Source organism: Vidua chalybeata (assembly GCF_026979565.1).
Source record: "Vidua chalybeata isolate OUT-0048 chromosome W unlocalized genomic scaffold, bVidCha1 merged haplotype SUPER_W_unloc_7, whole genome shotgun sequence".
Taxonomy (NCBI): Eukaryota; Metazoa; Chordata; class Aves; order Passeriformes; family Viduidae; genus Vidua; species Vidua chalybeata.
In genome coordinates, this window is record NW_026530342.1 from 470,793 (window position 1) to 736,529 (window position 265,737).

The following is a 265,737-nucleotide window of genomic DNA, read 5'->3' on the forward strand; positions in this document are numbered from 1 at the left end:
GCGCCAATGCATCAAGAGTTGCAAGAGGCTCATGGCAGCGTGATTGACGAAGTCCAGAATGCTGGGTTGGAAGTTTCCACCTCAAAAATCCAGGAAGCCTCACCATGGAAATACTTGGGATGGAAAATCACAGAACAAACGATAAGACCACAGAAGATACAAGTCAGGACTCAAGTCAATAATCTACAGGATCTACAGCAACTTTTGGGAGAGATCAACTGGATCAGGCCAATTTTGGGGATCACAAACGACGAACTTTCATCACTTTTCAATCTGTTGAAAGGGGACTGTAATGTCAAATCTCCCAGAACTCTCACGCCTGAGGCTCAAGATGCCCTTGAAAAGATTGCTGAAGTTCTTCAGCAGAGACAAGCACATTGCTCTGTAATGATGCAACCATTTTTCCTTGCGGTCTTGGGAGAAAAAATACAACGATATGGTCTCATATTCCAATGGGACTGGTCAAAAAGGACCCTTTGTTGATAATAGAATGGATTTTCTTACCCTACAGATCTCCCAAAATTATTTTTACCACATTAGAAATGACAGCCTATATTATAATCAGAACCAGAGCCAGGTTGTTAGGAATGGCAGGCAAAGATTTCGCAACAATTTACCTGCCTTTGAAAAAATAATATTTTGACTGGACATTGCAAAGATCAGAGGATTTGCAAATTGCATTGTTTATTATTCAGGTGTTTGTTCAATTCATTTCCCGAGCCACAAGCTGCTGCAAACAAAATTAAGTTTCAGAGAAAAACCCATGATAAGTGAAGTATCATTGGATGCAATAACATTATTCACTGACAGTTCAGGAAAAACACATAAATCAGTAATAACTTGGCAGAACGCAACCACAAAAGAGTGGGAATCAGACATTCAAACAATATAGGGCTCACCTCAAATTGTAGAATTACCAGCAGTCGTCAGGGCATTTTAGTTGTTTCAAGAACCCCTCAATCTAATTACAGATTCAGCTTATGTAGTCAAAAGAATAGAAGAGTCACTTCTGAAGGAGGTTGATAATGAGGATTTGTATTGTTATCTTGTAAGTATGCAGAAAATGTTACAGCAGAGAAAACACAAATACTTTATCTCCCACATCAGGGCACACTCTTTTCTTCCAGGATTTTTAGTGGAAGGAAACGCACAAGCAGATGAATTGACCATGATCATTTCAAACACCTTGCCAAACATTTTTGAACAGGCAAAACTGAGTCATGCATTTATTCATCAGAACACACAGGCACTGATGCAGACATTTCACATTTCCAAAGACCAAGCAAAAGCCATCATAAGTGCTTGTCCGAACTGTCAGCTTTTACAACCTCCTGTTTCCACAGAAGTGGTCAATCCAAGAGGACTGCAAAGTCTGCAATTGTGGCAGACATATGTCACAAAATACCCATCTTTCGGGACACTCAAAAATGTTCATGTGTCAGTGGACACCTTCTCAGGCGCAATTTGCCTCCCTGCATACAGGTGAAACAGCAAAGCAAGCATGCCAGCATTTTTTGCAGGCATTTGCATCATTGGGTGTTCCTCAAGAAATAAAGACAGACAATGGCCCAACTTACAGGGGACAGACCCTCGGCACGTTCTTAAAAAAATGGGGTGTTCGTCACAGTTTCGGCATCCCTCATTCTCCTATGGGCCAGGCCATCATTGAGAGGACACATCACACTTTGAAATCCCTTTTGGATAAACAGAAAAGAGGGGACACAGAGGCTATGCCTCAGATGCGATTGAACTAAGCTTTGTATGTTTTAAACTTCTTGAACAGCTCCTTTGCAGAACCTACTCCACCAATCTTCAGGCATTTTTCGAACAGTACCTGTTGCATCCCGGGTTTGGGTTTAGATTAGGGGTTCTAATCCATGTTAGCTAGCCGAGTCCTGTGAAGCCCCATGCACCCCCTGTGTTTCCCCCCCCCCCCGCAGTGGCTCGCTCCTGGCTGCCTGTTATTGGAGCGTCCCCCCCACCACTCCTGTGACCACTTCCCCGTCCAGTCCCAGGAGTTCTGTGTCTGTCACCCCGATCCCACAATCCCACTTGCCCCGAAGCCCCATATCTGCCCCTGCCGCATTCCTGTTGGTCACCATGGCTTACAACATCGCCACAGCGCCTGCCCTCCCCACCCCTGATAAAACCCTGTGCCTCCCGGGTCCCGGCGCCATTTCCCCCATGTGGGCGCTGGAAGTGCGGGTCATGGCCCCCCGCCACAGCTCTCCACGGCAATAAAACCTTCCTGCCTCCCGCGTGGGTGATTTGGACATTCCTTCCCTCTTCGCCTCGGGCCCTCGCGCAGGCAACAGAACCCGTCAAGCCCCGAGCGGCACGCCGTGGCAGTGGCACATGGGAGAGAAGCGGCGAGCCCGGGCTCCAGAGGGAGACTGTGCCGAAAGGCGCCGGATCTGCCCGGAGCCAGGAGAAACAACGCACCTCCGCAAATGATGCCCAACAGTGGGGCCAGAGCCGGCGGAGTCACCTGCGCAGGTGGAGACTTACTGCGAAGCACCGGGAGCCGCGCGGGGACCTGTCACTGCCGGCGCGGGGCCGCGCCGCTGATCAGCAAGCGCCGCTGCTGAGCCAAGTTTCCGCGGTCCACGTGAAGCGCCGCCATGCAGCAGCAGAGCCGCACAGGAACAGTGCTTTGTGTTTGACTGAAAACGGGAGCAGACTCTCCCCAACGTAGCTCAGTGAACTCTCCGCCACCCACAGGGAGGCACGCAGTGCCCCCCACGTGGGAGGGGAAGTGAAACTTTTCATGGCCACGAAGAGCCAAAGAAGAGAAACTTCCCGGGACCGAGGACCTTGGTGGCAGCCTTTTGTTTGCATAGACTCCAGTTTGGTGAGTATTTAGCGGCGGGGGGGTACCCGGCGAATACTTCCCTTCACGTGGGTGGGCTCTGACTCTGCTTACGAGGGTACGGAACACACAGCACGCAGTGTGAGCGGCGGCCACCAGGGTCTCCTGCATTTTTTGAGGTTTTTTCTGCTTTTTCTGCACCAGGGGTGAGGTTGTGTGGGTAGAAATAGCATGGGGACCGTGCTAACTACTGACCAGAAGGAATTCTATTCCCCAGATAATGGAATTCTATCGGTGAAGGGCCCCTACCCCAAAAATTTGGTTAAAAAGTTTGTTCGGTGGCTGTACTTTTCCTTTCCACGCGTAACCACGGGGGATGCTCGCAAAACAGAGTTCTGGGAGCTGGTGGGAGCGAAATTGGCAGAGGGGATTGAACGCAGGGATCCCTCCGTGGAAGGTTACTTTGCCACCCTCCATTTGCTGATTTCAGAAGTTGTAAAAGCGGAGTCCGCGCGGGAAGTGAGCAGGGAAGGGAAGGAACCATCGAGCAAAACTGTTATTTCCCCGAACCTGTTTGCCCATCTTCTTCTCCTACCCCTTCTTCCCCTAACCCGAGTGGGCAGTGGGGAGTACTCCGCCGCTTTAAGGCGCAGGGCAGCTCCACAAACGTGGACCGTGCTCCTGGCTCCCCCGAGCCCCCCCGGTGACCCTGCCTTGGCGAAATTAGCTACTTCACTGAGGAACTGACCCCAAACCTCTTTCCCAATCCCTTTTTCCCAGTTAAAAATCCCAGTTCTGGCATTACCCTGCGCTGCTCTGTTTCTTTGAACCCTTTCCTTTGTTCCCCTGAGGAAGCCACGGCCACGTGGACAGGGCCTTTGTCTTCCCAAGATGGAGGACGACCACGTGGAGGGGCTTCTTCTTCCCACAACCCCTTTCTCTCTTTTGTTCCCGGTGTCCCTGCCTTTGACCCAACCCACTCTGGCCTCCATGTGGGCGTGGGCGCTGCCCCCTTGGGAGGTCAGGTTACTCCCTCACCCATTGTTCCCCCTCGTGTGGGCGTTCCCTCCAGTCCTTTACATGTTCTCCCAGTTGCATCATCGACCCCGCACTCTCCCCCCGGGGAGAGCTCTGCCGTCTCCGCCCTGCTGCCTGAGGAAGGCAGCCCCTGTCCAGTTCCCCGCACTCTGTCCCCATCTTCCCATGGGTCCCGGGGATCTGGGCAGGAGAGAAGAGGGGGGAGGGAGGAGCAGGGACCCCTACCTTCATCTTTCCATGGGCCCCAGAGTTCTGGGGAGGAAGGAAAAGAGGGGGGGGGGGACGGACGGGAGCCCCTGCCTCCACGTTCCCATGGTTCCTGGAGACCCGGGAGGGAGGAAAGAGGAGGGAGGGGGGAGTAAGAGCCCCCGACTCTGCATTCCCATGGTTCCCGGAGACCTGAGAGGGAGGGAAGTAGGGGGAGGGGGGAGCAGGAGCAGGTTTCTGAGCATTTTTCAGATTCCACGGATTGGGTCAAGGGGACAGCTGAGAGGCATGTGGAGGGATCAGAGGTCCAGGACAAGTTTGTCCCAAAAACAGCATCCATGAATGCTGACACACAGCTCGAGATCCCTGAAAAGCCCAGAAGCCACGTGGTTGCCTTGGATGCTGTGCCTCCAAAGAACATTGGTCCGAGGCAGCCTCCATCAAAATGCCTGTGCTTCCACTGTGATAGGAAGGGACATTTTGTTATCCAGTGTCCATTTTTGGGGAGGCCACCCCCAGGGACAGTGGGAGAGGGGAGGGAGACCCCATTTTCCCAAAAAACTGAAAAAAGAACGTGCATCTGCCTCGCGTGAAGGTAAAAATAAGGCAGGCCACAGCACCTCAAGGGGAGCTGTGATTTATCAAGTAACAGTGCAGGTGGTGAGTTGCAACATCAGAGTGCCTGTGAGTGCAGCAGATGACCCCACCAATCGGGGGGTGCCATCAAACCACAGGCGATGCAAGGAGAAAAAAGATCCTACATCTCTTTAAAAAAGGCTTTTCCCTAAAGCCCCAGAAAAACCCTTCCAGCTACCCCAGTCCATGTGTGTCCCCAGTCCACGTGTTTGTAATAAAGTTGTTTCCCCAGTTCCCCTATCCCCAAACACCCAGGGAAGAGCCACCCCCAGCATCATCACAGCAAGCCCTCTCCATCTGCAAAGGGCAGCCATTGCAGCAGCAGAAACACCAGGAGCAGAAGCTGAGTGAAGAAGCAGTCAGACGAACAGCGAAGAAGATCAAGCAGCCTTTCTTCTTTTTTATATTTTGAAAAACAGTGAGATGTTGCATCCCGGGTTTGGGTTTAGATTAGGGGTTCTAATCTATGTTAGCTAGCCAAGTCCTGTGAACCCCCGTGTACCCCCCATGTTTCCCCCCCTGCAATGACTCACTCCAGGCTGCCTGTTATTGGAGCGTCCCCCCCACCACTCCTGTGACCACTCCCCCGTCCAGTCCCGGGAGTTCTGTGTTTGTCACCCTGATCTCACGATTCCACTCGCCCCGAAGCCCCATATCTGCCCCTGCCGCGTTCCTGTTGGTCACCGTGGTGTAGGGTTTTATCAGGGGTGGGGAGGGCAGGCGCCATAGTGAGTATCCAGGCGAAACTAAGGGAAAATCCTTTAGTTTTGATCAGAAATCTAGAGACAGGGCAGATTGAAGGTCCGTTCCAGCTAAGAATCTGGGGCAAAGGGTATGCTTGTGTCTCCACAGGTGCAGGACCGAAGTGGATTCCAGCAAAACACGTGAAACCCTATCGAATCCAGAAACAAGCAGGTGATGATCCCGGGAACAGAGAAGCAAGCACACAAACATGAACCAGTGTTAAGACTATGGTTGACATCACAGACATCAGTCATCGTTTGTTATGGTTGGACACTGGCGCAATGCCAGCGTCCCTATGAAAATGCACTTTCTTTAAATAAATGTTGTGAGATGTTACTAGGAACAGAGTAGAGCAGGCTTAAGCTTAATAGCAAAGGAAAAAAACTTTATTAAACTAATACTAATACAGAAAACACATAAACTAAATTTAGGATGAAGACTTTTTAGATTACTCTTCTTCTTCTTAATTCTAAAAACACTTAGCTATGAAACATCACTTAGGATTCTTGATTAAATTACTACTCTTCAGGTAATCTATACTCAAACTATTAAGGGAGAGAGAAGTCTCTCTTGCACTACAGACTCCCCAGGAAACACAGCTGCCTCTCTGTGTTTCCTTGTTACACATGGTAACTGCTTGGAAAAAATTTGCTAGTGTGACACTCTCTTTTTTATGTCACAGTGTTTTTATTACTGTGTATGGATAGACTGCTTATAGGGCTCTTTTAAGGATGTTTTGCTATGGATTTAAAGATATAGTAGTTTAGTTTCTCATCTTGGGACTACAGTCTCTTCTTATTTTTTCTTGGGGTTGAGGGGTTTAAAAAGAGGACTTATTTTCTTTTTGAAGACAGAGGGTATTACTATTTTTTCTTTAGCTCTCTTTGTTTTTTGCTATTCTTGTACTGTTTGAAGCTGAAACAGGTCTCCTTGGGTCACTACTGTATCTCTTTAAAATGCAGTCTTTATTGCAGGAGATTTTGGTTCAGTTTATGGTTAATAAGAAAAGTCTAGTTAAAAGTTACTTTATCATTTTTTCTTACTTAAATATTTTTTTTTCTAACATCTCAGGTCTTGGACTATCTCTCTTCTACTATAAATCAAGGAAGAGTAATATTTTTAAAAAGCTTTTATTTCTTGGAAAGGGTTACAAGTTCAGACTCCCTGGACGGCTGATATTTTAGTCTGGTGTTCTGCTTCTTACGCTGGGTATTCCCCCCCCTTCTCTTTCTCTTCTGCTGGCAGATTTCTAGGTGCCGCCAGGCTTTCTGTTTTTTTCCTTTTTGGGGGGGCAAAGGTGTCTCTACTTTTCTCTACTTTTCTGTTTACAGGAGCTGGTTGGGTTCTAGACCCTCAGCCCCTTCAGCTTACTTAAACAAAGCCGCGTAGCTTCCCCTCCCCCACCCAGCCTAAGGCTGGGTAGGGGGGGAGTCTGCACTCTCTGACGACTAGAACTAAAAGAGAAAGTTCTCTTAAGAGTTCTTGCTTTTAACCCCCTGTGTTCTCAGAAGCGTGTCTATACTTTCAGTGGTCACTCTAAGTGCTAATATCTAAACTTGACCACTGATTAGTTTAACTTAACTTTCTAAAAAAAATTCACTTCTATGTCAAACCACGACATCGTTTCATCTCATGTGCAAAAATTGTGGACTGGGTTTTGTGAGGGAGGGTCATGTCGAGGTTTGGGGAGTCTTGTGAGAGATAAGGCCGTTGAGCATGAAGCTCGATCAGATGTTGTGCTTGTGCCTTATCATCTCACTGGTTGCCTTAAGCAATGCAGCCTTGCCCATGAGTCAACCAAGGGAAAATGTCTGGGAAGCTCTGGACAATGCGTCGGGCCTGGACACCATTTGTTTGACTCAGTCAAGGCCGAGGAAGCCATTCTCAACATGTTTGGTCGGTTCACCAGTAGACAAATGGCCAATTCCAAAAAACATCCCTTTGAAACTTTCACAATTCATTTTGAATCCTGTGGATGGTTGGGGTGTTTGGATGAAATTACTCCCTGAGGCTCCTCATGAACCTCAAGAATTGGAAATTCTTGGCTCAGTGAAGATGGAATTTTGTATAGTATTTGGTCTTCCTGGGTCAAAACAAAATAAGAACAAAAAAATTACGTAACTCTAAATCACATTATATATGGAAATGCAACATCTTGGTGCAATTTCACAGCAGTGATGGTCAAACGGTCCAACCAGGTTCCATTGCAATTACCACAAAGAATCTTTTTCATTTGTGGGGACAGAATTTGGCCCGCCATCCTGTCCAATGCCAAAGGTGGTCCATGCAGCATTGGGAGACTTTCTTTGCTGACACCCAACATGACAATGATAAGAGACCAAAGATGTAGAGGGAAAAGATCTATTAATCGGTATGATCCCAATTGTGATGATAACTTTAGCGCATGGAAGAAAGGCCAGAGATTTATAACAGCTCTCCTTCTGCCACAGGCAACTGCAGGAGTGGCCTTGAAGCTATTGGACCAATTGGGGTGTTGGTTGAGTAAGCACTCTCGTGTTACCTCTCTCGCACTGAGTAATTTGTTAATTGATGTTCAAGGTGTGAGATAGGGGACTCTGCAAAACAGAGCGACAATTGATTATCTTTTGCTAGTACATGGACATGGATGTGAGGAATTTGAAGGAATGTGTTGTATGAATTTATCTGATCATTCAAAATCCATTCATGAAAGTATACGACAATTGGAGGATGGAGTGGCCAAACCTGGCGAAGATAATGGGTCTTGGCTGCGCGGTGTGTTCAATTGGCTTGACCTTGCACCAACATGGAGAGAACTTTTAAAGATAGGTATGTACGTACTGATTGGTGTCGCAGTCCTTTTAATATTTTTGCCATGTCTACTTCAGTGTATCTGATGAATGATGGACGAACCTGTTAAAGGAGTGTTTTTGGTTCAAACAGAAGGGGGAGATTGTCATGGTTGGACACTGGCGTAATGCCAGCGTCCCCATGAAAATGCACCTTCCTTAAATAAATGCTGTGAGATGCTACCAGGAACAGAGCAGAGCAGGCCCAAGCTTAATAGCAAATGAAAAAAAACTTTATTAAACTACTACTAATACAGAAAACACATAAACTAAATCCAGGATGAAGACCTTTTAGAGCACCCCTCCTCCTCCCAATTCCAAAGACACCCAGCCATGAAACATCACCCAGGATTCCTGATCAAATTACCACCCTTCAGGTAATCCATACTCAAACTATCAAGGGAGAGAGAAGTCTCTCTTGCACCACAGGGCCCCCCAGGAAACACAGCTGCCACCCTGTGTTTCCCGGTCACACATGGCTACCGCCCGGAAGAAAAAATCTGCCAGTGTGACACTCTCCATTCCATGTCACAGTGCTCTCACCACCATGCATGGACAGACTGCTCATAGGGCTCCTTTAAGGATGCTTTGCCACGGACCCAAAGATATAACAGTTCAGTTTCTCATCCTGGGACTACAGTCCCCCCCATTTTTCCCTGGGGCCGAGGGGTCCAAAAACAGGACTCATCTTCTTCCCGAAGACAGAGGGCATCACCATTCCCTCTTCAACTTTCTTCGTTTCTCGCCATTCTTGTGCTGTTCGAAGCTGAAACAGGTCTCCCTGGGTCACCACTGCATCCCCCTAAAATGCAGTCTCTATTGCAGGAGATTTTGGGTCAGTCCATGGCTAACAAGAAAAGTCCAGCTAAAAGCTACTTCATCATCTCCTCCCGCCTAAATATTTCTTCTTCTAACATCTCAGGTCCCGGACTATCTCTCTTCCACTACAAATCAAGGAGGAGTAATACTTTTTAAAAAGCCCTCATTTCCTGGAAAGGGTTAAACGTTCAGACTCCCTGGACGGCTGATATCTCGGTCCGGCGTTCCGCCTCCCACGCTGGGCATTCCCCTCCCCCCCTCCTTCTCCTCTGCCGGTAAATTCCAGGTGCCGCCAGGCTCTCTGTCTCTTTCCCTCTTGGCGGGGGGGGGGCAAAGGCATCTCCACTTCTCTCCACCCTTCTGTCCACAGGAGCTGGCTGGGTTCCAGACCCTCAGCCCCCTCGGCCTACCTGGACAAGGCCGCGTGGCTTCCCCTCCCCCACCCAGCCTAAGGCTGGGCAGGGGGGGAGTCTGCACTCTCTGACGACTGGAACCAAAAGAGAGAGTTCTCCTGGGAGTTCTTGCTTTTAACCCCCTGTGTTCTCAGAGGCGTGTCCATACTTTCAGTGGTCACTCCAGGTGCCAATATCCAAACCTGACCACTGATTGGTTTGACCCAACTTCCTGGAAAAAATTCACTTCCATGTCAAACCACGACAGAGATGTTGGAACCCAGGGCATAGGGAATATTCCTCTGCCTGCCCTGAGGGGTCCTGACCCCCAGGGAAGCACTGCTTTTAACCTTTGCCTATAGAGAAAGCTTCCAAGACTTTGGGATGGATTGGAGTCTACAAGAGTGTGTAATAGAGAATAGTCTAGTTTGTTACAGGGTGAGAAATTTAGAGTTTTGGGATTTTAGTATAGAGGTAGATAGGAGGCAAGATGGAGGATCTTGAGCGTTGTCTGAGCTTCATCTTCTTCATCTACCTCATTTTCTGCAGTGTTGGTGGCACAGGGTGATTGGCTTTGGGAAGTCGCAGTGCAGAGGTTACATGGATAGACAAAGGATTAGTTATTGGTAGAAAGGTAGAAATAAAGTACATTTTAAGAGTTAATTGGATAAAACAGCTTTTAAACACCTTGAAACTGTACATCTTGTGACCATTTTTTGCTGTACTTTCTTGTCTGCTGCAGACGACGTGCCGGACGTCTAATAAGATTAAAATAAACAGCAACCTGAAGACCGAAAAAGTCCCGTGTGTCTCTCAATCCTGGCACAGAACTGTTAAAAAGAGGTTTTCCCCTATCAGGGGAGCCTAGGGGGCCCCACAAAGGGCCGCCACAGAAATCCATCTGGGATGCTGAGATTTGGAAGGACATCGATGCCCAGGTAGAGAGGCTGACTGTGAAGGTTTTACACGTAGACGCACATGTACCCAAGAGTTGGGCTAATGAAGAACATTGTAACAATGAGCAAGTGGATCGAGCTGCCAAGGTTGAGGTATCACAGGTGGATCTGGACTGGCAGCACAAGGGAGAATTATTTCTAGCTCATTGGGCCCATGATGCCTCAGGCCATCAGGGAAGAGATGCAAAATACCAATGGGCTTGTGACTCAGGGGTGGACTTAACCATGGATAGCATCTCATAGGTCATCCATGGCTGTGAGACATGTGCTGCAATCAAACAGGCCAAGCGGGTGAAGCCTCTATGGTTCAGTGGACGATGATCAAAGCATAGGTTTGGGGATGTATGGCAATATACTACATCACTAGACTACACCACCAAAATCACCCTTCCCCAAACCCACCAAGGCAAGCACTGTGTGCTGACCATGGTGGAAGCCACCACTGGATGGTTGGAGACCTACCCTGTGCCTCGTGCTACTGCCTGGAACACCATGTTGGGCTTGGAAAAGCAAGTCCTGTGGAGCCATGGCACTGCTGAGATAATTGAGTCGGACAACGGGACCCATTTCAAGAACAGCCTTATAAACACCTGGGCCAGAGAACATGGTATTGAATGGATATATCATATCCCTTATCATGCACCAGCTGCTGGGAAAGTTGAATGGTGCAATGGACTACTTAAGACCACCCTGAAGGCACTTGGCAGGGGGACCTTCAAAAATTGGGAACTGAATTTAGCAAAGGCCACCTGGATGGTCAACACACTAGGCTCCATCAATCAAGCTGGTCCTGCCCAATCTGAACCATTGCACACAGTAGGTGCAGATAAAGTCCCTGTGGTACACATGAGAGGTATTTTAGAAAAGACTGTTTAGATTAGTCGCACCTCAGGCAAAGGCAAACCCATTCGAGGGATTGTTTTTTGCTCAAGGACCTGGTTACACTTGATGGGTAATGCAGAAAGATAGAGAAGCCCATTGTGTACCACAAGGAGACCTAATTTTAAGTGAGAAATGTGTGTAAGGCTTCGTTGTGAATATACATATATATAAAAGTAGAGTTTAAGAGGGTATTGATTTGGCTATGATGTAGATGGTGATAGAATACATACTTTCGGTTACATCTTACATTGTAACCTAAGACATTATCCATCCCTAATTCGATTACCATCTTCATAAACTGTAAAAAACAGGTAGGGCAGTGTTCTTTATCTCTTTCATGACTCATCCCTGATAACTCCCTCCAGAGGATCTCTTCTGCTAATGGGCCATCAAGTCTCACTGCATGACTGATAAAATTGCATCATCCCATTGTGAAATGCTCCACCCAGGGAGAGGAACCAAGCACTCCTACCTGGATCTAATCAGAGGTTTGGAACACAATAGCAGCCTTATCCACTGTGTTCCCAGAGGACAAGAGTTTGACAACCACCACTGGAGAAGGACCAGATCTTTCTACAGGATCACCACTTTGACAGCTGATGCTAGCCACTGGAGTCTTTAGCTAGCTGTTTTAGAACACCAGCAGCCATGCCAAGGTGTATGGAACAACTCCAGGATAAATTCACCAGGAGCTGAACTTCAGAGCTGCGGCTCAACAGTGGGATTAACTTTACCAGCATCAGGGAGAAAAGTAAAAGAGTCAAAGGATGCTCTCCCAGTATTTCTTTAATCCAGAGATTCGGAAGTGAAAGAGGGCCAGACCAGCCCTCCATGGGTTTATAAACAGGCCAAAACTGGTGGACGGGTACAAACAGCCAGCCCATGGGATAACCTTAGGGGAGGAGTAAGGGGAGTGGTTTACAGAGGCAGTTCCAATGAGAGTAAAGGGGAGGAGAAAGGCAGTGGCTTATATCAGGGGTGGATACAACTTAGGGAGAAACCAACTTGGAACATAGGGAGGGATTTGGAAGCAGCCATTAACAGAGAACCTGGATTATGAAACTGAAAGCTGGGGTAACGCAAACAATAACTACAACAGACAGCATCACATCCATCACTCCAACAAGGACTGTAGCCACCATTTAATTGGACTGCTACTGATGCCTTAAGTTTTAGCATTCATATTTTCCAGATTCTGTACTGTATTAGTATGCAACTCTGAACTTCATATAAAGTGTTAGCAAGTTCTCTTCACAGTTTAGTTAGACAAAACAATCCTTTTCCAGCCTGAGGACCAAGGATACCTGTCCTAGGGTGACGTTATGATGCTTGCATCCCCAGTCATCTGTTCTGTTTATGCTGGATCTTATGTTCTGTGCCTTCAAGACTAACTCTGAAAAGCAAAGTTTTGTTTTGTTATCAGCCTGCTCACACCCCCACCGTCTGCTGGACACAGATGGCACAGAACATAGTGCTGCTTTTGGCTTTTGCTTTGGCTTTTGATTTGCTCTTGCTCTTGCTTTTGCTCTTGGTCCTGCTTTTGCTCTCACTTTTGCTTTTGCTTGTTAGTTAGCTTAGCGAAGCAGTCCAAATTTTCCCTAAACTGTTTTTCTTTCCCTTTCTTAAAACCATTCAAACCTGCTTCGGACTGGGACCTGAGAAACACCAAAAGTTTGCACTTTGTAGCCCGCAGCAGCCATTTCCAGCGCTGGAGGAACCGATAACAGAGTGACCACTCCCAGGAGAAACTTTCTGAATTTGTCATCTCTTCAGAGCGGTAAAAGAGTTTTGTCATCTGGTATTGTTCTTTTTTTTTTTTTTTTTTTTTTGTGCTAGGGAGTGCTTTGCCTGTTAAAAAAAAAGGTTTTTTTTCCACTTCTCTCTGAGGAAATTCTTCCCAAACCAGGTGGGGGGGAGGGGCCGCGGAGGTTTGCTTTCTGGGGGGGGCTCCTTCTGGAGGTTTTCTCCCAAATTTGCCCTAAACTAGGACAAATATTTTGGTGCCCAATGTGGGGCTCGAGAGAGTGGAAAAAAACCTGTTCTAATTGTATTTTGGTTGCAATTACTCTGTGTTGGTATAGAGCAGTTAGTAGCCATGCTGTTTGAATTCATAATGACTCTTAGAGTAAAGGCCTGCATGTGTTTCTGGTCCCTACGTTTTTTTGAAGTCTTAATACCTCTATAGTCCCTAAGTTTATTTTCTTATCCAGGAATAGCTCCCTCATATGTAGTTTTTGCAGTAGAGGGGCACCGACCAGAATAGCTATTGGGCTTGGGCTTGGTTGTAATGACTTGTAGGAAGTTTATAAAGGTACTGGAGTCTGTTCCAGAAATGTATAGTTCATGGGTATGGTTATGCACCCAGTTTGTTAGAGGAGAAGCAAGGAATGAGGCTTTTCAGCCTTTGCTTTCCTTCTTCTCCTCTGAATCTGTTACATCCCGATTGGAGAATGTTCAGTTTCTCCTGAATGTTAAAGAGAGGATCTTTCTGGTATTTAATCTGGTAAGCTTCCTCTATACAGTCTGCAGTTTCTCTAGAATGAGGACTGAGATTTCTAGAGAAGCTGATGAGACCCCTGACCCAGGAGTAGACCCAGGTGTAGAAAATCCTGAGTAGTGTGGGAAATAGGAAGATATAGGCCAAATCTTAATATAATTTTCTGACCCTATAGTCTGCGACTTTCCACGTGAACAAATTCAGAACCCAGCTGAGGTGGGGATATACCTGAAAGAGAAGTGCCATGATGACCCTAAGGAGAAAAAGATCATTACAGTGACCTGGGCCTTGGCATATGCATCTCGCACCCTGCTAGATACTGTAGGGCAGCAGACAAAAGAAGGGGGCAGTGAATTGCACATAAAAGATCAAACTTCACAACTTGTAAAGGTTGTAAAGCTGGTATGTTTATTGCAGCACTGGACTCATGTAGGGATCGTTCTCCTTTAAAGGACACGCACATCCCTGAGAAGCCCTGATCCCTTTTTATTCTTCCTTACTATTTTACATATGCATAGAGTTTCACAATAGGTTCATGCATAGTCATTCTACTGATTTTGCGTTACACTTGCAGCTAGTTACCCTTGTAGCTAGTTTTTTTTAATCAAAAGGTACAGAAAGAACTCCTGGGTCACCCTGCCCTGTCTGTTTCAAAGTTTGAGGGGCCTCTCTTATCTTTTCAGCTACAAAATTCGCATTCTTTGTCTTCAGCTGGGGCAGTTTTTACTAGTGCTACAGAGCTACCAGACTAAACAGCATATTTTACCTATGCTAGCAAGCTACTAATAATTCAAAGCAGCACATTTAACCTAAATCCAAATGGATTTCTACCCTGTTAAATTTTCACTCTGTTTCAGCAGAAAGATAAATCAGCAGCTATCCCAGTCACTCAGGCTGCAGCCAACACCCCAGTCTTGAAGCCAGCAGCTAAAACAGACAGTAAGCCTCAACCATTGGCTGTTGCTACTAGCACAAGAAGCAGGAAGTGCACAAACAAAACCAATCGACCAGTAGATGAGGATGATGATTATGATGCAGGAGAAGGACCCTCAACCCTTCCTGACATAAAATCAGGAGTCAAAGCAACTAGCACAAGATCAAAAACCAATACTGAGTCCTTTTCCCTGAAGGACCTTCGTGGCCTAAGAAAAGACGGCACTCAACAACCTGATGAATCTATAATTAGTTAGTTAGTCCGCTGTTGTGGTTTGACATAGAAGTGAATTTTTTCCAGGAAGTTGGGTCAAACCAATCAGTGGTCAGGTTTGGATATTGGCACCTGGAGTGACCACTGAAAGTATGGACACGCCTCTGAGAACACAGGGGGTTAAAAGCAAGAACTCCCAGGAGAACTCTCTCTTTTGGTTCCGGTCGTCAGAGAGTGCAGGCTCTCCCCTGCCCAGCCATCGACTGGGTGGGGGAGGGGAAGCCACGCGGCCTTGTCCAGGTAGGCCGAGGGGCTGAGGGTCTGGAACCCAGCCAGCTCCTGTGGACGGAAGGGTGGAGAGAAGTGGAGATGCCTTTGCCCCCCCCCCGCCAAGAGGGAAAGAGACAGAGAGCCTGGCAGCACCTGGAAATTTGCCGGCAGAGGAGAAGGAGAAGAGGGGGGGGGATGTCTAGCGTGGGAGATGGAACACCAGACCGAGATATCAGCCGTCCAGGGAGTCTGAACGTTTAACCCTTTCCAAAAAATGAGGGCTTTTTAAAAGTATTACTCCTCCTTGATTTGTAGTGGAAGAGAGATAGTCCAGGACCTGAGATGTTAGAAGAAGAAATATTTCGGTGGGAGGAGATGATGAAGTAGCTTTTGGCTGGACTTTTCTTATTAGCCATGGACTGAACCAAAATCTCCTGCAATAGAGACTGCATTTTAGGGGGATGCAGTAGTGACCCAGGGAGACCTGTTTCAGCTTCGAACAGCACAAGAATGGCGAGAAACGAAGAAAGCTAAAGAGGGAATGGTGATACCCTCTGTCTTCGGGAAGAAGATGAGTCCTGGTTTTGGACCCCTTGGCCCCAGGGGAAAATGGGGGGGACTGTAGTCCCAAGATGGGAAACTGAACTGTTGTATCTTTGGGTCCGTGGCAAAGCATCCTTAAAGGAGCCCTATGAGCAGTCTGTCCATGCATGGTGGTGAGAGCACTGTGACATGGAATGGAGAGTGTCACACTGGCCGATTTTTTTTTTCCCGGGCGGTTGCCATGTGTGACAGGGAAACACAGGGGGGCAGCTGTGTTTCCTGGGGGGTCTGTGGTGCAAGAGAGACTTCTCTCTCCCTTGATAGTTTGAGTATGAATTACCTGAAGGGTGGTAATTTGATCAGGAATCCCGGGTGATGTTTCATGGCTGGGTGTTTTTGGAAAATGGGAGGAGGAGGGGTGTTTTAAAAGGTCTTCATCCTGGATTTAGTTTATGTGTTTTCTGTATTTGTAGTAGTTTAATAAAGTTTTTTTTTCCCTTTGTTATTAAGCTTGGGCCTGCTCTGCTCTGTTCCTGATAACATCTCACAGCATTTATTTAGGGAAGGTGCATTTTCATGGGGATGCTGGCATTGCGCCAGTGTCCAACCATGACATCCGCCTTTGAGATTATGCAGGTGAGGCTACAATTCTAGATGGCACTGAAGCGAAGCATTTAAGATCCCTGTCACATGATCCTGTCATCGACCAAAAAATGATGAGGGGAGCTAACCCTCACAGCACGGGTCCTGGACAGTATAGCACAAAAATACCTGTGTGTAGACGATCTCTATATACAGCAAATCCAGTAGAAGACTATAAAACAGGAGCTCCAGTGCCTAAGAGAAATGGCAGTGGCAGAGATTATCTTCTCAGATGACATAACAACTAGGAATCCAGACATGGTACCATGTACATCTGTGATGTGGTGAAAATTTGTATGACTTGAGCCACATGAATATGCTTCTGCTTTAGCAATAATAAAGGGGGATGACAGAGATGAGACTGTGCTCGATATGGCGAAAAAGCTCCAAGTATATGCAGATGCTGTACATAGCCCAACACATGTCAGAATTGCAGCAGTAGAAACACGTCTACAAAAATTAGAAGACAAGATAGAGGAGAATCATAAGAAACTCAGGAAGGAGATTAAAGAAGACCTTCTGCAAATCTCGGCAGTACAGATCAGAGGCTCTGGTATCCAACGCGGACGTTCCCCAGATGGGGAAAGAAAGTACACCCCACGAGCTGAGCTGTAGTTCTTCCTGCATGATTGCAGAAAAAACATGAGGTGATGGGACGGAAAATCTACTGCTGCTCTGGCACAACAGGTGCGTAAATAGAAGGAAGGCAAGACTCAGAGAGGAAGTTCCACCAATAGGAAAGCAGCCCCAATTGCCCATAGTCAAACGGCCAAGTATAATGATGATGATGACATGTCTAATCCCCTTAAAGAAACCTCCAAGATATATGCCCAAAAAAAGAAAAATAACTAGGCTTAGAGAGACCCTGCCTCTAACCAGGTAGGGCCTAGCACATCAGAACCACAAAAATATAAAGCTTTAATCAATACTAGTGCGCAATATACATTAATCCCATGAAGACATATAGGAGCAGAATCTGCCTCTATTGCTGGCGTAACAGAGAGATCACAAGACTTTACCTTAGTAGAAGCTAATATAAGTCTGACTAGAAATGAGTAGAAAAACCACCCTATTGTAAGTATCCCAAAAGCCCCATACATTTTAAGCATAAATTACCTCCAAAGTGAGTATTTCAAAAACCCAAAAGAACTCAAGTGAGCATTTAAGATAGCAACTGTAGTAACAGAGGGTGTCCAGCAATTGAACACCTTGCCTAGACTGTCCAAGAATCCGTATACAGTAAGACTTGTGAAGAAATAAGAGCAACAAGTACCAATTGCCACTTCAACAGTGCATCACCAACAGTATAAAACAACTCGAGATGTTGTAGTTCCCATCCATAAAATGATCTGAAAGCTAGAAAGCCAAGGGGTAGTCAGCAAAATCCACTCACCCTTCAACAGACTCATTTAGCCTGTGCGTAAATCTAAAAGAAAATAGAGATTAACAGTAGACTACTGTACATTAAATGAAGTGACTCCACCATTAAGCGCTGCTGTACCAGACATGTTAGAGCTCCAGTACAAGCTTAAGTCCAAAGCAACAAAGTAGTATGCCACTATCAATATTGCCAATGCATTTTTCTCCATTCCTCTGGCAGCAGAACACAAACCTCAGTTTGCCTTTACTTAGAGGGGAGTGCAGTATACCTCAAACCTACTGCCCCAGGGGTGGAAGCACAGTCCTATCACCTATCATAGACTACTCCAGACTACACTAGAAAAAAGTGAGGCTCCAGAACATCTACAGTATATTGATGACATTGTGTAGGAGAACACAGCAGCAAAAATGTTTGAGAAAGGAGAGAAAATCATCCAAATCCTCCTGAAAGCTAGTGTCACCATCAAAAATAATAAAGTTAAGAGACCAGCTCGTGAGATCCAGTTCCTGAGAGTCAAGTAGCAAGATAGGCAGCGTCAAATTCCTACAGATGTCATCAACAAGATCACAGCTATGTCTCCACCAACCAATAAGAAGGAAACACAAACTTTCTTAAGCGACATAAGTTTTTAGAGAACACATATTCTTGAGTACAGCCAGATTGTAAACCCTCTTTACCTGGTCACCTGCAAGAAGAACGATTTCCATTGGGGCCCTGAGCGGCAACAAGCTTGCGCCCAGATTAAGCAAGAAATCACTCATGCAGTAGCACTTAGCCCAGTCAGAACAAATGTAAAGAACATACTCTACTCTGCAGCCAGAAGCCATAGTTTGTCCTGAAACCTTTAACAGAAAGTGTCTGAAGAGACTCAAGGCCAACCACTAAAATTTTAGAGTCAAAACTACAAAAAGTCTGAAGCCAACTACACCCCAAGAGAAAAAGAAATCTTAGCTGCCTATGAAGGAGTCCAAGCAGCCTCAAAAGTAATAAGTGCAAAAGCACAACTCCTCCTGGCCCCCCGACTACCGGTGCTGAAGTAAATGTTCAAAAAAAAAGTTCCCTCCATCCACCATGCCACCAGTGCTACATGAAGCAAGTAGATTGCTCTTATCACACAGCACACCCGTAGTAGTAAACTGAATCACCCTGAAATTTTAGAAGTAATTACAAATTAACCCGAAAGTTAAAGTTTTAGTGCACAAATAAAGAACAAGAACCAGTGACACGAGCTAAAGAAGTTCCACCATACAACCAACTACCAGCAGAAGAAACACGCTATGCTCTTTTCACTAACAGTTCCTATCACATCGTAGACATAAATCAGAAGTAGAAAGCAGCTGTATAGAGCCCCACATAACAGATCGCAGAAGCCACTAAAAGAGAAAGTAGATCAAACCAACTTGCAAAACTCAAAGCCGTTCAACTAACCCTAAACATTACAGAAAAAAAGAAGTAGCCAAAGCTCTACCTCTACACTAATTCATAAATAATAACCAATACTCTGTAAGGATGACTAGAAAGATAGAAAGAGACTAACTAGCAACATAGAAGAAAACCAATTTAAACTGCTAAAAAAGTATAAAGACATCACTACCAAAGTAAGAAAGCTACTTGTAAAAGTCCGCCATGTAAATGCCCATGTCCCCAAAAGTAGCACTAATAAGGAACACCAAAACAATAAGCAGGTAGACCAGGCTACAAAAATAAAGGTGTCAAAAATAAACCTAAATTAAGAGCACAAGAGAGAGTTATTCCTAACTCAATAGGCCCATAATGTCTCAAGCCATCAGACTAGAGATGACACCTATAAGTGAGCACAAGACCAAAAGGTAGATTTAACCATAAACTGTATTTTGCAAGTTATCCATAACTGTAAGACGTGTGCTGCCATCAAACAGGCCAAGCAAGTAAAGCCCTTATAGTATAGTGGGCGATAGTCCAAGTACAAGTATGAAGAAGCCTAACAGATTGACTACATCACACTGACTCAGACATGCCAAGGCAAGCGCTATGTGCTCACAATAGTAAAAACCACCATTAAATAGTTGAAAACCTACCCTGTGTCTCATGCTACTGTCCTTAACACCATCCTGGGCCTTGAAAAGCAAGTCCTTTACAAGCATAGTACACCTAAAAAGATTAAGTCAGGCAATGAGATTCATTTCAAAAACAGCCTTATCAACACCTAAGCTAAGAAACATGGCATCAAGTAAGTATACCATATCCCCTACCATACGCCAGCTGCAAGCAAAGTAGAGAAGTACAATAGACTATTAAAAACCACCTTATAAGCGTTGGGTGGGGGATCTTTCAAAAATTAAGAGCAGTACTTAACAAAAGCCACCTAGTTAATTAACACCCAAAGTTCCACCAACCGAGCAGGTCCTACCCAGTCTGAGTCCCTGAATATAGTAAACAGAAATAAAGTCCCAGTAGTACATGTCAGAAGTTTGTTAAAGAAGACAGTGTAGATCAATTCTACCTCAAGTACAGACAAACCCATTCATGGGGTTGTCTTTGCTCAGGGACCAGGTTGCACATAGTAAGTAATACAAAAAGATAGAACAACACGATGTGTACCTCAAGAAAATCTGATTGTGAAGTGAGACTCATATGTAGATATCACTGTTTGCTAGATGTTACTACCATTGTCTGTACATTAAACCACACAGACATGAAATAGAAAAAAATGTGTGTCAAAAGTCTAAGTAAGACAGAAAGAAATGTGTAAGTGTTGAAAGTCTGAATAAGTAAAAGATAGAGTTTTAAGTGAGTAAAATGAAAGTAGAGAATCCTACAGCTCTGTAGTCTGAGGCCTAAATTCAGTAGTTTAGTGTAAAGGTGCGACAGAAGCATGATGAGTATTAATTGTAATTTTTAAGAGAGAGCAGATAGAATTTTTTACGTGAATAAAATGCATAATGTTTAATAGTATGTTAACAGTACAGAGATAAGGGGTAGAATATCCTAAAGTAACATTATGATGCTTGCATCCCCAGTCGTTTGTTCTGTTTATGCTGGATCTTATGTTCTGTGCCTTCAAGACTAACTCTGAAAAGCAAAGTTTTGTTTTGTTATCAGCCTGCTCACTCCCCCACGGTCTGCTGGACACAGATGGCGCAGAACATAGTGCTGTTTTTGGCTTTTGCTTTGGGTTTTGCTTTTGCTCTTACTTTTGCTGTTGGTCCTGCTTTTGCTCTTACTTTTGCTTTTGCTTGTTAGTTAGCTTAGCTAAGCAGTCCAAATTTTCCCTAAACTGTTTTTCTTTCCCTTTCTTAAAACCATTCAAGCCTGCTCCAGTCTGAAACCTGAGAAACACCAAAAGTTTGCACTTTGTAGCCTGCAGCAGCCGTTCCCAGCACTGGAGGGACCAATAACAGAGTGACCACTCCCAAGAAAAACTTTCTAAATTTATCATCTCTTCAGAGCAGTAAAAGAGTTTTGTCATCTAGTGTTGTTCATTTTTTTGTGTGTGCTGGGGAGTGCTTTGCCTGTTAAAAAAACAGGTTTTTTTCCACTTCTCTCTGAGGAAATTCTTCCCGAACCAGGTTGGGGGAGGGGCTGTGGAGGTTTGCTTTCTGGGGGGGGCTCCTTCTGGAGGTTTTCTCCCAAATTTGCCCTAAACCAAGACAACACTGTTGTAGCTTCAGGCCCAAAAAGTATAAACAACAGCAAATTGAGGAGTGCAGTCTGGGAGGATGGGACTTCATAACCTGAAGCTGTAATTGGACAATTAACCCCAATATGTAAATGAACCAAAACTTATAAAAGTGTGAAAACTCGTGACCAGTCCTTCATCTTGGGTCCATCTTGGGTAGAGCCACGGCCAGGCTCTTGTACTACCCAAGGGGTATCCTTTGAAGGCTTTTCTAATAAATACCAACTTTATTCCTTTAACACTGTCTAGACTTTGTTCTAGGTAGCCTATCTAGGCATCACTACCACCACCCTGACCAACTGGGTTGTCAGGTCATATTCTGACTGTCAGTTTAAGCCAGTGTTTCTGTACTATTGTCTTTATTTTAATTTTCATATTAAATTGTAGTTCTGACTTGGAATCTCTCACTGGTTTGCTTATAAACTAGTAAAATCTACTAGCAGGCCCACAATTTGTTTGTAAAGACACATCCCTCTCATTCCTTTAATTACTAAAGCAAAAAATAGAAAAGCAAATGTTTGCATGTGCATAAGCAAAGGGGAAAAAAATTAACCTCTACTTCCCATCAGCAAGCAAAGTTCAGGCACTTCTTGGGAATCAGGGCTTCAGCATGAGGAGTGGTTGCTCCAGAAAACAAACCTTGTAAAGTAACAAATGCCCCCATTCCTTCTCTCTCCCTTTGCTTTTGTATCTCAACTGACATCATATGGTATGGAATATCCCTTTGATTAATTTGGGTCATCTGGCCTAGTTTTGTCCCCTCCCAGGATCTTGCTGTCAGAGACTGGAAACTTGATGTCACAAGACATTTTGGGATGAATGTGTATGGGGGAGGGGGAAAGTCAGACCTTGCCCAGGCAAGGCAGTGAACTGTCCCACAGCACCCAGTCCTAGAGCATCCCAGCCCTGCAGCGCCTGCCAATCATTGGCACACCAGAGGCAGGGCTCCATTCTGCCTAACCCAGTTCCTGAGTGGCCAAATGACTGGAAGTCCCACCTGGGGGGAGGGCCCATGAAGGCCCAGAGGTATTTAAGCCTGAGCATGAGGTTTGCACATGTTTGAATGGTATCATCCTCTTGGACTCTGTATCTGAACATAGCTGTAACCCAGGAGTTGGTAGCTATATGTGTTTTTCTGTCTATTTTCTGTCTTTCTCTCTTTCTTCTTCTTCTTCTTCTAAGTACATCTTCTTTGAACATTTTAGGCAACTTAATATTGAACAGGTTTAAAGTCTTCTAAGTTAAATGGACCAAATTAATGTTGTGAGAAGTGTTTTATGTTGATTGGCTATTGTACGAAATCTTTTGTCAAAGTTCCCTGATTTTCTTAAGTTTGCCATTAAAGTAATTTTGACCTCTTGAGAATATATGGTTGCTATTTCTGCCGTGCATCTAACCCAGAGTACAGGAACCTCTGAAACCCCTTTTAGCAATTTGTTAGGGGCCATACAGTTTCCCACCCCCAGCTCCTTGATGGAGGGGTGTGGGTATTCTCAGTTCAGTCAGAGAGAAAAAGAGAGGGTTTTCTAACCAGGCCTCAGAAAGACAACAAATCCAGTCATACTAATATAAAATTTTGATAGCCAAACCAAATTTTGTTTTAATATATTTTATTTTAAAGAAAGCAAGCAAGCAGCGCTGGGTGGCCAGGGAGTCACCACTCCACTAACAGCGCACACCACTTACAAGTTCAGCAAAGTATATAAGTATATCTGGTTTTAAGCCTACAAAGCATTTTCCAGTGTGCTTGTGTTAGTCCGAATCAGCAGATATCAATAAGCTAGGATCAGCAGTTTCATAATCTTTCCAGGTGGTTGTTGGCTTCCTGTCCTGCTTGGAGGCCCTTCACTAATGTCTGCTAAATAATTTTAGTCTGGTACAAGTGCATCAAGCTTTTTATGATACATGAGCATTTAGTCGCTTTGTTGCAATATCTCTTAGTTTTAACACAGCTTCCTCTATTTTATTCTAAGCATCAGTCATTTTTGCCACCTCATCTCTTGACTCTACTGTACTTCTTCTATTTTCTTTTTCAATGCTTTATTTGGCTATTCGGTCAGAAAGTTTCAAAACCGTTCTTTGTAGTTATCCTGGGGAACGTGTCCACTTTCTTTCGACACAGCAGATACAAGCATTTGCTGATTCCATTGCCAATTGACACAAATCACAAAAACATTTTTCACAATACTCAGACTCTGTAAGGAAGAAGTTCTCTACATAGAAATCAAGCTTGATTTTCAGGCTTCAGTTGAGTTTTCAGGACATTAGGAATTCTCTCTAGTTATAGTGAAACAATTGAAAGTCTTGGATGTGAAGTGGGGTTGTCTCAAGAGATGTTTTCTTTGGGTATACTAGGGATTGCTGCTGCATTTAGATTTGGGGTGAAACTCGTAAAGATTCTAGAAATGGGATCCAATGCATTTTAGATTGTGTTAATATGCACACAGAAGCAAGACTTCAGCAACATTTGTACTTGAAAGGGTTGCCATTTCCATTGTGCTAGCAAGCTCTTCTGCTATCGATGCCATTCACAATGTTGAAGACAGGAAGGGTAATGATATCATTGTCTAGCTTTCATACAACCTCAGCCATAAAAATTCCTAACATCCATGGGCTGCGTTAGTCCCTCATGTCTCAGCATCATCCTGGGAATTCATGTTGGGCTGCTTGATCATCCTTTAGAGTCAATGTGCACCTGGAGACAGATCCTCTTCTGTAGGTTCCCCCTGCAGCCTTTGGTTCACATGGTACTTTGGCTGTATGAAAAAGCTGATGCATTTTCATGTGACCAGGATCTGAAATTGCTCTGTACAACCACCTTAATCCCATTTTTATTTTCCATTTGCCTAAACTATTTCACAAAATATTTTATCTGCTGTGACTTTGTACTTATTTCCAGATTGCTGAGACAGTTCAACATATCTGAGCCTGATACAGATCCTGCAGAATCTTGCTACAAACACATGTTTCAGAGAGGATGTTGGAAGTTGTTAACATGGGGTGACTTTATGATGCTTGTATCCCCATTCACCTGTTTAGCCCAGAAATAACTTTTGCACCTTTAAGACTGGTTCCAAGAGCGAAGAAGATAAGAGAAGAAGAGCGGAGTTTGTTATCAGAAATTGTACTTGCTCCCTCGCATCCTACTCCTGGACTGTGTTGTCTGCAGAATGAACAGATGGTGGGAGAGAGCTTTCCTTTGCTTTTAGTTAGTTTTTAGCTAGCTGAGGCAGGGAAGTTCCCTGGACTGTGCTTTTTCTTTTTCTTGGAACTGCTCAAACCTGCTCTGGACTAAAAACCCAGAAGAGCCAGGTAGCTCACATCTGTGGCCCACCAGGTCAGGCCTGGCCCATGGCATTTCCCAGCACCAGAGGGACTGATAACAGACTGAGTGAGCTAAGCAACAGCCCACAAAAGGGACTTTCTGAGTTTGTCATCTCTTCAGAGTGGCAAGAGGTTTTATTGTTTAATATGGTTAATTTTTTGTGCTGATGAATGCTTTGCCTGTTAAATAAACAGGGTTTTTTTCACTTTTCTCCAAGGAAATCTTTTCCCAAAGCAGCTGGGGGAGAGGCCACTTGGATTTACTTTCTAGAGGAACCCCTTTGGAGGTTTTCTCCCGAATTTGCCTTAAACCAGGACATGTGTAGTGCATGCTCTGCTAATGGTGTGTACTGTTTGTTCTGTCATAGTCCCCGATTTAATTTGGTGATATGCTCACTGTTACATTTATCAGCCAAACAATTTCAAAGAATTAAATAGGATTTGATAAACAGACTTATTTTCCACATGACCCTGTTTCTTGGAATTGACTGTATATCTAGCCTCAAATTTTCTATTAATCAAGGTCATCAAGTCCAACTGTTAACTCAGCACCACCATGTTCATCACTGAACCATATGCCCATCCCCAAGTGCTACATCCACATGTCTTTTGAATACTTCCAGGGATGGTGACTCCACTGCTTCCCTGGGAAGCCTATTCCAATGCCTGACCACTCTTTCAGTGAAAAAATGTTTCATTTGTGGGAAGGAAAGGGCTAAAGCCAGAAGACTGGTGAGGAGAAAGAGTTGGTTTTAGAATTGTTTTTGCTCAAGATGACCTTGCATTTGGGGAGTGCTGTGGTTATTCAGTCTGGGGAATTTCACGTTGTTTTTAGTCTGTCCTGAGAAGTGAATTTGTGTAGAAGATGATAGAATACTATAAAAGACCTAAAAAGCATTCTTCACTGGCCTAAGCCTGTCAGATAAGGGGGAAAGGGAGATAGGAAGCTGTATTAGGTTGGAAATAGGGGTATTCTATTCCTATCTCTTAGAGGTGGGGCAGTTATCTTCTGTTAATTGCGCAGTTTTCTTTATCTCTTCCACAACCAATCCTCCCTCTGGGGAGATAGCTTCTGTTAATGGGCCACTGAGTCTCACTGCATGATTGATAAAAATTACATCATCCCATTGTGAGAAGCTCCCCCCAGAGGGAGGAACCAAACATTCCTACCTGGATATAATGAGAGAATTGGAAAACCACAAGCAGCCTTTTTCCACTGGATTCCCAGAGGAAGACCAGGCCTATCTATATCACCACCAGACCTTCAGAGGAAAACTACACCCTTCTACAGGATCACTGCTTCAACAGAACCACACCTGACACTCCAGGAGGACTGCAGCCACCATTTAATCGGACTGCTACCAACACCCTTACTCACAGGATGTCAGGTTGTATTCTGACTCTGTCAGTGGGGGTTTTTTTTGTTTGTACTATTACATTTGTTTTCGGTTTTTTTAGCTTTCTTAATAAAGAACTGTTATTCCTATTCCCATATCTTTGCCTGAGAGCCTTTTAATTTCAAAATTATAATAATTTGGAGGAAGGGGGTTTACATTTTCCATTTCAGGGGAGACTCCTACCTTCCTTAAGCAGAAATCTGTCTTTTCAAACCAAGACAGATTTTGGCACCCAACGTGAGGCTCGAGGGCATCGAGAGAAAAAGTGTGAAAAAGGGAATAACAGTTCTTAAGTAATCTAATTTTTGTGTGCTGATATAGAAACCTCGTTAAGTGTCACCATGTGGTCTAGCTTCCCCTGGTTTGGGTGGCCCATGGTCGTGGCTGTATTTCTCCTATTTGCAGGCCATTATGTAAACATGGGTCCTATAACTGAGGCTGCTATGGCTGTTATCCAGTTTGTTGTATGGGTTAATAAGGTGAGAAATTCATGGAACTTTAACTTCCTCTGGAAGGCAGGCACATGGATTCAGAGCAATCACACACTAACTGCATGTTTTTGGGGTTACTTTAATAATGGTACCTACAGTGAGGAAATGACACTGGGGGAAATTTTCTCCCAACCCTTTAACCATCTCTTTGAGTCTGCCCCACCAGTTTTCGAAGGGTTCAGATTCACTCTAAATGCTAATATCATACAATGGTTGGTGTTGCTAATAGGCCTGTTCTATTTAGGGAAGATTAACCTGGATAACCATCCTGACACCTACCCCAGAGACTAGGACTGCTACCACAGAACCTGACATGGTGCCAGACACTAGGGAAGCTGCTGTCCCAGAGCCTGACCCTGCCCCACAGCCCACCTCAGAAATGAACCACCCAGATTGGATGGGGATTCTGGTGAAGGATATACGTGAAATGACCAAGATGCTGATGGAGTACATTTCCCCAGCTGGTGAGAAACTCTCCCCTGTCACGATCCGCTTGGAGGAGCAGGGTGTCATGATGTCGTTAACCAATCCCAAGAGTGCAAAAGACAGACGGCAGGGGACTATCAGTTTAATCACAACAAACACACCTTTACTGAGTGCCAACAGCAAATGCGATAGAGGGGTCAGAAAGGAAATAAAGGATAGAAAGAAAAAGAGGGGAAGGGGACTATAGCTACCACTGCCGAGACGAGATCCTCAATGGTCCAGCCACATAGATTCGCTGTCGTCTGTGGGGGTTCACCAGAGTCATCTCAGAAAGTTACAGTTTATATAGTCTTTAGCCAAAGCCACTGGCATCTGACCAAAAGGTGGGGAAGATTGATGGGCCACTGTGAAGAGGCCCCTTGGTCTGTGAAGCAGGTGCAGGCATGCAGGGGCAAGCCACCGCTTGTCAGAACCTGTTCGAAGCAGTGTTCTGTGGAAGCACAGCGAGCGCACCTACTAACAGTCACTTGGAAAGCGTCCACCTCGGCCAGGCCAGAACTCCTGTCAGGGGTCTTCAAGGGTCCTGGCGACGGTCGTGAGGCAAATGAAGGAAAATTTGGACCGTCCCCTTCACCACCCCGTGACTCACAATCGTTGAGAGAGCTCCATCCGTAGCGCTGTTCAGAAGTCTTCAGGACTCGTCAGTGTGGTAGTAGTAGACCCCAGAAAACAGAGACAGAAAATTAGACAGGAAAAAAAAGTAGGAATAAGGAAAAAAGGAAAACAAAATCAAATAATCAATTCTCCAATTAAAAAAATACATTCAATTTCTTTACAAAAACAAATAATTTTAATTTAGAAAAAACATTATAACACAATCAAAAATCTTATCACGTGGGCTGATTGCTTATTTTAATGCTCGTGTAATTCACCTTGTGTCAATAACCCTGGGACTGTCTACAGTAAATGGGGTATTGACTAAATGATGCAATTGTGCCAAACGTTTCATCATTTTCCAATTCATGATGTATAGGATTGCCGATAAAATAAAACTAATGAAAACCAAAATCAAAAGAACAATGATGGGATGACACAATTTGTTCAGGACACCTGTAGCAGTAGGTGACCACCCAAAAAGAGTATCCCACCACCTGTGTTCAGCATCTTTCTTTACTCTTTCCAAAACCCGATGTATTTCCTTCACATTGTGATGAACAGTTACCAGGGTTTTCTGTCCATTTTTCTTGATTTTTTCTAAAATGTCAATTAAATCCTGGTGAAGCAACAATTGCTTTACCAGAGTGAGGTTCATCCCAATGGGGGCAGGCAACAGTTTGTGAATCAGTGTGTAATTGGATTGTAAAAGGTGATGAGAAGTAACTGGGGCTTCATAAGAAAAATCACATCCTGCGATTTTAGTACAGTTACAAATACAAAAATTTGAATGATTTTTAGTATTCACTAGTACGTTGTCTACAAGTACAACATCACAAGCAGTTCTAAAGCATGCACAACCATTGCCAATATATATAAGGACTATTTCAGAAGTCTCATTAGGATGAATTTCAAAATGACAGATATTTTGTTCTGTGTCCAGACAAATGTCTTGAACTATAATTGCATTATTTTCACAGATGAACCCTTGTTGTTCTCGGACAATACAAGATTCTAAATTAAGAGTTTGCCATTTCTCATCAATTTGATGGGCCCATTCCCTATAGAGAATAGCTCCATCATGATTCAGCCCTAATGCAATAATAGGGGAAATTGAATGCACTAAAGCATTATGTATGGTTAATACAAAGGCTGTGGCTGTGTTTGTGCTAGGGTTATAAGTAAAATTCACTAAGTTCCACCAGGATTGGAATTCTCTTTCAAAGTCAGTGGCACTGTCCCAAACTATTTTCCGAATTTCAGTAGGGAATGTGCCTTCTTCACCTTCTCTTATAATTGAGGCAGCAACTGACTGCATCCACAGTTGTACCTGGATGCAGCTGAGAGCCAAGGAAACGTTGTTTTGTGTAGCACGGAGTGCATCAATTACCAATTTGTGATCATTTACATTTACCTTTTCCCAATTTGGTAATATGTTTAATAGCAACCACTGTTGGGTACCCAAAGCTGATAAGGATGACTGCAGTGGTTGTTGTAATTTGGTCAAATCTCTAGTGGTGGTAGCAAATTTATTCATTAATACTTCTGAAACAATGCTATTTAGAATTCCCAATCCTGTTCCCACAGCACCGGTTATGTCTCTTAGTGTCCGTCTTTTAGAAGGGTTCTGCTGTCGCAACCAGGTCGTCCAACCCTGAAAGGAAATTTGCAAAAAAGGTGAACAAGCTCGCTGAATTTCTGAGACATTATTTTGCATCAGCAGTTTGACTTGTTGAAGAGACCATGCCAGATTGAACAATATTTGTTGTTGACCTGTTTTCCTGATTATATACGGTCCAATTTCAAAAATTTTTGGGCTAAGCATAACCGGTGGTTGGGTGGTAGGTGTCACAACATTAACATCAAGTTCTCCCCAGTATTTAGTACTGTTTTTTACCACACATGATCCTATGGGAAAATTGTACATCACAAAATAAAACATGACTGTGAGGTCCAGTGCTATAACTATGTATAGGTTCAATGAGGGATTCAGCAATCAATTTACATGTTATTGTAACATCATCACCTTGAGCTACCATGGAGGGAGGAAAAACATTATTTCTGTCATTCAACACTAGAAGGGTGCTTACACCATGGTATGTAATTACTGCAGTTAGTATGGGTTTTGCCACAGCATTTATTTTAAATCTATAAGTTAAACCTCTCAAACATGACTGATCTGCCTGGTCATTTTGCCAATTACACGTTACATAGGTTGATTTGGTTAAAGTAAAGTTATACCAGCAGTCAGTGGATTCGTTTCTGCAAAGCTTTGTAATTCCAACATTGTTGTTATTGGGGTCTAAAGGATAGTTACCTACATTCTTCTGATAACAACAAAATATGAGGGGGGCTTGTTTGTTACATGTCCACACTGTTGTAGGGCAGAGTTTTGCTGTGATGTTGGGGTGTAAATTGCTTGTTATATTTGGTTCTAGCAAATTTCTGGCAATTGCAATGGTAGAAGGTTTCTCGTAAAGAGATTTTTCTACTTTTCTGCATCCTCCCTTCATTTCTTCACCAATTGTTCCAGTTAACACTCTCGCCCAATCTTTATGGTCCCAACCCCAGTCACTTGGGCGGTAAGCTTCAGAGTCATGCAGTACTATGGTCGCAAGGCTTGGGTGACGGTCCCTGGGGTAGAGTCCCAGAGCACTGGTGTACCTGATGGTACCTTCAGACCATGGCCACTCAGCCCAGCTTTGGCCATGGTGTTGTGGTAGGATGCAGAGGAGTATCACTAGGATTATCATGGTTTATTAGGCCTTCATGCCCCTCAGAGTTCTTCTGTAAAAAGTAAACACAACAGAGTCTGCCACCAAGAGGCAGGCAATTAAAATGATAGAATTATCCAGTGGGTATTTAGCTGATGTTCTTTCCCCAGAGCATCAGAAGCTACCCATGCATATTTATTCAGAGGGGTTTTCAGCACTAGTGGCACTTGCCCCACAGTAGGGAGGTCCACCAAAACATGTTGTCCAGGGTAAAGTGCTGGATTTTTAGGATCACAGGTCCCCATTACGTGGGGCTAATGCTTGGGGCTTTAGGACAAAAAGCAGTGACTTTAGGACAGCTGTTTACCCCCCATCTATCATTCACACCTTTCACAGCTTCCCTTAGCCAAAGATCCCAATTTCCCTCCTGTGGTTTAAGGAGTCATTTAAGGAGACCATTAGTTCTTTCCACGATCCCATTATCTTGGGGGTAGTAAGGGGTGTGAAAAGTCCATTTTATTCCTTCACCTTTTGCCCATTCTTGTACAACTTTAGCAGTAAAGTGGGACCCATAATGAGATTGAATTTATTGTGGTTTTGGGAAAGTTCCAAACCACCCTTGCAATGCTTTAACAGTATTATCTCCTGTAGCTCTGTTAAAAGCTTAAGCTTGGACTAACCCAGATATAATCTCCATTCCTACCAGCACAGTGTTTACCACCTGACTTTTTGAAGGGACTGATGTAATCTACCTGCCATGCATCCCATAAGCCTTTCTCTTTTCTTAAGTGCAGAGGGTCATCTTCTAGTGGGTGTCTTTCTAATAGTCTGCGACACTGCTCACAGGCTGATATGCATGTTTTACACATTTCCCTGGTGACAGGGCAACCCAGAGCAAGAGCTTCTTTGTACAAATCTTTTGCACCTGTATGCTGTCTTTTTACATGCAGTCATTCTAATAGATGATCCCAGTCCTCTGTGATTTGTTCCCTTTTTAGAGGACTTAGCCTTGCTAACTCATCAGCTTTATTGTTCCACTCCCCTGCTGGATTTCCATCTGTCTGGTGAGAGGCTACCCACCCCACTGCAAAGTTCCCTTGACTTGCAATATTTAAAATTTCTTGACACTTTTCCTTTTGCCACACTGGAATTCTGTTAACTTCCCAATCATTTTGCTGCCAAAAAGGAAGCCACTCAGTGCAACCTTTGTACACAGCATAGGAGTCAGTGTAGATGCAGACAAGAGAGGCATTCTGTGCCTCACGTTGGAAAACACTCCAAACAGCTATCAGCTCCCCAACCTGAGCACTACCTTCTCCCTCAGTAATTATTCGCTCACCAGAGGAAATGTGGAGGGCTGCTGCCCTGTATTTCCACACCTTTCCATTTCATTTGGCAGAGGCATCAGTGAACCAAGAATTTTCTGATTGTTCAGGGGAGAAAGGGCTACTTTAATTACCGAGACAGGTTTGTCATGGCTGCTACCCAAGCTCTCACTTTCTTGTATTGCTAAATTTTTTACAGCTCCTTCTGTTATTGACAAAATATTACAGTAATGTCCAATCTGAGCATACCACTTCTTAACTGAGGCCCTCTGGGCCACCCCGTCAGGAGGGGGGGGTCCCAGTACTGACTATCTTAATAACTTTGAAAGGGCCTCTCAATACATTTGGTTGTTGACGTGCAATTTTTTCCACTTCTATGAGAGCTAAGCTAACCACAAAAAATCCCTTTTCCCAGGTAGTGTACCTTTTCGCAGTGACTTTAAAACCACGGGAATAAAAACTAACAGGCCTCGTCGGACCCTCAGGACCCCGCTGCCATATGTGTACTGATAGCCCTGAGGAGGCAAATCCCCATTCCACCTTGTCGTGGGGACAAGACATTTTCATGCTCATTATCCCAATCGTGGTTTCTGTTCCCTGTCCTCAGTTTGTTTTGTCTTCCTTCCCCCCCCCCGGGCTGGCTGCTGGCTTGCTGCTTTTGGCTTGCTGCTTTTGCTTGCTGCTGGCTGCCTGCTTTGCTGGCTCTGTTTTCCTCTCTTTTTTCTCTGCTTTTCGCTGGCTTTTTTTGCCATTTTTTTTTCTTTTCCCCGGTTCCCGTTGTTCCCTTCCCCCCCCCTACCCCCGAAGACATCAGACCTACTCCGGGCAGGAGCTCCCCCGGGGTCTGCAAAAGAAGCTCCGTACCCTCTGCGGCGAAGAGAGATACAGCTCAACCCCCTTGGACTGGTGAAAACATCTGTGGTCATCTTGGTCTATTTCTCTTGTGCTGGGGAGTGTTTTTTGTTGTTCCTTAATAAACAAGTTTTTTCCACTTCCCCTCTGAAGGAATTCCTCCCGAACCCGGTGGTGGGGGGAAGTTGCGGAGGGTTTGGTTTCCTATAAGGGGCTCCTTTGGAGGTGTTCTCCCCTAATTTGTCCTAAACCAGGACACACCTGAAAGGGATCTGTAGGATGAATGGGACCCAGTGCTTGATGAGCTGTTGCTTCAAAAATCAGCAATTGCAATGCTTTTTCCTGAGAATGAGTCCAATCCCATTTCACCCCTTTCCTCAGCAAGTCATAAAGGGGCCTGGCAATAATTGAAATATCTGGAATGTATTTTCTCCAAAACACTAATAATCCTAGAGCCTGTTGAGTTGCGGAGAAAAATCAAAACCTTACAATTCCAATAGATTTGTAAGATTTGGTATGTATTTTCTAGTACAGCGCCGGGCGCACACCTTAAATGGGCACGCACGCCCCTTGAGGATTCCCGATCCTTTTTATTACCCCGTACAATTTGCATATACATAGGATCTCACAATAGTATCACGCATATTCATTCTGCTGATTTCGCGTTGCAATTTGCAGTTGTACAGAGAACTCTCTAATCCCTTTGTTCATTTCTTGCAGACTTAGCTTTGTTTTTTTCTTCTTAGTTTTCAGAGTTCAAGGGGCCCCTCTTATCTCTTCACCTTGGAGATTACATTCTTTCTCCTTGGCTGGGATGGTTTTACAAGCACAGCATAGTTAACAGACTAAACAGCATATTTTACCTATGTTAGCAAGCTACTACACAGCACATTTCACCTAAATCCAAATGGATTTTCTACCCTGTTAAATTTTATTCTGTTTCATTGTTGGAGATCTTTCCTGGAGTGAGGCATTTTAATCTGATCTAAAGAGGTTAAGGTATCAGGTGGAATACATGTCATACCTCTTTTCCACCAAATTCCCAAAAACTTCACTTCCTCAGAGGGTTTTTGAATTTTCTCTGAGGAAATTTGTAAATCAAGACTTTCTAAATGGGAGATTATCTTTAGCTGGGCATCCCCCACAACTTATATTTCATCCCCCCCCCCCCCCCCCCCCCCCAGGATATCATCAATGTATTGATAAACAGCTACATTGTCAGGTTTGGGTATCTTTTCTAATTCTTGGGCTAAAGCATGGTGGGCTAAAGTGGGGGAGTGTTTGTAGCCTTGGGGAAGCCTAGTGAAAGTGTATTGCTGTCCTTCCCATGTGAAAGCAAAATGGCCCATATCTTCTGGCTGTATAGGTATCATGAAAAACATGTATTTGACATCTATAGTTGCCATGATTGAGTGAGCCTTTTCTTGAATTGATGTTACCAATTCAGCTAGATTTGGTACCGCTGCCGTGAGAGGGTCTGTGTTGGCATTAAGCCTGCAAAAATCAACTGTCAACCTCCACTTCCCATTGGGTTTTCAAACTGGTCACACTGGTGAGTTGAAAGGAGAATGAGTATTAACTATTACTCCTTGGTTTCGCAAATCCTGTATAGCCAGTTTGATACCTTCTCTGGCACCAGAAGGTAGAGGGTATTGTTTTACATTAGTAGTTTTGCTGAAGGGTAGGGAGGGTGCAGCTTGGAGCAGTCTAATGTTAAGGTGTGGTGTACCAAAAAAACACAGGAATCCCTCAGAATCTTCTCACTGCCTCCCAGCAAGAACATCCATCCCTAGTAAATTGTTTGGAATGTCCCCATTTACCATTTTGACAATTAACTGATTTTCCTCTCCAGACAGCATGAGTTTTACTAAGGCCACATTCATAGTTTCTGTAGTTCCTAAAGCATTAAAAACATAATATTGTTTTCTAATAGGAAAAATTCCACATTTCTGGGCAGCAGTATATGTTAATGCAGAAATTTGGGATCCAGTGTCAACTACAAAAGTAATAAGCACCCTTTTAGGACCAACTATTACTGTCATAAATATGTCTCCAGGTTTGTGATTTCTAGTGAGCATTCGTAAAAACAACCAGTCCCCGCCTCTCTGCTCACCCTTGAGAGATGGAGTTTTCAGTTTGCCTGATGCTGAAGCTGTTTTGGCTCAATTCCTGAAATTTATGAAAGGGAATGTGAAACATAAACTTTAAGGGATTTAGAGATATTAGAGGAGCTAAGACTTTAGTTAGAGATAAGCCTTACTAGAGTTAATTAAAATAAGTGAGTAGGCCTTGATGAAGTTAAGAGTTAGTAGTTAACTAATAATTGATTGCTTGTCAACACAATGTTTAGTTAGCTGGGTTTATAATGAAGAATATAGAAACTGACAAATAGCTTTTAGGAACATAAGACAATTGTGGGCCTCCTCTGTTCTGAAACCATTTGAAGGCAAGGAATGGGAGTTCTACCAAGCTTCATTTGTCATATTTGCATTGAAAAGGTAGAAAGGTCAGAATGAGGAAGACTTCATTTACTTCCTCATTCTGGGACACCTCCTCATGAAAGGGACCACCAACCCATTTCAAGGAACAAACTACGCATGCTTAATAGCTTTTGAAATGATTAGCATACGAAGCGAAGAATGGGATGTACCAAAATGATGAATATGTATTTGTATTTTGGGTATTCAATTCTTGTGTGGATAAAAGGACTCTGTAATCATTTGAAAGGTGCGGTGTGTATTTGGGAGCTATCCCACACGCTGCCCGGCGTCACAATAAACATACACTTTCTAACTTTAGACTGTTAGAGAGTTTTTGTCTGTCACAGTTGGATATCGGTACTAGATCAATATCCATATTTCTTTAATAAATCAAATGTTTAGGCTCATTGCCCAGAACCTGTGCAGAGGATGGCTTTGGTTCACTGCCAAGCACCTGTGCAGGTGGTTGCTTTGGCTCACTGCCCAGGATCTGTGGAGGAAGGGGTGCACTGGGTTGTACAGTGGGGAATTTCGGTACAATGGATTTGGGACAGTGCCAATCAGTAACTATTTTATTTAACTTTTCAAGTGGTAAGCCATCCAAAACATCTTTAGGGACACCCTTTTTAATCCCCAATAACCACTAAAACTGGCGGTTAGAGAATTGTTTATCCTTTTCTGGTTTTACATTAGGAGAAGCAATGTATCTAACACCCTTTGGTTTTTCTGATTTTTCTGATTTGTCTTACGGGAGCTTTATAGGTCCATATTTTCTACTGTAATTAATCAGCTCCTCTGCCACTTCGCTCCATGTCCAAATTTTACAGTTACTGGCAGAAGAATGCGATTGTGAACTTGGTGGCTGAGAAGGGGTAGCATGGGGAGTAAAACCAGGATCAGTGGAAACAAATGGGTCATTGTGGTTATTAAAATATCTATACAGTCTTTCTATAGGAGATATAGCTGCTATGGTTTTTTGAAGGAGAATCGCTGTAGGTTTGAGTGATTCTGGAAGGCCTCGAATTAAAGGAGTCATAATTTCAGGCTTTACTGGTAATTGCATTGGTGATTCATAGCCTGTAGTTAATTTTCTCTCATGTATCATTTGTAAGCAGGCAGCTTTGTGAATGTTTTCTAGGAGTTGATTGGGGGTACCAACTAGGGCTAAAGGGTCTCCCCTTTCCAAGGGGCTAAGCCTCCCTGCCCGATAAGCTGCACGCTGTGTTAGGGACCATGGGCTACATCCGTCTCCTGTGGTTAAGAACACCCCATGTCCCCAGTACCCACTTGTCGGAACCCAAGGTGTCCCTCAGACACTCTTGGATGTTCCGGGCCCAGGGCAGAAGCCTCTGAGACCCTGGCAGGCGGCCAGGAACCCCTGTGGTCTTGAGTCTGACCCATGGAACAATTTACCAACCTTGCAGGAAGAACAAGAAATCACAAAAGTTTAGATATTATAATAGAAGTAGTCACAAAGTGAAAGGTAGGATTTTTGAGTGCTGTACAGGGGGGTTTTAGGCCTTGTACAGAGGGGTCTGAGTTTTGTACATGGGGGTCAGAGGTTCTAAGATGGAGGGATTTGGGCGTGCCCTGTCCTCCTTCTTTCTTCTTCCTATTCCCCATGTTCTTGGTGGTGTTGGCACTCACAGATTGGTTTAGAGTAGAAAGTCACTGCTCAACATAGGTAATAGGCATTGGGGAAAAACTATAAACACCTAATACGTAATGTGTGATATAAAAGATGGCACCAGCCCCTCGAGAGACAGACAGGGACAGAGACAGAGACAGGGACAGAGACAGAGACAGAGACAGGGACAGAGACGGAGACAGAGAAGAAGAGGAAGAGAGACGCAGAGAGAGACGCAGAGGGAGAAGAAATCAGGGACAATGTCAGGGAGTCTGTGTGCCTTGAGATAACATGCAATAAACTGCCTTGAGACCAGACGACTGAAGACTACTGAGTCTTTCTTTGAAGGCACGGGTTGGAGGAGAGACTTTACCACCACCCGGAGTCACCCCAATCTGGGGGAAGGCTCCGGCACCCACTGGCTTCTTGTTCTGACAAATGAATTTGATCTCCCCCAGTAAGAGACACTTGGAATACGTATTCTGTCTCAGTTTCGTGAGGGAAATGCCCATACTCCTTTTCCAATTTAGCCAATTCAGTAGCAGTGTACGGGATTTCTTTAGTGGTTATGTGTGGGTCAAAATCCTCATCATTAATAAAGTTATATTCTGTTTTAATTAGAGGTCTCAAGTTAGGACAACAGTGTTCCCCACAGTATTTTACCAGAGTTAATTCTTTGTGGGGATAAATTTGATTAATGTGGGGAATTTCATTCTCCTCTGTTTTTTTGGTGTGTCAGTATGCTTTGAATTTTTAACATGTTCCTCTCGAAGGGCATTTTGCAACAAATGGTTCTCATTCCTTTTTTCATCTAATTGTTTTTGCAAAATTTCAACTAGGTTTTGAAGGGAGTCTATTATTGTTTCTTCCTCACTTATTTGCTTAAAGCGAGTTTCTATAGCTGCTGTGACGCAAGCTCCCAAAACTGAGCAGAGAATAGTTTTATTTCTGCCCGGTTTAAATTTTATTTCATGTTGTAATGAACTGTCATGGTTTGACATGGAAGTGAATTTTTTCCAGGAAGTTGGGTCAAACCAATCAGTGGTCAGGTTTGGATATTGGCACCTGGAGTGACCACTGAAAGTATGGACACGCCTCTGAGAACACAGGGGGTTAAAAGCAAGAACTCCCAGGAGAACTCTCTCTTTTGGCTCCGGTCGTCAGAGAGTGCAGACCTCCCCTGCCCAGCCATGGGCTGGGTGGGGGAGAGGAAGCCACGCGGCCTTGTCCAGGTAGGCCAAGGGGCTGAGGGTCTGGAACCCAGCCAGCTCCTGTGGATGGAAGGGTGGAGAGAAGCGGAGATGCCTTTGCCCCCCCCCCCCCCCAAGAGGGAAAGAGACAGAGAGCCTGGCGGCACCTGGAAATTTGCCGGCAGAGGAGAAGGAGAAGGGGGGGGGGATGGTGCCCAGCGTGGGAGGCGGAACACCGGACCGAGATATCAGCCGTCCAAGGAGTCTGAACATTTAACCCTTTCCAGGAAATGAGGGCTTTTTAAAAGTATTACTCCTTCTTGTTTTGTAGTGGAAGAGAGATAGTCCGGGACCTGAGATGTTAGAAGAAGAAATATTTAGGTGGGAGGAGATGATGAAGTAGCTTTTGGCTGGACTTTTCTTGTTAGCCATGGACTGAACCAAAATCTCCTGCAATGGAGACTGCATTTTAGGGGGATGCAGTAGTGACCCAGGGAGACCTGTTTCAGCTTTGAACAGCACAAGAATGGCAAGAAACGAAGAGAGCTGAAGAGGGAATGGTGATACCCTCTGTCTTTGGGAAGAAGATGAGTCCTGTTTGGACCCCTCGGCCCCAGGGGAAAATGGGGGGGACTGTAGTCCCAGGATGAGAAACTGAACTGTTGTATCTTTGGGTCTGTGGCAATGCATCCTTAAAGGAGCCCTATGAGCAGTCTGTCCATGCACGGTGGTGAGAGCACTGTGACATGGAATGGAGAGTGTCACACTGGCAGATTTTCTCCGGGCGGTTGCCATGTGTGACAGGGAAACACAGGGTGGCAGCTGTGTTTCCTAGGGGGTCTGTGGTACAAGAGAGACTTCTCTCTCTCTTGATAGTCTGAGTATTGATTATCTAAAGGGTGGTAATTTGATCAGGAATCCCGGGTGATGTTTCATGCTGGGTGTTTTTGGAAATTGGGAGGAGGAGGGGTGTTTTAAAGGGTCTTCATCCTGGATTTAGTTTATGTGTTTTCTGTATTAGTAGTAGTTTAATAAAGTTTTTTTCCCTTTGTTATTAAGCTTGGGCCTGCTCTGCTCTGTTCCTGATAACATCTCACAGCATTTATTTAGGGAAGGTGCATTTTCATGGGGACGCTGGCATTGCGCCAGTGTCCAACCATGACATGAACATATTCTATCAATAACGTTTTCCAAATGAAACCAGTTACTTTGCGCCCATTCTCCTGACGGAGAAGGTTTGTCATTGTGTTTAGCTAGTAGAGCATAAAATTCAGCTTTAACTTTTGCGTTAGAATTTTCAGTCATTTTGTGAAGGGACCAAAACCACGACAGGGAGGTACAGACTTAAGTTACACAACTACACAGCCTTTGCTGTGTTTCCCTTTGCTTCCCTGGGTGGGTCAAGAGACAAAATCTGCCTGGGAGGCCCTGCTTAGTTTCTTCAAGTTGTCCCTTCCTTCCCAGACAGTCCAGATGCACACAACAACAAAAAAACAACACAGTGTCCCGCCTTTTTGCACCAAGAGATCCTTTGTGAATTTCTGAAGACAGTGTGGGTGTTTTTTCACCTAGGCAATGTACAGTCTGTGGGAAATTTGAGTCAACCCCCTTTGCTATCAAGATCTGCTCAGTCTTTTGGACTGGCAGGCTAGGTGCGGCTGAAGCGAAACGTCCTTCCCCTGTTACAGACTACACAGAACCTGCACTCATTTCTGTCTAGACGGTAATCCTGTCCGTGACGCCAATTTAATGTCACGATCCGCTTGGACGAGCAGGGTGTTGTGATGGTTCGTTAACCAATCCCAAGAGTGCAAAAGACAGACAGCAGGGGACTATCAGTTTAATCACAACAAACGCACCTTTAATGAGTGCCAACAGCAAATGTGATAGAGGGGTCAGAAAGGAAACAAAGGATAGAAAGAAAAAGAGGGGAAGGGGATATAGCTACCACCATCAAGACGGAATCCTCAATGATCTAGCCACATAGATTCGCCGTCGTCTGTGGGGGTTCACCAGAGTCATCTCAGAAAGTTACAGTTTATATAGTCTTTAGCCAAAGCGACTGGCATCTGGCCAAAAGGTGGGGAAGATTGATGGGCCATTGTGAAGAGACCCCTTGGTCTGTGAAGCAGGTGCAGGCATGCAGGGGCAAGCCACCGCTTGTCAGAACCTGTTCGAAGCAGTGTTCTATGGAAGCACAGCGAGCGCACCTGCTAACAGTCACTTGGCAAGCGTCCACCTCGGCCAGGCCAGATCTCATGTCAGGGGTCTTCAAGGGTCCTTGCGACACTTGTGAGACAAATGAAGGAAAATTTGGACCGTCCCTTTCATCCCCCTGCCTCAAAGAGGGAAAGTCTAATAGTGCAGCAGTGAAACCCACAGATGTTACAACCATCCAGGTTCCAGCTGAACCGCAAAGGCAGTCACAGCCAGCAGCAGTCACCCCTGTAGAAAGAAGGAGGTCTAAGATGAAATCAGAGCACCCAGATAAGGATAAGAATGGAGGGCCCTCACAACCCATAGGGGAGCCAGAGGTTGCAATCATTACCAAGTCCCTGACGTGCGAAAGTCTCCTTGATCTGCATAAGGACATTGTACGATGGGGACATGAGGCTTATTACAACCTGGTTACTTCAGGTCTGGGACCTTTTGGGTACAGATGTGCAACTGGATGGTGGTGAGGCAGGGAATTTGGGACCCTTGACCCAGGACTCAGGTATGAATCAGATTTTTGTAGAGGGAGCCAGGGTCCCTTTCTCTCTGAGAGTGGCTTTTAATGAGTGTCAGAGAGACGTTTGTCCACAGGGAGAGAATGAAAGAGCACCACCATAGAATGCGCTGGAAGACCCTTGAGGAAAGGATCCAACAGTTGAGAGAAATGGCAGCATTGGAGGTACTCTTTGGGAGGGATGGATGGCATGATAATGACCCCGACAAGGTCAGGTGCACAGGGCAAATGTGGAGTCTGGCAAATATAGGGCCATCTCAATACACCACCATCATTGCAACGATTGATGCTGATACCAACTGAGACACAGTAGATTCTGTTGCCAACAAGCTTAGAAATTATGAGAGTATGATCAATGGCCCAATGCAAGCTCATGTCTCTGCTGTGATTAAGGTGATCAAAGAGGAGATAAGGGAGATGAGAGAAGAAGTGAAGAAGATCAGTGCAGCACCCATGTGAGTCACAGGCCCCAAAGTCAGAGCCCAACATTCCCCAGCTAGAGAGAGAGGGTACACCCCACAGGCTGACCTATGATTCTTTCTGCGTAACCATGGGGAAGACGTGGGAAGGTGGGATGGGAAAACCCACTTCTGTCCTGGCAGCACGGGTGCGTCAACTCAAGGAGGGAAACACTAACCGGGGGAGTTCTAATTAAGTGAAGGTGGCCTCAACCTCCCATGATGAAGCTGCCGGGTATGATCTGTCAGATCCCCTTGAAGGAACCTCTAGTATGTATGCCCTGGAAAGAAATAATAACCAGGATTAGAGGGGCCCTGCCTCTAGTCAGGAAGAGGCATGGGAAAACTGGATGTTCTGGATGGTGTGGATCCAATGGCCTGGCACATCAGAACCACAGAAATATGATGCCTTAGTTGATACTGGTGCGCAGTGTACCCTAATACCATCAGGACATGAGGGCGGAGACTGTTTCCATTTCTGGGGTGACAGGGGGATTACAGCAATTGACCCTGTTGGAAGCCGAGGTGAGCCTGACTGGGAAAGAGTGGAAGAAACATCCCACTGTGACCGGCCCAGAGGCCCCGTGTATTCTAGGCATAGACTTCCTCTGGAACGGCTACTACAAAGACCCAAAGGGACTCAGGTGGGCTTTTGGAATAGCTGCTACAGAGGAAGAAGACATTAAGCAATTGAACAGCTTACCTGGACTATCAGAAAACCCATCTGCAGTAGGACTAATGAAGGTGGAAGAGCAACGAGTACCAATTGCCACCTCAACAGTGCACTGCGGGCAGTACCGAACGAATCGAGATGCTGTGATCCCCATCCACAAAATGATCCATGAGCTGAAGAGCCAAGGGGTGGTCAGCAAAACCCACTCACCCTTCAACAGTCCCCTTTGGCCTGTGTGCAAGTCTGACAAAGAATGGAGAGTAACTGTGGATTATCATGGCTTGAATGAAGTGACTCCAGTGCTGAGCGCTGCTGTGCTGGACATGCTGGAACTCCACTATGAGCTGGAGTCCGAGGCAGCAAAGTGGTATGCCACTGTTGACATTGCTAACGCGTTTTTCTCCATTCCTATGGCAACACAATGCAGGCCTCAGTTTGCTTTCACCTGGAGGGGCGTGCAATACACCTGGAACCGACTGCCCCATGGGTGGAGGCACAGCCCCACCATCTGCCATGGACTGATCCAGACTGCACTGGAAAAGGCTGAAGCTCCAGAATGCCTGCAGTACATCGATGACATCATTGTGTGGGGGAACATGGCAATAGAAGCATTTGAGAAAGGAGAGATGATCATCCAGATTCTGGTAGAAGCCAGCTTCACCATCAAGAAGAGCAAAGTCAAGGGACCCGCCCAAGAGATCAAGTTCCTGGGGGTAAAGTGGCAAGACAGACGGCATCAGATTCCCACTGAGGTCATCAGCAAGATCACAGCAATATCTCCACCAACCAGCAAGAAGGAAACACAAGCTTTCCTAGGTACCACAGGTTTTTGGAGAATGCACATTCCTGAGTACAGTCAGATCGTGAGCCCTCTCTACCTGGTCATCCGCAAATAGAACGATTTCCAGTGGGACCCTGAGCAGCAACAGTGCTTTGCCCAGATCAAGCAGGAGATCGCTCATGCGGTAACCCTTGGCCCAGTCAGGACAGGACCAGAGGTGAAGAATGTGCTCTACCCTGCAGCTGAGAACAATGGTTTGTCCTGGAGACTTTGGCAGAAGGTGCCTAGGGAGATTCAAAGCCAACCACTCGGATTATGGAGCCGAAGTTACAGGCGATTCGAAGCCAACTACACTCCCACAGAGAAGGAAATCTTGACAACCTATGAAGGAGTTCAAGCTGCCTCAGACATGACTGGCACGGAAGCACAACTCCTCCTGGCACCCTGACTACCAGTGCTGGGGTGGATGTTTAAAGGAAAGGTTCCCATTACTCACCACTCCACCGATGCCACATGGAGCAAATGGATTGCCCTCATCACACAGTGCCCCCGTATTGGAAACCTGAATTGCCCTGGAATTTTGGAGATAATTACAAACTGGACAGAAAGCGAAAACTTTGTTCTCACCGATGAAGAGGAATAAGAGCAAGTGACACGTGCTGAAGAAGCTCCACCATACAACCAACTACCAGCAGAGGAAACACGCTATGCTCTTTTCACTGACAGTTCCTGTTGCATCGTGGGGATGAAATGAAAGTGGAAAGCAGCCATATGGAGCCCCACACAACAGGTTGCACAAGCTACTAAAGGAGAAGGTGGATCAAGTCAACTTGCTGAACTCAGAGCCGTTCAACTGGTCCTGGATATTGCAGAAAGAGAGAAGTGGCCTTTATATCAATTCATGGATGGTAGCGAATGCTCTGTAGAGCTGAATAGAAAGGTGGAAAAAGACCAACTGGCAGAGTATAGGAAAATCAGTCTGGGCTGCTGATGAGTAGAAAGACATTGTCTCTCGGGTAGAGAAACTACCTGTGAAAGTCCGTCACGTAGATGCCCATGTCCCCAAGCGTCAAGCTAATGAGGAGCACCAAAATAACGAGCAGGTAGACCAGGCTGCAAAGATAGAGGTGTCAAAGATAGATGGGCAACACAAGGGAAGAGTTGTTCCTAGCTTGATGGGCCCATGATCCCTCAGGTCATCAGGACAGAGATGCTACCTGTAAGTGGGCATGAGACTGAGGGGTAGATTTAACCGTGGACAGTATTTCTCAGGTTATCCATGACTGTAAGAGGTGCTGAGATCAAGCAGACTAAGCGGGCGAAGCCCCTGTGGTATGGTGGGCAATGGTCCAAATATAAGTATGTGAAGGCCTAGGAGATTGACTACATCACATTGCCCCAGACAAGCGCTATGTGCTGACCATGGTGCAAACCACCACTGGATGGTTGGAGACCTACCCTGTGCCTCACGGTGCTACACAGAACAGCATCTTGCACGTGGAAAAGCAAGTCCTGTGGAGCCATGGCACTGCTGAGAGAATCGAGTCAGACTATGGGACCCATTTCAAGAATGGCCTTATAAACACCTGGGCTAGGGAACATGGTATTGAATGGATATATCATATCCCTTATCATGCACCAGCTGCTGGGAAAGTTGAACAGTGCAATGGACTACTCAAAACTACCCTGAAGGCACTTGGCAGGGGGAACTTTCAGAAATTGGGAAATGAACTTAGCAAAAACCACCTGTATGGTGAACACTCGAGAGTCCATCAATCGAGCTGGTCCTACCCAGTCTGAACCCTTGCACACAGTGGATGGAGATAAAGTCCCTGTTGTGCATATGAAAGGTATTTTAGGAAAGACTCTTTAGATTAGTCCCACCCCAGGCAAAGACAAGCCCATCCATGGGATTGTTTTTGCTCAGGGATCTGGTTACACTTGATGGGTAATACAGAAAGATGGAGAAGCCCGTAGTGTACCACAGGGAAACCGAGGCTTAAATGAGAAATGTGTGTAAGATTTCATTGTGTAGAGATTTTTGATTTGGGTATGATGCAGATAGTAATAGAATAAGGGATGGATAATGTCTTAGGTTGGTAATAGGGGTATTCTATTCCTATCTGTTAGAGGTAGGGCAATTATCTTTGTTAACTGGGCATTTTTCTTTACCTCTTCCACAACCAATCCTCCCTCCAGGGAGATAGCTTCTGTTAATGGGCCACTGAGTCTCACTGCATGATTGATAAAAATTACATCATCCCATTGTGAGAAGCTCCCCCCAGAGGGAGGAACCAAACATTCCTACCTGGATATAATGAGAGAATTGGAAGACCACAAGAAGCCTTTTTCCACTGGATTCCCAGAGGAAGACCAGGCCTATCTATATCACCACCAGACCTTCAGAGGAAAACTACACCCTTCTACAGGATCACTGCTTCAACAGAACCACACCTGACACTCCAGGAGGACTGCAGCCGCCATTTAATCAGACTGCTACCAACATCCTTACTCACAGGATGTCAGGTCATATTCTGACTCTTGTCAGTGGGTTTTTTTGTTTGTTTGTTTGTTTGTATTATTACATTTCTGTTGATGTTCAGTAAGAAATGACACAGACTCACCAGAAGGCTGTTTTGCACAGCATCTCATTTTACTTCGAAAAGTTCTCTTTTATACACTGTTCTGATACAGACAGACCAGACTGGTTAATTAATCAATACATTTCACCTGATTGGCTAATTAACAAAAACACCTTTCTTATAAACAGGAAAACAGAGAGTAGGAAGATACCACCTGTAGGTTGTTAATAATAACAAGCTATCACTGTTTATCTTCAACTCCCTAAAGTCTCACAAGCTGATTCTGGGAAAACTTATCTAATTTTCTCACTCTCTGACCAGGCTGTCATATCCACACATTTGTATTATTTTTTTTTCAGTTTTTCTAATACAGAACTGTTATTCTTATTCCCATATCTTTGCCTGAGAGACTTTTAATTTCAAAATCATAATAATTCAGAGGAAGAGGGTTTACATTTTCCATTTCAGGGGAGACTCCTGCCTTCCTTGAGCAGACACCTGTCTTTTCAAACCAAGACAGAAGCTTAGAGATTGTAAAACACAGCCTTGTGAAGAATTGCACCTGTGCCAGACCTTTTTGACATGTGAGCCAGGAATGGCCCAAGTGCTTTTTGCCCCCGCTAAAATGACATAAGCTTAGCAGTGTATGTGTCCCTGTTTTGCCAGCGAAATGATGGAATAAATCTTTTCTTCACACTTCAGCTGTGGATTGTGGCCATCTTGGTGTTACCCGCATATATTCGGTTCACATATTTGGCATAGTCGGTGACTACCACGAACGGCCATGCCATGACCATGGAAAACGCTGGGAACTGGAGAGGCTGTAACACTGACTCCCCCCATTTTGGGATGGCCAAGCATGGAGCATTGGACTCCTGTGGCCACTTTCCTAGCGACAATGGCTCTACTGGAGGCATGGCTTGAAGCTGATGATGCAGCAGCGGTTACTCTGCAAACAATCAGATTGGTTATGTGTGAATCACCATGGAAAGCACCATGGAAGACTGCTTGCAAGTCAGCAGGGAGATTGGGATGAGTGTTATTCACTGGTCTCAGAGCTCTCGACCATGAAGTTACAACCTTACAGTGGGAGAGCTGAAAGAGAACAGTGCTTTAAAGGATGCAAAGGAATTTGTTCAAGAAGCATTTACTGCTCAAAAGAAATGCTGTTGTAAGCAGCAATGTCTGGTGGAACACATTGCTAATGAACATAGGCAAAAATGTGGGAAAAGTAAGGTCTCAGCTTCTCAGGTTTGTGCTCTTATTAAGAACCCTTCATGGGATCCCAAGGCTTGGAATGGAAATATTTGGGTGGGGTCCTCTGACTGTGAGATTGAGTTTAAGCCACACTCAGCAGATAAAGATGTGGTAGAAGCATGACCCCTCATACAAATGGAGGGGCAGCAGAATCTGCCAGACAGCAGGGTACAGGTCACTCAGACCTATACCCCAAAATAATTATGGGAATTTTTAGAGACTTATGGGCAGAAGAGTGGGCAGAGAATGCTGGCATGGATGTTATGAGCTTGGGGAGGTGGTGCTGCATCTATTCACTTATTAGTGGGTGAAAAGGATCTATTAACTCCTATTGTCACTGAACACTTCACACTTCAGCTGTGGATCATGGGCACTTTGGTGTTACCTGCATATATTCAATTCACACATTCTTCTATCAAATCTAAACTTCCCCAGGCACAGCATGAGGCTGATTCCTCTCATTCTGTCACTTGTTACCTGGGAGAAGAGATTGACCCACACCTGGCTACAACCTCCTTTCAGGTAGTTGAAGAGTGCTGTCTGGTTCCAGCCAGGACAGGGTTAATTTTCTGCAGTATCCAGTGGGGGGGGGGGGTGTGGCTAAGACATGGAGGTTAATGTATATCATCCCTCATCATTGCTGGGGGAAGGGACTCTGTCTTCCAGGGGGAAGTGGCTCCTTCCAGTCAAGAAAACATGGAGGACTGAGCCATCTGGTGTGGTAGTCTGTTGTTTTGCAGTTTGTTCTTCTGTAGTAGGTTTTAAATATTCCTTGTTATAAGTTTGTAATGGTTCATTCCATGTACCCCATTTGGCTTCCCTAATGGTTCAGTCCTGAGTTGTTTACCCCAAGATTCTCCCACCATACACTTGTCAATCTCCTTGTATCTCCTTTATTTCCTTCTGGAATGTTCCCTGTCCTTCATCTCTTCCTCGAAGCAAGATTGGGGTGCAGGACTTGCTCCTTCCCCTTGGTGGCTTCTATTGGCTAGCCCTTACCCTGCACTCCTCCTCTAATGCCTTCCTATTGGTAAAAGGTTGTGTCCTTCCCTTATTCCCACCTCTCCTTAAAAGCAGCTTTTTGCCCCCAATTATTGTCATTTGTCCCTGAATCCTCTGGGGAAATAAAACTTTCCTGGAACTCAAACAAGTGACCCCTCTCTATTCCTTTGCCTTGGTTTCTCATACTGTGCTGCTGCTGTGTTACCCACACCACAGCCATCTGCTGCAGGGAGCTGTGAGCCCCTGTACGCACCGCCACCCGGGGGAACTCAGTGAAGATCTGGGGGCGGCCACTCTCGTAACTGCACACCAGTCTCGGGGAGTGAGCTGGCTGGGGAACATCTTCCCTGTGACCGCAGCGCGCAGATACAGTCTGGTATTGTTTATTGTTGGGGATGTTTGTCCATGTGAATAATTCCTTTTCTTATATCCTTTGTTATTAATATTGTTGCTGTTACTGCTCATTTTCTTATTGCTGTTTCCAGTAAATTGTTCTTATCTCAACCCATGATCTTTGCCTATTGTGCCTCCAATTGGAGGGAGAAGGGGGAGTGACGTGTGGTTTGGAAAGTCTCAGTGGGGGCACTGAATTGGGGAGTACCATACCTAAACCGTGACAGTCCCCCTGAGCCTCATTTTCTTGAGATGAAACAACCCCAGCTCCCTCAGCCACTCCTCATAGAACTTGTGCTCCAGACCCTTCACCATCTTCATTGCTGTTCTTTGGACACACTCCACCACCTCAATGACTTTTTGCAGTGAGGGGCCCAGAAGTGAACACAGGATTTAAGGTGTGGCTTCACCAGCATCCAGTACAGATGGATAATCACTTGCCTGGTCCTGCTGGCTACTCTATTTCTGATACAAGCCAGGTTGCCATTGGCCTTGGCCACCTAGGCACACTGCTGGCTCATGTTCTAGCAATACCTCCAGGTCCTTTTTTACCGGGCTGCTTTCCAGCCACTCTGCCGCCAGCCTGGAGTGCTGTAGGGGGTTGTTGTGATCCAAGTGAAGGACCCAGCACTCTGCCTTATTGAACCTCATACAATTGGCCTTGGGCCATCAATCCAGCCTGTCCAGACCCCTCTGCAGAGCCTTCCTACCCTCCAGCAGATCAACATTCCTGCCCAACTTGGGGTCATCTGCAGACTTACTGAGGGTGTACTTGATCCTCACAAACAGATCATTAATAAAGAACCTAGAAATTTCCCTGGCCAACTCTTAAGGGACTTGGGGGTGTGTGGGATAGACTAGATAATTGTTAAATGTCCCTTTCAACCCACGTGTCCCTTCTGATCCAAACCATTCTATGGTTCTATGACTTCTTGGGTGTAGACGGCTCAGGGCTGATGATAGAAAACCATTTTTGAATGACAAATGTTACTTTGCACTAGTCAGTCCATAAGCTGACAAACAGCTATTTCTTCTCTTCCCATTGTGACACTACTAGAGCATCCTGCTTCTTAGTGGAACACTAAGCAGATATTTTTGGAACACCTCTATTTTTAAAATGATGCATTAGTGCTTTAAAAATTGTCTGCAAGTGGGCCAATACAATTTCTAGGAAATGTTCTTTAAGAGGTTGAAAGTTATTAGAAGCAAAAAAAAAAAAAATCCTTTTGCTGGTATAGCTTATACCAGAATAAATGTAGAGCAATTTATCTGTTCCTTTTCTAATTTAAGTTACAAGCAACTCAAAATTTATTAGCCAGAGACACCAGTTGTTAACATGCAGAACTTGTTCATTCTGTTATAGATGAGTAATGAGATGGTTGACTCTCACAATTAAAGGGCAAATATTCTGTATATGTTAAGAGAAGTTTTGTAGATATATAGTTATGTTTCCCCCCCCTTGCATTGTTATCACGGGATGGCCTGGGTAGTCGGGGCATTTGGGAGGGTCAGCTTGTTACTATGACAACACTTGACCTCCAATCAAGATGTAAGAAAGTAATCTCCACCACTGGACAGCAAAGAAGGACTCAATTGACAAGACTTTGGGAGGGGCTAAATGGTTAAAAGGCAGAACATCCATTGTGTGAATGAGCACAGGGTGATCGAATCCTTTGCTCCCAGAGCTGTAATATTTTCTCTATTCAGTCTTCTATTGTATTTTTGATAAAGTTTTAATAAACCTTCTAAATTTTTTGAAAGTGAGTAGCATTTCTCAAAAATGGGAGCTCATCTGGGATATATACCTCGCCCCGGTGGCCCTAGGAGTTTTCAAAAGAGGCACGCCTCGCCACAAGTTTGACGGATTCTATTGGACTTTCCCAGGACTACCAGTGGTCGCAGGTTGGAACCCCGAAGACACCAGGAGAGTGAATAAAGAGAAAGAAGAAGGGGAATTGAGTACCATCCTTATACCTATTTTTGGCCAGATTGTAATTCTGTAATCCCGGTATATAAACGTCAGCTTCAGACAAGTAATACACGGTGTTATAAGTTTGGAGGGACAATAATTGACCAAAGTGACAATTGGATCAGGTTAATTTATTAAAGCAAGTGACAGCGAGCAAAACAGCGCTGGGCGACCGGGGAGTCCTTACTCGCCAACGGTTCGCACTTCTCCTTTACAGTCCTTAGGTTCTCTGTTTCCGGAGGACGTGTTGGTTCTGAGTTTCTCTGCGTCTGCGCAGCCTGTTGCTAGGGGGTTGTCGTTCTGCTCTCCAGTGGTCGCTGGCACGAAGGTACCTCCTCTTCCTCGGATTCTGCAGTGCCCTGAGAAGTAACTTTACATATATGGTCACACAAATCTACTTGAGCAAGCAATATTGGTGTAGTTCTGCAACTGGCCTTATTAGGCCAGATGCCTCCGGTTTCCTGTCTGCCTGGGAATTTTCTGTACCCTTTGTACTCTTTTCCTCTTTTTTTTTCTTTTTTTTTTTTTTTCCAATTGATGAACAAATTAATCCACTACAAACCCTCCTTTTTTCTTTTTTCCATTTTGTTCATCAAAACGTTGTAATTCCCGATGGCTCAAAGCAAGAGTTTCGCCTACTTCCGGGTCATCAGGTAATACATCATACTTAGCTCTAATAAGCATCAGGTGGGCTGCTTCTAATCTTCCTTTTACTATGTCTATAACTTTATTAAAAATACATGGTCCAAAGGTCAATCCTAATACTAACAATATTACAGGGCCTGCGATGGTAGACAGGAGTGTGGTAAGCCAGGGGGAGCTATTAAACCAGGTTTCATACCAGCTTTGCTGTGCTTCTCTTTCCCTTTTTCTTCGTTCTAGTCCCTCACTTACTTTGGTCATTGTATCCCTTACTATTCCTGTGTGGTCGGCATATACACAACATTCTTCCTTAAGTGTAGCACATAGTCCTCCTTGCTGTAAAAATATTAAGTCTAATCCTCTCTGGTTCTGCAAGACTACTTCCGATAAAGACCTCACAGATTTCTCAAGAGCTGATATGGATTGCTCAATACGAGCTAAGTCTTCATCTACAGGCACCCTTAAGGAGTTAAATTCCTGATTCTGTTCCACTAGGGATGCCACTCCTGTGCCCACCCCCGTTCCTCCTATAATCATTAAGGTAGCTACTGTTAAGGCTGTGAAGGACACCCTTTTTAGTAGGTGATGTGTCAAGGTGGTCTGAGTGCTGTATACGTATTCCTCAGAGTGGTAAACAATTTTAGGGACTATCAGTACCTGTATGCAAAAATCAGAGGTTTCATTGAACAAATCAAGGGCAATGCATGCAGTGAGTCCCCCTCTGGAACATATCCACTTAGTATTTTTGGCAGGGATTAACCATTTCGCTGGATTGTCCTCTCATTTAGCCTTAACTATTGTCCCACACAGATGTTCCTTATGCTTAGGGACGTTCCCAACACACCGACCTTTTCCTGTTATTGCTGCCATGTAGCAGTCAGAGGCCCTGCAAGGCCTCCATGGCGGTCACTAGCCTAAGATAAGAAATGCAGAGTCATGATGAGTGGAACAGAGCTGCCCCTCTTCCGCACTCAGACCCCTGTTATCTCTCTGTAAGGCTATAGGTCGTATGCTCCTCGACCTCAGCCATAGGACAAATCCTGATCCCTCAGTAGCCTATATAAACCCATACCATTGCCCAGTTCAGACAGAAGAGCTGTCACTGGAACCCTTTGCAGAAGCTGCCAATAAAGACATCTCCGCAGAACTCCACACAGCCTTCACCTCTCTCCTTCTCTGCATCTGCTGAGGCACTTTGCGAGCACAGAGATGAAATCACTAAGAGCTGAAATCACTCCACAAGTGCTCGCAAGGTAGCCAGCGGCTCGGAGCTAGCCGAGGAGGGCCCAGGCAGGCTTCGCCTCATCAGCACAGTGCTATCCGGGACACCTACGGCGGTTGCTGCCCCGGGGGCCAGACGGATCCCCGGGGAACGTCTAGCCATAATACTGCCAGGGTTATTCCCTGAGTTTGGGTATCCTTCCAACTACATTGAGGTGGGTTGCTCCCATTAACTCGTCTAAATTTCTCGGTTAGTCCAATGGCCTCATAAATAGGGGGCTTGATATCAAAACAGAGCCAACAATTTTCTGTAAATTTAGGGTTTGTTACATTAAGGACTTGATAAGACACCTGCATTAGTTTCCAAAGGGTACTTGACTGAGGGCCAACGGTTGGGAAAGTGAAAGTCCCATTTCCGGGGGCTAAGGTATCATTAGTCTCGAGGGGAGCTTCTCCTTCCTTCAGTAATTCCATTTCAGCAACTCCAGGATTGGGTCACATTGCCTGAGGGTCATGGGGTAGGGGTTCCTTTCTTATTTGAAGATACCCCCCACAATCCCTACCCGGTTCCCAACATCTTACTCCCCAAGTTTTTCCTGTCAGCCATCCTGGGTCCAGGGGGTTAAGCACTTGTATTCTCAGGGACTTGAAGTCCCCTTTATACAGGATTTCTCCTTGAGTGACATACCACGGAGTTTTGCACCCTTCGGGGTTCCATGAGACCCTTAAAGATTTATCTGGATGGGTGACAGTCCAGGCAGTTGCTATGGTTTCACAGCCCCAATACTCACAAAAATACTCCCCAGGATAATTACAATATCCCCTCCCAGGACTGGAACTAGGACACCAGTAGGTGGCGAGGTGGTCAGGTTTACTCCATCCCTCCAAAGAGTTTACCAACTCCTCATTAATAACAAAAAATGTGGGAGCTCCAGTTGTAGCATTATACTTAACAACCTTCCCTTTGTCTGTTCTGGTCAGGGTCTGTTACGGTTTGACACTGGCGCAATGCTAGCATTTCTATGAAAATGCACTTTTTTTAAATAAATGTTGTGAGATGTTATTAGGGATAGAGTAGAGTAGGTTTAAGCTTAATAACAAAGGAAAAAAACTTTATTAAACTACTACTAATACAGAAAACACATAAACTAAATCTAGGATGAAGACTTTTTAAAACTACCCTTCTTCTTTTTAATTCTAAAAATACTTAGCTATGAAATATTACTCGGGATTTTTGATCAAATTACTACTTTTTAGGTAATTTATGTTTAAACTATTAAGGGAGAGAGAAGTCTCTCTTGCACTACAGGCCCCCTAGGAAACACAGCTGCTACTCTGTGTTTCCCTGTCACACATGGCAACTGCTTGGAAGAAAAAATTTGCCAGTGTGACACTTTCTATTCCATGTCACAGTGCTCTTACTACTGTGCATGGACAGACTGCTTGTAGGGCTCTTTTAAGGATGTTTTGCTATGGACTTAAAGATACAACAGTTTAGTTTCTTATTTTGGGACTATAGTCTCTCTTATTTTTTTTTTGGGGCTGAGGGGTATAAAAACAGGATTCATCTTTTTCTTGAAGATAGAGGGTATCACTATTTCTTCTTTAGCTTTCTTCGTTTCTTGCTATTTTTGTGTTGTTTGAAGTTGAAACAGGTCTCTTTGGGTCACTACTGCATCCTCTTAAAATGCAGTCTCTATTGTAGGAGATTTTGGTTTAGTTTATGGTTAACAAGAAGAGTCTAGCTAAAAGTTACTTTATTATTTCTTCTTACTTAAATAATTCTTTTTTTAACATCTTAGGTCTCGGACTATCTCTCTTTCACTACAAATCAAGGAGAAGTAATACTTTTAAAAAGCCTTCATTTCTTGGAAAGGGTTAAAAGTTTAGACTCTTTGGACGGTTGATATTTTAGTCTGGCGTTCTGTCTCTACGCTGGGCACTCCCCCCCTTCTTTTTCTCTTTTGCTGGTAGATTTCTAAGTGCCGCCAGGCTTTCTGTTTCTTTCTTTCTTGGGGGGGGGGGGGAGGGGGGGGCAAAGGTATCTCTACTTCTCTCTACCTTTTTGTCTACAGGAGCTGGCTGGGTTCTAGACCCTCAGCCCCTTTGGCTTACCTGGGCAAGGCTGCGTGGCTTCCCCTCCCCCACCCAGCTTAAGGCTGGGCAGGGGGGGAGTTTGCACTCTTTGACGATCGGAACTAAAAAGAGAGTTCTCCTGGGAGTTCTTGCTTTTAACCCCCTGTGTTCTCAGAGGCGTGTCTATACTTTCAGTGGTCACTTTAGGTGCTAATATCTAAACTTGACCACTGATTGGTTTGACCCAACTTCCTGGAAAAAATTCACTTCCATGTCAAACCACGACAGGGTCCAATTAAATGGCTGGTGAATATTTTCTCCTTGTGATAGTTTACAGAACATACCCAAGATAAAGATAGTCTGTCAGTAAGGATGGAGTCCCAGCCTGCTTACTATACCTCTAGTTCTAAGTTGTTCCCCATTCGTCTGGTGTCTGCCTTTTAGGACTCTTGTTTGGTCTAATTCAGCCTTCTTAAGGGAGTCAATATCCTTGAGGCATTTCTTGGAACATTTTTGCATTGTCCCAGTTGCTTGGCTCTCTCCTCCACAGTTTCTTACCTCTCTGCCTCGCTCGCCGACTCGGTTGCTTCAAGCCGTGAGGTGTTCCATCTTCTTGGCAGCAGGGGTATTCTTCAGGAGGCCTGCCATCACCCCCCCCCCCGCCTTTTCCCTTCTCTTAAATGACTCCCAGTTCTTACCTTTCACCAGTGGTGAATTACACTGGATTCCACTTAGAGTCCTTCGGCAGCACCCTTTCACAAGTTGAGCTATAAGTGGGATTGGTTCGTTAGACTGAAAGCAGCAGTTTTCTGGCCTGACCCCTTTTGTGAATATTTCCCACCACTTTGGAGAGTGCCTTGGAAATTCTCCGGTCTCCTCCCCTATTCTTAAGACCGTTTCAGTCAATTTCCTCTCTATTTGATAACACACTCTGCAGATCCCTCTTAGAGGTTTTCCCCTATGGCAATGGACCCACCACTGTTCCTGGCAGACTTTACAAATAAAACAGACAAAAAGGTAACAATCACACCCCTTATTCCCACAATAAACCCTGTAATCGCTGGTAATTGGATAACCTTGTCCTGCTATTTCACCGTGTCAGGTTTCTTGGATCACTTGCACTGAGTCCATCAAGTTTTCTTAAGGGTAACCCTTAAGTCTCCAGGCGGGCTGGTCACCTTCCAGAGTTTCTCGACTTCTGTCGTGATAGGCCCCTTCACTCGACTAGCAGGTGTCCATCCCTTTTCAGCAGTTCTTATGTCTGTTTCTGTAGTAAGCAAAACGACATAGGGTCCTTCCCAACGAGGTGTTAAAGATGCCTCCTTCCAGGTTTTAATTAATACCTTATCCCCAGGTTTGATCTTATGGATGGCTATATCTAAGGGCGGTCATTGCACCAAGAGGGCCTTATTCCACAACTCCTTTCTCCTGACCATCATCTGCGTTATGTATGTTTTTATTTGGGAATTCTCCAGGCATGGGTGATCGATGGGTGCCTCCATATCATAGGGCATCCCGTACAACATTTCAAAAGGGGAGATTCCTACGTCCATTCGGGGTTGTGTTCTAATATTTAACAAGGCCAAGGGGAGACATTTCACCCATGACATTTTTGTTTCCAACATTAATTTAGTTAATTGCTTCTTAATTTCCCCATTCACTCTTTCTACCTTTCCTGAACTCTGAGGATGCCAAGGATTATGATACTGCCACTGGGTCCCTAAGGCTGAGGAAACTTCCTTAGGCACTTTAGATACAAAATGAGGGCCTCTGTCTGAGTCTATTACTTCCAATATTCCATATCTTGGGATTATCTCTTCTAACAATACCTTCACCACGGTTTGGGCGGTTGCCCTTGCAGTGGGGAATGCCTCTACGTAATGAGTAAGGTGGTCCACCAGTACCAGTAAATACTTATACCTCCCCACCTTCGGCAATTCAGTGAAATCTATTTGTGTATGAGAGAAGGGTCTACGGGCTAGCTCTCTTTATCCCAATACCCATTCCCTCTGTTGATGTTTATTAACCTTTTGGCAGATTAAACAGCGGTGGGTTATTTGTTTGGCCAAATTATATACTCCAATACACATGTATTTGATGGCAAATTGATCCACTAGTGCCTGAGTTCCCCAGTGGGTCTTTCCATGAATTGCCTGTAATATTCTTAGGGCGAGTGCTTTCGGAAGGACCTCTCTGCCATCCAGTAATTCCCATTTCCCCTCGCTCTGTTTCTGTATTCCCATTTGAGCTAGTTTGGCTTGTTCTTGCAAAGTGAATGTCAAAATGTGTATTGGGCCATGTAAACAGCAGTGTCTTTTATTGGGGTTTTCGCAGGCACATCGTACCCCCTCTATTCCCAAGTTCTTCCAGCAGGTGGTAGCAGAGGATGGTTCACTTTCCAAATCATCCCTACAGGTTGAGCAGTCTTCCTTCCTAGTCCAAACTGCCCTGCTTTGCAGAGTCAATAAAGCTGCTCTCTTGGCTTCCTGATCGGCCAGATTGTTCCCCCTTACAATAGGACTCATTCCGGTTTGGTGCCCCCGCACATGTACAACAGCTATTCCTTTTGAGTGTCTTATAGTCTGAAAAATCTGCTTTATTAGCTCCTCATGAATTAATCCCTTCCCCTGGGAACTTATCAAACCCCTTTCTTCCCAAATTTTTCCGAAGGTGTGCACTATCCCATAAGCATACTTTGTGTATATTGTCCCTACCTTTCTGTTCAATAGTTTCAGGGCCCTTAATACTGCATACAGTTCACATGCCTGGGCCGACCAACTCGGGCTTAGAGGGCCAGATTCTGTTACCTTAAGGGTTTTCCCATCTACAATAGCATACCCAGATTTCCTCTTTCCTTCTAATACTCGAGAGGATCCATCTACAATAAGTCTGTCTCCCGTTTCCAATTCCTCTTCCTCTAAGTCGGGTCTGATCTTTGTTCTTCTATATGTCGGAGGCAATCATGGGTCAATTCCTCACTGGGTTCCCCATATAAAAACTGAGTGGAGTTCTGCAAGATGGTTGTTTCCAGTGATAGTTTAGGGGATGATATCAAAATCCCTTCATACTTCACAAGCCGAGCATCAGTAATCCATTTTTCTGCTTTTTGTTGCAATACCCCTCTAATGTTATGTGGAGACATTACTTTTAACTCGCCCCCAAAAGTGATTTTAACCGCCTCCTCTACTAGGAGGGCTGCTGCTACTATTGCCTGCAAGCACGTAGGCCATCCCCGGCTGACGGGGTCTAGGAATTTAGATATATATATGCTACAGGCTTTTTACTCCCAGCCCAGTCCTGGGCCAGAACCCCATATGCTGTTCCTCCTTCTGCATTAACAAATAAGAAAAAGGGCCTCTTTAAATCCGGTAAACTAAGCAGTGGCATGTTCACTAATTCTGCTTTTAGGATTTGTAATTGTTCCTCATCCTCCCAGGACCATTTCACCAAGCCCTCTTTGGATAATTTATCATACAGAAACTTGACCCTTTCACTAAAGTTTTCAATCCACTGCCTGCAATATCCAAACAACCCTGTAGAGTTGTGTTTTTAGGTTCCACTGTATGTATGTTCAAAATGGTTTATCCCTCTGTAACCCCCCTTGTGCCTTTTTGGTTCATCCCAGGTTTTCCCATCAGCACCTGTGTGTCCATCAATCCCAAAAACCCTGACTCATGCCCCTGACCCCTCCCAGGTGACTTGTCCACCCTTCCCCTTTGTCTGGAGGCTTCTGCCGGGGTCGCTGGGTGACTGGACAATGGCCTGGAGTCCCTCCCCTCCTCCCTCCTAAGTGGATACCCCGGTTGTCCTTCCCTCGGAGGGCCACTCCCATGTCTTCTCCCATTGGCTGATTGAGTTTCCCCACCCACCCTATATCAGGGCCTGTTCAAGGCTCAGAGCTCGCTCTCTTCTGGGACCTTTTTGAGTGCTGTTGGGCTGTGGGGCTCCCCTCGGAGTCACAATAAATCTTGGACCTATCCCCAGAAGAGTGTCGCCTCCTTCCTTGCCAGTGGGATCAGCAGTGTCCTCGGACCCACGAAGGCACTCTCTAAAGCCCTGCTGGGTTCAGCAGAGAGCGCCTCTCGCTGCCCTATTGCCCCGAAAAGAGCTAGCCGGGGCTAGCAAGAGATCTGCTCTTGCGAAGTTGGGACGAGACACAGCACAACCCCAGTAATTGTCTCACCTGTCTTTTAGTTTTGGGGGCTGGGATTGAGAGTATTCCCTTCACTCTCTCAGGGTCCAATTTCTTGGTCCCCTGGCTCAACCTATGTCCCAAGTATTTCACCTCCTTTTCCACGAACTGCAATTTAGATTTGGAGACCTTTAGTCCTTTCAAACTTAAAAAGTTTAGCAGCTTTATACTCTCTTGTCTAACTACTTCCTCACTCATCCCAGCTATTAATAAATCATCCACATACTGTATCAATGTTGCCCCTTCCCCCAAATGCTAATCTCGCAAAATTTGTTCTAGGTCCTGCCCGAATAGGTTGGGGGATTTTGTAAAGCCCTGTGGGAGCACCGTCCACCTCAATTGCTGCTTCCTGTGAGTATCCGGGTCCTCCCATTCGAAGGCAAAATAATCTCTGCAGGTCTCCTTCAGGGGGCATGCCCAGAATGCATCCTTTAAATCTATTACACTATACCATTGGTTCTCTGGCCCTAGTTGACTTAATAGCATGTGTGGGTTTGTGACTACGGGGAATCTTTCTATTGTTCTTTTGTTAATCTCCCTTAAATCATGCACTAATCTATAATTCCCATCAGCCTTTCTTATGGGTAAGATGGGGGTATTAAATGGGGACATACAGGGTTCGAGCAACCCTTGTCTCAGCAACCTATCAATTTCAGGTTTCAAACCCTGTCTTCCCTCCTTGGATAGAGGGTATTGTTTAATTCTGACAGGGGTTTCTGGGTTTCTAATTGTTACCTCAAATGGCTCAGTATTTAACTTTCCCACGGTGTCAGGGGTGTACCATACTTCAGGGTTTATTTTCTCCTCATCTATAGCACACAGGGGGTATAATTTAATATTTAGCCGATTTTCTACCACCTCTACTCCAATTCCCAACTCGATCATCAAATCCCATCCTAGGAGATTGTAATCAGCCTCTGGGACTAGCAATAAGGATCCAAATCCCACCTTAGAGTCGGTTTCAATTAGTACATTCTTTATTATAGGTGCTCCAAAGGGTTCCCCCTTTGCCCCAACTACCTGCACCTTTTCTGTTGAGACTTTACACCCTTGGGGTAGGGCTTGGACAGTTGATCTTTCTGCCCCTGAGTCCATTAGGAACTCAATCTCCTGTTGCTGGGGACCTACTTTAAGTTTTACCAGGGGCTCTGTTCTTTCCTGTGTCCCAAATAAATAGAGCCCCTGACCCCCCTAATCTTCTTGGAACAGTTTCTCATCTGCCATCCTTTTCCTGCACTCCTTCCTCATATGCCCCCTTTTCCTACAGTAAAAGCACACCACCCCTCCCTCCTTTTCTCGATGCCTCTCCTCCCCAATTATTCTCTCTTTTCATACCACTTCCCTTCTGTGAGGGCCCCATTCTCTGTCCTTCCCGGACCGCCGCAACCATCATCTTCACCTGTCTCTTATGACTCTCGTCCTCTCTCCGAACGTACACCTTCTACGCTTCCCTCAACAACTCATCCAGGCCCCTACCCTGCCAGTCTTCCAATTTTTCCAACTTCTTTCGAATGTCTACCCATGATCTAGCCACAAACTGAGTTTTCAACAATGCCTGCCCCACGGGGGTGTTGGGGTCTACCCCTGAATACAGTTGAAAACTCTTTCTGAGTCTCCCCAACCACTCTGTGGGGTCCTCATCTTTTTTCTGTTGCTCACAAAATGCCTTATTAATATTCTGGCCTCTGGGTACAGACTCCCTTATCCCTTGGATTATGATGGTTCTTAGGTCTGTCATGTGAGCCCTGTGTTCTGGGGTCTGGTTATCCCAATCAGGACGTTGTAAAGGTCACTTAGTGTCAGCTAAGGGACCTGCCTGGTGATCATCATCCCATATCCTCATCCCTGCTGTCCTGATCATCCTCCTTTCTTCTGATGTAAACAAGATACTTAAGATAGACTGCATTTCATCCCAGGTATATACGTTAGGCCCTAAAAACTGATCTACTCTCTCCGCCACCCCTAAGGGGTCTTCCAAGAGATGCCCCATCTCTTTCTTGAATTCCCGAACGTCTCCCAAGTTCGGTGGAATCACCACATACCCTATCCCCGGGATCTAGGCCGGCTGTCCTTGTTGCCCCGCATTCGGGTTCGGGACCATTCCCATTCCCACCTCCCTGAGGGGAAACAACACTTGTTCTTCCTGCCTCCTTCTGGACTGGCTCCTAGTTATCCGGCAATCTACCTCCGGGGAGCCAGATTCCAAACCCCTTTCCCCCTGGGGGTCGGCCACATGTGCTGTGGGGTTAAGTGGTGGTAAAGGCAGAGGAGGGGACGGAGGAGGAGGTGGTATGTATTGTGGGGGAGGTGGACCTGGTAATTCTGCCTCATGTTTAGACTTCTTTTTTCTTTTCCAAGTGTTGAGAGCAAAGAGATTCACCCTGGTTTCAGTTACTATCCAGAGGGTGGCGTACTCGCTTTCCTCCAGACTGAAAGGTTCCTTAGAATTCACATATATATTTAGGGCCTGACAGATCCAATCCTTGAAAGATCCAAAGACCGGCCAATAAAGGTGATCTCCTCTAATCTGCTTTCCACCCCATACTTCCATACAATAATGTATCATTTTCACTTTATCCTTCCCCTTTCTAGACGGAAAGGCATGCCAATTTGCAATCATCAATCCCAGTGGGCTACCTGGCGGTATATGGGGGAGTTTTACTTGGGCCCCCCCACCCATGGGATCAGAGGTCCTGCTTTTCCTCTGTCCCATCTTCTGGAGTGCCATCTCACACACACACACACACACTGCCCCCTGTTTGTGGCCCAGCCCCTCGTGGGGTCTGGAAACTGCACTACTATGAGGTCCGCACTTGCCTCGCCCTGACTTAGGGCATCTCACACAGCACACTCCGGGACACCCAACCCCAACCGGACGGATTCCCAACCTATACTTATGCACTCCTGTGCCTTCATCCGGGGCTTCGTGCACAAAGATTACGGGGTTGCCGGCTTTTCTTTTGCTCGCTGCCAATTTAGGGTTCGTCAGTCAGGGTCCCGGAGGATAGCACCCAAGCGGGGCCACTGCCTACGCAGCAGGGCGCCTCCCCAAAAGGGCTTCCACCAGGTTGCCCCGATCCGAGTCACGGCACCAAATTTGTTATAAGTTTGGAGCGACAATAATTGACCAAAGTGACAATTGGATCAGGTTAACTTATTAAGGCAAGCGACAGTGAGCAAAACAGCGCTGGGTGACCGGGGAGTCCTTACTCGCCAACGGTTCGTGTTTTTCCATTACAGTCCTTAGGTTTTTATTGCTTCTCTGTTTCCAGCGGACATGTTGGTTCTGAGTTGCTCTGTGTCTGCGCAGCCTGTTGCTAGGGGGTCTGAGTTGCTCTGCATCTGCGCAGCCTGTTGCTAGGGGGTTGTCGTTCTGCTCTCCGGTGGTCGCTGGCACAAAGGTACCTCCTCTTCCTCAGATTCTGCAGTGCCCTGAGAAGTAACTTTACATATATGGTCACACAAATCTGCTTAAGCAAGCAATATCGGCGTAGTTCTGCAACTGGCCTTGTTAGGCCAGATGCCTCCGGTTTCCTGTCTGCCTGGGAATTTTCTGTACCCTTTGTACTCTTTTCCTCTTTTTTTTTTCTTTTTTTTTTTTCCAATTGATGAACAAATTAATCCACTACACACGGGACCCATCCTGGTATGTTGAAGTTTCAGGATATTGGACCGTCAGAAGGAAAAAAAAACCAGCAGGACACATAGGGGAAGGAAAGCGGGGACCCCATGGACAACGATCCGGTAGCCAGCGGGATGCGTGAGATTGAAGGATTTGCGGGGACTCAGGAGCATCAGGGAGGGGGAACACACCGTGTTGACAGTTCCCAAGTTTGTGGTGGGGGTTGCCCATCGGAGGAGACCGTGCTCGTGTCGGGGCAAGGAGTTGCGGCAGGTTTCCCAGCCCGCTTGCACAAAGGGAGCCGGTGGGCTGCTCCACATGGTGCCGCGGCTTGTGCAGCGCTCAGAGCGGGGGTGGCTTCTGGTGCACAGTCAGCGCTATAATTTACAGAGCCAGCCGAAGCCGAACCGGGCCAGAGCGGGGCGACTGCCAAGGCAGGCTGGGCGAGGCCGCAACCAAGCTGAGCCAAGGCAGGGCAGGGCCGCAGCCGAAGCCAAGTCGGGCTGGGGCGGGGCCGCAGTCGAGCCGCGCTGGGCCAAAGTGGGGTGAGGTCACAGCTGAAGCTGAGTCGGGCTGGGATGGGGCCGCAGCCGAGCTGAGTGGGGAGCGGAGTGGAGCTGCCGCTGAGCCGGACAGGGAGCAGAGCGCGACCGTGGGACAAGAGCTTAGAACCAAGGAGGAGAGGAACAGCAGGGACCAATCTGGTGATACGGAAGTCCCTGGATCGTAGGTGTGTGTGGATGTGACAGCCTGGTCAGAGAGCAAGACAACTAGATAAGTTTTCCCAGAATTGGCCTGAGACACTTCAGGGAGTTGAAGATAAACAATGATAGCTTATTATTATAAACAACCAGGTGTTGTTTTTCCTACTCTCTGTTTTCTTGTTTTTATCAAAGATTGTTTATTAAAAGGGCATCTTGTTAATTAGCCAATCATGTGAAATGTATTAACTAAATGACCAATCAAGTGCACCTGGATTGGAACAGTGTATAAAAAGGAAGCAGTCCAAATTAAATGGCGCATTATGCCAATCAGCCTTATGGTGAATGTCTGTCATTTCTTACTCAACAGAGACACGTGTAGTTTTTTTACTTTACGGAAAAGAGGTAAAGTTTTTTTTTTCTCTCTTCCCTTTCTTTCTCTTTCCTCCCTTCCTTGGTTCCTTTTTCCCGCCTTTCCTTTTCCCTTCTTAGGAAGGCGGGCCTTGTTGGGAGGGCCTGTGGTTATCTGTCGACATAGGACTGGGAACAAGTAGGGAATCCCCCGAGGCGGAAGGAGGAAGTGAGGAGGTACCAACAGGGATACCCCCAGATAGCCCACTGGGAAGGAAACTAGCCCAGTGGAAATATGACCCCAACACCAGAGATAAGGATGAGCTCAAAATGATTCAGTACTGCATGGTAGAATGAACTAAAAGGGAAATTAGGAGCGATCGTGTACACTGGATGAGATATGGATCAGACGAAGGATGGATATGTCAGGCATTAAACATCTATATAAGAGCTAAGAAACCATTCAATCAGGAAGAGAGTGACTATGCTGCCTGCTGGGAGGGGGAGACTTCACCCTCAAAGGTGAGCATGTTTAAGGTACCAGAAAATAAAGAATAAGGCCTGTTAGAACACTTGCCTCCTCCACCTCCAGTAGCCCCAACTGCACCTCCCTTGCCCCCTGATGGGCCGAGCCAAAACACTAGAAACAGAGTGGCACAACAAAAGGAAAGCAGATCAAGGGATGGGAACCAAGCAATAGGATTATATCCCCTGAGAGAAGTACCCCTGGGTGGGGTGCAGAGAGGAATTGGATTGGTAACTGTACCTCTCAATTCCTCTGACATGAGAATGTTCAAGAAAGAATTAAAAGGATTACTAGAGGACCCCATTGGATTAGCGGAACAGTTAGACCAGTTTCTGGAGCCCAATATTTATACATGGGAAGAGATGCAATCAGTAATGACCATGTTATTTACACCAGAGGAAAGACAGATGATCCGGGCAGCTGGGATCCGGATATGGGAAAGGGAGCATGTGCAAGGACCTCCTAGGGACCTGAAAATGCCCACAGTACGCCCCAATTGGGACCACAACAGCACCGGGGGAAGGCAAGACATGGAAGAGTATAGAACATTAATTATAAGAGGTATCAAAGAGGCAGCTCCATGAAATCAAAACGCTTGTAAAGCTTTCAATGAGCAGCAAAAAGGGAAGAAACCCCAACAAAGTGGCTAGAAAGATTGAGGGAAAATATGAGGTAATATTCAGGGGTTGACCCTGATACAGTGGCCAGACAGATCTCACTAAAGATAAATTTCATCACTCACGCTTGGCCAGATATACGGAGAAAGTTAGAAAAGTTAGATGGTTGGCAAGAAAGGAGATTAGAAGATCTTTTAAGAGAGGCACAGAAGGTGTATGTAAAGATGGATGAAGAGAAAGCCAAGGCAAAAGCCAAGGTAATGGTAACCACCATTAGGGAAGGAAACCTGCATGTAAAGAACAACCCATGTAAGGGAAGGGGACCCTGAATGCGAGAAGAAAGACGGAGCGGGGATGCTACTCCTTGGGACTGGATACAAAAAGAAGAGTTTGGGAACCTGGGGAACCTAGGACCAGTTTGCTTTTACTGTAAAGAGAATAGACATATCAGGAAAAATTGCCCCCAGAAAGAAAAGGACCTCAGGGTCTATGAGACTGGGCAAAAAGAAGAAGTGGAAGACTAGGGGTGTCAGGGGCTCTACCTCCTCGGGACAGAATACCATCAGGAGCCCTTGATAACTTTAAAAATAGGTCCCCAGAAGGAAGAATTTGAATTTTTAGTAGACACGGGGGCTGAAAGAACTTGTGTTTGTCGAATTCCAAAGGGGTGCAAAAAGGGTCAAAATACCGTGCAAGTAGTAGGTGCAAAAGAGGAAGGGTTCAAAGTCTCAGTTATAAAGCAAGTAAAGTTTGAAGGGGCAAATAAAATAGGAATTGGGGATGTTCTATTAGTTCCAGAAGCAGGGTGCAATTTATTAGGACAGGATTTACAGGTACAGTTGGACATTGGAGTACTCCCAGAGGAAGGAAAAATGGTAGTTAAGCTTCTCCAATTAAGGGAAGAAGATGAGGGGAAAAAAAATCATAAAATGGTATGGGCAAAACTGAAAAAATGGAGGTAAATTAAACATGAAACATATAGTAATAAAAATAGTTAATGAAAACCATCCAGTTCGGGTACAACAATACTCACTCTCCCTGGAGGGGAGACAAGGACTGCAGCCGATGATCCAGGACCTACTTGAGGAGGGGACCTTAGAACCACATATGTCCCCCCCATAATACACCCATATTGCCAGTAAAGATGTCAGACGGGACTTACAGGCTTGTCCAACACTTGAGAGAAGTGAATAAAAGAACAGTGAATCGATACTCAGTGGTGCCTAACCCCTATACACTATTGAGTAATATCCCCCCATCACACATTTGTAGCAGTGTGTGGCTACAGTGTCGATCGTGATCCAGAGAGGCCACTACCAGCAGCAGGGAAAACAGGCGAGACAAGTCTCTGTTGTTTTGCAGGGGAGTCCATTTTATTCCCACCCCCCGCCTCCCCCGTGCCGGGGGGAGCAGGGGGGCAGAGGCCCGGGAGCCTGGGCAAAGCCCAGAGAACCCAGAGCCGAGAGCAGAGAGGCAGCAGAGAAAGAGAGCAAAGAGGGAGCAGACCCAGGGCTGTGGGGTTTTATCAGGTGTCCTATGGGAGGAGTCTTAAGATCAGATTACAGCCTCCTCAGAAGGGAAGGCTCCACAATTCCTCAGTTTATAAATTGGTTAAAACAAGGGGATTCTCGGGAATATGACTTAATGGTTTACAAAACTAAAATGAACATTATTAAGCTGAATTAACAGTAACAGAAAAGCATTTGACACTTAATTACAGAGAATACAGTAACAGAAATTATGATACTGATTTAAATGAATACATATTTGCTTAGTGGGTTAATAGTACATTCTCCTTTGGCTTTTGATATTCTTATCAGAAGGGGTGCTGTTCTTGGTCTCCTCTTTCACGAGGGGCACAGTCCTTAGTGTTTGAGCTCGGCTTTAGTACTGGTGTTGTAGGTGTTTCTCTGTTGGATTCTGATGATGATGACTGTGAAGCAAGGAAGGATGAAAGCAGCAGTGGGACAGCTTGCAGCACATGGCAGGGCTCTGCCCTTTCCGAGGCTGCCCCGCTCCGCCATGCCGCCTCTGCCTCGCGTCTCCCGCAGGCACAGTGGGGCCTGGCCTCTCTCAGGGCACACCAGCCCTGCCTCGCCTCACACAGCCCCATGGGCCAGGGGTGGAGCCAGCTGTAGCCACGCGGCAGGAAGGGGGAAGGTAGGTGAGGGGGAAGGGCAGGCACGGGACTGGAAAAGAAGAACTCTGCGGGAAACAGAAGAGCTAAAAACCGCGTGGTTGCGCCATTTTGAGAAGGAGTGCCCGGGACAGCGTGGCCAGTGCCTTCCCAGGCAGGGAATGGGGGATATGGAAAGAGACGGGGGTGAAAGAGGACACAGGGCGGCGAGAGGACGGTAGCACTCCTGTGTCGGCTCTGGACGGTTTCCGACCTTGTCCTCCTTCAGGAAAAGGGGGGATGGAGTGGCAGAGGGGCAGAAAGTGACAGAGAAGATGGTAGCAACTCTGAGCCATTTTGGCCTTTTCACTTTTTGCCACGCTCTTAGGAACAAAGGGTAAGGAAAGGTACAGGCAGCTTCACAGAAACTGAAAAACATGGGGTTCACAGGACCACAGATTTAGGGCATCGACACGCTGCATGCAATCGTCCATAACCATCCATAAGTACCCTCCAGGGCTTTACCGTCCATAAGCTGCAGCAGACGTGTTGGGAAAGTTGACAAGAGTCCTGAGCATGGTCCTTTTTGCAGGCAGACTAGCCACTTGCAGCTCTTAAAAAGTCCCTCCTGTTATGAACAGCTTCCAGGTGTTCCCCAGAACCGCGGGCAGGGCTTTCCTAGTTTCCATGGCAACACTAAAAGAAAACTACTAACTCTAGCTAGGTACCGATATTGAAATGCTAATTAGCTAATTGCTCTGTTTGTTTTCTCTAAACTACCTGGGGACAACCGGTCCCCCACCCCTCCACGCTGCCACTCTGAGACTAACATGCAAATAGAAACCCCTTAGGATCATGGGAGTATTTTTAGGAGGGAAAAAAGAATATAAATCAGAAACTGAACACAGTAGAGGAGTCCAGGCAAATGCCCTAGCTGAGGAAGAGGGAAACACATCCCCTGATTGACTGTTAACTGTCGCCATCACCTAAGAAGGAACATACTATATTAGGCTCTGAGAAGCAGGGCGATAGAGAAACAGAGAGCCCTGGTGCTGCCACCACGGAAGGAGCGGGGACAGCTGTTGTTCTGGACTTCAGCAGCAGACTCTGCACACCACGCCTCCTCATCCTCGGGCCACCGGTGTGCCACAAGGAAAGGAGAAAGAACAGCTGCTGTTCGGGACTCCAGTGACCGACTCTGCACGCCGCCTTCCTTCCGGCTGCCTGGGAAAGCTACGACCGCGGGGGCGAGCTCTGCGTCGAGCCCCCTGCCCAGCTGATCTTTTTAATAAAGAGCTGAACATTAATAAAGGCATTCGCCCTGTTCATTACACCTCCCATGAGAAAACTGTTTATAAGCATCTCGCTGAGTGATGGTAGATGTTAGTCCCATCGCTCGGTCCCAGTATGCCGGTGTCCTTACTGGGAAGGTGGAGAATGCGGACAGCCAGTGAGGACCTCGACTGGCACCCCTGTGAGTCACCCGCAGATTGATACACCCTGCGGGACCCCCATCTTCCATGGAGGTAAAAAACTTATGGGGAGGGGAATTCCCAGGTACAGTGGTGGAAATTTTTGCTAGTGATAGTAGATCACTTGACTCATTGGGTAGAGGCGGTACCCACTGTTAAAGACAATACCAATGTCGTGAGTAAAACACTCCTAGAATCAATCATTCCCCAATATTGGATGGTAAACAGGATTGATTCAGACCAAGGAACTCATTTCACATTGAAGATATTGCAGAAAGTTATTCAAGCCCCGGGAGTAAAATGGGAATTACACACTCCATGGCATCCACAGAGTTCTGGTCATGTGGAGAGGATAAATCAAACTCTTAAAAGAACTCTAGTTAAGCTGATGATTGAAATCCAAATGTCATGGATAAAATGTCTCCCTTTAGCCCTGTTAAGAATTAGAACCCATCTCCGGTCAGATCTGGGGGTGTCACCATATGAAATGATGTTTGGGTTACCCTTCTTGACCTCACCCCAGAAGGTTGCCACCTATGAGGAAGGGGAAGCCAATGCCAAGAAATATGTTGCATCTATAGCACAAACCTTAGAAGGGCTAAGACATAAAGAGGCAATTCCTCAAACTATCACCCTGGATTTCAGAATCCATAATATTAATCCTGGGGATTGGGTAATGATCAAGTAATGGAGAGATCAGCCCCTAACTCCTCAGTGGAAAGGTCCCTTTCAGGTACTGCTCAACACCGAATCAGCTGTGTGAACTGCAGAGCAGGGATGGACTCATGCCAACAGAGTTAAAGACCCAGTAGAAGAACCCAAAGAATGGACTATAACATCCAGACCAGGTGAGACGAGATTGACTCTCAAGCATAGACCGAGAGACGACCAGAGAAACAACAAGATGCCCAATAAGTAGAGTCAAGCTTCCACCAGCCAGCTTGAGAACTGTTTTCCTGTTTTAATGGGCAAGAATTACAAGCATCTGTTGAGGGGAAGTACACAAGGGACTGTAAGAGGTAATGGGGCAGCTTCCTTAAGAACCACAAATAAAGTAAGACAAGGAATGGAGGGCAAGACCGGGTTGGCCCCTTTGTTCGCCACCAAGAAGATTCCATAGCCCTGCTGAGGGTAGCAACCCTGTAGGCATGGTAAGGTAGGGGCAAAAAAGGCCATACCGGACCTCTATTATTCCTCAATTGTCTTTTAATATAAAAGGGACTAGAGGGCAAGACCAAGTCAGCCTCTGTACTCACCACTAAGATATACCTACTATGGGTAGCAACCCCATAGGCATGGTAGATGGGAGTCAAAGCCATAACGGACCTCTGTGATGCCCTTTTGTCCATTTCAAATAAGTGTGTCTAGGGAAAACCTGAGATTTTTTTCTCTGGTTCCCACTGTCCTTGCCCACATCAACAGATGCTAGTATGACTCATTGAAGAGATGCCGCCGTGCCTACCCTGAAGCTCCCTGGCTTTGCCTGCCCGGCCGAGGCACAGTCATCAGTGGGGGACACTCCCCTGTTTCTCAAGGAGATTCAGGGAGCGGCTAAGACAAAGCGCTTCGCTGTTTGCTTTGTTAGGAGGAGAGGCAGCGTCCGAGGAAGTAATGAGGGAGTCAACTCAAGGTTGGGGAAAAAGTCTCAGGTTTAATGCAAGCTCTGGGGAGCTCTGAATGCCATTGTCCCGGCGGCCAAAGGTGGCCTCAAGGCTCTCACAATCATCTTAAGTACCAGGGCAGTGACAAGAGGAAAGGGACGTCCACCACCCAATGGAGGAATTCGGGGGAGTGGAAGGCAAAAGGACAGACAGACACACAAACCAATGGGGAAAGTTTAAGGGAGGGACCCCTGGCCCTCGTCCACTCACTCGATGCCCAAGGTGGAAGATTCTGGGACAGTGGGATTAGGAGCTGAGTGATGAACAAGGTACGAAGGAGGGGAGAGGGGGGTGACTGAGCATTTTCAGGGAGATTGGTGCTGGGGGAAGGGCAGGAAAGCTCAGGGTGTAACCATTGGGAGACAATGGGGGGTGAAGGGGCAAACCATTACAGGACTGTTACAAAGAGATAAAAACGCAATGCAACAAAGAGAGAAATTTTTTTTTTAGTTAATTGTTTGAGCCAAGTGACTTATAGAAAAGGAAAAGGGGGATTTGTTATAGATGAGTAATGAAATGGTTGCGTCTCACAATTAAAGGGCAAATATTCTGTATATGTTAAGAGAAGTTTTGTAGATATATAGTTATGTTTCTCCCCCCTTGCATTGTTATCACGGGATGGCCTGGGTAGTCGGGGCATTTGGGAGGGTCAGCTTGTTACTATGACAACACTTGACCTCCAATCAAGATGTAAGAAAGTGATCACCACTGGACAGAGAAGGACTCAATTGACAAGACTTTGGGAGGGGCTAAAGGGTTAAAAGGCAGAACATCCATTGTGTGAATGAGCACAGGGTGATCGAATCCTTTGCTCCCAGTGCTGTAATATTTTCTCTATTCAGTCTTCTATTGTATTTTTGATAAGGTTTTAATAAACCTTCTAAATTTTTTGAAAGTGAGTATCATTTCTCACAATCCTGGGATGGCTAATTAGCTCAGCTGCAGTGATAGAGACTTTTAAACATCCTTGCACCATGTTGCACAGTGCCTCTTGCAGTGCATCTGCCTTTATCAGCTGGATTTTTATGGGCCTAGTGGAATCTCAACCAATCCTTACCCAGATAATATCAATGTTTCTGTAATTGATTGGAAATTAATAGCATTGTAAAGTAAAAGCTTGGATATTGTACCATTTGCTGCTTTCCCACAAACTTTGTCTTAGGATAAATTGCAAGCATTTTTATCCTGTGATATTTTAGGAGAATGTTTTGAATAGCATGTCCATGGTATTTGCCAGCTCTGGTTAAATGTCAGTCATCTGCTTTCAATTATAAAAAGGCTGTTTGTAGATGCAGCAACTGGCCATGGCAGGAACAGATCAGTGATCTTGAAAGACCTTGGGGAACTACAGGCTGGTCAGCCTCCTGTCAGCTCCGTGAAGTTGATAGACCGAATAGTATTGAAAGCCATTTCCAAACATATTGAGGACAAGAAGGTGATTTGTAGTGGTAAGCATAGATTTACACGGGGAAAGTCATGTCTGACTGCCCTGATCACTTTCTTTGATTAAATGATGGCTTTGGTAGATGAGGAGGGGATGTTGTTCACTTTGACTTTAGCAAGGCTTTCAATGGTGCTTCCTATAACAGCCTCATAGACAAAATTGATGAAGTACAGATGTGGTGGTTTGACCTTGGCTGCATGCCAGATGCCCACCAAAGCCATTCTACAACTCCCCTCCTCATCTGGACAGGGGAGAGAAAATATAACAAAAGGCTCACGGCTTGAGATAAGGACAGGGAGAGATCACTCACCAATTACTGTCACTGGCAAAACAGACTTGACTTAGGGAGATTAACTGAATTTATTATTAATAACAGAGTAGGATAATGAGAAATTTAAAAAAACAATCTTAAAAACACCTTCCTCCCACCCCTCCCTTCTTCCCAGGCTCAACTTCACTCCCTATTTCTTTACCTTCTCCTCGAGAAGCACAGGGGGATGGGAAACACAGGTTGTGGTCAGTTCATCACATGTTGTCTCCACTGCTCCTTCCTCCTCATACTCTTCTCCTGCTCCACTATGTCTTGGGAATGTTTTTTTATTCCATACCATTTTTGTTTTGTGTCCAGGGTGATCGCTGTCCGCCCCCTCCTCGGCTCCAGGAATATCGGATGGGTGGAGACCCAGTCTGGTATTTCCTGCAAGAGTTGAGGGGAGGGATGGTTTTCTCTTCCGGTGGGGTGATCGGCTTGTGGGCCACATAGTGTGGTGTCTCTGACTGGAGATACTGTTGCCTTGCAAATTTTGCCTGTTTCTTTTTGTTGTTTTTTCCTTCAGCACTGACTGGGCTTACTGGCTTGCTTCTCTGCTTCTCTGCTGCTTTGGAGCCCAGAGACAGTGTGCGCTGTGCCGGGACCTGGGAGCACCCCAGAATTCACAGAATGACTAGGTTGGAAGAGACCTTCAAGATCATCGAGTCTAACCCTTGCCCTAACACCTCAACTAAACCATGGCACCGAGTGCCCCCTCCCCTGCTGGGGGCTGCCCCCTCTGTGCAGCCTGACCCAGGGACCAGCCATCACCGGTGAGCTATCTAAGGGAGCGACTCCCTGCCCAGCCTCGCTGTTCTCTACTACTGCTTCAGGACTTCTTAATACACTGTAACCCAGCACCCGGACACCCCGCAGCTTCAGGCACGGCTCCAGAGTTTCTGCTACCTTTTGTTTGCCACTCCTGGTTGTGCCTGCCTCTGCCATTCCAGCTGCTGCTCCAAGGTTCCTGCTACAGCCCATTTTGCCACCTGGAGAGGCACTGAGATCGGCTGCCCCTGTGAGGTTGTACAGGAAGCCCCTTTTGCATCTGCGTGTTCGCCATTGCCCACGTGGAGAGAGGCGGCTGAGCTCGCATCACAGCGCCCCCTGCAGCTGCAGGGGGAATCATCACACCTGCCCTGCCCAGCCTGGAGCCACCAATGCCCCTGCCAGCTGTGACCGTAACTGCACCAAAGGGAACGTGCCTGCAGCCAAGAGAAGGCTGCTATTGGGTTTGTGGTTTTGTTTGTTGTTGCTGCTGCTGTTGTTTGTTTGCCTTGTTATACATATATACATATATATATATATATATATATACATACTAGTAAAAAAATGTTCTTCCTATGTTCTTCCTTTTTCCTATATCTTTGCCTGAAAGCCCCTTAATTTCAAAGTTATAATAGTTTGGAAGGAAGGGGGTCACATTTTCTATTACAAGGCAGGTTCCTGCCTTCCTTGGCAAACACCTGTCTTTCAAACCAAAACACAGTGTGTGGTCACTCCCATGGGAGACAGTCTTCCATGAACTTCTCCAACATGGGTCCTTCCCATGAGCTACAGTCCTTCATGAACTGCTTCAGCATGGGTCCTTTCCATGGGATGCAGTCTTTCAGGAACAGGGTGCTCCAATGTGGGTCCCCCATGGGGTGAGAAGTCCTGCCAGCAAACCTTTTCCAGTGTAGGCTTCTTTCTCCACAGGATCACAAGGTCCTGCCAGGACCCTGCTCCAGCACAGACTTCCCATGGGGTCATAGCCTCCTTTGGGCACATCCACCTGCTGTGGTGTGAGGTCCTCCATGGGCTGCAGGTGGATATCTCCTCCACCTTAGACCTCCATGGGCTGCAGGGGGACATCTCTGCTCTGGCACCTGGAGCACCTCCTCCCCCCCCCCCCCCTTTCTTCACTGACCTTGGTGTCTGCAGAGCTGTTTGTCTCACTTATTCTCACTCCTCTCTTTTCTGGTTGCTGTTGCGCAGCAGTTTTTTCCCCTTCTTAAATATCACAGAGGCACTACCACTGTTGCTGATTATCTCAACTTTGGCCAGTGGTGGGTCCAACTTGGAGCCAACTGGCATTGGCTCTTTTAGACATGGAAGCTTCTAGTAGCTTGTCACAGAAGCCACCTCTGTAATCCCCACTATCAAAACTTTGTCATGAAAACCCAATCCAACAGACTAGGTGTATGGACACTGAGGTGGATTGAAAACTGGATGAACTGCTGGGTTCAAGGGGTTGTGATCAGTGGCACAGAGCCTAGCTGGAGACCAGTCACTGGTGGTATACTCTAGAGTTTGGTCCTGCCACCAGTGCTGATGAATCTTTATGACTTGGACAGTGGAGCAGCGTTGCCTCAGAAAGTTCACAGATAACACAAACCCATAAGGAGTAGCTGATGCACTAGATGGTTATGGTGCCATCCAGAAGGACTTTAACAGGCTGGAGGAATGGGATAACAGGAATCTCATGAAGTTCAGCAAAGGGAAAGTTGAAGTTATACACCTGGGAAGTATTGTAAAAAATGTGGCGAACCCCAGATGCCGGAAGAAATGACAATGTCTGGCTCCAGATCAGAAGGCTGAAGGATCTGCTTTATTAAAACTATACTATATTACATTAATATACTATTTAAAGAGATACTATACTATTCTACATACATACTTCTTATTTACCTATCTAACTACTAAAACCTGTGACTGACTGCTGAGAGTCCGAGACACAGCTGGATCCGATTGGTCATTGAACCCAAACAACCTTCATCAGAATCCAATCAAGCAATCACTTCAGGTAAACAATCTCCATATCACATTCCACATGGGGAAAACAAAGGAGCAGAGATAAAGACTGTTTTCTCTTCTTCTCTCTGTGCTTCTCCTGAGAGACAGAATTATGTCTCTCTGTCCAGAGAATGTGAATGTCACAGGGAAGGAATACCCCCATATGCCAGTGTGGGCTGGATCCAACCATCTGGAAAGTAGTTTGGCAGAGAAGGACCTGGAAGCCCTGGTGGACAATGGAACATGAGCCGGCCATGTGCCCTTGCAGCAAAGGCCAAAAACATCCTGGGCTGCATTAATAAGACTGCTGCTAGCAGATTGAGGGAGGTGATCCTTCCCCTCCTCTCACCATTTTGGCACTGGTGAGACACATCTGGAGTGCTGTGTCCTCTTCTGGGTTCCACAATACAAGAAAGACATGGGCATACTGGAGGAAGTCCAGTGAAGTGTCACTGAGATGATTAAGGGACTGAAGCACCTGACATACAGGTACAGGCTGAGAGCTAGAATTGTTTATCTTGGAGAAGAGAAGGCTCAGGGGGTTCTTATGAGTCCTTTATCTCATAGCAGTGACTAAAGAAGATGAAACCAGACTCAGTGTTGCCCAGTGATGACCCACAAATTGAAAAACAGAAAATTGCATTTAAACATAAAACTTTTCTTTACTGTGAGAGTGGTTAAACACTGGCATGAGATGCCCACAGAGGTTGTGGCGTTTCTATCCTTGGAGATATCCAAAACTTGACTGGACATGGTCCTAGGCAGCTTGCCCTAGTTGACCTTACTTTGAGCAGGGCATTGGACCAGGTGATCTCCAAAGGTCCCTTTCAATCTCAACTATTCTGTCATTCAGAGAATACAGGAACCAAGCATTAGGGGATATGACTTGATGTCTCTGACTATCTTATTCCAGGAGTATGTTAGTAAATTGAGAAAGGTGACAGGAAAATCCATGTCATATGAGCCAGATTTTCCCCTGTAGTCACTTTCTATTGCTCTGTGCAGAATATTGAAGCTCTGGATGTTTCTCTTCCCCTAAGCAAAGTGGAGAAGCCTGGGTGCAGGACTAAAAGCTTTCCCCAAAACTGTTGCAATAATAAGCAGACGAGACTCAGTTTCTTCATGCAGAAAAGCTGAATCTTTATTGCATAGCTCATATTTTTATAGGATTACCAGAAGGCACTGTGTTAGATCTAATTGGTTAACAATACACTGACATTCAGTTCATTGGTCAGTAAATGGCATTTTGCATGTCCATCAAATTTTTCTATTTCTAGATTGTTTACATATTTTTTTCACTGATTCTAATGGGACAGATTTATTGTTTTTGCAGGTGCAACTTATTTTCAATCACAAGAATAGATTGTTATGCAAACTGACTTTGATTCTTATGGTTTTTTCACATGGGAAGTTACAAGCTAGCTGCTCGCTTAGCCAGAGTAGCAGGGCCTAAACCATATTTTTACAAGGCCTTTCTTTTGTAAGGTATTACCTACATGCAACACAAAACCAAATGCACTCAAAAGTACAACAGCAGCAGCCTACTGTATATGCACCAATATCAAAGAGTCATAGAATGGTTTGAGTTGGTACAGACCTCAAAGGTCATCTAGTTCCAACCCCCCTGTTATGAACCAGTTTAAACACAGAAGAGTAAGGAAAACTAAGTCTCTGTGAATAAAATGGATCAAACCCAGAAAGGTTCAAAATATACCCAAACAACATGATTAAAACTGTTATGTGTAACTTGGATAATTTGTGTGTATAAAAAGATATATATATATAATATGTTATGCTGGTGAGAAATATTCTTATAAAGATTTTAAGCACCCAAGCCAGAGTTGGGAGATTGCTTCACCGATGACAAGAGGGAGGAGAACCTCATTTGCAAATGAATGAACGTAGCAGGCCGGAGATGGGTCATTCTCCAAGGTGATCCAAGGAACTCCTGGGCTATGAATACTTGATAAATATCTAAGATTGAGATAGCCGGAGTCATCGGAGCCATCAGAGAGATACATCTCAATGCCAGATTTGGGTAACTCAATCATGGAGGTACATCCCTCTGCTCCCCGGACATGGTTTTGTTTAGTTCATTGTGGAAAAAAGAAACCACATGAATATGTGGGACTCTGAAAGGAAGAAAAGGGACTCTGCCTCAGGCAGAATAAACTGTATAAAAACTGCTTGGACGGAATGGTCGGTGTGAACATAGGAGAGTGACAGGGGTTAGGTAGAAGCATATCACCCTTCCGAGGGTCCCAACAACATCTTGTTGCTCCCCTCCATCTGGTCTTGGTGGTGAGAGTCCCCTGCCACCCCGCCGCTGCCGAAAAGTATAGAAGCCAATGGATTAATATACATTTGGGCCAGGTGAGAACATCCAGGTGCCTCCCCGGGGGAGGGCAAGCTTGACACTGTCCCTTGCAACACTGTGGATCTGTTGCATCATGCTGCAGTGCTCTGGTGCAGGGTCTGGGGACCTCTTTGGGGGAGTGTTTGATGGGCCATGACACTCCCTCTGCTGTCCTTCATGTGGATGTAGCTTTTCCCAGGGTGAAGGAGGCCCACAGCCGAGCTCCTCTGCACAGTGGAGGATGGGTCTTCACTGCCCTGAACCAGAGACTTTTTCACTACACACCCAAAGCCTGTCTCCCTCCCACCCTTTGGTGTGAGGGTCTGTGGGAACCTGGCAGCTCATAGCCCCAGGGCTGTGGTCTCCATCCCGAAGGTGCTAAGCTTGATCCCTCTGTGAATGTATTCTTCTCCTCCCGAGTTACTTTATCTTATCTCCATCAACAAGTAGTCCAGGGCCCCATTCAGGGTTTTGGTGGTTTTCTCTGCAGCTTTTGCAAAGTTTTGCTTTAATAGGCAAAAGTCCTTAATGAAGATATTTAAGCCATAAATTATAACATTCAGTTTCTGACACCCCCTGTCATGGGCAGGGACACCTTCCACTAGACCAGGTTGCTCCACACCCTGTCCAACCTGGCCTGAGCACTTTCAGGGATGGGGTATTGTCATGGTTTTGTATGACACATTTAGGGAAGTGATGCAAAGCTTCCAGCCACTAGAAAGCTGGACACACATCTGTGAAAAACACATGTTAAAGATGAAAGAATCCCAGGAACTTCCTCTTTTGCTTCCCACCTGGGGACAGGTAACACGGCCCGCCGACCCCCCATCTTGTGGCCAGGCCGGGCTGGGCGGCCCTGCCAGGAGGGGGGACACCAACCCCCTCTCCGGGGGTCTGGGGGACTCCAAGCCCCATCCTGGCCGGGCTGGGGCCCCAGCAGCTGCCAGGCAGGAAGGCAGGGGAGGCTGCGGAGCCCTGGCCGAAGCAGTGCCAGACGTGGCTTTTAAGATCTTGCCACCGGCTCCCCTCCCCCCAGCACGGCTGAGACCAGAGGCGGCCCTGCAGCCCGTGCAGAGTGGTCCTGCGGCTGGAATTGAACGCAGAGAAAACCAAAGAACAACCATGAAGTCAATCCTGACACAGCCCCAGCCGCAGCTCCCGCCAAAAGTTACAGCGGGGTCAGGTGACCATTTGCAGGGCCCAGACGACATGTTAACCCTTTCAGTGACACAATCCTCCCTCGAGTGAGAGAAAGGAACAAGATGCAAGCATGTAAAGGAACAACATGAAGACATTGAGGTCAGCAAAGAAGAAGTCAAGTCCCAGATGGGAGGGATAAAGAGATGCCTTGATCTTGGGGCTGAAATCCTCTTGTAAGCTATAGAGAAAGATTTTTTTTCCTATAACGCATGAAACTATGGGGAGATGAAGGGTTCAAATTGATATCACGCAAAGGCCTCCATGCTAAAGTAAGTAGATGTTAAAGTAGCTGTGATCCCATGAGAAGTTTGAACAAAGAAAGAGAGAAGAGTAGTCCTGTGCCCCCAGGAGAAGATTTCTGTTCTAAGGGATGAACATGATTTTAGAAATAGATAATGAGATCTTTTGCCTTTGAACAGCTCATCTTTAAAACAATACCCCATAAGTTGACATGGCCCATAAACAAGCTGTGGGAAGGCTTGTGGAAATGGGAGGGACTTCACCATGGCAGGGTTCCCCAGGCGGCTGTTATTTGTGATGAAATTGAGAGCCACAAGAGAACTGTTTTTTCCTCTTGTGGAGAAGTCTCCATAACACTAACAAGAGGGACTTCTCTCCTTAAGTGAACTGAAGAAAGACTATTTTAGAGGTGGTAAACTGACTGGAAATTTTAGGTTTTGTTTCTGTATATTGTCAATGGAAAAGAAAAGGTTGTGGGGGGAGGAGAAATGTCCTGAAGGGTTTGTTTTGATTCTTACTACTTTTTTCTTTTAGTTACTGTTAATAAAATTTTCTTTATACCCTTTTAAAGTTTTGAGCCTGCTTTGCCTTTCTCCTAATCCTACCTCACAGCAGGAAATGAGTGCACTGGTGATTGGCCAGCACTGAAAACCACCACACTCATTGGTGCGCTGCCCGGGAAGTCTCAAAAGAGAGAGGAAACCCCTAGAACAGGGAAATTTGATTACACAGGAAAAAAACCCACAGGCACCAATTACAGAGGCCGAAAATCTTTCTGCTGAAACTTCAGCATCCCTGGAACACAACCCATGCTTTGTTTATGTTTTTGGCACAAACAGTCCAAGCAACTGTCAATCTGACCTTCTGACTGCAGTTCAGCACTTTAAGGCCTGTGACTTCTCTCTTACCACTCCCAGCTCGTGGTACACCTTAATGAAGAGGGAATGGCAAGACCCTCCATGTAGGGTGGTACTTTAGAGCAGCTGATCAGTAGGTCCCAAATGCCATGTTGGTTGCATGGTCCCTCGAACCTTTCATAGGCTGAATCCATCCTGTCATTTGTTTTGCCAGATGAGAAGGCTTGGTGTTGCATCTTGGACTTTGGGTTTAGATCAGGGTTCTGATGTGTGTTAGCAGATTCTGTGTGCCCCTGTGTATCTCCCGCGCACCCCTTGTGTTTCCCCCCCCCCGCCCCGCGGTTCCTCACTCCGAGGCTGCCTGCCATTGGAGCGTCCCCGCTGCCACTCTTGTGACCACTCCCCTGTCCCGTCCCGGGAGTTCAGTGCCTGTCACCCTGATCCCGCAACCCCATTAGCCCAGGGACCTGGGAACCGCCCCAGCCCCGTCTCGGTTGGTCGCTGTGGCTGACGTCACTGCCACGGCAGCCGCCTCTATTGGACGGGAAGCTGTGGGTCCTCTCATCCTGCCCCCCCATAAAATCCTACACCACCAGAACCCCGCTGTCATTTTCTCCCATGTGAGCACCAGGAGTGGTTGCGCCTTTCCACCGAGCAGCGCCGTGTGACCAATAAACCGTTCCTGCCAAGCACTGAGTAAATGGACAAATTCCTTACTTCTTTGCCAGATTCCTAGCACACGGTTACAGCGGCTGGCCAGCCCAAGCGCCCGAGACACGGAAACCATGTCCGGGAACCCGCGGCAGAAAACCCCGGCAACATGTGGAAGCTAAACCACAGCCGGGCTCCCAAGAGCTGCGTGCGGCCGGGGAGAACAAAAGCAAATGCCGCAGCTTGGGACAGACTGAGGAGGTTGGGAGACAAAGCACAAAGGTACTTGTTTTTTAATATACTCTGAATTTGCTCACTTTCAGTGTCTGACAGAACGGGCTGCCCTTGTCAAAAGAACAGTTCAAGCACTGTGTTCCTGGCATCCCTTCATTTATTAATCCATTTATTGAACCTTGAAAGAACCTCAAATTGAGAAAGATTATCCTGATCCTCCGTTCAGAAGCAGACAGGATGAGTACAGCTATGGCTAGGAAGAACTAACAGAACAGTGTGAAACTATTCCCCACAGTGTTGGGGAAGATGAAATAGCAAGGCCCTATAAATATGAGGGCCTGGCAAAAGAATCAGAGAATACAGATATCGAGATGAAAACGAGGTTTGAAATACCAAACCTTCATTACTGAGCATCCCGAAAACAATAATGCAATCCCCCCTTTCTGATAGATCCTAAGGTCAAATGGAATGTCCTGTCTCACCCCCCAATGTATGGTTCATCCCATACCTGTAACCCTCCCCTGAAGTATCCGATGCCTGTAACCCCATTGGCCCAAGTCCTGTCCCAGCCCACCTTGAAGCCCCCTGATAAGGTGTGGCCGAGGGACTGGACGCTCTCTCTTGGACCTTCCTGCTGGGACACCCACCTAGCACCATCTCTCTCTCCCTCTCTCTCTCCCCCCGCTCTCCCTGGGCCTGCCACAAGTAGCGGCTAGCAACTCTAAGCAGGGCCCTTCATCCTTTACAATAAACCCTATGCTCTAAAGACCGGGCCTCAGAGATCCTTCGTTACCACCCACCCAAACCGTCCTGGAGTCCAGCCATCCCCGCAGATTGGCGCCCAACGAGGAAGACCGACCCCCACAGACCGGCAACCCCACGTGTCTGAAGACCTCTTCAGCTTTTCTACCTGTGGGAGACTTCTCCATGGACGGTAACTAAATAACCAGTTGTAGCCTCCTAATCGGTGTCGTGAGCACGGCGTATCGTTGCTGAGCAGCGTGAAAGCCGGAGCTCTATAACTTTGCCGAGGCAATCCTTGAGCACGGGAATTCGTTACAAGGTAGCGAGTACCTGTAGCTCTTGGAGGAATTCGCCTGGCAATCCTCGAGCATAGGCGGCCGCTGCTGCGCGGCAGCTACCTAGAGCTCTCTGAGGAACCTTGCCGTGGCACCCCGCCACGTACACTGAGCACAGGCGAGCACTGCTCTGCACTGCCCGCACTGAAGCTCTGAGTGGAGTCTGGAGGCCCCGAGCACGGAAAGACGTTCCTGAGCGACGCCTGAAACCGGAGCTCTGAGGGGGACCTCAAGCAGAGTCCTGAGCGCCGACTGGAGTGCCTGGCCAGCCCCCCACGTCGGAGTTCTGAGTGAGGACTCTGCCCCTGCGATATCGAGGTGAGCTACACTGGTGTAAAAATGGGACAATCCCACTCTGCCCCTGATCGGGATCTCTATAAGGAACTTAAGCATTCTTTACGCTGCAGTAACAGTACTTTACCTAAGCAAGAGCTTAAAAACCTTTTAGAATGGACTCTACTTAATTTCCCGAATGCGGACCGTTCAGCCGTCTTTACCAGAGACTTTTGGGACTCAGTTGGAAATAGACTCTTTAATGATATTTCACGCCGGGATTTGACTGGCGTTCCCCTTCTCCTGGCGTGCAGAGCATTGGTTGAGCTCTTTGCTGCGCAGCAAACGCCCGCGGCAGCCGCTCAGCCTGGCCACGCTGTCCCTGAAAATCCCCTCCATGCTGCCGCGAGTCCGCAGCGGGGCACGCCCCCCGCCTCCCCCCCGCGCCACGCGGCTGCGGCGTCCGCGGCCCCTCCCCCCGCCCATGCGGTCGCGGCGTCTGTTGCTCAAGCCCCCCCACCGGACCCCGCGGCCCCTCCCGCCGCTCCCTCCATCCCCGCATCCCCCACTCCACTAACCTCTGCTGTTCCGTTTGCCGCGGTTCACCCCCCCCGCTCCGTGTCGGGCCCCTCCTCCGCCTCCGCCCCAGCGAGCCCGCCCAGCAATGTGATCGCGGCAACACCCCCCGCTGCTGGCGCTGCACCGGCCCCGGCCCCCCCTCCCCCCGCGGCCCCGGCTGTACCCCCCCTCCCCCCCGCGAGTCCCGCCGCTCCCCCAGCCACGTGCTGTGCCTCTGTGGCTGCCGCCATCGCCGGCCTCCTGCAGAGTCACGCGGCCATGTTTCTGCAAGCAGCGCAGGTTCCCCTCGCTGCCGCGGCGCTGGCGCTGCCTGACATCCCGCAGGCATCCGCCGCTTCTTTGCCGCCGGTGCCTTTTGCCGATTCCGCATCTACTGTGCTGACCACGGCAGCGTCCTTTGTGCCGCGGGACGGAGCGGTCCAGCCGGCCAAGCCGCCCTGCGCCTCCCGCGCGGTGCCTCCCCCACCGTTGTCACTGCCCCCCTCAGACACGCCCACCGCCATGGTCCCTGTTCCAGCCCAGATTGCGAGCTACCAGCGGCTGAGCTCCGCGGCACATACGCCGCCTAGCCCCCCGCGCCCTGTCCCCGCTCCGCGGCGATCACTGGCCAGCCCTCCCCTTCCTACCACCGCTGCAGCTGCGCCGGGGACTGCGGCCACCGCCGGAACCGCGAGAGCAGCCCAGCCCCCTGCTTCTGAGCCCCCCAGTGCACCGCTGTTTGCGGCGCCGCTGCCGGCTTGGAGCACCGCGGCGCCGCCGCGGCCCGACCCGCCCCCATCGCGCAGAGATGCCCCGGGGCTCCACGCCGCGGCGCTGCCACCCCCTGCGGGCGGCGGCGCCCTGCCGTTCCCTTCTGTGGCCACAGAGACGGTCCCTGCTGCGCTCCCCGAGGCGGCCGCCATGATGCCTCACCACGCGGACCCCGTGACACGCCCCCCGCATGCGCAGTCCCTGCGACCCTCGGAAGACCTGCCTCACGCCGCGACACTGCCGCCGCCCCCCCACGCCGCCTCCGCCACGCCTTTGATCCAGCCTCCCGGTGCCCACACGCTCCATGCTGCAGTCCACCCCCAGCCGACATCACCGTGCTCTCCCACGCCAGCACCATCGCTCCCAATTCCAGCCGCAGGACACCAGCCCGTGTCGCCAGAACTTCAGGGATCACCGCATCTACAAGTGTCTCCGCCCACACCACCACCCCAGCCGGAGCCTGTTACGGCCTCATCACAAGTGGCCCCCACTGCAGCGCGCCTCGCACAGCCTCTGGAAACTCCAATGCTACAGCCACCAGCAGTTCCTGCGCAGACGCAGCCTCCAGCCGCTCTTCACCTGCCTCCATCGTCACTGGGTACCGTGCCACAGCCACCGCACCCTGCACCTGACCCAAGCAGGACTGGACTACAACCAAGCACACAAACCGTGCAACGAGAAGGGGGAGGGTCGAATGTGACACACATAGAGAACTGTATTGCATTTCCAAATGCCAACCCTCTTAATGCTGAAAAGTCACCAGCATCAATCACAAATTTAGAAAATCCCCAGAAAAGTTTTGACAATCTTCAACTGACAGACTGGAATCAAATCACACGTGACATTTCCAAAGAGGAAAGCCTAAACCCTATAGCACTGCCTGTGATATTCAGCCAGCAAGCCGGTGGTCCCAGAACTTGGACAGCTATCCCATCTCATGAGGTGAAAGAATTGCGAAAAGCAATAAAGGACAATGGTATCTCCTCTCCATATTTTAGACAATTGCTGAAAAGTACCCTGGAAGGACATACACTCACATCAAATGACTGTAAAAATCTTGCTGCTATAATTCTTACAGACTCACAGTATATACTATGGGAACTTAAATGGAAGAGACTGCTTACAGGGGTACTAAACACTTATAGACAATGTACTGATGCAGACCTTCGCGCCCTCACCCTGTCTAAATTAATAGGTGACCCACCGGATGACCAGAATGAAAATCAAGTGAATTTACCCAGAATGGTGTTAGATGACATCAAAAAGATGGCTCGCAAGGCTTTTTTGCAAGTTCAGCCTGCAGGAACTTTTGAAAAAGCCTACAATCTAATTAGTCAAGAGTCATCTGAACCATTCACCTCATTTGTGGACCGGGTGATCCAAGCAGCAGAAAGACAATGCGGTGATGATATAGCCCGTCCAATAGTGATACGGGACATCATTGAAAATAATGCAAACTTGGAATGCAAGAGAGTCATCAAAGCCCTGGGAAAAGAAAGACCTACAGTGCCTGAAATGATTGATGCCTGCAGCAAAATTGGGAGCCCACAGCATGTAGCAACAGTTCAAGTAAATGAACTTGGAGAAACTCTGGGAGAGAAAATTGAAAGGGCTCTTACAGCACAGGCAACGCAAGCAAAAGCACAAGCAGCACAAGCAGAAGCACGAGACCAAAAACTTACTGAAATCCTAACTGCCTTGCATCTAAGTTCCCAGCAAAGAGACAACACTGTGGCTGTCATGCAAGCTGCTGTACCTCCAGGACCTTGCTACTTCTGTAAAAAACCTGGCCACATCATGAGGGATTGCCCAGAGGTTGCACGAAGTGCACAAGCCACCGATCGCTGCTCTATCTGCAAGAAGGGAAAACATCTTGCCTGGCAGTGTCGATCCAGACAAGATGTAAGCAGGAAATACAATCCAAAAAACTCCAAGGTGAGCGCACAGCGCCATCGCGCGATGAAAGAAATAATGGCACCCCAAGCTCCCGAGGCAAAATTTGTGAATACCCCGACCCAGAAGCTCTTCGCTTCATCACCAGCACAATCCCAAGTTATGACCCAAGCCTACTACCCCCAGGGACCTGGTGCACTTTGGCAACCTCCAAGCCAACAACCTTTTTAAAGGATGATGGCTATGACTATATTTCAACAGGGATTACTGGGCCTTCACAACAAAGACAAGACTTTTTAGTTGTTGGTAAAGAAAGGAATAGCATCTTGGGACTGCTTGTTTTGCCTTGTGTAATGTCTGTTAACTGCAGTGAAGAATTACTGGTGCTAGCCAATGCCTGCTACCCCCCATTGCATATTCCACCTAGAACCCCTATAGCTATTGCTATAGCACTGCCTATGGGGACTATGGATCAAATGCCACCACGCTGTTTCCCAGTTGCTTCTGAAAATCCTGAAGTTCTATGGGTTCAACACATAAGTCAGCAACGACCAATGCTAACTTGTGAATTGTCAAATGGTGGGGTTCAAGTTTACATCAAGGGGATGATTGATACGGGGGCGGATGTCTCTGTGATCTCTTCTTACTGTTGGCCAACAGACTGGAAGTTGGTCATTCCCCCAGGTACTCTCACAGGCATTGGAGGTGTCACTCCTTGCTTGCAAAGTGAATCTGTGATCAACATTACAGGGCCTGACAAGAAGAGAGCGTCAATCCGTCCCTATGTAGTGCAGAAACCCATCACAGTGTGGGGAAGGGACTTACTTTCTGAATGGGGAGCAAAAATTGAACTGGGTTTTTCGTAGGGGCCACTAAAGCACTCAGCACCCTGAAACTGACCTGGAAAACTGACACCCCTGTCTGGGTCGACCAGTGGCCCCTGCCAGACAATAAGCTGAGTGCCCTCAAAAATCTAGTGGCCGAACAACTGCAAAAAGGCCACATTAAGCCCACTAACAGCCCCTGGAATTCACCTGTGTTTGTGATCCATAAGAAAACTTCTGACACTTGGCGATTGTTACATGATCTCAGAAAGATCAACGCAGTGATTGAGAATATGGGGCCTCTCCAACCTGGCCTGCCCAACCTTTCTATGATCCCGAGAAACTGGCCACTTGTCATCATTGACCTAAAAGACTGTTTCTTCAACATCCCACTGCATCCGGATGACGCTCCTCGTTTTGCCTTTTCCGTTCCAAGCACAAACTTACAAGAACCACTCCAGAGATACCATTGGTTAGTTTTGCCACAAGGGATGAGAAATTCGCCGACTATCTGCCAATATTTTGTGGCCCGCGTGCTGTCTCCAGTCCGCGCACAGTTCCCACAGTCAGTTATTCTCCACTACATGGACGATTTGCTCATTGCAGCACCAACACAAAAACAGATGGAAGAGACCCGTGATTGTACTGTTGCTGAGATCAAAAAGGCTGGACTGGTAATATCCGAATCAAAAATACAAGAGACTGCTCCCTGGAAGTATTTAGGTTGGAAACTAACAGAACAGTCTATTACTCCTCAAAAGATACAAATCCGAACTGATGTTTGTACCTTGCAGGACTTACAACAGCTTTTAGGGGAAATTAATTGGGTTAGACCTGTCCTTGGAATCACTGCTGATGAACTTTCCCCACTTTTTGAGTTGTTGAAAGGGGACAATGACATCAGATCCCCTAGATGTCTCACTCCAGAGGCTTACAAGGCCCTGGAAAACATTACTGATGCTCTGCAGAACAGGCAGGCGCATCGCTGTGCTCCTGATAAACCCTTTTTCCTTGCGATTTTAGGAGAAAAGCTGAGACTGTGCGGTCTCATTTTTCAATGGGATTCTTCTCACAAAGATCCATTGCTAATAATTGAATGGGTTTTTATTTCTTACAGGTCGCCAAAGACAATCCTCACACCTCTAGAAATGATGTCTCAAATCATCATCAAAGGCAGAGCAAGGCTTCTTTCTATAGCAGGTCATGAATTTGCAATTATATATTTGCCCATGAAGAAAGCCTATTTTGACTGGGCAATGCAAAAATCAGAAGATCTGCTGTATGCTTTGCTCGATTTCCCAGGCACTTGCTCTATTCATTATCCATCACACAAAATGATCAAAGCTAAATTATGTTACAAAGAAAAACCCCTGATCAGTGAAGAACCCTTAGATGCGGTCACTATCTTCACTGATGGGTCAGGGCGAACGCACAATTCGGTTGTTACATGGCAAAATAAAAATACTAAGTCCTGGGAACAGGATGTTCAAAAAGTTGAAGGTTCCCCTCAGATTGTCGAATTGGCAGCAGTTGTAAGAGCATTTCAGCTCTTTCCAGAACCTTTCAACTTGATCACTGATTCGGCATACGTTGCTAATATTATTAAGAGAATTGAAGGATCTGTTCTAAAGGATGTGAACAACGACAAGTTGTGTCTTTGGCTCACCTGTCTCTATCAAACCTTATCACACAGAATTAATCCTTATTTTGTTTCTCACATCAGAGCTCATTCTGGTCTTCCAGGATTCATGGCAGAGGGAAATGCACGAGCTGATGCACTGGCATCAGCAACGTCTGATGAGGAAGGTGCAGCAGGCATTGAAAATTCCACCTCAGTGCTTGCTGCAACCACCTTACCTAACATTATTGAACAAGCCAAATTGAGTCATGCATTTCTGCATCAAAATGCGCAGGCAATCAAACGAGACTTTTGCATTACCCTAGAGCAAGCACAAAATATTGTACGGGCTTGCCCAAACTGTCAGCATGTTCAGCCGGTCCCCTCTTCAGGAGCCACCAACCCACGAGGGTTGGAGAGCTTACAGAAATGGCAAACAGATGTTACTAAGTACCCCTCTTTCAGGAAATTCAAAAATATCCATGTCTCCATTGATACATTCTCAAACGCAGTTTTTGCCTCTGTACATACAGGAGAAACGGCTAAGCATGTCTGCCAGCATTTTTCACAAGCTTTCTCCTATTTGGGTGTCCCCCAAGAAATCAAAACAGATAATGGCCCTTCATATGCTTCACAAGAATTAGCTGCGTTCCTGAATGACTGGGGTGTTTGCCATACATTTGGCATTCCTTACTCTCCCACGAGTCAAGGTATAATAGAAAGAACACATCAAACCTTGAAACGCATTTTAGATCAACAGAAAGGGGGAGAAGACCAGGCTGCACCTCAAAGGAGGCTGAATAAGGCTCTGTATGTTTACAATTTTCTAAATAGCTCTGCAGAAGAGCCTGATCCCCCCATTTACAGACACTTTTTGAACAACAAAAAAGCAAAACTAAAAGAGCACCCCCCAGTTTTGATTAAAAACTTAGATTCAGGACAAATAGAAGGACCATACAATCTTATAACATGGGGAAAGGGGTTTGCATGTGTTTCCACAGGTGGAGGACTTAAGTGGGTCCCAGCAAAGAACGTGAAGCCCTACCACACATCGAAGCCCGCTGACACCCTCACATCAGCCAGTACTTCCACAAGTACAAACCAAGAAGCAAGCACCCAGACCTGAGCTGCGCAGAATCATCAGGAGAAAGTGATCTGCCAGGAACAGCTCAAGAAAAGAATGAAGTTTTATCGTTTGCACGCGTGCATGTTGCTTTTGTTCTTTTGTTTTAGTTCTTGTAGTGAAACTTTACCTGTAAGTCAACCAAAGACGAATGTCTGGGTTGCTTTAGCCAAGTCTGCAGGCTCTGATACCATCTGTCTATCTGACACAAGCCCTGACAAACCTTTTTCAACCTGCTTAGTTGGGGTACCTCTTCCAGAAGGTTTTGATAATGTTACTCTTGACAAATACTGGCCATATGACGATCATCACGTATCTCCCACTCCTAGCCAAAGACACCAAACTTATATTGATAATTCTAAAATTGATAAATCTGACCTTCAAGAGCTAGAAATCCTAGGCTCATTAACTATGGACACCTGCTACTTCTTTCATTTCCTAGGTGAAGGCGGCCCTTATTTAAACGTTACCCCTTATCACCCAGTTTATAGCAATATAACCTCTTGGTGCAATCAAACTAAGCTTCTCATATATGATGAGCCTTACGCAGATCGTTTTAACAAACTTCCTATTCGATTTCCTAAAGGAATTTGGCTCATCTGTGGAGACAGGGCCTGGCAAGGTATACCTTCAAAAATAGATGGTGGCCCTTGTGCCATGGGGCAACTTACAATAATTGCTCCTAGTGTAAAAAGGGTGGTAAAAAAGAAAGGCAGGAGGATTAGATCCTCCTGGGGACATCAATATGAGAACGACTGTGATAGTGATTTTCACCCTTGGAGCTCAGGAAAATCAACTCTTATAAGTGTTTTTCTACCTCAGATAAGTTCCTCGATTGCATTGAAACAGTTAAACAAGTTAGGGTGTTGGCTCAGTAAAGAAGTAAATGCTACCTCTACTATAATCAGTGATTTGCTAACAGATGAAGAAGCAGTGAAACATGCCACTTTACAAAATAGAGCTGCTATTGACTTTCTTTTACTAGCACATGGACATGGCTGTGAAGATTTTGAAGGATTATGTTGTATGAATCTGTCTGACCATTCTGTTTCCATTCATAAACAGCTACAAAATTTGAGGGATTTAGCTAACCAAATTACAACAGATAGCCCATCCTGGCTAGACGATATGTTTGATGGTTGGAGCTTTGCACCTTGGCTAAAGGAACTCTGTAAAGTAGGTTTGATTATTCTGATAGTGATAATTGTAGTTTTAGTAGCAGTACCCTGTATACTTCAGTGTGTGCAGAACATAATGAGTAAGACAGTATCTAGCATCTTAGTTGTTCATCAGAACGGGGGAGATGTTGGGGAAGATGAAATAGCAAGGCCCTATAAATATGAGGGCCTGGCAAAAGAATCAGAGAATACAGATATCGAGATGAAAACGAGGTTTGAAATACCAAACCTTCATTACTGAGCATCCCGAAAACAATAATGCAATCCCCCCTTTCTGATAGATCCTAAGGTCAAATGGAATGTCCTGTCTCACCCCCCAATGTATGGTTCATCCCATACCTGTAACCCTCCCCTGAAGTATCCGATGCCTGTAACCCCATTGGCCCAAGTCCTGTCCCAGCCCACCTTGAAGCCCCCTGATAAGGTGTGGCCGAGGGACCGGACGCTCTCTCTTGGACCTTCCTGCTGGGACACCCACCTAGCACCATCTCTCTCTCCCTCTCTCTCTCCCCCCGCTCTCCCTGGGCCTGCCACGAGTAGCGGCTAGCAACTCTAAGCAGGGCCCTTCATCCTTTACAATAAACCCTATGCTCTAAAGACCGGGCCTCAGAGATCCTTCGTTACCACCCACCCAAACCGTCCTGGAGTCCAGCCATCCCCGCACCACAGTACTATCTTGTTTTGGCTTCCTTGTTCTGCAACAGTGGTGCCACCATCTGGCAAGAGCTGAGATCTCATCACAAAGATCAGAAACAAAATACACCCAAGAAGGGAAGTGATGACATCCAAGCAAACCTGCAGCAGTTGGGCTGGGAGTTGGAGGCAGGCAGCAGATTGAATGTTGAAAGGGATAATGCCCACTGCCACTGCATTTGTAGTGTACAGGAAAAGAAGCTGTTGATAGCAGCAGCATAGAGATGCTGTAGGCTCCAGGCCAAGGAGTACAATAGATCTTGGTTCCACAGCCAGAAATAACAATGGCCACACACATACATGCCAAGCATGGCCAGTGAGAAAACGCTGAGGGAATCTGGACTGTTCAGTATAAGAAGTGAAGACCATTGACATGAAGTGCTTAAAAATCCCTTTCAATAAAAACAGATGAGCTGCCCCACAAACTGCTTAATCTACACAGTGAATAGGAAAGCAAGGGGACCTGCAAGACAAGGGATGGGACAATATAAATGAATGCTAGAATTAGCTGCTGGGGGAAGATTTGGACTCTTTACTGCTGAGATTTAAGCTAGACACACATCTAGGAGGAGCTTGAGGAGTACTGACTGTCTTGATACTTCCTGAGGTCCTCAGCCATCCCCAATCCTTTTTGGTCCCACAAGTCAGCTGACAGGCCTCACATCATCTGAATGCTGTACTTGATGGATCATCCAATGCAACTGGAGAGTTAGTAACCCTGATTGCCAGGGCCTTTTCTATAGCTTCTCACTTTCTTATGAGGTATAGGGGTATAAACAAAAGTATCAGCCTGACAGGGGACCTGTTCTGTGTTAAAGGGAAGCAGCATCAAGAATAACCCTCTAGGAATAGAGCACAGCTCAAGCAGTTCAGTTACAGCTTCCACACTGAGGGGTTGGCACAAGCTCATCCAAATCCATAGCTGTGACAGGATGCAAGCCAAGAACCACTACTACCAACACCTTCTAGCTTCCTCCCACCATACATCTAACCCATCATCTCCTGCCTGTCTCCAGGGCCATGAATGCTTCTTTTTGCATCTCTCAGTTTTGGTATAAGGCCAGTAGGATGACAGGATAATATTCACATGCCTTTTAGACTCTCCTCTGTAATGCCTACTACAATACTACAGAGCAGATATGGCAAATCTGGATACATGGTCTCCCATAGCTTGCATACAAAGCTGCAGTTTATCCATGACCATGGAAATTAGCACCACAGGGTGAAGTCAAGTGTGAAGAAGATGAGGATGCAGAAGCTGCTTTTAGGTACATGATTTTAACCTTCAACATAAAGCTTCGATGTTTTAAGGACATTCTTCCTCTCCAAAAAATAGCCTTCCGAATTCTAGGCAGACAAGAGGAGGCAGGGAAATAGGGCAGCTGGACAGAGGCCTCACTCTCCTATGCAATTAAAATATGGTGAAAGATCTAGTTCTACAGCTGCACTTTCAGTACATAAGGTCTCCCTAAAACCCTTACTCCTAGACCTAACTGTCCACGTATAGGTATCTGTGCTGTACAATATTTCTTAGAAAAATAACATGGTTAAAAGGAAACTCTTGCCTCAGAACAAATTAGGTACCAGAAGAAGAGAACAGAAAGGACATGCTTTGAAGATTGTAACAGTCCCAACTCTGCCATTAGATACATTTACTACAGAAGCAAGGAGTGTTACTGCAGCTATACAGAGAACAGGACTGATGTATAAGCTAGGAAAAACAGGAATAAGTTGAGAATGTGCCCTTGGGATATCAATCCACTCAATGGTGAAGGAAAAACAACAGTTTCCTTTGTTTCCTTTGAATCAGTCATGTCAACACAGAAGTTGGACTGTTATGTTGCTTTGTTCTTTTCTCTCTCTGACTTCCTTGTTTTCACCCGGCTACTCTTTCCCGGGGCGCTGGCCAGGCGCTTCCGGGAGCAGCCGGAGAGAGGCAACAAACACCTTTGTGGGTTCGTTTGATATGGACAGAGCTATTTAGAGAGTGCGATCAAGACCGGGATAAAGAGACTCAAGAGATTGGACACTTGTTGTGCAGTCCAAAGTAGGTTGTATTTGCCCGATTGCCGCACGTACAAGTGACAATGATCAGGGGTCCAGACACAGGTTATATAGGGGAAAATAAGAGATAACGTGCAACCAATAGAACAATGCCCAGTGTGAATACATTATAGGTAAAATCCAATGGGAATAACTCCAAGGGGAAGGATGAATACATGTAAAAATACAGAATAGAAACTCCAGCTTTAGGTTTAGGAAACAGAAACTCCCATCTCAAATTCACAAAGCCTTTTTGCTCCGTTTGCGTAGCTGCACACTGCAACACTGTTACAAGGAGAAACCCAACTGCCCTGGATTTACTTGCAATGGGATAATTACAAAATAAAGTAAACTATCAGCCAAGCCAACAAACTGTACAAATACATTTTATTTAGAAATACACATAGTAAGATGCACAAATACTTTTTGGTCACCAATTTTCAGATCACGCAACCTCAAGTAGTAGAAAAAACCAAACTGCAGTTAATTACAATTATCTATGTAACAGGGCAGTAGTAAAAGACCTGTATGCCAGACTACAGCATGTTTAAGAATACTCAGATGAGAATGTACAGATCTAGGTATTTTAAAAGCACATGGGGCATTGCCACATACACTAACATGCTTTTTCAAAGAGCAACACCTTTCTGGTAGGTGAACACAGTAACTTGGTTAATGCAAGATGGAAAATTAGGATCTTAATGGATACATAGAATCATAGTATGTTATGGGGTTGAGATGGACCTTAAAAATCATCTTGTCCCAACCCCCCACCATAGGCAGGGATACCTCCCACTAGACCAGGTTGCTTAAGGCCTTATCCAACCTGGCTTTGAACACTGCCAGGGTTCAGGCATCCAGAACCTCTCTGGGCCACCTGTTCCAGTATCTCGCCACCCTCACAGTAAAAAATTTCTTCCTAATATCTAGCCTAAATTTCCTAATTTCTTTCAATTTTTACCCATTACTACTTGTCCTGTCACCGCAGTTCCTGATGAGGAGTCCCTCTCAATCTTCCCTGTAGCCCCTTCAGATACTGGAAGGTTGCTAAGAGATCTCCACCCAGCCTTCTCTTCTCCAGGTTGAACAGCCCCAACTTTCTCAGCCTGTCTTGGTAGGGGAGGTGCTCCAGGCCTCATCAATTTTGTGGCCATCCTCAGGACTTGCTCCAACAGTTCCATGTCCTTTTTATGTTGGGGACCCCAGAGCCAGACACAGTACTCCAGGTGGAGTCTCACAAGAGCAAAGCAGAGGGGGAGAATCCCCTCCCCTGACTTGCTGGCCATGCTCCTTTTGATGCAGCCCAGAATTCCGTTGGTTTCTGGGCTGTGAGTTCACACTGTCGGCTCATAGTGAGTTTTTCATCAACCATCACCCCCAAGTCTTTCTCCCAGGGCTGCTCTCAATCACTTCTCCGCCCAACCTGTCAGTGTGTCTGGGATTGACATGACCCAGTAGTAGGACCTTGCACTTTGCTGTCTTGAACTTCATGAGGTTCACACAGACCCACCTCTCAAGTGTGTCAAGGTTCCTGTGGATGGCATCTCTTCCCTCCAGCGTGTTGACTGCACCACACAGCTCAGTGTCATCAGTAAATTTGCTGAGGGTGCCCTCAATCCCACTGTCCATGTTGTGTCCACATCCACATTTCCAGATCAAATTAACAATTTTCCTCCACATGGCAAATTAAGAGTTGTGAGTGACATGTGGAAAGCAAGCTGCAAAAATCACTGTTACATTGTCCATGTGGTCAAGCAACACACAGATGACCTAAAATGACCAGTTCTTCAGAAGAGTCCAGAGCACTTAATTGCATTTAGCAAGCTGGCAGAAGAACTGTAATCCAAGATCCAAGCTCTTGCACCCACAGAGTTCTTCCACATCAGAAATTTCAATTCTCAAATTTCAAGAACCCCATGTTCCACCTGCAAGCACACAACCAGATCATGTATTGTTGAGTTTACTTTTGAAATCCCATCTAAATGGAGGGAAAGGTAGGAAGTGGTGCTGATCTGAGAGTATAGCTACATTGATTTTAAGTTGTATTTAAAACACATGGAACCTGGACTCTTCTCTCCAGTGTCTCTCTCAAACCTAGGAAATTCAGCAGGTTCCACTGCTCAATGCAATCCCTGTTTTGGTTTTTGTCATGGTTGGACACTGGCGCAATGCCAGAGTCCCCATGAAAATGCACCTTCCCTAAATAAATGCTGTGAGATGTTATCAGGAACAGAGCAGAGCAGGCCCAAGCTTAATAACAAAGGAAAAAAACTTTATTAAACTACTACTAATACAGAAAACACATAAACTAAATCCAGGATGAAGACCTTTTAAAACACCCCTCCTCCTCCCAATTTCCAAAAACACCCAGCCATGAAACATCACCCGGGATTCCTGATCAAATTACCACCCTTCAGGTAATCCATACTCAAACTATCAAGGGAGAGAGAAGTCTCTCTTGCACCACAGGCCCCCCAGGAAACACAGCTGCCACCCTGTGTTTCCCCTGTCACACATGGCCACCGCCGGAGAAAATCTGCCAGTGTGACACTCTCCATTCCAAGTCACAGTGCTCTCACCACCATGCATGGACAGACTGCTCATGGGGCTCCTTTAAGGATGCTTTGCCACGGACCCAAAGATATAACAGTTCAGTTTCTCATCCTGGGACTACAGTCCCCCCCATTTTCCCCTGGGGCCGAGGGGTCCAAACAGGACTCATCTTCTTCCTGAAGACAGAGGGTATCACCATTCCCTCTTCAGCTTTCTTCGTTTCTCGCCATTCTTGTGCTGTTCGAAGCTGAAACAGGTCTCCCTGGGTCACCACTGCATCCCCCTAAAATGCAGTCTCTATTGCAGGAGATTTTGGTTCAGTCCGTGGCTAACAAGAAAAGTCCAGCTAAAAGCTACTTCATCATCTCCTCCCACCGAAATATTTCTTCTTCTAACATCTCAGGTCCCGGACTATCTCTCTTCTACTACAAATCAAGGAGGAGTAATACTTTTTAAAAAGCCCTCATTTCCTGGAAAGGGTTAAAAGTTCACACTCCCTGGACGGCTGATATCTCAGTCCGGCGTTCCGCCTCCCACGCTGGGCATTCCCCCCCCCTTCTCCTTCTCCTCTGCTGGCAAATTTCCAGGTGCCGCCAGGCTCTCTGTCTCTTTCCCTCTTGGGGGGGGGGGGGGGGGGGGGCAAAGGCATCTCCACTTCTCTCCACCCTTCCGTCCACAGGAGCTGGCTGGGTTCCAGACCCTCAGCCCCCTCGGCCTACCTGGACAAGGCCGCGTGGCTTCCCCTCCCCCACCCAGCCTAAGGCTGGGCAGGGGAGGAGTCTGCACTCTCTGACGACCGGAACCAAAAGAGAGAGTTCTCCTGGGAGTTCTTGCTTTTAACCCCCTGTGTTCTCAGAGGCGTGTCCATACTTTCAGTGGTCACTCCAGGTGCCAATATCCAAACCTGACCACTGATTGGTTTGACCTAACTTCCTGGAAAAAATTCACTTCCATGTCAAACCACGACAGTTTTAAATAGGGATAGTGCTGAACAGTGCTTGGGAAAGACCAGCAAGGACTGTTGTGGAATTCTCAAGGCTTCCATTGCTCAAACACTCCATTACCAGCCCATCTCTGAGCATAGCCAGCCTTTGGCATTACTGCTGGCCAAAGCTAATAATTTTTGCCTTTTGAGCACAGAGCCCTACGATAGCAGTTTTTTCATAATCCATGAAATATGCAAAAGACAAAAAGTCTGTAGAGAAAGCCTTTAAATGGGACCAAGTCAGGAAAAAAGTCACCAATGCACCCTCAATTTTGCCTTCAGTTTAGTTATAACACTGAGTAGCAGCCAAAGATGCCAGTTCTCTAGTTGACTAAAGCACCCCTGATCAGATTAACAAACTGAGTGCAGATGCAGGGCACATCTACTTCCTGATCTGCTGACATCTACTGTATAATATGGATGCAAGAGAACTTCAGCTTCTGTAGAGTATGCAGGAGTGGAGTCTCCCCTTCCAAGGTAGGCAGCCAGCCACTGAAGTTTATGGTAAAAGCACAGAGCGATCTTTCTACAGTGGGCTACAGGTTTTCTTTTTATTACGACTCAATATTTTTCAGACTAGGCATGCAGCTTTGAAATTACTGTTAAAGGTGAACTAAGAAGAAATGGGAGGAGAGGAAAGTGCTAAAGATTAGAAAACAAAGTTAAACCAATGTGTTCTACTCTGAAAAGGAGCTATGGTAAAATCAGGACCTTACTGAATTTGAAGAAACTCCAAAGTTAGCAAGAACTAAAAAGAGAACTCCAGATTAAGTCTGCATTGGAGTACAGGGAAAACAGATGCAGTTAGCACAGGAAATATACATTAGAGCTCTGTGACCATTTATTAATGTCAGTACACTGATGACTAATGATGCTGATTCTAAATACAAAGGTAGTCTCATGAATCAACAGAGTGTGGTAATATACTTCAGTTAATTATGGATATGCATGTCCATTGAAGGCCACAGTAAGTGAAGAAGTGTTCCTGTTTCTATGCTCTTATGAACAAATTGCCCTTAGAGTTGGGAAGGGACATTCTGTATCAATCACACCATCCTCTATCTGCATAAGAGACAGAAACGTAGCCCAAACTCCAGATGTCAGTTTAAGAACAAAGATATCCTTTTTCAATTTAGAAAACAAAGCCAAATGTGCAATGTCTTTGTATGAAAATTCAAAACTAAAAAAAGCAACCCCTGCTTTTCAGAGAGAAGAACCAATTTACAAGGTAACTGAACACTGAGCCCCATGTGCAGATACTGGTTTCACATATCTGCAATTTCCCACTGTTCCATTTGCAAGTTGCATCAATAATTTTGAACAGTTTTACCTGACAGTTAAAAATGTGCACTGTAATATTTGAAGAGAGTTGTTACTATTTCACTTGACAGCTTCTGTGATAGTTCAGGATCCAGTGCTGTTTCTGACACAGCTCATGAAAGAAACAGCAAGCTGAGAAAAGCTGTTAGATGGGTGGATCTGCAGAAGTTGTTAACAAACATCAGACCCTGGATTCAGAACAAAAGCCAACAAGTGTCAGCAAGCTCTGATTTTTTTTTTTCCAAACGCTTTGGATCTTATTAAATATATTTGGGAAAAAAAAAAACATTGAAAACAGTTCACTGTAAGACATCATACCCTCAGGCAAGAAGTTGTGACCCCTGCACTTTTTAAAACACCTTGTGTAGTTTGTGTATCATATACATCATAGGCCATGAGGAAGAGCCAGTATTTGTGTACACATTAACATACAAGCACGCACTGATAGATGTCACAGATAAGACTGATACCAACAAAAACCAGTGTATTGATCTGTGTCAACACCACAACCTAACACAAATGGAACAAGCCACAAGTAACAGTACAAACCTGTTGCAACTTCAACACATACATCTTAGAAAAAGACAGTGCATGTACATAACCCTAAGATAGTGATGATTTTGAGATAACTTTACGAAGATCAAGGTACTAGAAGAGGAAGGCACATTAACCTCTGGTTAGACTGTTTTGGCATTATTTGAATGAGTCATAGTGATTTATATACCCTGAGACTGTGGGAGGCCTTGAAAAGGAAAGGAGACCAGGTGAATGGGCAAATAAAAAGTACAAGTTTAATGAGATTTTAAGATTCAGTGTGGAAGGCGCTAACAGCGGGCCCATGAAAATGCACCTTCCCAAATAAATGCTGTGAGATGTGATCAGGAACAAAGCAGAGCAGGCTTAAGCTTAATAACAAAGGGAAAAAACTTTATTAAACTACTACTACTATAAAAGACACACACACTAAATCTAGGACGAAGACGCTCTAAAACACTCTTCCTCCCCCCACTCAATTTCTAATAAACTACAGTGAGACACTACCCGGGATTCCTGATCAAGTTGCCACCCTTCAGATAATCAATACTCAGTACCTCAAGGGAGAGAGGAGTCTCTCTTGCACCATAGACCCCCCCCAGGAAACACAGTTGCCACCCTTCTGTGTTTCCATGTCACACATGGCAACCGCCCGGAGAAAATCTGCCAGTGTGACACTCTCCTTTCTGTGTCACAGTGCTCTCACCACTGTGCATGGACAGACTGCTCATAGGGCTCCTTTAAGGATGCTTTGCCAAGGACCAAAAGAAATAACAGTTCAGCTTCTCATCTTGGGACTACAGTCCCCCCGATTTTCTTCCTCCCCTGGGGCCAAGGGTCTAGGAACAGAGATCATCTTATTCCTGAAGACAGAGGGCGTCACCACACCCTCCTCAACTCTTCTCTGTTCACTTTATTTCTGTACTTGCAGTCATTGGAACAGGTTTCTTGGCTCACCATTGCATCCCCCTAAAAAATGCAGTATCTGTTGCAGGAGAATTTGGTTCAGTCTATGGCTAACAAGAAAAGTCCAGCCATAAGCCACTCTATCATCTCCTCCCACACTATAATTAATTTCCTCATCTTCTTCTGACGTCTCACTCCCAGGCCATCTCTTCTTTTTCAGATTAAGGAGGAGTAATATTTCACAAAGCTTTCATCATCCAAGAAGGGGTTAAAAGTCTGAAATTCCCCGGATGGCCGAGGTCTTTGCCCAGACTTCCAATTCCCACGACTGGGGACCTGCCCCCCCCCCCCCCCCAAGCCGGTGTACTGCTGGCACCATCGCTGTCTCTTTCTCTCTTTCTTTCTCCAGAGAGACTCGGGGGGGGGGTTGTGGTACGCAACATCCCAGATTTTCCTCCACCCTTCCATCCGCAGGGGGCCGGCCCAGTTCCAGTCCCTCCACCCTTCGGCCTACCTCAGCCTGAGCCGCATGGCTTCCCCTCCCCCACCCAGCCCATGGCTGGGCAGGGGAGAGTCTGCACTCCACACTGACCGGAACTAAAGAGAAAGTTCCCCTGGGAGTTCTTGCTTTTAACCCCCTGTGTTCTCAGAGGCGTGTCTATGCCTTCAGTGGTCAGTACAAATGCCAATATCCAACCCCGACCACTGATTGTTTTGACTACCAATTTCCTGAGAAAATTCACTTCTATGTCAAACCATGACATAGCTAAAGGAGTGAGAAGCTGAGAAGCAAGAAGAAGCTGATAAGGAGCTCGCTCCAAGGCTGTTACCAAGGAGACCGAGAGACGAGAGGAATTGAAGAAAGATAAGGAGAGAACTTTGCAGCTGGACAAAATATTTTTAGAAAGTTAGCTGAAGTCACTGTTACTTTTCAACAATGGTGTTATGTTGATTTATTGTGGCCAATAGTTGAGGTAGAAGAAGTGTAAACAATTAGAACGTGTATAAAAAGTCAGCCATTTTCGATAATAAAGAGTTGCCATCTGAGACTGCTTGTGGTCTCTGCTTTGTGTCGTGACCGCCTCGACAACGACATCTGGTGATCACTGAGTGGAAAAACAGCCTGAACAAGATACTTGGTCTGGACCCATGCGGGGTCCTAGTGACTGGCAACCTTGACCCACTGGGCAGTAGTGGGGGGAAGCAGCGTTGGTGCAGCTGAGAGTGGCTTGTGGAAGCCACAGGGAGGTCCGGACCTGATTTTCTCCTATCAAGACACCTGGACGCAGGTGAGCCACCAACTAGTAATAATGGGAAATAACTTATCTAATGAGGAAGATACTGTTTTGGCTACATGGCAAGCTTTGTTAAGAAATACGGAAATTAATACTTCAGACTATGCCCTTCGTAGTATATTGCTGTGGGCTAAATCACAGGATTTTGGCACTGATCCTGACACAGCATTTAGTGTTAAAGCATGGAAAAAGTTGGGGACAGACTGTGGGAAGTCATCCGAGTGGGAGATAAAACTGTTATCAATCTAGCTGTTACTTGGGGATCGCTTTTTGAGGCATTAAAGGAATGGAAAACAAAGCGAGAACAAGCAGAGAGCGACGTGGACGAAGAATCAGAATTGATAATGGAGACTGATGGGGGGGGTGAGTCAGATGGGGTCTCTGATGGGGAACTTGTTGAATCCATCCTTGAAGAAGGTGCAGGTGCCATAGAAGTTACCAGGTGGGCTGCCAAAGCTTCTGGGAAAGTTGCCAGAGCTTCTGGGCTGGATGCTGAAGCTTCTGAGAAAGCTGCCAAAGCTTCTGGGAAAGCTGCCAAGGCTTCTGGGAAAGCTGTCAAAGCTTCCGGGCAGACTGCCAAAATATCTCCTTATCAGATTCCTAAACCTCTTTATCTCACACCTGCACAGCAGCTCCCAATGGTGCCTGTATACACTACACCGCTGCACCAGTTAGCTGAAATGTCTTTAGCAGAGAGAGAAACCCAGCTGTCTGCCCCCCTGTTTCCATCTCCTCTAGCCCAGCCATCTGCCCCCCCTGCTCCCCTCTGAGCTGCATGAACAATTTGCAAGGTCGTATCCTCCGTTACCGACAGTGACAGTGAATCAAGTGAAGAGTCACCTGCAGTAACACCTGAGTTGGAGCACGGAACTGTTGACAGTTCACCTTCTAATAGATCTAGCTCTACTGCCCCATGGATTTTCCCTCCATGTCAGGTAACTGTGCTTCCCCAACAGCCTCAGAAGTTTTGGGAATTTGTTAGGAAGAAAGCAGCTGAAGAAAAGAATTGGGACATAATAGAAAGATTAGGTGCCCCAAAAGTACCTCAGGAGCAGAGTGCTAATGCAAATGTTGCTTGTGATAAGCCTATGGTTTTTCCAGTTTTTAAAGCAGTTCCTGGAACAGGGCAGAATGATAGTCATCACGTCTTTGCCTGGAAGGTTGTGCAAGATCTCCAATCGAAAGTGGCTCAGTTTGGTATTAATTCCTGAGAGGTAATGCAATTAATACGTGTAATTAATGCAGATATGCTTGCACCTTATGACATCATGCATATTGCTACAATTTTATTCCAACCAGTACAATACAGTGTATTTCAAGAAACTTGGAGGCAAGTGGCTGAGCACACTGCTTTAACAAATATGCAGCTGCCTCAACACGACCCTTGTCATGCTGTGGGTGCTGATGCCTTATTGTGCACTGGGCCTTTTGCCAACCCAGATTTACAGGCAAAGTGGGATCCTTTAATTTTGACACATGCTCAGCAAATAGGCATGAGTGCTTTAATTAAAACAATGGAAATGGCAGCTCCAAAACAGAGATACGTTACTATATAACAAGGGATGAGAGAAACATTTTTGCAGTTTGTGGAAAAGCTTGCTGCAGCTATTGAAAAACAGGTAGATGATGAACCTTTGCGACACAGATTGTGTATACAATTGGCTAAAGAAAATGCAAACCCAGACTGTAGAAAGACTATTGACACCTTACCTGGGGAACCCACATTGCCTGAAATGTTTATGGCTTGCTCAAAAGTTGGTTCAGTAGAGCATAAAATGGCAGCTCTTGCTGCAGTTCTAAGGCTTCCATCAAAATGCTATAATTGTGGACAGCAAGGGCATGTAAGGGCACAGTGTAATACCCAGAAAATAACATCTAAGTCAAATGCAAGCAGCAATGTTATGTGCAATCGTTGTGTTAAATTTGGGCACTATGCTAAATAATGCAAGAGTAAATATCATGCAAATGGTCAGCTGTTGCAGGGAAACAGGAAGAAGAGCGTGAAGGGGCACATGGGGACACAAATACCCCGACAACCACAGCAGCAATTACGAGCCTTCCCTGTACTGCAAAGCTACCCATTTGCGAACAATACTCAGGGGCAACAAGTGGGTCCGCAGGGATTGATATACCCACCACTGACATAGTAACTATTTTGACAAAAGAAATATGCAAAGTGCCCCTTGATGCCCATGGCCCAATAGGATGGGGATTGAGGGCATTTTTGATTGGGAGATCAAGTACTACACTTAAAGGTATTCATGTGCATTTAGGACTTATTGATGCTGATTATTTAGGACAGATTCATGCTATGGTATCAAGTGATGACCCCCCCCCCCGTCACTATTCAGAAAGGAACTTGCATTGCTCAACTTGTACCTTTTGTGAGTTCTGTTCCAAATACAGTGGACCGAAGCCACGGCACAGGAAGTTTTGGATCAACAGGAGTACCTCAAGTGTTCTGGACTGAGAAAGTAATGGACAACTGTCCAGAAAAGACATGCATCCTCACAGCCAGTGAATATCATCCAGGAACCATGTTGGTAACAGGTTTGATTGACACTGGAGCAGATGTTACAATACTCTCGCGACTTTGTTGGCCTCAGTCATGGCCTCTCACTCATGCAAGTTTTGGACTTATGGGATTGGGTGGTGCTACAACAGGTGGCTTGTCAGCCATTGTAATTAATGTGAAACATCCTAATGGCCAACAAGCTAACATCAGACCCTATGTTGCCGAGGCTCCTCAAAGTTTGTGGGGACGAGATTGCCTATCTCAATGGGGTATCAAAATTGCTAGAGATTTTTAATAGGGGCCACTGTGATGCAGGACGGTGAACGTCCAGTTGTAGCCTTGACATGGTTGACAGATAAACCTGTCTGGGTTGACCAGTGGCCCCTTACTACCAAAAAGCTTACTGCCCTGCAAGACTTAGTCACAGAACAATTGCAAGCGGGACATATTGAAGAATCTTTCAGCCCCTGGAATACTCCTGTTTTGTAATAAAAAAGAAATCAGGAAAATGGAGACTTTTACATGATTTACAGCAGATAAATGCTGTCATGGCAACAATGGGAGCTTTACAACCAGGCCTTCCTACACCCACAATGATTCCACAGGAATGGCAAATAGTTGTCATTGATTTGAAAGATTGTTTCTTTCCTATTCCACTGGCTGAGCAAGACAAAGAAAAATCTGCTTTTACTGTGCCTTCCACGAATCATGTTGAACCCAATAAAAGATATCAATGGAGAGTACTCCCTCAAGGCATGAAAAACTCGCCAACTCTTTGTCAATGGTTCGTGGCACAGGCCTTGTCAAAAGTGCCGGGAGCAATTTAATAACTGCTATTGTTATCATTACACGGATGATATCTTGTTGGCATCTGACAACAAACAACAGTTATCAGCTCTTAAAGAATGTGCTGTGACAAATTTGAAAGCCTTTGGTCTGATTATTGCCCCAGAGAAAGTGCAGGAACACATGCCTTGGAAATATCTAGGTATGTTGGTGACAAACACTCAAGTTATGCCTCAACCTGTAAAATTAGACATTGATGTTAAAACTGTTACTGATGTACAGAAATTGGTTGGTGCAATAGGTTGGATTCGATCATATTTAGGCATAACTAATTATCAGATGCAACCATTGTTCGATTTGCTATCGGGGATCACTTCCTCTACTGATGAGAGGCAATTGATCCCGGCAGCAAAGAGGACTTTAGAAGAAATTGAATTAGCCTTAGCACACAAATTTGTTAACAGAATAGATACCTCTGTTGGTGTCCAATTGTTTATTTTGAAGGACCATGAAATACCATGTGGAATGATAATTGGGAAGACCAACTGCATATTTCGGAATGGATATTTTTATCTTTCAGATCTCGGAAAACAGCTCCAGGACTTTATGAGCTTTTTGCAGATATTATCATCAAAGGTCGCAGGCATTGTCATGAGATTCTGGGATACGACCCTGTGACCATTGTGATACTTGTACAACAGTGGTATTTTGAATGGTGCTTTCAAAATAATCATGAATTGCAATCTGCCTTATCTTGTTTTACAGGCCAAATAAAATACCATTTGCCTTCTCATCCTGTTTTAAAACTGACCAAGGAGATCCCTTTTGAAGGGAAGCAAATTTGTTCTCCTGTTCCAGTGGAAGGTATAACAGATTTACAGATGGATCAGGGAAAACTGGAAAAGCAGATGTGGCTTGGAGAAAGGATGATCACTGGGTGTATGAGACAATGATTCAGCAAGGATCTCCTCAACTGGTTGAACTTTGTGCTGTTTTTTTGGCTTTTCTTTATTTCCTGATTCTGTAAATTTAGTTACTGATTCAATTTATGTTGCTAATCTAGTTAAGCATTTAGTTCAAGCAGTGTTGTATAATATTCAGGAGAATCCCTTATTTACCATGTTAGTGAAACCATGGACAGTTATTTGTGCTTGAAAACATCCTTATTTCATCATGCATATTCGTAGCCACACATCATTACCTGGATTTTTTTGTTGAAGGCAATGCCTATATAGATTCCCTAGTAGCTGCTGCTGCAATCAAAACTGCACCTAATGTATTGCAGCAGGCAGTTTTGTCTCATCAATTTTTTCATCAGAGTGCTGAAGCTTTACAGCAGCAATTTAAATTGTCTCCTGGTGAAGCAAAATCAATTCTTTCTTCTTGTCCTGACTGTCACACGACTCATGTTTCTGAATACTATGGTACCAACCCTAGGGGTTTATCCACTTTAGAGGAATGGCAAACTGATGTTACAAAAAATGCCACAATTTGGTCGCTTTAAGTATGTTCATGTTACAATGGATACCTTTTCTCGTGCAATGGTTGCTTCAGCATTCACAGGAGAAAAAACTCGTGATGCTATTCGTCATTTTTATCATGCCTTTTCTATCCTAGGTGTTCCACGTCACATAAAAACGGATAACGGCCCAGCATATGCTTCACAGAAAATGCAAGCATTCTTTTGTGCTTGGGGCACTGAGCATTCACAACAGGTATTCCACATGTCCCCACGGGCCAAGCAATCATCAAAAGGGCTCATGGTCTTCTTAAACATCAGCTTCAAAACCAAAAAGGGGGATTGCAACAGGAGTCACCTCAAGTGAGATTAGATAAAGATGTTTATGTGTTAAATTTTTTGCATCCCCTACCTGACTCACAGTTATCTCCAATTTTTTACCATTTTTCCTCTTTGAATTCTAAGCAACCAGATTTTCATGGAAATGTCAAGGTATGGGTCAAGGATTTAATTACTGGTATGTGGTCTGGTCCAGTGAAACTAATAACCTGGGGGAGGGGCTATGCTTGTGTTTTGACAGATAATGGTCCTCGATGGGTTCCTGCTCGCTGTGTTAAACCTTATTTGGAGCGCGCAGGAAGGGACAGGATGGATGGTTCCGCAGCTGAAGCAGAACATGCGGATGACACTGGATAAGGCCATATATCAGGACATGTATCTCATCAGTCTTAATGTGCCTTCATAGTAATTAAAGAGTGTGGTTTTGGTTTGCTCTTATCAGGACAATGCAGGTTTTTGGAACCTTTGTTCTAGTATTCCTGCATCTCGTTTTGAGCACTTGGGATGGTTATAGCTTAAGGTTTGAGTATTAGGCATATAACTTTATAGGACACAGTAGTTAAGAAACTTAAAAGCGCTTATAGATGGATGGAGGATGGGAATGATTGTATTAAGAATGGGAATGTTAATTTTGTTGATAGTTGTAATTGTTGTTTTGTGTTTCCCCTGTCTGCTTGGATTTTTGCAAAGGGCCCTGCAAAAATCCATAGCAGCTGTGTTTACAGTTCAAAAACAAAAAGGGGGAATTGTGGAAGGGGGCTAACAGCGGGCCTGTTAGCTAAAGGAGTGAGAAGAAGCTGAGAAGGAAGAAGAAGCTGATAAGGAGCTCTCTCCAAGTCTGTTACCAAGGAGACCGAGAGACGAGAGGAATTGAAGAAAGATAAGGAGAGAATTTTGCAGCTGGACAAAATATTTTTAGAAAGTTAGCTGAAGTCACTGTTACTTTTCAAAAATGGTGTTATGTTGATTTATTGTGGCCAATAGTTGGAGTAGAAGAAGTATAAACAATTAGAAAGTGTATAAAAAGTCAGCCATTTTCGATAATAAAGAGTTGCCATCTGAGACTGCTTGTAGTCTCTGCTTTGTGTCATGACCACCTTGACAATGACAATTCAGCACCTGAATTTTCCCTTTTAATAAGGGAATCTGAAAAGCAGTTCCTAAGAAAACAAAATATTGAGTCCTACTTTTTTGTTCTGAGGTCAAAGAATCAATTTCTAGTACTATACAGACCTCACACTATATTGCAAGACTTGTATACACCCCCTCAGTTTCAGTCCAATGACCAGAATTTGTATACAGTCGCGTATTTTACTTGGTGATTTTTTAGGTACAGAAATGGTCAGGCAGACCAGATTTTCTTAACTCTGCCCCCCCTGACCCTCCATTTTAGATCTGTCTGCGCTTTCTTAGACCACAACACTCCCAGCAGGATACTAGAGGGAAAGGCCATTAGAAAATGGCACTTAATTTTAATTGGGAAGATTCCTTTCTGTCAAGAGCATTCTTCTATTTAGCCAAGTAGCACAAGTACCACATTAAGAAACCCAGCATCACAAGCAAAAAGATACTCCCCAATTTAAATTCTTGAAAATTAACATGCAGAAACAAGAATGATGGGGATATCTACTTGATTTCTCTGAAAATGTTTCTGATTAGGCCCTTTAACAAGTACCTCCTGAGCAATGAATAAGTATCCCCTCTGTATTTTTTAATTCCTCAGGAGTTCTGAGAGCAATACCAAACACTGTTGGACCATTTTTCTTGTGCCCCTTGCCCATCCTCAACATGCACCAAAGTGCCCACTGGAAGAAGCAAGGGAGAGCATAAATAGGAAATTCCTTCAGACAAGATGTGGCTATATTCTCCTTTCCATTCTCCCTTGTCTGCAACACAGACAAATTCCTGGTGCCTGTGCTTCAGAGACTAAGTTACTGAAGGTACTGCAACACTCAGAAATGCATTTTCAGTTGAAGTTCTGGCTGAGGGGTGGCCAGTGAGGCACACAGGGATTTTCATTTGGCTTTAAGCTAGAGAGCATATGCCTGGCTAGCACAGGAGTCCAGGGCTCAGCATGGGCTGGCCAGAGGATCAGCTCCACCTGCATCACACATAGCTCTGCAACGGTGTTCCTAGGAATGAGCTGTACCTCAGTTCAGTAATTTATTCACAGCAGCAATTGCAATAGAAGCTAAGAACTTCTCAGACACCTTGGAAATGTGGGTTTATGGAAAATAAGGTTATCAGACCACCAGAAATAGATCTTAGAGCTCCCAGCTGGCTGCTGAAAGATGCTGCTGCTTTGCCAAGATGTAGTGACAGCCCATCTGCTCTTGGTTTCTTGCAAGCAAAGAAAACAGGTGATCTCCATCAAAGCCTGCTTTATTTAACATCTGCACCAGGTGAGGGATATTAATTCACAAGGTCGGTAAGTGCCTCTCATCTGAGGGGCAGAAATTAAGACACCAAACCACCACTTGACATAGCTGGATTATAACTTTAATATGTTAATTTTGCAGCTGCAAGGTATATACAAAGCAAGTGCTCAGGTGAAGGAAGAGGATGAAATTCTGGAGAATAGTAACTGAACATAAGTATCATAAGGATTAAGATACAAAAAGCAGCCAAAGACTTAAAATAGAGGCAGCAAATATAGCCCCATAATGCAGTTCAGGAGTTCCCCTCATTAAGGAAGTCACAAGTCACCCACAATGTGAATGTAACCTTTGTGGATTGACTAAGTCCAGTAAGATTACTAGGTACTCTTGCTATGATCTTAAAAATGGATCTATGTAGAAAATAAACAACTGAGACTAGGAACAAACACCTATTAACTGTTCTTTGGTAATTTATTCACCTAAGACCAGCAGCACAGATGAGGGGAACCAAACAAATGGACTCCTTTATTGCAATCCCAGAAAGCGCCCAAGGAGAGCACTACCAGTTCTCCTTATCAGACTTGACTGTACAAGGGAGAAAACTGCAGGAATTATCAGAAATAAGGTGAAGAGGGTGAGTACCACCCTCATTTCTCTGCTCAAGCCAATATTGCATAGCTTCTGCTTCCTTAGGAAGGTCTATCACATAACACCCAATTGTTACTGAGACATTGCTACCCAGTAGAATCTATGATTTTACTCATCACCTCATTCCTGGTAATTTCTCCAGCTTTCTCCCTTGTACAGTCAAGTCAGCCAGGGATAATTTTACTACTGAACCCATAGTTAAGTCACTGGGTTTGATTACCTGTGATTATGAATACTGAAAATGCAATACCCAAAGATACCCAAATTAACATGGTAGTTCATTGAAAAGAGCTGAGTGATAAAATTAACTAGTTTCTACACTCACTGGCAGCACAGAAGATCCCACATGACTGAAAAATTAACAGCAGGAAAAAAGTCCAATGATCTGTTATAATTAACATTCTTTGCTTCAAGTGCCTAATGTGAGATAAAGTAGAGTCTGTTCCCCCCCAGAAATAGACTTACTGTGTAATCCTCCCATCAGTGAAACATATACTAGGGCAACTACCCAGTTCTCCGGTCTGAGCCAGCCTCAAAGGTCTGCACAGTTTAAAAAAAAGCAACTTAAAGGTCTCAAGCATGGCTTGACAAAATGCCAGCAAGCCCATTTCTGCTTAACAGAGGTCACCTCTGCAAGTACAATATTGTAGGAATGTGCCCCCTGTTGACAGAGTGACCAAATTATTCTTTGTCTGCTTAAAAAGGCAAAAAGCCCAGAAGTTTCTCTCCCAAATTAAGTACAAAGACACCTCATAGGACCTTTGGGACTTCACCTCAGACCTGAGGCTGTCTGATTGGACAGAGGCCAAGAGGTCCCACCTAGGTAATTCACTAGAAAAGGAAGAGAACAAAGGAAATAATCGCTTTTGTGGGGTATTTTAGCAGGAGCAAGGACCTCTTGGCCCTGGCTCGGTTTTTCTCTGTAAAAACTTTGTTATCTTGCCTTTTATTAAACCTTTTTCTGTTTCCAACACTACCTCAGAAGCCATCCTGCTAATTTTATGCCGTTCAGGGTAGCTGAGCTATCTCGGGTGTGATGGGTTTCTCTGAGAGCTCATAAGACCTGGCTCGAAGAGTAACACATCACAGTATTGCTACAGTAAAAAGCTGGGATGATTTGGGGTGGAGGAGGCAACCCCAAACAGACCATTCAGATGGGCAGGAAAGAGCAAGGGAGGGAATTTGTTAAGAAACATTCGAAAAGACAGCCTGAAAATGCAAATGCCAATGGGTCTCAGCAGAGCACAGCGAGACACAGTGAGCACAACTCAGTCACCAGACTGAATTTGATGTATCAGGGGTATATCTGCTATTTGAATACCAGGGTGCACTCAACTTGCCTCCATGAAGAAATGAGAGATACCCTGCTGTACAGTCATTCCTGCACTTCAATGGAAAACCAGTACTTCTCACACCATGATCCTGGATTTCAGCTGGTTTCTAAACCAGTATGGCAAAAAACTCAATTCAAGTAAGAAAACCTGTCTTTGTATCCCATTTCTTGTATGACTTATATTTGGACAGTTGGCAAATCATCATTTTTCTCTGCCTCTTTTTCTAACTTTGACTGGACCAAAAGTGACATATGGCCAACCACAAAATATTCTGAAACTTAGCATCTATAATTCTATATTGCTACAAACATTTAAAACCACTGAAACAGGCTAGAAATTAAGTTCTCTCTGTCCCAATTTGTGTTCTTGCAGCACTATATCTAGTTTGTTCCCAGTTTTCGGGGGGCTTTTCGTACAGCAACAAGGATGGCTCCCTCCCCATGAGAAGTCATCTTTGCAAGAAAGCACCATGAAAGCAGAATACACAGAAGCATATGAAACTTGAGAAATTTTACATAATTGTCTAGATTCTTCTGAGAATTGTCCAAAGCTTCCTATGAAGAAAAAAAAGGAGGAAAAGGGCACTCACACTACCAAGATTTAGGACCACACACTGAAATATTTGTGATCAGTTGGCAGAGAGGGACATGTTCCAGGGGTTCCAAGGTGGCCTCTTCAATAACCTAGAGACTCTGCTGACTCTGCAGAAAGATCAGCCTCCATGTTTAGAGGCTAGAGCTTAGTCCATAAAAATACCCTTTTTGCCCCCTCACCTAGACCTGGAATATGCTTCAAATTTATAGATCAACATCAGGGCTAGGGTTTCCAGATCAGTAGTTTTCCTTTGGCACTGGTGATATTAAGCATCTAACTAGTTGTTTCAGCAGAATTAGAGAACTCTCAGAGTCAAGTGTCTAGTTTCTTTAGAAAAGAGGGGGGAAAAAAGGGGGGAAAAAAGGCACCTCAAACCAAGCCCAAGAAAACAACTAACCAGAAATTGTTCCCTGTGACAGTGTGATCTTACATGGTAGCTGGAGGAATAATCCTAGAAATACACATCCTGCCATACTTCACCAAGATTTGTTTTTCTCTGTATACTTCCACTTTTCAAAACCCCTAAAATAATGAAAGCAGTAAGTTGCCATCACAGAACAACACAGGCACCATTACATCTTTAAAAAACAATGAACAACTCTAAATAAAATATGAGAGCTCCTTTCCTATTCCATAGTTTATAATTTCACCATGAACTGATTCAGTTTAAGCAATCAACCCACAAGGGAAGTAGAATTATGAAACATCACAAAAAGATCTGTTTGTGAAGTACCCATGTCAATGCTCAGTGTGAGTAAATTATACTTCTGAGACAGGTGCATGTCTGGGAGACAACAGGATTTTTCACCAGGATGGAAAGGAACTGCATTCCTTGCAGGATTTTCATCCAAGTGTCCACTATCAACCAGAAATTAAGCCCAAGTCTCACTGCTTGGCATTACTGATGAAGATATAGAGCACAAAGATGAGAGGGACCACAAAGACACATGCAGACTAGCTCTAGGCAATCTGGCAGGAACTGCATCTGGGACTAGAGCTACTCTACAGTGGTGGCTGTGATCTCCAGCAGACACAGAAGAACAGAGCATGGCCCAGCTTTGTCATTCTTCTCAGCTTCAGCCAACTACCTATTTGGCACCAAAGCAGTGAGATACAAGCACACTGCTCCCTTGGTGACAAGGGCATGGGAAAGGCATTCATCACAGCAGAGGACAGAGGTATCAGTGACAAGCCAAGTTTGGTGCCTGCCAAAAGGCTAGGAGGAGCACCCTTGAGTCCTGCATTTTAGTGAGCATTAGGTAAGACCATCACCCTGGAATGCACACGCTTCGTGGCTGGACCTGAAGGGCACCTATTCTCCCCATCCAGTCCCACATGAAGTTTGTGGGAGTTTGATTGCAGAAGGCAGCAGGGGATTCGAGGAAAACCTGAGCCTCTCCTACAGCAAGCAAGATGACAACAGATGCTGCTAGCTCAATGTGAGCTAACAGCAAGTTATCTTGCTACATGGAAAGCTTCCAGCTTGCATTAGACAAGTCCAAGATGCACTCTTTAACCTCAGAGAAAAAAATCCCCAGTTTATTTATTCCATCAGCATATTAGAGAAGATGGCCAACCAGCACAGCTAAAATGGGAAAAGCTTCCACAACCTGGGACAAAAAGAGGTCCTGGGTTTTAGGCAGTTTATGAAGAACCCATGAGCTACCACAGCAGCATACTAAGGAATCTTGACTCATCTGAAAAATTGATAGATTTAGTTCATTTTGAAGGACAAGAACACTCATGTCCCTAGCCCCCATTTCCTCTCAGCACCTCTGCAGGCCCTCAATGTAATGTTATCCTGCAATAGCCACACTGCAGAACAGCCTATACAAACTCCAGTTGTGCAAGCTGATACCTGGGAGAAGCAGAAAAGGAACAGTGGATAAATTTTCTTTTGGCACTGCTGAAAACTGCAATTCAAATACAAATGCATTTTTTAAAACTCCTGCACTTTGGGCTTGATGGGCCATACCCCAGGGGAATCTGTCCCTGGGCTCCAATGAGTACATATTAAAATGACCATACTCCTCTATGTATAAACAGTGTCATTAGACTTGTACTTTTAAAAAATAAGATTAACCTAGACTAGGGCCAGGCTCTACAGATAAGCTACTACTTTATCTCTTACAAATATTTTTAATATTTTTAAATTACAAGTAGTTCTCACTCCAGTTCTCACACACAGCCCCTAGACTTTCACAGAAAGTCCAGCAGCAACCACGCTATAAGAAGGAATTCTATGTCACAGCAAAGAGGGGGAGGCACATGGCCAAGACAGCCTAAATGTGGGGGAAGAGTCATTTGGAGTAAATACAATAAAAAAAGATTTAAAAACCCCTTCATATAAAAGACCAAGCAGGTTAAAGACAAAATAATGGTTCAAAAACATGTACAAGACTGTTGGAGACCAACAGAAAATTGCCAAAAAATAACTTGCATTTAAACCAGAAGTCAATGGCATCACACAATTTTGTTTTTAAAATGGTAAAGAAAAGTGGAAATCTGTGTCAAGATCAGCATTTATGAAGAATTATCATTAGCTCCAGAGACCAGCATAATTCCCATGAAGTCCTGATGGAAGGGGGCCTCCTGCCACAAAGAGTTTCATTCCAGATGAGTCGTAGCAGTGGGTATAAACAGCATTTGGGAAGAAATGTATGTCAGAAAAATAATTTCTCCAGGTTTCATCGTGATTCTGTTAAAGGAAAGTTTAGATTATTACTGCTGCCAAACAAACCCAAAACTTTGTTTCACAAAAGCAGAAGGTTGTTTCCAGAGCCTAAAAAGGGATCTTCTCTGTTAATACTCCTGAAGCTTCAGACAGATCAATAACAACATTGTCCTGAAGCTTTTTCTGGGGACATTGGGGCCAAACATTGGAGGGAGGAGATGAAGGGTAGGGAAGATATCAAGTTTCATTAGTTCTTAAAGTTATATCACAGTGATACAAAGGATAATGGAGAAAAGTTAGACAAAGTCATTAACTGCTTTATGATAACATACAGGAAATTGAACTCAAGTGCCTGCCATGGCATTACCTCAAGAGGACAGTTTCTAATATTGCACACAATTAAATCTCTCTTGCTTTGAGTACCACATTAGAGTGGCACAGTTTTAAAGGAAGACAATGAATTTTGTGTTTGAGGTTCTGAAAACTAGAAGTTAGATTACATTAGAAAATATAAAGATATAAAATCTACTTCATTTATTAATCACTGCATAAGAAAAGTAGTCAGTATGCCTTACACTTACTTGAGCAACCAATCATTCAATACCCTTTCATAAAGCTTTTATAAAGAGCAATACTGCAGCATTTCTTGCTTTTCAAGATTACAGTTATTAGTTAAATGATCACTGTTTGACTGGGATGCATTTCATAGAATAGCTTCCATTACTACAAAAAGAACCAGTGTAAACTCCTGTGTAAAGGGTTTCCTACAACTACAAGCTACTCACCAGCCAACCTTTCCCAGTAGTCAACTTTAAAATTTCACTTCCTCCTAATTTCTGCTTCTGTCCATAGCAGGCATGTGGGGGCTTTTCATCCAGGAACCTCTGGGCTCGGATATCGTAAAACAATAGGGAACCTTGCCCTGTTCCCACTGTGATGATGTGCTCGTAAAAGCTCACCGATCGAATACCTGTCAAAAAGAGAAGGGACATACAGTGGAGTAAGGAAAATGGATGGTTTGGCTCTGCAGTGCTGCTGCTTGATGTCTAAAATTTTCTTTAAGAGGAACTACCTACTAATAGCATTCTCCATAACACACACGTTTGGACCACACACTGCTATGGAGCAGTGCAGACAAATCTCATTGATGCTATTGAAACAGCAGCTTCAATTACACATACTACTTCCTTTCTTCTCTGATGCCATCAGATACACTGATGATGTGTAGTAAGAAACTTAATTCTCAGCAGGCCCCAGCTCTTACAGATAAACAAAGATTACAAGCCATTTAGGATCAAGAGTAGTTTTGTTCGCAAGCCTCTAAGTGAACACACCATGAGTATGTGGGCAGCAGAGGAAAGAACATCACACTGGTTCCCTCCACAAGCTCACACCCTATCTAGCTATCTGCCAAGATGTGATAAGTGACTATGTGAGAAAAAATACTGTCTCAGCTGCTATCAAGTGCATTTTGCTGGTCAAGAGGCTAGCTGTAAGCAAGTATAAGCACTAGTCACTTTGCTGCTAAGACAGATCAGGATTTTAAATAATTTTGAGGCTGTCCCTACTCAAATATTCTCATACCAGCACACCTTACTTCATAGCTAGTACTTTTAGAACTTCACCCAGCCATAAAAAACAGACTAAGAATACTACGAGCAAAGCACCACCATGTTACACCAGCACATGGGAAGCTACAAGTTTCCAATCCAAACTAAACATTTGAACACAATTCAGTTACGCCATTAAATTGAGCAAAAGAATACATTTTGTTTTCAAAAACCTTAATCTGAAGCCTCATCTTCAGATTCAAATTCAGATTAAGCTTCCTTCCCCTAGAAATAGTCTTGAGGAGATTCTGTATGTAGGAATTTGCAATTTGCAAAATGTCCTGTCATCTCTATTTATTGTGCAAAAGGTTTGTTCTGTATAAGTACTCTAACACAAACAACTCTTCTATGCAGATTAAACCCCACCATATCTATGCTTCTCTTTGCTGTAACAACATAAAGGCAGGTTATAAACCCTACAGCTTTTTAAGCCCTCTTTAAAGTACCACTAAATTACAGCCTAAACAAGTATTCAAACAGGAAGGGAAAAGAGTGAGTTAGGCCAGATACATCCACGTGTCAACTGCTGTCACTGTACCAAGTGGGGCTGAACATCACAAAACTTGTGACATACTGGAATACACCCAGCAATACATGTGACAGCAGACATCCAAGAGGTGTAGATGCAGTTTACCCTTCCCCTCTGTACAGAGTCCTAACTAGAAACACATCCTCATTCTTCCACCTCCACAACCTGATGTTACATCCACAGGCACCAGCATCTGTTAAACACACTTAGAACAGACAAGGTCACATTGTTGTGTTCTAGGTATGAGGTGAAGTCTTGGCTGCAGACTTAATAGGTGGGAAACCACTGTGCAAGTCTCATACCTGCTGAATCTCTACTTTAATTCAGAGAACTACGAATGCATCTAAGCAAGTTGGGAGACATCTCTTCCTCTTCATTGTTGTCCTGAACCAGGTTCTTTCACCTGGTGTGCAAGAAGCCAATCTCCACAGAGTCAAGGTATTTGATTTATTTACAGCTCTGACCAGAAAGGGGTGCTGGTTGTAGATCCACAAAACCAGCACACTGAGGCACACAAAGGCCTACTTATAAGGTTACAGCATTAGGCTATTAGCACATCTTACTTAAGTCACTACTTGCTTAAGTTTCTATTGGCTTATCCTTTCTCTGCTTTGATTTAAAGGCATAGTGTCCCAAGAAATCTTGGCACATGCTTGATGAGTAGTGGTCTTTTTGTGAGTAGAGGGTGCCTGAGCTAGGGGTGTGGTTTTTTATTATTATAATGAGCAAAGTTCATCACTAGGGCAGGTTCTCACCACAGAACCAGTCAAAACTGGGGGTTGATTGTCTCATCATTAAACATCCTGTATAAGAAAGGTATTATCTTCTTTGTTTTGCCCCCTCTTCAAGGACTTAGTCCATCAATTTTCTGTCTTCTATATTCCCATGGTTATTGCTTCTATTGCTTAACTGCTTTGGATGGAATATGAAAGAGATTGCATATACTTTTCAAAGCAATTAATTAATAAAAAGCCATAAAAACAACTGTGAATCTTTCTCTAATCAAAAAAAAAATTGAAGAAAAACTGAAGGAATCCATTATGTACCCACTACTAAGTGGATGTTTAGGACAGACTTTCAAGAACAGCACTTCAAATTGGCTCTTAAGGGGCTGAAGTACCTCAGATTAATCATTCCCATCAAACTAAAAGCACCACCTGTGCCTAGAACTGATCACAGTAAGCTCTTCTACATTCCCAGCACTCTACCATCTGTAGGATTGGATTATTTGGGTCAACAAATTGAGTCTTACTCCTCAGAGGTAGGGAGCTCTACAAAACCCAGAAGGAAATTAAGATGCAGTAGCATGTCCTACACAAAGAGTAGACACAGTCTGTGCTGTGCAAGCTCTGTCCACTGCATTAACATTACTGCCTTCAGGATTATAAAGTCACGGGCACACAACATTGCTCTGCAGGCCAATCAAGCAGAAAGCAGTCACTCTCACAGATCAAGAACTACAGTCCAGGGCCTGCACTTTCCTGTACAGCTGTTAAGAAAAACAACTCTTACAAGATGCACTAAAAAGCATTCATTACCTTCCCACATAGAGGAGACAGGGTTATACTAGGTAAAAAACACCCCCAGTTTCAGTCTTACTAAGTGACATTTCTCTGATCTGCTTTTGTATACAACACTAATGAACTGAAGTTAATATGGACTTACCATGTCCAGTAGTTGCATTTAGAAGCTGAAAGCACATTCAAGTAACACTTCAAAGCACTTAAAAGTTAACACAGATTTTAGTCTGCAAATCAATAAAAAGCCTACTTTCTAGAGGTGTTGCACCATTTCAAGTCCCAGTGAGATCAACAGAAAGTTGAAACACTCAGTATCTTGGGAATTAATATTACTTAAGTGCCTCCACCACCACCCACACACACAAAAAAAAAAAAAAATCTACTTTACAGAATAGAAAACAGTATTGAACAAAGGTTTTCTCTAGACATGAGCTAGCACCCCAGAGATATTCCCTACACATAGGTCATCCCCTCAGCAGGGATGATCACATAATTCAAGATACAAGTTTTTAGCCACAAGTCACCACTGGGCACCACACTCAGGTGTCCTGGTATTTCTTCCCTATGATACTAAAGGGTGACTGTTGGAACCCTGGATGCTGAGAATTTTAGACTTTCTGTGCTGACAGGCACTGACCCCCAGGGGAACACTGCATTTGACCTGAGGCCGTGGAACTGCCTTCCAAAATTGATTGATAGCACTGGGATTACGGGTGTGTAGTTGGTTAGAAGTCTGTAATATTACAGGGTGGAAAACTTAGAGTTTTGGGCTTTTAGTATGGAGGTGGATAGAAGACAAGATGGAGGATTTTGGGGATTGTCTGATCTCCTTCTTGTTCTTCATCTATTCCATTTTCTGCAGTGCTGGTGGCACAGAGTGACTGGTTAGAAAGAACCGCAATGCAGATGTTGCGTGGACAGACAAATAATTAGTTATCAGTAGGAAGGTAGAAATAAAGTATGTTTTAACAGTTAATTGGACAAAATAGCTTTAAAAGATCTTGAACCTGTGTGTCTTGTGACTTTTGGTGCCTTCTCTTTGTACACTAAGTCTGAGATGTAGACGACGTGCTGAACTTCTGATAAGAGAAAAATAAACAACAACCTGAAGACCGAAAAAAACAGAAGTCCCATCCGTCTCTCAATACTGGCACAGAACTTTTAAAGGGTCTCCCCATCAGGGGGATCCTCGGGGAGGGTTTCCACAAACTGGTGCCCCTGTGTCAAAGGGCAAACTTGGCAGGAAGAGATTATGCCAGGAGTCTCCTTGACAAAAGCCAGAAGCCAGAAAAACTCCTCCGGAGGTGAATATCTCGGCGTCTCAGACACTTGAAAAATCCGGTACAAGGGAGCCAGATTTCCGTGAGCTGCTGGTCAGAGCATGGACAGATACCCGAAGATGACAGACCTATTAGGGTCAGGTAAGCTGTCAAGGAGCCAAAATGGGGAATAAACTCTTGAAAACAGAGACAGATGTCGTGTCACTGCAGGCCCCCAGCCGGGGAATAATTAGCATTGACTCCTTGATTGCAGAAGGCTGATCAATTGCTTTATTATATCATCTTATCCTATATTATACTACACTTATTAAGAAACTCAGTAACCCTTACAGCCAGTCCAATACAGCTTTGACCTAATTGGTCAATCAATCGAAACACCATCCAGTGTCCAATTAAGAAATCACCATTTGGTATACAAATCTCCATGACACATTCCACATGCGCACAACAGCAGGTGCAACAAGTGGAAATAAGAATTGTTTCTCATTCTTTTCTCTGATCTTCTCACAGCCTTCCCTGGGAAAATGCCTGGGAAAGTCTGTGCCTGCTCTCTGTGGCCAGAGAGCTGCTGCCACAGATGTTGTTAATGGTCTAGAAATAATGATGAGGCAGCATCCAGTCCAGGTCTCTAGACAGGAGCTGGAAACTTTGTTATCCTGGGTGAGGGAGGAATTCCTCAATGTTACAGTTAAAGATTTATTTGACCCAGATCTATGGGAGGATGTTAATACGGAACTCTATCATTCTGTGACACGCAAAGACCAGAAGGCTGCGAGCCTTCTGTCAGTCTGCAGAGTTGTTTATGAGGCAATTCATGAGGCAAAATGCCAAAAACCTCTTGCAAAAGGTGCTTTGCAAACACCCCGGGGGCTGCAGGGCGTTCCCTCACAGGCGGGAGAGCCGGGGCCCGCGGCCCCTTCCTCAGAAGCTGCAGAGACCCTCCAGCAGTCACAAGCCTCCACAGCCCGCCCCCCACAGTCCGGGGTGAAACTGCCCCCCCTGAATCACAAGAGGAAGGCGTTATCCCTGTGAATGCGGGCACGGGGTCGTCCCGGGGGGCGGGAGAGGTGGGCGGTCGGGGGAGTGCAACCCAGGCAGAGCCCGGGAGGGACCTCGGGGCCGTTCCAAAATTCAAATTGCTCTTGGGACCATTGGATCAGGCAAACATGGCATTTTTCGAATTCTTTACAACTGCGCATGTCCCGGAAGCGGCGGGGTCCGGAACACACGTTTCTCCAACCCCCCACCTTGAGGGACATTCCAGGCAGCTAAGCCTGCCTCCGGAGCTTCCGTGGCAACGCCTCTGCCACTTGGCGGTCCACCCACAGCTCCTGCCCCTGCCCATGGCCCGAAAATGACGTCAGAGGCGTCTTTCCAGCCCCCCCCCCGTTCAGCAGGGGCTGGCTCGGGGCCGGCTGACGTCAGCTTTGTTCCACCCCCATTCGCTTCCGAGCCCCAACCCACGCTACAATGGGCGGGACCTGGATCGAGTGGGTCCGACGTAATCCCCGCCCTCGCCCCCCCTTCCCGCCAGACTGCGTAGCCTCCGAGTCAGCCCGGGGCCCCTCCTTCCTTCATCCAAGCGGCAGCCGCGCCACGGGGGCTGCCAGAACCTACAGCTATGGCTGTGCCCCTGAACTCGGCACTGCCTACTGCAGATTCGGGACTGCCTGCTGCAGCCCGAACACAGCCCTGGCAGGGCTCAGCAGCACCAGCACCAGCACCAGCGGTGACTGCAGCTGCAACAACCGATCCCTCTGCAATCCACGGAACGGAGCCTGGACCCGGATCAGGGTCCTCGCAACCAAACTATGTAGCAACACCGCCACCAAGTGGAACAACAGTACCACTGCAGCAAGTTCAACCACACTACAGACTAAATACCATAGTCTCAGAAACTCTGCTTGAAACACAGTCAGGCCAAGCCCTCAAAGCATCTTTTCCAGTCCCCTTCTCAGGTGAACAAAATACAATGAATATATTTCCAGATAAATGGGAAATGGCGGGACAAGACACAACAGCTGCAGCACACATTCCAAAGACTAGTCAGGAGAACAGAGCTCAAGCCATGAGTAATTTAGGAGCACAAAACCCACGAGCTCAAAATATCAGCAGCGAAAATATTATAGCCATCACAGCCTCACAAGACATTCATGTTCCATCACAGGCCCCACACGGCTTTTGTACCACAACAGGCAGCACTCTAGTACTTCATATGCCTGCCCCAACAGCTTGGTTTCCAGGGCAACAGTCCAGCTCCATGACTCACCCACACCTTTTCCCATTTTCAAAAGACTTTATATGGCAGCTCTTCCTCCAGCTCAGGGAATGTGCTCAGGAATTCCTACCACAATATGGTGCACACTTTCCTCAAAACTCCTTTCCAGGGAAAGATGGCAACACCCTTTCTGCATCCTCTAAATACTCCCTACATGTCTACATTCATGCCATCTGCAGTGCCACCGATGCCGGGTTCAGCCATTGCACCCTCATTTCTCCTGTGTGCACGACCACAAATGTCCCTCCCCATGCCTCAAACAGGAGGGGGAGGGGTTGAATCATGATTTTAAAGGGTTAAGATTTTAGCTGAGGGTTAGAACCAGTTCATATTGAAGTTAGATGCACCAATGATAGGTTAATGATTATTAGATGCTTAAGCTAAAGCTAATTGCTATACTATGAGCTTATTTGTAGAAGGAAGTGGAGCAAGTAAACCATTATAGGAACACACTGAAACCAGTAAAACAATGCCCAGCACCTGGACTCTTATGTCAGTCCATTATAAAGCAATGACAGAGAGTAAAAATTTAACAGGGTAGGAATCCATTAGGATTTAGGTGAAATGTGCCGCTTTGAGCTTGCTAGCATAAGTAAAATATGCTGTTTAGTCTGGTAACTTTGCAACACTAATAAAACTGCCCCAGCTGAAGAGGACGAATGCGAATTTCCAAGCTGAAGAGATAAGAGATGAGAAAGACTCCTTGGACCTTGAAACAGGGCAGAGTGACCCAGGAGTTCTTTCTGTACTTTCTGACAAAAACTGAGTACAAGTGTAACTAGCTGTAGGTGTAATGCGAAATCAGCAGAATGAATATGCACAAAGTGTCGTGGTTTGACATGGAAGTGAATTTTTTTTTTTAGGAAGTTGGGTCAAACCAATCAGTGGTCAGGTTTGGATATTGGCACCTGGAGTGACTACTGAAAGTATGGACACGCCTCTGAGAACACAGGGGGTTAAAAGCAAGAACTCCCAGGGGAACTCTCTCTTTGGTTCCGGTCGTTAGAGAGTGCAGACTCTCCCCTGCCCAGCCATGGGCTGGGTGGGGGAGGGGAAGCCATGCGGCCTTGTCCAGGCAGGCCGAGAGAGCTGAAGTTCTGGAACTGAGCCAGCTCCTGCATACGGAAGGGTGGAAAGAAGTGGAGATGCCTTTGTCCCCCCACCAGAGGGAAAGAGACAGAGAGCCTGATGGCACCTGGAAATTTGCCGTTTACTGGCAGAGGAGAAGGAGAAAGTGGGGGGGAAGATGCCCAGTGTGGGAGTCGAGAGTGCAGGGCAGAGATTTCAGCCATCCAGGGAGTCTGAACGTTTAACCCTTTCCGGGAAATGAGGGCTTTGTAAAATATTACTCCTCCTCGATTTGTAGTGGAAGAGAGACAGTCCGGGACCTGAGATGTCAGAAGAAGAAATTTTTAGGTAGGAGGAGATGATGGAGTAGCTTTTAGCTGGACTTTTCTTGTTAGCCATAGACTGAACCAAATTCTCCTGCAATAGAGACTGCATTTTAGGGGGATGCAGTGGTGACCCAAGGAGACCTGCTTCAGCAACCACCAGCGAAGGAATGACAAGAACAGAGGAAAGCTGAGGAGGGAATGGTGATGCCCTCTGTCTTCAGGAATAAGATGATCTCTGTTCCTAGACCCTTGGCCCCAGGGGAAAATGGGGGGGACTGTAGTCCCAAGATGAGAAGCTGAACTGTTGTCTCTTTCAGTCCATGGCAAAGCATCCTTAAAGGAGCCCTATGGGCAGTCTGTCCATGCACAGTGGTGAGAGCACTGTGACATAGAAAGGAGAGTGTCACACTGGCAGATTTTCTCCGGGCGGTTGCCATGTGTGACATGGAAACACAGGAGGTGGCAACTGTGTTTCCTAGGGTGGTGGGGGGGTGGTCTATGGCGCAAGAGAGACTCCTCTCTCCCTTGATAGACTGAGTATTGATTATCTGAAGGGTGGTAATTTGATCAGGAATCCCAGGTAATATTTCATGGTGGTTGTTTTAGAAATTAGGAGGAGGAGGGGTGTTTTAGAGGGTCCTCATCCTGGATTTAGTGTGTGTGTCTTCTATAGTAGTAGTACTTTAATAAAGTTTTTTACCTTTGTTATTAAGCTTGGGCCTGCTCTGCTCTGTTCCTGATAACATCTCACAGCATTTATTTGGGAAGGTGTATTTTCATGGGGGCGCTGGCATTCCACCAGTGTCAAACCATGACACAAACTGTCGTGGGGACAGGACATTTTCATGCTCATTATCCCAATCGTGGTTTCTGTTCCCTGTCCTCAGTTTGTTTTGTCTTCCTTCCCCCCCCCAGCTGGCTTGCTGCTTAGCTTGCTTGCTGCTTTTGCTTGCTGCTGGCTGCATGCTTTGCTGGCTCTGCTTTCCTCTCTTTTTTCTCTGCTTTTCGCTGGCTTGCTTTTTTGCCATTTTTTTTTTCCTTTTTCCCGGTTTCCGTTGTTCCCTTTCCCCCCCCCCCCCCCCCAAGACATCGGACCTACTCCGGGCAGGAGCTCCCCCGGGGTCTGCGAAAGAAGCTGCGTACCCTCTGCGGCGAAGAGAGATACAGCTCAACCCCTTGGACTGGTGAAAACATCTGTGGTCATCTTGGGCTATTTCTCTTGTGCTGGGGAGTGTTTTTTGTTGTGCCTTAATAAACAAGTTTTTTCCACTTCCCCTCTGAAGGAATTCCTCCCGAACCCGGTGGTGGGGGGGAGGTTGCGGAGGGTTTGGTTTCCTATAGGGGGCTCCTTTGGAGGTGTTTTCCCCTAATTTGTCCAAAACCAGGACACAAACCTATTGTGAAAATCTATGCATATGTAAATTAGTTAAAGGTAATATAAAAAGGATCGAGAGTCCTCAGGGGCACGCATGTCCTTTGAAGGGGAACGATTCCCCACATGCTTCCAGTGCTGTAATAAACATACCGTCCATACAAATCTTTATAGGAATTGTGGGGTTTTGTTTTTTCATCCGCGTTTAAGCAGGGGGCCTTAGATTGTGCCAGAGGATCACAGAGACCTGATGAAGACTTTCCTGACTTCATCCCTGGGACCACTGACCCAATTCGAGACCACCAACCCAATTCAAGAGAAGAATTGCACATGCGTGAAGGACTAATAACCTCATTTTAATACAAAGAGGGGACGGGAGGTGCTGGGGTTATGCATATGCATTATTTTGGGAAATAAATAGCAGGCAAAAATCCTTGTGCAGTGCAGTCACTCATTTTGGGGATGATCCCCATGGTGCCACCCACTGGTGTAATAAGCATACCACTTTCTAACTTTAATTAGTTAGAGTGTCTTTGTCCATGATTTTTGGTTTTAACGATTCAGCGTGCATGGAATGCATGCAACCTTCAGGCCAGAAGAAGGTGCATCCTGGCAGACTACAAATCCACAGAATACGGGCATGGATTTGGTTCCAATAAACAGAAATGTCTCAAGAGATACGTCCAGTTCAATGAACTGGGCAGACATCAGGAAGAAAGCACTGAAAGAAAGAGACTTTGATATAGCAGACACAGATAGCATCGCATTTCCAGTGAGATACGTGAGACAAAATGAAGATCCTAGATGAGAACCTCTGGATCATGACGTGGTCAAAGATTTGATGGAAGCAGTGAAAAATAATGGTTTGGGATCCCCATACTTCAAACAGCTTTTGAGAGGCACATTCAACAATTATGACTTGGTACCTTTTGACTGTAGGTACATTGCCTCGACAATTTTTACAGATTCACAACTCCTGCTGTGGGATGCAAGATGGCGAAGGGCTCTCCTTCAACTGAGACATAGTTATGCAGGAGGGCCGCATACAGCTCTCACACTGGCTCAATCAGCAGGAGATGAACCTCATGACAAACCTGAAGATCAGTCAGCTGAGTTGCCTCGAGACGAGATTGCGGACATTAAAGAGATGGCACGAAAGGCAATTTTGCAAATTCAACCAGTTGGAACTCCAGAAGACATTTACACAGAAATAAAGCAAGGTCTTTCTGAACCCTTCACTTCATTCATCGATCGTCTCACGCAAGCAGTGGACAGACAAGTAAGTAATGAAGTGGCGAAGCCACATCTGCTTTGAAGCCTCGCTTTTGCAAATGCCAATGCAGAGTGCAAACATATAATTAGTGCCATGCCTGGTCAACCAACCATGACTGAAATGATAGAGGCATGCAGTAAGGTGGGCACACCTCAGCACATCACAGCAATCCAAGCAGGCGTATGGGGAGAACAGGTCAGGAAACTCCTTCAAGCGCAGGATGAAAGACTTTGAAGAACCTTTGCAGCTCTCCATGTAACTCCTCAACAAGATAATTCCACAGAAATAATAGCAGCAGAACTCGCCAAAAGGCCATGTTTCAAGTGTGGGAAATTTGGACATATAACAGAATATTGCCTAGAGTCTGCGGGAAATGCGACAGCACCAAATCATTGCCCAAGATGCAGAAAAGGGAGACACTATGCGAATCAGTGCTATTCCAAATATGACATAGATGGAAATATTTTACTGTGAAAAGTGTTTCCCAGCGAGTGAAACCACTGCGTAAAGATACAAGTATTAGTAATGATTCAACTACCCAAAATTTCTCTGAAGACAGAACATTTGGGAAACTTCAATCAGATCTTATCTGTAAGGTCATCAGCTGGTTCCCCAATGATTTGACGTTTGGGGATTGATGGTAGTGAGCTTGTAACCTTTGTTATTTCTGTTTTCTATAGGTAATACCAATAAATAGTGATTGTTGTTAATATTACATGAATGCGTAAAAAAAGGTTGTCTTAACCCCTTCGAACACTTGCTGCTAATATATTGATTATATAATGTGAATTCACTGATTTTTGTGATAAGAATTATTATTAAGATATTGTTGTGATATTTACAGCCGGTTTTCATATGTTTTGCCATCTGTGTGATCACCTACAAGACACGTGTCTCTTCAGGATCCTGCCTTTTGTTTTCTAACAGCTTGTACATTTTCTTTATCCAGACTGCTAGTCTCGTGGGTTTCTTCATTTATTATTACAGAAGTACTCCAGCAGAGAGTCCAGCTGTAACATTAACTTCTTTGGGTTTCAGTTTTGTACTAGGCAATCAGTCTCTCATTCAGTTGCACTTCCTCCACCTTCACACTCTCAGTGTCCAGATCCAGGCTCATAATCCTGCCTGTGACCACTTTCAGATCTTTGAAGAAGAGGTTTGCTGTGTTCAAAGAACCTCTATCCTGAAGGAAACTTCAGAGGGATTAAATTACTTGATAATTTGATTGGGTTTTAACCCTAAGGTTTTTTACTCATAACTGCTATTTTTAAGAGCCTTGTTTTAAAATGTGTTAAGTGACACCCACCAATTAGAGTTTGGGCTCTGGCCAAGCTCTAGCTCTACTGGGATAGGATGATTGACAATAAACCCAGATGTTTTCTGCATCAAAAAGTATTCAAGTCTTTTTGGCTTGGCAATTTTACCCTCTATATATGACAGCTGAACCTACTTTTAAAGTGAGCTTGGAGAATCGTTATCTGGACATGATTTTCCAATTCCCTACTGATTTGAGGTTTATCAGCTGCTGTAGACTGTGGGATGACAGTTCAGTGTTGTAGCACTTAGTAATTATATAATTTCACATGTATTCTTGATTATGTGTGTTATCTGATTGATTCCTAATTGCTGTTAGTTTATTCTTTACTGCATGCATTGTTTTGCTCTGATGTTTCCTCATGCTCATAACCAAAGAGTGTTAGTAATAGCAACTTATGTCGTTATCTTACATGTCTCTATGCAATTTTGCAAAACAGAACTGATCAACATTTTATTTTTCATATCAGGGCCCATTCTTCACTTCCAGGATTTTGAGAAAATCCTCCAGTCCCTATGGGGACATGGGTTTGCTTGTGTTTTAACAGGTGCAGAGTCCAGGTGGATTTCAGTGAAGAATGTGGATCTCTTATCAAGTGCAAGAAAACGCTGACCACTCCACAAGCAAAGAAGAAGACACACAGATGTGGATTGCACAGAGATTCCAACCCTTTGTGTTTCGCCCACAGAAGATTGTGGACTTTGGATTTCTTTATGGGTGTGGGAATCAACGGTGTTGTAGAATTTTTGTTCGATGATAGAGGGGTGATCAAGAGTTCCCAAACTAGAGTTCCAACAGGGGTGTTGCTGGCAAAATGTTCAAGTGACAAACACGAGCTGGTAAATGACTTTTTCTCATATTATAGAAACTTCTGTATCTAAAAGAAGCAGACCCTGACATTTATCTAGACAGCACTGTTCAAAGTCCAGTAACGACATAAATAAAAAATTCCTAATCCTTGCCTACATGCATTTTTTAAAATAAACTTGCCCAATGAAGAGATGAATGCCTAGAGTTAAGTTAAATAAGGCCTAGCAATTTATTACTCTGGGATTAATATGGTTTCAAATGGGCATCACAGCACAGTGCCTTCTCATGCTTGAAAATAAAGGGTATGGGAAGAAGCTTATGGGATCATGTACCCTGCAAACCCCCAGGCTTGACCCAGGTGTAAGGTTCAATTGGACATACTACATTCACATCAGAAAAGGAAAACAGCACTAAAATCTGCAAACTTTTTTTTTTTAAGAGTAAGCTTTTGTATATTTAAAGCAAATAAATACACACTGACAATTAAGTGTCTCACTCATGACTTTAAAAATACAAAGCAAGCTTTCACTCACAGCACTGACTCCCAATATGATAGGACAGAGCAGACAACATGGGGTTTTTTCTGTCCCCAGAGAAAAATGCGAGAATAGACAGTATTAATAGTGGTACAAAGACTGGATTTGCTTTGAAATGAAGTAAAACAGAATAAGACACAGTAAAAAATAAGCAGAAGTAAAATGCACAGTGAAGTTCAGTAATAAGTAAAATGCATACTTTTAGAAGTTCAGTAATATTTGGATGGCATGCAATTTAATTGATCATAAAAACACTGATGTTGTCCATCATTAGATCATAGAATCACAGAATCACAGAATAATGAGGTTGGAAGAGACCACTAAGATCATCAAGTCCAACCTATGCCCTAATACCTCAACTAGACTATAGCACCAAGTGCCATGTCCAGTCTTTTTTTAAACACATCCAGAGATGGTGATTCTACCACCTCCCTGGGAAGACAATTCCAGTACTTTATTATTCTTTTGGTGAATTTTTTTTTCCTAATATCCAACCTATACCTTCCCTGACGTAGCTTGAGACTGTGTCTTCTTGTTCTGTCAGTTACTGCCTGGTGAAAGAGACCAACCCCCACCTGTCTACAGCCTCCCTTGAGGAAGTTGTAAAGAGCAATAAGGTCACCTCTAAGCCTCCTCTTCTCCAGGCTAAACAACCCTAGTTCCTTCAAACGTTGCTCATAGGGCTTGCATTCCAAGCCCCTCACCAGCCTTGTTGCTCTCCTCTGGATGTGCTCAAGCATCTCAACATCCTTCTTAAACTGAGGGGCCCAGAACTGGACACAGTACTCAAGATGCGGTCTCACCAGTACCAAGTACAGGGGAAGAATGACCTCCCTGCTCCTGCTGGTCGCACAATTCCTAATGCAGGCCAGGATGCCATTGGCCTTCTTGGCCACCAAGGCACATTGCTGACTCATATTCAACCGGCTGTCAACCAGCACCCCCAGGTCCCTTTTTGCCTGAATACTGTCCAGCCACACTGTCCCCAGCTTGTAACGTTGTAGGGGATTTTTGTGGCCAAAATGTAGAACTCAGCACTTAGACTTATTAAACTTCATGCTGTTGGAATCTGTCCATCCATCCAACCGATCTAAGTCTCTCTGCAGAGCCCTCCTTCCGTCCAACAGATCAACACAAGCTCCCAGCTTAGTGTTGTCTGCAAATTTACTAATGAAGGACTCAAGCCCTCATCCATGTAGTCTATAAAAATATTAAATAGATCTGGTCCCAGCACAGATCCCTGAGGGACACCACTGGTGACTGGCCGCCAGCTGGATGCAGCACCGTTCACCACCACTCTCTGGGCCCGGCCATCCATCCAGTTCCTAACCCAGCGAAGAGTGCTCCTGTCCAAGCTGTGGGCTGCCAGCTTCTCCAGGAGTATTCTGTGGGAGACAGTATCAAAGGCCTTGCTGAAGTCTAAATAGACAACATCCACAGCCTCTCCTGCATCCACCAGACAGGTCACCTGGTCATAGAAGGAGACCAGGTTGGTCAGACATGACCTACCCTTCGTAAACCCATGCTGACTGGGTCTGATACCCTGGCCATCCTGTAAGTGCTGTGTGATAGCACTCAGTATGAACTGTTCCATTATCTTACCTGGTACCGAGGTCAGGCTAACTGGCCTGTAATTACCAGGATCCTCCTTCCTACCTTTTTTATAAACGGGTGTCACATTGGCCAGTTTCCAATCATCTAGAACCTCGCCAGTGAGCCACGACTCTTGATAAATGATGGAGAGCGGCTTCACAAGCTCATCTGCCAGCTCCCTCATCACCCTAGGGTGGATCCCATCTGGTCCCATTGATTTATAAATATCCAGGTGTCCCAGCAGTTCTCTGACTGCCTCTTCTCAGATAACAAGAGGATCATTCTGCTCCCTGGCACCACCTACCAACCCCTGAGGACAGTTGTCTGGAGGACAAACTGTCTTACCACTAAAGACTGAGGCGAAGAAGGCATTAAGCATTTCTGCCTTTTCCTCATCTTTAGTTACTAGGTTGCCTGCCTCATCCAATAAGGAACAGAGGTTGGTTATACCCTTCCTTTTACTATTAATATATTTGTAAAAACTTTTTTTATTATTATTTTTAACAGAAGTTGCCAAGTTAAGTTCAAACTGAGCTTTGGCCTCCCTAATTTTTTTCTACATGCCCTAGCAGCTCCCTTAAATACTTCCTGAGAAATCAGTCCCTCCTTAAAAAGATGATACATCTTTTTTTTATTTCTAAGTTCTTTCAAAACCCCATCGCTCATCCAGACTGGCCGTTTGCCTCGTCGACTCATCTTTCGGCACACAGGGACAGTCTGTTCTTGCGCCCTCAAGATCTCTGCTTTGAAGCTTGCCCATCTCTCCTGGACTCCTTTGTTTTCAAGGGCTGTTTCCCAAGGAATTCTCTGAATAAGTCTCTTAAATAGGCCAAAGTCTGCCCTCCAGAAGTCCAACGTAGAGATCTTATTGATATTCCTCCTTATTTCACCAATTATCGAGAATTCCATAATGTCATGATCACTGTGCCCCAAGCAGCCTCCAACCTCCACATCACCCACCAGTCCATCTCTATTTGTGAACAACAGGTGCAACATAGTCCCTCCCCTGGTGGGCTGGCCCACCAGTTGTGACAAAAAGTTATCCTCCACACACTCTAAAAACTTTCTAGACTGCTGTTTTTCTGCTGTATTAAGTTCCCAGCAGATGTCTGGTAGGTTGAAGTCACCTACAAGAACAAGGGCTGATGATCCTGAAACATTGTTCAGTTGCTTATAGAATAAGTTGTCCACCTCTTCCTCTTGGTTGGGTGGACGATAGCAGACTCCCAGTAGGATGTCAGCCTTGTTTGCCTTCCCCTTAATTCTTACCCATAGGGACTCAACTTCGTCGTCATTAGTTTCAATACCTATGACATCCAAAACTTCCCTAATATAAAGGGCCATCCCTCCTCTTCTCCCTTTTCTGTCTCTTCTGAAGAGCTTGTAGCCATCTAGTGCAGTGCTCCAACTATGTGAGTCATCCCACCATGTTTCTGTGATAGCGACTACATCATAGTTCTGCTGTTGCACCATGGCCTCCAGCTCTTCCTGTTTGTTACCTATGCTGCATGCATTGGTATACATGCACCTCAGCTGGGCTACTGATTTCTCCCCTAACTCAGGCTTACCACCCTTGGGCCTGCTTCCAGACAGCCCAGATGCGTCCCCTTCCCCCTTCAAACCTAGTTTAAAGCCCTCTCAACAAGGTCTGCCAGTTCTTGAGCTAAAAACCTTCTGCCCTTAACAGAGAGATGTATCCCATCTGATTCCAGTAGAGCAGGTGCCGTAAAAGTTGCCCCATGATCAAAGAATCCGAAATTTTGCCGATGACACCAACCCTTGAGCCACTTGTTAATGATGTGAGTTCTCCTATTTCTTTCATCGTTTTTTTCTGCCACCAAAGGGACTGAGCAGAACACTACCTGTGCACCTGTCCTATCAACCACTTGACCCAGTGCCCTAAACTCCCTTTTAATCACCTTGACACTCCTCTTTCCAATCTCATCACGGCCAGCCTGGAATATCAGCAGTGGGTAATAATCAGAGGACTAAATCAGCTTAGGAAGTCTCTCAGTGATATTTCGTACCCGGGCCCCAGGGAGGCAGCAGACTTCCCTGTGGGATGGGTCCGGTCGACATACGGGGCCCTCTGTTCCCCTCAAAAGGGAATCACCCACTATGATTACCCTTCTTCTTGATGTTAGAGGTGGTAATCCGTTTTTTAGATGAGTCATAATTGGGAAACTCACTGGGCAGATAATTTTCTTATAAATCATCTGGCTGGGTCTCTAGATCCAGGGCCTCATACCTATTCTGAAGTGACACCTGGCTAGGGGATAGGGGGCAGGAGGGATTTTTGTTATTACCTCCCCAAACAGGGATGCATTTCCACTCCCCTTCATCTACCAGGTGCCCCTCTATTGCCTGAGAGTGAGAGGCATATGAGCCCTCTGACTCTTGGTGGGCCTCCCTTAAAGATGTAAGGGCTGAACTCCACCAGTCTATTTCCCTTTCACTATTCCTGATACTCCTTAATCTTTCAACTTCCTCCCTAAGCTCGGCCACCAGCAAAAGGCGGTCGTTCACCTGTTCACACTGTAGGTAGGCCTCCTCCACAACACCCCCTGAAGCCATTGATAAGCTCAAACACTCCACACAGGAATGGGTCTGTACAGACGCATCCTTTTTGAAGGGCTCCACTTGGTCACATACACTTGTACCAACCACAGATTTCGACTGGGTTAAAGCCATTACTAGGAGAAAGCCTAAAATCAAGCAACCAATAAAAACACCTCACCTAACTAGCAAGAACCTGCAACCTTGCCCGCTTGCCCTGCCTGTGCAAACTGCTGCGCAAACTGCTGTGACCCTGTTTGCCTACTCCTGTTTGCCATGCTCCCCAGAGGCCTCTTATAATGAGTCACTCAGGAATGAAGGAAGCTCCATCTCCTGCTCCTGAATGGCTCACAATGTGATTCCAGAGTTGATTTTACATCTGGTTTGTTGGTTGCTCAAGGAATAATGTCATAAAAACAAAATAATGTCAAAAAACCAAAACCTATATATGCTATTAATAATTTAATCTATCACATGAAAAAACCTTCATATTTATTGGAAGCTTATCTTAATGCAGTCTTAAAAGCTACTTCTGCAAGCAAACCATTTGAAGCACTCTTTGACAAGTTTCTTACCACTGCCTCGTTCTTTGGAACAGACGGATTTAACATTGTGAGAAGGCTGCCTTGGATCCAGAAAGGAGACATGTGCCTGTGATCCTACTGCATACACTGACCACTCCGGACCATAAGCCAAACACACATTCTCCCTGCAGTATGGCAACTTTGTGGAAAGTAACTAGAAACAAAGGAAAGACAAATCAACACATTATGATAAGAGAACACAACACTAATAAAACAATTCTCTAAACTGTGTTCAAGGAAGTTGCAGTGAAAAAACCCAAAATGCAGCTAAAAAATAAGTTCATCACAATGATAGAAGTTTAAGAGAAAAGCAACCTGACCCAGAGAAAAAACAACCCCTGAAGATTAGATGCCTTATCTGAACAAAACTGAGATGATAAAGGCTGAACCATGTATTATGCAAAGAACAATGGACATTTTGGCATATTGTTTTACATCTTTCTAAGCTTCTATTTCTTCAGCAGGTGTACAGAGACATGATCTCAGCTGGAAAAGCTTACTTCATACAGTAGTATAGATATTTGTGGGTTTGATCTATAATTACACTTAAATAAGTGCAACTTCCTTTATGAAGACTACTAATTAAGTATCAATTATACTCTCTATGAAACAGCTCACTTCAGCTCACCCAGAACTGGCAGAAAGTTAAGAGAACCTCTCACCCTTAAAAATAAGGTGAGTGGGAAGTTTCTTTCCCCAAGTTCTAATTTTTAGGACATTGCATTTTACTTAAAGATTTATGTGTTTGTCATGGTTTAGGAATGGTATTCCCCAATTTAGTGTTCCCACTGAATCACTCCAGACCACACACTGCTTACACACTTCCCCCCTCCACCTCCCCCTGCAGTGGGCTGAAGAGGAGAATTGGAGGCAAAAAAAGGTAAAGGTCATGGGATGTGATAAGAACAATTTACTAGAAACCGCAATGAAATAAGAAAATTAACAGTAACAACAACAATACTAAAAGTAGAGTGTACAAGACAGGTGAACGATTCACACACGGTTGCTCACTACACGGAATCCAGAACCACCCGACCGTACACCCCAGAAAAACAAAAAAAAATGCCACCCTCTGCTGTCCCCTCTGCCCATGGCATGAGGTGGTATTGAATAATCCCAGGGTCTGGACTGTGCCCCTCCCAACTGCTGCGAAAATTAACCCTGTCCTGGACAGAACCCGGACATTATCCAACCCTTATTCTATACCATCTAAATCATGCCCAGATCCTACATCTTATATACATATATATATATATATATACAAGCATGGATACCATTCCCTTAGTCAATGGCTGTCCATTCAAAATGTCTTCCAAGACAGGAGGGCTGGCGTGCTGTCGGCTGGTTGCTGCATGAGGAGCTCATGACTGGTGTATCTGGAGCAATCAATCCTCATTGTCCATGGTAGTTATGGCACACAGTGGCAGTGGCATTCAGCAACCAATATTAAATAATTCAACATTACAAGCTGTTCTCACCCAAAAACCCGATCTCCTTGAGGTACACATTGCATTCCCCCATCCCTTTGCATTATGTTACAAATGCACCCAGGTCCTTGAGCAAAAACAATCCCACAGATGGATTTGCCTTTCCTTGAGGCAGGACTGATCCAAACTGTCTTCCCCAACACATTTCTCATATGCACCACAGGGACTTTATCCCCTTCTATGGTATATGAAGGTTTTGATAGGGCAGAGCCAGCTTGATTAGTAGAGCCTCTAGAGTTAACTAACCAGGTGGACTTCACTAAATGTGTATACCAACGTTTGAAAAGCCAACTTCTACCTGAACAGCGATGTCTTGCCACAATTCAGCAGACCAGATGAGTTTCCCTCTACGCTGCAAATCGGTCTTTTTCCATTGGTCCAGCCACCCCCACAGAGCATTTGCTACCATCCTCAAGTCAGTGTAGAGGTAGAGCACTGGCCACTTCTCTCATTCAGCGATACCTAAAGCCAGCTGGATGACTTTCAGCTCTGCAACCTGACTTGATCCAACTTGTTCCTTGGTAGCTTCTGCAACTCGCCATGTAGGACTCCATATGGCTGCTTTCCATGTTTGATGTGGCAGAAAGCATCAGTAAAGAGAGCGCATTGCTTTTCATTTTCTCATATCTGATTATATGGTGGGGCCTCTTTAGCATGTCACCTTCTTCTCCTCTGATATTAGTCTGAAATTTTTGCGTTCAGGCAAGTTTGTAATGACTTCCAAGATCGCTGGGTGATTGCGGTTTCCTATTCGAGTTCATTGTGTGATCAGAGCAATCCACTTACTCCACATGGCATCAGTGGCATGATGTGTGGAAGGCAATTTTCCTTTGAACATCCAGTCCAGCACTGGCAGTCAGGGTGCCAGGAGGAGATGTGCTTCAGTGCCAATCACTTCTGAAGCAGCTCAAACCCATTCATAAGCTGTCAGTATCTCTTTTTCAGTTGGGGTGTAACAGGCCTTGGATCCTTTGTATCCCTGACTCCAGAACCCCAGGGGTCGTCCTCGAGTCTTCCTGGGTACTTTTTGCCAGAGGCTCCAAGGATGATTCTCCCTGGCTGTGGTGTAGAGCACATTTTTCACATCTTGTACTGTCCTGACTGGCCCAAGGGCTACTGCATGAACACTCTCCTGGTTTAATTTGTTCAAAAGCTTGTTCTTGTTCAGGACTCCACTTGATATCATTATTCTTCCAGGTCATGCAATAGAGAGGGTTTACAATCAATCTGACTGTAATCTGGAATATGCATTCTCCAAAAACCCACAGTGCTAGGAAAGCCTGTGTTTCCTTTTTGCTGGTTGGTGAGGACATAGCTGCTATTTTGCTTATCATATCTATTGGAATCTGATATTGTCCATCTTGCCATTTTACTCCTAAAAGCTAAATTTCCTGGGCAAATCCCTTGACCTTACTTTGCTTTATGTCAAAACGTGCTTTCAGGAGAATCCAGATTATCTTCTCCCCTTTCTCAAACACTTCCTCTGCTGTGTTGCTCCATACAATGATGTCATCAATGTATTGCAAGTGTTCTGGAGTCTCACCCTTTTCCAATGCAGTCTGGATCAGTCCATGACAAATAGTGGGGCTGTGCTTCCACACCTGGGGCAGGTGGTTCCAGGTGTACTGAATGCCCCTTCAGGTAAAAGCAAACTGGGGCCTGCACTCTGCTGCTAAAGGAATGCAGAAAAACACATTGGCAATATTGATGGCAGCACTATTTTGCTGCCTTGGATTCCAGTTCATACTGAAGTTCCAGCATGCCTGGCACAGCAGCACTCAGTGATGGTGTGACATCATTCAGGCCACGATTATCCACTGTCAGTCTCCCCTCTCCATTGGACTTACGTACTGGACACATGGGGCTATTAAAGGGTGATTGGGTCTTGCTGACCACTCCCTGGCGCTCCAGTTCACAAATCATCTTGTGGATGGGGGTCACAGAATCCTGGTTGGTGCAGTATTGTTGACAGTGCACTGTTGTGATAGTGATCAGTACCTGTTGTTCTTTGACCCTCGGCAGTCCCATAGTAGAAGGATCCTCTGAGAGACCAAGCAAGGTATTCAGCTGCCTAATTTCCTCTGTCTTCACAGCAGCTATCCCAAAAACCCAGCAATGTCCTTTTGGGTCCTCGAAATACCCTCTCCTGAGGTAATTATGCCACGGATACACGGGGTCGCTGGGCCAGTCACAATGAGGTGTTTTTGCCATTCATTCCCACCCAGGCTCAGTTCAGCTTCCAGTACAGTCAGGTGTTAGGATCCCCCTGTCACCCCAGAAATAGAGATGGATTCTGCCCCTATATATCTCAATGGCATCAGGGTACATTGTGCACCAGTGTAAATTAAAGCATTTTACTCTTGTGGGTCTGATGTGCCAGGCCATTAGATCCACATAGTCCAGTAGATCTGATTATTCCTTTCCTCCAACGGGCTGGAGGCAGGACCCCTCTAGTTCTGGTCATGGTACTCATTGCTCACTTCTTATAAATATGATCAACCACAGGTCCCATCAAGAGGTTTGGAAGTAACATCAGCACCTTCCATTCTGTCTGAGGACCTGCCCACTGAAAACTGGAGCAGAATTTTCCTTGAAGAATTACCCATGGTGGTTGTTCTTCCTCTCAACTCACATACCCATGGCTCCTAGGGCAGAGGTGGGTTTTCCATCCCACTTCCTCATGTCCTCTCTGTGGTCATGCAGGTAAAATCACAGGTTACCTACCTTGTGGTGTATTCCCTCTCTCTCTTGAGTAGGGATGTGCTTACTCTTAATAGCAGAGACTCTGGCCTGTACTGGCAGGGCACAGGACATTTCCTCTTTAAATTTCTGGAAGTCCTTGGACAGCTGAGATGCAGGCCCACAGGGAGGAAGAGAGACTTTCCTCATATTGCCAGAGTTAGGCAACCAAAGTATCCACTGCTTGTTCTCCTTCTGTCCATGACATCACTGCCAATGAGTTAGCGTATGACAATGGCATGCTCCATAGGAACTTGCGTCACATGGGTTGTGTTCCCTAGACTTCATCTGGATCTACAGGGGACTGCTTGTTATTTGAATCTCTATAGAGTACCTCCAGCACAGCTAATTCTCTCAGGTACTGGATACCTTGCTCCATGGTGTTCCACTTGTCTTGGTGCACTGATAGATCCTCTTTGAAAAGATATCTTTCCCTCACACTTGACAGGAGTTGCCTCCAGAGGCTGAAGATTTCTGTCCTTTTCCCAATGCTGTTGTCAATGTCTGCATCCCTGGAAAGGGATCCCAGTTGCTTGGCTTCACTGTCCTCTAATTTCCAACTGTGGGTTGTGCTATCCCAGCATCAGAGCAGCCAGGTCACCAGGGGCTCACCCTACTGGTGGCTGAAATCTTTTCTTATATCACGCAGCTCACCTGGGGATAGGGATTGGGTGATTATCTTTGTTCCTGCTTCTTCCTCCTGTTCTGAGGGCCCTACTTCCTCTTCATTGTGGATGCCAGCCTGGTCAGGGAGAGAGAAACGGCAATCGTTTCTCACAGTGGCTTGTGAGAATTTTTAGGGAGTTGTAGGAATGTGATAACTTCTTAGTATAAACAATCTGCAGGTGGTGTTTTTTCACCTTGTTTTTCTGTTCTTCTCAAGGACGGTGTGTGAGAAAGATGTTTTTATTAACTAGCCAATCAAGTAGAATGCATCGTATTGGTCTATATAAGCCGAAGAATCCTTTGTATTAAAGCTTCCCTTTCCCTCTCGCAATTTGGTCTCTCATCTGTTCTTGTGTCATACTTGGAGCAAGGGTGACACTTCATCCCTCACTATGCAAACTGATTTGGTCTTGCATTTCTTTTTCTGTATAGGTATGACTGCTACCGGCACGTGTTGTTCCTCTGGTTCAGCTGCAGTTTGAGTGGCCACAGTGGCATTTGCTCTGCTTTCCTCCTCCTCCTCCCACTGAGGGTGCTGTCTAGTGATGAGCGGTATCTGGTAAACACTAACCAGGGCCCAGCACATTGCAGTACTTTGTGCCTCTCTGGAATCACCACAGCATTTTCCTTTCAGATATTCTGCCACTTTATCAGGGTCCTGTTCAGGGGTGAACTTCCAAACCATTGGAGGACAAAAGTCCTCTGAAACTGTCCCATTTTCTCCCACATTCCATGTCACTCATGACTATCCGCCCTCCGGGCAGATCTCTGAATGACCATACTAGAAGTGTCTTTCATAATTATAAACATGTACTGAGTAGACATAGCAACAAGAACATGTGCCTTCCTTAACATCCAAAGGAAATTCAAAATTCTCACAAGCTATTGTAACAAACCTGAAGGAGGAAAAGGGTGTGAAAAGCTGGGGCAAATCATCCTCTCCTGTTCTCCCTACAGGCAGTACAATTATTAATGAATTCCCAGAGGTAACACCCAAGGCAAATGCAGGAGAGCAGCACTCAAGACACATCCTAAATGACCCTCATTGCCCTTGATGTTATCATGTCATAAACTGATATCCCACAGTACAGCAATAAAGCAATCCTGATCCCTCTCCCTGCTCTGAAAAAGAGTACCATGAGGAGCACATAGGGGAACATATACAGGTGTTAGGTACCATAACCATGTGAACAGACCAAGCAATGTTGTGACCAGTGGCTCTGTACCGAATACAAATGCTTAGATCAAATTTGTTTCCAATCCGCTCTGGTCAGATGTGTTGTTATCTCAATGCTTCATGCCTCACATTGGGTGCCAAATTGACTGTCATGGTTTAGGAATGGTATTTCCCATTGAATCACCCCAGACCACACACTGCCCACTCACTTCCCCTTGCGGTGGGATGGGGAGGAGAATTTGAGGCAAAAAAAGGTAAAGATCATGGGTTGAGATAAGAACAGTTTACTAGAAACAGCAATGAAATTAAAAAAAAAAAAAAAAACCAAGAACAATACTGATAGCGGTGTGTACAAGACAAGCGAATGATTCACACTTAATTGCTCACTATGTAGAACCTGGCGCCACCCAACCATACACCCCAGCAAAACTGGAAAAATGCCACCCCCTTCCATCCCCTCTACACTTGATGTGAGGTGGTATTTAATAACCCCAGGGTCCAGGCTGTGCCCCTCCTAGCTGCTGCAAAAATTAACCCTGTTTTGGCCAGAACCAGGACAGTGTTTTACAAACACTGCTGCTCTTTCTTCAAGCATTTATAGGAAATAAAGAATAGTGAAGAGCCTTCAATGCAAAGCAATGTTTTAAGTTTTACACCAACAGAAAAGCACCTTTGATAGTGTGTGCTCTGCTTTCCAAAGATGAAAATACCCATCCAAGGACACAGCTCCCAGCTCCTATTATGAAAAAAAAGAAAAAAAAAAAAAGAAAAAAAAAAAAAAAAAGAAAAAAAAAAGAAAAAAAAAGTAATAGTTAGATTTTGTATTATAGATGTCCTTACAAACTCACACTCCAGGTTGCTTCTCTAGTATATTTGATATAGATTACTTTTTTTTTTCAAATACATATGGACAGTTTTAGGACTACTCAACTGTCTTGCTTATCTTACTGACCTTGTTCTTATTGTTGAAAGCCAATGCTCGGACTTTGCAGTTGTCAGGATTGGTGTTTTCCTTAGGAATATCCCTCAGAGCCCTGTGCGTTATGTGGGCATAGACAGGAACTTGAGAGAGATTTTGCCTGGCATCACTTTTGGACAACACATCCTCTGTAACTTCCCAGAGACCCATTGAACCATCCCGGGAACCTGAATAAGTAGTCCATAACAACATTTCAAATATACATAATTCTCCTTTTTAAAAAATGAACTGAAATAAACAGTGAGGTCTTAAAAAAAGAAAGGATACTTTAGATTAATTTAATCTAACTGAACACACTGTTGGTGCCTATATATGAATTATTATTAACAAAATCATTATTTTACTGAGCTGTTAAGTTCATAACATTGTGAACTTATTGTCAACTGGTTTGTCTACATGGTTTCCAATCAGCTAGATCACCTCATCTATTTTCAAACTGATTAGGATGCATCAAAAAACCATGATCCTGTACAACAATCACCATTAGAGATTCACATGTAGAATAAACTCAGAGGCAATTGAATAGCCTATGTGTTCAGCCTGAGCCTGGCTTACTGAGGCCAAGATTGACAGTCTGTTAAATCAATACAAAAACCTACAAGGAAACTCAGTGGGGTTTATACCAATTCTAGATAGTTTGATTTCTGACAGTATGTTTATGGATATGTACACACACATTAGTGAACTGAACAGAAACATATATTTAAAACCACAATTTGCACCAATTTAAATCAAATCTACTGTTAATTCAACTCATTCAACCTCTTGTTTAAAGAATGTAACACAGGAACTGAGGCCAAACAATCAAGAACTCATTTTTCTACTGAACTTGAAGATAATTATACAAAATATGAATCAGTAAGACCAACAATACTGGATGAAGAAAGCTAAATGTCTTTGGTTCAAAGATCAATACAGGCTTAATCCAAGGTCCTATACCCATCCCTTCTGGTGTTTAGGCAACTCACTTCCATTTAAGTCAGCTCAGATAGATTTGACATGTACCTCCATTTCTTTCCTACACAATGTCACTTAATGGGTTTTTTAATGCAGATATTTGGGTTAGAGATTTGCAAGGATCAACTCAAGGGTTAGCTTTTGGGTTTTTTTATATTACTGAATCATCAGTTGAAGAATTTGATTTTTATATGAGACTGTTAAGATTTTCTGTCACCTGCAGTTTGACACCTCCTTGTATGGAATACTAAACCTTCTCAGCACAGAAAGACAGTAAACTAATACATTAATTCAATGGCATATTGCTGCCTTTACTCAAGGTAAGTAATACTTTATGAAGTTACGCTGATTATCTAACTACACTAACTAAAAAGGCAGTAATTGACCTTTTCTATTAGAACCTTCTGTATTAGTTCCCACAGTATGTGTGCTTATATATATACATACACACACACAACTTTACTGATAGCTTGATAAAACAAACTGAATTTTCATTAATCAGTCTTTCATAGGATTTCAGGAAACTAGTACTGTTCAGCTGCATTCAAAGTTATTAACTAACCAACACCCCTCTTGAAATTATTCTGGTGTAGAATCTTTCCCTTGAACTTTCTGTGTTTAGACACCCTCTCATGTCAACACCTACTGTAAAGACAGCAGTATTCCCTCTAATACTAGAAAAAAAAAGTACAATCTAGACCAGGGCTCTACAATTAAAAAAAAAAATTAAAAAAGCAAAGTGCTGTACTAAGACCAAGAATGGTTTAAATAGGCAAAGTAGTTCCAAATGGTTTCAAATCCCTTTTAAAGGTGCTTCCCTGAGACCTATCAAGTGCTGTACATCAGTATAAAATTCTGGGGAAAGAAAAATAAAAATTAACATTACCAGAAACAGCCATAGTATCACTTATCCATGCAATTGAAAATATCCAGTCCTTATGTCCATCCTAAAAGAAAAAAAAAGAAAAGAGAAAAAAGGACAGATTTTCTGTGCCATTATATTCTGCAGTGGTCTCAAGGCAGACAAAAAAAATATCAAAGTGAACAATACTTAAGTGCAAACTCAGAAAGACAGACCTATGCTAAAAACATATAAATAATATCCCACTATCAAGCTGGAGCAGTTTAAGTATCTAACAGTAATTTTAACTTTTATTGATTTTGACATGTATAATTAATAGAGAGCAATTAGGCAATAGAAAAACAGATCTCTGACCAAGGACAAATTAATCTCAATTCTAAGGACTTGGAGTTTTTCCATTTTGAAAGCAGTGTTCTTTACTTCTATAAAGTAGCTGCTTACTTGTATTTCCTCAAATGCACATCCCTAAAAAGAATAAAAAAAAAAATGTTTGAAATATATGACCTACTGATTAAATTTTCAAGAATCTTTTACTCAGAAGGTGATAAGCCTGTGAACAAAATAAAGACCATAAGGATCTAGTTCTGTTTGAAAAGCTGCAGAGTCACAGTGGTACACGAATAACAAGTCATGCAAATCTTCAGAGTCAAGCCTTTCTGCAGCTGGTTATCTGCTACTGCAGAAACTTTGACCCGAGCTCTGCTGTCGTAGTTAATGTCTATGCGAAGTCCTAAATCAAAAAGGAAAAATAAGAGTGAAGTGCTTACAGGACACCACTATACCCATTTCAAACATTTTCTTTTTAAGATTGGCTGTTTTAAAAAGGTCTCATGATGTTTCAAAAATAAAACCAGTACCAAAGTCTATCAAACTGCCACAAGCCACTGGGTTAGAACTACTCCTCAAAGCCAAGTTCCACCTGTGAAATAATACATATATAAGCTTGTGATAGGTTGACAGGGAAGTGAGTTTTCTTGGGAAGTTATAGCCAAACCAATCAGTGGTCAGATTTGAATATTGACACCTGGTGTAACCACTGAAGATATGGACACGCCTCTGAGAACACAGAGGGTTAAAAGCAGAGAACTCCCAGGCAAACTCTCTCTTTTGTTCCGGTCAGTGAAGAGTTCAGTCCTCCCCTGCCCAGCCACAGGCTCGGTGGGGGAGGGGAAGCCACACGGCCTAGGCTGAGGTAGGCCAGGAGCCCGGACAGAGAAGGGGGGTGAAGGGAATGAAACCGGGCTGGCCCCTGCAGGACGGAGGGGTGGAGAGACACCGAGATGTCCCGGGCAGCCCCCCCAGAGAGAAAGAGAGAGAGAGTCTGTGCCACCTTGAAATTTGATATCATGTGCCTGCAGTAGCCGGCAGAGGAGAAAGAGAAGAGGGGGAAGGTGCCCAGCTGTGGGAGTCCTGGGCAGCCTGCTGTGAGATTTCAGCCATCTTGGGGTCAGGAGAGCCTGAGACTTTAACCCTTTCTTGGACAAAGAAAACTTTGCAAAACACTAATCCTCCTTGGTCTGAGAGAAGAGAGACAGCCTGGGGCCTGAGATGTCAGAAGAAGATGGGAAAGAATCCTAGGTGGGAAGAGATGATGGAGTGGGCTGTGGCTAGACTTTTTCTTGTATAGCCATAGACTGAACCAATTTTCCTGTAACACAGAGACTGCATTTAGGGGGAAGCAATGGCTTGAGCCAAGAGAGTGACCTGCTGCAGTGATTGCCAGTGCAGGAGTGAGAGTGACCTGCTGCAGTGACCCCATGTGCAGGAGTGAAGTGAACAGAGAAAGATGAGGAGGGTGTGGTGGTGTCCTCTGTCTTCAGGGAAGAAGAAGAAGATCTCTGTTCTCAAGACCCTCAGCCCCAGGGGAGGAGAAAATGGGGGGAACTGTTGTCCCAAAATGAGAAATTGTTTTTTGGTACTTGGCAAAGCATCCTTAAAAGGAACCCTATAAGCAGTTTTGGTCCATGGACGGTGGTAAGAGCACTGTACATGGAAGGAGGATGTCACGATGGCAGATTTTCTCTGGGTGGTGCCATGTGTGACATGGAAACATAAGAGGTTTCAACTGTGCTTCCTGTGGAAGACTATGATACAAGAAAGACTCCTCTCTCCCGTGATGAACTGAAAATTGATTATCTGAGAGGTGGTAACTTGATCGAGAATCCAAGGTTTTATCTCACTGTGCTTTGGTGGAAATTGGGTGGGAGGAGGAGGAATATTTCAGAAGGTTTTCATCCTGAATGTTGTGTGTTCCTTTTATTTTAGTGTAGGTTAATCAAGTTTTTTTTCTTTATTTCTAAACTCGAGCCTGCTCTGCTCTGTTTCTGGTCACATCTCACGGCAGCCATTTGAGAAAAATATATTTTCATGGGTGCACTGGCACTCCACCAGCGCCAACCCATGACAAAGCTGCACTGGAGAATGGAAAGCCTTGAATCATCTTTACAACTTCTCAAATGAGCTTTTTCATTAAAGCTAAGTTTCAGAGATCATCATCACCCCAATTAGACTTTAACAGTGAAGATTTTGTTACATTTTCAATGCTTAAAAGTAATCTGAAGTAGACCTGAATGAGGATAAGAAAGAAGAAATCTTAGAACCCTGAGAATCCTCTCATATATTTAAGATATCTTGTCAAAAAAGACAACTTGATCAGTGTCATGGTTTGACACTGGCGCAATGCCAGCGTCCCCATGAAAATGCACCTTTTCTAAATAAATGCTGTGAGATGTTATTAGGAACAGAGCAGAGCAGGCCCAAGCTTAATAGCAAAGGAAAAAACTTTATTAAACTACTACTAATACAGAAAACACATAAACTAAATCTAGGATGAAGACCTTTTAAACCACCCCTCCTCCTCCTAATTCTAAAAACACCCAGCCATGAAACATTACCTGGGATTCTTGATCAGATTACCACCCTTCAGGTAATCTATACTTAAACTATCAAGGGAGAGAGAAGTCTCTCTTGCACCACAGACCCCCTAGGAAACACAGCTGCCACCCTGTGTTTCTCTGTCACACAAGGCTACTGCCCGGAAGAAAAAATTTGCTAGTGTGACACTTTCCATTCCATGTCACAGTGCTCTCACCACCGTGCATGGACAGACTGCTCGTAGGGCTCCTTTAAGGATGCTTTGCCACGGACCTAAAGATATAACAGTTCAGTTTCTCATCTTGGGACTACAGTCCCCCCCATTTTCTCCTGGGGCCGAGGGGTCCAAAAACAGGACTCATCTTCTTCCCGAAGACAGAGGGTATCACCATTCCCTCTTCAGCTCTCTTCGTTTCTCGCCATTTTTGTGCTGTTCGAAGCTGAAACAGGTCTCCCTGGGTCACCACTGCATCCCTCTAAAATGCAGTCTCTATTGCAGGAGATTTTGGTTCAGTCCATGGCTAATAAGAAAAGTCCAGCTAAAAGCTACTTCATCATCTCCTCCTACCTAAATATTTCTTCTTCTAACATCTCAGGTCCCGGACTATCTCTCTTCCACTATAAATCAAGGAGGAGTAATACTTTTAAAAAGCCCTCATTTCTTGGAAAGGGTTAAAAGTTCAGACTCCCTGGACGGCTGATATTTCAGTCCGGCGTTCCGCCTCCCACGCTGGACATTCCTCCCCCTTCTCTTTCTCCTCTGCCGGCAGATTTCCAGGTGCCGCCAGGCTCTCTGTCTCTTTCCCTCTTGGGGGGGGGGGGGGCAAAGGCATCTCCACTTCTCTCCACCCTTCCGTCCACAGGAGCTGGCTCGGTTCTAGACCCTCAGCCCCCTCGGCCTACCTGGACAAGGCCGCGTGGCTTCCCCTCCCCCACCCAGCCCGTGGCTGGGCAGGGGGGGAGTCTGCACTCTCTGACAACCGGAACTAAAAGAGAGAGTTCTCCTGGGAGTTCTTGCTTTTAACCCCCTGTGTTCTCAGAGGCGTGTCTATACTTTCAGTGGTCACTCCAGGTGCCAATATCTAAATCTGACCACTGATTAGTTTGACCCAACTTCCTGGAAAAAATTCACTTCCATGTCAAACCACGACAATCAGGAATATTTTCAAGCTTTCAGAAATTCACTCTCCACCACAAAACTCCCAAATTTTAAACTTGCTCTGACCTTACGCACTTCAAAGTAGCAATTCTTGGGACAGAATAAACTTTTCTCAAATACTTCCACTTACATCTCCCACACACACAGGATCAAGTGTAGGCAGACGATAAATTGCAAGACTGTTGGGGTTGTCTCCACCTGTGGCCAGGAAGGTCCTTGAAGGGTTGAGCTCAATGGCATGAATACCACATCCCTGCTGGTTCACCGTGCCAGGTTCACGATCTTTCAGAATAGGAATCTTGGTAATTTGACCAGTCTGGACATCTATTACGAATAACTGGAGGAAAAAAGCAGATACAAGTCATTATCACACAGATAAGAAAACCAAGGTGGTCAAATATTATCCCTATTTTGAACTAACATTCTTTTAAATGTAGAATCCACAAATGCTGCAAATATGGTTGGAAAATGCATACATTCCTTCTTAAAACAACTAAATTAAATAACTGTGGGTTTTACTTTAAACATCCATCCTCGTTTTGGCTACGATAATGTTAACTTCCTTCTTAGTAGCTGGTATAGTCCTGTATTTTGGATTTAGTATGAGAATAATGTTGATAACACGCTGATGTTTAGTTGCTGCTTGATAGTGCTTACTTTAAATTAAGGACTTCTCAGTTTTCCATTCTGTATCAGTGAGCAGGTGCACAAGAGGCTGAGGGAACATAGCCAGGACAGTTAACCCAAACTGGCCAAAGGGATACCATAAAACATTATACTCAGTATATAGAGCAGGGGGTTGGGATTGGCTGGGAACTGCCAATCACTGTTGGGGGATGGGCTGGGCATGGGTCAGTGGGTGGTAAGAAATTGTATTGTACATCACTTCTGTTTCTTGGATTTTTTTTTCCCTGTTATAACAATAATATTTTACTTTATTTCAATTACTAAACTGTTCTTATTTTAACCCACAGATTTTACATTTTTTCCAATTTTCCTCCCCATCCATGCAGGGAAGGGAGGGGAGGAGTGAGTGAACAGCTGTGTGGTACTTAGCTGCCAGTTGGGGTTAAACCACAACAGTCCATTTTGGCACCCAAAATGGGACTCAAAGGGTTGACAATGACAGATCTGACCAGAGCATGTTAAAACAAATTTCTTATAAGCATTCATTATATTAGTTTAATAGTCATGGATCACAATGTTGATTTGTTTACTCTCACAGTTGTTGCACTTTTTCTCAGAGTTGTGTTGTGTGACACTTTACTTGCAGTATATCTTCCCTGTGGTGATGTTTATCATCCTTGAGGCCTGGACCACGGTTATAATTTTGTTGTACTTCATAATACTGGCCTATGATATGATAGAACTACTGGTCATGAAACTAACCTGGTATGTGTCCTCAGCACTGCCATCCTATCTGTACCTCAGGAGCCATCTATTGGGAACTATTAACAGTTACATCTTCTGACTTTTCTCCTTGAATACATCTTCCAACATCCATCCATCCATCCTACCTTCTTGCTTTCCTTCTCCTCCAGGATGATTACAGTAATATTTGAGAATGTGTAAGATTTTGAATATCGTTTCAATACCCTTGCAACCAACCTGGCCCTTTTGCTAGGAGCCAGCATGTCGCTGCATATAGTTCAGGTCTTTTAGATAAAATAACTATTTAAGAACATCACCCAGAGATTTGCCCTGAGTCTGAATAGTTCTGAGTGATGGGGTGTGCAGGATAGTATGGGCAAGGGCCTAGGACAGTGGGCACCTCCAATGTTTTTGAACCTCACCCCTGAACAAGTGCATGATAGGGAAGATGTGTGCTAATGTCTTTATAAACAATTCTATGGGTGAAGGTGTGGGTGCTAGCATCTTTGAAATGGGTCTTAATGTCTCTACTGACTTTGGGCAGCAGGTTTATTACAGGGCCCAGACAGCTTGGCTCCTGAAACAGACAAGTGGGGACTGCAAAAGGCTGAACTTCTGAACTTTGGGGTAAAAGAGTAGGTTCAAGGGGGGATATGAGGTAGGCAGTTTGAGAAGGCTGTACCTTCCTAGTACCTCCGCCAGTGGGGAAAAGAAGAGGGGGCAACATGCGGCTGGGAGTTTAGGATAAAAGGAGGCTGTACCTACTGAAACCCCGAGAGAGAAAACCCTGCAGGCATGTGCCCCAGTGGACTCTCTCCCTTTATTTGAATAAAGTTACAGGACTCCTCTGTCTCCATTATGGACACTGGCTTTTCATAGTGTGAGAAACGACCGCTCACTTTTTAAAATTTTAAAGGTGTGAAAAGTGCATATTATATGATTGGCTCTTTGCAAAGGAATATTATATGTGTTATGTTGTATTAATTAGTATTCCTGTATTAACCTTTTTTAAGTAGTGTGGTAGATATAGTTTTAAGTTATAACATAATGTTAAAATAGAAATATGTGATGTAAGATTTTTTTTAACTAGCTCAAGAAAGGGATGAAATAATCAAGAAATTCTTCGCACAGAGATAACAGCAACAAGACACCTAAAGAGTTACTGCCTCCTTATCGGAAAAGACAAACATTCCTCCACCTCCTCTCCATCTTTAACCAGGATTAAGGGGAAGAAGTTGACAATAACCAGAGAACATCCTTTGTTTGAAAAGAATTTATGCATCATGTATGAGATATATAAATATGCAACAGGATACTGCTTTTAAGGGTTAATCCTTTGTTAACATGTGTGCTTTTGGGGCTTAATTGCCCTAGGAAGGGCAATTTGTTTTTTATTGTCCTTTATTGTCCTAACTCTGATTGTCCAAATTCTTATTACTCTATTTTTATAACCATTTTATTACTATTAAACTTTTAAAATTTTAAAACAAGTGATTAGCTTTTTTCATAAGAGGTTTATAAAACCTTAACAAAAAAAACAGAACAAAAAAACTAAATAAGGAAAAATTACAGCACTGGGAGCCCCTGTGACTATCAGCCACATGCTCCTCTTCAAAATGGATGCTCCGCCTTTTATACTGCTACCCCCTCCTAAAGTCTTGTTATCTTCCTTGATATCTAGTGGTGGAGATCACTTTCTTACATCTTGATTGGAGGTCAGGTATTACTATAGTAACAAGCCAACCCTCCCCAAATGCCCCAACTACCAAGGCCATCCCATGATAACAATGCAGGGGGGGGATGACATATTATAGTAACATAACTATACATCTACAAAACTTCTCTTAACATACATATAATGTTCACCCCTTAATTGTGAGAGCCAACTATCTCATTACTCATCTATAATAATAGCGTGATTTTCTGTAAACAGTCTTGCTTAAAGCAGTGGTCTTATGGAAGTTCTAGTCCTCCTGTGGAAGTTCAGGTCCTCCTCTGGATCTGTCCAGTGGTGGTGGTGGTGTCCCAAACCCCCAGACTTCAAGATTATATGCGGTCAGGTTCAGGTGGTACCTCCCCCAGGGCGGGGAGTTTCACAATGGATTGATGTAGTCCTATGAGTCATAGGATATTTTTGGAGTCCCTGATGGTCGTTCCAGCTGCCTATTCTGCTGTTTCTCAGGCAACCCCCTCCCCTCACAGGATCCTCCTTTCAGATGGGAAAAAATTTCCCTGAAGAACCCAAACCCACAACACCAGCTCTGGGAATGCAAAGACAATCTCTCTTCCTCTCTCATCTCAGCTGTGGAAAAACTGTCCTGGGAGTTCCAGCAACTCAAAGAGGATATGCCCTACTCTACACCTGTAGTGACCAGCATCTCAACTATTAACATTAAGCATCCTCTTGCTCAAAATAGAGGATATAGAAGGTACACACCATGTGGTACCCAGTGGTTTTGCCTGTGGGACCACAGAGAGGGCATGAGGAAGTTGAATGGAAAACCTACCTCAATCCTAGAGGCACAGGTAGAGGAATTGCAGGGAAGAACAATCACAAAAGAGGGTTCTTGCAGGAAAGCTGCTGCTTCAAGCTACAGTGGGCAGTTTCTCAGGCAGAATGGAAGGACTGATCTTACTCCTGATCCTACAGAAGAAAATTCTAATCCATTTCTACAAGAAGTAAGTAGAGAATCCTGTAACCAGAACTAGAGGGGCCCTGCTTCCAGCCAGGTGGAAGAGAAGGAAAACTTGGTTTACTGTATTTGTATATCCGATGGCCTGGCACATCAGACCCACAGGGGCACAAGGCTCTAATACACATCAGTGCACAGTGTATCCTAATGAAATCAAGCTATAGAGGGGCAGAACCCATTTTCATTTCTGGAGTGACAGAGGGATCATAACAGCTGACTGTATTGGAGGCTGAAGTCATCCTGACTGGGAATGAATGGCAAAAGCAGCCCACTGTGACTGGCCCAGAGGCTCTGTTCGTCCTTGGCATAGATTACCTTAGGAGAGGGTATTTCAAGGATCCAAAAGGGTACCAGTGGGCTTTTGGTATAGCTGCCCTGGAGACAGAGGAAAGTTATCAGATGTCTACCCTGCCCAGTCTCTCAGAGAACTTTTTAGTTGTGGGGTTACTGAAGGTTGAAGAACAGCAGGTGCAGATCGCTACCATAACAGTGAACTAGCAGCAATATTGCAATAACTGATGCCCTGATTCCAACCCATAAGCTGATTCGTTAACTGGAGAGCCAAGGAGTGATCAGCAGAACCCACTCACCCTTTAATAGCCCCATTTAGCCAGTGCAAAAGTCTAATGGAGAATGGAGACTGACAGTGGATAATTGTGGCCTGAACGATGTCATACACTCACTGAGTACTGCCATGTTGGACATGCTGGAACTTCAGTAAGAGCTGGAGTCAAAGACAGCCAAGTGGTGTCTCAACTGATATCACCAGTGCGTTTTTCTCAATCCCTCTGGCAGTAGAATGCAGGCCACAGTTTGCTTTGACTTGGAGGGGCATCCAGTACACCTGGAACCAACTGCCCAGGGGTGGAAACAGCCCTACCATCTGCCATGGACTGATCCAGACTGCACTGGAAAAGGATGAAGCTCCGGAACTCCTGTAATACATTGATGAAGTCATTGTGTGGGGAAATACAGTAGAAGTTTTTGAGACGGGTAAGAAAATAGTCCAAATCCTTCTGAAAGCCTATTCTGCTATAAAACAAAGTAAGGTCAAGGGACCTGCCCAAGAGATACAGGTTTTAGGAATAAAATAGCAAGATGGGCTTTGCCAGATACCAGTGGATGTGCTCAACAAAATAACAGTAATGCCTCCACCAACTCACAAGAAAGAAACATAAGCTTTCTTAGGCATTGCGGGATTTTGGAGAATGTATATTCCAAATTATAATAAGATTTCCCTATCAAGTGACCAGGAAGAAGAATTATTTCCAATGGGGCCCTGAGCAATGAAAAGCCTTTGAGCAAATCAAACAGGAGACAGTTCATGCTGTAGCCTCTCGGGGCAGTCAGGACAGGGAAAGATGTAAAAAATGTGTTCTACACCACAGCTGGGGAGAATGATCCTTCCTGGAGCCACTGGCAGAAAGCACTGGGGAGACTCAAGGTTGACCCCTGGGGTTTTGGAGTTGGGGATGCAGAGGATCTGAAGACCACTGTGTTGGTTTTGCTTGGCCTGGTTTTGGTAGTGGGAGGGCCATAGAAGTGGCTTCTGTGAAAAGCTGCTGGAAGCTTCCACCATGTCCAGCAGAGCAAATCCCTGATGGCTCTGAAGATGGATGAGCCACTGGCCAAAGCTAGGCCAATTAGAGAGGTTGGTAATGCCTCTGTGATAACATATTTAAGAAGAAAAACAAAACAAAGTGGGCACAATAGTTTTTTCTTCTAGTCTGAAAAGAGGAGGAGGTGAGAACATGTGAGGGAAAACAGCATGGAGACTCCAAGATCACTGAAGAAGGAGAGGGAGGAGGTGCTCCAGGCACCAGAGCTGAGATTCCTCTGCAGGCCGTGGTGAAGACCATGTGTCCTGGCTTGTAAGATAAGCATACATTCTATTTGCCATCTGTCGGAGGTGGGGCAGGTATCTTCTGTTGGGCAGTTTTCTTATCTCTTCCAAGAACAATGTCTCCCTCCGGGGAGATATCTTCTGTTAATGTGACAGTGAATGGCTCACTGCATGACTGATAAAGTTGCATCATCCCATTGTAAGATACTCCACCCAGAGGGAGGAGCCAAGCATCCCTACCTGCATAAAATCAGCATTTCTTGAGACAGCAGCTCAGCCTCTTCACTGGATTCCCAGAGGAAGACCAGGCCCATCTACTCTATCACCAGACCTTCAGAGAAAACTACACCCTTCTATTGGACCATCGCTTCAGCAGCATTTCATCTGCCACTCCAGGAGCAGGAGGAGCAGCCACCATTTAACTGGACTATCACTAACACCCTGACTCCTCAGGGTGTCAGGTTTCTGACTCTATCAGTAGTTTTGTTTGTACTAATTACATTTCTTTTTAATTTAGTTTTTTCCTAGTAAACAACTGTTATTCCCATTCCCATATCTTTGCCTGAGAGCCTCTTTATTTTGAAATTGTGGTAATTTGGAGGGAGGGGGTTTACCTTTTCCATTTCATGGGAGGCCCTTGCCTTCCTTCACAGACTCCTGTCTTTTCAAACGAAGACAGGGACTTTCTGAGTTTTTCATCTCTTTGAAGTGGCCACAGGTTTTATTGTTTAATATTGTTAATTTTTTTTTTTTTTTTGTGCTGGTGAATGCTTTGCTTGTTAAAAAAACAGGTTTTTTCCACTTTTCTCCAAGGAAATATTTTCCCAAACCAGTTGGGGCAGGGACCGCTTGAATCTGCCATCTAGCGGAACCCCTTTGGAGTTTTTCTCCCAAATTTGCCCTAAACCAGGACGCAAGGTTTGCCCCAAAGTGTGATCAAAAGGACCATCAGTTTTCTGGCACAAAGGGTGAAATCGAGGTAAGTGAATGGACTGTCACACCAGAGGGACAGGTTGTAGTCCTACCTCAGTGAGAACATGAAGACACTCATAGGGGAACAGGGAATCTTTTGAAACAGCTGAAGAATGTAATAATAGAAAGGGAAATTACTGATGTTGTACAGTCTATAACAAACAAATATGAAATCTGCTATAGAAACAACCCAAACATGGGCAAAAGAGTTGTGCTAGAAATAACAGAGGCAGGAGATTTTCCTGGAGATTACTGGCAAATAGATTCTGCTGAGTTACCAAGCAAAGAAGGAAATAGGTACGTATCGGTGTTGGTTAACACCTTCAGTGGATGATCCGAGGCTTACCCCTGTCACACTAACACAACAACGGAGGTGGTGAAAGTTTTACTCAATCATATAATTCCAAAGGTTTGGGCTTCTGTACCAATGTATCTGAACAACTTAGGCAACATTGTGCCCCAGCCAAACTATCTCTAGTTATTCTTATTAGAGCTCTCTGGAATTTATCAAGGTTACAAAACATAAACTGTGCTAAATTAAGAAAGAAGAGGCTGAGAAACAGAATACCAAGACCGCAAGAACTAGATAACAGAGAGCAGTGAACCACCTGGACTATAACCAATCACATAATCTGAAGAGTGCGTGCTGAACGTGTGGACAAGATAGAGGCACCAATGAAGAAATGTGTGTTTAGCGTGTGCAGTAGTTTTAGAATGTATAAAAAAGTGCATAATGTAAACAATAAACAGCTTCTGCTTAATCGTATTAGTTAGTCATAAAGGAGTCCTCTTTCCTGCATTATTGTTTGAACCATGACATTATTCCTTGAGCAACCAACAAACCAGATGTAAAATCAACTCTGGAATCACATTGTGAGCCATTCAGGAGCAGGAGATGGAGCTTCCTTCATTCCTGAGTGACTCATTATAAGAGGCCTCTGGGGAGCATGGCAAACAGGAGTAGGCAAACGGGGTCACAGCAGTTTGCGCAGCAGTTTGCACAGGCAGGGCAAGCGGGCAAGGTTGCAGGTTCTTGCTAGTTAGGTGAGGTGTTTTTATTGGTTGCTTGATTTTAGGCTTTCTCCTAGTAATGGCTTTAACCCAGTCGAAATCTGTGGTTGGTACAAGTGTATGTGACCAAGTGGAGCCCTTCAAAAAGGATGCGTCTGTACAGACCCATTCCTGTGTGGAGTGTTTGAGCTTATCAATGGCTTCAGGGGGTGTTGTGGAGGAGGCCTACCTACAGTGTGAACAGGTGAACGACCGCCTTTTGCTGGTGGCCGAGCTTAGGGAGGAAGTTGAAAGATTAAGGAGTATCAGGAATAGTGAAAGGGAAATAGACTGGTGGAGTTCAGCCCTTACATCTTTAAGGGAGGCCCACCAAGAGTCAGAGGGCTCATATGCCTCTCACTCTCAGGCAATAGAGGGGCACCTGGTAGATGAAGGGGAGTGGAAATGCATCCCTGTTTGGGGAGGTAATAACAAAAATCCCTCCTGCCCCCTATCCCCTAGCCAGGTGTCACTTCAGAATAGGTATGAGGCCCTGGATCTAGAGACCCAGCCAGATGATTTATAAGAAAATTATCTGCCCAGTGAGTTTCCCAATTATGACTCATCTAAAAAACGGATTACCACCTCTAACATCAAGAAGAAGGGTAATCATAGTGGGTGATTCCCTTTTGAGGGGAACAGAGGGCCCCGTATGTCGACCGGACCCATCCCACAGGAAGTCTGCTGCCTCCCTGGGGCCCGGGTACGAAATATCACTGAGAGACTTCCTAAGCTGATTTAGTCCTCTGATTATTACCCACTGCTGATATTCCAGGCTGGCCGTGATGAGATTGGAAAGAGGAGTGTCAAGGTGATTAAAAGGGAGTTTAGGGCACTGGGTCAAGTGGTTGATAGGACAGGTGCACAGGTAGTGTTCTGCTCAGTCCCTTTGGTGGCAGAAAAAAACGATGAAAGAAATAGGAGAACTCACATCATTAACAAGTGGCTCAAGGGTTGGTGTCATCGGCAAAATTTCGGATTCTTTGATCATGGGGCAACTTTTACGGCACCTGCTCTACTGGAATCAGATGGGATACATCTCTCTGTTAAGGGCAGAAGGTTTTTAGCTCAAGAACTGGCAGACCTTGTTGAGAGGGCTTTAAACTAGGTTTGAAGGGGGAAGGGGACGCATCTGGGCTGTCTGGAAGCAGGCCCAAGGGTGGTAAGCCTGAGTTAGGGGAGAAATCAGTAGCCCAGCTGAGGTGCATGTATACCAATGCATGCAGCATAGGTAACAAACAGGAAGAGCTGGAGGCCATGGTGCAACAGCAGAACTATGATGTAGTCGCTATCACAGAAACATGGTGGGATGACTCACATAGTTGGAGCACTGCACTAGATGGCTACAAGCTCTTCAGAAGAGACAGAAAAGGGAGAAGAGGAGGGATGGCCCTTTATATTAGGGAAGTTTTGGATGTCATAGGTATTGAAACTAATGACGACGAAGTTGAGTCCCTATGGGTAAGAATTAAGGGGAAGGCAAACAAGGCTGACATCCTACTGGGAGTCTGCTATCGTCCACCCAACCAAGAGGAAGAGGTGGACAACTTATTCTATAAGCAACTGAACAATGTTTCAGGATCATCAGCCCTTGTTCTTGTAGGTGACTTCAACCTACCAGACATCTGCTGGGAACTTAATACAGCAGAAAAACAGCAGTCTAGAAAGTTTTTAGAGTGTGTGGAGGATAACTTTTTGTCACAACTGGTGGGCCAGCCCACCAGGGGAGGGACTATGTTGCACCTGTTGTTCACAAATAGAGATGGACTGGTGGGTGATGTGGAGGTTGGAGGCTGCTTGGGGCACAGTGATCATGACATTATGGAATTCTCGATAATTGGTGAAATAAGGAGGAATATCAATAAGATCTCTACGTTGGACTTCTGGAGGGCAGACTTTGGCCTATTTAAGAGACTTATTCAGAGAATTCCTTGGGAAACAGCCCTTGAAAACAAAGGAGTCCAGGAGAGATGGGCAAGCTTCAAAGCAGAGATCTTGAGGGCGCAAGAACAGACTGTCCCTGTGTGCCGAAAGATGAGTCGACGAGGCAAACGGCCAGTCTGGATGAGCGATGGGGTTTTGAAAGAACTTAGAAATAAAAAAAAGATGTATCATCTTTTTAAGGAGGGACTGATTTCTCAGGAAGTATTTAAGGGAGCTGCTAGGGCATGTAGAAAAAAATTAGGGAGGCCAAAGCTCAGTTTGAACTTAACTTGGCAACTTCTGTTAAAAATAATAATAAAAAAAGTTTTTACAAATATATTAATAGTAAAAGGAAGGGTATAACCAACCTCTGTTCCTTATTGGATGAGGCAGGCAACCTAGTAACTAAAGATGAGGAAAAGGCAGAAATGCTTAATGCCTTCTTCGCCTCAGTCTTTAGTGGTAAGACAGTTTGTCCTCCAGACAACTGTCCTCAGGGGTTGGTAGGTGGTGCCAGGGAGCAGAATGATCCTCTTGTTATCTGAGAAGAGGCAGTCAGAGAACTGCTGGGACACCTGGATATTTATAAATCAATGGGACCAGATGGGATCCACCCTAGGGTGATGAGGGAGCTGGCAGATGAGCTTGTGAAGCCGCTCTCCATCATTTATCAAGAGTCGTGGCTCACTGGCGAGGTTCTAGATGATTGGAAACTGGCCAATGTGACACCCGTTTATAAAAAAGGTAGGAAGGAGGATCCTGGTAATTACAGGCCAGTTAGCCTGACCTCGGTACCAGGTAAGATAATGGAACAGTTCATACTGAGTGCTATCACACAGCACTTACAGGATGGCCAGGGTATCAGACCCAGTCAGCATGGGTTTACGAAGGGTAGGTCATGTCTGACCAACCTGGTCTCCTTCTATGACCAGGTGACCTGTCTGGTGGATGCAGGAGAGGCTGTGGATGTTGTCTATTTAGACTTCAGCAAGGCCTTTGATACTGTCTCCCACAGAATACTCCTGGAGAAGCTGGCAGCCCACAGCTTGGACAGGAGCACTCTTCGCTGGGTTAGGAACTGGATGGATGGCCGGGCCCAGAGAGTGGTGGTGAACGGTGCTGCATCCAGCTGGCGGCCAGTCACCAGTGGTGTCCCTCAGGGATCTGTGCTGGGACCAGATCTATTTAATATTTTTATAGACTACATGGATGAGGGCTTGAGTCCTTCATTAGTAAATTTGCAGACAACACTAAGCTGGGAGCTTGTGTTGATCTGTTGGACGGAAGGAGGGCTCTGCAGAGAGACTTAGATCGGTTGGATGGATGGACAGATTCCAACAGCATGAAGTTTAATAAGTCTAAGTGCTGAGTTCTACATTTTGGCCACAAAAATCCCCTACAACGTTACAAGCTGGGGACAGTGTGGCTGGACAGTATTCAGGCAAAAAGGGACCTGGGGTGCTGGTTGACAGCCGGTTGAATATGAGTCAGCAATGTGCCTTGGTGGCCAAGAAGGCCAATGGCATCCTGGCCTGCATTAGGAATTGTGCGACCAGCAGGAGCAGGGAGGTCATTCTTCCCCTGTACTTGGTACTGGTGAGACCGCATCTTGAGTACTGTGTCCAGTTCTGGGCCCCTCAGTTTAAGAAGGATGTTGAGATGCTTGAGCACATCCAGAGGAGAGCAACAAGGCTGGTGAGGGGCTTGGAATGCAAGCCCTATGAGCAACGTTTGAAGGAACTAGGGTTGTTTAGCCTGGAGAAGAGGAGGCTTAGAGGTGACCTTATTGCTCTTTACAACTTCCTCAAGGGAGGCTGTAGACAGGTGGGGGTTGGTCTCTTTCACCAGGCAGTAACTGACAGAACAAGAAGACACAGTCTCAAGCTACGTCAGGGAAGGTATAGGTTGGATATTAGGAAAAAAAAATTCACCAAAAGAATAATAAAGTACTGGAATTGTCTTCCCAGGGAGGTGGTAGAATCACCATCTCTGGATGTGTTTAAAAAAAGACTGGACATGGCACTTGGTGCTATAGTCTAGTTGAGGTATTAGGGCATAGGTTGGACTTGATGATCTTAGTGGTCTCTTCCAACCTCATTATTCTGTGATTCTGTGATTCTATGATCTAATGATGGACAACATCAGTGTTTTTATGATCAATTAAATTGCATGCCATCCAAATATTACTGAACTTCTAAAAGTATGCATTTTACTTATTACTGAACTTCACTGTGCATTTTACTTCTGCTTATTTTTTACTGTGTCTTATTCTGTTTTACTTCATTTCAAAGCAAATCCAGTCTTTGTACCACTATTAATACTGTCTATTCTCGCATTTTTCTCTGGGGACAGAAAAAACCCCATGTTGTCTGCTCTGTCCTATCATATTGGGAGTCAGTGCTGTGAGTGAAAGCTTGCTTTGTATTTTTAAAGTCATGAGTGAGACACTTAATTGTCAGTGTGTATTTATTTGCTTTAAATATACAAAAGCTTACTCTTAAAAAAAAAAAGTTTGCAGATTTTAGTGCTGTTTTCCTTTTCTGATGTGAATGTAGTATGTCCAATTGAACCTTACACCTGGGTCAAGCCTGGGGGTTTGCAGGGTACATGATCCCATAAGCTTCTTCCCATACCCTTTATTTTCAAGCATGAGAAGGCACTGTGCTGTGATGCCCATTTGAAACCATATTAATCCCAGAGTAATAAATTGCTAGGCCTTATTTAACTTAACTCTAGGCATTCATCTCTTCATTGGGCAAGTTTATTTTAAAAAATGCATGTAGGCAAGGATTAGGAATTTTTTATTTATGTCGTTACTGGACTTTGAACAGTGCTGTCTAGATAAATGTCAGGGTCTGCTTCTTTTAGATACAGAAGTTTCTATAATATGAGAAAAAGTCATTTACCAGCTCGTGTTTGTCACTTGAACATTTTGCCAGCAACACCCCTGTTGGAACTCTAGTTTGGGAACTCTTGATCACCCCTCTATCATCGAACAAAAATTCTACAACACCGTTGATTCCCACACCCATAAAGAAATCCAAAGTCCACAATCTTCTGTGGGCGAAACACAAAGGGTTGGAATCTCTGTGCAATCCACATCTGTGTGTCTTCTTCTTTGCTTGTGGAGTGGTCAGCGTTTTCTTGCACTTGATAAGAGATCCACATTCTTCACTGAAATCCACCTGGACTCTGCACCTGTTAAAACACAAGCAAACCCATGTCCCCATAGGGACTGGAGGATTTTCTCAAAATCCTGGAAGTGAAGAATGGGCCCTGATATGAAAAATAAAATGTTGATCAGTTCTGTTTTGCAAAATTGCATAGAGACATGTAAGATAACGACATAAGTTGCTATTACTAACACTCTTTGGTTATGAGCATGAGGAAACATCAGAGCAAAACAATGCATGCAGTAAAGAATAAACTAACAGCAATTAGGAATCAATCAGATAACACACATAATCAAGAATACATGTGAAATTATATAATTACTAAGTGCTACAACACTGAACTGTCATCCCACAGTCTACAGCAGCTGATAAACCTCAAATCAGTAGGGAATTGGAAAATCATGTCCAGATAACGATTCTCCAAGCTCACTTTAAAAGTAGGTTCAGCTGTCATATATAGAGGGTAAAATTGCCAAGCCAAAAAGACTTGAATACTTTTTGATGCAGAAAACATCTGGGTTTATTGTCAATCATCCTATCCCAGTAGAGCTAGAGCTTGGCCAGAGCCCAAACTCTAATTGGTGGGTGTCACTTAACACATTTTAAAACAAGGCTCTTAAAAATAGCAGTTATGAGTAAAAAACCTTAGGGTTAAAACCCAATCAAATTATCAAGTAATTTAATCCCTCTGAAGTTTCCTTCAGGATAGAGGTTCTTTGAACACAGCAAACCTCTTCTTCAAAGATCTGAAAGTGGTCACAGGCAGGATTATGAGCCTGGATCTGGACACTGAGAGTGTGAAGGTGGAGGAAGTGCAACTGAATGAGAGACTGATTGCCTAGTACAAAACTGAAACCCAAAGAAGTTAATGTTACAGCTGGACTCTCTGCTGGAGTACTTCTGTAATAATAAATGAAGAAACCCACGAGACTAGCAGTCTGGATAAAGAAAATGTACAAGCTGTTAGAAAACAAAAGGCAGGATCCTGAAGAGACACGTGTCTTGTAGGTGATCACACAGATGGCAAAACATATGAAAACCGGCTGTAAATATCACAACAATATCTTAATAATAATTCTTATCACAAAAATCAGTGAATTCACATTATATAATCAATATATTAGCAGCAAGTGTTCGAAGGGGTTAAGACAACCTTTTTTTACGCATTCATGTAATATTAACAACAATCACTATTTATTGGTATTACCTATAGAAAACAGAAATAACAAAGGTTACAAGCTCACTACCATCAATCCCCAAACGTCAAATCATTGGGGAACCAGCTGATGACCTTACAGATAAGATCTGATTGAAGTTTCCCAAATGTTCTGTCTTCAGAGAAATTTTGGGTAGTTGAATCATTACTAATACTTGTATCTTTACGCAGTGGTTTCACTCGCTGGGAAACACTTTTCACAGTAAAATATTTCCATCTATGTCATATTTGGAATAGCACTGATTCGCATAGTGTCTCCCTTTTCTGCATCTTGGGCAATGATTTGGTGCTGTCGCATTTCCCGCAGACTCTAGGCAATATTCTGTTATATGTCCAAATTTCCCACACTTGAAACATGGCCTTTTGGCGAGTTCTGCTGCTATTATTTCTGTGGAATTATCTTGTTGAGGAGTTACATGGAGAGCTGCAAAGGTTCTTCAAAGTCTTTCATCCTGCGCTTGAAGGAGTTTCCTGACCTGTTCTCCCCATACGCCTGCTTGGATTGCTGTGATGTGCTGAGGTGTGCCCACCTTACTGCATGCCTCTATCATTTCAGTCATGGTTGGTTGACCAGGCATGGCACTAATTATATGTTTGCACTCTGCATTGGCATTTGCAAAAGCGAGGCTTCAAAGCAGATGTGGCTTCGCCACTTCATTACTTACTTGTCTGTCCACTGCTTGCGTGAGACGATCGATGAATGAAGTGAAGGGTTCAGAAAGACCTTGCTTTATTTCTGTGTAAATGTCTTCTGGAGTTCCAACTGGTTGAATTTGCAAAATTGCCTTTCGTGCCATCTCTTTAATGTCCGCAATCTCGTCTCGAGGCAACTCAGCTGACTGATCTTCAGGTTTGTCATGAGGTTCATCTCCTGCTGATTGAGCCAGTGTGAGAGCTGTATGCGGCCCTCCTGCATAACTATGTCTCAGTTGAAGGAGAGCCCTTCGCCATCTTGCATCCCACAGCAGGAGTTGTGAATCTGTAAAAATTGTCGAGGCAATGTACCTACAGTCAAAAGGTACCAAGTCATAATTGTTGAATGTGCCTCTCAAAAGCTGTTTGAAGTATGGGGATCCCAAACCATTATTTTTCACTGCTTCCATCAAATCTTTGACCACGTCATGATCCAGAGGTTCTCATCTAGGATCTTCATTTTGTCTCACGTATCTCACTGGAAATGCGATGCTATCTGTGTCTGCTATATCAAAGTCTCTTTCTTTCAGTGCTTTCTTCCTGATGTCTGCCCAGTTCATTGAACTGGACGTATCTCTTGAGACATTTCTGTTTATTGGAACCAAATCCATGCCCGTATTCTGTGGATTTGTAGTCTGCCAGGATGCACCTTCTTCTGGCCTGAAGGTTGCATGCATTCCATGCACGCTGAATCGTTAAAACCAAAAATCATGGACAAAGACACTCTAACTAATTAAAGTTAGAAAGTGGTATGCTTATTACACCAGTGGGTGGCACCATGGGGATCATCCCCAAAATGAGTGACTGCACTGCACAAGGATTTTTGCCTGCTATTTATTTCCCAAAATAATGCATATGCATAACCCCAGCACCTCCCGTCCCCTCTTTGTATTAAAATGAGGTTATTAGTCCTTCACGCATGTGCAATTCTTCTCTTGAATTGGGTTGGTGGTCTCGAATTGGGTCAGTGGTCCCAGGGATGAAGTCAGGAAAGTCTTCATCAGGTCTCTGTGATCCTCTGGCACAATCTAAGGCCCCCTGCTTAAACGCGGATGAAAAAACAAAACCCCACAATTCCTATAAAGATTTGTATGGACGGTATGTTTATTACAGCACTGGAAGCATGTGGGGAATCGTTCCCCTTCAAAGGACATGCGTGCCCCTGAGGACTCTCGATCCTTTTTATATTACCTTTAACTAATTTACATATGCATAGATTTTCACAATAGGTTTGTGTCATGGTTTGACACTGGTGGAATGCCAGCGCCCCCATGAAAATACACCTTCCCAAATAAATGCTGTGAGATGTTATCAGGAACAGAGCAGAGCAGGCCCAAGCTTAATAACAAAGGTAAAAAACTTTATTAAAGTACTACTACTATAGAAGACACACACACTAAATCCAGGATGAGGACCCTCTAAAACACCCCTCCTCCTCCTAATTTCTAAAACAGCCCCCTGGGGTTAATGATTGCACATTGGGATGCAATGCCCTCTCGGAAGGGAAAAAGTAAAGAAAAAATAGTACATTATTGTATGGTAGAGTGGACTAAGGAAGAAATTAGGCCTGATCATTTATATTGGCCTGTGTTTAGGTCCTTTGATGATTGGATGTGTCAAGCTTTAAATATTTATGTAAATAGTAAGGAACCCTTTGATCAGGAGGAATGTGATTATGCATCACTTTGGAGGGGGTCCTCTGTAGCCATAGCATTATACCCCCTGAAAACAAAAAAAAAGAGAAAGGTGGAGGAAAAAGAAAAACCTTGGGAACCATTAGACAATTTGCCCCCTCCCTATCAAGGGCAGGAAACTCCCTCCTCCCCTGAGAGGCCCTGGAGCCTGACGGCTCCACCACTATCACCACCATCTAGTAGGACTCGGAGCAAGAGGAGAGAACAATGTGAGGAAAATAATTCTAGTGAAGAGGAGGAAGATCAAAAGAAGAGACTATTCCCCCTGAGAGAAGTACCTATGGGGGGAAAAGAAAGGGGAATAGGGTTTGTAACAATCCCACTTAATACTGGGGATGTAAGGGAATTTAAAAAGGAAATGGGGCGGCTGCTTGAGGACCCTTTAGGGGTTTCCGAGAGATTAGACCAATTTTTAGGCCCAAATACCTACACCTGAGATGAGCTTCAAGCTATATTAGGAATACTATTTACTACTGAGGAAAGGGAAATGATTAGGTAAGCAGGAATGAGAGATTGGGAAAGGAGACACCAGCAGGGTCCATGTGGTGATCAAAAATTGCCTAGTCAGAGACAGGATTAGAATCACCAGAACAAGCAGAACAGACAAAATATGAGGGACCTTAGAGATATCATTATACAAGGGATATGGAATGCTGTACCTCAAGGGCAAAATATTAACAAGGCCTTCAGTGTGCACCAAGAAAAAGATGAATCACCTACAGATTGGCTTGAGAGGCTCAGAAAGAGCCTGCAAATGTATTCAGGAGTGGACCCAGATTCCCCAGTAGGAGCGGCATTGCTTAAAACTCAATTTGTAGCAAAATCATGGGGAGATATATGGAAAAAGCTAAAGAAATTAGAATATTGGCAGGACCGGGATCTCCAAGAGCTATTGCAGGAAGCCCAAAAGGTGTATGTGAGGAGACATGAAGAAAAACAAAAGGCAAAAGCCAAGATATTTGTAGCAGCTGTGAGGGAAACTCAGAAGGGGGAAAAGAAAGCATTTAGAACAGAAGGACAAAGACCTAGGGGAGATTATAAGAAACCTCCCCAAATTAGAAACCCCGGAGATGGTCCTGCAGATTATCATTGCTATTACTGTGGGAGAAGAGGACACACAAAGAGAAGATGTAAGCAATGACGAAAAGATGAAAAAATGTTTGAAGAGGACAAATAGGGGTGTCATGGGCTGTACATCTTGGGGACCAGAACATTGAAAGAACCCTTGATAAAACTAAAAATAGGTCCCCAAGGGGAAGAAGTTACCTTTTTAGTAGACACTGGAGCAGAAAGATCAACTGTCACCTTGTTCTTTTGAGAGTTTTAAAGTTCTTCTAGACGTTTTTTATGCCTTCTGATGTTTACATATTTCTACTGGAGTTCTCACGCATGTTTATGTAAATAATGATTGTTTTGCATTCTTCTTTGTGGATGGAGTGAATTGATGGACTGTTGGTTTGACCAGTGTGGTTGGAGAGGTGACAATTCCACCCTCCAATCCACTGTCACTTTTGTAATTCTATATATAGTGGAATCAGAAAATAAAGTGTTCTCTTTTGGTTCTTTTCTTCCTCTCTTTTGCATCTAACGTGCTTGTGTGAGTTATTTCATGTCGTAGTGTGACAATCACCTATACAGCACCTCCCCAAAGGATGTAAAATTAGTAAAGAAACTGCTCTAGTTGTGGGAGCAAAAGGGGAACCATTTAAAGTACCCATACTTGAAAATGTTGAAATTGAATCAGAAAATAAGATTTGTTTGAATTATTTGTTATTAGTACCAGAAGCAGACAATAATTTGCTAGGAAGAGATTTGATTATAGCTTTAGGAGTAAATTTAGAAGTGAACCAAGGAGAACTACAGGTACAGCTTTATACTTTAATGTCAGAAGATGAAGACAAAATTAATCCGAAGGTGTGGTACCATAAAGGGGAAATAGGAAAGCTAGAGATTGAACCCATTAAGATAGAAATAAGTAATCCAATAATTCCCATAAGAATACGACAATACCCTGTATCTTTGGAAGGAAGAAAAGGATTGAAGCCAATAATTGATGATCTGGTAAAACAAGAGACCTTAGAACCCTGCATGTCGCCTCATAACACTCCTATATTGCCAGTAAGAAAACCTGATGGCACATACCAGCTAGTGCAGGACCTAAGGGCTGTAAATCAGCGAACCATAACAAGGTTTCCAGTAGTAGCCAACCCCTATACACTATTAAACCAAGTATCCCCAAAGAACACCTGGTATAGTGTAGTAGATTTGAAAGATGCTTTTTAGGCTTGTCCTTTAGAAGTAGGAAGTAGAGATTACTTTGCATTTGAATGGGAGAATCCAGAAACCAAACGAAGACAGCAATTTAGCTGGACTGTGCACCCTCAAAGATTTACAGAATCCCCAAATTTGTTTGGACAAGCCTTGGAGAAACTTTTACAGGCTTTTGAACTTCCGGATAGAATTAAGTTGTTACAGTATGTAGACAACTTATTAATAGTAAGACAATCCAAGCAGACTGTCCAGGAAGGAACCATTAAGTTATTAAATTTTCTTGGAGAAAAGGGGTTGAAAGTATCAAGATCAAAACTGCAATTTGTAGAACCAGAGGTTAAGTATTTGGGGTATTGGATTAGCAAAGGGAAAAAGAAACTTCACCCAGATCGAGTATGGGGTATCATTTCATTACCCACACCAACTACAAAGAAACAAATTAGGCAGTTATTAGGACTATCGGGGTATTGTAGACAGTGGATAGAAGAATATAGTGAAAACACTAAGTTTTTATACAAAAAAATGACACTACATTCTTTAAAATAGACCCTAGATGATGAAAGACTGCTTGAACAACTGAAAGATGCCTTAATGACAGCCCCAGTTTTGAGTTTATCTGATGTCAGTAGGCCATTTCAATTATTTGTAGATGTGTCGAACCAAACCGCTTATAGGGTATTGACCCAGAATTGGACAAGAAGCAAAAAAACCCAATAGGATACTTTTCTAAATTATTCAACCCTGTAAGTAGGGGATAGCCGACATGTTTACAAGCTTTAGTCGCAGTAGCTTTATTAGTAGAGGAGGCTAGAAAAGTCACCTATGGCGGGTCACTAATTGTGTACACTCCTCATGATGTGCGAAGAGTATTGCAGTAAAAGGCAGAAAAATGGCTCACTGATAGCAGAATATTGAAATATGAGGCAATTTTGATAAATTCACAAGATTTAGAGCTTAGAATGACCGGAGCCCAAAATCCGGCCCAGTTTTTGTTTGGGGACCCGATGAGGCAAATAGAGCATAATTGTGTAGAAGTTATTGAGCTACAGACTAAGATCAGACCTGACTTAGAAGAAGAAGAATTAAAAGATGGCATGAGACTGTTTATAGATAGATCCGCAAGAGTAGTAGAGGGAAAAAGAAAGTCTAGATATGTGATTGTAGATGGGAAAAGGATGGAAATAGTTGAATCTGGGCCACTTAGCACAGCATGGTCAGCCCAGGCATGTGAACTGTACACCCTCCACAGAACATGAGAAATACTAAAAAGAAAAAAAAAGGAACTATATATACTGATTCAAAGTACACCTATGGAGTAGAACATACCTTTGAGAAGATGTGGGAAGAAAGGGTAGACACACATCTCCTGAGTAAAAGGACCTATAACAACAAAGGAAGCAGACTGGAAAATTACTTCTCAGCCAGGAGAACTGAAGGTGAAAATAACACGAAAATCAGATGCCGGGAGATAAAATAACCTGTATTGAAAAGGATTGTAATTGCTATCCCTTTGTAAGCACTGAATGCAACTATTCTAAGGAGAGGTGGTATTATCATGGTCACAGGGGTTATCCTCCAAGTAGGTTGTGTCCAGAGTGTAAACACACTGAACAGATTTTAACTGAATATATTTTTAAAAAGAGAATACTGGAAGGAACATTAGAACTAGATTCTTATGAGTAGTAGATGTTGTGGAAATACGGATTAAGAGGGGGGCTATCAAGTGAGGCAAATATTAAAAACATTGAGAGTTGCAAATGTAATCTAGTCCCTTGCAGATCTGAGCCAGTCAAAGCAAAGAACTGGGAAGTATTTAAGAAACAGCATAAAATCCGAGAAAGCTCATACAGAACCCCTGAAAAATATCCTTGCTGCCAGGAAGATGGTACCCTTCACTGCTGGAAGCATCCCGGTAGGCGAAAGAGGCAGAGAGATAATAAAACTGTGGGGCCTTATGGTACTGTTGAGTCTTCCATGGAACAGGATAACAGATCCCTGCTTAAAGTGCTACCAAAATGTGAAGTATGGCCGGACCATGACCCGAGCGTTTGCAGCACACACTCATATTAATGCAAGATGTTAACAGGAGGATGGGCCCCTCTAAACTACCGGTTTTGTCCCCAAAAAGAACCATTCCTCAGTCTTACCAAAGGCGGAATGTAGGGATACTCAGATAAAGGGGGAGTACAGGATAAATTCAAAGAAGAATTAGTGAAAAACATCACAAAGAATTTAGAGGAAATTCAAACCAAAAAAAGAGTAAGAGCGGGAAGTGACCTGTATGAAAAAAATTAGGAAAAAACTCAGTGATTGGGACCTCCCCACATTAGGAAAAAAATTGTTTATTGATTTGATGCAAAAAGTAGTTAAGGAATTGAATGTGACTAACTGCTAGGTTTGTGGGGGATCCCAAATGACCGAGCAATGGCCATAGAGAGGAGAAAGGGTAGGACCTGATCAGTTGATATTATGGAACAAGACACATAAATCTAATGAAATTCGACCTGAGGTGTAGATATTGAGTCATGAATTACTAGGCCAAAATTGTATTTCCAGGGAAAGAAATAATTTTACTACATATGTAGGACATACCCCGTGCAAGATGATATATACCACCAACTCCACTTTTACGACCTGGTGGCCAAAACCACCAACAGGTCTATGAATTGTATCAACAGAACTATTTGCTAGAAAAGTGTAACACATGCTAATCCTTTTAAGGAGGTAAAAAAAACTTAAGGGATATTGGGAAAATCTGGGGCATACGGCTGAAAATTGGAAAGCTCCAGATAGATTATTTTGGATATGTGGTAAGAGGGCATATAATGAGCTATCAAAGAGATGGAGAGGTACCCGTACAATTGGAATTATACAATCTGCATTCTTTTTGCTACCGAAGAGCAAAGGTGAATATTTAGGATGACCTCTTTATGAAACTTTGCACAGAAGAAAACTAACTGAAATAGGAGGAAAACAGACCTAAAATAATGAAGAATGGACTTCCCAACAGATCATAGATTACTATGATCCCGCCTCCTGGGCGCAGGACGGCAGCTGGGGTTATAGAACCCCTATTTAAATGCTTAACCGACTTATTAGATTACAGACCATTGTAGAAATTACTTCTAATCAAACATCAGGCACTGAGGCTTGTAGCTAGACAACTAACCCAGACCAGAGCAGCAGTATATCAGAATAAGCTAGCCTTAGTTTATTTATTAGCTGAAGAAGGGGGGTTTTGTGGAAAATGTATTACATCTGAGTGCTGTTTAGAGATTAATGATAATGATAATTACAAATTTGGCAGACGAAATTAAATGAGTTGCACATGTTCCAGTGCAGAAATAGAATGAGTCCATCCTGACCTGGCTGGTCCGCATCTGGGACACTTGAGCCAATGACACCATTCTGGCTGGAAGTGAGGCCAGGCAACTGGGATCGCTGTCCTGGGATGTGGTCATTGACCAGGGGATCGGGAGAACCCAAGACATTTTCAGCCTCTGATGGAGACTGCTGACAAGTCTGAGAGACAGATACCTTTGTAAAGAAGACCTCCAGGGGCACCAAGGAAAATGGAACACAATGGAACAAGGTATCCGATGCCTGAGGGAATTGGCTGAGTTGGAGATAATTTTCTCAGAATACGAGAGACTTCCTAAGAGTCCAGATTGTGTCCAGTGCACATTGCAAATGTGGTTGAGATTTGCACGGCTTGGACCAGAGATGTACTCCCGTTACCTGGCAACACTGCAATGGAGGGAAGGCGAGGACAGGGTGGGCATTTTTGCCAATAAACTAAGAATTTACAAGGATACTGTCACCGCCCCATTTTGTACCCATGTCTCATCCGTGGAAACAAGGTTGGCTGAGCAAGTCCGGAGCTTGATTGAAGAGACCCATCAGAGACTAAAAAAGGAACTTAAGGAAGAAGTCTACCACATCTCACCAGAACCAACAAGGGTCTCTGCCATTAAGAGCTGGCATTCCCCAGCCAAAGAGAGAGGATACACTCCACAAGGTAACCTCTGTTTTCTTCTTCAGGAGCATGGAGAAGACATGAGGAAGTGGGATGGAAAACCCACCTCCTTCTTAGCAGCCCGAGTACGTGAAATAAAAAGAGGAACACCTAACATTAGAAGCTCATCTAGAGTCAATGCTGCTCCAGTCTCTCACACACAGAATTCCAGATAATATAGGAATGATTACATGACTGATACTCTTGAAGGAACCTCAGGAACCTATTTACAGGAGGAGAGCAACATGTACCATGACCAGGAATAGAGGGGCCCTGCCTGTAGCCAGGTAGAGGACAGGGACAATTGGATCTATTGGACTGTGTGGATTCGATGGCCTGGCACATCTGAACCACAAAAATATATGGCTTTGGTTGACACCAGTGCCCAATGTACCCTGATGCCATCAAGGTATGTAGGAGCAGAATCCATTTCTATTCCTGGGGTAACAGGAGGATCCCAGCAGCTGACTGTATTGGAGGTTGAAGTGAGTTTAACTGGAAACGGGTGGCAGAAACGCCCCATCGTGACTGGCCCAGAGGCCTCATGCATCCTTGGCATAGACTATCTCAGAAAGGGTTATTTCAAAGACCCAAAAGGACATTGCTGGGGTTTCAGGATAGCTGCTGTAGAGACAGAAGACATCAGAAAACTGAATACCTTACCTGGTCTCTCAGATGACCCCTCTGCTGTGGGACTGCTGAGAATTGAAGAACAACAGGTACCAATCGCCACAGAAACAGTACACCGTTGGCAATATCATACTAGCAGAGACTCTGTGATTCCCATCCATGAGATGATTCATAAACTGGAGAGCCAAGGGGTGGTCAGCAAGGCTCGTTCACCATTCAACAGCCCTATACGGCCAGTGCATAAGTCCAGTGGAGAATGGCGACTGACGGTGGATTACTGTGGTGTCATGGTTTGACACTGGCGCAATGCCAGCACCCCCATGAAAATGCACCTTCCCTAAATAAATGCTGTGAGATGTTATCAGGGACAGAGCAGAGCAGGCCCAAGCTTAATAACAAAGGAAAAAAACTTTATTAAACTACTACTAATACAGAAAACACATAAACTAAATCCAGGATGAAGACCTTTTAAAACCACCCCTCCTCCTCCCAATTCCAAAAACACCCAGCCATGAAACATCACCTGGGATTCTTGATCAAATTACCACCCTTCAGGTTATCCATACTCAAACTATCAAGGGAGAGAGAAGTCTCTCTTGCACCACAGGCCCCCCAGGAAACACAGCTGCCACCCTGTGTTTCCCTGTCACACATGGCAACCGCCCGGAAGAAAAAATCTGCCAGTGTGACACTCTCCATTCCATGTCACAGTGCTCTCACCACCGTGCATGGACAGACTGCTCGTAGGGCTCCTTTAAGGATGCTTTGCCACGGACCCAAAGATACAACAGTTCAGTTTCTCATCCTGGGACCACAGTCCCCCCCATTTTCCTCTGGGGCCGAGGGGTCCAAAAACAGGACTCATCTTCTTCCTGAAGACAGAGGGTATCACCATTCCCTCTTCAGCTTTCTTCGTTTCTCGCCATTCTTGTGCTGTTCGAAGCTGAAACAGGTCTCCCTGGGTCACTACTGCATCCCCCTAAAATGCAGTCTCTATTGCAGGAGATTTTGGTTCAGTCCATGGCTAACAAGAAGAGTCCAGCTAAAAGCTACTTCATCATCTCCTCCCACCTAAATAATTCTTCCTCTAACATCTCAGGTCCCGGACTATCTCTCTTCCACTACAAATCAAGGAGAAGTAATACTTTTAAAAAGCCCTCATTTCCTGGAAAGGGTTAAAAGTTCAGACTCCCTGGACGGCCGATATCTCAGTCCGGCATTCCGCCTCCACGCTGGGCACTCCCCCCCCTTCTCCTTCTCCTCTGCCGGCAGATTTCCAGGTGCCGCCAGGCTCTCTGTCTCTTTCCCTCTTGGGGGGGGGGGAGTGGGGGGGCAAAGGCATCTCCACTTCTCTCCACCCTTCCGTCCACAGGAGCTGGCTGGGTTCTAGACCCTCAGCCCCCTCGGCCTACCTGGGCAAGGCCGCGTGGCTTCCCCTCCCCCACCCAGCCTAAGGCTGGGCAGGGGGGGAGTCTGCACTCTCTGACGACCGGAACCAAAGAGAGAGTTCTCCTGGGAGTTCTTGCTTTTAACCCCCTGTGTTCTCAGAGGCGTGTCCATACTTCCAGTGGTCACTCCAGGTGCCAATATCCAAACCTGACCACTGATTGGTTTGACCCAACTTCCTGGAAAAAATTCACTTCCATGTCAAACCACGACATGTGGCCTGAATGAGGTTACACCACCACTGAGCGCTGCCGTGCCAGACATGTTGGAACTTCAGTACGAGCTGGAGTCCAAGGCAGCAAAGTGGTACGCAACCATAAATATTGCCAATGCCTTCTTCTCCATTCCTTTGGCAGCAGAATGTAGGCCTCAGTTTGCCTTCACCTGGAAGAAAGTGCAGTACACCTGGAACTGACTGCCCCAGGGGTGGAAGCACAGTCCCACCATCTGCCATGGAGTGATCCAGACCGCAATGGAAATGAGCGAGGCTCCCGGACATCTACAACATATCGATGACATCATTGTATGGGGGAGCACAGCAGGGGAAGTCTTCATAAAAGGAGACAAGATTATCCAGATTCTGCTGAAAGCTGGTTTTGCCATTAAGCGAAGTAAGGTTAAGGGACCAGCTCAAGAAATTCAGTGTCTAGGAGTCAAGTGGCAAGATGGACGTCATCAGATCCCAACAGAAGTAATCAACAAGATCACCACTATGTCTCCACCTACCAACAAGAAGGAAACACAAGATTTCCTAGGTGCCATAGGCTTTTGGAGAATGCATGATCGCGAGTACAGCCAGATTGTGAGCCCTCTCTACCTGGTCACCTGCAAGAAGAACGATTTCCACTGGGGTCCTGAACAGCAACAAGCCTGCATCCAGCTCAACCAGGAAATCGCTCATGCAGTAGACCTTGTCCCAGTCAGGACGAGACCAGAGGTGAAGAACGTGCTCTACTCTGCAGCTGGGAACCATGGTCTGTCCTGGAGCCTTTGGCAGAAGGTGTCTGGGGAGACTCGGTGTCGACCACTGGGATTCTGGAGCTGGAGCTAAAAAGTCTCTGAAGGAAACTACACTCCCACAGAGAAGGAAGTCTTGGCCTTCTATGAAGGAGTTCAAGCAGCCTCAGAAGTAATTGGCACCAAAAGGCAGCTGCTTCTGACACTCCAGCTACCAGTGCTGGGGTGGATGTTCAGAGGAAAGGTTCCTTCCACACATCATGCCACTGACACCACATGGAGTAAATGGATTGCCCTCATCACCCAGCGCACCCATATTTGAAATCTGAATTGCCCTGGGATTCTGGAAATTATAACTGGCCTGAAGGGGAGACTTTTGGATTATCTTCTGAAGAAGAGGAGCAAGTGGCACATGACGATAAAGCCCCACCGTATAATGAGCTACCGGAGACTGAAAGACGATATGCCCTTTTCACTGATGGTTCCTGCCAAATTGTAGGCACTAATCAGAAATGGAAAGCTGCAGTATGGAGCTCCACATGATGAGTTGCACAAGCTACCGAGGGACAAGGTGGATCGAGTCAGGTTTCAGACCTTAAAGCTGTCCAGCTGGCTTTGGATATTGCTGAACGAGAGAAGTGGCCAAGGCTCTATCTCTACACCGACTCATGGATGGTAGTTAATGCTCTGTGGGGATGGCTGAGTCACTGGAAAAAGGCCAACTGGCAGCTCAGAGGGAAACCCATCTGAACCACCGAGATTTGGCAGGACATTGCCACCCGAGTAGAGAGGCTGAGTGTGAAGATTAGACACGTGGATATGCACATACCCTAGAGTCAAGCTAATGAAGAGCATCACAACAACGAGCAGGTGGACCGAGCTGCCAAGGTGAAAGTATCACTGGTGGATCTAGACTGGCAGCATAAGGGAGAATCATTCCTAGTTCGTTGGGCCCATGATGCCTCTGGTCATCAGGGGAGAGATGCAACGTACCCATGGGCCTGTGACCGAGGGGTGGACCTTACTATGGACAACATCTCACAGGTCATCTACAACTGCGAGATGTGCGCTGCAATCAAACAGGCCAAGCGGGTGTAGCCTCTGTGGTACGGTAGGCGATGGCTAAAGTACAGGTATGGGGAAGCTTGGCAAATTGACTACATCACCCTTTCCCAAACCTGCCAAGGCAAGCGCTATGTACTGACCATGGTGGAAGCAACCACTGGATGGTTGGAAACCTACCCTGTGCCTCATGCTACTGCCTGGAACGCCATCTTGGGCCTAGAAAAGCAAGTCCCGTTGAGACACGGAACCCCTGAGAGAATTGAGTTGAACAATGGGACCCATTTCAAGAACGGCCTTATAAACACCTGGGCCAGAGAACATGGCATTGAATAGATATATCATATCCCTTATCATGCACCAGCTGCTGGGAAAGTTGAACAATGCAATGAACTACTTAAGACTACCCTGAAGGCACTTGGTGGGGGAACCTTCAGGAATTGGGAATTGAACTTAGCAAAAGCCACCTGGATGGTCAACACCCAAGGGTGCATCAATCAAGTTGGTCCTGCCCAGTCTGAACCCTTGCACACAGTGGATGGAGACAAAGTTCCTGTGATACACATGGAAGGTATTTTAGGAAAGACTGTCTGGATTAATCCCACCTCAGGGTGAAACAAACCCATCCGTGGGATTGTTTTTGCTCAAGGACCTGGTTACACTTGGTTAGTAATGCAGAAGGACGGGGATACCCATTGTGTACCACAGGGAAACCTAGTCTTAAGTGAGAACTGTGTGTAAGGTTTCATCGTGAATGCAGATGGAAATAGAATAAGGGGTGAATAATGTCCCAGACTGAGAAGCAAGATGTATTCTATTCGCCATCTGTATGGCAGTTGTCTTCTGTTAAGTGGCAGTTTTCCTTATTTCTTTCACAAGCAATCCTCCCTCTGGGGAGACATCTGCTGATAATGGGCTATTGAATGTCACTGCATGACTGATGAGAACTATAACATCCCATTGTGAGATGCTCCACTGAGAGGGAGGAGCCAAGCATTCCTAACTGGATATAATCTGAGTTTTTGGGACACCAGAGGCAGCCTTTCCACTGGTTCCCAAGAGGAACATCTGGGGTTTTCCACTGGACCTTCAGAGGAAGACTACACCCTTCTACAGGATCACTGCTCTGACAGAACCACATCTGCCACTCCAGGAGGACTGCAGCCATTCCAATATGGACTGCTACCAACACGCTGGCCAAAAGGGTGTCAGGTTGTATTCTTACTCTGTCAGTGGTTTTTCTTTTGTATTATTGCATGTATTCTGTTTATTTTCCCCTTTCCTAATAAATTGTATTTCTGACTTGGAGTGTCTCACTGGTTTTGCTTTCAAACCAGAACAGGAGGGTTATAAATTAGAGGGAAATCTTCGGTATCACGCATATCACGAAGTCTGTACCTCTCAAGTGCCTCAGCCAATGGGGAAAGAGAGAAGGGAAATGCGGCTGGGAAATTAGGATAAAAAGGAGGCTGCGTCCTCCAAAAATTTGAGAGACTCCAGGGGAATGCCCCATGGCCTCTCCCTTTATTCGAATAAAGTAAAAGGACTCCTCTGTCTCCTTTTTGGATATAAACCTCTGATGTTTGTGGATTGAGTTTCCTGACATGCTGAGGTGGGGGCTCGTCCGGGATATCTCCACCTTCTGAGAGTGGTGGGCAGTGAGCGGAGCTGAAGACGCGCCTCACCCAGTTTGGGTGATCAGCTCCCCTTGGTGGCGGGTGGCTCCAGGCGATTGATTGGGTTCCCGAGACTGTCCAGGAGACAGACAGACGAGTGGTGGACCAGGGGGGTCCGTGAAGAGTCCACAGGGAAGGACCAGTGAAAATCTCACCGGTGAGTAATATGGGATCTTTGGGGCACAAACCTGGGAGCACAACCATGGAGGGTTGCACAGGTAAAACAAGGCACCCATGGAGGGTTGCAGGGGCAAAGCTGAGAAGGGGCCCCGGCAAAAGGGATGACAATCCCATAATACCCCCGGAGAGTCCCTTGGGGAGAATGCTGAGGTCCTGGAACACATTATACATTCACCCAGAGGTAAGTATGGAGATCATGGTAAAATATTTTTATTTTGTGTGGCTAGAGTATGAGCTGCCAAAGGAGCTTATATGGCCACCTTATGGAACAGATAGAATTCATTTGTGTTGAATCTTGTGGAGGTATTTAGTGGAAAATTGGAAAGGATGGGTTGAAAGGGAATGTGGATTGCTATGGATTAGACAAGCAACAGGAGAAATCTATGTATTAAGAAAAATGGGAGAAGAGGAAAAAGGGCAGGAAGAGGAAAACGGTGAGGATTGGGATGCTTTTTAACACCTTCCCCTGTCTTGTCCTGCAGTGTTGCCAGCTGACCCAGGACCAGCTGCAGGGCCCCTGTATCCTCAACTCCCGGAACAAAAGGAGCAGGGAAATGCTGTTCCTATGGCCCCACCTGAGAATAATGATGGTGGGGGGAGGGGAGCAGCATATCGTATCTCCCCCTAGAACTAGAAGAGGAACTCAATTTAGGACATCAGAAGCCCCCCGGACCCAAGAGACAGGGGTACACCAGATGCCACTCCACCAAGTTCCTTTAGGGGGTCAAGGGGGAGGGTTTAAGTTTGTAATTGTACCACTTACTGCCCAGGATATAAAAGGATTGAAAAAATAATTGCCCCCATATTTGGATGATCCCATAGCGGTGGGGAAAAAGATAGAGGAATATTTGGGAAATGCGGATTATACATGGAAGGATTGGGATTTTCTTTTGGGGATTTTGTTGGGGTCATCAGAGAAACACATGATTTTGCAAAAAGCTTGGCAGCTGTGGGAGGATGAACATCCACAAGCAGTGGGGGGGCTGGACCTAATGTACCTACAGTGGATGATGCCATCCCCCAGGCTGACCCCCAGTGGGACCCAAATAACCAGGCCAGTCTAGCTCGCCTCTGCGATTACCATGCTTATTTGATTTGAGCAATTAAATCAGCTGCTCCCAGAACTAACAACATAGCTAAGGCTATGTCGTTAGAACAGGAGAAACATGAAATCCCTTCTGATTGGTTGGAAACTATTAGGGATGCCTTGTGAAAGCATGAGGGGATGGATCCTGAGGAGCTAGCCTTTGACACATTGCTGAAGGTGCAATTTGTTACTAAGGCCTGACCTGATATAAGGAAAGAAGTACAGAAAGATGAAGAGTGGCAAAATAAGCCTCTGGAGGAATTGGTTAGAAAAACACAGCAGATATATGTAAGAAGAGATGAGGAAAAGGTTAAACCTAAGGCAAAGATGATGGCAGAATTTTTGCAGCCCGGGAGAAATAAACCGTAGGGTCCAAGGGGTTCCCTGGGACACAGGGGACGTGGTCAGCCACAAGGAAGTGGCAGATGCATTCCCTCCTAGGCCGGGGAAAGCTAACCCAAACAGCGGTTGGGGAGAAACTAGTGCGCCATCTGCCGGGCAGAAGAGCATTGGAAAAGGGAGTGTCCACAGAGACAGCTGGACCCTCAGGAGGAGGAAGTCCAGAGGATAATGGAAATGGATTGTTAGGGCTGTCAAGGGCTCCCATTATATCAAGGACCCACCACTCTGGAGCCCTTGATAACTTTTAAGGTGGGTCCGGATCAAGAGGAGGTGTGTTTTCTGGTAGACACAGGGGCCTCTCGATTCACCTTGAATTTTATACCTAAGGGGGGGAAATTGTCAAAAAGATCATTGGTTATTCAAGGAGTGAGTGGGAAGGATGAATGAGTGCATTTTATTCAACCCCTTTTAATAGATGTGGGAGACAGGCTTGAAGTGCATGAATTCCTGTTTGTTCCTGTGAAAAATGCATATTAAATGATTGGCTCTTTGCAAATATTACATTGAATACTATATGTGTTATGTTGGAAAGTTATTTTTAGTACTGTATTAATCCTTTTTAAGTAGTGTGTTAAATATAGTTTTAGGTTATAATATAATGTTAAAATAGAAACTATGCGATGTAAGATATTTTTTAAACTAGCTCAAGAAAGGGATGAGGTAATCAAGAAATTCTTTGCACAGAGATAACAGCAAAAAGACACCTAAAGAGTTACTGCTTCCTTATCGGAAAAGACAAACATCCTTCCACCTCCTCTCCATCTTTAAGGAGCCACCAGGATTAAGGGGAAGAAGTTGACAATAACCAGAGAACATCCTTTGTTTGAAAAGAATTTATGCATCATCTATGAGATATATGAATATGCAACAGGCCATGGCTTTTAAGGGTTATTCCTTTGTTAGCAGCCATGCTTGCTTGAGCAAAGCATCCGGGTGTCCGTAATTCTTTGTTTTTTATTGTCCTTTATTGTCCTAACTCTGACTGTCCAAATTCTTATTACTCTATTTTTATAACCATTTTATTACTATTAAACTTTTAAAATTTTAAAACAAGTGATTGACGTTTTTCACAGTTCCTAATTGTGATTGTAATTTACTGGGAAGGGATTTGATGGCTAAAATGGGAAAGCAAATTAGTATTGTAAAAAATGACACAGAGTCCAACATGGTGATATCTTTGTGTAAAATGTCTGAGAAGGCTTATGCTGAAATAAATCCGGAAGTGTGGGCAGCCCCAGGGAAATGTGGAAAACTAGACATAGAGCCTCTCCAAATTACTTTGAAACAACCAGGACAAGTGGTGTCTAAAAAGCAATACCCTCTTTCAAGGGAGGGAAAAAAGCGGTTACAGCCTGTCATTGAGTCCCTGCTAAAGGCAGGTCTCTTGGAGCCATGTATGTCTCCCTATAACACCCCTATCCTGCTGGTTAAGAAACCAGATGGAATCTACAGAATGGTGCAGGACTTAAGAATAATAAATGAAATTGTCAAACCAAGGCATCCCACAGTTCCAGATCCCTATACCATCCTGAATCAGATCCCTTCTTCACATCAGTATTATTCAGTACTGGATTTGAAGGATGCTTTCTGGGGGTGTCCAATTACAGAAGATAGTAAACAGTATTTTGCCTTCGAGTGGAAATAGGAGGAAGGAGGAAAAATGGTAAAGCAACAATTGACATGGGCAGTTCTTCTGCAGGGATGTACTGAGTCGCCGGTTTTGTTTGGACAAACTTTGTGGAAAATATTAAGAGAGTTTACACCACCCTCAGGAGTTAGGTTGTTGCAGTATGTGGATTATTTGCTTTTATCAGGGGAACATGAAAAGGTGGTTGAGGAGGCTACTGTAAAGCTGCTTCATTTTCTTGCTAAAAAAGGACTTAGAGTGTCCGAAAAAAAGGCACAGTTGGTAGAGAAAAAGGTCAAATATTTGGGACACATTCTGACTGGAGAGTTATGGTGTATCGATCCAGACAGAATACAAAGGATTTTACAAGTACCATTACCCCAGACAAAAAAGGAGTTACGGCAGGTTTTAGGGTTTGTGGGATACTGCCGAGCATGGATTGAGGATTTTTCTGTTGTGACCAGACTTTTATATGACTGAAGCGATACGAAGAATAAATAGACTCCCCAACCTGATGTATTTATGAAGTGGGTATGTATGTCAGCGCCCAGCACAAGCGAGATAGCTCTCCAAAAACTTGTGCCCCAAGCCTTGGTCTGACCCACATCTTTATTCACAAAGGTGTTCCATATGCAATACATTACGCAACCTTGCCGTGCATATTCAACCCCTGGCCCCGCCTGTCCTCGCCTCTCATGCTAAATAGGTCCACGCCCTTCTGGGCATGCGTGGTTTGCTGTGGTGGTCGCACGGGAGTCTCTCGGTGGTCCTGAGGCTGAAGATTGTGATCTTCCTCACGATTGAACTTTTGAACTTTTCTCCTTTGCGTGTGCGCTTTTGGTCCTTTGGTGCTTATCTGAGTACGTCTGTCAGCCTTGATAAGCTTGGAGACAGAGGAGCCCCTTTATCTGGGTTCTTTGCATCTTTGGTCTCCTCTGGTTTTGTTCTTTATGCAAGAAGCTTCAGAAATTTGCATTTTCCTATGCCCCTTGTACCATGGCAGAGGTTTCTTAAGTAAAAGGTTAAAATTCAACACATAATTCTACAAGCTAAAATTTAAATGCTTAATTCATTTTGTTAACTCAAGTGAACTCAAAAAATCTCTATTTCATGACTTTTTAACCCAAGATAGTCCTAATGTTGTGGTATGGACACCAGAAGGAGAGCAAAGTTTTAAAAATTAAAAGACAAATTGGCTAAGGCCCCAGTCTTAGTTCTTCCAGACTCAGAAAAGGAATTTGAACTATATGTTAAACAGGGCCATGCTAAAGGAATTTTGGTGCAAGAGCAAGGAGGAACAAGGTGACCTGTTGCTTATTTTTCAAAATTGTTAGACCCAGTGGCCAGAGGCTGGCCTTATTGTCCGCAGAACTGTGCAGCCACAGCCCTGATGGTGGCTGAGGCCGGAAAGCTGACGAGGGGAGGGTATCTGATTGTTAAAGTTTCACATCAGATTAAAGCTTTGTTAACTGAAAGAGCGTCTAAGTGGATGACCAGCGCTCGTTATTTACAGTATGAATCTTGTTTAATGGACCAGGAAGATTTAGAATTTAAAAGTGGGGAAGGGTTCAACCCAGCCTCCTGTTTTTGAAAGGCCCTGGAGAGAGGGGCCAGGAAGAAACCTATTACTGTATTCAGGTGATCGATCTCCAAACACAGGCTAGGGAAGATTTGCAAGATACTCCCTGGCCTGAGGGAGAAAATGTGTTTATTGATGGGTCTTCAAGGGTGATAGAAGGGATTTACAGGATACTCTATTGTGAATGGAAAGCAATTAAAGGAAGGGGGGAGGTTACCACCCACCTGGTCAGACAGCAGAGCTGTATGCCCCTGTGAGAGCCTGTGAATTATATGGGGACAAAACAGTGAATGTTTTTACTGATTCTAAGTATGCATATGGGGTGATACATGTGTTTGGGAAATTATGGGAAGAAAGAGGATTTATTAACCTGCAGGGGAAAGACGTTAGCTCATGAGAACTTAATCTCTCGCCTATTGGAGGCGGTGAGCTTACAAAAAAAGCTAGCAATAATACACATCAAAGGGCACCAGGTAGGGTGCTAGGAGGAGGTAATAGGAAACCGACTGGCTGATGAAGAAGCTCAGAAATCTGTATTGTTGCCAAAAATCTCTAAGATCCTCCCTTTGCTCCCAGTAAGTGCACTGCTGCCAGAGAAACTGTCTTTTCCACCAGACGAACTTGAGATAATTAAAAAGAGTGGGGCAGAGGAAAGAGGGGATAATTGGTTTACAAGGGATGGTAAGCAGTGGATACCAAAAGCTCTGGCCTTACAATTGTTAAAACAACTTCACTAAGGGAGTCATTGGGGCTCCCGAGGACTGGCAGAAGCCTTCCTCAAAATGTATGCTGCTGTGGATCTTTTTATTCTGGCTCAGTGAGCTATTGAGGGTTGTTTGATTTGTGCTAAAGCCAATAACAGAGTTGCAAAGAAACTTGCCTGGGGGGGGGGGAGGCATGGGGCTGTATGTCCCTTCCAAAGATGCCAGGTGGATTTTACTGAAATGCCCCGAGTGGCATGATTTCAATATCTTCTGGTAATAGTATATCAGTTAACAGGGTGGCCATAAGCATTTCCAGCTGTTTCAGCAACTACAGGATCAGTTATAACAACATTTTTTGGAACAAATAATTCCAAGATATGGGATTGTGGAAGCAATAGACTCAGATAGGGGAACTCATTCTACAGGAAAAATTCTTCAAGGAGTTATGACTGCCTTAAGGATACAATGGAATCTCCATACCCCCTGGCACCGCCAGAGTTAGGGCCGGGTTGAAAGGATGAATGGAGAAATAAAGAAACACCTCCTGAAGCTGGTGATAGAAACTAAAATGCTGTGGGTATGGCTCTTGCCACTGTCTTTGTCAACAATAAGGGCCAGACCCAGGGAAGATATTCAATTATCTCCCTTTGAATTGATGTTTGGAATTCCTTACCCTTGTAATTCTCAGCCTAGTGGGGGGGTAGATATAAGTGATGTATATTTGAAACAATATGTGGCCAGGATACTGTCTCTTGTGAAATCTCTTCAACAGGAAGCTCAGCTGGCACAGACCCTGCCTTTGGACTTTGCTGTTCACAACATCCAGCCAGGCAATTGGGTACTAGTTAAGGAGTGGAAAGAAGCACCCCTGGTGGTGAAGTGGCGTGGACCTTTCCAAGTGTTACTGACCACAGAAACAATCGTCAAGAAAGCTGAACACAGGTGGACCCATCACACTTGGGTCAAGGTCTCTGAGGCCCTGGAGATTTGGACATCTCAGCTGGAGAAGGATGGGAAGCCACGACTGACACTCTGCAGGAGTGGACTGGAGCAGTAGCCAGTGTGTGGACATCGGGGGAAGCCCTGTGTGCCCACCCACAAACTGCCTGCTGAAATAGTCTGTGTGGTCATCCCTCCTCGTGGATCTCCAGTCACTGGGGGCCAATCCTCGTTGTCATTGTTTTCTTTATGTTAAGCTGTTTCTGTGCCTTCTCTCATCACAGGTAGTGTGAAAAATGCGTATTTTATGATTGGCTCTTCGCAAATATTAAATTGAATACTATATGAATTATGGAGGATTATTTTGTAATACTGTATTAATCCTTTTTAAGTAGTGTGTTAAATATAGTTTTAGGTTACAACATAATGTTAAAACAGAAACTATGCGATGTAAGATATTTTTTACTAGCTCAACAAAGGGATAAGATAATCAAGAAACTTTTCACACATAGATAACAGCAACACGAAACCTGAAGAGTTACAGCCTCCTTATCAGAAAAGACAAACATTCTTCCACCTTCTCTCTGTCTTTATGGAACCACCAGGATTAAGGGGAAGAAGTTGACAAAAACCAGAAAAATTCTTAATTTGCAAGGAATTTATGCATCATGTATGACATATATGAATATGCAACAGGCTATTGCTTTTAAGAGTTATTCCTTTGTTCGCAAGGCATTTTTTTGGCAGCTTAGTGCCCAAAAACATCCAGATGTCCCTATTTCTTTGCTTTTTATTGTCTCGTAGTGTCCTAATCCTCATTCTCCAAATTTTTATTACTCTAATTTTATTACTAATTTTTAATAACTATTTTATTACTAATAAACGTTTAAGAATTTAAAAAACAAGTGATTGGTGTTTTCACAGGTGGTGTGGAAGACAACATGAAAGTGAAAATTAGGTTAGGAGATTAGATTACACCATTAGAATGTTTCTCTTAATAATTGTCGTGGTTTGATAAGGAAGTGAGTTTTCTCAGGAAGTTGGGGTCAAACCAATCAGTGGTCAAATTTGGATATTGACACCTGGTGTAACCACTGAAGACATGGACACACCTCTGAGAACACAGGGGGTTAAAAGCAGAGAACTCCTGAGTGAACTTTCTCTTTGGTTCCAGTCAGCAGAAGAGTGCAGACTCTCCCCCGCCCAGCCACAGGCTGGGTGGGGGAGGGGAAGCCATGCGGCCTAGGAGAGGTAGGCCCAGGGTGTGAAGGGACTGGAACCAGGTTGGCCCCTGCAGACGGAAGGGTGGAGAAAATATGAGATGTCTTTGTTCCCCCCTCAGAGGGAGAGAGTGAGAGAGACAGAGACTGTGCCAGCAGTGGAGAAAGTGAAGGGGGGCGGGGAGGGGGGGGAAGGTGCCCAGTCCTGGGAGTTGGAGTTCTGGGCAGTCAAGATTCCAGACGTCCTGAGAGCCCGAGACTTTTAACCCCTTCTTGGACAATGAAAGTTTTGTGAAACATTAATCCTCCTTGATGTGAAAGAGAAGAGAGATGTCCTGGGGTCCGAGATGTCAGAAGAAGATGGGGAAAGAATCCTAGGAGGGAGAAGATGATGGACTGGCTTCTGGCTGAACTTTTTTTGTATAGCCATAGACTGAACCAATTTCTCCTGCAACAGAGACTGCATTTTTAGGGGGATGCAATGGTTGGAGCCAAGAGAGTGACCTGCTGCAGTGATGCCAGGAGAGTGACAGGAGTGGAGTGAACAGAGAAGGATGAGGAGGGTGTGGTGGTGCCCTCTGTCTTCAGGAAGAAGAAGATCTCTGTTCTGGAGACCCTCGGCCCCAGGGGAGGAGAAAATGGGGGGGACTGTTGTCCCAAAATGAGAAACTGTTGTGCCCTCAGCACCAAGGGAGGAGAAAATGGGGAGGACTGTTGTCCCAAATCGAGAAACTGTTGTTCTTTGGTCCTTGGCAAAGCATCCTTAAAAGAAACCCTATGAGCAGTCTTGGTCCATGCATGGTGGTGAGAGCACTGTGACATGGAAAGGAGGGTGTCACAATGGCAGATTTTCTCTGGGCGGTTGCCATGTGTGACATGGAAACACAAGAGGTTGCAATTGTGTTTCCTGGGGGTCTATGGTGCAAGAGAGACTCCTCTCTCCCTTGATGGACTGAGTATTGATTATCTGAGGGGTGGTAACTTGATTGAGGGTGCAAGTTTTGTCTCACTGTTTTGTTGGAAATTGGGTGGGGGGAGGAGAAATGTTTTAGAAGGTTTTCATTCTGGATTCTGTACGTGTCTTTTATTATATTTGTAGGTTAATAAAGTTTTTTCCTTTATTTTTAAGCTCGAGCCTGCTCTGCTCTGTTCCTGATCGCATCTCACAGCACTCATTTGGGGAAGGTGCATTTTCATGGGGGCACTGGCATTGCGCCAGCATCAAACCATGACAATAATCTTACCCTTATATTGTCAGCTAGGTTGGGGCCAAAAGTGGGAAAATAATTTTTTAACCTTGGAGAAGAAGTAACAAAAAACCTTTAACCTTAGCAATTGTTGGGTCTGCAGAAGGCCAGGGGGATCTGAAAGCTGGCCATGGGTGGCCAGCCCAGTCGAGCCTAAATGGTGTGTTAGCACCCTGAGTGAGGTCCATACTGGAACAGGATTTTGGGATGAAGAAGGAAGTCCATAGCAGCTTCATTCTTCTGAAAGAGGCATTTATTGTCTAAATAGAACAGGAAACATATATGTGGGGAAAAGCGTTTGTGACTGGACTTTATCTTTCGGTTTAGACTGTTGGACCCCCAACTGCTCTCCTTATGATTGTTCCAGATATCAAGGCAAATAGAATCAAATGCATGTTAAACTCACTAATGGTAGCTGGGTAAGGTAAAAATAGAAAAGTGGTCAATTGATCTGTCCCTGGTTGGAGGGAGCACCCAAAAGTGGGGTGAAGATGAATGGCCATCAGGACAAATTATACAACGCTATGGACCAGCCACATGGAATCCTAAAGAATTAATATCAGGTGCCAGAAAACCCATTTATAATTTAAATGGGATAATTACATTACAAACTGTCTTTGAAGTAATAATGAACCAAACAGGTGCAGCTCTTGACCTTCCTTGCTGACCAATTTACTCAGATGAGAAATGCAATATTACAACATCGGATGGTATTAGACTATTTATTAGCAGAAGAAGGGGGAGTGTGTGGCAAATTAAATGACTCAAACTGCTGTTTGGAAATAGATGACAATGGAAAGGTGGTGAAACAAATAACAAAAGGAATAAGAAAGTTAGCTCATGTACCAGTCCAAATGTGGAAAGGATGGGAATGGGAGATGTTTTTATGGCTACCTGGTGGGCTATGGGTTAAACAAATGCTTTTTTTCCTCTTATGTGCTGTAGCAACTCTAATCTTTTTACCATATATGATCCCTTGCTCAGTACAACTTATTCAACATGTGATCCAAGGGATGCAGGTAATAGCCATGCCTACTGATCCAGAGAGGGCTACAAAAGGACAGAAATTGATGTCATTGCAAATAATTGCAAAATCAAAAAAGACCCAGGAAGAGGAAATTAAGTCAATGATAACTAAAGTTTGTAAAGAAAATTATTAATAAAATAAAAGAGGAGGGATTGAGAGGAATAGCAGATTTCTCTTTACAAACAAGCTGGTGGTCTGCTGGTAGATAAAACTAGCACTGAGAGATAAAAGAAACAATGGGAAGGATTCCACTGATTGATGAATGGAAAAAGATATTTGCTTTTACAAATAAACTTTAGGTTTGCTGATAAATGAAATTAGACATTGTAAGAGGAAAGAAACAATGGGGAAAAACCCTAAATTCGATAGGAATTAAAAATTAAATGGGAGGGTTATACATTAGTGTTGTATTGTGTTTTTATACCCCTGTAACAGTTCTGTAATGGTTTGCCCCTTCACCCCCCATTTTCTCCCAATGGTTACACCCCGAGCTTTCCCGCCTTTCCCTCAATGCCAATCTCCCTAAAAATGCTCAGTCATTCCCCCCTCTCCCCTCCTTGGTACCCTGTCCATCACTCAGCTCCTCATCCCACTCTCCCAGAATCTTCCACCTTGGGCATCGAGTGAGTGGACGAGGGACAGGGGTCCCTCACTTAAACCTCCCCCATTGGTTTGTGTGTCTGTCTGTCCCTCTGCCTTCCACTCCCCCAAATCCCCCCACTGGGTGGTGGGTGTCCCTTCCCCCTGGTTACTACCCCGGTATTTAAGATGATTGCGAGAGCCTCGAGAGCGCTTTTGGCTGTCGGGACAATGACATTCGCAGCTCCTCGGAGCTTGCATTAAACGTGAGACCTTTTCCCCGGCCTTGAGTCAACTCCCTTATTACCTCCTCGGATGCCGCCTCTCCTCCTTCCAAGACAGACAGAGAAGCGCTCTGTCTTAGCCGCTCCCCGATTCTCATCGAGAAACAGGGGAGTGTCCCCTGCTGCTGACTGTGCCTCGGCCGGGCAGGTGAAGCCAGGGAGCTTCAGGGCAGGCACAGCAGCACATTAGAGGGAAATCTTCGGTATCAAGCATATCAGGAAGTCTTTACCTCTCAAGTACTACAGATTTTAAAGCTTGTGTGTGGAAAGTCGCATCTGGTACCCACAACCTGGGTTTGTGTGTGGCAGGAGGATTGGGAAAGGACTGTGAGGCTTTGTGAAGAGAGGTTTGGGTGGAAGTGAGATAGGACAAGGAGAAGCAGATAATGGAAACTAATCAGAGCAAAGAAGTTCCCCGAGCTAGCCCTTTGGGGTGTATCTTAACCCACTGGAAAGAAGTTGCCAGTAGGGGTGGATCTGAGAACAAGAGAGATTTAATCCAATACTGCATGCGGTGGTGGCCATTATACAGGCTGGAAGATGGGGCAAAGTGACCACCTGCCAGAACTTTAGATTATAACACCTTGTTGCAGTTCATGCTGTTTTTAAGATGGGAAGGGAAGTGGGATGACATCTCTTATGCTGACATGTTTTTCACCTTACGAAATCATCCAGAACTGGCAGAAGGACTGTGGGCTCAGAGCTCCCTCAGACACACTGGTGTTAGCTCTTGAAAAGGAAAACAAAGCAAAGAGAGGGTAAATTAAGCGATGTTACTCAGCATGCAGCATAGGACAGCGACGTACAAAATCAGATAAGGTCTATCATGCTGCAGCTCAAGAACAAGGAGCAATAGATTTGCTGAAAGTTCCTCCTAGGAGACGGGAGGATGAGGAGGAGGATGAGGATGAGGTGGAATTTCCTAGAAAAGATAAGGACGCAGGCTCAGAAGGCACATCTGCTCAAACCCACTTCCCTCCTGGCAGTCCAGTTTTGTCCAGAACCAGGAGGCAAGCAGTGTTACAGGCCCCTCTGCGAGAGGCAGTGGGACCATAAGGAGGGAGACTAATGATTAAAGTACCATTCTCCCCCCTTGATCTAGAGGCATGGGAAAGGATTGCCAGAAATTATCCCAGTGATCTGATACTTACTGCCAAACATTTACAATATGTTATCAAACAACACAACCCAGATTGGAGAGACATCCAGTTATTACTGGATGCTTTCACTGAAACAGAAAAGCAGCTGATCTTGAAAACAGCAGGGACTTTGGCAGAGGATCACTGTAAAAGCCAGCGATTGGATGTAAGAGAATTTTTCCCTCTCCAAGACCCAAAATGGGATCCAAATATATAGGCAGAATTAAGGAAATTAGCAGATTATCAAGATTGGATAGCAATGGGAGTGGAGAGAGCTATCCTGAAGACCAAAACTTGGTCTGCCATATATTCTATTAGGCAAGGGCCTTCTGAGCCTCCGTCTGAGTTCCTAGAGCGTCTGAGGGATGCTATGCGTTGTCATATATCATTAGACCCGGGGTCTGAGATAGGAATGAATCAGCTAGTTAATTCATTTTTGGGACAATCTACTGGAGATATCAGGCGTAAACTTCAGAAAATACGAGACCCAGAAGGGAGAAATCTTGAGGCCTTGTTAGAAGAGTCATGGAGATATTTAGTAACCGGGAGGAGGGATACAAACAGGGAATGAAAAAGCTAGTGGCAGTGGTACAGGAGGAAAAGCAAGAGAAATGCAAGCAGGGACCACCCAGACAAGGTCCACCTCAGTTGGGCAGAGACCAGTGTGCAATTTGCAGGAGGACCAGTCACTGGAAAAACCAATGCCCAGAGCGGAGACGAGGTGACCATCGGAAGAAAGGGGTGGTGGCCACTCGTGCAGGATGACTGAGGAGGACCAGGGGACTCCACCCCAGCAGATCCATTGGTTATAACAATGAGGCTGGGGGAAGAGGGGAAGAAAGTTAAATTTTTTTGTTGACACGGGAGCAACATATTCAGCTTTAAATAAAGCTTTAGTGCCTGTGGGAAATGATTATGTTGTGGTGCAGGGGGCAACTAGTCAATCTGAAAAGGCATATTTTTGCAAACCTCTAAAATATAGACTAGGGAAACAGTGGGGTATCCACAAGATTTTATACCTGCCCAATTTGCCAAAGGTGCTTTTAGAGAGAGATTTATTGGAACAATTACAAGCAACCATCACATTTCAGAATGGGAAGGTTACTCTGGAGGTAAATGATCAGAAGTACATAGAGGTGTTAAGTTTAATACTTACAACTATTGAACCCGAGGAAGAAATTAGTGAAGAGATACTGGGTCAAGTGTCTCCTGGAGTATGGGCCTCCAATGTACCAGGGAGGGTGAAAAATGCCCCTCCCATAGTGATCAAACTTAATAAAGGGAAACCACCAGTTAGGATCAAACTGTACCCCCTGAAAAAGTAGACAGGGAAGGGATCAGCCCGCTAATTGAGAACTTTTTGCAGTTAGGATTGCTAAAGGTATGCCAGTGTGATTTCAATACTCCCATTTTACCAGTTCAGAAGCCTGATGGGTCATATAGAATAGTACAGGATTTAAGAGCTGTCAACAAGATAACAGAGGATTTATATCCTGTGGTGGTGAATCCATGTACTTTGCTAACCTGCTTAACACCTTAGCTAACCTAGTTTACCATTTTAGATCTGAAATATGCCTTCTTTTGCCTCCCTATCCACGAAGCCAGCCAGAAAATCTTTGCATTCTAATGGGAAAGCCCTAAAAGTGGGTGCAAAACTCAGCTCACATGAACTATATTGCCCCAAGGTTTTAAAAGCTCTCCCACTCTGTTTGGACAACAACTTGCAAAAGATCTATAGTCCTGGGAAGATCCACAGGAAGAAGGAGGGCTATTGCAGTACATGGATGATCTTCTAATAGCCACTCAGATGAGAGAAGCGTGTGTGGCCTGGACGGTAAGCCTTTTGAATTTCCTAGGGCTCCAAGGATACAGAGTATCAAAGAAAAAGGCACAGGTGGTGAAACAGACGGTAATCTACCTGGGATATGAGGTTAGTGCTGGACAACGGATTTTAGGACAAGCTTGCAAGGAAGCAATATGCCAAATCCCAAAACCTCAGACAATAAAGGAACTACGAGTCTTCCTAGGGATGACAGGGTGGTGCTGGTTATGGATTTATAACTATGGGCTGCTCATAAAACCCCTATACGCTCTTATTGCTAATGGAGATAGAGATCTCCAGTGGACAAAGGAGGCTACACAGGCCTTTCACCAGCTAAAGAGTGCCCTCATGTCAGCTGTGGCTTTGGGACTTCCAGATGTGAGTAAACCATTCTTTCTATTTTCCCATGAGAAACAAGGAATTGCCTTGGGAATCCCCTTGCCCAAGACTTGAGTCCATAACGGAGGGCAGTTGCTTACTTTTCCAAGCAACTAGATGCAACAGTCAAAGGATGGCCAGGTTGTCTCAGAGCTGTATCAGCAGTTGTGCTAAATATTCAACAAGCACGCAAATTTACCCTGGGACAAAAATGACTGTACTAGTGTCTCATACAGTGTCTGCAATACTGGAAGTAAAGGGCGGGCACTGGCTTTCACCACAAAGGTTTTTGAAATACCAGGCCATCATGGTGGAACAAGATGATGTCGAGATAGTGGTAACTAATATTATCAATCCAACTTCTTTTCTCAGCAGGAACCAGGGAGAAGCAGTACACCACGACTGCCTGGAGACTATTGAAGCTACTTACTCCAGCCGCCCAGATATAAAGGACACTCTTTTGGACGATGCAGAGACCTGGTTTACCAATGGGAGCAGCTACGTCATCAGTGGACAGCAACATGCTGGGTATGCAGTCACTACCTGCAGAGAGGTAGTAGAATCTGGACCCCTGCCAAGAGGGACCTCTGCACAGAAGGCTGAGATAATTGCCCTGACTCATGCCTTAGAAATGGCAGAAGGGAGGAAAATAAACATATACACAAACTCAAGGTATACATTTGGGGTTCTGCATGCACATGGAGCCATTTGGAGAGAGAGAGGACTGCTGATCTCACAAGGGAAAAACATTAAACATGCACAAGAGATAATCTGACTATTGGAAGCAGTTCAGCTGCCTGAGAAGGTAGCAATTATGCACATTAAGGCACACCAGAAAGTGAGCTCAGAATTGGAGGAAGGAAATGAGCTGGTGGACAGAGAGGCAAAAGAAGCAGCAAAAGGTGAAATTCCAACTGAGGGAGCCCTAATTCCAGATGGACAAATTTCCCTTGAAGGTAAGCCAGAATATAATAAGAAAGACAGAAGTTTAATCCAAGATCAGGAAGGCATATATGACAAAGAGGGATGGGCTGCTATCAACAAGAGGCTAGTTATTCCTTCGCACTTGTGGTCATTGGTGAGGGAGGAACACCAGAAAACCCACTGGGGAATTGATGCCCTGAACACCTATTTAACTGAAAGAATTGTTGCCAGGAGTTTATATGCCACCATTATCCAGGTGACCCAGCAGTATGACCTTTGCCTCAAGACTAACCCTAAGAATATCCCCAAACCAAAACTTGGCCAAATTGGGAGGGGCCATGGACGCAGGCAGCAGTGGCAAATTGACTTTACAGAACTCCCAAGAAAAGGGGGGGGGGGGGGGTATCACTATTTATTAGTATTGACAGATACATTTTCAGGGTGGCCAGAAGCCTTTTCCCACAAGGACTGCCAAAGCTCGGGAGGTAACCAAGGTGTTATTACAAGAAATAATACCATGCTTCGGAGTTCCAGCCACAATATCTTCAGACAGAGGATCACATTTTATTTCTAAAATAGTGCAGCAGATTAGCAGCCACCTAGGCATAGATTGGGAACTTCATACCCCATACCACCCCCAATCAAGTGGCCAGGTGGAGAAAATTAAACATTTGATAAAGCAGCAAATTTTAAGGCTGGGACAGGAAGCAAATTTACCCTGGCCCCAAGCTCTTCCACTGGCATTGTTGCGGATTAGGACTAAACCTAGAGCCAAAGAGAGGTTGAGTCCCTTGGAAATGCTTTATGGGAGGCCATATGGAGTGCAAAAGGGAATGTCAATGTCTACCCACACTGGAGAGGTGACACTGGCCACATACATGGTGGCTTTAAGTAAATAACTCAGGGAAATTGAAAAACATGTGGCTGGAGCTCGGAGCACGGAGCTAGATGGACCAGTACATAACATACAGCCTGGAGATTATGTATATGTTAAGTCTCTTACAGAAAAGACTTTGGAACCACAGTGGGAAGGGCCATTCCAGGTGCTTCTTAAGATCAGATTAAGATCAAGGAGCAGGGTACCTGGATCCACCATTCTCGAGTGAAGAAAGCCCCAGAAACAGAAGCCCCTTGGAGAGTGGCACCAGGAGACAATGAACTGAAACTAAAGCTTACTCAAGCAAAATGAGTATACTGCAACTGGGAATAGTTAATAATATTATTTACAGGAGTTTAATTAAGAGAATTGCTTTGTGTGCAATTGCAATTGAAATCCTAGAACTAGAGGGGACCCCTATCCAGAACAATGCTGAATGGCCTTGGTCCCAAGCCTTTATTTGGTACACTGGATTGATGGGAGAATATTCTGATATGAAAAATTTAAACCTATCAACTGGGGTCGTGCACGAAAACCAGGTATATGAAAAGCAGGAGTGGCGAGAAGAAGGACTGTGGTCACTTCAAGGGACTATAGGAGAGGAAATCAGAGTAGGATGACAGATGATCAGTGGAACCACTCATAAGAAACCAAATCAAATTAGTGTTTCAGCTCTTCCTACGTACGAGCGCCGGGAGGTTTGCAATAACCCAAGTGAATCGGGCTGTTAGTATAATTTCACATTAGTACAGCCTGTAGAGGTAACTTGTCTTTGGGCTCATGATACTATCGGGCTCTCATTTAAATTTAAAATAGATGCTGCAGCTCTTACCACGGCAAAGCCTCATACAACTTATGCCAGTACTCAAGCAGCCCAAACCCAAACTAAACTGGAACCTTAAATCTATGAAGTAGGCCCATATGTAGTAAGGAATACGGGCCAACAACAACTCTTGTTTAATCCGGAGTGGTCTCTCAAATGGGTTGAATTGCTAATGCAAATCAACATATCAGAAATCCAACCAGCCTGTTCCTCTCTCCTAAGGACATCCTTCGAGGGCTGGACAACGTGGTTACAAAGACAAGTACATCTCAGGGGCAGAATGAGAAGGGATTTAACTGGGATATTAGGGACAGGATTGGGAGTTTTAAATGGAATTGACTCAGAAATATTATTGAACAAGCTGGCCACTGCAACAAGTGATTAAACAAAACTAAAGTGGCCCCTACAGTCATTTTTATTAGCATTAGGAACTAGCCAGTGGCAGGTTTCAAAAGTGTTACCGAAATGGGAAAAGGCCAGGGACCAAGACCACAAGTTAATAACAGATGAACTTAGTGTGGTTCAAGATAATGTGTCTTTAGCTTTCAGTAGTATACAAGCATAGTTATGGATGCAGGCAACAGCAGCTTTGACCATACAGGAAGGAGGTGAAGGTGAATTTCCGGTTGAAATCTGAAATGATGTTTGGGACAAGGCAAATGATTGTGAAAGAAAATTTCAATCTTGGTGAACTATGGTAAATTTTACCTATGATCCTGTGATCCTGTGTCTAATGTGGCCACGGCCTTTGTGCTTACTATACGTAAAGCCACTCTTTATGTTATCCACCCCATCATTGCACTAGGACTAAACCATGAGAGGACAGTGCTCTACCCCTCAGAACATAGGGCATGGGCACAGATGGTGAACTGCGGAAACCCAGGACACTGGGAATATTTCTCTGTCTGCTCTGGGGTGTCTTGACCCCCAGGGGAGCACTGACATTGACCCTCATTCATGGAGAAAACTTCCAAAGCCTCAAGGTAAACTAGAAACTACAAAAGTGTGAAATAGATTGTAGAGATTGTAGAGAGTAGTGTAGTATGTCACATGGGTGAGAAATTTAGGTTTTAGGATGTTCTGTATGTTATAGATGGGTTCAAGATGGAGGATATAGGGTGTTGTCTTGAGTTCCCTTCTTCTTTCTTCTTCTTCCTCTTTCTTCTTGGGTTTAGGTGGTATCTTGTAATTGGGTAGAAAAATCCGCATTGCTGGTCTTTAAGGGTCAGTTATTAGGTTAGAAAGGAAAATAATTTAGGTGTCACTTCTTAATTGGGTAGCTTAGTTTTTGATTAGACTTAAAAAGGCCTTGTACCAAGAGACTGTTAGCCATTTTTGTGCTGTTTTTCCTGCATGCAGAGTCTGGTGCAGACACTGCTGAAGTTTTGATAAGATAACAATAAACAGAAGCTGAAGACCAAAAAAGTCCAACGCGTCTCTTGCTCCTGACACAGAACTGCTCCAGGAGGGTCCTCCCTGCCAGGGGAGCCCCCAGGAAGTTGCCCAACTTGGGGCCCGCAAACTCACAACTGGTGCCCCTGTGTCAATGAAATCGAACTCTGAAGAAATCAACAAACGGAGTCCCTGGAACAGAGCGAGATCCATCAAAATTCTATTTAAACATTGTGTTATAACCTAAAAATATATTTAACACACTACTTAAGATAATTAATAGAGCATAACTTTCTAACATTACACATATAATATTCATTGTAATATTTGTGAAAAGCCAATCATAAAGTATGCATTTTTCACATAAACAACCATGTGTTAAGACACTTCCTTGTCCTTCATACAGAAACTACATTTAAACTCATCTTCCTCCAGCACCAAGGATTCATCATCCCACATTCCAACATCTCAGAGTCTGCTTACCATCGCTTCCCCCTTCTTTAACTTCTCTCTTCCTTCCCTATCTTTTCATCTTTTCCCTGATTCAACACACTTCAGACCGCACAAGATGTACACACAACTAGTTTACTTCCGAAAGTAAGCTTACGACTTTCTTCTACTAGTTTTGCAGTAGCTGCTATAGCTTGAATATATACTAGCCAGTCGTGGCTCACTGGGTCTAATATTTTTGATAAATAAGCTACTGGTCTCTCTACTCCTCCTCCCTCTTGAACTAGAACTCCATGAGCTACTTAATTTTTCACATTTACATACAGATGAAGGGGTTTTTCTAGTGAGAATAAGCTTAAAGCTGGTACTGAGGCCAGTTTTAACTTTAATTCTTCTAATTTAACATCATCTTCCTTGGTCTACTTTATATAATCTGTAAGTCTCTTCCTAATAAGTGGCTACCTGTTCTAGGGACTAATAAGACATCCCCCATCCAAATTCTAGTTTTTTTCATTTAATTACCACATCTTTAATGACAGGAACTGTAAAACTCTCTCTCCTTGCCCTTGTTACCTTTACAGTGTCTTTGCTTGCACCATAACTTTTTGGAATACTTAAAAGGCAGGTTCTTTCTGCCCCCGTGTCTACCACAAATTCTAATTTTTCTTCTTGGAGACACACTTTTCAAGTTATTATAGGCTCCAGAGATGGTATTTGTCCCCCAGGAAATAGAGCTTATGTGTAGCTTTTTCTCTCCCGACTTCTTTGTTTCCGCCCGGCTCCTTTTTCCCAGGGCGCTGGCCAGGCGCTTCCGGGAGCAGCCGGAGAGAAGCTACAAACACCTTTGTGGTTCGTTTGATACAGACAGAGCTATTTAGAGAGCGCGATCATGACCGGGATAAAGAGACTCAAGAGATTGGACACTTGTTGTGCAGTCCAAAGTAGGTTGTATTTGCTCGAACGCCGCACGTACAAGTGACGCCGGTCTGGGGTTGAGTTACAGGTTTTATAGGGGAAAATAAGAGATAAGGTGAAACCAATAGAACAATGCCCAGTATGAATACATTATAGGTAAAATCCAATGGGAATAGCTTCAGGGGGAAGGGTAAATACACGTGAAAATACAGAATAGAAACTCCAGCTTTAGGTTTAGGAAACAGAAACTCCCATTTCAAATTCACAAAGCTTTTTGCTCCGTCTGCGTAGCTGTACACTACAACACTTATGAATTCTCTATTCCGCCTCTGGGCCCACCTCTTGGAAGATTTTCAGATCTTTTATCCGATCGGGTCACTTCTTAATTGGGTAGCTTTCCCTGAGACCCAGTCCCGGTTTTCCCGGGGGGGGGGGGGGGGGGGAATTCTCTCACTCTTTTTACCACTCGCTTCATCTCTTTACTGGCCGCTTTTCTTGCGAAAAAAGACAGAAACGCAGCATCGGAGACTACCGCTCTCGCTTAGCAGGTCTGGGGTAACCAGGCCGCCTCTCATTCATCCCCCCTTTATCCACCCCGTCCCAACAAATACTTACCTATCTTTTGTCCTTGGGTCTTTGTTCTTCGTGTACACTTTAGTCTTAGGGGCTAATTACCGCAGTTTTAGGGAATCCTTTCCCTTTTCTTTGTTTTATTGTCTCCTTTTGTCCATCGGATCGTAACCTGCCTCTGTCGGTCACACCGGGGAGCACAGTGAGGCTGCCTAACAGGGCAGGACGCGTCTCCCTCACTCTGACTCTCCTAAGGCACCGGCAGAGAGGTGTTAAGAACCATCCTCTGCTACCATAATTGTGAAAAACGACAATCACTTGGTTTTTAAATTTTTTAAAGTTTAATAATAATAAAATGGTTATAAAAATAGTAATACAATTAGAGTAATAAAAATTTAGAGTTAGGACAATTACAAGACAATAAAAAGCAAAGAGTTACAGCCCAGGCTGGGTACCTCTTTCTGGACAAAAATGAGCCAGGAAAAGGGACCCTGTTAAAAGAGAATTTACCCCTTAAGAGGGGTAACCTGTTGCATATACAAAACACTTCATGATTATGCATATATTTTATTTAAAACAAGAAATTCGTCTGGTACTTGTCAAAAAGTTTCTGTTAATCCCCAGGCACCTTCGAGTCTAAGTCAGGCTTGAGGAAGTTCGTTTCTGTTGATAAGGAAAGCCATAAATTCCTCCCCTCTGGAAAATTTAGGGGTTTCTGTAACTGTTATCTCTGTGCGAAGAATTTCTTGATTATCTTATCTCACACACATACTTTCTATTTTAACTACTAAAGCTTAATTTTAATTACAAAACTACATTCACTCTATTATTAAAATGTTAATACAGCATAACTTTCCAACATTACACATATAATAGTCATTGTAACATTTGCGAAAAGCCAGTCATAAAATATGCATTTTTCACATTCCAGAAAATAGAACTCTTTCTAAAACAGCATCTAGTTAAGATCCCTGAGAAAGACTCTAAATTCCTGCTGCTGTGGGCAAGGAAAACTTACCCAGCTAACCCCGGTTATGGGAAGATGCTAGCATGAAATTATATGACTGCATCACCTCACAGGACCCAAATGCAGGGGCGCAGACCCCCAGGGCAACTGAGGGTTTTTCCCCAGGGGCAGAAGGGCAGGGGAGCCCGCTGCCCCAGCACTCGGATTCCAGAGCCGTCCCCTGAAACTCCTGACCCCCCGCGCCGCCCCCCCCCCCCCCCCCCCCCCGCCTCAATTCCCGGAGGAAGTCACTCCCTTTGAGGATGAAGGGGATTTTCCCGGGGAGGAGGGGGAGAGGCAACAAGTCCCAAGCTTTGAGTTGCTCCTCGGTGAAGAGGAGGGAGACGGGAGACGACGTGTCTCTTTTCGCTTTCCTTGCGTCTCTGCATGTTCCTGGGGCGGGGGGGAAGGGGGGGTTGGAAGAGCCGCCCTTCTTCTCGCCACTTTCCCCCGCCCCTTTCCTCGCCTTGGGAGGCGTCACAGGCACCCGAGGCTTCAGTGGCAACGCCTTCGGTTTTCGGCGGGCCGCCCACAGCCTCTGTCACCGCCCAGCCTCCGAAAAAGACATCACAAGGGCACGCCCCGCTCGGTCGCTCGGTGAGAGCGGCCCCGGGGCAGGCCGGTGCCATACAGGTCCCTCCCACACCCGGCCCTGAGCCCGAACCGCGCCATGGAGGGCGGGACTCACAGCAAGCGGGTCTGATGTCACCGCACGCCCCTCCCGGCAGTCCGCGCAGGCTCAGTCCGTGCCAGCGACAGCGCATGCTCCCTGCGCATACCCAAGCCAACCCGCTGCCCCTCCCGTCTCCATGGGAGCCACAGCCATCCCCCCCTTCCTCCACTGAGGAGGCGGCCGTGCCTCGCCGGAGGTCGATGCGGTCAAGCATCGCCGAGTTCGGGCAGCCATCGTTTCCCGAGGAGGCACATCCCGCTCCACTCCGTTTCCGACAAGAGGAGGCACTCTCCACAGACAGGGGGCCCCCTGAATTAGTGGGGACCAGCCCGAGAGCGGGCGGATCGCTCCCCGGTGCTCGGCAGTTTGAAACCGTGAAAAGTTTACAAGATACGCAATATGCGCAGCCAGGACCTGCACAGACAGATCAGGCTACGCAAAGTGCGCAGCCACCGCAAACAGCGGAAAATAAGGAAGTAACACAGGCCTGTGCAACTGGAATTGCTTTTAGTGCCAGCGGGACAGGCTCAGCGGCTCCGCAGCAATTTTTAAACGTAACAAGTACAGCTTTGCTTTCAGCAGGTTAGCAGAGCCCGTCGGAGATGAGCCGGGGCAGACAGAGGTTGCGAGAGAACAGAAACCGCTCGTAATGAGCGAAGGGAACACGGTCCGGATTGCGGACCGGGAGTTGCAAACACGGACCCAAAAATCACAGTCGGCGCTAACTAATGTTCATAGCAGCTGCGTGGAGTCTCCCTTCCCTGCCTGCTTTCTCTCAAACGCCGACAGACCGCACGGCAACAGCCGTGCCCCCCGACTCCGGGAATCCAAACCACTGCCCGACATGGGCTGCAGGGAGCCAAAACTACGGCTGTATCCCTGAATTCAGCACTGCCCACGGTCACAGAGCCAGCATTGCCTACTACAGCCCGAGCATAGGGCTCAGCAGCACTGGCACCGGGGGCGGAGACTGGACCTGGACTGGGTTCCATGCAATGATACTATCCAGCAACAACACCACTGCAGACAGTTCAATCGTATTATAAGACATTTTTTCAAGTTTCCATTTTAAGTGAACAGAATACAGTAATTATATTCCCAGGTAAATGGGAAATTGAATTGCAGTGAAAAATCAAGACTCCACAATTCTAATAAAGATTTGTAGGGAACGGTATGGTTTTTTATTACAGCGCTGGGCACACGCAGGGATTTCCCTTCAAAGGGCATGCGCACCCCTTGAGGATTCCCGATCCTTTTTTATTATCCCGTACTAATTTACATACACATAGAATCTCACAACAGGTTCATGCATATTCATTCTGCTGATTTCACGTTACAATTTGCAGTTGGCCCTTTGAACAGAGAACTCTCTAATCCCTTTGTCCATTTCTTGCAGACTTAGCTTTGTTTTTTTTTTTTCTTCTTAGTTTCAGAGTTCAAGGGGCCCCTCTTATCTCTTCACTTAGGAGATTGCATTCTTTCTCCTTGGCTGGGATGGTTTTACAAACACAGCATAGTTAACAGACTAAACAGCATGTTTTACCCATGTTAGCAAGCTACTACGCAGCACATTTCACCTAAATCCAAATGGATTTTCTACCCAGTTTATTTTTACTCTGTTTCAAAATCACCGGACAAGACACAACACTTCCAAAATTGGAAACCACAGCTCATTCCCAGGTAAATGGGAAATCGCCAGACATGACACAGCACTTCCAAAACTGGAAACCACAACTCAAGACATTGATGATCCAAAACAACAATTCCCTGCAACGCAGGATGCCAGCGACGAAAATGTTATCTCCATCACAGCAGAACAAGACATTCCTATGCCATCACAGATGCTACTCTGCTTTTGGCAAACAACAAAAAAGGCTGCAGCATTTCACCTGCCTGCCCGAAGCATTTGCTTTCCAGGGCAACAGACCAGCTCCATGATTTATCCACATGTTTTTCCATTTTCAAAAGACTTTTTATGACAGCTCTTCTTCAAACTCAAGGAAATATGCTCAAGAATTCCGACCACGACATAATGGACACTTTCTTCAAACCTTCTTTCTAGAACAAGATGGCAGCACCCTTTCTGCATCCGCTGTAAATATTCCCTATATGTCTACCTCGATGCCATCTGCAATGCCACTGATGGCGGGTTCAGCCATTGCACCCTCATTTTCCCTTCATGCACAACCACAGAATTTCCTCCCCATGCCTCAAACAAGAGGGGGAGAGGTATCCAGAAGGCATTTACACAAAAGTAAAGCAAGGTCTCTCTGAGCCTTTCACTTCATTCACCGATCGTCTCACGCAAGCAGTGGACTGACAAGTGAGTGATGAAGCAGCCAAGCCACACTTGCTTCGAAGTCTCACTTTTGCAAACGACAATGCCATGCCTGCAACACAACTCACCGTGACTGAAATGATAGAGACATGCAGTGAGGTGGGCACACCTCAGCACATTGCAGCAATTCAAGCAGATGTTTGGGGAGAACAGGCTGGGAAACTCCTTCAAGCACAGGATGAAAAACTTTCAAGAACTCTCGCAGCGTTTTATCCAATTTCTCAACAGAAAATGCAACTCCACAGAAAATGCAGCAGCACCGAGTCATTGTCCAAGATGTAAAAAAGGGGAACACTATGCAAATCAATGTTATTCCAAATATGATATAGATGGAAATCTTTTACCGTGAAAAATGCTTCCTAGGGAGGGAAACCACCCTGTAAAGATAAAAATATTAGTAATAATTTAACTACAAAAAATGTCTCTGAAAACAGAGCATTTGGGAAATGTCAGTCAGATTCTATCTACAGGGTCATCAGCTGATTCCGCAGTGATTCAGAGTTTTAAGGATTGTTGGTATCGAGTTTGTAATCTTTGTTATTTTGGGGTTTTATAGTGATAAATAGTGATTGTTGTTAATGTTATATGAATGCTTTAAAAAGGTTTTCTTAACCCCTTTCAAACACTTCCTGTTGATAAGTTGATTATATAATGTGAATTCTCTGATTTCTGTGATAAGAATTATTATTAAGGTATTGTTGTAGTATTTACAGCTGGCTTTCATGTGTTTTACTATCTCTTTTTGTGATCACCTACAAGACACGTGTTTCCTCAGGATCGTGCTTTTTGTTTCTTAACTACTCATATGTTTTCTTTATCCAGACTGCTAGTCTCGTGGCCTTCTTCAATTATTATTACAGAAATACTCCAGCAGAGTTCAGTTGTAACATTAACTTCTTTTTTGGGTTTTAGTTTCATACTAGGTAATCAGTCTCTCGTGCAGCTGCACTTCCTCCACCTTCATATTCTCAGTGTCCAGATCCTGGTTCACAATCCTGACTGTGACCACTTTCAGATCTCTGAGGAAGAGGTTTGCTGTGTTTGAAGAATCTCTATTCTGAAGGAAATTTCGGAGGGATTCAATTACTTGATGGTTTGATTGGTTTTTAACCCCAAGGTTTTTTACTCATAACTGCTATTTTTAAGAGTTCTGTTTTAAAATGTGTTAAGTGATATCCTCCAATTAGAGTTCGGGCTCTGGCCAATCTCTAGCTCTATGTGTATGGAGTGACTGACCCAGATGTTTTCTGCATCAAAAAGTATTCAAATCCTTTTGGCTTGGCAATTTGACCATATATGACAGCTGAGCCTATGTTTAAAGGGAGTTTGGAGGGACATGAATCCGGACATGATTTCTCCAATTCTCTGTTGTTTTAAGGTTTATCAGCTGCCACAGACTCTGGGACGACAATTCAGTGTTGTAGTGCTTGGTAATTGTGTGACTTCATATGTGATTTTGATTATGTGTATTATCTGATTGATTCCTAATTGCTGTTAGTTTTTTCTTTACTACATGCATTGTTTTGCTCTTGATGTTTTCTCATGTTCATAACCAAAGAATGTTAGTAATAGCAACTTATGTCAATATCTTACATTTCTCTATGCAATTTTGCAAAGTAGAACTGACCAATGTTTTATTTTCACATCAGGATCCATTCTTCACTTCCAGGATCTTGAGAAAATCCTCCAGTCCCTGCGGGGACATTGGGTTTGCTTGTGTTTTAACAGGTAAAAAGTCCAGGTGGATTTCAGTGAAGATTGTGAAACTCTACCGAATGCAAGAAAGCACTGACCTCTCCACAAGCAAAGAAGAAGACACAGAGATGTGGACTGCACAGAGATTTCAACCCTTGTGTTTCACCCACAAAAGACTGTGGACTTTGGGTTTTTCATGGGTGTGGGAATCAGTGATGTTGTAGAATTTCAGAGCTCCCAAAATGATTTTCATTAGAAATGACAGCCCAGATTATAATCAGGGCCAGAGACAGATTGTTAGCAATGGCAGGCAAAGAATTCACAACAATTTACCTGCCTTTGAAAAAAATATTATCTTGATTGGGCATTGCAAAGATCAGAGGATTTGCAGGTTGAATTGTCGAATTGTTCAGGTGTTTGCTCATTTTATCAAGTCATTTTGTAAGCAAACATAGTCAAAAGAATAGAAGGGTCACTTCTGGAAAAAAGTCGATCATGAGGATTTATACTGTTATTTTGTAAGCATGCAGAGAGTGCTACAACAGAGAAAACAAATATTTTATCTCCCACAACAGAGCATACTCTTCCCTTCCAGGATTCCTAGCAGAGGGAAATGCACAAGCAGATGAACTGACCATGATAGTTTCAAACACCTTGCCAAACATTTTTGAACAGGCAAAACTGAGTCATGCGTTCTTTCATCAGAATGCACAAGCACTCATGCACACATCACAGATTTCTAAAGATCAAGTGAGGGCCATAATAAGTGCTTGCCCTGATTGTCAGCTTGTGCAGCCCCTTGTTTCTACAGGAGCAGTCAATCCAAGAGGATTGCAGAGTCTGCAGTTGTGTCAGACAGATGTCACAAAATACCCGTCCTTCAGGAGATTCAAAAATATTCATGTCAGTGGGCACTTTCTCAGGCACAGTCTTTGCCTCCCTGCACACATGTGAAACAGCAAAGCATGCATGTCAGCAATTTTTTGCAAGCATTTGCATCATTAGGCGTCCCTCAAGAAGTCAAAACAGACAATGGCCCAACTTATAGAGGACAAACCCTTGATACATTCTTGAAAAATTGGGGTGTTCATCACAGTTTCGGCATCCCTCACTCTCCTACGGGCCAGGCCATCATTGAGAGGACACACCACACTTTAAAATCTCTTTTAGATAAACAGAAAAGGGAGGAGGCAGAGGCTACACCTCAGATGCAGTTGAACAAAGCATTGTATGTTTTAAACTTCCTGAACAGCTCCTTTGCAGAACCTGCTCCACCAATTGTTGAGCATTTTTCGAATAGCGCCCGGGCGAAATTGGGGGAGAATCCTTTAGTTTTGATTGGAGGCCTGGAGGCAGGGCAGATTGAGGCCCCATTCTGGCTGGTGGCCTGGGGCAGGGAGTGTGCTTGTGTCTCCACAGGTGCGGGACCAAAGTGGATTCCGGCGAAACACATGAAACCATATCGAGTCCAGAAACAAGCAGGCGGTGACCCTGGGAGCACAGAAGCGAGCACTCAGACGTGAACCAGTGTCAGGATTGCAGTTGACGTCACAAACATCAGTCATCTTTTCATCTTGCGTGCAGAATTTGTGGACTGGGGTTTTGTGAGGGAGGGTTGTGTTGAGGTTTGCAGATTTTTGCCCAAATCAGTCTCATAATCTGAAGGTCGTGAGTTCGATTTTTGCGGGGGATAAGCATGAAGCTCGATCAGGTATCGTGCTTCTGCCTTATCTCTTCGCTGGTTGCTTTAAGCAACGCGGCCTTGCCCGTGAGTCAACCAAGGGAAAATGTTTGGGAGACTCTGGCCAATGTGTCAGGTCTGGATATAATTTCTTTGACTCACTCAAGGCCGAGGAAGCCATTCTCCACATGTTTAGTTGGTTTACTGGTAGACAAATGGCCAATTCCACAAAAACATCCCTTCGAGACTGTCACAACTCATTTTGAATCCAGTGGACGGTTGGGGTGTTTGGATGAAATTTCTCCCTGAGGCTCCTCATGAACCTCAAGAATTGGAAATTCTTGGCTCAGTGAAGATGGATTTTTGTATAGTATTTAGTCTTCCTGGGTCAAAACAAAATAAGGATGAGATAACAGATGTAACCCCGAATCACATTATATATGGAAATGTGACATCTTGGTGCAATTTCACAACAGTGATGGTCACACCGTCCATCAAGGTTCCATTGCAATTACCACAGGGAATCTTTTTCATTTTGTGGGGACAGAATTTGGCCCGCCATCCCATCCAATGTCAAAGGTGGTCCATGCAGCATTGGGAAACCTTCTTTGCTGAGACCCAACATGACAATGATAAGAGAACAAAGATGTAGAGGGAAAAGATCTGTCAGTTGATATGACTCCAGTTGTGATGACAGCCTTAGTGCGTGGGATAAAGGCCAAAGATTTATAACAGCTCTGCTTCTGCCACAGGCAGCTGCAGGAGCGGCCTTGAAGCAATTGGACCAATTGGGGTGTTGGTTGAGTAAGCATTCTCATGCTACCTCTCTCGCACTGAGCAATTTATTAGCTGATGTTCAAGGTGTGAGACAGGCAACTCTACAAAAGAGAGCGGCAATTGATTATCTTTTGTTAGTGCACGGACATGGATGTGAAGAATTTGAAAGAATGTGTTGCATGAATTTGTCTATCATTCAAAATCTATTCATGAAAGCATACAACAATTGGAGGATGGAGTGGCCAAACTCGGGGAAGAGAATGGGTCATGGCACAGAACTGCTCCAGGAGGGTCTTCCCTGCTGGGGGAGCCCCCAGGAAGTTGCCCAACTTGGGGCACGCAAATTCACAGTGAATGAGAAGTGGCAAACAGTAAACTTAGAATCTTGTGTTACCCAGGAACAACTAGGGTTCATTTGTGAAAGTAATACTATTGATGCTCAAGATGTGTGTCTTGATACTGAATAAGGTATTTGCCACTTTGAGATTCATCCAGTCACTAATGAGAAAACTGTGCTTGTGTATACTGGCCAAGGTTGTGTATGCTTAAGAACTGCTTGTGATTTTGTAGAAATAGATAACGAAGATGTAGCTCTGCCTCGTAGAAATCATTCTAATTTTTGTATCTGTAATTTTGTTAAGATCGTCAGGTGTGATTTTTCGTATTTGGCACCAGTGGCATCTCACCAGTTGATCTAAACCAATTACACAATGTATCGTAGGTTATCACCTACTCTTATTGGAATGGACCTTGCTTTGGTAAGACAATTAATTAACCACCAAGACCTAAGTGAAATTTTTAGGAAAATCCAGAAAAATGGAGAGAAAACTCTAATTACGGTTCATCTTGATACAAAGGAGATAAGCAGAGTTCTGCAAAGAATAAAACAAGATGCAGATCATCACTGGTGGGATGTAATCTTTGGATGGTCACCAACTGCAACTGGGATTTTTAATATGTTGTGTCGCCCCATAATATTTTTACTGATATTAGTTGGTATAAGTTTAGGGTTATCTTTTAAAGTACTTATTTGGAATTGAAGAATACTACTGTGAAAAATGCATATTTTATGGTTGGCTTTTCACAAATATTACAATGAATATTATATGTGTAACGTTAGAAAGTTATGCTGTATTAATTCTCTTAAGTAGTGTGTTAAATATAGTTTTAGGTTATAACATAATGTTAAAATAGAAACTATGCGATGTAAGATATTTTACTAGCTCAAGAGAGAGATGAGATAATCAAGAAATTCTTTGCACAGAGATAACAGAGACAGGACACATAAAGAGTTACGGCCTCCTTATCGGAAAAGACAAATATTCTTCTACCTTCTCTCCGTCTTTATGGAACCACCAGGATTAAGGGGAAGAAGCTGACAAAAACCAGAAAAATTCTTAATTTGCAAGGAATTTATGCATCATGTATTGGATATATGAATATGCAACAGGCTATTGCTTTTAAGGGTTATTCCTTTGTTCGCAAGGCATGTTTTTGGCAGCTTAGTGCCCAAAAACATCTGGACGTCCGTAATTCTTTGCTTTTTATTGTCTCCTAGTGTTCTAATCCTCATTGTCCAAATTTTTATTACTCTAATTTTATTACTATTTTTATGACTATTTTATTAGTAAAAAACTTTTAAAATTAAAAAAAACCAAGTGATTAGCATTTTTCACACTACAGCGAGTGGCGGTGTTAACATCCTTGTCAAATGTACATGGTAAAGCATTGAGAGATACATACTATCATAGAGATTTGCATGAAGTAAAAGAATTTACTAATTTCTTTAGAAAAGGGGGGGAATGAGACATGGAGTTAGGAATTAACTTGGGTTAGAAATCCTTTTCATATTTAGGTGAAATGTACTGTTTTGAATTGTTTAACTTGTTTAGTCTGTTAATTTGCTGTGCTGTGCTCATAAAAAGCCTGTAGCAAAACTGCCTCAAACAAGGTGAAAGGAATGTGAACTTCCAAGCTAGAGGAAGATAAGAGGGGCCCCTTGGACCTTGAAACAAGAAGCAAGCCAAAACTGAGGCTGCAGGAGACAGGACAACCAGAGAGCTCTCTCTGCACAAGGACTGATAAGAACTGATTGTAACCAAAACTAGTAAATGAATATGCATGAAGCTATTGTGAAACTTAATGCATATGCAACAAATTAGAGGACAATGGGGAGTTTGGACTCTTGGAGGGCGAGCAAGTTTAAGGAGCTATCCTGCATGTGTCAGGCGCTGAATAAAGATACATACCTACTTCACAACTTTTACTAGTTGTGCAGTTTTTTTCCGCACAACAGACTCTGCTGGTGTTCGGCTTTTTGATCTTGCTACTGGGAGAGATAGGGTTGCAGTTGTTTTCCTTTGAACGCGTCATGTAATTAATGAGACTTTATCGAACTGCATAGCTAGCAGTTTTATCCCTGGAATTTCTCCTGTGCAACAGAAGGTGCCATCTTTGACCCCCACTGCCGAGCTCACATCAGCTTCAGCCACTTGTAATATTACATCAGAGGAGAGTGATGGAGCCCTGCCCTGAGGGGGTGGAAGGCTAGCTCCAGTGTACTCATTGTGAAAAACGCCAATCACTTGGTTTATAACATTTTAAAAGTTTAATAATAAAATGGTTATAAAAATAGTAATACAATTAGAGTAATAAAAATTTAGAGTTAGGACAATTACAAGACAATAAAAAAACAAAGAATTACGGACGTCCGGATGTTTTTGGACACGAAGCTGCCAAAAACATGCCTTGTGAACCAAGGAATAACACTTAAAAGCAATAGCCTGTTGCATATTCATATATCTCATACATGATGCATAAATTCCTTGAAAATTAAGAATTTTTCTGGTTTTTGTCAGCTTCTTCCCCTTAACCCTGGTGGTTCCATAAAGACGGAGAGAAGGTGGAAGAATGTTTGTCTTTTCCGATAAGGAGGCCGTAACTCTTTATGGGCCCCGTCACTGCCATCTCCGTGTGAAGAATTTCTTGATTATCTCATCTCTTTCTTGAGCTAGTTAAAAGGTATCTTACATAGCATAGTTTCTATTTTAACACTGTGTTATAACCTAAAACTATATTTAACACACTACTTAAGAGAATTAATACAGCATAACTTTCTAACGTTACACATATAATATTCATTGTAATATTTGTGAAAAGCCAATCATAAAGTATGCATTTTTCACAATCCCTCCTCTTGTTCTTTATAAATCATTCGGCTTGAGCAATATTTCTTATCCAATTGTATTCTTCGGACTATGTTGGTAATCAAATAAAACATGGGATTAAACAAGGAAGAAACATCAAAACAGTTGTAACACATAAAAGGAAGAATCCTAATTTTTTCCACCATCCCATTCTCAATACATTACCCACCAGTTAGTTTTTAAAATTGTTTTCCCATTTTTGGACCGGTATCTGGGTTATTTCTTTCTGATATTCTTTGTTTTTTCTAGGATGACCTCCCCGTTGTCATCTATTTTCAACAATCTGATATATTAAACTTTCCATAAACACTTCCTTCTTTAGCCAATAAATAGTCTAAAGCCAACCTATTCTGATACAATACAGTTTTTGTTTGGCTTTGCTGACTTGATATTAATTCCAATGCCTGAGCAGCTTTGTTTGTTATCATCTCTATAACTTCTTGGAGTCCTATAATACGATTCAGTATATAATTTGGGGTCAATACAGAGCTAGATTGCTGTTCCAGTTTCACCTTTTTCTTTACTAATTGCCTTTTTACTGAATCTTGGACTATATCTCTAAGATCAAATGTAAAACAAATCCATCTCTCTCCTTTCGGACATTCAATGCCCTATCTATTACCACTTTTTCCTAAGTTCCTTGTAATCCAATATTTTTCCCCATTTTGCCTGCAGGTACTTAATTGGGATGGGTTATATCAGTGGCTGTTGACATGGGTGTGTGTAACAAAAAAGGAACTTTGGTTTCTTTCCATGTAATACTTTGTGTAGCATTTGTGACATGATCTTGCTGGTATCTTGAAAGGTAAAAGACAACAAATGAGAGACAGAAACAGGAATAACAGAGGTCTGGTATGGCTTATACCCCCCACCTCCCCTGCCTATGGAGTTGCTTCCCATAGCAGGTATGTGTGATCTTCTTGGTGGCGAGTACAGTGGTCAATCCAGGATTGCCCTCTGTTTCCCTTGTCACTCCTTTTTTACTAATTTTTTTTTTTTTAGGCAAGTCCTTTTTGACACTCCTTAACTGTGGTTTCCCACCCTTCCTCAGGTATCTCTCAGTCAACAGGCACTAATAATTCCCATCCACAAAACAAAGTTTTTACTTCAGGTGTTTTGAGTTCCATCTGTATAGGGGATAGATTCAGTACTTGATACTTCTTGCAACGAGAACATAGATTTTGTGAAATACAATACCAATTATTCCCATAATTTGAACATTTACTTATAACCCAGCTAGCGTGTCCAGTATTGGGATGACTCAAATAAAGTATAAAGAACAGTACTAATGGCAATTTCCCTTCTTCCCTGTACAAGTCACAGGCTAAGGCCAGAATATAAGAAGTCTTTGACTAAAATAGTCCTGACCCTCCTGTTTGAAGTGGCAGTATTCCTCTCCCAAGGAGGTGTCGGAGGCGTCTCAGGGCTTATTCAGGCAGCGCTTAAAACCAACTTGAATACATGCTAGCCACCTGTCATGGTTTGACATGGAAGTGAATTTTTTCCAGGAAGTTGGGTCAAACCAATCAGTGGTCAGGTTTGGATATTGGCACCTGGAGTGACCACTGAAAGTATGGACACGCCTCTGAGAACACAGGGGGTTAAAAGCAAGAACTCCCAGGAGAACTCTCTCTTTTGGTTCCGGTCGTCAGAGAGTGCAGACTCCCCCCCTGCCCAGCCTTAGGCTGGGTGGGGGAGGGGAAGCCACGCGGCCTTGTCCAGGTAGGCCGAGGGGGCTGAGGGTCTGGAACCCAGCCAGCTCCTGTGGACGGAAGGGTGGAGAGAAGCGGAGATGCCTTTGCCCCCCCCCCCCCCCCCCCATGTGGGAAAGAGACGGAGAGCCTGGCGGCACCTGGAAATCTGCCGGCAGAGGAGAAGGAGAAGGGGGGGGGAATGCCCAGCGTGGGAGGCGGAACGCTGGACTGAGATATCGGCCGTCCAGGGAGTCTGAACTTTTAACCCTTTCAAGGGAATGAGGGCTTTTTTAAAGTATTACTCCTCCTTGATTTGTAGTGGAAGAGAGATAGTCCGGGACCTGAGATGTTAGAAGAAGAAATATTCAGGTGGGAGGAGATGACGAAGTAGCTTTTAGCTGGACTCTTCTTGTTAGCCATGGACTGAACCAAAATCTCCTGCAATAGAGACTGCATTTTAGGGGGATGCAGTGGTGACCCAGGGAGACCTGTTTCAGCTTCGAACAGCACAAGAATGGCGAGAAACGAAGAGAGCTGAAGAGGGAATGGTGATACCCTCTGTCTTCGAGAAGAAGATGAGTCCTGTTTTTGGACCCCTCGGCCCCAGGGGAAAATGGGGGGGACTGTAGTCCCAGGATGAGAAACTGAACTGTTATATCTTTGGGTCCGTGGCAAAGCATCCTTAAAGGAGCCCTACGAGCAGTCTGTCCATGCACGGTGGTGAGAGCACTGTGACATGGAAAGGAGAGTGTCACACTGGCAGATTTTTCTTCCGGGCGGTTGCCATGTGTGACAGGGAAACACAGGGGGGCAGCTGTGTTTCCTGGGGGGCCTGTGGTGCAAGAGAGACTTCTCTCTCCCTTGATAGTTTAAGCATAGATTACCTGAAGGGTGGTAATTTGATCAAGAATCCCGGGTGATGTTTCATGGCTGGGTGTGTTTGGAATTGGGAGGAGGAGGGGTGGTTTTTAAAAGGTCTTCATCCTGGATTTAGTTTATGTGTTTTCTGTATTAGTAGTAGTTTAATAAAGTTTTTTTCCTTTGTTATTAAGCTTGGGCCTGCTCTGCTCTGTCCCTGATAACATCTCACAGCATTTATTTAGGGAAGGTGCATTTTCATGGGGATGCTGGCATTGCGCCAGTGTCAAACCGTGACACCACCCCTGTCTTATTTGGTCTAGCACCTTTGAAAAACAAGTTACTGGTCTCTTTACTCCTCCCTACTCCTGAATTAAAATTCTATGAGCTACTCCATTTTCTACATTTATGTGCAAATAAAAAGGTTTTTTTTCTAACTAGGGTAAGCTTAAAGCTGGTACTTAGGCCAGTTTTAACTTCAACCCTTCAAATTTAGCATCATTTTCCTTTGTTAATTTTCTATATAAAAATTTTATTGCTTGTGTGTACCCACCAATCCATAATCTGCAATATCCTAATAATCCAATGTCCTAGGTTGACTGTATGATGCTTTTATCCCCAATTATCTGTTCTGTTTATGCTGAATAATAAATTTTGCACCTTTAAGAATTGTTCCAGGAGTGAAGAGGGGGGAGATGAAGCGTGGAGTTTGTTTTCAGAAACTGCACTCACTCCTCCACATTCCTTCTCCTGGACTGTGTTGTCTGCAGATGGACAGATAGCGAGACAGAGCTCTCCTTTGCTTTTTAGTTAGTTTTAGCTAGCTGAGGCAAAGAAGTTCCCTGGACTGTGGCTTTTCCTATTCTTTGGACCTGCTCAAACCTGCTCTGGACTGAACACCAAGAAGAGCACCGACAGCTCACACCTGTGGCCCAGCGGGCCGGGCCTGGGAAACGGCATTTCCAGCGCCGGAGGGATTGATAAGAGACTGAGTGAGCCGAGCTGCAGCCCGGGGCGGGGGGGAATTTTTCTGAGTTTGTCTCTCTTTTGGAGCGGCAAGAAGTTTCATTGTTTAATATTGTTTAGGTTTTCTAGTTTAATAAACAGGTTTTTTCCACTTTTCTCAAAGGAAGTATTTTTTCCCCGAACCGGTTGGGGGGAGGGGCCAATTGAATCTGCCTTCTAGAGGAACCCCTTTGGGGATTCTCTCCCAAATTTGCCCTGAACCAGTATGTCCCAGTAGTCATCTGATTTCCCTCTTTGAAGAGGGAGGGGGAAGAGATAAAATTCCTGAAATTCTCTCATAATTGAGTTTCCAGCTACCCTTACTTATTAAGTGACCAAGATATTTCACCTCGGGTTCTACAAATTGCAGTTTCCCTTTTGATACCCTTAATCTTCTTTCCTGCAGAAAATTCAAAAGTGTTATAATAGCATCTCTAACATCAACTTCAGCTTCCCCAGATAATAAAAGATCATCCACATATTGGATAATTTGTATTCCAGAAGGAGTGGGGAAAGTTTGTAGTATTGTTTCTAAAGCTTGTCCAAATAAGTCTGGAGATTCAGTAAACCCCTGTGGTAATTTTGTCCATCTTAATTGCTGTTTTCTCCCAGTTTGTGGATCCTCCCATTCAAAGGCAAAGATATTTCCTCTCTCCTGGGCTAATGGGCAAGCCCAAAAAGCATCTTTAAGGTCCACTACACTAAACCACTGATGCTGGGGAGGGACTTTACTTAAAAGAGTATAAGGATTTGGTACCACTGGGTAGTGAGTCTGAGTTCTTTTGTTAACCTCCCTTAAATCTTGTACCAGTCTATAACTCTCATCAGGCTTCTTTACTGGGAGAATAGGGGTATTATGGGGAGACATACAAGGTTCCAATGTCCCATCCTTTATTAGCCCTTCTATTACCGGCTTTAAACCTTCCCGTCCTTCTAATGATATAGGATACTAACGTACACGTATGGGACAATTTTCTTTCTCAATTGTAACCTTTATGGGGTCAATATTTAATCTTCCCCTATTTCCTTCCCCAGCCCAAACTTCCTTGCTAATTTTTGTCTTCATCCTCTTGGCCTAATTTTAAAACTCTAGCTGTCATTTTCTCATCTTCTGGGATAACCCCTATTCTTAATTTTACTTGTAAATCTCGTCCCAATAAGTTGCTACCTGCTCCTGGGACCAATAAAACATCCCCCATCCAAAATCTAGTTTCTCCCTCAATTACCACATTTTTAATGACAGGAACTGTGAAACTCTCTCCTTTTGCTCCTGTTACTTTTACAGTATCTTTGCTCACACTATAACCTTTCGGAATATTTAACAGACAGGCTCTTTCTGCCTCTGTGTCTACCACAAATTCGAATTCTTCTTCTTGGGGACCCACTTTTAAAGTTATCACAGGCTCCAGATGGTATTTGTCCCCTAAAAAATAGAGCCTCTGACATCCCTATTCTTCCTCTGTGCTCATCTCTTTGAAGATTTTCAGATCTTTTACCCATTTAGGACAATCTCTCCTATAATGTCCTTTGCCCTTACAGTAAAAGTAGACATTCCTGGAATGCTCCTGAGACTTGGTTTGTATTGGGGTTTTATTCTTTCCTGTTCCCCTGTCTCTACAACCGTCATACCTAGGAGTAGTGCTTGTGTGTTTTTGATTTTTTTCTTCTAATTGTTTTCTCTCATGGTGACTGCCACAATCCTTGCTTTTAGTTTGGCTTTGGCCACAAACTTTCTGAGCCTCCTTTAATAAACCATCTAATGATTTATCATGCTGATCTTCAATTTTTTCCAATTTTTTCCTAATATCTGGCCAAGCACCAGTAACAAAGTTAATCCTTAACAAAGCTTTTCTCACATCAGTCTCAGGATCCATTCCGGAACGTTGCCCTATATTTCTCCCAAGTCTGTCCAACCATTCAGCTGGAGCCTCCCCTTTCCCCTGCTGTGCCTCAAAAACCCCTTCAGCATTTTGCCCTCGAGATGCTGCCCCCCCCCATTCTCTTTATCATTAAATTACGATACTCATTCATATGCTTTCTCCCCTCATCATCCTGACCCCGCTCAGGAGGCGCTTCCTCTAGAGAGAGTTTCCCTGAACAGCCGGAGTTGTGGTTACTGAGGGAACGCAACGCAGGGCAGGAGGGGGGTTTAGGGGAGGGATCCGCGCCGAGCCTTAGTCTTCCAAGGCGCAGGCGGGGTCCGCTGCCGGAACCGCCAAAGGGCAATCTTCGGGGGAGACCGAGCCGCACATGGCTGATGGCGGCTGATTCGGCAGCTCCCGGCAGAGACAAAGCAGACGGGGCGGCCCCGGCAGCAGCGGCGGCGCCCAGCGCAGCCGGCACGGGCAAGGCAGCCGGGGATGGGACAGACGGGACCCCTCCCGGCGCGGTCGGCGGAGGACCACCTTCGAAGGACGGCGACCCTAGACCACGCGGCTGGACGGACCCCAGCACGGCCGGCAGAGCGGCCGCGAGCCAGGCGGCCGGGACCAGGGCAGACAAATTCACCGGCGGGGCCAGAGCCGGGATGGGGGTTGAAATGAACAGGGCTAATGCCTTTATTAATGTTCAGCCCTTTATTAAAAAGATCAGCTGGGCAGGGGGCTCGACATGGAGCTCGCCCCCGCGGTCGTAGCTTTCCCAGGCAGCCGAAAGGAAGGAGGCGTGCAGAGTCTGTCACTGGAGTCCCGAGGAGCAGATGTCCCTTCTTCTTTCCTTGTGGCACACCGGTGGCCCGAGGATGAGGAGGCGTGGCGTGCAGAGTCTGTTGCTGAAGTCCAGAGCAACAGCTGTTACCGCTCCTTCGGTAGTGGCAGCACCAGGGCTCTCTGTCTCTGTCTTCCTGCTTCTCAGAGCCTAATATAGTCTGTTCTTTCTTAGGTGATGGCGACGGTTAAAAGTCAATCAGGGGATGTGTTTCCCTCTTCCTCAGCTAGGGCATTTGTCTAGACTCCTCGACTGTGTTCAGTTTTTGATTTTTATTCCTTTTTATCTCCTAAAAATACTCCCATGATCCTAAGGGTTTTTTATTTGCATGTTAGTCCCAGAATGGCAGCGTGGAGGGGTGGGAGGCCAGTTATCTCCAGGTAGTTTAGAGAAAACAAACAGAGCAATTAGCTAATTAGCATTTCAATATCGGTACTTAGCTAGAGTTAGTAGTTTTTTTAGTGTTGCCATGGGAACTAGGAAGGCCCTGCCCGCGTCTCTAAGGAACACGTGGAAACTGTTCATTACAGGGGCGAGGACCAGTGGTGCAGCCCCGAGCGGCGAGACTGGGGCCGGGCCGGGAACCAGTACCGGCGGGGCAGCCGCGGGTGGTGGGGAGGCGAGTGGGAACGGAGGAGACAACACTTGCAAAAGGATCACAATCTTTTTCTTTCCTTCCTTTCTCCTGTTCCCAGCCCTTTTCTTTCCCCCCTTTTTTCTTTTCTTGCGTTGTCTCTGTGGTTTCTGATACTTTAAAGATTTTTTTTATTCTCCCAAAATCTCCCGTCCAGCATATGGCATATCCTTTCTTCTGGATTGAACGGTTCTTTTGAATTTATAAATAAATTTTAGGGCCTAACAAATCTAAACTTCTACTTGGATACTTTGAAATGGTCGGAGAGCTAACTCACGACCTCCTAAGGTTGTTTTTCTCAGCACCTTTTTATTTATCCTTTGGCAAGTTATATATCTTTCAGTCACTTGCCTTTGCTACTCCAAAAAAATCCCAATGCATCCATAGCTCCTTTCTTGTGTGTTACATATTCCAGTGTTCCTTTTAGAGCATATAATTCACAACTTTGAGTTTACCAGTTTAAGGTTAATTTCCCTTTTCAATAGTTTGCATGTTTTTCCCATCAACTACTGCATACCCTGTATTTTCTCTTCGTACAGGGATTTGTACCTCTGTTAGCTAACATAACCCCCCAAAGGGCTATCTTAGGCTATCTCTCCTGGTACTCTTTTACTCCCTTTTTCTTCTTTTTTTTTACTGTTTTTCTGTCCCATTTTCCAACATCTTATCTATTCATCTCATGCATCTGTTTCCCACTTTCTCTAACAACCTGAATACCACCTTCTTTCAACTACCCACACAAAAAGTCCTTTTTCTCACAATACTATTCAACACAATACACCTCCCTCCAAGAAGATAAAGTGAAGCTCAAAATAAACAATCTACATTACATATACTTCCATTCATCTCCATCTACTCACCTTTAGTTTTCACTCACTCTCACATTCACACCCTCAGGCCTGTTCATTCATACTTCTCGAACTTCTGCCAGGGGATCCTCAGAGCCTACCTCACAAACCTGGCATTCCCCAGGTGCGTTTTACCCCCCAGAACCTTAAGTACTGACACCTCTAAATTTCTCACTGACTTAGGGTCAGCACTTCATACATTTCCCTTTATTTTATTGCACAGAGGAAGGAAACGTCAGCAAACCTCTTAGACTTACACGAAGGGAGTTCTGTTGCCAGAGAATTGCAGATCATGTAAGCCTCCACCCTGACCCCTTCCACCTCCCCGAGTTTTGGCTATCCCTCTTCCCTAGAGATAGCCACAGAGTCAGGGGCTCGGACCTCCGCACCTTGCCCGATCTGGACCCCCCACCCCACCGGGGGAATGGGTTACATGACAACCCTGCGCAGCCGTGGTGCTAAAAGGTCCTACGATACTGAGTCATCCTTGCTTTGGGGTCAGCTTCTCTGGGCTTCAGTAGCGCCAGGCCTCCGGGAAGAGCCCTGAATTTGGTTGCCTCCGGTGCCAATTCACCTTTGAGGTTGGCTGCATGCGACTCACACCTTGTAGTCACAGCTTCCTCCTCACACCCGGGGGAACAAGGCTTGTTTTGCGGGTTTTGCCTCAGCCCCCACCCGCAGGGGAAACAGCTTGTTGGTGCGGGACCCACCCTCACACACACAAGAGACAACAAGGTACCTTTTACTTTAGGTGTTACTGGCCAGTGCCAGTGCGCTTGGATATCCCTCAATCCAGCTGCGGTGTCCAACCCCAGATGCACTTGGGCCTTTTTTTTTTTTTTTTTTTTTTTCTTCCAGCAGACTTTTTAGGGGCCACTCCCACACATTTTACCTTTTATTTTTACTCAGTGGATACCAAATAGATTCTGCCAGTAAAAACCCCTCTTCTTTACGTTTTCCCCAAGGGGTCCCACTCCTTCCCTGAGACCCAGTCCCAGTTTCCCCAGGGGGATTCTCTCACTCTTTTGTTATCATTTGATTCATCTCTTTACTGGCCGCTTTTCTCGCGAAAAAGATGGAAACACAGCATGGGAGACCCCGCACTAACTTGGCAAGTCTGGGATAACCAGCCCACCTCTCATTTGCACACATTCATCCCCCCCTTATCCTCCCCATCCCAACAAATACTTACCTATTCTTCGTCCTTGGGTCTTTGTTCTTCCAGTACACTTTAGTCTTAGGGGCTAATTACCATGCTTTTAGGGAATCCTTTCCCTATTCTTTGTTTTATTGTCTCCTTTTGTCCATCAGATAGTAACCTGCCTCTGTCGGTAACACCAGGGGAGCACAGTGAGGCTGCCTAATCAGGGCAGGACGCGTCTTCCTCACACTGACTCTCCTAAGGCACCGGCAGAGAGGTGTTAGAAACCATCCTCTGTTACCATAATTGTGAAAAATGCCAATCACTTGATTTTTAAAATTTTAAAAATTTAATAATAAAATGGTTATAAAAATAGTAATACAATTAGAGTAATAAAAATTTAGAGTTAGGACAATTACAAGACAATAAAAAAACAAAGAATTACGGACGTCCGGATGTTTTTGGACACGAAGCTGCCAAAAACATGCCTTGTGAACAAAGGAATAACACTTAAAAGCAATAGCCTGTTGCATATTCATATATCTCATACATGATGCATAAATTCCTTGCAAATTAAGAACTTTTCTGGTTTTTGTCAACTTCTTCCCCTTAATCCTGGTGATTCCATAAAGACGGAGAGAAGGTAGAAGAATATTTGTCTTTTCCGATAAGGAGGCCGTAACTCTTTATGTGTCCTGTCTCTGTTATCTCTGTGCAAAGAATTTCTTGATTATCTCATCTCTCTCTTGAGCTAGTAAAATATCTTACATCGCATAGTTTCTATTTTAACATTATGTTATAACCTAAAACTATATTTAACACACTACTTAAGAGAATTAATACAGCATAACTTTCTAACATTACACATATAATATTCATTGTAATATTTCTGAAAAGCCAATCATAAAATATGCATTTTTCACACAGGTAGCCAGTGATATGGAGCCTATGGGAAACTCCCTCAACCTTATGCTCGAATATAACTGTGAAAAATGCATATTATATGGCTCTACGCAGATATTTACTATATGTACTATGCTAGGTTGGAAAGTTATGCTGTATTAACATTTTAATAATATAGTAAATGTAGTTTTGTAAATAAGATTAAGCTTTAGTAGTTAAAATAGAAACTATGTGTGTGAGATATTCTTTTTATTAGCTCAAGAAAAGGAGAAGATAATCAAGAAATTCTTCGCACAGAGATAACAATTACAGAAAACCCTAAATTTTCCAGAGGAGAGGAATTTATGGCTTTCCTTATCAACAGAAACAAACTTCTTCAAGCCTGACTTAGACTCGAAGGTGCCTGGGGATTAACAGAAACTTTTTGGCAAGTACCAAACAAATTTCTTGTTTTAAATAAAATATATGCATAATCATGAAGTGTTTTGTATATGCAACAGGTTACCCCTCTTAAGGAGTAAATTCTCTTTTAACGGGGTCCTTTTCCTGGCTCATTTTTGTCCAGAAAGAGGTACCCAGCCCAGGCGGTAACTCTTTGCTGTTATTGTCTCATTAATTGTCCTAACTCTAATTGTCTAACCTTTATTACTATACTTGCATTATTATTTTTATAACCATTTTATTTTTATTAAACTTTTATAAATTTTTAAAACAAGTGATTGGCGTTTATTACATAACAGTGTCAGGAATAACAGTCCTGAAAAAGGCAGCAGCCTCCCTGAACTTTTAACCAAAAATAAGAGTAAAAATCTGGGCTCCCTTGGAACGAAATGGCGCCGCCTTCCAGGGTGTTGCCATACAACAAAATGGCAGCCCCCTACAGGAAGTTGCCGTACAAGAAGATGGCAGGCCCCAGTCCTGAGCATGCGCAATGCCGCAGACACCATTTTGTGACAACTGAGACTGCCGACCTCTGACTACAGTGCCACCTCTGGCCGCTTCTATTATTGCTAGGAAAAGGGAAGATAAAAACTAGTGCAGTTCTATACAGAAACGCAGGTGAAAGAAACAAATCTAGAGGATGCAGCTCAACTATGTCCAAAGAAAGAACCAAATTTATTTCCTCCAGATGTAATGAACAGTTTCCACGTGTTCCCCAGAGATGCGGGCAGGGCCTTCTTAGTTCCCATGGCAACACTAAAAACAACTACTAACTCTAGCTAAGTACCGATATTGAAATGCTAATTAGCTAATTGCTCTGTTTGTTTTCTCTAAACTACCTGGAGATAACTGGCCTCCCACCCCTCCACGCTGCCATTCTGGGACTAACATGCAAAAAAAAAAACCCTTAGGATCATGGGAGTATTTTTAGGAGATAAAAAGGAATAAAAATCAAAAACTGAACACAGTCGAGGAGTCTAGACAAATGCCCTAGCTGAGGAAGAGGGAAACACATCCCCTGATTGACTTTTAACCGTCGCCATCACCTAAGAAAGAATAGACTAGGTTAGGCTTTGAGAAGCAGGGAGACAGGGAGAGAGAGAGCCCTGGTGCTGCCACCATGGAAGGAGCGGGGACAGCTGTTGTTCTGGACTTCAGCAACAGACTCTGCACGCCACGCCTCCTCATCCTCGGGCCACCGGTGTGCCACAAGGAAAGAAGAAGGGACATCTGCTCCTCGGGACTCCAGTGACAGACTCTGCACGCCTCCTTCCTTTCGGCTGCCTGGGAAAGCTACGACCGCGGGGGCGAGCTCCATGTCGAGCCCCCTGCCCAGCTGATCTTTTTAATAAAGAGCTGAACATTAATAAAGGCATTAGCCCTGTTCATTTCACAGATACCAGACACTTTTCAAATTTTCAATCAAGTAATCACTGAGAAAAAGCAATCGTGCAAACCCAACCTGCAGGAAGCCCAGAGGGCACAGATGCAGAAATAAAACAAGGGATATCTGAGCCATTCATTTCATCCATAGACTGCCTCACAGAAGCCATTACTGCAATGCGAACAGAAGCCATCAAAACATGCTTCAAATGTGGGAAGCCTGGACATATAAACAAATATTGCTCAGGACCCACAAAAAATACAAAGTAACCTAATCGGTGTCCTAAATGCAAAAAGAGAAGACACTCTATGTGATAAGTTAGAAAAGACTCTTTGTTCATCAAGACAGAAAGGAGAAGCCTTGTGTAGATAACAGAAAACCGCCAGACAGAAACTAGTTAGTATGTTGATTACTTAAGCTGGTTGTGTAATTAGAACTTAGGTGCATATGGAAAAGACCATTACAGGGCCGTGGACTTTCACCAAGGAAGAAGAGAGGAGCCTTCGTCAAACGACCACCAGACAGTAGAAGACGACCCCCTAGCAACAGAGGGCGCAAGCGCAGAGATACCGCAGCCCCGGAGAAAAAGAGTATAAAAAGACTGCGGGAAGGGGGAAACAGTGTGAGCCGTTTGCGGAGCGGGGACTCCCCGGCTCCACCCAGCGCTGTTTGCTTGCCATCGCTTGCTGTAATCAATAAATTTCTGATTGACTCTTGAAAGGCTGAACAAATTATTCGCCTCTATTTATAACACTCTACAAATCAATGCCATTCTAAATATGATATAGATGGAAATCTTCTACTGGGAAAAGTGTTCCCAGCAAGTAAAACCATGTGAAGATACAAGTAATAGTAGTGGCTCAACCATCCAAAATTTCTCCAAAGACAGAACAGTTGGGGAACTTTTATCAGATCCCACTAGCAAAATCATCAGCTGTTTCCCTAATGATTCAAAGTTTTAGGGATTACTTATAGTGAGCTTTTAACCTCTGTTATTTCTGTCTTCTATAGGTAACACAAAAGAATAGTGATTGCTATTAATATCAAACTGTTTTAAAGTTTCTGCTTTGTTTCCTTGATACATGAATGTTTAAAAAATATTGTCTTAACTTCCTCAAACACTTGCTGCTGATATATTAATGTGAATTCAGTGATTTTTGTGATAAGCATTATTTAAGAGATATTGTTATAGTATTTATAGACGGCTTTCATGTCTTTTACCATCTCTTTTTGTGATCAGTTATAAGACACGTGTTGCTTCAGGGTCCTACTTTTGTTCTCTAGCTGCTTATGCATCTCTTAGACCAGGTTAGCTCACTGGCTAATCTCTGCGCTAACTCTATGGTTTGACCCAATGCTGTCTCATATTTTAAGTATTCTTCAGAGTTCTAAGTAAAGATATTTGAGCTTGGTTGAAAGCCTCCTCCAGACTGCTAGTCTTGTGGCTTTCTTCAGTCACTATTACAGAAGAACTCCAGCAGAAAGTCCAACTGCAACACTAACTTCACTCTTTGGGTTTCGTGCTGCGTAATCAGTCTCTCATCCAGCTGCACTTCCTCCACCTTCACATTCTCAGTGTCCAGATCCAGCCTCGTAATCCTGTCTGTGACCACTTTCAGATCTTTGAAGAGGAGGTTTGCTGTGTTTGAAGCATCTTTATCCTGAAGGAAACTGTGGAGGGATTCAATTACTAGATGGTTTGATTATTCTTTAACCCTAAGGTTTTTACTTATAACTGCTATTCTTCAGAGCTCTGTTTTAAAATGTATTAAGTGACATCCACCAATTAGAGTTTGGGCTGTGGCCAGGCCCGAGCTCTACCTGGATTGGAAATTTGCCAACAAACCCAGATGTTTTCTGCATCAAAACTAGATTCAAGTAATTTTGGCTTGGCAATTTGACATTATTGATATGACAGCTGAACCTACTTTTAGAGTGAGCTTGGAGAATCCTTATCCGGACATGATTTTCCAATTCTTCACTGATTTGAGGTTTATCAGCTGTTGCAGACTCTGGGATGACAGTTCAGTGTTATAGTGCTTAGTAATTATATAATTTCACATGTGTTATTGATTGTGTGTATTATCTGATTAATTCCTAATTGCTGTCAGTTTCTTCTTCACTACATGCATTGTTTTGCTTTAATGTTTCCTCATGCTAATACCAAAGAATGTTAGTAATGACAACTTATGTTGTTATCTTACCTATCTCTATGCAATTTTTCAAAACAGAACTAATCAATATTTTGTTTCTCATATCAGGGCCCATTTTTCACTTCCAGGTCTCATTAGCACTCATTTTTCCCTCATAATCTGTTTCCTTTGCATCAACAGGTAGAAGAACTACCTTGGCTATCAAGGCAACCTGTAGTAGGCCTCACAGTTTTTACTGATGCCAGTTGAAAAACTTGTAAAGCAGGCCTTACTTGGCAATACAAAGACAAATGGCTCAGTGAAATCCTTGATGGGCCACGGGACTCTTTACAGGTTCTTGAGTTACGTGCTGCTATCAGTGTTTGAAAAATGGCCAAATGATCCTGTTAACATTGTTTCTGATTCTCTCTATGTAGTAGGTGTTGTTGAGCGCATGGAGCGAGCATTACTGAAGGACATTCAAAACCAGTGGTTGTGGCAACTCTTTTTGCAACTATGGCAGTTACTTAATTCTCGCAAAGAGGATTATTTTATTACCCATATGTAGGAATGTGCCCTGTCTTGACAGAGTGACCAAATTATCCTTTGTCTCATTATAAAGGAAAAAAGCCCAGAAGTTTCTCTCCTCAATTTGGTAAAAAGACACCTCATAGGACCTCTGGGACTTCACCTCAAACCTAGGGCTCCCAATTGGACAGAAGCCAAAAGGTCCCGCCTAAGTAATTCACTAGAAAAAGAAGAGAATAAAGGAAATAATCGCTTTTGTGGAGTGTTTTAGCAGGAGCAAGAACCACTTGGCCCTGGCTCTGGTTTTCCTCTGCAAGAGCTTTGTTATACTGCCTTTTATTAAAACTTTTCTGTTTCCAACACTACCTCAGAAGCCATCCTGTTAATTTTATGCCATTTGAGGTAACTGAGCTATCTCGAGTGTGATGGGTTCTCTAAGAGCTCATAAGACCTGGCTTGAGGATACAGAGTCACTCTGGATTGATGGGAGGCCTGGCCTTAGGAAACGTGAAGGCTGAACAACTGGTGGCACCACTTTGGGCCTCTGCTTCTCCCAACATTGCTACGTTTGGCCAGGCCAGAAGGGCTCGCAAGTTTTTTCACCAAAGCTCAAAAGTTTTATACAAACAATTTGGGATATCACTGCAGGATGCTCAAGGAATTATCACAACCTGTCCGCAATGCCAGGGTATGATTGGCGGATTGGGTCCTGGAGTCAACCCTCGCGGCCTGGGTCCCTTACACTTATGGCATACTGATGTAACTATCTATGCCCCTTTTGGTCGCTTTAAACACATTCATGTAACCATAGACACGTTTTCTGCCATGGTTTGGGCCACTCCTATGACAAGTGAAGGGTCTCGTTTTGTCATTCGACACTTGCGAGGCTGCTTTACCATAATAGGTTTGCCTCAGGAAATCAAGACAGACAATGGGACAGGATATATAGCCCAATGGACCCAAGATTTCTTGGCTTGTTGGGGAGTGAAGCATAGCACAGGTATTCCAGGGAACTCCACAGGACAAGCTGTCATTGAAAGGACATATCAGGTACTGAAAGGACTGCTTGATAAACAAAAAACAGGGGAGGATGGGCTGATCCCACAGGACAGAGTGCTGAAAGCAGTTTATGTTGTGAATAATCTATGGTTAGTAGGTGATTGAACCATCAACAACCAGCACTACCTGAAACCATCAATTGTCCTCAGAACTGTGAACACGTTTGCTATCCTTGGGTGAGATTAGAATGTTTGGGGTGTGGATCAGATAGGTGGTGTGAGTTTAGAGGAGGAAGATTCCCAAGGTGTATAGAGTGTAGACATAAGTACACCCAAGAATTCAGTACATGGGTGGTGTTATCCCAAGCAACAGGAATAACGGTTAATTCCCCTGAAACCCGTTGAGAAGCGTTGAGCTTGTTTGAGAATCAAGAGCAATTGTAGCAGGCTATTCAGTGGTATCATAATGAACTTCAGAAGCTCGAGCAAAAAGAGAGAGAGAATAAGATCAAGGCTACTGAATGTGGGAAAGGAATATGTATCCCTGGGACTTGGGGAGTTAGACCAGATCAGTGGGAACAAATGAAGCAGAGGTAGGAAGAGAAGAAACAGAGAAGACAGCATAGGAGAAGGGCTCAAAGAGCAAGAGGCACAGTCAGTTTGGATTTTATCCCTGATCTCATAGGGGGAGGGTTTTTTGCCAATGATAAGGATGAAGAATAGTCTTAAATTAGATGTGTGGGTTTTTAGGAGTCTGTTGTGATGCACTAAATAGCTTATTTAGTTGTTGTTTTGCACTGGGTGATTGGGAATTTGCACTGAGTAGTTTTTATATTGCACTATGTCACATTGGTCTATTCCACACACCTTTCCCCTCCCTCCCCAAAGCCTCAGGTGTGATGGTCTCTCCCTGACCTGCTCCCCCCTCCCCCTCTCCTCACCTGTGTCCCATTGGATATGGCTTCCCGGTTCCGCTCCACCCCTTTTTTCCCTGGGCTCAAAACCCCCCTGGACGACACCTTCGGTCTCTTTTTCTCTCCTGGATGCCACCAGACACTTTGGCCTCTGTTACCCCCTGAGGCGTCACCTGGATCTGAGGTGGCTCCTGATAATAAACAGGATTTAGTCCCTAGGAGAAGAGCGCCTTTCGTCTTTTATCTGTGTCCATGTAGGATTCCCCCTGCCCGTGCTCAGAGGGGACCAAAGGGAATTCCTACAGGAGTCTCCCTCTGTTACTTGTGATATGTGGCAACATCTGCAGTGCAGAAGAAATTAACCCGCCAGGATGGCATTGACAGAATATGTGGCTTACTTGGGCCAATGCTACTGGGGTGGATTCCTTTTGTTTATCCTTAGCTATGCTGAAGATCCTTTCCGTACATGTTTAATTGGTATCCCAAAAAGTAACCTTACTGGTTTTGCAAAATGGGTAGGAGTTGGAGGAAAACCATATGTGGGAGCAAATATATCAAGCGCAGAGAATCGCTGGTGTAACATAACTAGAGGTGGTACAAAATTGGACATGTAAAAGGTTGGGGATTAAGCCGAACGGTGAGGGCTTCCAAGCAGGTATGATAACACAATCAGTGAATGAAAGTGGACTAGAGCCTCAAGAACTAGACTTGTTAGGATTGGTACCTAGGAATTATTGCTTGTTTTTTAAGTACTTTTTAAATGCAAAATCAACTGATATAAGCAATGTCCTAGTCCCATGTCCCAAAACTAATAGTGTCATCCTTAATTCCAATTCTCCATGGTATAAGAACGTGACCAAATATTGCCACAATTGGACTTATCCTAGAAGTGCTGGTGAAAATGCAACTGTAAGAAAGCTTCCACCAGGTGTCTTTTTAATCTGTGGGGATAGAGCATGGTCTGCAATTCCAAGAAAATGCTGAATCAGACTATTTGGAGAGCAGGACATAGCAAGAGAACTAAAAGAGCAATCACAAGCTTAAGACCTGATTGTGACAATCACGTAGAGTTTTGGGGTGCTCCAGCATGAATAATAGCATCATTCCTTACTCCAGGTGTCGCTGCTGCTCAGGCTTTGGGTACGCTTAATAAGTTGGGATGTTGGACAGTCAAACAACTAAACATAACTTCGGCTATTTTAAATCAGATGCTCACTGATGTAGATAGTATTAGACATGGCACACTGCAAAATAGAGCTGCTATAGATTTTTTGCTATGAGCATGGGTGTGAGGAATTTGAAGGAATGTGTTTTATGAACCTCTCTGACCATTCTGCATCCATTCACAGGAAACTCAAACAATTGCAAGATAACATGAAGAAATTGACTGTGAATGACTGGGGTTTAGATGAATGGTTTGAGGGATGGGGAATAACTGGATGGTTGAAAGATATCATAAAGGGAGCTTTGTTATTACTAGTAGTCATTATTATATTGCTTTGTGTTATTCCATGCATAATAAAATTGGTGACCCGCTTGGTAAAAAATACAGTAAAAAGGGTTTGGCTGGTGCAAGAAGAAGGGGGAATTGTAGCAATGTATCTGAACAACTTAGGCAACATTGTGCCCCAACCAAACTATCTCTAGTTATTCTTATCAGAGCCCTCTGGAATTCATCAAGGTTACTAAGACATAAACTGTGCTAAATTAAGAAAGAAGAGGCTAAGAAACAGAATACCAAGACTGCAAGAACTAGATAACAGAGGACTGAACCATCTGGACTGTAATCAATCACATACTCTGAAGAGTGTGTGCAGAAAGTGTGGACAAGATAGAAGCACCAATGAAGAAATGTGTGACTAGTGTGTGGAGTAGTTTTAGAATGTATAAAAAAGTGCATAATATAAACAATAAACAGCTTCTGCTTCATCATATTGTTAGTCGTACAGGAGTCCTGATTCCTGCAGGCTTCCTTTGGGGTTGGTTCCCCAGTGATAGGAGAAGTTAGTCAAATGTTGGGAATTGTTTGGGATCTGTAAATTCCCTATATACCCCAGTTGAGTGGTAAGGCTGAATGCATGAATGGAACCCTCAAAATACCGATTAGTAAAATTTGTCAGAAACATCCATGACATGGGTTCAAGTCTTGACTATAGCCTTACTGAGAATCTACATGCAACCCAGGCAGAGAGATAACATGAGTCCTTATGAAATATTGCATGGCAGGCCATATCAAATTGTGTATATTATGGGAGAAATTAATATGAGGGGAAAATTGACTTGCAGAGGTCAGCTTTTAAATTCCACTTTGCAGAAACTCCAGAGATTCATCATGTTATCTAGATAAATAAGACCAGACACACCTGCCCATCTGTTTCAGCCTGGAGACTATGTTAAATGGAGAGACAGTAACCTTACAACCTAAGTGGAAAGGGCCATTCCAAATCCTGACTACCATCACCGAAGCCAGAGGTGCTGGCAGAGAACCTTGAATTCACTGCTCCAGAGTTAAGAAAACCTCTGTTCCGGAGACAGCTGGAAAACAGAGACTGATACAAATCAGGATGATGTGATTTAAATTGTTCTTTTGTGCCTCTTATCTGCACAGTTGGTAACCATGATTCAGATTTGGCCCTAAAATTTTGTATGTAGCTCTAGTCCAAAATGTATCCAAAAACTCCTCATAAGAACAACTTGTCAGGTTGGTATTGGATCATTAACACTGGTTGTTGTTCGTATGCAGATCAGAGTGAAAGAATTATTAAGAATTTGGTTGAAATCTGAAAGCAAAGTCAAATTCTACACCAGGTAGCTCTCAAAGGAGCTCACTGAACCTTGAATATCTTCAGTATACTCACTTCATGGTCACCAAACTGAACCTGGATAAAAGAAATGTTCATAGTAGTTATTGTTCTAGTTGGCAGCTGTATAACAACTAGTGGGATGGCTGGTTGTGTAAAATAGTGGTATGGTTAAATATAGAGACGAAACAAGATAGAGTCTTGTTAGTCTCTACAAAAAGGGGGGGAATTATGCTGTTTGGGTTTTGCCTTTTTTCTATGCTCTCTGTATTCTTCGCACATATATTTGGAGCTTTGTAGCCTATTGTATTAGTGACTTGTTTTTCCAGTACTTTTCCATGGCCTTTCCCTAGGCAGAAAAACAAAACAAATTCCAGAGCTCCAAGCCCCAGGGGGCACAAGGCCCCAGGACTATCTTAATTCTTCCTGGGAACCAAGGCCAAGACCAACTCTCAGAGATACATTTTCATGGACAAAGTACAGCTAGTGCTGAGGGGGGACTCCAGAGAAGAGGCTTAAACTGGGGGGAAATTGAATCACCACTTGTCCTCCTAATTGGTGCTTTTTATCAATTATGCTAATTCCCTAAAACATATAAATATGCACTAATCCCTGGGAGGGGCGGACTTTTGTGGACATCTTTCCATAACTGCCTCTGAAGGCCTTCAAATAAAGATCCCCTTTTATATTACCGCCTTACTAAAATTATCTTGAGTTTGATTTCCAGGTTGGGAAAAAGGCAACACTGCAGCTGTCCCCTTTTCGAACTGCTTACAATCAAGTTAATTAGGAAACTGCCCTGCTTCATTAACTAAGGAACTTGATTAATCAATTTGCCAAAAGTAAAGACTGTGGCAAGGAATCAAGTATCTATCAACCAGAGTGTGAAGTGGAAAATCCATCCTTAATTTATATACAATACTGTGATCAGAACAGTTTGCCAGGCTCTTTCATCAAGTATACTTCCATTTTATGACCTGCCTTTCGGAGACGCGTTTGGGGGAGGGGAGAAACAGGAACCCAACAAATTTACCAATTAATTAAATATAAGTGCCTTTTCCCATGCATCTTTAACTGAAAGCATTGACTTTATACAGCAAAATTAAACCCCAGGCCTACTAAATGTCATTTCAAGGCAGCACCTTAGACCCTTGTGTCCTCTGTTGCTGCCCCTGCATACAGAACAGCAGATGAACAGGCAGCCCTATCTTTTAGTTGATCATACAAATCAACCAAACAAAGGGTGTCACCTTGAGCTACAGCACTTTTTTATTATGCAAGCAGGATGGACATATAGATTTACAAAACTGTAAAGAACATGCATGAAAAAGACTGCTTATTCCTCACACTACATGCTCTGTGTCACAGCTCTTCACATACTGCTCTCAGAAATCACAGGCACATTCTTGTCATTCATATTAACATTTGAAAGAAACCCAAGATAAACACATTGCCCTGCTAAAAATTGAGTCACTAAGAGAAAATCAACTGTGATGAAGTTTCACAATTGGCTTAAGCCAATCTTTGAGAATCCACTTGCCTCTTCCTCATCCACCCAAACATTTTCATGACCCCTATGACAGCAACTAGTCCTCAGGTAGCTGCAAGATCAGCTGCATCATATCTCTGTCTCAGTAAAACTAACCCTACAAGAAAGCCCATCTGCACAAAGCAGCAAGCTGATCCAGCTGATTCCCCAGCCACGCACACATCGATGCCAGCAAGAACAAGCAGGTGGGAACATCCTATTCTGCAAAAGTACAACTTCAGACAAAAATTTCACCCTCAGCCAAGCTGGAAAATGATGTTATTCTTTTCCTTCAGATTTGCTTTTTGCTAACAACAGAAGCAAGACAATGCTTAGTGTCATTATACCAATACCCCCACTGGTCACACTGAGTAGTACTGTTTGATTTTTCCCAGTTTTTACTTTTATTTAGATTATAAACACCTTTTTTTTCTATGTTAATAGAATGCTTGGCTTCTGTTCTGCAACAATACATATTTACTGCTAAAATGCCACGCCCAAAAGAAACATGGACTCTTTAAACACTAAGATATCAAACTAGTATGCCCACTTTCTGGTGGAGATCAGAACATGCACTAATCTTAGCACAAAACCTACTCACAGGTTGTGCTGTACAGGCAATGCAAGTGGGTAATAGCCTCACATGTCCTACTTGAAAGAGTGCAGAGAAACAATCCATGATATAAAGAAACATCTGAGAAGTGAGCAGTGGTAAAAGAAGCCAATGAGTTTGATACCAAGAAGGTTAATGAAATTTCTACAGTAACTGTGAGCTTTTAGTAGAAAGACACTGTGACTGTGAACTTTTAGCAGAGAAGACACTGTGGACCTTTAGCAGAGAAGCAAGGCATGCAGAAATTGTTCTCCAAGCAAGGACTTCGGAAGATAAAGAGGAGACATCTGGTTTAAGAATGCAGCTACAGCCAAAACAAGCACTGAGTTTGGGAACGTGGGGAACATGGGGAGGATTTTTATGGTAATGGACAAATTATAATATGCGTGTAGTGACTGTATATTAGCAACACGTTTGTAGAAATCAGGGGGGCATGTTAGGAAGGAGTGATCCTTCATGCCCTTCTAGGCACATGAATAAATTATGCCCTCTTTAACACAAAAAGCAGGTGTTAGGAAGTCTCATTCCGGTTTTCAGAGATTTGGTAACAAATTGACTGACTGAACTACATTTCCAGAGACAAGACCACACAATCAGACAATCCATCTTGATGTAAAACTCTGAAGCACTAATGGGCACACACTTTGATATAATTGAATTTGTTCAGTGCCAAAATCACATTTGTCAGTTTTTGTGTCTTGCCCTCCGCATTTAATTTCAGGAGGTTGGGAGACAGCACATGTTGACAGATGACAAAGGATGGAGAAGTGAGAGACTTTGCCTGCTAAAGGGCATCTCTACCACCTACACTATACTTGGCACAGAAACTACCAGACTCTGAAGACAGACATGGGTATCACATGCAGTTCACAGAAAACCAAATACTCTTGAGACCGAGGCGATGAACAGACATGGAAACTGAAGGCAGAGAGATTCTATTTCAGACTTAATTCCTGTCAAAAGACTGTTTTGTTTATACAGCTAGGCCTTGCTTCTTAGGAGCTACTGCATGAAAGCCTCCTACTATGAATAATAACAGAACATCTAAAATGAAAAAACAAAACCAAACCAAAAAACACCGTCCCTTGCAGGTCAGATCATTGAGTGTGGCTTTTGGAAAAAAAAAAAAAAAAAACAACAAAAACAAACAAAAAAAAAACTTGAAAAAACTTGAGGCAAAGAAACAATCACACCTAGTGATATACTTTGAGGTTTTAGAGCTGCTTGATCTATACATTCTCTACAATGCTCAATTCATTTCTGTGGCACTAACCAACCTGCAAAGAACAGGTTTGGGATTTTGCACTAATTCAATTAGAATTTCATATATGACATTGAAACCTCAGCCAATGAAGTTAGGCCACTAACTCCAGCAGAGAGAGCATTACTTAAGAAGTATGATCTCCTCCATTTATTAATCACATAGTACATTATTTTAATATTTTCCTGTAAATGGATGCTTTGGAAATATGAAATCTGAAACATGACAGAGTCTGAACAGATTTCAAATTTTGCTAAAGCATGTAAAGATACATAAGCAAGGGAAGTTATTTAAACACTGAAAACAGATTTAGAGTGAAAAAAAAAATTACAAACTGGAAAAGCAAAAGAATAATCCTGAAGATCTAAATTATTTTTTTTCAGCTTGGAACATTTCTAGCTACTCTGAAGAATATCTGGAGTTTAACCATAGTTTTTAGTTTTGTAGCAACTTTTTGAAGTCACAGAATCACAGAATCATTAGGGATGGAAGGAACCTCTGGAGATCATCCAGTCCAACCCCCTGCTAAGGCACAGCCACCCAGAGCAGGTGACACAGGAACATGTCCAGGTGGGTCTTGAATGTCTCCAGAGAAGGAGACTCCATGACCTCCCTGGGCAGCCTGTTCCTGTGCTCTGCTATCCTCAACGTAAAGAAGTTCTTCCTCATGTTGAGGTGAAACTTCTTGTGCTGTCATTTATGGCCATTGCTCGTCATCCTGTTACTGGGCATCACTGAAAAGAGTCTGGCACCATCCTCTTGGCACCTGCCTTTGAGATATTTATATGCATTAATTGAGATCCCCTCTCAGTCTTCTCTTCTCTAGACTAAACAGGCCCAGCTCCCACAGTCTCTCCTCATAAGAGAGATGCTCCAGACCCAAGTCAGCAGCACAGAACCATACGTAAAACCAAATGGCAAAAGACTGAGCACAATAGTCTTACTAACAAGTTTTGCCAGGCATGTTAGCTACCATTTAGCAAAGCTAACATAATTCATTAACTATACATTTGCAGGACAGGAAGAAAGATCGAACCCTACTGTTGCTTGCCATCCTGCAAATAGATGTAAATCGCTCTATGTGGATTAGACAGATACTGCATGAGATATAGGCCTCATGTTCAGGTTTTGGGCCATACACATAGTGCCATGTTTTCAGATGAAAATGGGTGATCGTTAAGCATTACCTTCATTCAAAATTAATTGTGCACAAATTGGAATCCACACCTAATTTCCTAATATATTCCTTGGCTATCTATATACTTCAATTATGGTGTCATTTGGGGGTAGAATAATTAACAGTGAGAAGCAAAAAACAGGTGGCACTTACTGTGTTGCATTTTGTCCCACACACCACTTGCCGGTGGTTCAGCCACTGGGAGGCAAATACTTTATTAAGGATTCCAAGGTGAAATTCTCTCTCCTTCAAGAGGCTGGGAAGCTGCTGGGCTGCATATCCATGCAACAAGCGGTGATAGCTGGACTCATTCTGCATCCTGACCTCTCTACCTTTCAGGTAGTACACCACAGACCTTTTCACCTGGTGGAGTCTTTTCCTTTTGTGAACTGAGTGATCCCACTCATACTGTGGAAAAGAAGCATTAAACTTAGATAAAGCAACTAGAACAAACCTAAGACACGAGCCATCTAAATTCAAATATATTCTCAGCAAAATACTGAAGCCTTCCAAACTACCCATATAATACCATGCACGAAGGTTAACTCATAAATTGTGATAAAGCCTTCAGCAACATAAAATTAAACATAATTATTTGCTAAAGAAGTAACACTGCCATAATACTGAAAATAATCCACCCCGGTTCGGCACCGTTGGGACACCGAAAGCTTATAGGAACAAGAGGAAGCCAAGAAGCACTTTAAACGGAAAAGCAGCCCCGACAGCCTCCCGGCGTGAGCTCGGCAGGTTTGGAGGTGACACCGCGCGGGCCATCTGATAGTGACCACGCCGTTCATCGGCCTCCTCCGGCCCGGCCTGGGGTGGCCTCGCAGTAACGCTCAGCTCTGAGACGGCGGGGACTCGGCGGTTACGGGCCGAACAGAGAGCTCCCGGGGCCCCGGGGCCACCGGGGCAAGGAGCAGAGACGGGGGGAAGCTGCCCGCTGTATCGCACCGAGAGCCACTGTGGCCGGGACTACTCCTTCCCACCATCTCCCGCCCAGGACACCTTCCCCAGGCACCGAAAGACCCCGCCCTTTTCCCCTACCTCAACCGGGCACCGGGACACGGCAACCCCCAGTCAGGGTCACCCCAGGCACCGGCATGTGGGCTTCTGCCCTCATACACCCATTCCCGCCCCCCAGCCTACCTGCTCCCCCTGGAGCCCCCCGGCGGCAGCCGTCGCTGCTTTCCGCTTCCTGCTAACTGTTTTCCGGGCCATAGGAGAAGGAGAAGGAGGAGAAGGAGGAGAAGCCGAGAGCCCAACCTGGGCCCCACATGGAGCAAGAGGGGCAGAGGGCCACCGGGGTACGGGGCAAATAAGTGCGGGGAGCCAAGCCCAGTCACTTCGTCACAGACCCTACCGACTGCGCTTCACGACATTTTCTCCGAGGTGTTTTTACGACAGTCGCACCGTGCCTTTGCGACGGCTGTCCCACCCTGCCCGAGTCTCGTTTCCTAGCAACCGGAGGAAAGGAGGGCGGCGAGCTGGCTCACCCTCTGCGGCTGCCAGGCAGCGTGACCTCATCGGGGGAGGGGCGGCGCCCCCAGCGGAGCTCAGAGTGAAGCTTCCCGGCTTCGCCACTTGTCCGTTCCCCGCTGCCCTGCACGGGTCGGCGGCTCTCGCTGGCGGCCTCCCCGGGCCCCATCAATTTAAGCATAGGAGAGGCCCTGTATTATAACACCGTTTCCAGCTACTGTGTAGCAGATTAATTCTACCCCAGCCCAAACCAGCACAGTGATCTTTTACTGAGAGACAGCCTGTGAGCATATTCCTGTTGATTGTAGCATGCACAATCTGAAGTTCTACATATCTCCTGTGGGAAAATCTGACCACAGTGATAAGAAATGTGTGCTAATGTCTTTACAAAAAAGCCTGTGAGCTTATTCCTGTTGATTGTAGCATGCACAATCTGAAGTTCTACATATCTCCTGTGGGAAAATCTGACCACAGTGATAAGAAATGTGTGCTAATGTCTTTACAAAAAATTCTGTGAGTGAAGGTGTGGGTGTTAACGTCTTTGAAATGGGTCTTTATGTCTCTACTAACTTTCGGCAGCAGGTTTGTTACAGGGCCCAGACAGCTTGGCTCCTGAAACAGACAAGTGGGGTCTACACAAGGCTGAACTTCTGAACTTTGGGGTAAAACAGTAGGTTCAAGGGGGGATATGTGGTAGGCAGTTCGGGAAGGCTGTACCTTCCTAGTACCTCTGCCTAGTACCTACGTGAGCTGAGCTGCAGCCCGGGGGGATTTGCTCTGAATTTGTCTCTCTTGGAGTGGCAAGAAGTCTTATTGTTTAATATTGTCTAAGTTCTCTTGTGTAATAAACAGGTTTTTTCCACTTTTTTTCCTCCAGAGGTATTTTCTCCCGAACCGGCTGGGGGGAGGGGCCAATTGACTCTGCTTTCCTAAAGGAACCCTTTTGTGGGGGGGGGAGGGGAATTCTTTCCCCAGACTTGCCCTGAACCAGGACAGTGGGGAAAAGAAGAGGGGGCAACATGCGGCTGGGAGTTTAGGATAAAAGGAGGCTGTGCCTGAAACAGAGATTTTTGGAGTTAAGTTAACAAAATGAATTAAGCATTTATAATTTAGCTTGTAGAGGTATGTATTGAATTTTAACCTTTTACTTAAGAAACCTCTGCCTGGTACAAAGGGCATAGGAAAATGCAAATTTCTGAAGCTTCTTGCATAAAGAACAATACCAGAGGAAGCAAAGAACCCAGATAAAGGGGCTCCTCTGTCTCCAAGCCTATCAAGACTGACAGATGTACTCAGATAAGCACCAAAGGACCGAAAGCGCACGCGCAGAGAGGAAAAGTTCAAAAGTTCAATCATGAGGAAGACCACAATCTTCAGCCTCAGGACCACCGAGAGACCCCCGTACGACCACCACAGCAAACCACGCGTGCCCAGAAGGGCGTGGACTTATTTAGCATGAGAGGCGAGGACAGGCGGGGCCAGGGGTTGAATATGCATGAAAAAGTTGTGCAATGTATTGCATATGGAACATCTTTGGGAATAAAGGTGTGGGTCAGACTGAGGCTCGGCGCACAAGTTTTTGAGAGCTATCTCGCTTGTGCCGGGCGCTGACATACATACCCACTTCATAACTACCCCAGGTTATGGAGTCTATGTGGAAAATGCCAATCACTTGGTTTTTAAAATTTTTAAAGTTTAATAATAATAAAATGGTTATAAAAATAGTAATACAATTAGAGTAATAAAAATTTAGAGTTAGGACAATTACAAGACAATAAAAAGCAAAGTATTACGGATGTCCGGATGCTCTCGGGCACTTAGGCCACGACAAGCATGCCTTGTGAACAAAGGAATCACCTTAAAAGCAATAGCCTGTTGCATATACAAAACACTTAATGATTATGCATATATTTTATTTAAAAAAAGAACTTTGTCTGGTACTTGTCAAAAAGTTTCTGTTAATTCTCAGGCGCCTTTGAGTCCAAGTCAGGCTTGAAGAAGTTCGTTTCTGTTGATAAGGAAAGCCATAAATTCCTCTCCTCTGGAAGATTTAGGGGTTTCTGTAATTGTTACCCTTGTGCGAAGAATTCCTTGATTATCTCATCTCTTTCTTGAGCTACTTACAAAGCATCTTACATAGTATAGTTTCTATTTTAACATTGTGTTATAACCTAAAAATACATTCAACACACTACTTGAGAGAATTAATACAGCATAACTTTCCAACATTACACATATAATATTCATTGTAACTATTGCGTAAAGCCAATCATAAAATATGCATTTTTCACAGTCTATTTATTTATTCCGCGTATCACTTCATGCCCACCAAAACCCCGAGAGAGAAAACCCCATGGGCATGTGAAAAACATGTTCACTCTCCTGTGAAAATCTAAAAAGATTAATAAAGGACAATAGGAGACAAGGACCATAGAGCAAAGGTTAATAGGGCCGAGTGCATCTTGGCACTCAGCCAAGACCTCACCTGCTAGTTTGGAAACACCCATTATATACCATTTCTATTACATCAGCCTATTACATATTCATGGACCCCTATCCATAGTAAACTTTCTTCCCAAAGTAGTTTACATGTTCCAATAACTGTTTAGCATGGCTCCTCCTCGGTTCCACCTTTTTATAGGGATATAAAATTTCAATAGCCAAACCGAATTTTACTTCTATATCTTTTATTTTAAAGAAAGCAAGCAAACAGCGCTGGGTGGTCGGGGAGTCACTGTTCCACTAACAGCACACACCACTTAAAAGTTCAGCAAAACATATATAATGTTTTTAAGCCTACAAAGGATTTTCCAGTGTGCTTGTGTTAGTCTGATGCAGCAAATATCAGTAAGCTGGGATCAGCAATTTCATAATCTTTCCAGGTGGTCGCTGGCTTCCTGTCCTTCTTGTGGTCATCTAGAGGGAGGCCTTACATGGGTGTCTGTGGGAGGGGCCCCTGGGCAGCCCTGGGAAGTTACACAAGTATAAGTGAACTTATCCATCAGATGTTATGCCCTCCCTGATCTATGTCAGTCAACAGTTAGTTTACTCCCCTGTTCCAGAAAGTTCACTGTTCTCGTTACCCCTATTGGTTCTTTCTATAAAGCCACTCCTTTCCCCTCTCTCCATTGGTTTTGTGTATGTTACTCCATCCTTGTTCCTCCCCTTGGCCTTTCCCCTGTTGGTTCGTTTGTACCCCGACCACTCCTACCCCCCCGCTACTGCTGTGTGCCCCGGCCCCGCCTTCCCTCAACACACTCGGAGCTGTCTCCCCCTGCGAGCGGTTGTCTCCCTGCTCCGCTCCCACCTTCCTCTCCCTCTGCCTCTCCCACAATAAACCCTCTTGGAATACAGCAGCCTGAGCGTCCTCCTGTTTCTCTGGTGGAGCTATCCATTACTATCTGGGCACCTGCGGATCAGCCAGCTGCGGGCCACCCTGCTGGACCGGATCTGCGGGCGTTATACAGGTTGTGGTAGATAGGGACAGGCAAACGGAAAATCTCGGGATGTGACGGAAAGCTAGACCCTTCCCCCCTCCTTCCTGCTATAGATAATCAATCACCCCTGAAGCATGCAGCCCCTCCTAACTCTGTAGTTTTCCACTCCTTACTAACCCTAGCCAGACCCACCATCCCCTTTTGACGTAGTGAAGCCCCCTTGACTATTTAAGCCCACGAGATGAGATAATAAACGCCATTTGACCATCCACCACATTGGTGTCTGTGCATGTCTGTGGCCCGAGTGACCTGGGCAAGGCTGGGTCGCCGTGCTATGTCTTGAAAGCAGGTCGCCCGCCTTCTCATCAGAAGGCGACAACAGGTGTCTGCTACGTGATTTTTGTCAAGTGCATCAAGCTTTTTATTATATATAAGTGTGAAAAAGGCCAATCACTTAGTTTTTAAATTTTTAAAAGTTTAATAATAATAAAATGGTTATAAAAATATTAATACAATTAGAGTAATAAAAATTTAGAGTTAGGACAATTGCAAGACAATAAAAAAACAAAGAATTACGGATGTCCGTATGCTCTTGGGAACTTAAGCCACGACAAGCATGCCTTGTGAACCAAGGAATAACACTTAAAAGCAATAGCCTGTTGCATATTCATATATCTCATACATGATGCATAAATTCCTTGCAAATTAAGAACTTTTCTGGTTTTTGTCAGCTCCTTCCCCTTAATCCTGGTGGTTCCATAAAGATGGAGAGAAGGTGGAACAATGTTTGTCTTTTCCGATAAGGAGGCTGGAAACCTTCATGGGCCCTTTTGCAGTTATCTCTGTGCACAGAGTTTCTTGATTATCTCATCTCTTTCTTGAGCTAGTTAAAAAGTATCTTACATAGCATAGTTTCTATTTAAACATTGTGTTATAACCTAAAGATATATTTAACACACTACTTAAGATAATTAATAGAGCATAACTTTCTAACATTACACATATAATATTCATTGTAATATTTGTGAAAAGCCAATCATAAAGTATGCATTTTTCACATAAACAACCATGTGTTAAGACACTTCCTTGTCCTTCATACAGAAACTACATTTAAACTCATCTTCCTCCAGCACCAAGGATTCATCATCCCACATTCCAACATCTCAGAGTCTGCTTACCATCGCTTCCCCCTTCTTTAACTTCTCTCTTCCTTCCCTATCTTTTCATCTTTTCCCTGATTCAACACACTTCAGACCGCACAAGATGTACACACAACTAGTTTACTTCCGAAAGTAAGCTTACGACTTTCTTCTACTAGTTTTGCAGTAGCTGCTATAGCTTGAATATATACTAGCCAGTCGTGGCTCACTGGGTCTAATATTTTTGATAAATAAGCTACTGGTCTCTCTACTCCTCCTCCCTCTTGAACTAGAACTCCATGAGCTACTTAATTTTTCACATTTACATACAGATGAAGGGGTTTTTCTAGTGAGAATAAGCTTAAAGCTGGTACTGAGGCCAGTTTTAACTTTAATTCTTCTAATTTAACATCATCTTCCTTGGTCTACTTTATATAATCTGTAAGTCTCTTCCTAATAAGTGGCTACCTGTTCTAGGGACTAATAAGACATCCCCCATCCAAATTCTAGTTTTTTTCATTTAATTACCACATCTTTAATGACAGGAACTGTAAAACTCTCTCTCCTTGCCCTTGTTACCTTTACAGTGTCTTTGCTTGCACCATAACTTTTTGGAATACTTAAAAGGCAGGTTCTTTCTGCCCCCGTGTCTACCACAAATTCTAATTTTTCTTCTTGGAGACACACTTTTCAAGTTATTATAGGCTCCAGAGATGGTATTTGTCCCCCAGGAAATAGAGCTTATGTGTAGCTTTTTCTCTCCCGACTTCTTTGTTTCCGCCCGGCTCCTTTTTCCCAGGGCGCTGGCCAGGCGCTTCCGGGAGCAGCCGGAGAGAAGCTACAAACACCTTTGTGGTTCGTTTGATACAGACAGAGCTATTTAGAGAGCGCGATCATGACCGGGATAAAGAGACTCAAGAGATTGGACACTTGTTGTGCAGTCCAAAGTAGGTTGTATTTGCTCGAACGCCGCACGTACAAGTGACGCCGGTCTGGGGTTGAGTTACAGGTTTTATAGGGGAAAATAAGAGATAAGGTGAAACCAATAGAACAATGCCCAGTATGAATACATTATAGGTAAAATCCAATGGGAATAGCTTCAGGGGGAAGGGTAAATACACGTGAAAATACAGAATAGAAACTCCAGCTTTAGGTTTAGGAAACAGAAACTCCCATTTCAAATTCACAAAGCTTTTTGCTCCGTCTGCGTAGCTGTACACTACAACACTTATGAATTCTCTATTCCGCCTCTGGGCCCACCTCTTGGAAGATTTTCAGATCTTTTATCCGATCGGGTCACTTCTTAATTGGGTAGCTTTCCCTGAGACCCAGTCCCGGTTTTCCCGGGGGGGAGGGGGGGGGGGGAATTCTCTCACTCTTTTTACCACTCGCTTCATCTCTTTACTGGCCGCTTTTCTTGCGAAAAAAGACAGAAACGCAGCATCGGAGACTACCGCTCTCGCTTAGCAGGTCTGGGGTAACCAGGCCGCCTCTCATTCATCCCCCCTTTATCCACCCCGTCCCAACAAATACTTACCTATCTTTTGTCCTTGGGTCTTTGTTCTTCGTGTACACTTTAGTCTTAGGGGCTAATTACCGCAGTTTTAGGGAATCCTTTCCCTTTTCTTTGTTTTATTGTCTCCTTTTGTCCATCGGATCGTAACCTGCCTCTGTCGGTCACACCGGGGAGCACAGTGAGGCTGCCTAACAGGGCAGGACGCGTCTCCCTCACTCTGACTCTCCTAAGGCACCGGCAGAGAGGTGTTAAGAACCATCCTCTGCTACCATAATTGTGAAAAACGACAATCACTTGGTTTTTAAATTTTTTAAAGTTTAATAATAATAAAATGGTTATAAAAATAGTAATACAATTAGAGTAATAAAAATTTAGAGTTAGGACAATTACAAGACAATAAAAAGCAAAGAGTTACAGCCCAGGCTGGGTACCTCTTTCTGGACAAAAATGAGCCAGGAAAAGGGACCCTGTTAAAAGAGAATTTACCCCTTAAGAGGGGTAACCTGTTGCATATACAAAACACTTCATGATTATGCATATATTTTATTTAAAACAAGAAATTCGTCTGGTACTTGTCAAAAAGTTTCTGTTAATCCCCAGGCACCTTCGAGTCTAAGTCAGGCTTGAGGAAGTTCGTTTCTGTTGATAAGGAAAGCCATAAATTCCTCCCCTCTGGAAAATTTAGGGGTTTCTGTAACTGTTATCTCTGTGCGAAGAATTTCTTGATTATCTTATCTCACACACATACTTTCTATTTTAACTACTAAAGCTTAATTTTAATTACAAAACTACATTCACTCTATTATTAAAATGTTAATACAGCATAACTTTCCAACATTACACATATAATAGTCATTGTAACATTTGCGAAAAGCCAGTCATAAAATATGCATTTTTCACATTCCAGAAAATAGAACTCTTTCTAAAACAGCATCTAGTTAAGATCCCTGAGAAAGACTCTAAATTCCTGCTGCTGTGGGCAAGGAAAACTTACCCAGCTAACCCCGGTTATGGGAAGATGCTAGCATGAAATTATATGACTGCATCACCTCACAGGACCCAAATGCAGGGGCGCAGACCCCCAGGGCAACTGAGGGTTTTTCCCCAGGGGCAGAAGGGCAGGGGAGCCCGCTGCCCCAGCACTCGGATTCCAGAGCCGTCCCCTGAAACTCCTGACCCCCCGCGCCGCCCCCCCCCCCCCCCCCCGCCTCAATTCCCGGAGGAAGTCACTCCCTTTGAGGATGAAGGGGATTTTCCCGGGGAGGAGGGGGAGAGGCAACAAGTCCCAAGCTTTGAGTTGCTCCTCGGTGAAGAGGAGGGAGACGGGAGACGACGTGTCTCTTTTCGCTTTCCTTGCGTCTCTGCATGTTCCTGGGGCGGGGGGGAAGGGGGGGTTGGAAGAGCCGCCCTTCTTCTCGCCACTTTCCCCCGCCCCTTTCCTCGCCTTGGGAGGCGTCACAGGCACCCGAGGCTTCAGTGGCAACGCCTTCGGTTTTCGGCGGGCCGCCCACAGCCTCTGTCACCGCCCAGCCTCCGAAAAAGACATCACAAGGGCACGCCCCGCTCGGTCGCTCGGTGAGAGCGGCCCCGGGGCAGGCCGGTGCCATACAGGTCCCTCCCACACCCGGCCCTGAGCCCGAACCGCGCCATGGAGGGCGGGACTCACAGCAAGCGGGTCTGATGTCACCGCACGCCCCTCCCGGCAGTCCGCGCAGGCTCAGTCCGTGCCAGCGACAGCGCATGCTCCCTGCGCATACCCAAGCCAACCCGCTGCCCCTCCCGTCTCCATGGGAGCCACAGCCATCCCCCCCTTCCTCCACTGAGGAGGCGGCCGTGCCTCGCCGGAGGTCGATGCGGTCAAGCATCGCCGAGTTCGGGCAGCCATCGTTTCCCGAGGAGGCACATCCCGCTCCACTCCGTTTCCGACAAGAGGAGGCACTCTCCACAGACAGGGGGCCCCCTGAATTAGTGGGGACCAGCCCGAGAGCGGGCGGATCGCTCCCCGGTGCTCGGCAGTTTGAAACCGTGAAAAGTTTACAAGATACGCAATATGCGCAGCCAGGACCTGCACAGACAGATCAGGCTACGCAAAGTGCGCAGCCACCGCAAACAGCGGAAAATAAGGAAGTAACACAGGCCTGTGCAACTGGAATTGCTTTTAGTGCCAGCGGGACAGGCTCAGCGGCTCCGCAGCAATTTTTAAACGTAACAAGTACAGCTTTGCTTTCAGCAGGTTAGCAGAGCCCGTCGGAGATGAGCCGGGGCAGACAGAGGTTGCGAGAGAACAGAAACCGCTCGTAATGAGCGAAGGGAACACGGTCCGGATTGCGGACCGGGAGTTGCAAACACGGACCCAAAAATCACAGTCGGCGCTAACTAATGTTCATAGCAGCTGCGTGGAGTCTCCCTTCCCTGCCTGCTTTCTCTCAAACGCCGACAGACCGCACGGCAACAGCCGTGCCCCCCGACTCCGGGAATCCAAACCACTGCCCGACATGGGCTGCAGGGAGCCAAAACTACGGCTGTATCCCTGAATTCAGCACTGCCCACGGTCACAGAGCCAGCATTGCCTACTACAGCCCGAGCATAGGGCTCAGCAGCACTGGCACCGGGGGCGGAGACTGGACCTGGACTGGGTTCCATGCAATGATACTATCCAGCAACAACACCACTGCAGACAGTTCAATCGTATTATAAGACATTTTTTCAAGTTTCCATTTTAAGTGAACAGAATACAGTAATTATATTCCCAGGTAAATGGGAAATTGAATTGCAGTGAAAAATCAAGACTCCACAATTCTAATAAAGATTTGTAGGGAACGGTATGGTTTTTTATTACAGCGCTGGGCACACGCAGGGATTTCCCTTCAAAGGGCATGCGCACCCCTTGAGGATTCCCGATCCTTTTTTATTATCCCGTACTAATTTACATACACATAGAATCTCACAACAGGTTCATGCATATTCATTCTGCTGATTTCACGTTACAATTTGCAGTTGGCCCTTTGAACAGAGAACTCTCTAATCCCTTTGTCCATTTCTTGCAGACTTAGCTTTGTTTTTTTTTTTTCTTCTTAGTTTCAGAGTTCAAGGGGCCCCTCTTATCTCTTCACTTAGGAGATTGCATTCTTTCTCCTTGGCTGGGATGGTTTTACAAACACAGCATAGTTAACAGACTAAACAGCATGTTTTACCCATGTTAGCAAGCTACTACGCAGCACATTTCACCTAAATCCAAATGGATTTTCTACCCAGTTTATTTTTACTCTGTTTCAAAATCACCGGACAAGACACAACACTTCCAAAATTGGAAACCACAGCTCATTCCCAGGTAAATGGGAAATCGCCAGACATGACACAGCACTTCCAAAACTGGAAACCACAACTCAAGACATTGATGATCCAAAACAACAATTCCCTGCAACGCAGGATGCCAGCGACGAAAATGTTATCTCCATCACAGCAGAACAAGACATTCCTATGCCATCACAGATGCTACTCTGCTTTTGGCAAACAACAAAAAAGGCTGCAGCATTTCACCTGCCTGCCCGAAGCATTTGCTTTCCAGGGCAACAGACCAGCTCCATGATTTATCCACATGTTTTTCCATTTTCAAAAGACTTTTTATGACAGCTCTTCTTCAAACTCAAGGAAATATGCTCAAGAATTCCGACCACGACATAATGGACACTTTCTTCAAACCTTCTTTCTAGAACAAGATGGCAGCACCCTTTCTGCATCCGCTGTAAATATTCCCTATATGTCTACCTCGATGCCATCTGCAATGCCACTGATGGCGGGTTCAGCCATTGCACCCTCATTTTCCCTTCATGCACAACCACAGAATTTCCTCCCCATGCCTCAAACAAGAGGGGGAGAGGTATCCAGAAGGCATTTACACAAAAGTAAAGCAAGGTCTCTCTGAGCCTTTCACTTCATTCACCGATCGTCTCACGCAAGCAGTGGACTGACAAGTGAGTGATGAAGCAGCCAAGCCACACTTGCTTCGAAGTCTCACTTTTGCAAACGACAATGCCATGCCTGCAACACAACTCACCGTGACTGAAATGATAGAGACATGCAGTGAGGTGGGCACACCTCAGCACATTGCAGCAATTCAAGCAGATGTTTGGGGAGAACAGGCTGGGAAACTCCTTCAAGCACAGGATGAAAAACTTTCAAGAACTCTCGCAGCGTTTTATCCAATTTCTCAACAGAAAATGCAACTCCACAGAAAATGCAGCAGCACCGAGTCATTGTCCAAGATGTAAAAAAGGGGAACACTATGCAAATCAATGTTATTCCAAATATGATATAGATGGAAATCTTTTACCGTGAAAAATGCTTCCTAGGGAGGGAAACCACCCTGTAAAGATAAAAATATTAGTAATAATTTAACTACAAAAAATGTCTCTGAAAACAGAGCATTTGGGAAATGTCAGTCAGATTCTATCTACAGGGTCATCAGCTGATTCCGCAGTGATTCAGAGTTTTAAGGATTGTTGGTATCGAGTTTGTAATCTTTGTTATTTTGGGGTTTTATAGTGATAAATAGTGATTGTTGTTAATGTTATATGAATGCTTTAAAAAGGTTTTCTTAACCCCTTTCAAACACTTCCTGTTGATAAGTTGATTATATAATGTGAATTCTCTGATTTCTGTGATAAGAATTATTATTAAGGTATTGTTGTAGTATTTACAGCTGGCTTTCATGTGTTTTACTATCTCTTTTTGTGATCACCTACAAGACACGTGTTTCCTCAGGATCGTGCTTTTTGTTTCTTAACTACTCATATGTTTTCTTTATCCAGACTGCTAGTCTCGTGGCCTTCTTCAATTATTATTACAGAAATACTCCAGCAGAGTTCAGTTGTAACATTAACTTCTTTTTTGGGTTTTAGTTTCATACTAGGTAATCAGTCTCTCGTGCAGCTGCACTTCCTCCACCTTCATATTCTCAGTGTCCAGATCCTGGTTCACAATCCTGACTGTGACCACTTTCAGATCTCTGAGGAAGAGGTTTGCTGTGTTTGAAGAATCTCTATTCTGAAGGAAATTTCGGAGGGATTCAATTACTTGATGGTTTGATTGGTTTTTAACCCCAAGGTTTTTTACTCATAACTGCTATTTTTAAGAGTTCTGTTTTAAAATGTGTTAAGTGATATCCTCCAATTAGAGTTCGGGCTCTGGCCAATCTCTAGCTCTATGTGTATGGAGTGACTGACCCAGATGTTTTCTGCATCAAAAAGTATTCAAATCCTTTTGGCTTGGCAATTTGACCATATATGACAGCTGAGCCTATGTTTAAAGGGAGTTTGGAGGGACATGAATCCGGACATGATTTCTCCAATTCTCTGTTGTTTTAAGGTTTATCAGCTGCCACAGACTCTGGGACGACAATTCAGTGTTGTAGTGCTTGGTAATTGTGTGACTTCATATGTGATTTTGATTATGTGTATTATCTGATTGATTCCTAATTGCTGTTAGTTTTTTCTTTACTACATGCATTGTTTTGCTCTTGATGTTTTCTCATGTTCATAACCAAAGAATGTTAGTAATAGCAACTTATGTCAATATCTTACATTTCTCTATGCAATTTTGCAAAGTAGAACTGACCAATGTTTTATTTTCACATCAGGATCCATTCTTCACTTCCAGGATCTTGAGAAAATCCTCCAGTCCCTGCGGGGACATTGGGTTTGCTTGTGTTTTAACAGGTAAAAAGTCCAGGTGGATTTCAGTGAAGATTGTGAAACTCTACCGAATGCAAGAAAGCACTGACCTCTCCACAAGCAAAGAAGAAGACACAGAGATGTGGACTGCACAGAGATTTCAACCCTTGTGTTTCACCCACAAAAGACTGTGGACTTTGGGTTTTTCATGGGTGTGGGAATCAGTGATGTTGTAGAATTTCAGAGCTCCCAAAATGATTTTCATTAGAAATGACAGCCCAGATTATAATCAGGGCCAGAGACAGATTGTTAGCAATGGCAGGCAAAGAATTCACAACAATTTACCTGCCTTTGAAAAAAATATTATCTTGATTGGGCATTGCAAAGATCAGAGGATTTGCAGGTTGAATTGTCGAATTGTTCAGGTGTTTGCTCATTTTATCAAGTCATTTTGTAAGCAAACATAGTCAAAAGAATAGAAGGGTCACTTCTGGAAAAAAGTCGATCATGAGGATTTATACTGTTATTTTGTAAGCATGCAGAGAGTGCTACAACAGAGAAAACAAATATTTTATCTCCCACAACAGAGCATACTCTTCCCTTCCAGGATTCCTAGCAGAGGGAAATGCACAAGCAGATGAACTGACCATGATAGTTTCAAACACCTTGCCAAACATTTTTGAACAGGCAAAACTGAGTCATGCGTTCTTTCATCAGAATGCACAAGCACTCATGCACACATCACAGATTTCTAAAGATCAAGTGAGGGCCATAATAAGTGCTTGCCCTGATTGTCAGCTTGTGCAGCCCCTTGTTTCTACAGGAGCAGTCAATCCAAGAGGATTGCAGAGTCTGCAGTTGTGTCAGACAGATGTCACAAAATACCCGTCCTTCAGGAGATTCAAAAATATTCATGTCAGTGGGCACTTTCTCAGGCACAGTCTTTGCCTCCCTGCACACATGTGAAACAGCAAAGCATGCATGTCAGCAATTTTTTGCAAGCATTTGCATCATTAGGCGTCCCTCAAGAAGTCAAAACAGACAATGGCCCAACTTATAGAGGACAAACCCTTGATACATTCTTGAAAAATTGGGGTGTTCATCACAGTTTCGGCATCCCTCACTCTCCTACGGGCCAGGCCATCATTGAGAGGACACACCACACTTTAAAATCTCTTTTAGATAAACAGAAAAGGGAGGAGGCAGAGGCTACACCTCAGATGCAGTTGAACAAAGCATTGTATGTTTTAAACTTCCTGAACAGCTCCTTTGCAGAACCTGCTCCACCAATTGTTGAGCATTTTTCGAATAGCGCCCGGGCGAAATTGGGGGAGAATCCTTTAGTTTTGATTGGAGGCCTGGAGGCAGGGCAGATTGAGGCCCCATTCTGGCTGGTGGCCTGGGGCAGGGAGTGTGCTTGTGTCTCCACAGGTGCGGGACCAAAGTGGATTCCGGCGAAACACATGAAACCATATCGAGTCCAGAAACAAGCAGGCGGTGACCCTGGGAGCACAGAAGCGAGCACTCAGACGTGAACCAGTGTCAGGATTGCAGTTGACGTCACAAACATCAGTCATCTTTTCATCTTGCGTGCAGAATTTGTGGACTGGGGTTTTGTGAGGGAGGGTTGTGTTGAGGTTTGCAGATTTTTGCCCAAATCAGTCTCATAATCTGAAGGTCGTGAGTTCGATTTTTGCGGGGGATAAGCATGAAGCTCGATCAGGTATCGTGCTTCTGCCTTATCTCTTCGCTGGTTGCTTTAAGCAACGCGGCCTTGCCCGTGAGTCAACCAAGGGAAAATGTTTGGGAGACTCTGGCCAATGTGTCAGGTCTGGATATAATTTCTTTGACTCACTCAAGGCCGAGGAAGCCATTCTCCACATGTTTAGTTGGTTTACTGGTAGACAAATGGCCAATTCCACAAAAACATCCCTTCGAGACTGTCACAACTCATTTTGAATCCAGTGGACGGTTGGGGTGTTTGGATGAAATTTCTCCCTGAGGCTCCTCATGAACCTCAAGAATTGGAAATTCTTGGCTCAGTGAAGATGGATTTTTGTATAGTATTTAGTCTTCCTGGGTCAAAACAAAATAAGGATGAGATAACAGATGTAACCCCGAATCACATTATATATGGAAATGTGACATCTTGGTGCAATTTCACAACAGTGATGGTCACACCGTCCATCAAGGTTCCATTGCAATTACCACAGGGAATCTTTTTCATTTTGTGGGGACAGAATTTGGCCCGCCATCCCATCCAATGTCAAAGGTGGTCCATGCAGCATTGGGAAACCTTCTTTGCTGAGACCCAACATGACAATGATAAGAGAACAAAGATGTAGAGGGAAAAGATCTGTCAGTTGATATGACTCCAGTTGTGATGACAGCCTTAGTGCGTGGGATAAAGGCCAAAGATTTATAACAGCTCTGCTTCTGCCACAGGCAGCTGCAGGAGCGGCCTTGAAGCAATTGGACCAATTGGGGTGTTGGTTGAGTAAGCATTCTCATGCTACCTCTCTCGCACTGAGCAATTTATTAGCTGATGTTCAAGGTGTGAGACAGGCAACTCTACAAAAGAGAGCGGCAATTGATTATCTTTTGTTAGTGCACGGACATGGATGTGAAGAATTTGAAAGAATGTGTTGCATGAATTTGTCTATCATTCAAAATCTATTCATGAAAGCATACAACAATTGGAGGATGGAGTGGCCAAACTCGGGGAAGAGAATGGGTCATGGCTGGATGGCATGTTCAATTGGTTTAATCTTGCTCCAGCATGAAGAGAATTCGTGGAGATAGGTATATTCGTACTGATTGGTGTCGTAGTCCTTTTAATATTTGTGCCACGTCTACTTCGATGTATCCAGCGGACTATGGATGAGGTTGTCAAAGGAGTGTTTTTGGTTCAAAGAGAAGGGGGAAATGCGGAAACCCAGGGCACCGGGAATATTTCTCTGTCTGCTCTGGAGTGTCCTGACCCCCAGGGGAGCACTGACATTGACCCTCATTCATGGAGAAAACTTCCAAAGCCTCAAGGTAAACTAGAAACCACAAAAGTGTGAAATAGATTGTAGAGATTGTAGAGAGTAGTGTAGTATGTCACATGGGTGAGAAATTTAGGTTTTAGGATTTTTTGTATGTTATAGATGGGTTCAAGATGGAGGATATAGGGTGTTGTCTTGGGTTCCCTTCTTCTTTCTTCTTCTTCCTCTTTCTTCTTGGGTTTAGGTGGTATCTTGTAATTGGGTAGAAAAATCCGCATTGCTGGTCTTTAAGGGTCAGTTATTAGGTTAGAAAGGAAAATAATTTAGGTGTCACTTCTTAATTGGGTAGCTTAGTTTTTGATTAGACTTAAAAAGGCCTTGTAACAAGAGATTGTTAGCCATTTTTGTGCTGTTTTTCCTGCACGCAGAGTCTGGTGGAGACACTGTGCTGAAGTTTTGATAAGATAACAATAAACAGAAGCTGAAGACTGAGAAAGTCCAATGCGTCTCTTGTTCCTGACACAGAACTGCTCCAGGAGGGTCTTCCCTGCTGGGGAAGCCCCCAGGAAGTTGCCCAACTTGGGGTTCACATTGATGACAAAATTAATTCTTAATAGTGCTTGTCCCACCATAGTCTCAGGGTCTGTTCTGGAATATTGTTTCATATTTCTCTTAAGTCTGTCTAACTATTCAGTTGGGGTTACTCCTTTACCCTGCTCTCCCTTAAAAGCCTTTTTAGCATTTTGCCTTTGGAGTGCTGCCTCTTTTATTCTCTTGATTATCAAGTTACGATAATCGTTCATATGTTTCCTCCCTTCCTCATCATTTTGACTCTAATTAGGAGGTACTATTGGCATTTTCTGATCTCTTGGGGGGCCCTGCTGTTTTTCCCGTTCTCAAATTTTTATCCCAGCAGCTCTGATCATTTGCCTTTCTTCCTGAGAAAAAACTATTTTCATTATAGATTGCATCTCTTCCCAAGTATAAATGTTTGGAACTGTGAATTGGTCTAATTGCTGAGCTGTGTCTGTGGGATCTTCTAAAATTCCTTTTATTTCTCTCTTAAAATTTCTGACCTCCGAAGTCAAAGGGGCGTTTACAATCCCCGTTCCACCCCGTCCCATTGGAACCTCTCTTAGCAGAAATAAACTAATCTCTTCATCTCACTCTTTTTGTTCTTTATCCTCTATAACCTTTTCCCCGTGTTTTGAGGAAAGATCAGGAGAAGGCTGTCTTTTAACTGAGCTTCTTGTGTTTCGATAAGTTACATCTTCAGGAAGAAAGTTTTCTTGAACAGCAGGAGCTGTCATTACCAAGGGAACGGGACGCAGCGCAGAGACGGATGTAAGTGTCGGAGGAGGAGTGAGGGGAGGGATCCGCGCCGAGGCTTGGTCCTCCAAGGACCGGGCGTAGGCGGGGTCTGCTGCCGGAACCGCCAATGGAGGGGGTTCTTCCGGTGGAAACCAAACCGAAGCATGGATAGCCCGTACATGGTTCTTGGCTGCAGGGTCGGCAGCTCCCGGTGCAGACAAAGCAGGCGGAGCGGCCCCGGCAGCAGCGGCAGCGCCCAGCGCAACCGGCACAGGCAGAGCAGCCGGGGATGGGGCAGTGGGGACAGCCGCAGGAGAAGCGGTCGGGGATGGGACGGCCGGGACCGACGGGACCCCTGGCACGGTCGGCGCGGTGACTACAGACGATGCGGCAGGAGGGACCCCTGGCACGGCCGGCAGAGCGGCCGCGGGCCAGGTGGCTGGCACCGGGGCAGGCAAACACTGGCGGGGCCGGAGCTGGGATGTGGGCGGGGACCGGCGGGGCAGCCGCGAACGGTGGGGGAGCAAGCGGGAACGGAGGAGGTAATACCTGTAAAGAATCTTTCTTTCTTTTTTTTTTTTTTTTTTTCCTCTTGTTCCCAGCCCTTTTCTTTCCCCCTTTTTTTCTTTTCTCGCTTTGTCTCGGGGGTTTCTGATATTTTAAAGATTTTTATTCTCTTACGATTCCCCATCTAGCATACGGCATCCTTTTTTTCTTCTGGATTAAACGGTTCTTTTGAATTTATAAATAAATTTAGAGCCTGACAAATCTAAACTTCAGAAAAAAACCTGTATCTAGGCCAATAAACGTGGTCAAATCTTATTTCCTTCTTTGCCCATTCATACAAAATTGGATCATCTTTACCTTGTCCTTTCTCCTTGTATAAGGATTTTTTTATCCCAGTTAGCTAACAACTCCCAGAGGGCTATCTTGGGGTATCTCTGCTGGTACCCTTTTATCTCCTTTTCTTTCCTGTACTCAACTTACTGGTTTTCTGTCCCATTTTTCAAGATCTTATCTATTTGTCCCCCGCCTCTGTCTCCCACTTTCTCTAACAACTTAAATACCACCTTCTTCCCACTACAAAAAAAAACCCCCTTTCTCTCACAATACAATTCAATACACCTCCCTCCAAGGAAATCAAGTGAGGATTAAAATAAACAATCTACATTACATATACTTTCATTGATCTACTTTTACTCACTTTTATTTCTCACACATATTCATTCACACCCTCAGGCCTGTTCATTCATACTTCTCGACTCCTGTTGTATTGTGTTATTTGGTTTGTCCCTGTGTTTCCCTTGTTTATGGTTTCATCCCAAGTTGTCTCCCCTTCCCTAAATGTCAATCCCATCCCCACTCCTCCAGAATCCCTAGAAATTTCCTTGTCAATCCCCATATCCCCTCCCTGGCACCTTGTCTGTCACTCGACTCTCCAGCCCCTCTCTCTAGAAGCTTCCACGAAGGGTGTTGAGTGATTGGCCAAGGGCCAGGGGTCCCCCCACCTCAGCTCCCCGATATGTTGTCCTGCTTGTCAATTACTTCATGTCCCTCTCCCCTCTATCCCCCCGTTGGTGGATAGCCAAACCCCTCCCTTGTTTCCATCCCCTAAGAAAAGGGGCTGCTCCGATCTCCTTGGGGGCTTTCCAGCGTTTTATCCCCTGAGGCCAGGAGCTCCCCAGAGCTACCAATAAACCTTGGATTTATACAACCTGGATTGTCTCCTCCCGGTTCCCTCACCATCGCCGACAGTGCCTTCTGAGGAAAGGGCTCATAACCCTTAGCCACTCTTCCGCACTCCTGAGCATGGAAGGGTGTCCCCTGCAGCCACTGTGTCAGAGCTAGCAGGGAAGCACCAAGAAGACTCTTGGTGGACACTGCGGCAGACTCCTGCTTAGCTGAGTTTTTCATTTTTGGTGCCTCGCCCACCTAGACTATGTAAAGTACTTTTTTTCGACACCCCAGAACCTTAAGTACTGACACCCCTAAGTTTCTCCACTGACCTAGGTTCATCACTCCATAAATTTCCCTTTTCTTTTATTGGACAGAGGAAGGAAACATTAGCAAACCTCTTAGACTTACACGAAGTGGATCCCTGTTGCCAGAGAATCACTGGTCCGTGTAGGCCCCCACACTGACCCCTTCTACCTCCCCAAGGTTTGCCTATCCCTCTTCCCTAGAGATAACCTCACAGTCAGGGGTTCGGACTTCCGCAACTTGCCCGATCTGGACTCCTCCCCTCCCCCCCCCCCTACTTTGAGGGAATGGGCCACGTGACTACCCCTCGCAGCTGTGGTGCTAAGAAGTCCTACGATACTGTAGCCCCCCCGTTGCCTTGGGGTCAGCCTCTCTGGGCTTCAGTACTGCTGGGCCTCCGGGAAGGGCCTTGAATCTGGTCACCTCTGGTGCCAATTCACCTGTGAGGCTGTCTGCGTGTCACTCACTCTCTCTTTCACTATGGCCTCCCACACGCCCAGGGAACAATGGCTTGTTTGTGGGTCACATACACTTTTTGCCACAGCCCCCCCCCCCACCTGCCTGGGAAGCTGAAGCTGATTTTGCATGTGACTCACTCTTACATACAGCAAGACAACAATAAGGTACCTTTTACTTAAAATCTCAGATGTTACTGGCCATTTCAAGGTGCTCTTGGATCTCACACCCCTGAGTCTCTAGTGTTTGCTACTCTCAACCTAGCAGCTTTTAAGCTTAGATGCTCTTGACTTGCTACTCTCAGCCTAGCAGCTTTTAAGCCTAGGAGTTCTTGAGTTTGCTACTCTCAGTAGCTTTTAAGCCTAGATGCTCTTGAGTTTGGCATTCCCGAGTCTCTTGTGTGGTTTTAGACCCTCAACCTAGCAAAACTTCTAGGGGCCCCTCCCTTTTGTCCTGTTTCCTAGTGGATCGTGCTAGGAAACTCCTCTGCTCCCTTCCTCTGAGGGGTCCAACCCCTCCCTGGGACCCCGTCCCAGTCACAGTTTCCCTGGGGGATTCTCTCACTCCTTTTATCTCTTGCTTAATTTCTTTACTGGCCGCTTTTCTTGCGAAAAGACGGAACCGCAGTGTGGGAGACTCATCACTCACTTGGCAAGTCTGGGATAACCAGCCCGCCTCTCATTCACACACATTCATCCTCCCATACCCACGCCCCCGAAAAGTACTTAAAATCCTTTTTCCTTTCTGGGTCTTTTTGTACACTTAATCTGCCGATCACACTAGAAGAAACAGAGCGAGGCTGCCAAATGGGCAGGGTGCGCCTCCCTTGTGGATATTCTCAGCCCAGTCAGAGAGAAAGAGAAAAGGGTTTTCTAACCAGGCGAGAGCCTGGGAAGCAGTTGGGAAAGAATGTAAATAATTCTCCAATCTATCTTATTGTTCACATTGTTTATAGATATGTTCTGCCACTGTGCGTCATTCACTGCACACCAATGGTGTGAGATGTTTTTACTCTAAGACCAATGAAATTAATCCGCATGATGTTCTCTATATATAGAGCGGTGCATTTGAAATAAAGGAGAGTTCATTTTCTTTACCTTCTAATCTGGAGTTCTCTGTTCCCATCCTGCTCAACAGTGTCACTCCCTCACTCAGAGTCCTCTGAGGCCCCGGCAGCGAGATGTTAAATCCGAGTCACGGCACCAGATTGTGAAAAACGCCAATCACTTGTTTTAAAATTTAAAAAGTTTAATAGTAATAAAATAGTTATAAAAATAGTAATAAAATTTAGAGCAATAAGAATTTGGACAATCAGAGTTAGGACAATAAAGGACAATAAAAAGCAAAGAACTAGGGACGTCCGGGTGTCTGGCACTCTGCCACAGAAAACACACCTCGCTAACAAAGGATTAACCCTTAAAAGCAATAGCCTGTTGCATATTCATATATCTCATACATGATGTAAACATTCTTTTCAAACAAAGGATGCCCGCTTATTAATTTCTGCCCTCCCCCCCCCCCCCCCTTCATCTTGTAAATCAATTTCTTGGCTCCTAGAAGTCTGGAAGAAGTCTGAACAGTCCTGATAAGGAGGCAATAATAATTCTCCTGCAAACTATATTTACCACACTACTTAAAAGAGATTAATACAGCATAACTTTCCAACTTAACACATATAGGATTCATTTTAATATTTGTGAAAAGCCAGTCATATCATATGCATCTATAACACTTATCATCTCCAGTTTTTGGGTCTTGGTCCACACTGTCTTCAGACAGTGAGTGCTGATAGTTGTCATATCTGTAGCAGGTGTCTTCTTCATATGTTCATTGTATGTTATCCCATCCAAGCAGGCATTTTAACACAAGCATACTTATATCAGCTATTTCACTAAGCTTAATTAACAACAGAAATAAAAACTATATAACAAAGTTACTTTAACATCACACATATAGAATCCATTTTAATATTTGCAAAAAGCCAATATTATAATATGTCTCTATAACAGGCATGTGCCCCAGTGGACTCTTTCCCTTTATTCTAATAAAGTTCCAGGACTCCTCTGTCTCCTTTATGGACACTGGCTTTTCATAGCATGATTTTCCATACAACAAGCATAAAACACCTCGTCCTCCCCTTCCACCACTAGACCAGAGGAAATAATGCCTGGCACTGGCTTCACTTTGCAAAACTTTGTCGGAGTCTAGGACATCCCTCTGGCTGCCCTGGCTGTCTCAAGACCCTAGCCGGGGTTTCAGAGACCCCGGCAAGAAGTCAAAAACATCTGTGGCTTCGATTTTAGCCCGTGGAAAACTGCCAACTCTGTATGAGGAATTACAAGTCACAAGGGTTTTAGTAGTGTGATATTTAAACTAACACAGGGTGGAAAAATAGAATTTTGGGGTTTTTTAAATAAGGGGTTCAGGGGACAAGATGGAGGGATTTGGGCGTGTCCTGACCTTCCTCTTGTTCTTCTTGTCCTCTATGTCTTGCTGTGATAGTGACACTTTTCTATTGGTTTAAGGTAGGGACACACTGTCCAACATAAATGTTAGGTATTGGTAATAAATTGTAAACATAGTATACGTAACTTTTGATATAAAAGGTAAACACCGTCCGAGAGGGCGCGCAGAATGTTATGGCCTCCTTGCTAGCCAGAGCTCGGCAGGTCAGAGAGAAACTGTTACAAATAAGAAAAAATAAACAACCTTGAAAACACAATCTGAAGCATTCCAGACTCCTTCTTCAGCTGCGTTTGGGCTAAGGGAAGCAAAGACTCTTTTCAGATCTCTCTTGGGGTCACCCTGACCTATAGGAACCCTGAGAGAGAGAAATCCACAAAACTTCATCCCAGTTTTCCCTTAAAGAGACCCTTGTATCTAGCTTGGCTTTATCACCTGGCTTCTCTGAGTGAATACAAGAGCCCAGTGCACAATGAGATGCTTAGTCAAACTTTGAGGTACTCTTCTCCACCAAGAAACTTCCTTATTATAGGGGAAATAAAGGGCACTCAAATATTTGTACAATTATGCTGCCTTAAAACTGATGTGGATGGATATGTGCTTTTCCTTATGTTCACATGGATCATGAACTTTTTCCTATGCTTATAGAGGCAAAAATTAAGAGTAACCCAAACCAAATGATCACCAATGAGCAACATTGTAGAGAAAAGAAAAAGGAAGACAGGGGGAAAAAAAAGCATGATGTACAGGCAGACTGAAAAGAAAGCCAGCTCCTGACCACTTGAAACCCTCTGGTGTCTCAAGTCACGCAAAATCAGTAAACGCACTATTTTCCTGAAAAATATGGCATTTCTTTTATGCCTTTTTTTTGGTGTCTTTTCACCTAACAAACCTGAAAGACAAGGGTGCTGCAAAAAGCCAAATTGAAAAAAAAAAAAAAAAACCTAGAAAAGAACCTATCAGGCTTTCCAGCTTCCCCTGAGGATAAAATGCCCAAGGGATAATAGTCTTTAGCTGTTTTCAGTCGTGATTTACCATGATTAATGCTCCTCTCTACATCCTCCCTCACACGCATAACTACCACTTCCATTTTGGACAAAACACCTTAATTTTGTACCAAGGCCCTCTCAAAAGACTGAAAACCTGCTGCCAAAGCTGCTCTTGGGGGAAAGTGCTATGCTCCAGGGCATCCAGCAGGAGTGCCTCCTCAGCTGTACCGGGCAGGCATGCAGCCCTTCGTGAGGGGATTAAGGGCAGGTGTCGAGGCAGCCATCTCTAAGGAAAGAGGCTGAGACGTATGGAGCAAAATGCCACCTTCATCCATCCCGGAGGAGTCTGTCGCTGTGCCCAGCTCGGAAAGGGGCAGAAAGTGCTAGCGGAACCCCCGGGCAGGGCCGGAGCCGGGAACAGGCCCGCAGCCGGGACAGGCAGAGACAGACCTAGACACCTCCACACCGCTCTAGGCAGAAGGAAATGAAAGTATTCTCGTCCCACCCCTCTTCCGCTGAGGTGATGTCACCGTGAGCACCTCCTGATTGGCTCGGCGGGAGTAGGTGACCTCGTGGAGTGACGTCAGCGTGTCGTTGAAGAGGCGAGGTGGAGGGTAGGTAGATAACATGGCCTCTCCTGGTTGAGGGGCTGGGGGTGGTGATACGGTGCGCGTTTCGTACCGGCGGGTGGTGGCCAGTGACCGCGGGGACAGCTGGAACCGCCAGGTGCCGCGCAGGTAACGAGCGGGCCGGTAGGGAATGGGAATGCGGATGCTGGTCTGGGTGAGGTGCGCAGACTGCCGCTCCTCGGGCCCTCCGCCCCGCTGCCGGGCTAAACGTCGCTGCCGCTTCTCCGTGTCCGGGGCGAGGGACCATCCGCGCCCCCACCGTGATTCAGCTGATGCGAAGTGCTGGCGGCCGCTGGCGGGGTGGCTGCAGGGCTGCTGGCCTCTCGGGGCCGGGGTTCGCATGTTTGGGGGCTGCTCCCCCGGCTGTGGAGGGGAGCGAGCCTGTGAGCGCTGCGTTACTGCATGGTCTTGCTCCGCCTTCACGGCCTCTCGGTATTGCTTTTGAAGTTACCCTTTAATGGAGGTGCTGTACTAGCTATGGGGAAGGGAATGAGACTGAGATGGTATGTGTGGTAACAACACCGTTGGACCGATTTCTTCAAGGCCGTGTGCCAGGATGGTGTTACGTTGCAGTACCACAACTGTACTGACTTCAGGTTTTTGTACATGCAGAGCTGTGATTCAAAAGTGTCAGTGATACTTTAGATCACCATTGCAATTGGGTGATTTAAACTTTTTAGACTGTCCTGGTTTCAGCTGGGATAAAGTTAATTTTCTTCTCAGTAGCTGTTACAGTGCTGGGTTTTGGATTCAGTATGGGAATAATGCTGATAACATGCTGATGTTTTGGTTGTTGCTACGTGGTGCTTACCCTGAGTCAAGGGCTATTCAGTGTCTCAGGCTCTGCCAGTAGGTAGGTGCACAAGGAGCTGGGAGGGAGCATGGCCAAGACAGCTGATCTGAACTGGCCAAAGGGATATTCCATTCCATAGAATATCATGCCCATTATATAAACTGGGGGAGTTGGCTGGGAGCCACCAATTGCTGCTCGGGGACCGGCTGGACATGGGTCAGTGGGTGGTAATTGAACTGTGCAGCACTTGTTTCTCTTGGGTTTTATTCCCCTTTCTCTTTTTCATCATCATTATTATAATACTTGAAACTTCAAAGGGAAAACCAAGGAAATCTTATGTATATGTGAATGAATAAATGTTAGTTTCTCTTTAGTGAATTAAACTTCAATTTTCAGACTACTGTAAGAGTACACTGATTAGGTGGAAGACTTACTGTATAGTTTATGTTGATGGATAAAAAATCATCAAAACCACGTGGAAGAGTTCCATCTCCATTGTTTACATGGTGTTTTGCAGTGCCTGGTACATGTCCTAGAGACAAAAAATCTCTAATAGAATAGGAGTCAGATTTCTGGACCAATCCAGCAGACTACATCTAATTCTGTCACACTGGCAGCCATAGCTGTTTTGGCTGGTGCTGGTGGCAAAAGTGCTATAATGCCACAGAAGTTATCATCTTAGTCGTTCTCCTTTTTAATTGTATAAGCTTATGATTTTGTTTTGTTTCCACAAACTTTAGGGATTGATAATTCGGGACATTCAATATTGCTGTCAATTTCCAGTCTATATAATAAGTTTTTTACATCAACCTATTCTTGTATTTTACACTTAGTGCTGGGTTAAATATTTCAATAAATTAATCTGTGAGAAAATTAGTTTTACTTATTAGACAAAACTGCTATCCAGCCTTCTCTGGCATTTTGTTTGTAACATAATAACTCCCAGTCTTTTCAATCATAAATTCCAAAGCTTCAGCTGTCATTTTACAAGGATGCCTAAAGGCATGACTAACTATTTAAAATTGATCTGTGGAATTCAGATCAATGTCAGTGTAAAGGTCTAATGGAGCTGTAATTGAAAAGCTCTGAAAGAGGTTTTTGAAAACGATTATTTGAAGAAAAGGTAAAGAAGGGTGAGCTCACAGTTGTTGTGTGTTAACTACTTAGGTAGGTAATCCTCTCTGGTACACAAGTGCATTGCTTCATGCTTTGACCCCATCACTTGGTTTGAATAATCTCATGTTCTGTGTCCCTAATGACCTTTTGCAGTCAGTATAGTCTTGTATGAGGTCTCCTAAGAGAAACTGAGCATTGGGATTTTTCCCTCACTTAAATGATCAGATTTATTCCAAATCCTTGCTTGCATAAGGAAGGCATTTTCTTTAATGTTAAGAAATACTGTCTTTCCTGTGATTGGGAAAATTTGAAAGAACAGCTTCTATGTCCACACTTGATAATGGTGGGGTTTTTTTTTGTGTGTTTTCCCTTTTTTGTAAGGCTACAAGGTCTTTTTGGAATCCTTTAAGCTTGCAATGTACTTGAAACATGGAAGTATTTAAAAGGGGAAGCAGAATATAATTTCTCTGACTTTGGTTTAAATATTTTCTGGAGGGGAAAGCAGATTGGTTCAAAATGCCAATGTTGCATTAGTAGTGTTACAATTTTTAACTGAGTTAAAATGGAAATTCTGAGCTTATGTTTTCTCAACTGCATTTTGTATCAGAAATTCTTACACCAGAGTAACATTTTAAGTGGGCATATCAGAAGAACACGAGTCCTATACAAGAAGCAGTCAGTTCTTCAGCTGGAAGATGGTCTGAATATACTTAAGCTACTTAGCTATTGGTAGATGTTTTCATGGAAGCTAGTAAGGAGTTGTGAGCTCCTGGTTAGCCTGGTTTATGTTGCTGAAGATCGACATTCATGATAACTATCTACTAGATTATGTGAAAGATTTGATTTAAGCCCTTTCCTAATGTATATGTTTGTGCTTGCACCATTTGGAATCTCTAGGCTAGCAGCAGATGAAGTCATGACTGAAATGACCGGTGAAGTTTGTTCCCTGAGTTTGTGAGGTTGGATTTCTAAGAGTATGCGTATGACCAGTTATGCTATGTTAAGTGTTAGCAGCATTCTTAATCTAGATATAGATCGTGCTTTTTTGTTTAACTTGATTTGTTTCATCAATTCTGAACTCTAAATTAAAACTAGATTCCTAGTTTATAAACACTCTGTAAATTGTTAAAGCATTGTTAAATATTTAACTCATTAATAGTAGTATGAAGTCTTATGCTAATTAAGTTGAAGTAGCTAAATTTGTTTATAATTACTAAATGCTTTCCATCTGATTATTTTAAGCTCTCAGAACTGGTAGGCATTTGCTATTCAAGACTATATAGGAAAATAGTAGTTAAAAGCAGTTGCTCTGCTCATCAAATTTAGGACTTGTTTCATTACTGCATTGTGAGATTATTATAGCCCTCACTAGTAGTACGAGTGCTAGATCATATTTTCTTCCTTTTTTCCCCCCTAGAATGTAGGAATTGCACAGCATATTTATATTTTCTGGCATGGTTTATCATGCAAATGTCTGTGTTGCTGCTATTGTATTTCAAGGAGGGGGAAATGGTCTAGTTTACCACCCTGTCCTGGTTTCAGATGGGATAGAGTTCCTTTTTTCTTAGTAGCTGGTACAGTGCTGTGCTTTGGATTCAGTATGGGAATAATGCTGATAACACACTGATGTTCTGGCTGTTGCTGAGCAGGGCTTACCCTGAGTCAAAGGATTTTCAGTGTCTCATGCTCTGTCAGGGTGGAGCTGCACAAAGAGCTGGGAGGAAGCACAGCTGGGACAGTGGTGGTAACACCTCTGTGATAACATATTTAAGATGAAAGAAAAAAGTGAATGTGCAGTTGTAATTGCAGACAAATAAGACTGGGGTGAGAACATGTGAGAAGAACAACTCTGCAGACACCAAGGTCAGTGGAGAAGGAGGGGCAGGTGCTGCTCCAGGTGCCAGAGCTGAGATTCCTCTGCAGCCCATGGTGAAGACCATGGTGAAGCAGCTGTCCCCCTGCAGCCCATGGAGATCCATGGGGATACAGAGATCCACCTGCAACCCATGGAGGAGACCCACGCCAGAGCAGGGGGATGCCTGAGAGGAGGCTGTGACCCTGTGGGAGGCCTGTGGAGAGAGGGGCCCATGATGGAGCAGCCTGTCCTTGAAGGATTGCACCCCATGAAAGAGTGTCCCATGCTGCAGCAGTTTGGGGAGGACTTGCCCATGGAATGGGCTCATGTTGGAGAAGTTTGCGGAGAACTGTCTCCTGTGGGAGGGACCCCATGGTGGAGCCAAGGAAGGACTCCTCTGCCTGAGCAGTGGGAGAAACAATGGATGATGAAATGACCATAACCCCCATTCCCTGCCTCCCTGTGCTGCTTGGGGAGGAGGTAGAGCTGGGAAGGAGGGACGGGTGGGGGGAAGGTGTTTTTAAAAGTTTATTTTACTTTTCATTATCCTGCTCTGATTTTGGTAGCAGTAAATTCAATTAATATCTCCAATTAGGGCCTTTTTTTACCCATTATGGTATTTGGGGACCTCCTGGTCCTTATTGCAACTCATGAACCCTTCATTATATTTTCTCTCCCCTGTCCTAGTGTGGAGGGGAGTGGGAGAGCGGCTTTGGTGGGTGCCTGGCATCCAGCCAAGGTCAACCCACTACAGGGATTTACCCAAAAGGGGGTCGATTGATGTTCGAGGATGGGCTGTGTATCAGTCAGCGGGTAGAGAGCAATTGCACATCAGTAGTTTTTCTTGGGGTTTATCTTTCACTTTCCTCCCCCTTTTTATTAATATTATTATAATTTTAAATTTTACTTTGTTTCAGTTATTAAATTGTTCTTATCTCAACCTATGAGTTTTATTTTTTTTTTTTAATTCCCTTCCCATTCCCACTAGGGTGGGGTGGAAGTGAGCAAGCGGCTGTGTAGTACTCTTGTTGACAGTTGGGGTTAAAACCATGACACCCTTTTCTTGGTGGTGATGTAGCTTCTACATTAGTGAAGCTGATCTCAAGGCCAAAACAGGATGTAAACTCTTTTTTCCTTCTTGCTTATCTATTTAGATGATCTTTAAATCACTTGGGTAGCAGTCAATAGTAGGAACTACACTAAACCCACATCTGTTCTTGGAGTTGACAGAACCTGTGTTATCTCCTTATATGTTGTGTTTGGAAGTCAGGCAAGCCTTAGATATTAGTTGCAGATTCTTTTCTCTTGTGACAGGGCTCTCTTTTGGGAAAGGGTCCATTTTAAAAAGGTCACCCTGATTTATTAAAGAAATATGGATATTGATCTAACACCGATATCCAACTGTGACGGACAAAAACTCTCTAACAGTTTAAAGTTAGAAAGTGTATGTTTATTGCAACGCCGGGCAGCGTGTGGGATAGCTCCCAAATACACCGCACCTTTCAAATGATTACAGAGTCCTTTTATCCACACAAGAATTGAATACCCAAAATACAAATACATATTCATCATTTTGGTACATCCCATTCCTTGCTTCGTATGCTAATCATTTCAAAAGCTATTAAGCATGCGTAGTTTGTTCCTTGAAATGGGTCGGTGGTCCCTTTCATGAGGAGGGGTCCCAGAATGAGGAAGTAAATGAAGTCTTCCTCATTTTGACCTTTCTACCTTTTCAATGCAAATATGACAAATGAACTCTTGGTAGAACTCCCATTCCTTGTCTTCAATTGGTTTCAGAACAGAGGAGGCCCACAATTGTCTCATGTTCCTAAAAGCTATTTGTCAGTTTCTATATTCTTCATTATAAACCCAGCTAACTAAACATTGTGTTGACAAGCAATCAATTATTAGTTAACTACTAACTCTTAACTTCATCAAGGCCTACTTACAGAATCCCTTTATTTTAATTAACTCTAGTAAGGCTTATCTCTAACTAAAATCTTAGCTCCTCTAAAATCTCTAAATCTCTTAAAGTTTATGTTTCAACCCATTTGCTGCAACAGTTAAATGGGAATTTAGAATAGGTTCATCTTGTAGACTCTTGTTCAACACATCAGTCTCTGGCCAAAGATAAAGCTTGCACTTATCTGCCTTGACCACCAGGCTGTCTATAAGTAATTTTTGATTTTCTTATGTTTTTGCCTCTGAAACTTGTAGTTCTAGAGGCTTGTGTGGTATAAAAGCTTCAACTTCATTGGAAACTTGTATGGCTGGTAAGTCATTTGGTGATTAAAAATTGGTGCATTAGTGTACTGTGTTTTCTCACCCTTGTAGCATTTTCCCTTATTTTTGGGTGAAATGTATGGCAAAGGAATTTATGTCCCAAATATACTGTCAGGATGTTGAAGGAGGAATAGAGCTGTCTATTATCAGTTAAGAGCCTTAAATCCTTAACCAGTCCAAATAGTATGTGCTTTTAGCAAGTGCAGTGTCTTTAATCACAGAATATGCTGAGTTGGAAGGGACCCAAAAGGCTCATCAAATCCAACTCCCAGTCCTGCACAGGACCATCCCTGAGAGTCACACCCTGTGCCTGAGAGTATTGTCCAACCACTTACTGAAGTCTGTCAGGCTTGGTGCTGTGACCACTTCCTTGGGGAACCTGTTCTAGTGCCCAACCACCCTCTGGGTCAAGAACCTTTTTCTAATATCTAACCTAAACCTTCCCCGACACAACTTCAGGCCATTCCCTCAGGTCCTGTCACTGGGCACCAGAGAGAAGAGATCACTGTCTGCCCCTCTTCTTCCCCTCACAAGGAAGTTGTAGACTGCAATGAGGTCTCCCCTCAGCCATTCATATGTCTTCCTCTCAAGGCCCTTCACCATCTTCACAGACCTCCTTTGGATACTCTCTAATACCTTTCTTATATTGTGGTGGCTAAAACTGCTCATGATATTCAAGGTGAGGCCACACCAGTGCAGAGCAGAGCAGGGCAATCACCTCCCTCGACCAGCTGGTGATGCTGTGCCTGATGCACCCCAAGGATATGGTTGGCCCTCCTGGCTGCTAGGGCACTGCTGACTCATATTCAGCTTGCCATCAACCAGGACCCTCAGGTCCCTTTCCATGGCACTGCTTTCCAGCATCTCATTCCCCAGGGTTGTCTCATCCCAGGTACAGAATCCAGCACTTTTCCTTGTTGATCTTCATATAGTTGGTGATTGCCCAGACCTCTAATTTGTCATGGTCTCTCTGCAGGGCCTCCCTGCCTTTGAGGGAGTCAACAGCTCCTCCCAGTTTTGTATCGTATGCAAACTTACTTAGTGCCCCTTCCAGTCCTGTGTCCAAATCATTTATGAAGATGTTGAAGAGCACAGGGCTTAAAATTGAGCCCTGTGGAACCCCACTAGTGACAGGTCACAAGTCTGATGTTACCCCATTCACTAAAACCCTTTGTTCCTGACCTGTGAGCCAGTTGCTCACCCATCACACGGTATGTTTATCCAGCTGTGTGCTGGACAGTTTGTCCAGAAGGATCCTGTGAGAGACGGTATGACCAAAGTGGGACATGACATGAAGATAGCTGCATAACTACAGGTGTCTAACATTAATGTAATGAAGCCATATGGAACAAGAGAGTTAGAGATGCCATGCTTCTCTGAGAATGTATGGAAGGGCTGCCTTCTGCTTTAACTTCCCATTGACCGATATGTACTGAAGCAGAAGGTCTAGTTGCCCATTATGTCATGCTAAGCAATGGTATAATTTGAAGAATCAATTTCTCCTAATGTTTGTCACTGCTAGGAAGATGCTATCCAACATCTGCATGTAAAGTCCTATATATGGATGTTATTGCCATTGCTAGAGTGTTGTCTTGTAATCCAATAATGTGATCTGCATGCAGACCTACTCTTCAGTGGCTCTTTTCTCCATGTCTTTCCTACTCATGTATTCTGGAAATATTTTTAAAAGTGCTGTTTTATTGATTCCTGTCCTTCTTCTCCTCAGTCATTGCACTGGAAATAACTGAATTAGTTTGATGTTATGGACTGTCCTTCAGATTTAGATCTCTTGTTACAGTTGCTTGGGTTTTTGATCCATGGAGTGTGTATGCCGCAGAGATCTAATCCCTTCCTCCCTCCACTGTTGTCAGTGTAACCCCTATTCTGCATTTGGTTAAATGTAAGGTGACCACTTGTATCCCATAAGATGGAGACATGTAATTAAAATTGTTTCAACCAGAAAATACTGAAAATTGAATGGAAACTTCTTACCAGCATTTGCTTCAAGGAGGGTCTGGTTTGTTCTTGTTGATCTTAAAATAGACCAAGAGCCTTAATGTACTTTATCTCTTGGATTGCAGTAAATGTATTTAAAACTTTTTTTTCTGTTAAGACTGGTCATAGTGATGTTTGCTTTTTTTTTCTGCAGGAGGTGTAGTTGCAATGTGTCAAATATAGCTGTACAATGACTATCCAAAGAGCTATTATCAGTGTCTCAGTATCACTGTGCTTTATGAAAGGGGAGTATCTCCACGCAGATGACTCTGCTTGTTTGCAGAATTGTAAGAGGTACAAAGCAGAAGCAGTTGCTGCAGATTTTGGGCTGATGTCATCCATTTGGAGACTGCAATAAATGAAAACAGAATCCGTTTTGCACTGTAGTAGACTCTGATCAGCTTTTTACTGTCAGTCTCAGAGCAATAATGGAATGCTTACATAGGTGGAAAGCTTTGATAGAACTTTGAGTTTTGTTTTATCTTAGCAACAGGCACTGTCTACTTCTGTTTTTGTGGTATATACAGCAAACAGAATTTTTAAGCATTGCACACAGTAACACTAGAACAGGCTGCCAGCCACATTTCATCTTGCAACTAATCAGATTTGAAAGGCTATTCAGGGACCACTGTTACAAGCATCTTGTTGCTCTGTCTTGCACTATATACAGAATGCTGATGTTGGTTTAGCCTTTCACTTGCACTGAAACAAGTAGTTACAGTAAAAACTTAAACCACTGTCTAAATCTGAAATACCTGTGGTGCATTAGAAATCAATCACTGCAATCAAGCTGCTTTTCACTGTTTTTCAGTGTACAAACAGTAATAGTTAATGAATGTAATATAGGCAGCAAAAATTAATCTCTTTAAAGTCAGGGTTTTTTGGGTATTTTTGTAGTTTTCAGAGTGAATGGTGCATCCTCAGTTGTGCGTTCTTAGGTTAAACAATGAGTATCAGCAGGCAAAATGGAAATTGCAAGATTTTTTTCTCTGAAAATCACAGATGTGCTGCACTGATTATAGTTGATAACTTGGGGCATTTTGATTTCCTCTGACCCATAATACTTTCTTCAGAAGGTGGGAGTTACTTCCGAAAATTCATGTGGTCTGGTATCTAGACACAGTTGCACCCCAAAATGAAGGATATAGCAACAAAAGACCAATTCTTCTCGACAAATAGTTAAATTGGCTTGAGTTATCACTGAGAAAGCTGTTTCAGGTACCATTAGCAATAGGATGCTTCCAATTTGACCAGTCAGAGCTCTTTCAGAAGGAAAGGAATGTAGATATAAACTTCAGGGAAAACACCAGTAGAAGGAACATCCAAATAAAATTATAATTGAAAAATCTCCCAACTTCCTAGCAGCTTCTCATGGTAGTAAATTTTTTTCCTCATCTGTGTATGAGACTCTCCCTTTGATACCTTGCCTGCACCAAGTCACACTTCCCTATGTTCTCCTTGTTATCTGGCAGCACAAGTAAATAGTCATTCAGGTTTAAGTGGTGACATGTCAGGTGGGCTGTCTTGGTTACCTGTGTTGTCCCTTCAAGCCTTTCCAACTTGTCATCTCTCTCTTCGTGCCAGTTGTTTCTGTCATCAGTTTTGTCACTTCTCTGTGTCTGCATCTGTATTTTTTTTGTTTCTTGTGGTTGTTTCCCTGTGTGTGTCCCCCTCCTCCCCTTTGAGACAGAGTAAAAATTTAACAAAGTAGAAATCCATTTGGATTTAAATGAAATGTGCTGCTTTGAGCTTGCTAACATAAGTAAAATATGCTGTATAGTCTAGTAACTGCAGCACTAACAAAACTGCCCCAGCTAAGGAGAAAGAATGCAAATTTCCAAGCTAAAGAGATAAGAAAGACTCTTCAGACCTTGAAACAGACAGTGCAGAGTGACCCAGGAGTTCTCTCTGTACTTTCTGACAAAAACTGAGTACAAGTGTAACTAGCTGTAAGCGTAACGCGAAATCGGAAGAATGAATATGCATGAACCTATTGTGAAATTCTATGAATATGTAAATTAGATAGAGTAATAAAAAAGGATCGGGAGTTTTCAGGGACATGCATGTCCTTTGAAAGGGAAAAATCCCTTACATGCGCCCAGCGCTGAATAAACATACCGTCCCTACAAATCTTTATAGGAATTGTTGGGTCTTGATTTTTCACCGCAATTCACCTTCTATCATCATAACTCTGAGATCCTCTGCTCTCATCTTGGGCTCTGGTATGCTGTGTTCCTCTGACTGTCTGGTTTTAAAAATGTTGCCCTGTTGACTCAGTGTTAAGTGGAAAATGAACATACAGGAAGGGAAGAGGTTGCCTTGGTTGCTGCTGACATTAAAGTTGCTTATAACTTTAGGCACCTGTAGTCCTGATCTCTTCAGAGAATTAACCAGAACCAAGAATGAGAGAATGAGGCTAAGGATGTCTACGTTTATAGAAGTGAGCTTGTAGGTGGCTGTAAGAAAACCTTGTAGTACTATGCAACTAACTTGTTTCCCTAGACCAGGAAAGGTGTTTTATGTTCTTTGTCAACTTAAAGCATGCAGTAAAGCATCAGACCAAAATTTGTTCCCCTATGTGCCATTCCCACAGATGCCCTTCAGCATCCTGTTCTGGACTTTGTTCTCCAGAGGCAACAATGATAGGTCTGCAGTCTTCCATTAACTCGTTTGGAGTAAGGCTTTGGGAGCAAGTCCTTTAAATTTCTAAAAGAGCAGTAACAAATGTAAACAAACCTTTACTGCACAGTGTAGCAACTTTGACTAAAGCAAATATAGTTCAGACCCAGAAGCATAGTAGCAACATCAGTAACTTTCTAACTGGCTGCAATTCTTTTTTTTTTTCTTTTTTTTTATTTCCCCTCTACGCCAGCAAGACAGAGCAACAGCAAGATGCTTATAATAGTGGTCTCTGAATAGCCTATCAAATCTGATTAGTTGCAAGACACTATTTTAACTAAACGTTTTTTTGGAAAGGTGATGAAATGTGGCTGGCAGCCTGTTCTAGTGTTACTGTGTGCAGCGTTTAACAATTCTGACCGTGCCTTCTGCAGTAATGGTATCTTAATAAGTACACACACAGTGCATCAGGAAGAGCTAATGTGATATAAACTCAAATGTTACCTGAATCTACAGTGTGATTGTCTCTCTGGAAGTGGTGCATTTCATGATTAGTTTGCTATTTATGTGCCTTAGCTAGTTCTATAGTTAAACTAAGGTGTTGCATATGGCAGAGGAATAATTTTTCCCACTATGCCTTAAACTTAATGCAGATGCCTGGTCTGCACTAGGATTTTACTACAAGATTGCCAACAAAAGCAAGATACTTATTGTTTATGTGGGATATTTTGACACTGAGGATGCATCCAAGGCTTTATGCAGCTCCAGATTGATATACTACTGAAAACCTTCCTGGATGCTAGATGTGCACATCTTTAACTTTGCAGGATTTTTATGCATTGCTACTAGTGTCCCTGGAGTAAATTGATTTTGTCATGGTAACTTAATGTTCTGTTGCCCAAGATCAGTGTGTGAGATGGTAAACTTAAAATGTCCTTGCAATGGCCTAATGGAGAAGGGTTATAAATTACCATTCTAAAAATTATCTCTTTGGATTTTCTTTTCAATGTCCTTTATGTAGGTACAGTCTGGAGTAAGCTGCTTCTGGTAAATGAGGTAGACAGCATAAACCATATTACCTGTAGATAACTGGTTCTGCATTGAAAAAACTTCCTTGTCAATTGAGTTGCCAAAGTGAGTAGGTTACTTTCATAAAAAAATTGAAATCCTTTAGAAAAGTAGCACTTGCTTTTCAGTCTGAGGTAATAACTAGAAGAAAGACAAACTTGGAGAAATTAAAGAAAGTGTGCAGAGGCCTTCTCCCAAGTTCAGCTCTGCTATAATAGTAGTGAATGATGGGCAGCTATAGTACATGCTTGCAGACAGTGCCTCACAGTCTCCAATGACATACAGAAGACCAGTGAGGTACATGGAGTCTGTATGATTTTACAAGTGGCCTGGCTTTTTTGATAATAACAAATCAAGTTGACATCTTAATTGTTACTCTCATACAGAGGAACTAGCAATGTAGCAGCTTGTCTGACGGTGTGATCTGTGTCTGAAAGGTGCAGCCTCTTTCATGTGTAGGTAGTATTCAAGGTATTCAGGGTGCTGTAGTCTGCAGTCTGATCTCCCCCTCTTGTGGCACTGGGACTAATAAAGCCCATTCATCTCTAGTGGTTGACATGCAACTGTACTGGGTGGTCTTGTGGCTTTGCCCTTAACATCCTTCCTGAGGTGGCAGGCTCAACACTGTTTCACCACCTTTTTCTTCTGCCTTTGAAACCGCTATGTTTTGTTTGCTTCTGAGAAGCAGTTGCTGGCTAGTGCTGAAACCAGTTCTCTGGGTTTAGTGGACTGGTTTTGGATGTAACGCCAATGTTGATAGAGATGCTGAGAGGAATCTGACAAATGTTGAGCAGAATGACACTTATGTACAAGGTACACCTGGAGCTGCCCAGCATGACTCACTTGCTCATGGCCCAGCACCTGCTTACTGTATTTCACAGTCTGGTTGCACCCAGGTAATCTTCATACAGCTTTGGCTTTAGCTGTGTGTTGAAATTCCATTAGCCAATATGGTTGGTTCACCTATTGATTTCAACAAAATTTTGAAAGGGACTTGAGCACTGTTGCAGCGTGGCAGGGTGGTAGAAATGCTGCAACCTTCTTCAAAGTGTCTCCTTCAGAAGCCGCTCAGAGTAAGGCCACCAGAACAGCCATTTCAAGTCCATGCACACACACACACCACAGATAGCTCAGCAGAGGAAAGACAAGAAGAATCTTTGTATGATGTATTCCAGCGAAGGTTTATTCCAAAGCACGCAGAAGGGATCAGGGACAAAGACGAAACCATGTGGTCTTCACAGACTTAAGTATGGTGTCAGTGACCAATGACCTGAGGGAACAGGGCGGTGCAAAGGGCAACAACCTGTAGGGGGGATGACGGATAAATAATTGGGGTGGGCAGTGTCAACTGGCCAATGGGGGAAGCAATCTAATGTAGATTGGCAATAGTGCTGCAGAGCACCATGGGCTAGGTCCTTTCTTTCACCTAGGTGGGGAAAACTATGGTATATTCTTCCAAGGCAAGGCCCTGGGGATTTCCCTGATGGGGAAGGATTCAGAGGATTCCACAGAGCACAGCAAAAGGGGCTTTCCTAAAGTACTTGAAACTGGCTCTTCCTGCCCCTAGATGTGTCAGCAGCTATCAGGAGGAATAGCTAAGATGTCCATATAATCCTCACCTTATAACACCCTTTAGGGTAACATTAGCAGTTAGAATCAGCAATGGAAACAGTGAGGCTAAGAGTAAGATCTTGATAGGGGAATGATGGGTGTGAATGTTAGATCTGCTCCACGTTGTGCTTTGAGTACTGTCTGCTGCTGGTGGGGTGTACCAGTGTAGTGGGTCTAGCACTGGCCAAACGCCAGTGCACCCACTAGAATTATTTACTCATTTTCTGCTGTGAGATAAGGATTAGGAGGAGAGCAAAGCAGGCTCAAAACTTTAAAGGGTATAAAGAAAACTTTATTAACAGAACTAAAAGAAAAATAATAAGAAATCAGAATAAACATTCAGAACACTTCTCCTCCCCCCAACTCCTCTTTCTTTTCCCACTGACAACGTAAAGAGACAAAATTTGATATTTTCAGTCAGTTTACCACTTCTAAAATAATCTTTCTTCAGTTTACTTAGGGAGAGGAGTCTCTCCTGCCATGCCATGGAGACTTTTCCACAAGAAACAATTCTTTCATGGTTTTAATTTTCATCAATAGCAGCTGCCTGGAAATCTGCAATCGTGAAGTCCCTCCACAGTTTGGTAGTCTTCCCACAACTACCACCATGTGTCATCTCAGCTTATTGGGGTGCAATGTTAAGGATGAGCTGTTCTAGTATAGAAACAAAAGGTCTTTTATCTCCGGGAACAGAGGTTTTCTTCTCCCATCCCTGAGGCCAGGTTTCTCATCTCTCTCTGTTCAAGCTTTTCATTAGATCACAGCTACTTCAACATCTGCTTGCTTCAACACTGGTGCTTCTGCTCACGGCTATGACTAGAATGCTACATCGCCCCAATGCATTCCATGAATTACAGGAAAAAAAAGTCTTGTGTATTAATTATATCTTCACCATAGCCTTACAAGAGAATTTCAGCCCAAGACTAAGGCATCTCCTTATTATCCTCCCATCTGGGATTTGACACCTTCTTCACTGACCTCGGTGTCTCCATGTTGTTTTCTTTACGTGTCTTCCCCCTGTCCTTTTTCTCTCACTCGAGAGAGGATTGATGTCTGCAAGTTTCATCTGTGCACTAAAAGAGTTAATGTCTCACCCAGGCCTGTGGATGGTCATGTGATCTCTGCCGGGCCGCGGCCCCTCTGGCTGCATGGCTGTTTTCCGGCCTCTGCTGCGTTCAATTCAAGCCACGGGGCTGCTTTCTGCGCGGGGCTTCAGGGCTGCCTCTGTTCTTAGTCGCATGATTTTCCGCGGTGCCAGCAGGATAGCTCGGCAGCTCACGGCTGGAGCAGGGCCCGGCTCGGCCCCACCCGAAGCCGAGCAGAGCCAGCCTGGCCCACCAGCCATGGTTGGAACTCGCTGGTGGCAGAATTTCAGCCGAGCTGTACCGCAAGCTGAGCCAGCCGGGCTGTGTGGCAGAGCAGAGCCCAGCCCGGTCAGCGTCGTTACCTGTTCAAAAGCCGGAAGCAAGAGAGTTTTTCCCGGAGTTTGTTTGTTTTTAAATGTGATTTCACAGAAGCGTATTCAGCTCTCTTAAGTGGTTTAACAGGGTGTCAGTATTCAAAACTAGCCAGCTGGTTGGTTCTGTCA

At 44.5% G+C, this 265,737-nt stretch overlaps 1 protein-coding gene across 2 annotated transcripts; it reads right to left on the reverse strand.

Moving 5' to 3' along the window:
• Nucleotides 1–111,179: 111,179 nt before the first annotated feature.
• LOC128783015 (DDB1- and CUL4-associated factor 12-like) lies at nucleotides 111,180–228,076 on the reverse strand. Of its 2 annotated transcripts, XM_053933590.1 has the most exons (10): nucleotides 227,901–228,076; nucleotides 226,905–227,159; nucleotides 143,090–143,296; nucleotides 142,771–142,773; nucleotides 138,951–139,011; nucleotides 137,081–137,274; nucleotides 136,799–136,864; nucleotides 130,051–130,213; nucleotides 112,195–112,379; nucleotides 111,180–111,433 (listed from the first exon to the last, which is right to left on the reverse strand). In XM_053933590.1, the coding sequence occupies exons 1-10, from the start codon at nucleotides 227,970–227,972 to the stop codon at nucleotides 111,275–111,277; spliced, it is 1,365 nt and encodes a 454-aa protein (XP_053789565.1). In that variant the 5' UTR covers nucleotides 227,973–228,076; the 3' UTR covers nucleotides 111,180–111,274. The 2 variants fall into 2 exon arrangements, with proteins under 2 accessions (XP_053789565.1, XP_053789564.1); XM_053933589.1 differs by lacking the exon at nucleotides 142,771–142,773.
• Nucleotides 228,077–265,737: the final 37,661 nt, after the last annotated feature.

Bases quoted from the DNA above. Each gene is read 5' to 3' on its own strand.
- LOC128783015 (XM_053933590.1), bottom strand. From the start codon at position 227,972: ATGGCCCGGAAAACAGTTAGCAGGAAGCGGAAAGCAGCGACGGCTGCC. The intron at 137,275-138,950 runs GTAATGTTAATT...CTACTTATTCAG, and splicing joins TGATACTATGGCTGTTTCTG to GTTCCCGGGATGGTTCAATG. The intron at 130,214-136,798 runs GTGCTTTTCTGT...CTTTGTTTCTAG, and splicing joins CAGAGCACACACTATCAAAG to TTACTTTCCACAAAGTTGCC.